Below are 215,247 nucleotides of genomic sequence, written 5' to 3' on the forward strand. Positions count from 1 at the left end.
GAGGGGGGGAGCACGGGGACGGGGGGGGACACGGGGACGGGGGAGGACGCATTTAATGCCTTTTTCAGACGTGTTACTATATAAGCCCCATTATCTTGCTGGCTGGCGCTGGCGGTTTTGGTTGGGTTTTTTTTTATTTTATTTTATTTTCAAAAGCTCATCGATCGGTGAAGTTGTGACATACGATGAATGTGTCGGTCCTAATAAAATCAAGCAAACGCGTACGGGCTTCGGCAAATGTCTTTCTCCTCCTCGAGGGGGGAATTTTAGGGGACGCGGAGGTCTTCTCCTGGGATATTTCCACCGGGGCTTCGTCCCAGGGGTCGTTATCGCGAGAGATGTTTAATTTATTTCTTTTATGGGGGGCGAGCGCCGCTGGAGCCGCTTTCCTTCCCTACGAAGATGCTCGGAATCTTTGAAAACGCCAGGACCGCTGCCGGGCTGGAGGTTGGCGTCGCCTTCGGATGCGGTTGAGCCCCGAGCTGGCGGAGAGAGGAAGAGGAGGAGGTCACCCCCCCTACACGCACACACTCCCAGCGCTCAAAATAGAGTGAATTGCCCCAAAATAGGGTGAGTTGCCCCAGAAAACCTCTGCCGGCAGCCGAGAGGGAAGCGGTGGATGGACCAGGAGGTGAGAGTGCAGGAGAGGTGAGATCCCGGTGGGATCTGGCCGGGTCGATCCCAAAAAAGCCTCCTTACTCCCCACGGCCGGATCCTGCAATCCCGGCGCCCGGGCTGGATTTACGGGGGGAGACGAGGGTGAGAAGGGATTAATTCCCCCTTCCTCCTCCTCCTCCTCATCCGCAGGCGTCTAATCTCGGCTCGTGCTTCGGTCTGACCCTGGTGGGATCGAGGACCGGGATAACCTCGGCTGAGCCGGGCGGGATTCAGCCCGGGGCTCCCTAAAATCAGGGAGCTTGAGCCGGAGGGTGGGGGGGAAAAAAAAAAAAAAAAAAAAAAAAGTCCTTTTTTGGGTGGTTTTTTTTTTTTTAATTTGTTTTGAAGGATTAAGGCGTTGATCCGAAGGCCCCCGGGGGACGTCGGCGGGAGGAGGGCGAGGGACGTGGCTGGGGAGGGTTTAGGGGGGGTCCCTGTGCCCCCCCACCCCGGGGGTGACATCGGGGTGCCGCATTGCGCCCCCCCTTATAACCCTAATATCATAATTAATGAATAATAACCCCGATAATTAATCAATCATCACAAATTCGGCTGCTATTTATGGTTGGGGGCCTGGTTTGGGGGGGACCGACACTGCCTGGGGCTGGGGACCCCCCCCCCCGGGGGGGGGGGTGGGAAGAGGCCCCGCCCCATCATCATGCCACGCCCCCTCGGAGGCCACGCCCCCACCTGCGGGGCGGGCCCCGCCCCAGGCGCGTCCCCGGCACCTGCTGCGGCGGCGGCTCCGGCCATGGGCGCGCTCCCGCGGGCCGCGCTGGCGCTGGCTGCGCTGCTGGGTGAGCCCCGGGGCACCGGGGTACGGGGGTACTGGGGTACCGGGGTGGGGGAGCGGGGGAGGCAGCGGGCGGGATGCAGGGGAACGGGGGGGGGCCGGAGCGTGCCGGGCAGGGCACGGGAGAGCTGGGGGGCAGCGGGCAGGGCACGGAGAAGCTTTTGGGGGGCACCGGGCAGGACCCGGGAGTACCGGGGGGGTCACCGGGCAGGGCACGGAGCAGCCAGGGAGAATCCAGCGAGGCGTACGGGAGCCGGGGACCATCGGGCAGGACCCTGGGGAGCTTTTGGGGGGCACCCGGCAGGACCCAGGGGTACCGGGGGGGGTCACAGCACCCACCGACCCCTCTCCGTGCCCCCAATCCCCCCAGCCCAGCAGGCAGGTGGGTGCTGGGGGGGGCCCAGCCCACCCGTGTCCCCTCTTTGGGGTGCCCTGAGAGGGGAAAATCTGGGTCCCCCGGGAAAAGCCGCTTTGCTCCTTGGAGCTGCCGGACGGCACCTTCCAGCACCCCCAAACCGAAAGCCACCCCGTGGGAGGGGACCTTGGGGACCCCGATGTGTCGGAGCCAATAATTCACCTCCCTGCGTGGCGTCGGGCGGAAAAAAAAAATCAATTTTATTTTCTTTTCCCCATGATAAAAACCTGCCGCTTCCCTTGTTTACCGGGGCTTTAAGGCCACCCCAGCTGGTTTTGGGGTGACGGGTCTCAACCCCTCTCTCTCCATGGGGTTTTCCCCCCCTTTCCCCCCTCCGAATTTCCAACCCTATTTGAGTTTTTTTTTTGGAAACGCCACAGTTGCTCCGAAGGGAAACGTCCCTTGGCGTTCCCAAAGGCGAAGGAGAGGCCTTTGGGGAAAGGAAACGGCCCCAAAAAAACAATGGCAGCGGCGTTTCCTCCCCGGCGGGATGCTGGGTGGGGGTCCCCGCTCCCAGAGCCGCTGGGTTTTGTTCCTTGGAGGTTGTTTTTCATGATAAAAATGAATTAAAGGGGTGTTGGGATGAAGCGCGGGGGTCGCTTCGTCCTTAAATCCCACCAGGATGCTCCTTCGCCGCATCCTGATGGCGTTATTTTGCACGGGGTCATGATGGATCCCCCCCAAAAAAAGTCACGCCCGAGTCCTGGGTTGCGATGCTGGAGGGACCAAGAGCACAAAAACGCAGCAAAAAGACGCTTTTGAGCCCAAAAATGGGTGTTTTTCCTTTTAAATTTGCTTCCAAACATCCCGTCCTCGCCCTATGGGGTCCATACGGGATCGTGATGGGGAAAAGCGAAACGAGGGGTGATGCTCAGCATCCCCAACCCCATCCCATCCCCGTCCCCATCCCATTCCCATCCCATCCCCACCCCATCGCCGCCTCCTTCTCCTACATCAAGGGTTAAAGCGCGTTTCTATCTATAGCGAAGTCACGCAGTATTATTCTTTTATTTAATTTTTTTTTCCCAAATTTGGCCTCTCCAGAGGATATGGTGCTTTCTGCTCCCCCCCGCACCCCCCCCCACCCCGGGGTCATGAGAAAAGCCACCGTGGATTTTCCCAACGGACGCCGCTCCGCAGCCCGGCATCTCCTATCTGCCCGTTTATAAATAGTTGGAGTTAAGGGAAGAAAAAAAAAAAAAAAAAAATTCCCCCAAAAATAATAATAATAAAAAAAAAGCTGGGTGGCTGCGTCGCATCGCCGAGATGCTCCTTGACCCTTTTCCGAGGTTTTTAGGGGTCGTTTTTTCCATCCGGATTCCCGCTGTGTAGTTTAAATCTCAAACTCGCTCTCTTGGGATTTAATTTGGGTCTGGGTTTCACATGACTCCAGCGCCTTAATCCTATCGAGCGGGGTCATCAAACCCCAGCCGCCTCCAGCCTTTAATTCCCCATACGGTTAATAGCTTATGGGGTCGGGGGCGAGGGGTTTGGGGGGGGGGGATACTGGTTTTGGGGGGGTTCAGGCTGAGCCTTGAGCCAGGAAGCAGCTTTTTGGGGTGAAACGATGCGATTTGAGATGAGGATGGGGTGTTTAATATAGGTGCAGGGTTTAATATTGAGGTTGCTGTAGGTGCGCGGGGATTTAAAGGTATTTTTTTCCACAGGGAAAAAATTCAAGGGTATTTTTAAAAGTAAACTTAAAGGTATTTTTTCCATGGGGAAAAAATTTCAGGGTGTTTTTAAAAGTAAATTTAAAGGTATTTTTTTTCCATGGGGAAAAAGTGAAAGGTATTTTTCAAGGTAAATTGAAAGGTGTTTTTTTCCGTAGGGAAAAAATCCCGGCAGATGGGCTGGAGCGGAGGGAAAGCACCCGGGCAGGTGCTTAGCTCGGGGCAGCTGGATAAAAATCAAGGTTTTTCAGCCCAAATAGCAGCCGGGAGGTCCCGAGGTTCCCGCCCGCCCCCGCCGATATGCGTATGAGCGCCGGGAGCGGCTTAATTTTTTCGATCTGGTTAAAGCATTAGAGGATTTGAAGCGGCGAGGTGGCTAAAGCTAGAGCTGATGCCAAAGGGTTCGGTCCCGTGCCCGCAGGTCAAGTACCAGCTCTCCCAGCCCTTTTTGGGGGCAAATTTGTCCGAGATGAGGAATTTGGGGTGAATTCTGCAAGAAAAAAGGGGATTTGGGGGAGCGAGCATCCTCCAGATCCGCACCCATCCACCTCTTCCCGACGTGCTGGGGGGCAGACGATGGAGCCGCGATCTCCCGTCGCCGCGGTTTAAGGATGACGGAGCAAAGCTGCGGCCGCAGAGCACTATTAACATCCTCATCATTAGGTTTCAGAGTTAACGCGCCCCGGTGAGAGCACCGGGAGCCCGGCCTGTGGCGGGCGCTGCTGGGTTTGCCGCAGTTGAGACACACGGGGCTGTTTTCATACCCAGGGGTGTGACGGGAAACCCTCGGCCGGTGCCGGAGCATCTTTTCCCCCTCCGGAGCCTGGATTTCCGAGTGCCCTTTGGCCCATCGCCCTTTTTTTTGCCCCAAAAAAGGTACCGATGGAGGAGCCAGGCTGAAAAAAAATGGATTTTCCCGGCTGTTGGGGATGCACGGAGGTTTAGGAGCTGTGGTGTCATTTAATGACGCCGTCTGCATCATTAATGAACTATATTATTATTATTATTAGCATTAGTATCATTATTATTATCATTATTATCACTATCATCACTGTTGTTATTATTATTACTATTATTATAATTATGGGGATCACTATTATCACTATCACATCCCCACTATTATCACTATTCTTCAAAAAATATATTTAGAATCATTATAGAAAGTATTCTTAATAGTAGATACATATTATATATATAATATATAATATTAATAGAAAGTATGATAAATATATTACCTGTGATCTATTTTATTCTAGAAATTACAATCGAATTAGTCGATATCATAGCTTTTCTTATATACTGTCTAAATTTAATACGATTATCTTTATACTGTCGTGGAATTACAATGTAATTACCATTATTTTTCCATACCATGTATTTTATTCTATACCATTTCTCAGTCTAATTAATAATAATGATGATGACGATGATAATAATAATAATATGGATTTTTTTGCCACGATCTGACCGCGGGCAGGCTCCCCGCTGCCGTCCCCGTCACCCGGCGGCGTTTTGTTCCCCCCTCGCCAGGACTTAAGGGTTTATGTTCTTAGCTCGGGCGAGCTATTTTTAAGCATCCTCACCAGACCGGGGCCGATTTCTCCCGGTTTTTCACCAGAGAAGGGAAATTTGATTTTGTTTTGTTTTGTTTTGTTTTGTTTTAATTCCTGCGAAGACTTATCGGCCGGAGCAGAGTTTCCTGCCCGGAGCTGGAAGGCTCCGTCCGGAAACCGTGCCGATGCCTTGCCGGGAGGGGGGATGAACGGATGCAGGGAGGAGGCTAAAAATACCCCCCAGTGCCTTGTTTTCCTCTTCCCACCCTGGAAAAATCCAATTAAAACCTCTGAGTTCATAGGGAAGAGGGTGAGGCCGTCGGAGGCTCCCTAAATCCTTCAAATCCAGGGGTTTTTTCCCCAAATCCCGAGCGACGGCGAGGGTAGCGTCAGCCTTTCCCCCCTGCATCCCAATCCAGAGCATCCCTGGGGCGCTGGCAGGACCAGGGCCAGCCGGGGACACGGATCGATGGGCGGGATGCAGGGATGGAGCCGCCGGGATGCGGGTCCTCGGTGGCTTTCCCTCGGGAAAAAACAAACAAAAAAAACCCCCAACGAAACAAACCCGACCTCGCCTGAGCTGATTAATTTTCTGGCTGAGCCTTACGGGCAAAGCTGGGGAATAATCTTCCCCCAGAGCCAAGCATCCTTCTCCGGTCCGTGGTACCCGCGCGTGTCCCGTTGCCTCCTCCCAGTGGGGTTTTGGGGGGATGCTGGGATGCAGGGGACACGGGGATGGGGTATTTGGGGTGGGGATGGGGTGGGACGGGACAGGACGGGATGGGGAGTCAGGGGAGGCCACCCACGAATAATCCCAGTTTAGCGCTGGCAGCAAAAAGGGGGGGATGCTGGGATGATGGGGAGGGCAGGTGGGGTTCGTACAGGTGCCCCCCAGCCCCAAAATAAATCCCGTGGGGTGGAGGATCTGCTGCAGCATCGTGGTGGGGGTCAGGGGTACCCCAGCACTGAGCTAAAGAGGGGGTCTGGCTGCTGGAGCCCCGTGGGGAGAGGCGGCGGTCCCCCGGGAGGGGGGGGATTTTCGGCCGGAGGTTGTCCCATCTCGGGGGGGGGAAATGGGAGTGGGAGGGAACGGCATTGTCCCGCATCCTCCGGAGCAGCCGGAAAGCCCTTCCCACGGCGGGGAAGGAGGAGAAATGTCCTCCCGGCGATAACCCGGGATTGTTAGGTTTTCCCTTGGGAACAGGGAGGTTTTCCAACAATCGGTGGGGTTTTATGGAAAAATGGCAGCTGGGGTTGAGTCACGTCCCGTTTTCTTCCCTCTCCGGCCGCGGGCAGGCATCTCCTCAGCCGTGCTGGAGGTGCACGTGGGGACGGGCTCGGTCTTCTCGGTGGAGGGGCAGCAAGCGGTGCTGCCGGCCTGGTACACCAGCCGCTCCCAGAAGAAGCCCTACGTCACCTGGCTGCTGGATAAGGAAGCTGCTGACCCCTTCCAGGTGGGGAGGGGATGTGGTGGGGGAGGGAGGGAGGCACGTGGGGAGGTGGCCATGGTGGGGGGTTGCTCATGGTGCCCACAATGGGGAGGTGCCCATCCTGGGGGTGAAGCTCATGGTGTCCGTGATGAGGTGGTGTCCACGATGGGGTGAAGCTCATGGTGTCCACCATGAGGAGGTGCCCATGATGGGGGGTGCTCATGGTGTCCACCATGGGGAGGTGCCCTCAGTGCCCATGATGGGGAGGTGCCCATCGTGGGGGTAAAGCTCATGGTGTCTGTGATGAGGTGGTGTCCATGATGGGGTGAAGCTCATGGTGTCCACCATGAGGAGGTGCCCATGATGGGGGGATGCTCATGGTGTCCACCATGAGGAGGTGCCCATGATGGGGGGTGCTCATGGTGTCCACCATGGGGAGGTGCCCATGATGGGGGGTGCTCATGGTGTCCACCATGGGGAGGTGCCCTCGGTGCCCATGATGGGGAGGTGCCCATCGTGGGGGTAAAGCTCATGGTGTCTGTGATGAGGTGGTGTCCACGATGGGGTGAAGCTCATGGTGTCCACCATGAGGAGGTGCCCATGATGGGGGGATGCTCATGGTGTCCACCATGGGGAGGTGCCCATGGTGCCCCTGATGGGGGGATGCTCATGGTGTCCACCATGGGGAGGTGCCCTTGGTGCCCGTGATGGAGAGATGCCCATCGTGGGGGTAAAGCTCATTGTGTCCATGATGAGGCGGTGTCCATGATGGGGTGAAGCTCATGGTGTCCGTGATGGGGAGGTGCCCGTCATGGGGAGGTGCCCGTCATGGGTAGGTGCCCATGATGGGGGGATGCTCATGGTGTCCACCATGGGGAGGTGCCCATGGTGCCCGTGATGGAGAGATGCCCATTGTGGGGGTAAAGCTCATTGTGTCCATGATGAGGCGGTGTCCATGATGGGGTGAAGCTCATGGTGTCCGTGATGGGGAGGTGCGCACCGTGGGGAGGTGCCCATTATGGGGGGATGCTCATGATGTCCACCATGGCGAGGTGCCCACCATGGGGAGGTGCCCTTGGTGCCCATGATGGGGAGGTGCCCACAATGGGGGGATGCTCACGGTGATGGTGATGTGGAGATGCCTACGATGAGGTCATGCCTGTGGTGCCTGCAATGGGGAGGTGCTTGTGGTGCCCATGATGGGGTGGTGCGCACGATGGGGTGGTGCCCACGATGGGAAGGTGCCCATGGTGCCTACAATGGGGACATGCCTACAATGGGGAGATGCTTATGAGGGGGAGGTACCCATGATGGGGGCACGCCCACGGTGCCTGCAATAGGGAGGTGCTCGTGGTGTCCACAATGGGGAGATGCCCGTGATAGGGAGGTGTTCATGGTGTCCACGACGGGGAGATGCCCACAGTTGGGGGATGATCGTGGTGCCCATGATAGGGAGATGCCCACAATGGGAAGGTGCCCATGGTGCCCACGATGAGGAGATGCCCACAATGGGGGCACGCCCACGGTGCCTGCAATAGGGAGGTGCTCGTGGTGCCCATGATGGGGAGATGCCCTTGGTAGGAGGATGCTCATGGTGCCCACGATGGGGAGATGTCCACAGTGGGGGAATGATTGTGGTGCCCATTATGCGGAGGTGCCCACAATGGGGAGAAGCTCATGTTGATGGTTAGATGTCCACAATGGGTCATGCCCATGGTGCCCTCAATGGGGAGACGCCCACGATGGGAAGGTGCCCATGGTGCCCATGATGGGGAGGTACCCACAATGGGGAGATGCCCGTGACAGGGGCGTGCTCATGGTGCCCACGACTGGGAGATGCCCACAGTGGGGAGATGACCATGATGCCCATCATGAGGAGGTGCTCGTGGTGCCAACGCTGGGAAGGTGCTCGTGGTACCCGTGAAGGGGAGATGTCCACGATGGGGGGATGCCCGTGGTGCCCATGATGGGGAGGTGCCCATGGTGCCCACGGTGGGGAGATGCCCATGATGGGGGGATGCTCATGGCACCCACGATGGAGAGATGCCCACGGTTTCCATGCTGTGGAAGCTCAGGGCAGGTGAGGGTGGAGAAGGGGGCTCATGCACCAACTGCTGCTCCCCAAAATTTGGAATCTGGGGGAGGTTTCCTCTCCTGCGACACCGTCTGGAGGCGACTGAGCGGGCGTTTTCCCCCGTGCAGATCCTGACCTACCTGGATGGGGTGGTGAAGGTGGAGGAGACGGAGCTGAAGCCCCGCGTGGGGTTCCTGTACCCCGTCCTCACCCACAACATCTCAGTGCTCATCAACGCCACGCGGGAGGGCGACTCGGGCCAGTACATGTGCACCGTCAACGTGGTGGACGACGTCACCAGCACGGGCAAGAACGTTGGCGTCATCAACCTCACCGTCCTGGGTAAGGCTCCGCCGGTCACTCTGGCTCCCTTTGACCCCCCCCCCCCCCATGATGTCCCCCGGGACTAACGTCGGCGCCCGCAGTGCCGCCGGCCACCCCCGCCTGCCAGCTGCACGGCAACCCCACCGTGGGAGCCAACGTGACGTTGAGCTGCGCCTCCAAGAAGGGGAAGCCCTCGCCCGCGTACCAGTGGCAGCGCACGGCCCCCACCCAGCAGGTCTTCTTCCCCCCCGCCCAGGGTAAGGTGGCACCGAGGGGGGGACACGACCGGGGGAAGGAGCGGGGGGGGCTGGAAAATCCCGGGAAGCTTCAGCTGGGGGATGCTTTCGGCTTCGTCCCCTTAACTCTGCCCGTTCCTGGCCTCCCCGCGCACGCAGGCGGGGGAATATCCCCTTAACTCTGCCCCCTCCCCGCACAAGGAGGTGGGGGGGTGGGGGGTGGCCACGGGGCAGCACCCGAATTTCTCGCCCGCAGACCGGAGCAGGGGCACCCTCAAGCTGACCAACCTCTCCCTGGACATGTCGGGTCGCTACGTCTGCGTGGCCGAAAACCGAGCGGGTTCGGCCGAGTGCAGCATCGCCCTGGAGGTGCACTCAAGTGAGTACGTGTCCGCAGGGCCAGGGAGGGGGGGGACACGGTCTCCGCGAGGTCCCCGTGGGGTCCCCGTGGGAATAAGGGGGGAGGCGAACTCCCCCCCGCCGCTTCTGTGTCTCTCTCCGGCAGCCAGCACCAAAGCCGTCATCGCCGGCGCCGTGCTGGGCTCCCTGGGCGCCCTCGCCACCATCGTCTTCTTCGCCCAGCGGGTCGTCGGCTACCGGAGGAAGAAACGTGAAGGCCAGGAGGAGGCAGCCAATGAGATCAAGTGAGGCCCCCCTCCCGTGGAGGAGGTTCAAATTGTCATTGCTAGGTTTCAGAGTTAACAGGAGGAGGGGGAAGGAGGTTTCCATCTCTGCCCACTCGTCACTAGGTTTCAGAGTTAACAGGGAGGAGGAGGTTTTCCTCTCTGGCCAGTCATCACTAGGTTTCAGAGTTAATGGGGAGGCGGAGGTTTCCATCTCTGACCAGTTATTACTAGTTTTCAGAGTTAACGGGGGGGGAGAAGTTTCCATCTCTGGCCAGTCACCATTAGGTTTCAGAGTTAACAGGAGGAGGGAGGAGGTTTCCATCTCTGGGCAGTCATCGCTAGGTTTCGGAGTTAACAGGGGCGAGAAGGTTTCCATCTCTGGCCAGCCATCATTAGGTTTCAGAGTTAACAAGGGCATTTTTCCACCTCTGTTTCCCCCCCTTTCCCTCTTGCCCCCCTCTTTTGGGGTCCATGAGCTCTTGCGCAACCTCTGGGCCCCGTTGCTTTTGGGGGGGGAGGACAGAGGGTGGGAATAGCGAGCTTTCCCGGTGCCGACCTCTCCGCCGCTGTCCCCTCCCGGCAGGGAAGACGCCGTGGCCCCCAAAACCCCCTCGTGGGCGAGGAACCCCGCTTCGGACACCATCTCCAAAACCAGCACCTTGTCCTCCATCGCCGGCGCCCGGGAGAAACCCTACGGGGCCAGACCCCCCTCCGACACCGCCTCCATCCTCACCGCCACCGGCAGCTATCGGGGACCCCCTCCCGGGGAGGGGGACGCCCCCAAAACCTCTCGCCCCCGCTGTTAACGGGGCCCCCGGCGCCCCAGGACCCAGCCACCTCCCCGGGCTCGTTGCCCCCCTCCAGCTTGGCACGGGCGGGCGCTGTCCCCGTCATGGTGCCAGCGCAGAGCCGGGCTGGCTCCTTGGTGTGAGCCCCCTCCCCCCCCAAAAAAAGGGGTGCCTGTATCCATCAACCCCCCCATTTTCTGGGGTGTTTTTTTTACCTTTTGGGGTTTTTTGTTTTCTTTTTAAAAGACGCCTCGAGCAGCTGGACTCGTCGTGGGGTTGTTTAATGGGGCGGGAGGCTCCCCGGGTTTGGGGGCTCCTTGGGGTTGGGGGTGGGGGCAGAGTCTCCCCATAAATATAACACCCCAAAATAGCCCCGGCCCCGCCTGGGGGGGGGTCCCTCTTTTTTTTTTTTAATATATCTCTCTCTCTCTCAGGTGAAATGGGGGATTTTTCATAAAAGAGCATTAAAAGCCGGGGGGAGCGACCGGGGGTCGGGGGGGGGAACGCACTTTTTTTAGGGGTTTTCTGATTAAAAGCTGGCCGCGCTGTCCGGCGCCGTGGTTTTGGGTGAGTTTGTGGCGATTTAGGGGCTCGGGGGTCCCGCGTCCCTCCGGGTGATGTCATAGTGGCTGTGTGATGTCACAGCGGCTGGAGGGATGTCACAGCGCGCCGGCCGGGGTCCTCGGGGTGGCGTCACGGCGTGCGCGTGTTGTCGCACTCCAAGACCCATCGCTTGGCCGTCGCCGTGATGTCACACCCTGCCACGGCCCGAGTCAGGCAGTATGATGTCACAATGAGTGTGTGGCGTCACAGCGTCCGGCTCCTGCCTGTGTGACGTCACGCTGGCTGTCACGTGTCCGTCAGTGATGTCGTGCGCGCCTGCGTGATGTCACACCCACCATCACGCAGCCAGCAGTGACGTGGCCCACGCCTGTGTGACGTCGCACCCGTGATCACGTCTAGCGGTGACGTCACATGCACCTGTACGATGTCACGCCAGCCGTCACACGTCCAGCGGTGACGTCACACCACCCAACTCACGGCTGCGGAGCATCGCACGAGCCGTCTCCCACCCGCGAGCGGCGCCACGCCACGCACGCTTGCGCGATGTCACGCCAGCCGTCGCGCGCCCGGCAGCGGTGTCACGCACGCCCGTACGATGTCACGGCGGCCGTTGCACGCCCGCCAAGTGGCATCCCACGCGCCCGCGTAACATCGCTGCCGGGCATCGCCCGGCCCGCCACCGGCCCGCTTCCGCGCCGCTGTGACCTCGCCGCTGTGACCTCACCGCTCCGCCGGGTGACATCGAAAGGCGCCAAGGACAGGCCGGGCCTCTGGCGGGGACGTTTATTGGGGCGGGGGGCCCGGGGCGGGGGCGGCCGGGGCGGGGCAGGGCCCGGCGGCGGGGGGAGCCCGGGGGGTGCATGCGGGGGGCGGCGGGGCGAAGCGGGGGCTCCGGGGCCTCGGCGGTCGGCGGGGGCTCGGCGGCGAGGGGGGTCCGGCGAGCGCCTGGCGGCCCCTGCAAGCAAGGAGAGAGCCGTCAGCCCTGGGCCTGCACCCTGCCTGCACCCTGCACCCTGCCTGCACCCTGCCTGCACCCTGCACCCTGCCTGCACCCTGCTCCTGCACCCTGCACCCTGCCTGCACCCTGCACCCTGCTCCTGCACCCTGCACCCTGCCTGCACCCTGCTCCTGCACCCTGCACCCTGCCTGCACCCTGCACCCTGCCTGCACCCTGCTCCTGCACCCTGCCTGCACCCTGCCTGCACCCTGCACCCTGCCTGCACCCTGCTCCTGCACCCTGCTGCTGAAACCTGCACCCTGCCTGCACCCTGCTCCTGCACCCTGCCTGCACCCTGCCTGCAGCCTGCACCCTGCTCCTGCAGCCTGCCTGCACCCTGCCTGCACCCTGCACCCTGCACCCTGCCTGCATCCTGCTCCTGCACCCTGCCTGCACCCTGCTGCTGAAACCTGCACCCTGCCTGCACCCTGCCTGCACCCTGCACCCTGCCTGCACCCTGCCTGCACTCTGCTCCTGCACCCTGCACCCTGCCTGCACCCTGCTCCTGCACCCTGCCTGCACCCTACTCCTGCACCGTGCTCCTGCACTCTGCCTGCACCCTGCCTGCACCCCGCTGCTGCAGCCTGCGCCCTGCCTGCACCCTGCTTCTGCATCCTGACTGCACTCTGCCTGCACCCTGCCTGCACCCTACTCTTGCACTCTGCCCACAGCCTGCCTGCACCCTGCCCACACGCCATCCATGCCCTGCTCCTGCACCCTGCTGCTGCATCCTGCACCCTCTCCGTGCCCTGTTCCCTCCCTGCCACCACTCCTGCCTGCACCCTGCCCACGCCCTTCTCCTGCAGCTTGCACCCTCGCCATGCCCTCCCCCACACCCTGCCCGCGTCCTGCCCGTGCCCTACTTGCAGCCCACCCACAACCTGCCTGCACCTTGCCCGTGCCCTGCTCCGGCACCCTCGGCCTGCCTGCCTCCCACTGCTGCCTGCCTCCCACTGCTGCCTGCAGCCTGCCCTCGCCCAGCCCCATCCCAGCGGCCGGGAGGGCCCGGGGGGGCCAGAGGGGCTCCCCGGGGCAGAGGACCCCGCTGGAGGGCACGGGGTGAACCCAGCTCACCTGGGGCTGCAGCCCATGCCCGGGGTGCGAGCCTGCTCAGCCCGCCCAAGGAGGCAGCAGGAACCAGCTTCACGGCCCCGGAACGGGCAGCTGCTTCCCCCCTGCGTCCCCCCAGAATCCCCCCGCGTCCCCCCTGAATCCCCACTGTGTCCCCCCTGCATCCCAGTTGCATCCCGGCTGAATCCCCACTGCTTCCCCACTGCATCCCCCCTGAACCCCCACTGCATCCCAGTTGCATCCCCACTGAATTCTCACTGCATCCCAGTTGTATCTCGGCTGAATCCCCACTGCTTCCCCACTGAACCCCCACTGCATCCCAGTTGCATCCCCACTGCATCCCAGTTGCATCCCCACTGCATCCCCACTGCATCCCAGTTGCATCCTCACTGAATCCCCACTGCATCCCAGTTGTACCTCGGCTGAATCCCCACTGCATCCCCACTGCATCCCAGTTGCATCCCCCCTGAACCCCCACTGCATCCCAGTTGCATCCCGGCTGAATCCCCCTGCATCCCCATCATATCCCCCCCGCATCCGCACCACATCTCCGCTGCATCCCAGTCGCATCCCAGTCGCATCCCCGCCACGCACACGTGGCCGAGCCGGCAGCAAGACCTCCCCGCCGCTAACCCCAAACCAACCTCCCCGTAGCCGGGGCCGTTCCCCGCTCGCCACGCCGGCACGGCACGGCACGGCACGGCCCGGCACGGGGCACGGCACAACCACCCCCCGGGCCCCGATACCACGCGGCCTCGGCACCGTGGGCGCTTTTTAAATTTACCTTTTCCTGCCAGGAGACTGTGACACAGGCTTTTAAAAATAGCATGTGCTGAGGCGAGGCGTTCGGGGTGGTGTTGCTAAGGGAGAAATTCGATTCAAATCTAGGGCTTCGCCTTCCCATGCTAACTACTACGGCGTGCTCCCAAAATTAGGGCAGGCAGGGGCTGCCTGCCTGCTGCCTGCCCGCGTGCTTTCACCTCTTGGGAAGAAAAACCCCTTCTCCATCCCGAATCGGCGCGGGGAAGGACGCTCGGAGCAGCGCCCTTGTAAAAACGACCCGATTTGGGGGAGATTTGGGCCGTACCTAGTCGCCGTTGCGGAGGTCACCGCCGCGGGTGCTGTTGGCGCACTCGGCGTCCTTGGTTTTCCGATCGATCTCACCCCCTTTGATCTTCTTGCGGGTCATATGGCCGCGGAAACTAGCCTGGATCTTGGCGGCCGCCGCGTTGGCGTCGGGATCGTCCAAGGGGATGTCCAGGATGTCCTCGTCCAGCTTCGTGCAGGCTCCCTCCTGCCGGCGGCAACGGGAGGGTTATGGCCGGTGGCACCCCAAAAAGGGCATCCCCCCTCCAATTTAATCCGTCCGATAAGGTCCCAAATTGGCCGCTGTGCTAAAAATGAGGGTCCTTTGCTAAAAGTTAGGGTTCTTTGCTAAAAATGAGGGTCCTTCAGCTAAAAATGAGGGTTCTTGGCTAAAATTGGGGGTCCTTCGCTAAAAATGGGGGTCCTTTGCTAAAAGTTAGGGTTCTTTGCTAAAAATGAGGGTCCTTGGCTAAAAATGAGGGTTCTTTGCTGAAAATTAGCGTCCTTCGCTAAAAATGGGGGGCCTTGGCTAAAAGTTAGGGTCCTTTGCTAAGAATGAGGGTCCTTTGCTAAAAATTAGGGTCCTTGGCCAAAAATGAGGGTTCTTTGCTAAAATTGGGTGTCCTTTGCTAAAAATCAGGGTCCTTTGCTAAAAATGAGGGTCCTTGGCTAAAAATTAGGATCTTTGGCTAAAAATGAGGGTCCTTTGCTAAAAATCAGGGTTCTTTGCTAAAAATGAGGGTCCTTTGCTAAAAGTGAGGGTCCTTGGCTAAAAATTAGGATCTTTGGCTAAAAATGAGGGTCCTTTGCTAAAAATGAGGGTTCTTCTCTAAAAATGAGGGTCCTTTGCTAAAACTTAGGGTCCTTAGCCAAAAATTAGGGTTCTTTGCTAAAATTGGGTGTCCGTTGCTAAAAATCAGGGTCCTTTGCTAAAAATGAGGGTCCTTGGCTAAAAATTAGGATCTTTGGCTAAAAATGAGGGTTCTCTGCTAAAAGTGAGGGTCCTTGGCTAAATATTAGGGTCCTTTGCTAAAAATGAGGGTTCTGGGCTAAAAATTAGGCTGTTTGGCTAAAAAATTGGTTCTTTGCTAAAAGTGAGGGTCCTTGGCTAAAAATCAGAGTCCTTGGCTAAAAATGAGGGTCCTGGGCTAAAAATTAGGATCTTTGGCTAAAAAATAGGGTTCTTTGCTAAAAGTGAGGGTCCTTGGCTAAAAATGAGGGTCCTTGGCTAAAAACGAGGGTCCTGGGCTAAAAACGAGGGTCCTTTGCAGGGGTCTCGGGGGGGTTGCAGCCGAAGGCGCGGCGGGGGCAGCTGCTTCCCCCCCTGCTCATCCCTCAGTCCCCCGCCCCGGAGCACCCGGCTGCAAGAAGCCGGCCCCAGCCAGCCCCATTGGGGCCGGATCCTGCTTCCCCGAGGGGTGTGATGGAGGGAGAGGAGCATCCATGGGAGCAGAGGGTGGGGTTTTTTTGGGGGGTGTTGTGGATTTTTGGCACAGAAGGGGGGTCACGCTGCGCAAGCTGAGCTGGCCGTGCCTCAGTTTCCCCTTTCCCTTGCATCCTCCTGCATCCCCGCTCAGGGCTTTGGCGGAAAACAGCAGGAAATTTGGGAAGGGGGTGATGTTGGAGCAGGGAGGGAAAAAGCCCCCCCCCAAGGATAAATCACTGCAGCCCCCTCCCCTCCTGCCGCATCCCACCGGAGCGGTTGGACCCGGCACCGAGCTCTAGGTGGGGGGGAAAAAAAAAACCATGGGAAAACCAAATGAGATGGGAGCGAGCCGGCGTCGGATGCTGCGGTGTCGGCAGGGGTGTGGGTGCATCCTTTGCATCGCCCCGGGAGCGCTTTAAAGGAGGGGGTTTTTTTTTGGGGGGGGGGTATTTGGAAGCTGTAGATTTGGGGGGGGGTTGATGCTCTTCCCCTCGGAGCGTGCCGTGGCTCCGCAAAGTTGCTCGGGTTGTTTTACTGTCGCGAAAGGTGAAGGGAGCAAAGAGACCGGCGGCGGCTCAAGTGACGGGTCCGAGGTGGAAATGATATGTCCAGGGTGGAAATGTTATAGCCAGGGCTGGAAATCCTATAGCCAGGGGAGAAATCCTATATCTGGGGGAGAGGAAATCCTATAGCCAGGAGAGAAATCCTATATTCCAGGGAGAAAACCTATATATGAGGGAGGAAACCTATATCCAAGGGAGAAATCCTATATGCAGGGGGAGGAAATCCTATATGCAGGAGAGAAATCCTATATGCAGGGGAGAAATCCTATGTTCAGGGGAGAAATCCTATATACAGGTGGGGAAAACCTATATATAGGGGAGAAATCCTATATTCATGGGAGAAAACCTATATACGGGGGGGGGCATATCCTATATCCAGGGGAGAAATCCTATATCCAACAGAGAAATCCTATATTTAGGGGAGAAATCCTACATCCAGGGGAGAAATCCTACATCCAGGGGGTGAAAACCTCTATCCAGAGAGAGAAAACCTATATCCAGAGGGAGAAATCCTATATGCAGGGGGTGAAAACCTGTATCCAGGGGAGAAATCCTATATCCAAGGGGGGAAACCTACATCTGGAGGGAGATAATCCTATATGCAGGGGAGAAATCCTATATGGGGGGTGGGAATCCTATGTTCAGGGGAGAAATCCTATATCCAGGGGGGAGAAATCCTATACCAGGGTGGGCTTTGCCTCTTTGGAGGTGCCCAGGAGGGGAGATGGGGGCTTCTCTCCGTGCTGCCAAGATGAGCAGGAGGGAAAAAGGGGGCGAAAAGGGAAAAAAAGGGGGAAAAAGGGAAAAGAATGGGGAAAAGGGGGGGGGGAAGTGGGGGAAAAAGGGGGGAAAGGGGGAAAGGATGTGGTTTTCCGCCGGATCAGCTCCCCAAGCCGGCTGGCGGCCGGGCAGCGAGGGTGCTCACCCTTGGGTGCGGACGCGGAGGTGCAGCCTCCTGCTCCCCCCAATTTATCCCTTTATCCATCAGCAACCCCCGATCCCGCCTGGAGAGTCATTCTGGGGGGAGAAAAGCAGAACCCCCCGTCTGGCCTCTGGATTTGGGGACAGGGGGGACTTTCCTGACCGGGGTACGGGGTGGCTGCCGGCCCCGGCGGGACGGATCCTGAACCGGTGCGAAATGGGAGGAGGGGGCTTGGGGGGGGGGCCCGGGGGTTTGCGGCAGCGGTGGGCGAGGACACGGAGTTGGCTGAGCTCTTGGGTGCAGCACCCATCGCAGCATCCCCCCTTGCAAATACCCCCCCCAAAACCTCCATCGCCACCCTAAATCCCCTCCGCCGCCCCCGTACCCCGCTTCAGGGCGGCGAGGCCAATAATAATAATAATACTACTACTAATAAATTAAATGCAGAAAAGCGAGATGCTGGGGGGGGGAAAAGGGGGACCTACGTTGCAGCAGTCCATGGCGGAGGACGGGTGGGTGGCCAGCGATGGGCGAGGGGCTCCGGCAGGGTCTCGCTTCCCCGGCAGCTCTCCCGGCGCGGGTGGCAAGTTGAGCGGAGCCGCTTGCCTACGTAATGCGCTTTCCTCCGGGTGAGCCTATCAGCCCTACACCCCTGCCAGGCTTTTGGAGAAAGGGAGGGGGGAGTGTGTGTTTCTTATTTTTTTTTTTTCTTTTTCTTTTTTTTTTAACCTCCTCCAATTTTATTTCGCAGCCTCCGACTCCCTCCTAACGCTTAAAGGAGCCGGGCGGCTCGCGTCGGGAGTTTCGCGGAATATGAAAATTACAGGCAGAGGAAGCGAGAAAATATTGAACGGCGCTTTCGGGTCTCGCCCTCGGCGTGGCGGGTTTCACAGGGCCGTGCCGAAATTTGCAGTGATTTTTTTTGGAGGGGGGCAAAGCCGCAGCAAAGAGGGGTGATGGGTTATTTTTTTTGGGGGGGGGATGCCCGCAGCGATGCTGGAGCGGGGCTTTGCCCCCCCAACTCCCCGGGTTTGTTCACACGGGGGGGACAAAACCTTCACGACCTGCTTAGGGCTTGGTCCTGAAGGAGGGTGAGGATGAGGATGGCGAGGATGAGGATGGCGAGGATGAGGATGGCGAGGATGAGGACAGGGAGGATGAGGATGGCGAGGATAAGGATGGTGAGGATGAGGATAGCGAGGATGAGGACGGCGAGGATGAGGATGGCGAGGATGAGGATGGCAAGGGAGGGCGGGTACGGAGGGACACTGTGTCCCACCGAGCACCCGCTGAAGGCCAGGGGTGATGCGCCCAAACGCGTGCTCCACGCAGAGGAGGGGGCTCCGCTTTTGGGGTTCCGGGGTCCCTTCCCTGCTCGCAGGAGCATCCCACCCCCCAAATTTGGGGTGTTTTCCAGCCAGACCTGCAAACCCAGCCATTTTTCCAGCCCTCGGTGCTACCTGCGGACCCCGCTTTCGCCCTCCGACCACGCCGAGGTGCCGGGGCCGGCGGGGCGAGACGGGGGGACCCCAGGAAAGAGGGGGGGCCCCCGGGGCGATGCGGGGGGCTGCAGCCCGCAGCCCTCCACATCGCCCGCCTCGCTCGCCTCTAATCCAGGTTTGGGAGTTGCTAAGCAACTGCATAAGTCGCCCGTGGGCTCCGTGTGCCGATGCCGGCTCTGGCTGGCCCCCGAAACACGGCGTGGCCCCCCCAGCCGGGCACCGGCACCCCCGGCCCGCCGGCACAGTCGGGCCTCACCGGCTCTCCCCGGCCGGGCTCGCTCACGGGGCTGCGTCCTGCTCGGGGGTCTGGTGGCACTGACCTTCCTCTTTGCCATCACTGGCATCATCATCATCACCGTCAGCGTTAGCATCCCGGTCCCGTTGACATCACCGTCCCCATTCCCGGCACTGTCACCGTCCCCGCTGCTGCCACCAGCCCTGTCACTATCCCCATCCCCATCACCTCCACCACCATCCCCGTCCCCATCTCCACCGTCGTCCCTGTCCCCATCCTCATCATCATCCCCTTCCCTGTCCCCATCATCATCCCCGTCATCATCCCCAGCCCCATCCCTGTCCCCATCCCCATCCCCAACTTCAACCCCACCGTCTCTGTCCCCATGCTCATCCCCATCCCCAACCCCATCATCATCTTTGTCCCCATCCCTGTCCCCGTTACCATCCCCATCATCACCTCCATCCCTGTCCCCGTCCTTGTCCCCAACCCCATCCCTGTCCCTGTCCCCATCCCCGTCATCACCTCCATCCCTGTCCCCCTCCTTGTCCCCGTCCCCATCCTTGTCCCCATCCCCATCCCTGTCCCTGTCCCCATCCCCGTCATCACCTCCATCCCTGTCCCCATCCCTGTCCCTATCATCAGCCTTGTCCCTGTCCCCATTCCCATCCCCATCCCTGTCCCCATCACCATCCCTGTCCCTGTCACCATCCCCATCATCGCCTCCATCCCTGTCCCCATCCCAATTGTCAGCCCTGTCCCTGTCCCCATCCTCATTCCCATCCCCATCCCTGTCCCCATCACCATCCCCATCATCACCTTCATCCCTGTCCCCGTTCACATCCCCATCCCTGTCCCCATCACCATCCCCATCATCGCCTCCATCCCTGTTCCCATCCCTATCGTCAGCCCTGTCCCTGTCCCATCCCTGTCCCCACCCCACCCCATCCCACCCCAGGGAGGGTGCAGCCCACCCCTCGACCGCTTCACCCCACTTCACTGCCTGACGGGGGTCACCCACTCCCCCTCCAGCAGCACCCAGGCACCCAAACCCCGCACCCGGGGACACGGGTGCTCCCCAAGCATCCCTCGATTCCCCCCCAGCTGTCGGCACCCGGCTCTCCCCACCGGAGCCGCTTTTCCACCGCCACCTCTTCCCACCGGCACAGCGCGGGGGGGCGAAAATAGCTCTGCTCCAGAAAACCCTGCTCCGGCTTCCAGGCGAAGCCTCGGCCGCTCCGCCGGGATCTTTAGACGGGAAAACAAACCCTCTCCCTTTTATTTGAGACCCTCCGGATCCATCGCTGCCTGCCGCGGCGAGGGAAGACGGGGTGTTTTTGGGGGAGCCAAGCGGGAAGGGTTTTCGGGGTGACTCGTGCATCAAGAATCTGGGAAAATTAGCCCCAAAACTGGGATGTAAAACGCTGGGAGGATCATCCCGGTACCATTAAACCCCCCCAAAATGCCCCAAAACGGAGGGTTTGGCAACAGTTTCGATGCAAGAGTGGATGGGACCCTCCTTGCTCCCCGAAACTTGCTCCGGCCACGGCCCCCCGGTCCTGGCAGAGCCACCGAGCGCCGGCGTCTCCCGCAGGCTGCGGCTGCGGAGGAGGGACGCGAAATGCCAGAACATTTCTAATCATTAACGGCGGGTTTTGAGCCCGTTCCAGCCTCTGCGTTTATTCCTCCCCGGGCCCCTTCATCCCAGAAAACAACCCAGGGAGCAACATGGGGGGGGGGTGAAGGAATATTGGGGTGATGCTTTTCATCTCCAACATCTGGGGTGCTCCAACATCTCCTAAATCTGAATCCCGATCAAATAACTCGCATTTTGGAAGCGTATTTTTGGGGGCAAATTTGGGCAAGACGCCGTTGGAAACATCCCGCCGTCGCGGTTTGAGATGGTAGCACCGAGGTGTTAAAAAATCCTTAAAAAATTTAAAAAAAAAAATTTAAAAAGGGGGGGATTTGACGCTGGAAAGGTGCCCTGGGCGGGCAGCTTTGCCGGCTGCCGAAGCGGGAGCCGGCAGCCGGCGAGGCGGTGCTGAGGGTGGGGGGGTCAAGGCGTAGCCGCTTGGCATCGGCCCCGGCGTGGGGTCCCCGCCAGCTTTTTTTTTTTCCCCAATTCCTCCTTCCTGTTTTTCCCAGGGGAGCCGCCACCGTGCCCCGTGCCACCGTGGGCGAGTGCCGCACGCCGCATATGGCCGGCTCCCCCCGGGGAAAAACACGAAGGGGAGGCGGGCGGGGGGGAGGCGAAATCAGGGTGAGCGTGGGTGGGGGGGTGCAGTCCCCCCCCCCTAAAAAAAAAGAGCAGCCGGTTTCGACGCAAACCCTATGGCCCCTTTAATTTTCGGCGCCGGTTGGGATTTTGAAACCACTTCGGATGGGAAAACCTGAATTTCGGCGATTGGAATGGGATGGGGGGGCCTCCCCCGTGCTCCCCAAAATGCCGGGGAGGCTGAAATGCTCTTGGCAGAAGAGGAGCAATGTCACACCCCTCCTTCACGCGGGGACGCTATTAAATTTTTGACAACCTCCAGGGATGCAGGGGCCTAAATATAGAGCCTTAAAATATCATCTCGAGCTCAGCCCAGCTCCTAAACCCGGGTTTTTTTTAGGGAAGAAATCTCAGGTGAGAGTCGCTAATAACGGCGGGGACCTCATTAATAAAAATTCTCATTAAAAAAGCGCCGCAGGGGTGGGACGGGAGATTATCGCTCGCCCCCAAGAGAAGGGCAGGAGCCTGGCGGGGGAAATGGAGGGGATTTTGAGTCGTGGCACCTTGTTTTGGGTTCGGATGCTGCCGAACGGGGGATTTGGGGCGAGCGCTCGGGTTGGGCGCCCAGGGAGGCGTCCCTTTTAAAGAGGGTTACGGGGGCTCGCTCCCCGTGGGCCGTGGGTTTGCTCCTCTCCGCTGCGTCACGGTGAGGATTTTGGGGAAGGAATCACGGCGTGTCGGTGCTGCTGGGTGCCGGCAGCTCCTCCTGATGCTGTTTTGGGCTGAAATAGCCTTGTTTTGGGTGCGGGCGCTGGGTGCCTTACCGTGTCTGTGGACGCGACGCTGCCTGCCTGCTCCCCTGCCTTGTCCTCCTCCTTCTCCTTGTCCGCTTTCTCCTCGTCCTTCTCCGGTTCCTGGAGGAAAAGCAGGAAAACCTAAAATTTAGCGGGGCCGGGGTGGGTGCGGGGTCCCAGCCCTTCGCCCTGGGCACCCCAAATTCTGCAGCGGGGGACGGAGGGGCGGGCAGGGAGGGCAGCCTACCTGGAAAAGGGGCTGGGCGAGAAGCTCGTCCTCCAGCCGGGCTCCCCACGCCGCTGGGTCAGCCGAGCCCGCTGGGGAAGGAGGAGGCTTGATGCCACGTGGGATGGGCACGCGGGGCAGGCCTGACACCCCAGGGATGGGCACGCGGGGCAGGGCTGGGGGCTCAAGGGTTGGGCAAGGTGCAAAGTCCCCTGGGATGGGCGCAAGGGGCAGGTTGCGGTGCCCTGAGCAATGGGCGCGTGGGGCAGGCACGAGGCCGTGGGCGATGGGCACGTGGGAGAGGTGCGACGGCCCGGGCAACAGGCACACAGGGCAGACGTGGCACCACACAGGATGGGCACACGGGGCAGGCCTGACACCCTGGGTGATGGGCACACGGGGCAGGCTTGACACTCTGGGCGATGGGCGCAAGTGCAGGCCTGACACCCTGGGTGATGGGCGCAAGGGGAAGGCCTGACACCATGGGCGATAGGCACACAGGGCAGGCACGACGCCATGGGCGATGGGCACACAGGCAGGCCTGACACCCTGGGTGATGGGCACACGCGGCAGGCGTGATGCCATGCAGGACGGGCGGGCAATGCAGCGTGGGACAGGGGATGGAGGTGCAGGGGTGGGTGCTGCTGGGCCGGGCCACTCACCCTCTCTCTGCTGCAGCAGCGTTTGGAAGTGCTGAGCAGCAAAGGCCACCACGTCCGTGGGCTGCGCCCGCAGCACCTCCAGTGCCAGCCCCTCCAGCAGGTTTCGGAAGCCGGCGGGCAGCCGCACGGTGGTTCTGGAGGAGGGGATGGACATGGCCGCCTCTCCCGGGCCCGCTGCAGCGGCACAACCGGGGTTAGCCGCGACCCGCACCCCCGCAGTCCCGACCGGGCAGAGCCGGGACTCGAACCCGCGGCCCAAAGGATGAGCGAGGGTGAGGGGGGCAGCGCTGCCGCTAGGGGGCGCTCCCCTTCCCGCCCGCAGCGCCTGCGCACGGCCGCCTCTAACTGCGCGTGCGCGGCGGCTGTCCGGGCAGGGAGGGGTGAGCGGTCGCAGAGGGCCCCGGACCCCCGGTTCGCCCGGGTTCCCCCCGGTTCCCCCCGGTTCCCCCCACCGCGGCCGCACCCCGTTTCCTCGGCCCCGCGCCCCTAGCCCCAACCCCGGCCCCTTCCCTCCGTCCCTCCCCTCCCACCCGGCCAGGCCGCGCCGGCGCCTTTGGCCGCGGTGAAGACGCTGTCGCTTGGCAACCGCCCCCCCCCCCGCCGGCGGCGCGTGCCCAGGCCACGCCCCCAGGTGCTTGTCACGCCCACAAGGGGCGGGGCCTGGCGGGGGGCGGGGCCTGGCGGGGCCTGGGGGCCCGGTGCCACCCCGCCCCGTTGTCGCCCCCCAGGATGGCGGCGTGGGCGCTGCTGGCGCTGGCTCCGGTGGCGGCAGGTAAAGGGCCGGGGGGGCTGGCGCCGCACCCACAGCCCCGCGGGCACCCTCCGCAGCCCGGGACCTCCCCGGGCGGGACCTCCCCGAGCCCTGCTTCGGGGCCCTTGGCACCCCCCGAGCCCCGCTTTGAAGCCTTTGGTAACCCCCGAGCCCCACCTGGATGCCCTTGGTAGCCCCCGAGCCCGGCTTCGGGGCCCTTTGCACACCCCGAGCCCCGCTTCGGGGTCCTTGGCACCCCCTAAACCCCGCTTTGATGCCTTTGGCACCCTCCCAGCCCCACTTCAAAGTCTTTAGCATCCCCCTGAGCCCAGCTTTGATGTCCTTGGCATCCCCCCAGCCCCGCTTTGGGGTCCTTGGCATCTCCCGAGCCCAGCTTTGATGCTCTTGCTATCCCTGGAGCCCCACGTCAGGGCCCTTTGCACCCCCTGAGCCCCTTTGATGCCCTTCTCACACCCCTAGAGCCCCACTTCGGGGTCCCTGGCATCCCCCGAGCCCCGCCTTGATGCCCTTGCTACCCCCAGAGCCCCACTTCAGGGCCCTTTGCACCCCCTAAGCCCAGCTTCGATGCCCTTCGCACCCCCGAGCCCCACTTTGATACTCTTGGCATCCCCCTGAGCCCCGCTTTGAAGCCCTTGGCACCCCCGAGCCTCGTTTCGATGCTCTTGGCACCCCCCCAGCCCCATTTTGATGCCCTTTGCACCCCCATAGCCCCACTTTGACAGCCTCGGCAGCCCCTGAGCCCCGCTTTGATGCCCTCGGCACCCCAGCCCCATTTTGATGCCCTATGTACCCACCTGAGCACCACTTTGACACCCTCGGCACCCCCAGCCCCACTTTGGGGCCCTTGGCATCCCCCCCAGCCCCTCTTCGACACCCTTTGCACCCCCCAGCCCCTCTTTGATGCCCTTGGCACATCGCTCCCACCGTGGGACGATGCTTTACGTAAGGCGGGAGTCGCATGCGGCTCCTCGGCGGCATCTCGTGGGCTCTCCTCCCTTCCCTCCTCCCAGACGCTTTTTATAGCCTCCAGTCTCTTCCCCGGCGTCTCGGTTTTTTATTTTTTTTAATTTTTTTTTCCTCCGACTCGTTTTTTTATGTAACTCGTCCTTCCTGGAGCCTCGTTGCATGAGACGGTGGGACCAGTGATGCGGCTGATTTCTGAGAGGCCGAGGACATTGTTTCTTTCCTTCATTAAACCCAGCCTGGGATGAGCTGCGGAGGAGATGGGGCTCTGTGAGCCCCAGTTTGATCGCTACAGTGGGGATCACTGCCCAGATCGCCTTTCCATGCCCTGCAAACATTGCCCCAGCCCCCTTTCAAGCCTGGTTTTATTTTCGCACCCCAAAAATGGGGCTTTTGGGGATGCCAGGGCTGAGACCTCTGCTTCCCCCCCTGCTGAAGGCACCTTTGCTGGTGCCACGTGCCTGGTGTTTCCCATCCCACCGCTCGCCAAGCTTTTCTTTGCAAGGGAAAAATATGTCAGAACATATTTATTTGCAAGGCTGGGCTGGTGGAAACGCTCCCATACTGTTATTAGAAGAATTTTTACCGAAATCTGTATCCAAACTTGGTGTAACACAAGCTCCCGTGGTTTGGGAGGTGACTTCCCTCGTAGGGCTGGGCTCTCTTGGGGACTCCAAATCCTTCTGCTTCCTCAGCTCCTTGCTTGATTTGGTTGATCAAGACTGAAGGAAGCGGTAAATTAAAGCGGCATTGCAGATAATCTGTATTTAAAAGGGAGTCGGAGGCCGCGCAGGGATTTTTTTCATTGGTTTTTGCCTCTTGGAGATGATGTTTGCGCCGTCTGTTGATCCTAGGGGCGATGCTTGGCTTCGCGTCCTACTACGGCGACCACATGGTGTTGCAGAAGGAGCCGGCGGGGGCCGTGGTGTGGGGCTACGGGGAGCCGGGGGCCACGGTGACTGTTGCTCTCTCCGGGGACGGTGGCGTCATCGTCATGAAGAAGACGGCACGAGTTAAAGGTCGGTCCTGAACCCTCGCCGGGCAACTGGGGCCGGTGGTTTTGGTGGCCGAGGAGCGCGTCCGAGCCCAAATCGGACCTGCTGGTGGGGTGGGGGCTGCTGTCCGCAGCCCCATCGCCCCTGGGTTTGTCCCACCACTGCTCTGGGGTTGTTGCAGAGGTGACGGTGACACCTCCAGCTCGTGCACCCCTGGGGCCGTGCTTTCCCCTTCTCTGGGAGATCTAGGGGGGGAGTTCAGCCATCCCCCTCCTCGCCACGCCGGCCTTTGCTCACTTCGGTTTCCCAACAGCGGGATCCCATGGGTGCCGAGCGGGAGCTGAGCTGCCGCTGGAGTGGGTGGCACCGCGTAGGCTTGAGCCGAAGGATGAGGCTGCGGAGGGGAGAGGAGGGGGACTTAGCTCCTCTCCCTGTCAAAACCATCTCCAGGGAAATCTCCAGAGCGCTCCTGGCTTCTTTTTTTTGGATGTATCCCCTCCTCGGAGGATCCTGCCGGGGATCTCTAAGCCCCGAAGGATGGCGCCTCTCCAGTCAGAGCCTTCCTCGAGGCTGGGAGGGCTTGGAGGCATCTCCAGTCTCACCCAGCGGCCTCATTCCCTGCCTAGTGAGTCGGGGGGCTGCTCGTCGCCTTCGGGAGGGTGAAACTGCTGCCTAAAGGGCTCCTCCACCAGCTGGAGAGCCCGGAGGCGTCTTGCGAGAAAGCAGCGATCCGCCGCTACCGGGAGATCTGCAGGATCCGGCCCCAGCCGGGCCAGAAAATCCACGCTAAGCTCCAGCAGAATATCTTTACGCCTCGATTCGGCGCCTCTAAAATTAGCTGGAGACATCTCGGTGTCACACACACCAAGCTGCTCCTGTAATCCCGGTTCCTCCCAGCAGCTTCTGCTCTGACACACATTTGTCTTCGAGATTTTCTTTTTAACCCCTAAGTTCCTGCAGGAGGAGAGACCCTCTGATGGCAGAGAGCTTCCAAAATTCATTTCCCCCAGCCCAGCTCTGCAGTGGGGAAGCTTTCCCTCGTTGCCTGTCCATCCCCACCAGTTGTTGGCCACTCATCCCGCCTCTTCACGAAGGACTTGAGGTCCTCGTAGGGGTCGTGAAAGACAAACACCATGCTCTTCTTCCAGGACCTTCTAGGACGTGGACAACTGTCCTGGACCCTATGGATCAAGGCGGTCCCTACGCGCTGACGGCCGGGCAGGGCTCGGAGAACGTGACGCTGCGGGACGTCTACTTTGGGGACGTGTGGCTTTGCAGCGGCCAGAGCAACATGGCAATGACGGTCTTGCAGGTAAGTCCCCACGGCACGGCCCGATCCTGCCAGCTCAGGCAGGGCTCAGGCAGGGAAGCGCCTCGCACGCTCCCGACCCTTCCCTAGATCGCCAACGCCAGCCAGGAGCTCGCCACCGCCGCTCGCTACCCCTACGTCCGCGTCTTCGCCGCAGCGCCCGCCCGCTCCGACGTGGAGCTGGAGGACCTGGGGCGAATTGACTTGCCATGGTCCATCCCGACGGCTGGTGAGTGCAACGTGCCACCAAAAAAAAGCCTGGAAATGGGCCTTCCCCCCCCCCCTTTTTCCTTTGCAGCCCACTGTTTCTTGAACAGAAAACCTGGGCCATGGGAATTTCACCTACTTCTCGGCCGTCTGCTGGTTGTTGGGGCGCTACCTCTACGAGGCTCTGCGGTACCCCATCGGGCTGGTGGAGGCGGCCTGGGGGGGCACCCCCATCGAGGCCTGGTCCTCCCGAAGGGCTCTGCGGGTGTGCGGGCTGCCGGAGGACGCAGGGAGGTGAGAGAAAACGCAGGAGAAACACCTCCTGCCCCGTGCCACACTGCTTTTGGGGGGGTATCCTCACCCCCGCCGCTCTCGGGGGGCATCCCCCAACCCTTCCCATCCCACCTCCTCTTCCGGAGCATCCCCGGAGCCCCGCTGTGCATCGTTTTGCCCCACTCTGGGTAAAATCCCCCCCGCTGCCGAGAGCGTAGGGCACATCTCGGTGGGTAAAGGGGGCGGCGGGGGGAAAAGGGGGACCCCAGGGCTCCCCTTTTGCACGGCCCTTGCTTTAACCGTGCAAGGCTGGGTCCTGAAGCCCCAGCTTCAGCACTGGCCTTGCATTTTGTACCCCCTTAAGCTCAGCTTTGTCTTCCAGCATCTCCCCGCACCCGCATCTCTCCGGCCCGCAAACGCCCTCCGTGCTCTGGAACGCCATGATCCACCCGCTGCTCAACATGACGCTGCGGGGTGTCGCTTGGTATCAGGGTAAGCCCCCCCCATTTTTTTTGCTTCCCTCCCCAACATGGAGCAGCCCCCCGCTATCTCCCCGGGCTCTCACTGACCCCTCGCTTTTGGGGACAGGTGAGGCCAACACCTTCCTGCACACGGACCGGTACAACTGCACCTTCCCCGCGCTCATCGCCGACTGGCGCTGGGCTTTCCACGCCGGATCGGCCGGGCAGACGGAGCCGCTCCTCCCGTTTGGCTTCGTGCAGGTGAGGGGGGAGGCGATGGGCAGGACCCCCACCCTCCCGTGGGGACGGCGTCGTGGTGCTCGGGGAGGTTTTACCCATCCTTTCGCACCCTGGAGGCCGCTTCCAAGCTGGCGGGAGGGAGAGGATGATGTAAACGTGCGGGTACATCCCGCCGGGGTGCCGAATGCCGGGCAGGGAGCACAGCAGCCGGTTTTGGGAGCGATGGCCAAGCCGCTTCCCCAGCTCCCCCGCCCCGACTCTGCCTTGCAGTTGTCCACCTATCGCCGGCAGAACCCGGACGACAGCTTCGCCCGTCTCCGCTGGCACCAAACGGCCGATATGGGGGTTGTCCCCAACGCCAGGATGCCCGGCACCTTCATGGCCGTGGCCATGGATCTGTGCGATGAGCACTCTCCCTACGGCAGGCGAGTCTCGGGCGGGGGCGAGGGTGTAGAGACGAAGCTTTCGGATACCAACCCCACCTCCCTCCTCTTCCTCGGCAGCATCCACCCCCGGGACAAGCAGAACGTGGCCCACCGGCTGCACCTGGGTGCCAGAGCTGTGGCGTACGGGGAGAAAGACCTGGTTTTCCAAGGGCCGTATCCCACCCGGGCCGTGCTGGAGGTGACCAGGGGTCTCCTGAACCTCACCTACAGCCAGGAGCTCGTCTGCCGTCAGAGGGACACGCGGGCGTTCGAGGTGAGGAGGGGGTGAAGCTTCCCCCGGGGCTGGAAGAGGGAAGCCCACCTTGACGGGAGGTTTCTCCCCCACCCAGGTCTGCTGCTCTAACCAGTCGTCCCCGTGCGGGTGGCTGCCGGCACCCGTGGTGGCGGCGGAGTCCCGCACGGTGACGCTGGCCCTGACCGGTTGCGGGACGCTGGTGCTGGGCTTGCGCTACGCCTGGGCCGAGTGGCCCTGCGAGTACGAGTCCTGCGCCCTCTACAACTCCCAGGGTCTGCCTGCACCCCCTTTCCTCGTGGACGCCCTGCCCGTAGGGGAAAGCCCGGGGCTCTCCGAAACAGCCGGAGGGAGGGAGCTGCTTCTCCTCCCCGGCTCCTGGAGCTCCCGGGGGATTTAGGTGAGGCGACAGCAGAGGGAGGTCAGACCTTTCGCGAAGCGGCTCAGGGCTGCTGGCACCATGGCTTTCGGGGAGGCGGCTGGCTTGATTACTGTCTTACTAATTAAATGCTTTCCAGCTCCTCTTTGGCCTGAAGTCAAGGCTGCAAGGGGAGGAAAAAAAAAAAAACCAACCAACCAAAAAAAAAAGCCCATTTAAAATGAAATTTCTGAAAAATGATGTTAAGACGAGCAGCAGCACACACTGAGGGGAGTGGAAGCCCTCACTGCTGCTCCTCCCTGCCTGCGGAGCTGGTCCTGGCCCCCCCGGGGACACCCCAGCCTCTTGGGGCACAGAGAGCTGACCCCATGGCAGGGTGCTCGCAGGATCCAGCGAGCAGCCTCCGCCTGCGGGGTGGAGAGGGGGGAGAGAGGAGCTCTGCCCCAAAAAATCCACAACCAAACGCTAAGACTGGGGCTGGGACACGGAGCTGCACAGGGCACGTTGCTTTGTAGCCGTAGTGAGTGCCCTCCACCTCCCGCTGTTAATAAAGTTAATAAAATGGCTCATTTTCTTCTCAGATCCTTTTTTTCCTTCAGAGGAGCATCCCTTAGTCCTCCATTCTCTCCCTCCTGCCCTAACAGCAGGGAAATTTGTGTGGAAGAGGCGCGACGTGGCAGCTGGCGCTCGGAATAAGACACCCGAGTCTCTGCACAAAAAAAATTGATTGTTTAACCCTTTTTTGCTGGAAAAAACAACCGTACCTAAGGAGGGAAACCCCTAATGCAGGTGAGCTCAGCCCGGCTGTCGCGTTACAGATGTCACCCCACCAGGCTGTATCAAAACCAGAGTTTAATGTGCTCGAGCAACGCTGGCGACGAGGAATTGGATCGAACTGGATCCCAGCAGACGAAGCAGGCGGGTGCCGGCAGCAGCCACCCTGCCCGCTGCCTGCTCTTGGGGTCAGGCAGAGCCCAGCGAATCCCGGGAGGCTTTTCCCATTGCTTCCACTCCAGGCTTCGTTTCTGGGCAAGGGAGTGGGAAGAGGAGGAAGTTAATTAACTGGGCGATCGCAAACTGGGATCTCGGGCTTTCTCTACCAGCGTGCGACTAGCCCGAGAGCCAGTTGTGCTAGCCCCGCGGTTGCCATGCCAACGAGGATGCTAAATACAGCTCGATCTGGGTGGTTTTTTTAAAACCACAGCCCTCGGATGGTGTATTCAGGGCCAGGGAAGGAGCCCAGGCGTCCTGGCTCCCGCCCTGTCAGGTCAGGGATCCCCGTGAGACCACAAAGGAGGCACCCCCGGCTCCCCAAAACCCCAAGGGCACGGGAGAGGGAGCAGCGGTGCCTGGGGAGGGTGCATGCAAGCCCGGGGGGATGCGGCTCTGCCTCAGAGACCCGTCTCCATCTCCCCACGCAGCCCCTCTGTGCCCACCAGCGCCGTGCTAACAGGAGAAGGGGGCAGGCACGGCATCCTTGGCATCAGCCCCCCCAGGATTTAAAGCTCCCAGCCCCACTCCCAGCAGGCTGGGCTGCTCTCTCTGCCGAAAATGGGGACCCCCCTCCCCGGCCCCCCACTTTGCCCAGAGCTTGGATTTAAGCGGCAAGTTCTCTGCTTTCTGTTCCTATAGCAACTCCTGCCCACGCATGGGCTTGCCGTAGCATCGCATCCCGGCTGCCAGAACCCATCCCCGGCTGTAAAGGGAGCCATCGGCCCTCCCGGAGACCCCCGGCAGCCCCCCAAAAACCTTAAGGTCTTGGCAAAGGGTTTAGGGCCACGGTGGACGGATCCAGCCTCACCCCCAGGGTGGGATCTGGCGGTGCGGGAGGCAAAAGGAGAGCGAAGAAGTCTTCTCTACCGAAAAAGCCTACCTAGAGCCCCGCCGTTGGAGAGGGGCACGCTGCCGTCGGCCTCGGGGGCGCAGGCGTGGTGGTGTTTGGGCTTGGTGGTCTCCAGCCCGGCCAGCAGCGTCATGAAGTCAACGACGGTATCGATGTCCTGCTTGTTGGCGGTGGCTTCCCTCAAGGCACTGACAGCGTTGAGGCGGCCAAAGGAGGTCAGCTCGGAGATGTTGGCCCGGAGGAAGAGGAGGATGACGTTGAGGTCGTTGACGGGGCAGGTGAGCATCTTGCGGCTGAGGAGATCGAAGGCGGGCAGCATCTCGTAGACGGAGAGCAGCCCCTTGTCCCACTGGCAGAGCTGCAGGGCGTTGTAGACGACGACGGGTATGAGGAGGACGTAGACGCCGCCGATCGAGAGGCTGATGAGCTGGAAGATGGAGAAGAAGACGAGCTTGCAGGGGATGAGGGGGGGAATATGGGGCTCCGCCTGGAGCAGCCCCGTTTTGATGGAGCAGCTGAACTCATCCTGGAAGAAGATGTTGAGGTGGAGGAAGACCAGGTAGAGGCAGGTGGCAGCCAAGAACAAGAGCAGCAGCAGGTTCCTCAGGACGTAGATGAACACCAGGGAGTGGGCGTGCTGCTTGCAGGTGAGGTAGCGCTCCAGCAACGGGAACTCGAAATACCTCTCCCGGCGGGCCCTGGGGACAGAAGGGACACACCAGGGACTTAGAGCCACCCCCCAACCTGAGTCGCTCCACTGAAGTCCGTCCTGAACGCGGCCGCAGCCACAACGCCACGTGGAGGGACTTCAGAGGGACACGGTGACCAGTCGAGGCTTGCCCAGCGACCTCACCTCTCGTATTCCTCCCAGAATCGCTCCGGCTCGGCGCTGGCCTGCTGGACCTTCCTCATGTGCTGCACCAGGCGCACGGAGCGGTTGTAGGATTTGTCCAGCTCGTCGATGATGAAGAGGAGGTCGGAATGGAGGGCGGGGGTGGCCGCGTAACGCCACAGCAGGTAAGGCATGTACATGAGCACCGCCACCACCAGCAGCGAGTAGGGGAAGACCTGGGCAAAGGAGACAAGCGGGCGTTGAGCGGTGCGGAGCTGCCTCACCTCCGCTGCGCACCCAGGTGGGACCTGAGGGCACCCAGACGTGAGCTTGACCCATACCTTGAGAGCCCAGAGGGACTTGGTGATGGCCTGTCCCTCGGCGTCGAAGCCGTGGTGGAGGAGGGAGTCCCAGCAAGCCGTGTCGACGTAGGCGGACTGCTTCCCCGTGAAGTTGGTGGGAGAGAAGCAGCTGATCTGCGAGCCTAGGGTGAGGAGAAGGGCTGAACCTCAGCCACGAGGTCCGGCGAGCCCGGGCGAGCGCTCCGCAGCCAGGTGCCGATGCGTTACAGGAGGGTGATTACATCTAAGGCATCGCTTTGAATTACAAAAGGCTTTTTCACAGTCATTTTGTAGCCGTCCTTCCCCACCGCTGTGTTTTCCAGCAAGGACTTTTCCAGCGCTTCCCGAACACAAACCCTTTGAGCACGGCCGTGGGCACGCGGTGGGAGGAATGAAGAGACCGCCCAGAAACCAACCGGAGTCAAACCAAATCCCCAGGGGCAGCAGCGGGACGTCGGCCGAGGCCAGATTTAGCCTGAGGTCGCGATGCACCATCAATGCAACCCTCTGTGCTGCCCTCGCAAACCCCGGCGAGACGTATCCCCTAAACCGCCCTGCCGGCACCCTCCTCCTCGGAAACGACCCTGCGGCACCCAAAGGTGCTGGGGGCAAGCAGCTGAGGCGGGGCATTGATTCACCACCGGTCCTGGGGTTTAGCACGGCTGTTCCCGGGCTTTCCCAGCAACCAATAATCCATTAAAACCAATCAATAAGTATCCCCGAGAAAGAACAGTTCCTAAAACAGGATTTCCAGGCTGCCCTACCTCGGACCACGACCACGCCGGTGTGAACACGAGGGTTTTGCAGCGACAGCCGAACCACCACCAGCGATTGCCCGTGACCCGAAGATCCCTGTGGCAAAAGCCGCGACTCACCGGCAGAGAACTCCCGGGCGAAAGCCAGCGAGACGAGGAAGAGGGGCAGCCCCACGGTGACGAACTTCAGCAGGCGATCGCTCGGCAGCTCCAGCCGCAGGCCCTTGGCTCGGGAACCGCCGGGATCCGGGAGGAGAGCGTCGGAGAGCATGTACTCAGCAGCCGTGTGCGAGAGGGACATTTTTCTATCGAGGAAGAGAAGACGACGGCGACCGCTGCTGCTGCTCGGGGGCTCTGGTGTCGTCTGAGGCGTGACCGGCTCAAGGAACGATTTTGTAGGGCTGAAGGTATCGCTTGCCAAACGCTCCGTACCCAACGGCTGTAAATGACAGCTTAGACGGTGCGTTAAATCGACGGGTAATTACAGGAGGAAGCCTTTTCGCAAATAGCACGCCCCGAAATAGAAAAAAAAAATAGCAGCCGCAGCACCGGGCTGGGAAGGCAGCGTTCCTCCCCAGCCGCAGCCGCTCCCCGGCTCCTCGTGGTTTTACATCCCTCTCTCATAAGCAGATGTATTTCTGGCGGCGCTTTCGAGGGGCGTGGGGCTCCCCCAGCTATTTTCGCCCCGTGTGAGGAGCGGGGAGGCAGGGGACAGGGCATTACCCTACCGAAAAGCCCCAGCCAGGGACACGGTGGCCCCATGGGGTACAAAGAGCCCTTTCCTGCACCCAAACCAGCCGGAGGGGCTGGAGAAAGTCCTGCTGCCCAGCCCCAAGCTTCTGGGGACAGGCCAAGAGACACCAAACACTGGTGGCTGCAATTTTGAGGCAGAAAGTCAGCTGCGGTTCCACAGCTTTTCAATCTCTCCACTCGCCTCCCTCCCGGGGCACGGGGGAAGGAAGCTGGCTCCAAGGCAAGCTCCCGAGGGAGAAGGATCCCGGTAACAGGGCCTAGAAATATAAGCGACAGGGAAATCAGAAGGGGCGGTGGGATAGAAAAGATTCTCCCGGCAGCGTAGTCGCTCCCCAAAAACCCGTGCCGACACCTCTGGCAGCGCAGAGCGGGAGTCCCGGAGCTGCTTGGCCAAGCCAAGCAGAGGAACTCCCCACGCAGTCTCTCGGCACAGCAAAAAAACTCCACAGCCGCTGCCAAATTGCACTTTCGATGGATTTTTCAAATGAAGGGAGTCTCCACATTTGAACGCGGAGCGCCAGGATACAAGGGAGAGACAGCTAAACAGCTCTGGAGGGACGAGCGATGGCCCTCAAACCGCGAGGGACTGCACCCAGGCGTGATTAAACCTGCCCAGGGACCAAGATCCGCCTGGCCCGAGCACAGAGATACACGCAACCCTTCACCTCTGTGGGAACTGCATCTTTTATTGCTCAGAGACGAGTTCAAAACACGGATGGGACAAAGCCCAGTTTCTACCCAGCCTCGTTTGTCTGAACAAGAGGCTCTTCAGCATGCCCAGCCGCTTTTCTGCACCAAATCAGGGCAAGAAGCACACGCAGGTACCTGGTTTGAAGCCAGCAACACTGGTACCAACACAGGAGGTCTCTGGCAAGTGGCAGAGACCGTAGACTTCGTCACACCGCTGGCTCCAAGGCGGACACCGCTGCAGAGCGGCCGGACCCAGCACTACCACGTGCTGGAGATGAGGAGTTAGACGGTACCGCTCCCGTCCTGCCTCGTTAGTCGTTAGTGATGTCCAGCTCCAGCTTCTTCAGAGTCTTTTGGAAGAAGAGGGGCGGCTTGCAGACGAGGTCTAGCCGCTCGCCCAGGGGCAGGGAGAGCCGGTGGGCGTGGAGGTGGAGGGGGAGGTGGCGAGCCTTGCTCTGCACCAGCTTCAGCTTCTTCAAGGTGATTTCAGGAAGCTTCTGCGGCGAGGACAGAAAACATCCCTTCCACAAACCCATCTCTTCAGGTGGGACTTGAAAACCCCGGCCCAGGGGGAGCTGGGGGCACAAAGGGGCTGCCCGGCCCTGGATCGGGCTCTGGTAGCCCCCCCCGTCACAGGACCTGCCTTACCTGGGGTGCCAGCTTGCTCCAGTGCGAGTATTTGTGATCCCCCAGGATGGGGCACCCCAACCCATAGGCCAGGTGAACCCGGATCTGGTGCTTCACCCCTGAGGAGGGAAGGGAAGGGGAAGAGGAGAAACGTGACAACCAGCCATGCCAGGCCTCGGCTCCCACCTGCCACCCTCAGTGCCAGATAATCCCATGCCAAAATCACCAGCAGCCGGAGAGCAGTCTGGCAGCAAACCATCACCACAGGGTGGCTTATTCCCAGAGCCTTGGCCCAAAAAGGATTTCAGTCATGTCTAAGAATGAGTTCCCACTTCCAGCGCTGCTCTTGGCTGCAGAGCCGCACAGGAAGCAGATCCAGCAGCTGACACAACCCCGGGGACACGCGGCCAGGCCTCACCCGTGATGGGCTGGAGCTCCAGCAGAGAGCAGGCGGAAGAACGAGCCAGAAGGCGGTACCGCGTCACGGCGCTTTCGGCGTTGCGGTTCTTGCGGATTTTCACCACCTTCCCGTCCTCCGGAGACAGGCGATAGTTGGGGGCCAGCGTCATCTGAACGGTGGCGAGAGGGTGAGGCCGCAGGAAGGGGGGTGCCGGGGAGGGGGAGCACGAGGCCAGAACGGCGGCCGAGAGGACGTGCGGCTCACCTTGTAGTGCGACTGGTGGCTCCGCACCTCCTTCTCCACGATGGGGATCTCTACGATGCCCTCGGTGGGGTCTGGGTCCCCCAGGCTAATTGCCCTGGGGAGGGAAACCAGAGATCTGCGGGGTGTCGCTCCAGCAGGAAGGAAACCCTCCCCTCATCTCCTCTCTCCATGACCCAGCCCCGTAAAAAGATGCTCGAAGGAAGATAAGCAAACATCCACCGCTTCCGCAAAGCACCACGTCCCCACGCCCTGGTGACTGTCCCTTCACCCCTTCTTCAAACCCTCAAAGCTGCTTCTCCACCCAAACCGTTCCTACCAGTAGATCTTCTCCACCTGACGAGTTTTGAAGAGAAGACGGATCCTCTCCGCCACCTCCTTGCTCCGCGCCAGCACCATCACGCCCGTGGTCTCCTTATCCAGCCGGTGGCAGAGGTGGAGGGGTTCGGCTTTCATGTTCTCCAACATCTTGGCCAAAATCGGCAGCACGTCAGCAATACAATTCTTGATCCCGGGGCCACCTGTGTAACCCACAAGGCAAGGCAATCAGGGGAGACGTTCTCCTCCCCGTGTACCTTAAATTACCCCAAAACACGCGGTGAAGGCTGTGATCTAAAGGTGACAAACTCCCTGCGCCCCACCCTGGGAAGGAAAAGCTCGGCGCGGGGAGGACAGAGACAGAGGATCCCCCGTCAGCGCCACGGAGCCGTTTCCATTTCCCCCTCTATGGTATCGGGGGGGCCAGCTTTTCCTCACCGTGCACGGGAAGGCCGTAGGGTTTGTTGATCACCACAATCTCCTCGTTCTGGTACACGGTTCCCTGCTTGAGCACTTTGGCCAGGACGTTGGGGTGAACCTGCTGCAGCTGCTTGCTCAGCATGGCAAGTTCCCGGACCCGTCGCCGCACGGGGTCTTTGGGGATCTGAGGGGAGAACAAAACGCCATCGGTGGAGGACGAGCGGCTCTTGGCTGTTGCACAAAGCTCCTGCGTGACCTTCAGCGACTCGCTCGCCTTCCATCCGCTCCTGGCTTCACAGCGGTGTTTCTGAGGACTGTAATGCGCGCAGTCACTACGGAGACGAAGGCCGGGCGCTGTCCCCGCAACCCCACCCCATCACCCAGCTCGGTGGGATCTCCCTTCGCCACAAATCCTGCTCCAGATCCTCCCCCGCTGCCCGGGCGAGGCGGGGAGGGAAAACCCGCGGGCACGACGGTAACGCCGGCCCATCGCACCCACAGCCGGGCCGGGGGAACGTCCCGACCGGGCAGGGCGAGGGACCGGTCGCCCGGTCCCGTTCCGCTGCGCTCCACGTGTGTGCGCCCCAGCGACGCGGCGCACGCCGGGAAGGGGGGGCGCGGTGCACGCCGGGAGTTGTAGTCCCGCCCCTCAGGGCCCGGCCGGGCCGCGGCATCGCTCATCGCTCACCTCCCGCTTCTCCTCCTCGCTCTTCCGCGCCCGCAGCCGCTCCGCCAGCTTCTCAGCCCGCCGAGCCTCCGCCGCCGCCCGCCCGCTGCCGCAGGCGGTGCGCACCGCCCGGCCCAGGCCCGCGGCGGGCCGCCACCACCGCCGCAGCCCGCCGCTCGCCGCCGCCATCTTCCTTCCTCCTTCCCCTCTTTCCCCTTCCAACCAATGGCGGCGGCACGGAGGCGGTGCTTCAACCCTCCCGCCCAATCGGAAGGGGGTGGCCAGCCGAGCGACACCCACGCCGCCCAATAGCGGCGGCACCAAGGGCGGGCCTCGGGGGAGGGCCCCGCCCCCACCCGGCTGTTTAAACGCCGGCGACGGTTGCGGCCGGTAACGGTCGCGGTGGGAGGACGGGAGCAGCCAGGCCCTGTCAGGTACCGGGGGGGAAAAACATGTCAGAACCTTGTCAGGTACCGGGGGGGTGTGGACCTTGTGGGGAGGCCGAGCAGGTGGGCCCTAGCTGCCTCAGCCCAGTACAGCCCAGTATAGCCCAGTACAGCCCAGTACAGCCTCAGCAGACCCCCGCCCCAAGCCCCAGGGCCACCCCACAGTGAAGTGAGCGGCTCTGAGGGGACTGAGGCACCCCCCCCATCCCCTTCCAAACCAGGACACAGCAGCACTCTGCAAGACTTCTCAAAGCTTATAAAAATAGTACTAGAAAACTGCATTTTTTTTTTTCAATTAAAAAAAAAAAGCCAAGCAGGAAGCTGCCCTTCTCCCGCTGAGGCGACCCATCACTGTCACTCGATGTCTATGCAGACCCGCTTGGGAGGCTGCTCCGAGGTGTTGCTGCTCCCCAGGGCATCGCCGCGGTGGCTCCTCTTGGTTTCGGGGGGCTGCTCGTCTCCGTCCTCCCCCACCTCCAGGCCCCGGGGGGTTTCGATGCGGCCCCTCCGCACAAAGTGGCGGATGCGGGCCTCCAGCCCCTCGCACTTGGGGCGGGCCAGTAAAGGCTTGTAGGTGCGGGCTTTGACGCCTTCCACAAAGCCGCTGACCTGGCTGCGGAGCGGAGGCTTCGTATCTCCCCAGAGGATGGTCGTGCTGTTCCCTGGGCCTGTGATATAATTAAAAAAAATACCAGTGGTTTGAACAATCTATTTAATTACCCCTTTCCTTCATTCTTTTGTTTGTGGGTTGTTGTTTTTTAAACCAGTTACCCCCATCCCAAGGTATTGCCGCAAAACCATCCCTTACTTTTTCCAGTAGCCACGGGAGCAGCATCTAACCCTTGCAACATGTTACGTAGCACTTGAGTTTTGACTGCGTGGTTGGCCCAGAGCTGCTGTAGGTGAGTAACGTTGAACTCCTGCACTTCTCGGTCGTAGAGCCACTGAAGGTTTTCGAACTCGCAGTCGTACAGGACGAGAGGAAATTCGACTGCCATGCTAGGGAAAAGGAGAGAAGGCGTTACCTGTCGCTGTCTGGAGGGACGCTGTGACAAAAAAGGCTCGTGTGACAGCGCGTCGGCCTGTCCTTTCTGCCAAAACCAGCCCTGTCTTTTACAGAACTCCTTTTTCTGATAAAAACTGAATTAGTTTTAACCAAATACCAAGGACTAAGCCATCAAAAGCTTGTCCGAGAGCAAGAAAAATGCGATCCTTACGAATACCTCTCAGAGAGGCTGCTGGCAGCTTGCTTCCATATTGTGAGAGACTGCTTCGCAGGCTGGCAGAGAAGTGGCTTGCCAGCGGCACTTCGCACGCAGCCGTCGCTTTGAGAAGCGGCCCAGGAGGTTTTCCCGAGCTCTCCGTACCTGTACTGCGGTTTTCGGGGGTTCTTCTCCACATCCAGCAGCTCGTCGATGATCTCGGGGCTCTCCATCCTCTGGCCGATGAGGAAGAGGATCGCCATCATGCAGCGGACTTGGTGATACAGGAACGCCTGTCCCGTCACTTCAAACTGGCACAGACGGAAGGGATCCCACGGCCTGGTTTCTCCTCCTCTCTCCACCCACGTCACTCCGGCGCTGAGGATCGTTCTCTGGAAGTTGACCACCCCGTTGGCGACGTCCATTTTACACAGGTTACGGAAATCGTGGGTGCCCACGTACCTCTGGGCTGCGGCGTGCATGAGGGCCACGTCCAGGTCGGCGCAGGGGAAGAAGTAGCGGTAGGTCCTCTTGAGGCAGCTGAACCGGGCGCTGAAATCGGGCTCCACGGGGGCCCAGGCCAGCACCCGGATGTCAGGTGGGAGCACCCTGTTCAGAATATGGGTGTAGCGGAGCTCCTCCTCGCTTCTGCCTTCCGAGTCACCCTCGTGGCCATTTAGCTTCTTCCCCTCTGACAGGTTTGAGCGGAGATCTAGGGAAATCACCTGCAAAATGAGGAAAGCCAGGATTAGATCACAGATGGGCGTATTCGGCGTGTCAAGCCAAGTCTTCCTACACCACTGTGAAATAAATTCAGGATCTCCTACAGATGAAGGTGCCTTAAATCAAGCGATCTCACCACTCCTTCCTGCGGGTAAAGCTGCAAGTGCCTCTGCTAAGGTTCCTAGCAGATGCTACGGATTCCTTTAATAAAACAGAGAAAGTTGCAGACTGCCTACAGAGCACGGTCTCAAAATGGCTTCAACTTTAGTCACTGTTTTTAGGATATAATGTGCTTTTTGGGTTGTTTTTTTTTTTTTTCTGGAGGTGGTGACTTGAACCCAGTAACAGCCTCGCTATCTGGGAAACCTGATGTGAGAACAAGTTAATGAACGCCACGGGTGCCTGCGCACTTTAAATGGCACAAGAAAAGGCAGCCTATGCCCTTATTTCGTGCGGCTCATCTTGTGAAGGAGAGCAGACCGCTCACCCGAGCCAAAACCACCCCGGCAAGGCAACAGCTAAGCCAGCTCCACTTCCAGAGCCGGGAGGGAAGGAGAGACTGGCCTGACAGCGAAGCCATCGCGGCACAGCAAGGGCTGTGCTTTCCCCGACGGCTCAGCCAGCCTGATGGCTCCGTGCCCACCGAGCGGGCCGGCTGGCTCACCTCCCTCCAGCTCCCACTCCCACGCTCCCTTCCGCTAGCTGCGGTTCCCCTCAGACCCTTCTGCGCAGGAATTCAGCTGCCTGACTGTGCAGGAAGCTATCCAATTCTTGGATTTACTTTTTTTTTGTAGTGTTAGCGAGTTAAATCAGCTGAGAGGGCTCTGCCAAGCGCTGCAGTCGATGCAGGAAAAGCAACAAGTGCGCCTGTGGAGGAAGGGGCATCTCCCTTTTTTTGGCAGCGCTGAGCTATTGGGAAAGCTGCAGCCTCAAACGCATTTCATCGCCTCAAAACAGGCCCCTGGAACGAAAACTAGCGCTAATATGGAAAAAAACCAGCACTAATAAACACTTTGAGGGTCTAAAATCATCATTCCGCATGCAGGAAGGCATCGCCAGGCTCACTTTCAGATTTAAAAGCTGATGGCTTTTGAAAAAACAAATCCACCCTGTGCCGTCTTGGCTCGTCACTGTGGGACAGTTAATCCCACCGGATCTCCGTCCCACACAGGAGCCCAGAAATCTGGGAAAGCCCAGGGGGGACCCTGACCTGTCCAAAGGCACTGACTCCTTTGTCCGTCCGTCCGCAGCGGTGGTAGTTGGAGGTCTGTCTGTCATCTACCAGCCGCGTCTTCTTCAAGGCTTCAAACAGTTTCTCTTCGATGGTGTTGCTGGTGTTCTCCTGGCTGGCAAAACCCTGGTAGCCCCAGCCCAGGTAGGCGATCTTCAGTGCCACGTGTCTGCGGCCGTAGGCGCCAAAATCGAACGGCCGTTGCTGGCGTTTCTTGCCTTTCCCGGGGGCTGAAGGAGCCTCTCTTCTCCCACCGCCCTCCTTGTCCTCTTGGAGCTTCTCCTGCAGCCGCTTCACCTCCTCTTCCAGCTCCTGCACCCTCCTCAGGAGTTGGTCTTGATCGATAACCGTGCTCTCCTCGGCCATAGCCGCCCTCTCGGAGCCTTAATTAGTTGCTGGTAGCTCCTTGGGGTCTGCAGAGAAAGAAGGAAAGCGAGGCGGTTGCATTTTTGTGGTTTTTATTACACCTAGACGCTTGCTCTGTAAAATAATTGTTACCCGTGGAATAATTCTTTATTTTTTAACCCCTCAGTGTTCCTAGCAGAGCATGGGAAGGGCCAAGGGGGCTTAGCTCAGACAGCTTCATCTTACTCAAGTCTTTTTTTTTTTTTTTTTGCACTTTTTAATCACTCCCTTTCCCCCAGCCACCGCCGCCGCACAGTCGGATCTGCTCCGTCAGCCCAGGCGCGGCGGCAGCCCGTTTCCAGCTAGCCTTTTGCTATCTGCGCAGAGCCGTCACGGAGCCCTTTCCATTTTCGCACCGCGCTCAGCCAGCATCAACGCTTCAGGCAGCCCACTAACGGCTGCCATTCATCTCGCCGCGCCATCTGCTCCAACGTTTCGTAACGGCACGGTTAAAACTTGCATTTTTCCCATCCCGCTTCGCGGCATAAAGAGATCCTAAACCCGTGTAGCAAGTGGAAACGGCATCCGCATCCCTTTTCGCTGCAGGTTTACTGTAACCGGACTCAAACAGCCTTTGGGCTACGATAGCCAACATCTAAACACACCGCGCTGAGCCTTGTCCTCCTCTGCGGAAGTCAAAGACCCTCTCGGATGTCCCTCGATTAAATCCCGACTAGACAACATGCTTTTAAAAGAACAAGTACAAGGGGAAAATCATTAACACCTCTGCCTGGCGCTTACAAAGCAAACTGAATCCGCCCCGGGTTTGTCCATCATCCCGTTAGCGCTTTATATAGAACGTGATTAACTTCCACCTAGTTTTCAAGCAGGAATTTAGGGGTTGCATCAGAGTGGGCTTCGGGGCTTTATAACTGTGCTACGTTTCCATTTGCTGTAGGGAAAGAGCCTTCTGCTGGCGGCAGGAGGTTTAGCAGCGCAGCCGGTGCTCTGAGACCTCCATCTGATTAACCGCGACCTAAATCAACACCCGTGAACCCGAGAAATTGAGAGTCAGAGCCCCCTTTATGTCTTTAGCCAGCTCGAATGCGCTGCAAGAAATTAACTGTGGATTATTTTGCAGGATCCACCTGGTTTGGCGGAAATCATGGAGGAGGTGACGGGACCGGACAGGTATAGATGGGCCACTCCGGACGATGAGGAGCTGGCCCTGAGCCGGCTGTACGCCCGGCAAGGAGGCAGCGAGGAGCGGGCACGTCCCCGTGACGATCCCTACGCCGAGGCCTCCCTCCTTTTGGGGGTGCAGCCAGCCCTTCCTACACTTTCCGAGGATCGGAGGGGAACCAGGAGGTTGGTAATGAAAAGGAAGGTGCTGAGGCGCAGACCCGACGGAGGAGTAGAGGTCTCCGACGAGTCGGTGACCAGCGAGCCGGAGAGCGATGCCGAGGTTTGGAGCCTGAGGCAGAAAATGCTTCAGCTAAGGACCGGTCCGGAAGACAGCATCTCCGAGGGGGAAATCGAGACGAGCAGCAGCTCTCTCGATGAATCCCCTTACCGGTGGCCCCGTGGGGACAGTCCCCCCTTTCTCCTCGGGGATTTTGGGAGCCGGAGCTCTCCCGCTTCTCACTACACCGCTGCAGCGGAACAACCCAAGTCCTTCATTCCTCCACGGTTTGAGCCGCTGGGACGTAACCGGGGAAAAACCGACCGAGTGGCCAAATATTTTGAATATAAACGAGAATGGGAAAAATTCCCGATCCCGGGGGAGGATCAGCGGCAAGAACTGCGCTGGGGCATCCGGGAGCAGATGCTCTGCAAGCCCGAGCTCCCCAGCAAGCCGCAGCACCTCTACGTCCCAAACACTTACGCCGTGCCGACCGAAAAAAAGAGAGCTGCCCTGCGCTGGGAGGTGCGCTGGGACCTGGCCAAGGGCCTCGTCCCCCGAAAAAACACCTCCTCCTAGTTTCCCAAAGCCCCGCTCCACACCGACAATCTTTTCACCGCGCGCACGCCACTCTCCCGAGTCCTCTTTTCCTCCTCCAAATCCTCAATAATTTGTGAAAATTCCCCCGTTTGTGGTTGGTTGTTTTTTTTTTTGTTTGTTTGTTTTTTTTTTTTTTTTTTTTTTGCAATTTCAAGCAGGTTAAATTCTGGTATGAAAACTGTACCCAGCGCCTCGCGTCATTAAATGGGCTGGGTAAAACATCCCTGCTTCCCGACGGCATCGTGCCAAGCTTCCTTCCGAGTTCCGATGGGAATGCGCGGGGAGCAGGCACCGAAAAACCACGCAGCCTGCGAGACCGTTCCCAATATCGGGAGAAATAAGAATGTAACGAGCCTGGCCATTTTAGGTTTTTTTTGGGGGGGGGGGGGAGGTTGGCACATAATTGCCCCCGGATTGTCATGCGAGCTGTTAAGATGGTTTTATTTACGGTGTCTCGGCAATATCTTTCTTTAATAAAGCGTGTGGAAAGATTTCAGTTCTGTGGGTTAATTAGAAATGACTCCTAAACCCCTCGGTCGACGTCCGTTATTCTAGATTTATCTTTACACCACCAAACCCTTGGTTCCCCTTGCCTTATTTTACCTCATTTTTTAAAAATAAATGAGCTTTAGGATGATGTGAAGGTTATATTGTTGTTGTTGTTATTAATTTTTTCCCAGGTGTCGGGATGCACTGACAATTTCACAGCCCTCGTGCCGGAAAATGCCTTGAAGCCGCGGCGGGGCGAGCGGCTGGGGAGGCTCCGAAGGAGGCTGAAAAGGTCCCCGAAACCAGGTGATGGTTTGGGCTCCCCCCAGATCCCCTCTGGAGGGGAGCGGAGGGGTGATGCGGGGTGGGGGACAAGGGGGCTGGGGACACACACACACACGCTTTCTGCCAGCTCGGGGACCCTGCAGTCACCCCACTTTGGGGGGGTTCTGACACCCCAGCATGGTGGGGGGCCCCTGACTCTCCAGCACCCATTGAACCCCCCCGATAAGGGTGTCTCCGCCCCCCAGGAACCCCCCAAAACCCCACGGGGGACAGTGCTACCACCCTAGGGCGTCCCTGCTCCTCCAGCCCGCCGGGACTCCCCCCCTCCCCCCGCAAAACCCTATGGGGACCAGTGCTGGCACCCTATAGCGTCCCTGTGCGCAGCAGGGGACCCTCCCCGCCCCACAGGGTCCCTGTCCCCAGCACCCCAGGGGCCCCACCACCCTATGGGGGGTCCAGCACCCCAGGGACCGCCCCCCACCCCATGGGGGGGGTGTCCAGCACCCCAGGGACCCCCCGAAACCCCCCGGGGGCCAGCGCCACCACCCGAGGGGGTCCCTGCTCCTCCAGCCCGCCGGGTCCCCCGCTGGCCCCGCAGCCCAGGGCTCGGGCAGCGGGCAGCGGGCCGGGCCGGCCCTACCTGCGGGTCGCTGCCGGGGCCGGAGCCGATGCGGTGCCGGTACCGGTGCCCCGGAAGCGCCCGCCCCGCCCGGTGCTCCCATATCCGGGAGCCGCGGTCCGCCCGCCCGCTGGGGGGCGCCACCCTCATGAATATTCATGAGCCAGGCGCCATGGCTGAGGCGGGGGACAGCGGCGGCTGGCCGGGGCGGGTGGGGACCGGGCCGGGCCTTCTCCTCCTTCCCCGGGGCTTCAGCCCCTTCCCCGCGCCCCCCACCCGTAACGGCCGCCTCTCCCCCCGCAGCTCCCCGGGCTGTGCCCCTCGCCGCGCCGCCGGGACCCCTCTGTGCGCCGCCGGGGTAAGGGGAGGCCTCGGCCCCCGCCTCAGGGAGGGCCCCCGGCCCGGGCCTCGGCCTCAGACACCCCCCCACACCCCCACCCTCCGTTTCTCCGCCCTCAGCAGGCCGCGGCGATGAGGAGGAGAAGGAGGAGGACGAAGACGACAGAGGTGGGTCCCTGCGCCTCGGTGCGCGGCCCCCGGGGCCTTCCCTTGAAGCAGGCGGGGGAAACTGAGGCAGGGAGCGGGGCAGTTGGGTGCTGAGGGGGTTCTGCGGCTTGCCACGCTCGTTACTGGCCAATTACGTACGGGTCTTAGCGGTGTCTGGGGTCCCCAAGGGTGGAGGTGGCTGGAGACCCCTGTATTTGGGGGAAGGGGGAGAGACTTCTGATAAAAAGTCATTTTTTTTTAACGAGTTTCTGCCTTTCCCAGTGGACTCGGCGGAAACCTCCCTGCTGAACAAGCTGATCCGCACGTCCCTCGTGGAGTCCAGCCACCACGTGGAGATCCTGCAGCAGGACCCCAGCTCCCCGCTCTTCTCCGTCAAAACCTTCGAAGAGCTGCCCCTGTGAGTCGCCAGCGGCCCCCGGCCCGGCAAAGCACGAGAGCCGCCGTCGTTCGTCAAACGGGCCCTTTTTAACGCTTTTTTTTTTTTTACAGGAAAAAGGAGCTCTTGCAGGCAATTTACATCACGGGCTTCAACAGACCGTCCAAAATCCAGGAGACGGCTCTGCCGATCATGCTGGCCTATCCGTGAGTAGTAACGCCACGCGGCTGAGCCCCGGCTCCCTCGAGGCATCCCCGGCGTGCCGCTAAGCAGCCTTTGCCTTGCAGGCCCCAAAATCTGATTGCCCAGAGCCAGTCAGGGACAGGGAAAACGGCAGCTTTTGTCTTGGCGATGTTGAGCAGAGTTAATGCCGCTGAGAAATACCCGCAGGTAACGTAGGAAAGGGAAAGCTGATGCAGGAGGGGTTCGCCCAAGCCCTCGAGACACGGCCTGGGGGCAGAGCTCTGGTTTTTGTCCCCGTCTCTGTACGATTTTATCTGCTGGAGGGGGGACGATAAACCCCCAGGTACCGTCGCGGCAGCAGGTAGGACAGAAAGCGTGATGCCTGCTAAAGGCAGGTACTTTTACTTGCTAGCAGCAGATTAAGCCAGGCTTTAGACATCCTGGAACTGAAATTTTGAAAAGCAACTGCAGAGACTGCTGGTTTTCTGCTGGCTTAAACGCCCCCGCCAGCCCCAGTCACCTCTCTGCACGCAGAGTCAGTTCTGCGAGCTGGTCGCTGCGATTTAAAGCCTCTCGTCTCAAGCGCACGGGGTGATTTAAGCAGTTGCTTTAAAGCTGGCTGCAAAAACAAAGTGCCCCGTGCTTCAGGAGACAAATTTCCCCCTCAAAAATAGCTACAGCGACTTCTTTCTGCCTACGTGCCTCGAGCTGTGCTGCGTTCCCCGCTCCCTAACCTCCCAGTGTGACCGACTACCCGATCCCCCTGTGCTTTTGAGGGACTTCAGCGGTGTGGGATTTTCCTGCGCTCTTCTTTCCGTCCCTTCGAAATACCTCGTCGTCTGCCCGGTGTATCCCATCCCGCGAGCGCCCTCGGCTTTTAAACGAGGCGTTTCTCACCTGACAGCTCTCTTCTCTCCCCCCAAGTGCCTCTGCTTGGCTCCCACCTACGAGCTGGCCCTGCAGATCGGGCGGGTGATCGAGACCATCGGGCGGTTTTGCGCTGACATCAAGGTGACGTACGCTGTCCGGGGAAACCGAGGTGAGTCTGGTCCTGCCGAGCAGAGCTACCGGCGCTGCGACGGGAGCGTTAAGTGAGTATAGGGATCCTCTCGTAAAGCCTTGAGCTACCGGGAGCCGCACAGATCTCCGGGAAGGTTCATAAAATAGCGTCTGTGTTCCCCTCTCCTGCTAAGGAGTCTTTTTCACGACCGCTGGCCGCTTCCAGACTCTCTCCTTCCCATGTGGGGCTGGTTTCCACCTCCCTGAGGCTGTAGGGAAGCGTCAGCCCTGCTTGCAGTTTTAGTCTCAAGCCTCACTTTGCGATGACCCCCTCAAAGAATCTGAGATAACCAAGGGAAAAAGGCACTCGAGCAGCAGAAACGCGTCGTGTTTGGACGCAGTCGGGTGCCATTTCCCTCCCTTGCAGTTCTGCAGGGCACCGCTGTGGAGGAGCAGATCGTCATCGGGACGCCGGGGACGATGCTGGACTGGTGTTTCAAGTGGAGAGTCATAGACGTGAAGAAGATCAACATGTTTGTGCTGGACGAAGCCGACATCATGATCGACACGCAGGGCCTCTCCTATCAAAGCATTCGCATTCAGAGGCGAGTATTCCCGACGGCTGGCGTCCCACTTCCCTGGTTTTTCCCCTCTTTGCTCGGCTTTGAGGGAATCGGTCGCCGAACGAGCTGAATCAGCAGCGAGAGAGCGTCCCTGTGATGTCGAGGGTGCTCGCCGCTGCGAGAATCGGCTTTCGCGCGTCAGCGGGCTCTGACCTGCTCAGTCCAGGGATCCGGCTTCCCGCAAAACCGCAGCCCTGAGACACACGGGGAGACTTGTCTCTCGCTCCCCTTTCCTTTGAGCCGTTACGGCCCTTGGGTTGGGTTCCCTTTCTGTTGAAGGCGACACAAAATCAGCTTAAATCAACTTCTTTTTTTTTTTCTTCTAATGAGTACATCTGGGCACCGGGCTGCTCTTCCTGGGCTGACGAGTCCTTTTTCTCCACTCCAGGGCTTTACCCAAGGGCTGCCAGATGCTGCTGTTCTCAGCCACCTTCAAGGAAACCGTGCGGGCGTTCGCCGTGCAAATAATCTCCAACCCCATCGTGATAAAGCTGCGCGAGGAAGAGCTCACCCTGAGCAACATCAGGCAGTACTTCTTTGTGTGCAGGAGCCGGGAGGAGAAGTACAGAGCCCTCTGCAACATCTACGGCAGCGTCACCATCGGCCAGGCGATGATCTTCTGCCAGGTAAAGCGGCTCAGCTTGCCCAGGGAGACGGACGCGTTTGCAGTCAGCGATAACCGGAATGGTTTGTTTTACAGTATGGATGGGGGGGGCGGGGCTCCTCCCAGCACCCTCAAAATCAGGGAGCGGACCCCCAGCAGGGGTGGGGAACGTTTGCCAGCACTTAAAGGCAGCTTTTAAAAGCGTTTTTTAACAAAAGTCTCTCCTACCATTTGGGACCGCCTTTGCCTGGCTTCCACAGCCACCAGCGGACGGAAAACACGCTCTGTTTCCTTCCCCTTTTGCGCTGCGTGTCCTGGCAGAGGCTTCTCGCTCGTCCGCATGGTTTTTGCCTTACTTTGAGGTGTTAAAAAGCGCCGGGAGCTCCCTCGAAAGGAGCAGGGGACTCGGGAGGGGAGAAAAAATAATCGGTGAAGAGTTGCCTGGGAGCGAGCGGAGCGATGGCAGAGCTGCGGCGAAACCTCAGCCCGCCTCTCCCCGCGCGTCCAGACTCGGAGGAGCGCGGACTGGCTGTCGGTGGAGATGAGCCAGGACGGGCACCAGGTGGCCATCCTGACGGCGGAGCTGACGGTAGCCCAGCGGGCCAACGTCATCCAGCGCTTTCGCGACGGCAAGGAGAAGGTCCTCATCGCCACCAACGTCTGCGCTAGAGGTACCTCCGGAAAACCCAGCGCCCCTTGCCTTTCCCATGGCGTGAAACGCGCTTCCCGGCCTCTGGTTCTGCTGGTGGCGGCGTGGGCTCGAGCAAGGGCTCCTGTGGGGCGAGGTGATCCCTTTCCATTTTTTTTTGTTTTTTTCAGGGATCGACGTGCAGCAGGTCACCATCGTGGTGAACTTCAGCCTCCCCACCGATCAGAACAACCAGCCGGATTTCGAGACCTACCTCCACCGCATCGGCCGAACGGGACGCTTTGGGAAGAAGGGCATCGCCTTCAGCATGGTGGAAAGCCAGAACCTGGGGCTCGTGCAGATGATAGAGGAGCATTTCCGTGAGTACCCGCACGTACCCGCCTCTCCGGCAGGCGGTTTTGGGACCGGTGATCCCCCTCCGCCTCGTTCCCACCTGCAAACGGACCTTGTTGGGCTGCTCTTCTCCCCGGGGCTCATCCCGCTCGGCACAGGCGACGGGTGCAGCTTGCCTTTCACCCCCTCACCCTCTTGGGGTTGGTTTTATTTTTCCTTAGCAGCCAAATTTTCAGAGACACAGCCTAGGAGGGTGCGCGTGACGTGCAAGGGACGTTCCAAGAACCCAGGATGCCTCAACACCTCTTTTTTTTTTTCCCCTCCTTCAGGCATTTTATCTGCCTTTACCCTGCAAATCCCTGTCCCGGGGGAGCTGGTGCCCCGGCTGGGCTCAGCCCTGGCTGTGGGAGAGGAGCCGGCAGCTGAAATCACGCAGGTCTTTCCTGACCGCAAATCGATTGGCAGTCGTAAACGTCCAAGAGGATTTTCACGGGATTTGCAAGATGCCGTGGCTGAACCGGTGGCTCTTCAAATCCCCGTGCCTGTTTTCCCTGTGATTTTTAGGGAAAAGAAGGTTATCGAAACGAAAAACCACATCCCTTCCTCAGCTTTGTCCTCAGAGCTGCTGAACTGTCTTGGCAGCTTGTCCTTTAAGTTTACAAACCAAACGAGCCCGCGGCAGACACTTGGCAGAGCAGACACGAGCCAGAGAGTCTGGCGAAGATTTATTTTTTTTTAATTTTTTTTCCGAGCAGCGGAAAAAGCGTCGGACAACTGCGATGAGCAGCTTTAATAACCACGAGGTGGATGAGTCCGACCGCAGCCACGGCCACAATCAGCCAAAGGAGCCCGGTGCGGGATTTCCACGGGATGAAAATCCGAGCGGAGGAACTCCCAGCCAACTCCTCTGGCTTTTTAATGCCGTGACGTTGCGATTCGAGTGCCGGGGTTGCTTGACGAGGATAACGAACCATCCCCGTCCCGCATCGCTTCGGAGGTGGGAGCAGAGAGCGGGCACGCATCTGGAAACCTAACCCGACTCACCGCTTCTCGCTTGGGCCGCCTCTTTGCTTTCTTAGCGGCCTCGTCTTGGCCGCTGCCCTTCGTCCAGTTCCCGCTGTGCTTTCTCCGAGTTTATTTGACTATCGCTCGAAGGCCGCAGAGCGGAAACACTACACCGAGCGCTTCGGGGAGCTTTCCAGCCCGCGCCTGTGCGTGCAGCGGCACAAACACCGGCTCGTGGCGGGGCTGGGTTCTGTTTTTTTTACCTGGTTGTGCCAAACACTGACAAATTTTTGTGGTGTTTTTTTTTTTTTCCCTTCCTACAGAGACCAAGATCAAGCAGCTGGACCCGGACGATATGGACGAGCTCGAGAAGCTTGAAAACTGAGCGAGGAGCGGGGATTTTGGTTCCGAATTCTGGTTCAAAAAGGGAGGAAAAGTTACAGGGAAAAATCTCCCAGTTCTCTCATAACTTCCTAAAGCTGTTCGGTTTTGTTGCGATGTTTTAGGAGAAGATGGGGCCGGGGGGAACCCTTAGACCCAGTGATTATTGTCCTTGGTTTTAGTCCTTGTTCTCTCTCTGAGGATTTCATAGCCGTGACGTTGCGCGGCTCGAGGAATCCCCTGAGGGGCTTAACCCGGGGTAGTGTTCCTCAAAAATGGCTCTAGGGGCGCTCGGAGTGGTCAGAAAACAGATAAATTTGGATAACTGGCCCCCAAAAAATCAGCTGCTCGTCTCTAGGCAGCAGCAGCAGCGGGCGGCGTTTCTGCTAGCAAAATCTGGGAGAAAACTTGAATAAGGGAAAAAAAAAAAAAAAATCAGGAGAAAGGAGCGAGTTATAAAAGAAAAAGAACCGGTCTCGCTAGATGGCAGCAGGAATCCGCCGCTGCCGTCCCAGCTCCCGTCGGGGACGCGAAGGGCGAGCGTTTGGGGTCACGCCAGTGGAGGGGACAGAGAGGTTGGACCTCGGGGGCGTGTTTGTGTCCCCAGAGGGTTTATCCCTCCGTTACCGCCAAGCTAATTCAATAAAAGGGCGTTACTGGTAGCATCGGGGCGGCGGCGCTCCTCCTTTGCCAGCCTCCCTTGAAATTTATCACTTCTTTTACCTGCAGCAGGATTTTTGTGAGGTCAGAGCGCTGGCCGTGGCGGCGGTTGCCGGCTCTGCTCCCCTCGCTTCGGCTTTTTGAATTCCTTTCCAAACCCGACCTGTGCGAGCAGGAAAACGCGACCGGAGACGGCTGGCAGCGGCTGGAAGTGGGGAGCGAAGCTTCACCCCGCCTCTGCAACCCCCCCCGCTGCCCGGCTTTAACCCATTTTGGGCTTTTCGAGCCCAAAAGCCTCTTTGCAGGTAGTCTCACGTTCAGCGTGAAGGCTGTCGGGTTTGTTAACGAGCAATTCGTTCTAATTAAAGAATCGCCGAGGCGGGGGAGGAGAGATGGCAGGTTTGCTGCGTGCTTTGGCCGTGTCGCCGGATCCCCCCGCCGCGCCGGCTGGCACCACGCAGGCTTTAAAGCTGGGCCGACGCCGGAAAATCGTTATATTTGGGAATCTTTATAATATTTTTATTATATTTTTTTTTAATCAGCGCCCCGAGCTGCTTCCCTGCCCTGCCAAAGCTCCCCCACAGTGGGACCCCCACCCCAGGGGCCGGGAAAGACGCTGGCCCGTGAAAAAAAAAACCAAACAAATTCGGGGAGAATTTTGGGCAAATGCCCTGTTTTGAGGGGAATTTCAGCTGCCGGGCTGCATCCTGCCACCTCCTGAGCTTGATTTGCTCCGGATGCTGCCCGGTCCGTTCCCCCCCATCACCCGCACCCCAAAATCCTCCCGCTGGGGTCCTCCAGCTCCCCCCCCCCCCCCGGCATTGCATTACAGCGTTGCCGCCCCCCATGAATGTTTGATGGGCCGGGGCGCGGCGGAGAGCGGGAGATGAAATATCAAACCCCGCTCGCCGCCGAGCGCCCGGCTTCCCCCGGCTCCCCAACCCCGTGTTTTCAGTCGGGGGGGGGGGTAGCCGGCAGGTTTATAAATAATTAAGGGTTAATCAGGGCCGGGCTTAATTCCCCAGGGGTAACCGGAGAGGAGGTTGGGGCGGAGAGCGCAGCCCTGCTTCTTCGGCGTCCCGCCGAGGGGCTCGGTGCCGGACATGGCGCCATGGAGCGCGGCCGGGCACCGCTGCCGCGTTGGAGGGGGCCCTGGATCCTCTGCCTGCTGCCGGCGCTGGCGGGGGGTGAGCACAGCTCTGACGTGCGTGTGTCCCCCCCGCAGACCCCCCAAATTTTCCCCAGGGAGGTGAGCGGGGGCGAGCAGAGGCCTGACCGACTCGCCGCACCTCTGGGCCAGGTCAGCCGCTGGCAGCCGGCGAGGCGGCCTACGAGGAGCGGACGGTGACGGGGGTACGGGGCCGGGCGGTGGAGCTGAGCTGCGGGCCGGCGGTATCGGCGCCGCCGGCGGTGGTTTTCTGGAGCTTTGCGGCACCGGCGGGGGGCTCGGGGCCACCGCGGGCCGTGGCGGTGGGCTCGGGCCCGGAGGTGGCGGTGGCCCCCGGCGCGGGGACGCTGGGCCGGGTGACCCTGCGCAACGGGACGCTGGAGCTGCGGGAGCTGCGGGCGGCCGCCCAGGGCCGCTTCCTCTGCCAGGGGCTCTTCCCCGAGCCCGGCCGGCTCCGCGTGGGCTACGCCGCCGTCCTCCTGCGCGTCCTGGGTGAGCCGCCGGCCCGCGTCCTCCCCGGGGGGGCAACTAGCCACGGACCGGCCCGCCTCGCATTCCCCTGGCTCGCGGGGAAGCGTCCCCTTCGCCCACGAGCCAGTAGAGTCTTTCACTGGCCAACGTAGCGTGCTAGTGGCCGATGAAGCAACCCACTAGCCAGGAAAGGGCCCCGCTAGTCAATGAAGCATGCTGCTAGCCAGTGCAGAGTCCCGCTAGCCAAGGTCGTGGCCCCTAGCCAGGGAAATGCCCCACTAGCCAACAGAGAGCCCCACTAGTCAGTGAAGCATGCCAGTAGCCAATGTAGTGCCCCACTAGCCAGTGTAGCACCTCACTAGCCAGCAAAGCACCCTGCTTGCCAACGTAGCACCCCACTAGTTAGCAAAGCACCCCACTAGCCAACATAGCATGCCACTAGCCAATGTAGTGCCGCGCTAGCCAACTTAGCACCCCCACTAGCCAAAATAACTCTCCATTAGCCAGCATGGCTGGTGAGCCAATGAAGTGCCCCATTAGCCAAAGTAGAGGCCCAGTAGCCAGCAAAGCACCCCACTGGCCAACACAGCAGCTCACTAGCCAAAGTAGCATACCACTAGCCAATTAACTCCCCTGCCTCCAGCCAATGTAGTGCCCCACTAGCCAATGTAGCACCCCACTGGCCAACATAGCGCCCTACTAGTCAACATAGCACCCCGCTAGCCAATATAGCAGCCCACTAGCCACCCTCACCTCCTCACCCTGGCCAACCCAGCATCCCATAACTGGTCTCATTAGCCCACGCACGGCTGGTCCAGCTAGTCCCTGGGCCCACAGCCAGGACACCCCCTCACTAGCCATCCCGCTAGCCCACTAGCCAATATATGGGCTGGGCTGGAGCGCTCACCCCCGGGTGGGACGGGAGGGGTTGGGGGGCCCCCAGCAAGGGGCCAGCAGCTTCGGGGGCCGCTGACGGCTCGGTGCCCCCAGTGCCCGTCTCCAAGCCCTTCGTGCGGCCGACGGCGGCGGCGGCGGCGGAGGGGGCGGCGGTGGCCCTGACGTGCGCCGTGCGGGAGGGGACGGAGCCGCTGAGCTTCTCCTGGCAGCACCGGCAGCCCCGGGGGGGTCCCTCAGCCGCCCCCGCGGGGCTGGGGGGCGCCGGGGCAGAGCTGCGCCTGACGCCCGCCAACCGCAGCCACGCCGGCTGGTACGCCTGCACCGTGCGCAACGAGGTCAACAACCGGACCAGCGAGCCCGTCTACCTGGACGTCGTCTGTGAGTGCCCGGGGCTCGGTCCCGCCGCCCGGGGGGGCTGCGCCAAGGTGGGGGCCTCGGGCATCCGCTGTGGGGCCACCCTCGGGGCTGAAGATGCCACCGTGGCACGCCCATGGCCACCAAGCGCCCTGCCACCGTGGTACGTCCATAGGTACCATGGTACATCCACGGGCACCGCGCACCCTGCCGCTGCGATGCCTCCGTGGCCACCGTGGCAGGTCCATAGCCACCGTGCACCCTGCCACTGTGATGCCTCCATGGCCACCGTGGTATGTCCATGGCCACCATGATGCCTCCATGGCCAACAAACATATTGCCACCATGATCCATCCATGGCCACCATGCACTATGCCACTGTGATGCCTCCATAGCCACCATGGCAGGTCCATGGCTACCATGCACCATGCCACTGTGATGCCTCCATAGCCACCATGGTATGTCCATGGCCACCAGGGTATGTCCATGGCCAACAAGCATTCTACCACCATGATGCATCCGTGGCCACCAGGGTATGTCCATGGCCACCAAGCATTCTACCACCACGATGCTTCCATGGCCACCAGGGTATGTCCATGGCCAACAAGCATGCTGCCACCATGATGCATCTGTGGCCCCCATAACATGTCCATGGCCACCATGCACCTTGCTACCACAGTACCTCCATGGCCACCGTGCACCGTGGCACATCCATGGCCACCAAGCACCATGCCACTATGGTGTGTCCGTGGCCACCATACACCGTGCCACCTCCACAGCCAGCACGGTGCGCCTATGCCCACCGTGCACCACGGCATACCCATGGCCACCAAGCACCATGCCACCACGGTGCCTCCGTGGCCATCATAGTGCCTCCGTGGCCACCACGCACCATGCTGCGTTCACAACCACCACGGTGCGCCCTTTCTAAGGAGGCTTCACAGCCTGGTTTCCCACCAGTGGGAGGATGCTCCAGAGAGAACCGCGTCCCCTCTGTGGGGACATCCCGGTGGCTAAGGGTCCCCATGTCACCACAGATGGCCCCGACGAGCCGGCCATCAGCGTGGAGCCCTTCTCCCCCGAACAGGGGGGCTTCTCGGCGGGCGAGCGGGAGGACGTGGTGCTGAGCTGCCTGGCTCCCTCCAACCCCCCCAGCCGCTACGTCTGGCTCCACAACGGTTCCCAGGTCCACACCGGCCAGACCTACGTCATCGCCGCCATCGCCCGCGCCCAGGCGGGCACCTACACCTGCCTGGCCGAGAACACCCACCTCCAAACCCGCACCCAGGCCACCATCGTCCTCACCGTCTACTGTAAGTAACCCCGGGGAGGGGGTGGCCCGGTGGGTCCCCCCCCGGGGCGAGATGGACCAACACGGCTCCCCGGTGAGAACGGCGTGGGTGCGAGGGGCAATTTGGGTGGGGGGTGAAAGCAGGGTGGGGACCACCCCACCCCACCCCAGCGCTGATGGTCTTCTGCAGATCCACCAGCCGGGAGCCCCAGCTGCTCTGCCCTGGCCACCGGTGACCGGCGGGACGTGGCCCTGCGGTGCCGCTGGCTGGGGGGCTTCCCCCCGGCACGGCTGCGCTGGGTGGGCCCTGGGCCCCCCCAGGAGGAGGAGGAGGAGAAGGAGGAAGAGGGGACGATGGGGTTGAGTTTTTCCATGGCCACCAGCATCCAGCCAGGGGCGGCCACCAGGAACGGCAGCTCCTTCTCCTGCCTGGCCTCCCACCCTGCGCTGCCGCAGGGGGCTGTGTGCGGGACCACCCTGTGTGAGTGCGGACGGGTCCCCCCCTAAAAAAAGAATCCCTTCCTGCCCCCCCCTTGGCACGGCAGCGCTGCGGTGACCCCGCGCCATGGCCACACCAAGGCGATGCTGCCTTTGCTCCAAAATGGGGGTCCCCACGGCCCAGCCGGGGTGCAAAGCCCCCCCACGCCCTGGGGGGGTGTCTCCTTTTTGGGGGGGGGGACACGCTTCGGCACAGCATCACGCTACGCCTCTCCGTCCCGCAGGGGTCCCGGCCGGCGGCCCCTCCTGCGCGGCAGCGGCCACCAAGGGCGACGAGTACGTGGTGCTGCGGTGCCGGTGGGAGGGGGGCACGCCGCCCGTCACCCTGCGCTGGCGCGACGGCGGGGGCCAGGCCTTGGGGGACCCCTCGCCCTCCGCCACCGTCCTGGTGCTGAGCGCCGACGGCAGCCTGGGGGGCCGGGATTTCGTCTGCGCGGCCGCCCACCCGCTACGGGCCACCAGCGCCGAGTGTCACCTCCGGCTGGGTAAGCCGGCTCGGTCCCCGGGTGCCCTCACCGTGCCACGGCGGGGTTGCACGTCCCTGCCGGCTGCGTCCCCCCCCCCGCTTCTCGCCGCGCAGAGGTGCCCGAGCTGGAGACGGAGAGGAGCGAGGTGGCGGTGCTGGAGGGCGGCGAGGCGCGGTTGGCGTGCCGGCGGGGCAGCGGCGGTGCCCATCTTGGTGCCGCCGTGGTTTGGTACGACCCTAAGGAGCGGGAGGTGACGCCGGGGTTGGCCAAGTACCGGTTGGAGCGGGGAGAAGCGTGGGTCAACCTCACCGTCCGGGATGCCGAGTGGCCGGGGGACGGCGGGATCTACCGCTGCACCGCAGCCAACGCCGCGGGCACCGCCAGCCTCCCCGTCCGCCTCCGCGTGGAGCGTGAGTCCTGGGAAGGGTGGGGGGGCCCCCAGGGTGGGCTTGGCGGGAGGAGCCCCCTCCTACCGGGGGCCATCTCGCCGCAGGGTACCCGGCCCCCCCCAACGTCACCATCAGCAAGCTGCGGTACACGCGGGCGCGCACCGAGGTGCGGCTGGAGTGGCGGACGCAGGGTGCCGGCAACCTCACCGGCTTCGTGGTACAGCGACGGCAAGCCAAGAAACCCCCCCCGCGGGCGGCCGGCCCCTGGGAAACGGCTGCCAGCGACATCGAGCCCCACTCCCGCGACCGGCGCCTGGGGGGGCTGGACCCGGCCGTGGTCTACGCTTTCCGCGTCCTGGCCGTCAACCACCGGACGGCCGGGCACCCCTCCGAGGTGCAGACGCCAGGTGAAGTGGGGGGGACGCTGCTCTGTGTGGGCAGAGCCGGGTTTGAGTGGAGAAGGGCGACGTTTGCACGCCCACGGAGCTGAGGAGCCGAGTGGGAGCAGCCGTCAGTAGGTTTCAGAGTGAACGGGCACAGGCTCCCACCTCCCTCCGCCTTTCTGGGCTCTGCCAGGCCTTGTGCTGGGGACGCCTGCTGCCTGCCACGCTCCCTCCTCTCCCTCTGCGTAGCTCACACATGGGTGCCTCGTTACCTTAATTACCCCGGGGGGGGGGACAGACAGGCTGACAAACCCCGCTCTCTTCCAGCCGAGCCTCCCTTCGAGGCCTACCCGGCGGTGACGGGGGCAGCGGTGGCAGGGATGCTGGTGGCCACCGCGGCATCGCTCCTGGCCGTGCGCTGCGTCGCCCGCCACAGGGACGCCCTCCCACGTGAGTGCCAGGGGCTCGGTGGGGCCGCAGCAGGACCCCAGGCGCCCATGCCTCACGTCCGTCTGTCTGTCCCCAGGGCTGCACGACCTGCTCTTCCGCACGTGAGTGCCCCACAGCCCCTCGCCCCAGCGCTCCAGCACCAGTGAGAGTCCCACAGTGTCCCCCCCCGCAGGGCTGGTCCCGGCGCCCAGGAGCCCATCGGCACGCCGGAGGATGCCGAAACAGCCGCAAGCAGGGAGGATGGAGCAGTACCGGCACCGGCACACCCCAGCACAGCAGCAGGTAACAGCACCCACGGGGCAAACCGAGGGCTGAGCCACCCACGCCGGTGACCCGGGACCTACCCGGTGTCACCAGGGGCTCTCCCACCCCTTGCAGAGCCGCTCTCGGCACCGCCGGATGCCACCGACGACCCACCGGTTAACGTCACCATCACCGTGACAGCAACGCCGTGACCCCTCCGGCTTTTCCTCTCGTATTTCCCTTTCTTCCCCTCGTATTTCCCTTTCTTCCCCTCGTATTTCCCTTTCTTCCCCTCGTATTTCCCTTTCTTCCCCTTGTTTCGCAGCACAGGACGGCAGCGCCCGCCTGTGCCGCAGCCCGCTCTTCCCTCCGCATTAATAAAGCCGGGAAGGGTGGACGCGTCTCCCTCGCCTCAGCTCCTGCGATGCTGCTGAAGTCAAAACTCCGCAGCTGGAAAAATATCGGTGATAACAGACCCATCACACAAATCTGGGGCTGGCGGCAAAGGGGTTTTGCTTCTTTACGATATTTAAAAAGGTGTTAGGGGAGATGTATGATTTTTCCTGGGGGGCAGCTGGCTTGGGGAAGGGAAGGGAAAGCTTTTCTAACCCCCAAAATTATGGAGGACCAGTGAAATCATGATATAGCCCAGGGAGTAAGAAAGGCGAGAGGCTTCGCCAAAAAGCTCGTGCCGGGTTTTACCCACGGCTATAAAAAGCAGCACAGCCCGAGCGCGGGGATGAGCTGGGCGACTCCCGGAGAAAACCCCTCCAGCTCAGCCTTGAGACTTCAGTGACTTCTGGAGCTAAAATAAATATTTAGGCTAAAATAAATATTTTCTCACCCATGGGAGAAAAAAAAAAACCCCTCCGCTCTCAGCCCAAGGGCTTGCGGTGGGTGCCGTCGTGGATGCTGGGTGGGGACCATGCCGAATTTTATGCGGTGCGAAGACAGCCGCAAAGCTTTGGGGGGGTGAGGAAGGGCTCCTCATCTTCACCCCAAACTCCCCCTTTTCAGGCCAAATGTTAAAAACAGCAATTATTGGTTTTTCCCCACGTTGGTCCAAGGAAAGGGTCGAGCGGTTCCCGGCTTTCCTCGGCCCTCGTCTTCTGGTGTGCGTGATAAACGAGAGCGTCTCTGGCCCTTTTCTCCTGTATTTAGTTAATAACCAGCCGGGAAGTATCGAGTGCTGAGAACCAACCTCACTTCAGTGCCCGTGGAGTTATCAATCCCCACTCCTGCCATAAAGCAGCACCATTCTCTTTACCAAACCACCCCAAAAAATAAAAACCCAACCCCTAAACCCTGCAAAACCTGCGTCGTTTCAAAATACGTATAATTTCCAAAGGAATATTCTAGCTTCTTAGGAAAATATAGCGTCTTTATACGACGCAACTGTGATAAAGGGGAGCACGTGCAGGGTCTGCTTTAAGGAAGGTCGTTTAAAAATGTGGTTAAATCTCAGCGTTTGGGACAAACAGAGCAGCCAGAGGTAAAACCCAACCACTCGCCTGCCAATCTCCGTCGGAAAAGCCTTGCAGCAGGTCTTGCAAAGGAAAAAGCCAGCGAGGGTAAAGCCACGCTGCGAGGAGCAGAGGGAGAAGGCCGGGTTTAGGAGAGCAGGAGATAAATGACGAGGGAGGAGCGGGACTTTGCAGCGGCTCCGGGGTAGGTGGCAGTCGAAGCCCACGGGTTGCGCGGTGCAAGGTCCAGGGTGCCACGGGGTTTGCAGGGAGCTTCAGAGTTAGGCAGCTCTGGCTGGGAGGAGGCACAACCCTAAAAACAAAGGCAAAAAAATTAATATATTTATAAATAATACAATAAAAGGGAAAAAAAAACCCCATCCCAACACTTAAAAACAGCACATAGAGGCTGCTACCAAAGCAGATCGCAAGCGCTTCCTCCTCCAACAGAAATCGCTCCCCAAAAACCCCGTCGCTCGCAAAGCGGCTCGCTGCACCTGTAGCGCCTTTGCTCCCGGAGGGGTTTGCAGCAGTTCCAGCCGGGCCGGCATCGCTTCCTCCCTTCCCAGCCCCGCGGCCGGCTTTGGCTAGAAAAATACTCGCTCCCTGGAAAGGCGGCTGCACACGTGTCGCCTCGGGGCGGCCGTAATTGTAATTTATGCGCCTCATTTCTGGGGTTATGCGCTCTTGATTTTTTTTTTTGGGGGGGGGGGGGGGGGGGGAGAGGGAGTGCTTTACAAGCACCGGTTTGTTTTATTTAGTCTGATTAAATTTGGAAGGGAAAAAAAAAAACCCCACAACACCCCAAACCCCGCAGTTAACGTTGCAACACCTACATCATGCTGTTTCCGAGGGGCAGGCAGGTTTCTTACAGCCGTGTGCAGGGCCGGTGGGAGCTGCTTCGACACGACTTGCTGCATTTCAGAGACTATTCAAGCCATTGCTATTCCCTCAAACCAAGGAGTTAAAAGTACAGTCGAACTGAATTTCGTCTTCCGCAAGCGTGAAGGGGAGACAGGCTGGATTTTTCATCTGCGCTTCTGCAAACGTAAGGGATATCAAACACCTGAAGACACAAACAGTCACCAAGCTGAGCTCTGCTTCTCAAGCCGCGCTGCACGGACTCAGCCGAGGTTCATTTTTCTTATTTATTTTCTTATTTACCCACTGGGTTCTTCCCAGAGAAACCGAAAGAGGACGGGAGGCGTTGACGGAAAGGAGGGCTCGAGTACCGCGACGCCGAGCTGCCAGGGAGGCAGCAGCGATCGGTCGTAAGCATCAGAGCCGCTTCGCTAAATCCCTGTATCGGGCTCCTCGGAAGCGCTCCTCGCGCTGGTAATACGCCACGGAAAACACACTCCGTATTTCCCATCGTTGTTCTTTATATTATTACAATTCTTTTTTATACACATAACCAGGCTAGTTTCGCGGTGCATGGGGTGGGTGGGGGGGGTGGGGGAAGGAATTTCAAGGCATAAATAATATAAAAAGGCAACCATTTTTAAAAACAAGATACATTCATATGACACTACTACAAAAAAATAAATAGTGACTCTCTCTGTTATAATTAACATCCCTCCATCACTCCCTTTCAGCGACTCTGCTGTGCAGTTACTGGCGTTAAGTGGGGACAACGGTCACTTCCTCAGGTTTCCTGCAGCTGGAGCTGCCGAAGATCCCCGGAACCGTTTAAGGTGACTCCGGATGAATTCCATCCTGGTTTTTCCTTACAGTCCTTCGAAACAGGCTGCAGAATAAGGGGACTCCAGCTCAGAACGTGGTTCGATGTTTCCGAGTGCATGCAGTTGTCACCTGCGAAGCAAGAGCAGGGTGGGTTGGTTGGTTGGTGTTGGGGTTTGGTTTTTTTTTAAGTAGATCATCTCTTCTTTCAGCTCAATGGACCCACAAGCCCCGAAAATTCAGATTAATAAAAGTGGGCGATGCTCTTTGAGCTCAGGCTCATTCCCACCGTACCAGGCACAAAACACCTCTATCCGAGCACGCTGATGGCACCGATATTGAATAGGTCACGCCGATTAGGTCAGCCCGCCTCCCACCGACATTTCTGTGCCTGCTCTTGCCTACGGGATGGCTCTAGGCCGTCACAGATGGCTGCTCGTTAGGGAAAACTCCGTTAGGAAGCATTTCAGCAGTTTCGGGAGACCACGGGTATGCTGTAGGTGCAGGCAACTGCGAGCCAGCATAAATCAGTCACAGCCTCGTTATCTGGAGCGTGCCTGCTCCATGACCTCCGCTTAGAGGCATCAATCACGCAGGGCACAACAGCCACAGGCACCTGAGCATCGCCGCTCCTATCTTCCACGATGGGGAAGGCGGAACGCTTCATCTTCCTCAAAAAGCCAGGTCTTTTGTGGACTTAATTACTAGCTTCTCCGCAATAAATTAAGCGCCCTACAGCTGTCCTACAGAATAGTCCCGGCTTTAAAGCTGGGTGCTATCCTCTCCGGAATGCCTTACCGTCCGTGTAATCCACGGAGAGCCGGTTCATGCCTTCTCGACAGCAGGGATGCTGGGCGGAGGGCTGCTCCGCTATCCCCTTGCCGTCCTCCTCCAGCCGGGCGCTACACTCCGGGACGGTGGAGGCCAAGCACATGGCCACCATGACGTGGTGATTCAGAGGTTTCATCTCCAAACCGTCCTGCTGATAAGGTGCTACGATGGGCACGACGGGTAGCGTGTTGCTGCTGAAAGTGCCATTGGTTTTGGTGAAACACCTGCAGACGGGACATAAGCCAAAAGCGGGGTTACTCAGAGCTTCTTCTCCACCACTTATCCTGAGAAATTGCAATTTTTAAGTACCTTACCACGTGTCATTCACTGTAGCAACAGTCAGCTTGCCAAATTAAGTTTTACATATATTTTTGGATCAATCCTGACATTAAGAAAAGGATCGAGCATTTTTTAATCCCAACAGACAGCTGAAAACATTCAAAACATGCACTCGGTTACTTCCCCCATCGATTGCGACCCGATGACCTGACTTGCGAGTCCATTTCTCCATCAAGGCAGCCCCATAAAACAGGTTTTCACTGCCAAGAAAAAGAGCTCGAGTTTGAAACCCAAACAGCAAACTTAAGTACCTTGGAAAAGAAACACCAAGCGTTATCGGAGTGAACGCAAATTAGAAAAATATACTCAATATTATCAATATAAACCTCCCCTCTGCTGTGTAACTCAGATTGTGGCCCTCTAATACAGGCGTAAGGCTGTGAAATTGAAGTTAAACTGCTAAACCAATTGTTACGGCCAAACTATTTAACCTTTAAACAAAAAGGAGCTGGACCTTAAGAGACACGCATACCGTTGCAGCAAGCAGGGAAAATGCCTACAGCGTTTGGAGCCCCATGAACAACGTGGCCTCAGCGAACATTTATATAAGCAATTCCTATGTAAGAAAGCACTCCCACCCCTCCCCCCCAAAAAATAATAATTAAAAAGAATCACACTTCAGTGTGGTTTTATACAAAACCATAATTACCGCAAAAGTAAAAGGTTCACTTGTACGGCTGCCATAAGCTTTGGGAAACTACCCCCCCAAACGCTCCGTGTTTTGCGGCGCAAAACAGAGATGGATCCGCAGATAAAAGCAAAGCATTGAAATCAGGATGGAGAGCGTTCAAACCCACCGCGAGCCAGCGATACTCCGAAACGCTCCCGCGAAGGCTAAACAGGCTTCAAGGTTTGTTCTATTCTGATATGGATACAACTCAGAGCATTAATTTTTTTTTTTTTTTTTTGCTGCCAAATTTAAATATATCCGTCGCCTGTTCTTCTCACGGTGACAAGCCTAATGCATCCTGCTATAGGTAGCTGGCTATTACTGGGATGCTACCTAAGCGCTGGCATTTTGAAATATAAAAATTGAGAGCTGGGATATGGCTGTTCAGGTCCTAGCTTATCCGATAGCACAGCATGTTTTTTTAGAGTGATTCTGTCCAAAACCAGAGCTGATCGTTAAATTGCTGAAAGAGAGGGGGGGGAAGATGGACTTTGACATCATCAGTGACAGGGTATCAGCCATCAGAGCCTGCTTTGACAGCAGCTGAGCCCTCAACACTCAGATGGATTGAAAACCGGGAGACGTGAAGCTTGGCAATCACAGTAAGGTCCTGCCCAAGTCCCAGAAACCACTTTTATTCCATTAAAAAGGTCACGGCGATGCATAAAACCATCACGCTCGAGGGACTTGTCCTACGAACTCACTCAGAGCCTCAGGTTATACTGTCACCTGAAAACCACAATCGGTATCGCCAGAATCGAGAGAGCAACAAAACATCCACAAATAACACAAATAAACTTTCCAGAGGAGGAACTGGAGCAAGTTTCCCCTCTGGCAGATGTTTCACTCGCAAAGCCAAAACACGGGACAAGGCGGGGATCCCTCCAGCGACTGCGGTATCGCCCCGGGAGCCCGCTTCCCTCCCGAACACGGCAGGGACGGAGCAGCACCAACCTTCACTCTCCTATTTTGTCCTTCCGCTCCCATAACTGCCTCCAAAATCATTATTCCAAGTACCAAAATACCACAGAAGCCACTGAAGAATCCACATGAAACACATCTGGTCTTCAAACAAATCCATTTATTAGTTTGCATTTCTTTCCGCAGAGGTTTTGACTGCACTCACTTATTATTTAAAAAAAAATATTCTTAGAGAAACCCATTTTAAATGTTTGGGTTTGCATGTTTATGGGGCTTTCTTTTTAAAGATACAGAGGTCGGTGTAGTTCTGTATGGGCTTGACTGATGTTTCAAGACAGCAGTTCAGCTTTTTAAGCTTAAATAACAACGTTTTGATGGAAACTAGCCATTGGTATATCCAGAGCAGAGTATGTGTGAATAGCGATGCAAAATCCCTGCTGCAGGAAACACATTTTTCTATCAATTCTCAGTGCTAAAATCCTACCAAACTATAATCTGACTTAAAAGCCCACACCAGCATAATTTAGATTTAAAGAGCTGGAAAAACAGACCGATACTGGTTTATTTGAAACACGTATTTCAGATTTCTGATTAGAATGAAGCAAATTTGCAAAGAAGAGAGGTCTGCAAAAATGTAAATTCCTCTGCAACCATCAGGTATCTAGAAAGTTTTAGTGCAAAAGCACCAGGGAAGAAAAAAAAAAAAAATCAGTTCTCAATCCTAATATAACAAGGTAAACCACACTCGTCTTACCGGCTTTGTCCACAATAGCAAAGCGGGTATCCACATTTCAGCAACTTCTACCTCTGGCAAGCCTCCACGAGCAGTTACAAGAGCATAAAGTGCTAATTTAAACAGAAGACCGAGGGATTTCAGCACCGTAATAATAAAACCTGCTCCGAGATGGCTATTGCTGAAAACAGCCTTGGCAGCCAGCTATTAAATATGCTAAACCTTTAGGATTCATTTGCACGTGGTCACAATTCAAACGACTGCTAAATTCAACCCAAATCAGAAACAACTCCCGGCATTCCGTGGAAACAGGCTCACGTGGGAATTAGCAGCGCCAAGGTGGAACATACGAGCAAGGCCATGTGCACCTGAAACGCTCACGAGTTAGAGACCATCACCCTGCTGGAGATGTTTCCGCTTCAACCTACCTTCCTCTGTTCTCACGCGGGTGTTTCGCAGAGGGAATTGCCTGATTTTAGTACACAAGGCGCAATAATTCCAGGGTGGGACGAGGCACGGGTCCTCTCTGCACAAACAGGAGGCCAGATGGAGGGGACAGTAGCTATGAGGTTGAACAAAGATGGGGGAAAAGACGCCAGCCCCAAATTCCCGCTTGCCAAAACCTACCAACTTGACCGGGCTAACCCACCAGGCCTTTCTCCTCCTCCTCCTCCTCGTCCCGGCCATACATCCAGCTCCCTGGCCCCTGGTGTAATACTCAGGCACGTTTCTGGTCCTTCCCGTTCCCCTCTCCCATGTCCTCCTTCCATTCCTGCAGCACCAGGAAGGGAACGGAGCGGTCCCGGCTGCGCAGCTCTCCTGCCAAATGGAGGTTAATGGTCCCCTCTGGGGTAGGCAGCTGTAAAGGACAACTTGTTTCTCTATCAAGCAGTCAAATATAGAAAAGGGATGTGAAAATTCAAAGTTCAGACCCTGCTGATGACCCATCTGGGAGGAACAGTACAGTTGCAGAGGATGGAACCCATTCTCCCTGCTTACTTAAGAAAAAAAGAGCAATTAAAAATTTAAATATGCTTAAAACTGGAAAGCAAGCTCTTAATTACGGCCTAACACATACAGCATGTTCCAAATTACGGCCAGTCGCACGCATCTTGACGACTGCTGTTACACAGCCTGCCTTGAAAACAGACAATTGGCTTGTAACAAAACGGTAGCTCGCTTTCCCGAGACCAGCCGTGACACTGGTCCGGACAAAGCGTGCCCAGCTCCACCTGGGAGCAGCAGCCAGTCTCCATCACACTGTCACGCATATATTTACAGAAGGAGGAAGAATTTAAAGCCTGTTATGAGTTATATTTTAAAAAGTAAAACCATGAAAATAAAGTGAACATGTTTTCTGCCTTCACCAACAGCTTAATTTCAACTCGACTTCTCCAGATGTACACCTAAAGGCAGCTGACAATTTTAATAAGACAGAAAATTCAAAGTATGATTGAAAAAATCCAGAATTTACCAGTCAGAGCAGTTCAGCATGTCTGACTTCTAGTTCTATTTTTAGTCATTAAAATAACCAGAGATTTAGTCAGAAGCCTGGAAGGATATTCTTTAAAACTTTCAAAAGTGAAAATCCTCATAAAAATCCAGACTCCCAGCTACAACGTAGAAGACAGATTTTCCCTTATTCTGTACAAGAATCCTTTTTCTCACGCAAAAAAAAAAAAAGTATCCCACACTGACAATGGCTGGCCAACCTGCTCCTGAAGGCCTGAGGAACCTCAAATCCCATGTTTTACAAAGAATAGCGTTGTGAAAGCAAAGCTGCGACTCTAGTTCGTTGGTGTTCTTCAGAGAATGGCAGGAAATGTAAAATACAGGAGACCAATTAAACCCTGCTTGACAAACTCCATATGGAATGATTTTGTTATCTCAAAACTGAAGAAAACACAGGAAATAAGGTTTAAAAAAACCCCCACATATCCAGTGCCCACCCTGCCTCCCTTACTAGAGAGCATCAGATGAATACGTTGAGTAAAATGAGCTCTAGGGGTTTAATGACTCGTTTTATTCCACCCCACAGATAATCACCAACTGCTCTCTGAGTCACACGCCGACATCGAGCTCCTCCGTACCCTCAGCCGGGACTCAAGCTCTCCGCTTCCGTTTGCCCCAGCTTTAACACAGGGCACAGAGCGAGGGCTTTTCTACGTGAAGGTCCTGCCTTCGTGCGAGTTTTACATCACCTGTTATTGTTCCGACAATTTCGGCAATTGATGCACTCGGAGGGGTCAGCCTGCGGCACTGCCGTGTACATCCCACCGCCCTGCAGCAGGAAGGATTAGAAAAAATAATAATCACTAAAAAAAGAAATAAAAATCAATCGCTATTCGAACACAGACGAGACAGTCGCCGAGGAGATAGTTCAGCTCCAGCTAGCGCCCCAAGCCCTTCCGCTTTCTTTTCGAACTCTGACCACCTTATCAATCTTCAGATCCGTGCCCCAGAACGTGGCACGGCAACACTGAGCCATTATACAAAGTCAAGTGGAGGGTTTTTGCCAGCATGTGTGTCAGAGAAAAGTAAATAACTGCAGCTTAGACAAGTATGCGGTAATTTCCCTGGTCTGTTTTCAGCTTAATACGCTCAGGTTTAACTTAATAAACACACTGTAAATATGTTTATTTTTAACACTGATGACAGACATGAAAGCAAATTGCTGTTCATTAGCAAACTGTGCCCATTTGGGGAGACAGAGCAGTAAATTTGCAGGGCTGATGTCACAACATAAACCCATCCCACTTTCCTGTAATTACTCCGATTAGATCAGTTTACTTCGCTACACTGATTTTTGAAACATTTAATATTTTTACAGATGGGGTAATTCCTTAGCCAGCAATGACTCTGGGTGAGAGGGATTTTGTGTTGTTAGTTTTGGCTGAAGGGGCCATTACAAGCAAGTAAAAATGCCCAGATTAACACATACCTCATTGTTAAAGACTAGGCGGACACTGATGCGGGAGCCGCTTGAAAACGGCGCTGCGGAGCCGGGCTACCGCGCCGCGTTTCAGGAGGGGAGCCAGTTTGGGAAAGCTCACGTGATTTTTGAGGTTTCAAGTCTTAGGTAACTTCTAACTATCCCTATTTCTGCAAAAACAGGGCTTCTCCTTAAGTTTTTGAGGCCGCTCGGTGCGATAGGGAGGCACGGAGGAAATGCCTAATTAGTCTTGATTGCCATCCTGGCCAGTTTCTCTCTTCCTCATTTAGCCCAATCAATGAAACAATAAAGAGAGTCCTAACGAGAATGAGAACATCCTGTTCCTCTGCCCTGCCTCACCCGCGTGCCAGTCCCGGACCTTCTACGTGGGAAGAGATTGCGTGACTCAAGCTTTCTACAACATGGAGGGGGGGAAAGAAAAACCCCAAGCCAGTCAACCATTCGCAACGAGACAGCGGCATTGCACGTCCCATCTCGCGGCACGGAGGAGCTCCGAGCACCGAGACCTGTGTTACCACACGCGTATTTCCTTCCTTCCAAAAAAAACCCCCAAAATAAAAAAAAAATAGGAGGGACAAAACATCAGTCCAAGCCCCCAAACTTTCTCACGGGGCAGCTTTTGAGCACTGCAAAAACCTTCCCGTCCTGAGGGCTGGTACCGTTGGAGACTTTTGGAGAGTTTCACTCACTGGGAGGTTGGACAGGTCCAAAAAACCATGGTTTGGGCCTCGGTTGCTCTTGAAAGCAACCAAAAAAAGGTACTTCTTGCTACACGAGCGGACCAAAAGACAGAATGAGGTGAAGAACCAACTGGTCTGGACTCAAAGCTGGAGTTAACTGAAGTGGCAACTACTGTGCAAGTGCTAATTTGTTGTTCAATAAAATGAAGTGCTTGTGTTCAATTACTAACACAAACAATAGCCCCATTTTTTTTTTTCTCTAGAAACAGCATGGGTTATTCAGACTTTTGAACTTTTTCTTTCAGTTTTCCTGGGCAATGTTCACAGTTTTGAGTAAGTTTAGTAAGTTTGAATGCAAGCCATCTGTTTCCATAGACAATAATGAAATCATTATTCTCTCTTGGAAACGGGACACATTTCAGCAAATGAAGTATTTTTCCACAGCATGCAAAGGCTGGATCACAGACTTAAATTAGTTTTTAATTTTATTTTAAATTTCAAAACAAAAAATGAGCCTGTCTCAACAGTCACAAACAAGGCACTGGGAAAAAAAATAAAAAAGACAGCGTTATTACGTTGCTGCATTTCGAGATGTATGGGGCATTTTATTTTATGGAACCTCCTGCTACATTCGTGCTTTGCCATAATTAATAGCATTGCTCAGAGTTACAGATCTGAAACAGGTGGGGGAAAAACGGGTGATCCATAAAGCTGCAGAATAAGCAGCTATAATTAAATCTATTTAACTTGAAGATTGAGAAATACCATATGTACAAGTAAAGTATCTCAGCCCAGTACTGAAGCATTCTCAGAGCTTACATGCTGTTAGGAGGAGGGTAGAGGCAGATTTCCCAGAGTAAGTGGAATTCTTGCTGTCATCTGATATTCTCAAATGAAAACCATGATGTTTGTATCAGAAATATCAGCCCAGTTGCTTCCTCTGGGATAAGTAATTTAGTGGAACTGGCTGTTATCAATGGATGAGTATTTCCCCCACCCAAATTAAGTCTGCTTCTACAACCTCTGAGTAAATCCTAAGGTCTAGGCTGAGCCTTCCACCCGGTGTAAGAGCTTACGTTCACAAGATGGTGGGGATGTTCATAGTCCATGTGTGTCCTGGGCAGGGAGTTGCTGTGCCCCGGGTACAGTCCAGCTCCTCCATTCATGATCCCATTAACTCCATTAGCAACTTTATGATGGGCGTGCGGACAGCCGTTGCCGAGGCCACCATTGCTTATGAAGTTTCCGTGGATGCTGCCGTTGACTCGGCTTGTGCCGGGTAAAGTCGTGTACTCAATCATTTGCCCGCTGATATCCGCCCCTTGATAGAGGTAGCCAGGAGGGTCATATTCTGCAAAAGACATTATTACCGAAAGCATATTTATTGCCAAATAAGAACTTAAAACAAGCATCTCTGAGAAACAAGAGAAACTTGTTTTCTCTTTCTACAGCTTGTGTAAATTAACTGTAATATCTAAGTGCTTAGTATACAAATCTAGAAATGGAAAACAGCCACATCCTGGAGAACAGATCAGGAACATTGGTCTGAAAGGACTCGGCTGACATCAGTGACTACGAAGAGCATCCTAAAAACGGGCCATTTGTATAATCAATAGGCCCTCTGCTACCTGCAACAAACTACTTCCAGAAAATACCTCTGGGCCGCAGTTGAAGACACTGTCTTATCTTGCAAGAAGTTTTGTTTCATTTCTCTTTGTCAGAGAATAAGGACATTTAAAAATAACCGCAGGCTGCGGAAAGAGCAAGGCTGATTGACGCATTAGGAACAGAAAAGACTACTGAAGAGATTCTGCTAGCACAGAATTGTTCAGTGGGTACAGAGCGCCTTGCAAAGCGTGCTTAAGCTCCAACGCGTCTGCTCAAGGCTCCTACTCGCAAACGGACAGCTTTTCCTTATCACCACCTCCCTAAAAGACTTGGGCATTGAACTCCATTTTACTGTGAAGGGACTGAGAGGTAACAAGGGACTCGTCCTCCAAGTGCTGCAAGTTCTTTTTCTTTCCAGATATACACAAGAGAGGGAGAGATCCGGGGTTTAAGTCTCCACATTTTAACAAGTACTTATGATTACACACGAGTTCTGCCACCACAATCAGCAGAAACCTATGCAAGCGCTTGAAGTTAAACATAAGCTGGAGAAACTTCGCCCAGGCATTTCACACACCATTCTTTGGGCGAAACTGCAGCACAACCGTACAGCAATGCAGCAGGGCAGCGAGCATCGACGCCAAGAAATAGAGACACTGCTGCTCTTAAAAAAACCCACATCTTCACCTAAGGCACACCTAGAAAGTACAAGTCTCTACATAAACGCCAGTTGGCTTATAACAGGAAACCGCTTCCCATTCATAAAATGTAATATGAACGTTACTAAGTTTACTCCGATAATATTTTCATCACGAAAGGAAACCAGAAATAACTCACTCTGCATGGCGTTTTGCTGACGGTTCTTCCACAGGCACATGGCAATGAACACGATGAGAATAAGGACCATCACCCCAAGGACGCAGCCCACGATCAAGTACAGCATGTCACTGCTCCGAACGGGGCCGTTTGAAGGCCCAGCTCCGCTTCCGCCAACCCGGTCGGGGGGATTCGGTGGCGTACTCAGGTCCTTCACTGGATATTCGGATGCTCCCGGCGTGCGTTTCACTGGATGAAATAAGAAACAAGTAGGGGTAGGTTCGCTAAATGCGTTTTCTAAATGTGTTTTTTTCATTATGAAATGAAAATAATGACTGCTGAGTTAGAATCCTAATGCCTCAAAAAGAAAGCTTCCAAGTCAATATTAAAACCTATAACGAGAAGGCCAACTACGATTGGGTAATAACTATTTGCCTTGGAAAATGGTTATTATCCAGCTTGCTAACCCTCTCATTGAGGTCACCCGAAACTTTAACGAGCAACTCGACATAGGCATGGCTAGAACTGCACTAACTCCCAACTTGAAAGAGCGCAAATCTTTCCACTTCTGAGGTCAGGAAAAACCACAACATGCATTTCTATCGCCTAACCGCTGCCAGATGACCTACTTTTATCTGACGTGAACCCTGCTAACCCTGGTTTCAAAACCATACTATCGAAGATACTAAGAGCTGCACAGAAAATCACTGAAAACGAGACAATAGTTTAACCCAGGAATTAAATTTACATTCGCTTTCAGCACACCACAGCTCAGATTCATTTCATTTGACGCTAAAAACCTAAAAGAAGTGCCTGGCTTAGGAGTGAAGGTGGTCAGAGACACAAGCAGCTCCACGCAGATACGTTAGATAAGCTGGATCACCCCCATAAGCCTGGAGGAGATGCATTTTAAGGAAGAGCCGGTATGAACGACAGATTATATCTTGCCAATTTTAAAATTAGGGAAGAAAGTTATATTCCTCACAGGAGGAAGACCAACCATGCGTGCAGCCTTGAAGCCCCGCAGCTCCTAGCCCTTCTTTCAAAGGCTTCGCTACTAACTTAGCTAAATTTTGATGCTTCCGCTCCTAGAGGGCTTTTTTTTTTTTTGCTTTTTTTTTAAAAAAAACCCACGTTTTTTCATAGCACTGCATTTGAAGTTTACTGTCTGCATTTTCCCTTTACAGCCTTACTTGGTTTTTGAGATTAAAGGAGACAGGAATTCTTTGCGAAATAAATGTGACTGCCATATCTGACACTTCCAGAGAACAGTACAAACTTTGTGCCAGAGGCATGCAGGATTAGTGATGGAGGCAGCCAACATAACCATCAATTGCTGTGGTCTGCACTTATACAACGTGTCACAGAGCCCCGAAGACATAAAACAGACGTACAAATCAATTCTGTCATCTTCAAGAGCACGGTTGTCTCCTAAGGAGAGGCTATCAGCACAGCAAAAAAAGAAAAAACCCAAACCAGGACAACAATACTATCTCTTAGGCCAGGCAAATCTGCAGAGCTTTGCTAAGAGCCTTTCTTGGGAGTGCAACGTATCAGTTTCCATATGTTCAAAACAATCCCAGCTTCGGAAGACAAAACAATCCTCCAAAACATTCCAGAAAATTACGGTCTTCATCGCAGCTGACTTTTGCACTGCAAAAAAAATTCCACACGGCGGATATTTCATGCCGCAAAACGCCACCTTCGCATGGTCCCGCAGGCGAGCAGACGCGCTATTTCGGCGCTCACCTTTGGTTTCGCAGATCATCACGTTGCTGTACTCGCTTTCACCACCTTCGTTATAGCACTGCATTTTAATGTCGTAAGATGTTTCTGGCTGCAGGTGATTTATCAAGTGCCACTGCTTTGTACCTATGTGGGGAGAAAAAAAAAAGAAAAAATATCAATCAACGGCATTTAATTTATTTGCATGAGCCAGAATTAGGTAAGAGTATGTCACAGCGTCTTTCTCTATAAAATGCAGCTTCTCCTGTTAGCGCAAAAGCCTATTAACCATTTCAGGACTCATCTGAAATGGTAAGACTCGCATTGTCTTGTGAAATAGATTCTTAGAAGAACCTTTTGATGAATAAAGGCAGGGTTTTTATTCAGTATTTCCAATTGATTTTTAAACAAGTATCTTTCTCTACCAAAAACAGAAGTCGCTAAACTCAAAAAACAGACATCCAAGCTTCCAGCATCTAAAATCAACAGCAGTTCTGTGCATCTGAAGTATGAAACTGCTGAAGGGATGGGTTTAGGATGGGTTATGCTAGCTATTTACAATATGCAGGGCAAATAACAAGGGAAAACTGGCACAGAAAAGAGATTAAACTTGGGACAGGGGAAAAACTTCACTGTGATAAGACCCTCTCCCAGTCTGCAATCCCGCAGGATCCCTAGAGATGCAAGGTACCAACCGAAGCTGCCCATTTTTCGCAGGAAGGATACATCTGTGTTGCTCAACTTAGCCTAAACCGCAAATAATTGAACGTGCATTTTATTAAACATACTAGGAAACAAAATTAGACAGCGAGGCTGTCTCTCGCGCTGCCTGCCCCTGCAGAGACGGATCCCGAGCCAAGCAATCTTCTCTAATAGGATGGTTTTGTCATCTCTGGCTCCCGGCCAGCATTTCATTTAGACACCCTCCTGAAGTACTGAGCACTTCAATATAAATCACTCTCGGTTTTTACTTTCACGGGCTTGTGACAAATTTTAATAAACAGCGACCCTTTTTTTTTTTTTCTCCTCTTTTTTTATCTTTTTTTTTTTTTTTAGGGAGTTTAATTAACTGTTTGAGTGCTCTTAATCCCTCTTGGAAAATACCACCTTGAACTGTTTCCACTGTTTCTAAGAAACTGTCATACCACCTACTGATTTAAGCATTAATAAAAAAAAAAAAAAAAAGCCTGCTCGGCTGGCAGGGGCTGTCACCATGACTCTGTTCGAACTTCTCCGGGACCCAAGCCCAGGTGCAGATACCCCTGCCCGGCCAAAAAAGGGCCTGGGGTACCCAGGAGGACCCCATCTTGGTTCAGGGGTTGCGGGAGGGGATGCACCGCACGGGTCCGAGCTCCATCCCTTGCATGCTGGGCGTCCCAAGTGAGGGCAGCCAAGCCCTGGCTGAAGCTGGAACCGACTTTCCCTAAATCGCACGTTTTCCCAAGATTCATACTCGGTTTTCCCGTCGCCCCCACCCCCAAGCATTCCTTTCGGTAATTACTACACCAGGTTTTAGGTTTCCGCTTCAAACCATTAGTGGAACTGGAATCAGTACAAGCACTTTAACTGTCCTCTTCGTGCACCATTAGCAAGGAAAAACATTTAAACAACTGACATCAGACTGCATTTACATTGAAAATTCAATCTCCAGGACCCTCGAAACAGATAAATTCAGACCATCGATGCAGGACAGGGCTGACTCTGCTTTGCTTGTGCTTAAAGCTGCTGAAAGATACCGAGGAGCCATCTGAGTCAAGGTTTTTGCTTGTTTTTTTTTTTTCTTTACATAAAATCTGATTTTGCCTGTAGCAGCATTTATAAGGAAGAAAAAAAAAAAGCTTTCTGCAGAGGTTTGAATGTCTCGAAAGACAAGACTTAACAGGAAACGCTAAGGAAAGCCTACGGCAAGTACTTAGCTAATACAGGCATCACAACACTTTTTCCACAACTCCTGCAGTCATTTCAAGATAAAATTCCCTGTCAAAAACCAGATTAATTCAAAGGTAAAAGAGGGAAAAAAGTGAAGAACAAGTGATTTATAGCAAAAATACCTTAAGTCACACGTTTCTCTACATATTTCACATCAAATGCTTCCAATCACACTTTAATTGAAAATAGCTCCCCCCCCCCCCCCAGCTAATTTGGGGGAGCACAGTAAAGAAAAGTTTCAGTTTAAATATTTCCACCAAATGAGTTTCTGTTCCAGGCTTTGGCAGAGCAGAGCAGCTGCTAATGGTTTCAGACTGCCACAAAGAGTTCAATACACACACTCTCAGGGAAAAAAAAAAAAAAATCAGAAACAAGCTAATTTCACAGCACAGTGGAGCCCACTTAAACAACTAACTGCTTAGTGTATAAGATTTATAAACACACGAGTTCTGTCTAGCAAAGGCTAAAATACATTTGCAGATGAAGGTGCAGACTGCATAAGCTTCTTTAAAGCAATCCTCTGAGCCGAAACTCTCGATCTTTAATAGCTTTATAGTGTGCAAAGGCTTATGTCATGCATCAAAGTACTATGTGGAGTATTGTCTAGCAGGGGAAAATTTTCAAAATAAAGGCCCATTCCTCTTGTAACTGAAATAAATGAGGGGAAAAAATAATTAACGTCATCGGGACAGAATGAGATCACTACGTTTACTCAGCCCAAGCAATAAGGACATTAAGTAAAATATTTTTAAAAGGGTTTTCCACTTCTGGACTAATATAGACATTATCTAATAACTTCTTCCAGGAAAATGATGATCTAATATGCACAGGGAAAAAAAATATAACCTGATTAAAAGGCAAAATGAAGCACAAACATACCTGCATTTGCAGCGTGCTACAGCACTTCAGGCTAAAAGTAACTTCCTTATAGCAGGATAAGCAATTAAGCAAGGTAAAAGGAGAGAAGGGCAATTACACACAAGGTACTACCTAGCTTAGAAAATCCGTGCTGGGGCAAATCATTTTAAAAGCTAGCGAGTTATTAGTACAGTCTGTAACACAGATGCGCTTACCCTGGGTTAGATCTCATTTACACTGCTTTCTCTGTACTCAACTACTTCAAGCTAAACCAGTTTAAACAGCCCTACATTAAAGATTTGCAGGAGTATAACAAGACAAACTTAAACCCAGTATTTAGTTCTCAAGTTTCCATGTAGAAGAGGCTTCAGAAGGAAGAAACAAGTTCATGTGTGGGCAGAACTTGACGTTACGGAGCTGAGATAGCTACTTCTGTGAAATATATTGTAAAGACTTAGTTTGGGAAAAGCAGTTTAGATTTCGTATAAACACAGCCAACATGGCTACATGATGTTCTTCCCCATTGAGTAGTGTTATTAAGCACGCGTATACTGCACCGTACCTTCCACGATATCCCTCTTGTAGTCACTATCATTGTCGCTGTCTGTAGGCCGATAATAGATATAAAATCCTTGGATGGGCGTGTTGTTGTTGCTTGCTGTAATATACTAAAAGAGAATTTTAAAAGACTGCGTTAGAGAAGGAAAATGTTAATTGAGTCCTGCTGAGTTGTCACCACTGAATATCTTATCACCTTGAAATAAGTAACTTCTTTAATAAGGTTGTGCAAGCAAGGTGTAGGGGGAGGTTTGCACAGAAGCTACAACAGAAAAGAGGATCCTCAGTTGCTGTGGATGTGCAGACGCAGCTTAGACGAGCACAACGCCAGGGGTTCTCACAGTGCTGCAGGAGAGCGCTCTGCCACTGCACTCCTCGGACCAGCCGAAAAAAGGAGGGTAGGCCAGGGACAAGAGACTGAGCTGGGGCCGACACTTTCCTCCCACATCACTTTCCAAACCGTCAGTTAGGGTTTGACCATGAACGGCCTGAAAATTTGTGTGATTAATGGAAATGGAAAAGTTAAGACCATTTTTCCTTCAAAAAGAGTTAAGGTCACTCTCAAATTCAGCTCGAGAATATTTTACTTTAAGTTATGCAGCCTCCTGAGGAACTAGAGGTTATTTTAAGTTTATTATCCTTAACATCTCTTAAGGCTGAGCTAGCAGAGCAAACTAACACTGGGAACTCTGCACGTTAAATCCTCCAAAGTATACCAGGGGGTTAGATTTCAAAACAAGAGCAAAGAATTTCTGTGGGTTTCAGTAAGGGCTTTAAAGTACTTGTTTACAAAAGACAAGGTAACAGGGGAAAGGAAAACGTTTCTCTAACATGAAACCTCTACTGGATGCGAGGGAAGACGGCAGGTTTTACACGCAGCGCCCGCTTTCAGCCATCACAGCCTGGATTGACAAAAGCAGCAGGAATTGCAGGAAACGAAGCCAACTCGCAACTCATGGCATGAAGAAGGGTTTGGACAGAGTTAAGCCCACTGGTGCCTCTTGATACGTCTGTGCCAAAGCAGGTGGACTAAGGCAGCTGCAGCCTTTCACTGGAGCTGCCAGTTGGGCTCACATCTGGCGTAACCCGAGGAGGTGGTGCGTGGCATCCCCAGGGAGCTGGAAGGGGAGAGCGAGGTGGAGGGAAGCTGGGAGACAGCGCAAAAGGCAGCAAACAACCAACAGGGCTGCCTCCGAGGGGGAAGAAGGGTTTGGAAACGGGGGGCAAAGGGCTCGAGGGGCATATGGCCCAACACGTTACCCAATTCTGCCATACAAGCGTGAAGCGTCCTAGTCCTCTTCTAGGAAAAAGATCACCTCTGAGTCTTAGGGGGGGAAACCACCACTCACTACTCCGCCATCAGCTCTTAATCCTTGACTTTTAAGAGCTAAAGCAGTAAAAATTGGCCTGCAACTGTGAGAAGAACAGGAGACAATGATACCTACCGTCCATTTTAACATGATCTGAGTGTCACTGATGGCTTCGGTATAAGCAATGTGAGGTCCTGTGATGGGGCGGTTGGAAAACCGGCTGGTAAATCCAGCCACTTGGTAAGGGCGAGATGCTGCACTGCGTGGGCTCTCCCCATAATTGTTCACGGCAATCACACGGAACCTATACATTTCTCCTTTTAAGGGAAAAAGTGAAAGAAAGACGACATTGTAGCAAAACAAGCACTAGAAACAGGATTCAAGGAGAGACTAAACAGATTAGGAGGCACTTTTTGCACAACATCCAATTAGAAAAAATGTAGGACTCATTGCCACAGACTAAAGTGGACATCAGAAATATAAACAGCTTCTAAAAGTGATTAGGGAAATTCACTCAAGAAAAATCCAAAGGCTATTACACACAGAGATGGAAATGCCTCCATCAGCTCGGGAATTCCCTAAACTGCAAACTGGTGGGCACCAAGAAGATGCTTCAAAGGATACCTATCATCACCCCTTCCCCCTGCTCCTGCACTCTTTCCCCAAGCTTTCAGGGCTGGACACTGGGAGAAAGCAGAAATCACGACAGACGTTTTTCCATTAATGCATTTTTCTCTTTTTGCATTCTGAGTGCTTAGAAGGACAATTAAGTTAAAAATAGCAATAATACACAACCGTCCTCTCCACATGAACAAGTATTAAATTATGGTGGTTGGTTTTTTTTTTTTTTTCCACTTGGAAAGCCAGAAATCAACTTGAATTCACGTAATGAGCTCCTGTTCCAAAAAAAAAAAAACCCCAACCCCAAAAACCCAAAACCAAACCAAAAAACCCCCAGAAACAGGATAACGCAAGCAGAAGTTAAAATGAAACAACCAAAGAGTTGCAGTATTTTTCTCAGCAGCAGCGCAGTCATCTAAGCAAAGACAACGGTAACAACAGCTGAGGTGAAGGAAAGATCCTTTTTAATACCTGGCTCCAAGTTACGAACTTCCACAGACAGCTTGGAAGGAGAAATGTTATCAGCTGCAATTAGCCAGTCACTGTTTCGACCCAAGCGTTTGTACTCCACTTTAAAGGCAGTAATGGGGGAGCCGCCATTTGCTCGCGGTATCCACGTGACGTAGACGGATGATTCTGATGCTGTGGAGATCGTGGGTCGGTCGGGAGCTTCTGGAACTGGAATGAGAAATTCAGTTACAAGAGGATTAGAGTCAGCGGAAACTTCATTTTCTGCAGCAACCGATTAAACTAGTTGCTGGTGATTAAATTCCACTTCATGAATTAGCAAGGAGAATCTTAAATCCTCCTGTAATAACTACTCCCCTTACTCTGCTGGAAAAGATGCTTGAAGAGCAGAAAACAGAGGAATCAATTACTTTATCAATATAATAATCAAAAAGGATATGGTGTGGCACTACCCCAACCCAACTCTACATGGAAACAGAGACGCATACTAAGTGAACAGGAAAAATTTGGTTATCATTTTCAAAACCCTGAAATTAAAAATCCAGACCCAATGAGACTTCAACCCATCCACACTAACGAGCGCTGTATTGCCAGAGAAGTGAGAACGAAGAGCAAACAAAGCATGCAACGAATTATATACTTACTGAGCTCACTTGAAGTTACAGACAGCAGTGGAACAGAGAGAACGGAAAGAAGTGGCGTTAGTAAATCTGGTGATAACCATTCTGATGGGCAACGAGAGCTGTAAGGCTTTACTAAACTAGCTTGTGTTCATTAACACGGAGCCGGTCACTGATGAGAGGAGGAACCGAGCAAGGAAAAGCAAGCTGGCAGCTTTGGGGGCATGAAGCAGGCGGAGCATTTGCAGCTGGGCACACGTAAGGTGTCCCCTCGCGTGGCTCCTCTGATCTTTAGCACTGTCACAAGCATGCAACGCTCCTCACCTGCATTATTAATAAACCTCTCCACTCCCCTTTGGTTTTACCCAAACTTTAGACACCAAATCACCTTTGAGGTCTCAGCCCCTGAGTAAATTTGCCTGAATCAGGTCAATAAGTTCAAAGGCTGGGGTGATGACAAAAAGGACTATAAACATGTTGTTTTCACTGGAAACCAGGCTAAAAATCACACCTACTGGGAAGTGGTTGCATCTTCTTGCCATCAGAAATAAGCTCAACCCTGGGAAGCCACAGGAAAACATTCAGAACAGATATAATCCACTTTGAGAACTCAGAACTCTGACACAGCCATTCCCCATTTCCCCTCTTCCTCTGGATCTTTCACAGAAACCCAGAGTATTTAGCAAAAAGTGACTACAGGCTTAAAAATGAGCAGCAAGAACCTGGGTTACACGTGAAAGACATCTCATTTTTTGAGCGCCACACATGCAGGTAACAGCATCCTTTGAAATATTGTATGTTCACTAGATTAGGGCACGCATTTGCTAAATTCATAGCTTCAAATACCGCACCACAGATGCCGAAGTCTGTAAGAAATGCACTACTACTTGGTGACTTAACGTTGCTGTGGAAACCTGAGGTATCAAGGCAGGTACTCAAAATGCTAACTCACTGACTGGAATAAGGTAACCTTTCAGTTAATCCCAAAAGCATGAACTACAATCTTTTACTCTGGAAACACACAGAAGACCAGAAAATCTGGCAGGTATCTGACCTCACTCACAGAAGTCCCGCAAGAGAGGAAAAATACATGTATCAAAGAGGCCTAAGGAATAAATTGGAAATAAAGGAGGTAGTACAAGCACCTAGAGCAGTAATGAACACAAGTTAACTTAGATGCATCTGTTTGCAACACAACTTTCAGCAGACGGATTACAAACAATCCATACACCTACCTCCGCTGTGTCGAGACAGGTCTGGAAGGACGACACCGAAATTATTTGTCCCTTCGTGAATGACGGGATGTTTAGGAACGCCTACCGGTGGAGACGGAGCCTGAGTGTTTTTCGAGGATGATGTTCTTTCTAAGAAGCATTCGATATACAGTACGTCAGCTCATTTTCTTATTTCTCAGATAAGAAAATGCTGTTCATTGCCTCTCACAATATGCTCACTCTGCAAGCTCACTCGCTGCGGCGCAAGGGACTAAAGCCCTGGCTCCAAATCACAAGCTAAAAACAGTCAGGATAGCAATTAGGGAGTTTCTTCAGGGGAGCAAGAGAGACTTCCCCCGTCAGGCCAGGGACTCTTGCGCTGCGATAAGCGACTGTTCACCTGCAGTACTGCACTTTGTGGCGCTGCCGCCGGCTCCTGCCTGGGTTTCAAAGCCCTCTCTCATCATGAAATTACAACAGGTGGTGTAAATTGCACACTGAAATCCATGTCTAGAGAAAGAGGGTCAATAAAAATGCTATGGAAGCTGGGTTTGGCCACAGCTGGATCCAGGACACTGGGCTGTGTGGACTTTTGGCCTGTGGCAGTACGTATGCATCGTGAACTCACAGACTTCACAAATACATTACATTCTGAATAAAATTTTAAGCTCTCTGGTTCCTGTACCTTAGTATGAACAATATCTGATTGTTTGTATGCTTAAGAGTACAGCCACCAGCGTCCAAGCTTGAAAGAAAAAAAAAATGCTTTGATTAAAAATGTTCTTTTGCTTGTCGCTGTCTGCATGCAACTACTTCTGGTCAGCTGAGAGATTTTCACTGAGGTGTCTGCAAAGCAAACCAGGAGGAGCTTTGTTGATATATGAAAACTTGATGGTGCAGAGAGTTTCTTTTGCGATACTCTGGAAAACCTGAACAAGGACAGGCTGCTCCCTGACTTCGCTCCTTTAAGCAAGAGGAACCTTATGGTGTAAGTCTTAATAATCATCCCAAAAATAATATTATCAAGCTTTTAATAGCTTTTACTTACCAACAGCCCTGGTAATGCTCAGGGAAGTTTGCCCCACAGCTATTTTAGTTATTAGAGGCTGTTCTTTAGCAATTAAATTGCAGGGCATTTCATACATGGCTTAGCAGACAACATACAGTTGATGTAATTTAAATAAATGTCCTCTCGACAGCCTGGGACACAGGGAACATTGTGCTGCACCTACCTTTGCTGGTGCGAAACGTCAGCATGGCAGGCTGGCCTTCGCCAGCAGCGCTCCTCGCCACCATTAAAACTTCATACAGGCTGGAAGGCTCCAGCTCGGTGAGCCGCAGCTCGTTCTCACTGCCAGGGACACGCACCGTGTGCCAGCTTCCCGCCGCACTGACACTGTCCTCCAGCTGCACAGGACGGAGAAAAAGCTCAGCATCAGCAGTGAATTGCATAGAACCCAACCCTTAAATGCCTCATCACTTTCACACACAAGCATCCAAAGGACCTCTGTCACTTGTCAAAACTCCTTATGTCTTCCTGTATCTACCTATGGTTTGTCTCCAAGTGCTTCTGCCACAAATCAGCACTTTCGCAACTAGCTTCATGGTGCTCCTTCGATAAACGTGACTTATTTTCCCTCTCCATACACATGTGCGCACTTGTTTTTGGAAAAAAATGGTCATTTTCACTTGTGGCCAAAACTAGCAAGAGACCAAATGATTCTGAAGACTTCAATCAGCCTGTAGCTGGCAGTGTGTGTGACATTAAAGGGTTGGACCCAGCACCCTAATGAGAAAGATATGTTCCCTGAACTATCCCAGCTTTTCCTGTACTTAAGCATTTAAAAATATTTATTGGCTAAAATGGGCAACAAAAAGTATGTCTTAGTTACTTCTTGAGGCTGGAAAAAAAAGTCAGCAGGGAGAGCAAAGCTTTGTTTTTTATTAATGTATGGTTCCTTTTTAAAAAAAAAAAAAAAAAACCACAACAAACCACTTTTTAATCTAACAGTGAAATCACCAGCTCCATTTAAGAAAGGAAAGAGATTCGGGGTAGTCTCTTAATGCTTGACCTTTGCAGGAAAACATTACCCCAAATCCCAAAGGAAAAGACAAAGATTCTACCAAAAATAAACTACTAAACAATATAAGACTTTAATAAAACATGGAAGGCAGATCTAAATGTTGTGGATTATCAAAGGTTATACCAGAGGTCTTTGTTCAAGTATTTTCTTCTGAAGCGACCACTCTAAGGCCTTTATTCCCCCAATGTTCCCCCCCACCTTAAAAGAGGGAAATCAATATAATAATTTAATGACACAAAGAGAACACCACCCTAAAAAACCATGGTAAACTGCCTACGAGAAGCGCATGAGTAAGCACATTTAATGTGGCAAGGATTGTTATGAGTGAGGGGTAAGCATCAAAAAGGTCAAAGACTTATTCAAAGCTTTCAGTGCTTATGTGAACCAACCACCTTTGGATGAGAAATTGTATCAACAGACTTTGGCACCAGGTTTTCAGGAACTAACAGGTCAAAAATCTAAGCATTCCCTCCAGGCTAAGACAAGATCAGGATGTAGAGGATTAAAAAGCTTATGACAAATAAACTAAACGGCTTTGCCATGCAGAAAAAACTGTTTGCTCGGAAAAACGGGCCCAGGCATTGCTTGGTTCTGATTTTAATCGGAAGAGCTCACTGTTGACACACCATTTTTAAGGACGTGACAGACATCTGCCTAGGAAATTGTAGTTCACCTTCGTATTCGATCACTTCAGTTTAACAGTGTCTCTTTGGGACGCAGAGTAGCAAACTCTTTGACGTATTAGGCTAATATTCAGCTTCCCTTCTGATCTCAAGCGTACCCACCAGATTCAAGCTTGCTCACACGAATGCAGTTTTAACATCACTGAAGTTGTGTACAATATGCCCTGGAGCCCCATTCCCCATAGACCATAATGATACCGTAAAGGAAATAAAAGCCCGGGCTCTACTGAATAAATCTCACTTAAAACTAGATAGAACAGCGTACTTGTGACCAACTTCAGTCATCCCTAAAATGAGCTGCCTGTGTGGCCACGGCAACGTTGTGGTTCAACTATATTCTATATTCTCTCTGGCCTGACACCACGTTCTTGTCAACGCCAGCACCGCAACAATTATTAGTTCTTTGAGAAACCTAAAACAACGCAATCCATCTGCTGCGGTGTGCTGCTTCAACACTACGGAGAAACGTTACCTTGCGGTATTTGACAAAATAGGCATTGATGGGTAAGCCCCCGTCCCTCCCCGAACGCCACACCAGGTTGTACGTGTCTGGCTTCAGCGTCTGCGGGGGGCTGAGGATGATGGGGGCTTCAGGGGGAGCGGCGGCATTCGAGGCTTTTTCCGTTGCAGCTGCATCCAAACGCGATTTTGTTGGAGGCGAGCTTGAAAACGCCGTTTCTGCACCAAAATCACCGTCACTGTCATCGCTCAGGGCAATCTCCATGGGAGCCATTTCTTCTGCTTTTGTGCCAGTTTCTAAAGGAACTGTAAAGGGAGGAGTCTGGTTACATCTTCAAGATGACGTACGTTTGTCCGGTGCAGAGGGGACACTAAATCATTTAAGAGTGTCATTTCCAAACAAGCCCTGCTGCAAAAAGCCAGTTCAAGAGATGCCCGCGCAGACCTGAGCCCGGTGCCAAGCTGCACCCTTGCGCGCCGGCTTTTTTTTTTCAGAGCAGAACAGTGGGGCAGGCGTTTTTTGGTTTGTTGTTTTGGAGGGGGTTGGAGTTTTTTGGTTTTTTTATGCAGCAGCAAAGAGAGAAAACCTGAAACAGGACATCCACAGGCACAGTTTGACTAGCATCTCCGATAAATTAAGTAGTGGCAATGCACGTTAATAGAAAAAAAAAAAAATACAGCTACACTTGTGACACAAATGGAGTAATTTAAATTAATTGCAGTTGTACAAGGAACTTTTCATGGCCTGAACTGGCATGCACACAAGAGGACATTCTCCTACCTCAGTTTCTGAGGTTTTAGCTGTAATTTTGATCAGCTTTGAAAGTTGCATGACTTGACTACTTCATCTGAAAATTTATGCTGAGAATAAACTCAGTTTACAGGCAGATCTAACGTGCAACTTAATACCAACACATTTCTAGAAATCCTGCTTTAGCCTCCTCCATCCTATTTACTTTGCCTGGTATGAAAAAAAATACATATATATAATATCAGTAGTTCGAAAGAGGCTGCGAGACAAAAAAAAAAGCCCTGTTCAGCCGATGCAGGGCTTGTCAGCATTCCAGGCGGGAAAGGGGTGGCAGGTTGGACATCTGAGATTATGCAGGACAAGTAAACGTCAGCGCTTAACACGAGAACGTTTGGGAACCAGCGCAGCTCCTCAAGGTTGCATGCTGCAGCGCCGGGACTGCCAGATGTTCTTAGCCCTGTCCGTCCTTTCAGATTTGTGTAGGTTTATGTTACATGCCGGGGTCTGGAAGGGGAAGGGAATGAAGGGAACTTGGTTTACAAAACAAACAAATTCCTTGGTAATGTAAAGCCTAGGCAGTGTTAGCCTGGCTGACTCAGATTCCTCCAAACCTCCATTAAAATACCAGCAGCAAGTGTGGCTGCTATTTTTGGCCGCTTTTTAAAAAGCTGGGAAGGAAAGTTCTCTTTTCAAATTGAAGACACGCTCTCAGCAAGCATTCCTTGTTTGTTTCTTCCTATTTATTTAGCAATGCCACAAAATTCGGAGACGGGAAGAAGGGAACGACGCGGGGAGGACGTCCCCAAAGCCAGATGGAGTTTGCTGAAAACGTCAGACGCCCCCAGAACAATCTCCAAGCGAAAGGGTATCTACGACTGTCAGCGAAGCAGTGGGAAGGGGATGCACCGCCGCGTGTTAATATTGGAAACAAATGCCATATCTGCTGGAGGAGGCAGAAGGCCCACTGCATTGTGGTGGACCCGGAGGATTTGTGGGTGGGCACAGCATGGTTTGATGCCTGCTGGCACGGGGGAAACGGACTCTTGCACGTGGAGAATGAGTTGTGGTTTAGGCTGGTGACAGGAGACCTGCAGTCATTGTTGTGTTTATTGCTGTGAGAGGGGAGTCGTCAACAACTGGCAAGTAGTTTGTATTTTTGCTTTGGAAAACAACCCCCGGCTAACAATTTCCATTAAGCAATTCGGATCTAAGCTCTTTTTGCTAAGTTGCTGGCATAATTGCTACCCATCCAAACCAGGACATCAGACCTCTCTTTGCTGCTGTGTCATTATGCAACTTTTTTTGGCTGTTGCTTTTAGTGCCATCCCTTTCCCCTTCGCCACTGAGACTTACTCTTCTTCCTTAGCTCCCCAGCCCCACTGGGAAACTCGAGCAGCACCGAGCTGGGTCAGACCAAAGGCTGTATGCACCCAAAATCCTGCCTCCAACAGCAACCAGAGAAGGACCGAATGTCCCACATTCGGGTGTTAAAAGAATGTGTCCATAGCTTTTGCTCACATTGCCCATAACACCCCGTATTTTACAGCTCGCCCCCTTTGTCTGCCTCATTTTGAAGGTAAAACATCCTCACCTTTTCAGCCTCTCCTCCTGCGGAAACTATTCCAACACCCCTATGAACCCACCTCCTGCTTTTCATAGCGCTTTTTCTAGTTCTTCTACACCCTTCTTGAAACAGGGGGACAGACACACAAGCAGATTTCAACCCGCCGGCGTGCCCTGGGTTTACACGGCAGCAGCGCAACCTTTGTATTTTGTCTCCGCTGTGCAAACAGATCGCATTCCCAGGCGTTGCTTCCCTGCTTCTTAAACAACCGGAGGATCCTCCCTCCTTACGAGCTCGCCAAACACCTTAGCACAGGCTGGGAAAGCACTCTGCAAATCTGAATGCAGCAGATCAGTGAAGTCACCTACGCCTGGCAAGTTTTTCAAATCACCCTAAGACTTCTCAGAGGTGCCTGGCTTCTATAAAAGACAGCTTCAGCCTGCTCTCCACTGTATCACCTACCTACCCACCATAAATGCTACTCTTTCTTGGGTTTTATACTAACCTGCCTGCTACTCAGACGCCCTGGAGGGTGTTTTTCTCCTTCATTTCCATTAGACAATGTTATTTTGGAGAATTAACCCTGTGTTTAGTAGCTCTGGGAAGCTACTGCCATGCACGCAAACACCACAACTGTCTAAAAAAGACTTAAAATAAGCGCCATGGGTATAGGAGCCTAAGGCTATCATTTTACATTTTGGTGGTTTCTCACTTTGATGGTGGCTTAAGTTGCCCTGCCCGCTTTTAAGACCATGCAATGAATCACATCGTGGAATTGCTCCAACAGAAAGAAAAAAAAGAAAAAAAAAAAATTCAGCCAAATAAGCTCTCTTACTGTGTGCTTGCACTAGGCAAATTACAGGAACAGGCTGCTGAGGCTGCGAGCTGCTTAAGTTGATCCTACTACCAAAGAAAAGCACTGGAATCACAGCTTAAGTCATTCAGGTGCTTCGGAAGTGTTACCTGGCACAAATTCTTCATTAAAACGTCTAAATGCTTGAGCATGTCTTTTGGCACCGTTGGGAACTGTTCTAAAACCCTAACAGCTCCCAGAAACGACTTAAGGACTTTTATATCAAAACCAAATGCCTTAACCACCCTCTGCACCATAATCAGCAGCTAGTACAACATACTAAGAACCGATAAAAGTTAATAAACAAAACATTAAAATTGAACTTACTGCCATAAAATTCTGAGGCAAAGCAGTGGGATTTTTCTACTTGACACAGACTGAATTCTGGGATGATATTTAGTTTTGTGTTTCCACTCAGCAAGGTCCAACAATAACTTATTTATAAAGCTACACGATGGGATCACTTTCTTGGGGTTTCTTCTTTCTTTCTTCCTCTAAGTGAACCTTTAAGCATCTTTTCAAATTATTTACATGAGTTTTAAACTCTAATCAGTGGTAACAAAGAACTTTAAATACAGGGCCACATATTAAATTCCACTGACCTTAAATCCCACTGACATTCAGCTAAATTTACCAAGGCAAGATGCTGAAAGAGCTGAGAAACTTACGTCACTTCGTGTAACTAAAAATCTGTATCTTAGTTCCTGTGAAGGGAACTTGGGGAAGCTTAAACCTGTTATTAATATCACATAATATTCCAATGTGAAGGAGGGAAATATCCCTTTCCCATCTGGCCTTTAGCATAAGAACTGTCTTTTCCTAGTAGCAATTTCAAGACATCAAAAACCCCACCCTTGGATAGTTTTTATCACATATGAGAATGCTAAGTCCGTGCAATACACACAGCCGCTTCTCCTTCGCCTAAGGTGGAAGGGAGGAACTGGTCCACGAAGACAGCTTAGACTCCTCTGCTTCGTTTCCCCAGGATACCCACACTACCTACCTGCCGTTAATTTCTTATTTTGAGGCATTTCTCACCTAAATCAGGGAGCTGACTGTGCAATTTTGTGCTTCGAGCTTACCAACTGTAAGGAAGGCTTTTGACACCACGGAGCCGTGCTCATTGATGGCTTCGCACGTGTACTCCCCGGCACGCTCAGGCGTCACGTTCCTAATGTGCAAGGAGCTCGAGCCCGCTTGAGACACGAAGAAGTAGGTGGGCTCCGCAACGGCGCTGCCCGGCATTGCTTGAGGAGGTTTCTGCGGTTTTGAATGAAGCACCTGGGAAGGGTGGCTGGTAATAAGTCCTCTGCTGTCGTACCAACGGATCACGGGACTGGGTAGGCCAGTGGCATTGCAAGACAGTGTAACGTCCCCACCATCTCTCACAGTGATGCTTGCTGGTGAAGAAACTATAACTGGGCTAGAGCCTTTGCCTAGGGGGAAAAAAAAACCCACAAAGAATGAATTTGGCTAAGGAATATGACGCTTAATGCCAAAATGCGTCAATACAATTAAAAAAGTCACGCGTGCTTCTTTTTACCCATTTTAACAGTTATTTCTTCTCTAGACAGCCTCTCCAGACTTCCTTTCCAGACTGAAGAGATCAGCTGAGACTTGTGCTTAGAGAAGGCCGACAGAAAACTACACTCAAACCGCACTTCAAATTTTCTAAATAACAAAGACTTGACTGTCAGTGAGGAACGCAGCGCAGGCAAGACTGGCTTAGTCCATTCCATAGGTAAGGTCACAACATATCTGCTCAAGCAGCCTCTGCACAGCTCACATCAATCTTAATAGGTACAGAGAAGGTCAAAAGCTTCAACTACACGTGACAGGGAGAGAACAGGAACTGCAATGGGCTCGCCAACATCCTTCTACAAGCAGAAATCAATTTCTCCAGCTATTAGAAAGTAACTTAGACTGAAAAGTGACCAAAAGGACTATTGGTACCTGCTAATCTGATACAGGAGAAGTGTGCATTAACCCCAAATCTGATGACTGTTTTGTAAACTTGAGGATATGAAATGGGCATAATTACTCGGTGGCCAACACTGCTGAGAATACCAGTTCATCCAGCACAACAGGACATTGATTCCATTTAAGAATAAACTGTGTCAAATTCAACCATAAGCCAATTTAATCGCAGCTGGTAATCTAGGTTTCAAGTATCAAGTAACCATGCTACGCCAGAAACACCTACATCTTTTAAAATTCAACTGAAAGCACCTTCTTTGTAAGACTTGCTACTAACCGTGGTCAGAAACAAATCAATACATAACCTAGGGGCAAAAAACAGGATAAAGCTTGAAGTACAAGCGCTTAATTTGAGTTCTTGAGGGCTGCAAGTGCTCCTACCTGGCTGGACACGAAGTCTCCCGGTGGACTGCACAAATCCAACCCCGTTGTTTGCTACACACTGGTACAAGCCAGAGTCGTCTCGCGTGACCCCACGGATCCGCAGACGGTTTCCCGTCAGCAGATGTCGTGGAGAGAGACAGAGGGGAGCCGCGTTGTGGAGCCAGGTGAGGGTCGGGGCAGGGCTTCCGTGGACGTCGCACCAGAAATGCACAGTCGCTCCAGCGGCCACGGTTTCATCTTGCAGTCCCTTGGAGATGGAGGCAGGTTCTACAAAGGGAAATAATTTTACATAAACCACCGTGTGTTGATCTCAGCCTCAACCCTGAAAAAGATACTGCGAAACGTTACACAAACTTATCGCGTACAAAGGCTAAGCAAGCACCGCATACTTCTAGTTCTACGCAGCCTAAAGCTGTTTTTTCCCCACACGCTTGCTTATTTTAATGGTCTCTCCCTGCTATTCCAAACAGTCACATGTTTTCGTTAATACTGTAAATAAAACACCTGTATTTTCAAAATAATTCTTTAGAGACATCCCCATAACAAAAGGTGTATTTTGTGTCAACAACCTGTTTTCTGAGGTACTCTAATGTATATACATTTCAAAAACCAAACAGAAACAGTCATGGAGGCAAAAACCTCAAACAACAGGAAAATCTGCTACAAAGGAAAGGGGAAATTAGGAACGACTTGCAGCCACACAAAAGAGGCCAAATATATTGCTTTTGCTTTTGTTTTTGTCCTCGTCCAAATATATCACCTCTCCTCGCCAGCTTTTTGCTTATATACAACCTCAAAAGAGAAACATCTGATCTCTGGCACATTATTGACACTGTATCCCATATACACTTGGCACTCCACAGAAAAATAAATAGATCAGTTCTTCCCTTGGAGTTTGTTACCCTTTACTGTTTAATTATTTCAGACTGTGAAGGACTTGAAGAGATAAATAGTTATGGATTTTAACTTGGGAGAGATGATGAGATATGGTCATTATGAACATATCTTTATTCTTTATTTTAACACGCTTAGGTTGAGAAGGAATGTTAGGCTATTTGTAATCAGATGCCAAAACCAGCAAGTATACAAAGAAAATGTTCACTGCCTGGATGTTAAAATCTCTTTATTTCTTACCAAGTATAGTAAGTGAATAGTTAACATATTTCACTACTCCAAGTTCATTTCCCACCACGCAGGAGTAATTTCCAGAGTCCGATGCCTCAAGCCTGTCCGTCACCAGATGGGAGTGCAGCAGTTTCCACCTGCCTTTTCTCAGCGCGTCCCGGCCATCTTTAACCCAGCGGACGGAGGCTGAAGGCAACCCACTGACAACACATTCTAGCGTCAGAGAGCTGTGCCGGGGCACCGCCAGGCTCTGGGGTGCCAGGGGGTGAAGTATGTGGAAGCCACCTGAGGAAGAGCCTGGAGGAAAGCAGACGAGGCTTATCACTAACCAGTCTTTTAAACCGCACTCTCCCATCCCGTCCTCCAGTCCTGAGGTTTGCCGTGTCTTTCAAACATGGCTACTTATACTTGTGACCATGCACGATGTTGTAATGCTCTCTTCCAGAAGTCTTGCTCTGAAATCGGTTTGGCGACTGGAGTATTAGCAGTTATCCCCTTTTCAAAGACTAAGTGCTCTGTCCTCTTGGGATTTGAGAAGCAGCCGCACTGCTCCTCCACAGTAAGGGGAAATAAGAATTGAATGTGCAAATAACGCAGGACGGATTTTACGTAACATGGTATTGGAGACCGGTGGATATTTAGGCTGATATGCCCATGCTAAAAATCTGAGGGATATTATTTATTCGGTTTGAGATGTATGAATTCTGGAGAGCAGAACTGAATACTCACGTGTGACTATGAGCTTACGTCCAGTGAGTTCTATTCTGAGATCGTCAGTAACTGGGTTGTACACTGCACATTTATAGGATCCTTTGTCTTCTAAAGATACATTCAAAATCTGCAGGTTTCCAGACGGAAGAATTAGGTAGTTATCTGAACGAGTGGGGAAGAAAAAAGAAGATTACATTTAACTTAGTTAAAACTAAAGGCTTCATTTTTTTTCTTTATTTTTTAAATAACTTGTCAGATGTATCAATCTATTCTAAACGTAGGATCACAAAGAAATCATGCTGCCATGTAGAGGATATTAATTTACAAAGGTAGGCTTAGATAAAGTGATTTGCACAGGAAGTTCTGCAAGTTTCTGGAGGGTTGTTTGTTTTTTTTTTTTCTTTAAGTTCTAAGAAAGAAAATCCAGGCAAGCTTTTGTTGGATATCTAGATTGCTGACCAGTAGCATAAAACATCTCACCTGTTGATTGTTCCAGCCATTTTCCCCGCACTTGAAAGCGAACCTGTGCTTTAGGGTTACTTTCTGGCACCTTGCATCCAATGAAAGCCGTACCTCCTTCCTCTGCTGCAACGGCCGGTTTCACTGACGTATCAAAATTAGCTAGATCTAGAAGAGAATTGGTAAAAGGTTAAGAGCAGCCAAGCCTTGGGAAAGGGGAAGGGCAGTAAGCTCAGTATTGGAGTTTAAAATATAGGTGGGTTCAAGCTGATTATCTTCTCTGGTGCAGCATTTGGACATTTGTATCAACAGGCATGGTCTCTTCTGTAGTCCGTAACAGCATAAACCCTCCTGTGTACAAACGCTTCCTTACTACAGAAAGGGCCAGCTTTTACATGGGAATAGCGAGGAAAGAAAAACCAGTTCCTATGTTCCCTCAGCTGCTCCAGGAAAAGCAAGCAGAGATGACATTGGTAAGAGAAGACTGCAGTGCTAATGATGGGCTCTGAAGGCGATACAGAAGACAATTTACACTAACAGCAGGAAGCCTGTCCATAAAAACATTAAATTGTCTTTCTGTGATTGTAATTAACATGACACCGAGTACAGCAGCGCCTCCCACTCATTGCCATGAGCAATGAGGCAAGCAGAAAGCCTCAACAGCTAACAGCACCTTCTAATTTGCTACTAAAAAATCTCAAAAGGAGGAGAAAAGTGTGAAGGCTGCTCTTCTACTCCTTTCACGTTCAAAGCATCTTCTAGGTTGTGAAGTTTTTCTATGTTAGCCACCCTTATAGCTCTCTCGAGAGGGTCTTGCTATGGGTCAGTACTTTACCAAAACACTTACTTCTCTCACTTATAAGAAATTTTCCTCCCAGGGGGATTTTGGACATGCTCCATAGATGAGGTACCCTTACAGAGAAATCACTCAAATCCTGCTTGACAAAGGCCTGATTCAGACAGCCCCGCGATCCCAAGCAGACAAATCATGCTCATGGTGGAATATTATATTCCCATTCTCAGCACCACATCGTCCTTTCCACATGGAAAACGTCGCCCTTCCTCTTCTAAAGTCCTTTAAGATCAAGTAATTTGCAGATCAAGCACCAAGGCAAAGACTGATTAGAAGAACCAGTGCAACTGAGAGAAGGGAAATCGTCCCTAAAAGGGCAGAAGACTGTCCCCACCTGAAGATCACCTAGAGAGTTTTGAGCAAATAAAATGCTACAAAAGGAAAATTCACAGCTCCCACTTATTTCCCAGGCAACAGTTCCCACTCATTTCTCCTCAACTCTCAAGCACGCTTCTGCAATGGCATGGCAGCTCAGTTGCTCTTTCGAGATCCTTTTTGAAGAGAAGCATTTGGGAACCTTGTACTTTCAGGTCAATCCATTGAAATGAATGTTATTTCATTGAATAATATTTATATTTGCTAGAAAGGACTCTTGAGGTCCTTCACCTCGATAAAGGCTATCACCAACACAAAATCGATCAGGTGTGGTTTTGTCTAGTTGAGTCTTTAAAAGCCTCCAAGGATGGGGATCCACAAGCTCTTTGCGGAATCTGTTCCAGGGCTGCATCACCTGACAGGTCTCATGACACAGGGAAAAAAAATTTGGTGAAAGGTGTATAATCAGCCAGTACTTAGGATATGATTGAGGGGGAAAAAAAAACCAACCGACCTTGAAACTAGGTGTTTTCTAAAAGTCAAAGAAAAACAAACCATACAAACCAGTTGAGGTCTATATAATTTGTGAGGAATATAAAGAAAAATTAACTTACTGCCCATCGATACCGTTGCAGGCCTGCTCACAACGGCGCCCACACTGCTGTTAGCAACACACTGATAGCGACCAGCCGTTGACAGGCTGAGGGAGACGATTGTCAAAGATCCTGACTGGATTTCCACTTCTCCCACCTTGCTGTCCAGAGGCTCTCCATTAAACAGCCAAGAAAGGCGAGCCGTGGAGGGCTCGGCAGAGCAGCGGAGTTGTACGGACCCACCAGACTTCTGGACAGCAGACAAGGGCTCAGAAACAAAATGGGGAATTAAATCTAAAAGGAAAAAAAAAAAATTATATGCAGTTAGTGAACAGCACTTTGCATGAACACAGGTCATAAGGGTTACGATGCACTGACTTGTACAAAAGACTGACCATAATCTGTTTTATAGCAACACTCTCTCCCAAGGCTCCTGCCACTAGTCACAGACCTGGCAAACTTCTTTAATCAGAAGGTTAAATATTGCTAAAAGACTATTCAGATCAAACACAGACAAATAAAGGGTCTCTGAACTCCAAGTTGCCAGCAATACTCAAGCAGGTGTCGTCTTTTCCTCCGCAAGAGGAACCTATGACAGATTCCCACGATCTCTAATGCCAGGGAAAACGTCAAGACAAGATGCAAACCCCATGAAGAGGGCAACAGCAATTAAACGAAGGTAGGTTCAGCGTACAGGAAGGGTGTGATACATCCCCAAGCGTGCACAAGGCAAAGGCATCACGCTTGCTAGGGCCAGCAAGAGGGGCGAGCAAAAACTGCAATCCCACTGGATTTATGCGGAGTGAAACAGCAGCCGTCACCTGAAGAGATGGAGTATGGGAACACGCAGCTGTAGCTGATCTGTCCCATATGAAGTGGGCCTGGATGTGACTTGTAAAATTTTAGAAATGGTAGCAGCCTGCCAGGTATTTATGCAGAACCGTCTCCGAGTCTGCAGGACTAATTAAAAATAGCAGGATAAAAAAAGCTGGATGAACAGCAAAGGCTCTTGTTAATTCCAAATACATGGACTTCATCAGGACGAGAATGATGAATTGGGCATCCATTATCTTTACTGAGTAAAGATGAACAGAGATGGGAAAAGCTGCTAATAAATAAAAGGTTCAGTTTCAGAAAACTTGGTTATGAGAATCGATTTATTTGCCAGAAGAAAATTCCTGCTTGTTGGAGGAAATTTTTTCCTATCCTGGCCAATGGAACACTGGGAATTATTTCCATTTGTTTTCTATGGAATTCTCCGCTAAAGATTTTGTACGAAGGGAGCAAGCAAAAGGCGATTAACATCGATAACTCCTATTTCGTTAGGAATACAGGAGAAAAAAAATAAAATTTAAAAACAGACACAGTGGCAGGGGAAAACAATTTCTAGTTTGTAAACAAGCTAAGGAATTCCCAATAGTACGGGTCAAGAAGATATTAAATGACATCCAAATAAGAGACAGTTTTCTTGTAGGTGGGGCCCTCAGCTCATGCTTTTCTTCTAAAGTCAGTCCATCCAAGCTCTGTTTATATAGATGAGTTTCAGATGAGAAACTGCACGTTTTTAACGGAACCATAAACTATCTGCATAAACATAAAATAAAACTGGAAATTAAAGTGTGGCTTCACTTAACCAAAAAAGATGAAATCCATAAAAATGGTATCCAAGCATTTCACAGGACTCCAGATGTCCATTTTTAGCTTTTAATTAGAAAACTGTTTTTCCTATTAGTTCAGTTTGAATTTCCAGGGATAAGAGAAAAGCAACGACCTTTTTCGTTTGCTAGCCACCAACAGCTACGAAATTGCACTGTTACTTTCATCTTCCTCCCTGCCCTTGCCTATGACACCAACACTTTGTGCTCGGTGTAAAAGTCAAAATTGGTAGCCGTGACCCTGCAGCTGGAATTTATCTCCTATGACTGCTTGAAAAATAAAATTTATCCCATTTGCTTATAACGATTGGCTATGAAGTGCTAAAAGTAGTAAAAGCTTCTTTTTTGTGTGGTTACGTTAAGACAAGCTGACTACACAGAGCAGATGTGTCAATTAAAACCATCCCTCTTCTTTTTTTAACGCAAGAGCCGTTCCAACTGCAGCCACGCATCAGCGTTCGCGTTTCAAAGATGTGATTTCCCTTTCCCCCTGCAAATTTCAAACCCCTCCCAACCCCATGGGAACACAAGATGCACTGCACGCAGCAAAATCGGCATCCAGCTAAGTCCACGGAGATCCCAAAGAACAAACCTACGTAACTGAGAGTCTTCCACAGTCTAGCACTTGGTTTGAGCCAAGTTTTCAAAAGCAAAGTCATATATTCAGCTGAAGACTGGGTTTAAGTGCTCCATGCTTCCTTAAAAGCAGATTTATCGATAATATGCATTAAAGTTGGCCGCTTCGAAACGCACTCCAAACTGTTGCTCGTTCAAAGGTATGGGTTCAACCTCCAAACCTCCGAGCAAGTCATCCCGGCTCGGGCGAGAAGGCCTTACCTGAACTCGTGGCAGAGACGAGACCCGCGGCAGCAACGAAGAGCAGTGCCTGTAAGCGTCCAGGATCTGGATGCATAGCGCCAGATTACGGAAGTTGAAAGCACGAAGCTCCAGACTAAGATGAGGCACCGAAACAGCTACAAAACAAACAAACAGATGTCTACTGTAAGTTTCAGGAGTTAGTCTTTTAACTCTCTCACAACAAAGTGTTTGGGGTTTTTTTTTTTTAAAAAAAAAAAAAGCGCAGCCAGGAAACAGCCAATATTCTTTGCAATATAGAAACCATCTGTAAAAATGAGTTAGAAGTTGAACTTAACTCTGTTTCCAAGTACTATTCTTAATATAAGATTTTTTCCACAGCTGGGGTATGAGGCATCCGCGACGAACCGTACCGCCTTGATAAATTATACTACTTTCCAACCAGAGGAATTGAAGTCCAAAGTAAACAGCTTATCTATTGGAGATAATATTGTTTGCAAACAATAATCGTCTGACCATCTATCACCAGGCTACACTTGTTTTACAAGTTTTTATGAATCTACACGCCGCGATACAGCTACCGCTCATAATTGCTCTAAACCTGCCCACCGAGACGTGTCACCTGCTTGCTTTCCAGTCAAAACGGTGGCAAATGTCTACCACAAAAAACCCCACCAATGTTAATCTCATTCTCATTTCTATTCCCAAACCAATCCTGCTTTCTCATATACACTTCTGGGGCATCTATTATGTCCATGCTTTTATCTACACGGCTGGTTCTGCAAGAGGACAGCCCTTTCTTCGGCCCTATCACACCTGACCATTCTGCTATAGAAGATCTCACTTCCAGCACCAAAAAATACAAACTAAATTATGAAACCAGCAAAATACCAACTAAATCATGAAACCAGCAAACTACAAACTAAATCACGAAACCTAACTTGCACAAGGTAAGGCTCAGAAACAGTTTCTGATGCTCGGTCTCCATCAAATGCTCTCTTCTCCAAGGGAAAAAAAAAGAAAATCCACAGCCGTCGTTCACTTAAATTTTCTATTTGCTTTGCGTAATATAATGATGAATAAGATTTGAGTTCATTTAGCACAGTTACTTCATTTATCAGCCCGGCAATACAATTTCGCTGCTGATAACACTCAACATATATTTTAAACATCTCATACATCAGACGCGTATATAAACACGTATCCAACACACATACAATAACTAGGAGTTTTACTGGCGGCACGCAGAAACAAGTGCAACAATACACACGCTTGATAGAAAAAAGTTGCAGTTTATTGAGCGCTCGCGGCACCATTTGCTTTCCAAGAAGCCGGATCCAGAAATCAACAGCAAAATTATTCCCATGGTTTATTTAATAACAACAGTATTTTATCATTGGAACATCACTGTAAAATACATGTGCAAAATAAGCATCAGGAAAGGACTCCAATAATAATAAAAGAATCACTCTAGATTTTATAGAGCTATTTGTTTACTGCTACTTCGCCCTGCAAATTGCACGCCAGGCTTATAATGACAGCTTGAGAAGGCTGAAAGAAATGCTGTCGAGTCCTGCTCCCATTTCTGGGCAGTTTTATCTGATCCGGCAAATTTATTTCAGCTGTTCGGAAGACCCGGTAATCCCGCAGCCCAGGCTGGTTCCCCAACGCGAGCCAGGGCTGTTTTGGTAGGAGGCAGATGGCAGAAGAGAGGGGCTGAGCAGAAAGCGGTTTGGTTTATTTGAATTCTCACTCGGTTCAAGGGCAGGAGAGCCGCTCCACCAGCGAGCGCAGAGGACAAAGTAAACACCCAGAGAACTTGTTAACATCAAACACTTTGCTGAAGAGGGGCGGGGGGCAATGTTGCTTTTTGCCAAATCTTCCCTCGACTATTTATTTATGAAAAGCAATGAAACGTATATTCTAGGTCAACTTTAACCCCAGCACATGGAGCTACTGGGTTATTTTGCAGCTGTCTTTTTAAACAAGGCCAGCTCATTATCTTTAACTGAACTTTATCTTTGGAGATCTACTTTATCCAGTCTCTGATTTCCCTCTGTTTATCTTTCTCTTTACATGTTCCTAGCTGCCAGTGTCAACAGCTACTCCTCTCTTGACCTACCAGTTTGGCTTTCGCAGGCCTGCGGAGTGGTAAGATCAACTGTAAAGCAGTGAGTACACAAAGCAAGCCACAAAGACCAAAGTTCTTTGACTTGGAGGGAAAAAAAAAAAAAGAAAAATATTCACTTTAATTGGAGTAGCATTGTGCAGCAACACCGCTCAGGCAGCCGAACAAAGTTCCTCTAACATCCACTTTTGAAGGGACCGCAGAAACCTTTTATTCACTGGTAGATATGGGAACATGGGGGGAAGAAGAGATCCAGCATGCAGTACACAACGCAAAAATATTTGCTTCTTTCTTTTTCTTCTGCAGATGGTGTCACTACAGAAGCCCCTTGCCAAGTACAGAGAAGAGGGTGAGACCACAGCTCATAGGTTCGGGGTCTTTAGAAACCCAGCGGAGAGACCTTGCCTCTTTAATAGTATATTAATACTATTAAAGTATTAAAATATCCGAGTGTAAAAAGCCCTTAAAAACAGGACTCTTCCCCTTTGCCATCATTTCAACAACCCTGAATTCCCATTTTGACAGCAAGTACCAGCCACTGGGGACCTACTGGGAACAGAAGGAGGAGCACTTCGGTTGGATGTGGCTCCATTTCAGCATCTCAAACTCCTCACTTGAGTGAATCTCCATCACTGGTGGATCAAATAGTCAAAGTTATATCGAAGTAAGAGGTTTCACTGAGAAAAGGGGCTGTTTCCGAGCCTTGTAAAATAAAACAGTAGTAACAGGACTTATTCATATAAATACGAATAATATTCAAGGTTGAATAGAGATGGACACTGTTTTCCTGGATCGAGTCCTTTCCAGTTTCACCAGCAATTTCTCCAGACCATCAGTGCCGCATACCAGAAAGCCACAGCCTGGCAAAGGCCCGTAGTTTTCTTCCACCAAGACATCTTCATCTGAAGTCATCTTCCAATTATTTTCATCCAGCACTTGACCTCCTTGTCAGCTCTAAAGTAATTTGTTGCTCATGGACCAAGGGAAACGAGGAAGATAACGGACCCGTGTCAGGAGGAGGAGTCGTCCTGACCATTCCAACAGACGCCCACCCCTCAGAAGCACACCGCACACGCAGGGGCCTCCAGAAAAGTGTACCTGGTTCTTTCGGAGATAATTAGTAAGATGGAGTACTTCTGAAGACGACATAATTCTGGTTGCACGTCTCATTTGTCGCAGACCCTTTTTAAAAGGAACCCCATGCCAAACAGCCGTGGGGACAGGCACGCGCCCATCCATCAGCCCCGCAACCTTTGGGATGCCTTCTACAGGCAATCAGAATAAATCATCAGAGCTAATTCCAAACAGAGGGGACGGGTACATCTTAATTAGTCCCTTTAGGAGCACCAGAGAGGTTTCCCAGTGCAGAAGCAAGGCTGTCCCCACTGCTAGGGTGTCACATCAGCCCTGGCACACGCCGGCTAGGTTCTGCAGGGTGGCTTGCACATCATCACCCGGTTGTCAAGGCCTGAAGACCTCACCAGGGTGGACACGGGCCATCCTGGGCTTACCATGGACTTACCAAAAGGCCACATGGGCCACAACTTACCACGGGCCACAAGGACTTACCAAAACGTCCTACTGGGCTGAGATGGGAAGACACAGGCACCAGACTGGCCAGGCAGGCTTCTCATCTCTGATCCAGACAGACTCAGCGCAGTGAGACAGCACAGCCCCGGCAGTGACCTCCTCCTTCTTCCCAAAGCTTCACACTTGTCACTGTTTCTCCAGAAACCAGCGGTCTTCAATGTAAGGCTCCGCACGTCTGGTGCGTTCAGTGTCACTAACTTAACCGATCACCTCCAAATTAACTCACTCCTACCCGTGCTTGCCCCCAGAAAAGGTTTTACGCTCTAGAAGATGACAAAATGCTGCTTGCCACGCGTTCATGTGGTGCCCAGCCCCAGAGGATGCCGTGTCCTTCAACACACAGCTGAGAACCTGCCCTGCTTATTTACCAGACCATGAACTTCTCATCTCCACCCTTGCAGCTGAGGGCAGAGTCACTACTAAAAAGAGCATTATCTCATACGCACTTTTTTCCCCTTTTCTGATAGTTTTCATTCCCTCTGGTTTAGCTCCATGAATCATCTTCCTGCCATCTCAGACCAGCTGGCAGGGCAACACCAGGACCTCCCTTCCCAACGGCGAGCAGCCACCAGAGTTATTTAGCCACCACCCTACCTCAATCCAAAACCCGCTCCATCACTCCCCTCCAAAACTCATCTGACCTTCAGCGAGCCGTTCCAGCATGCTGCAGCTAAAGGAGGAAAGGATTTCTTCGCTAGCCAAATGTACCAGGTCCTCTAAACAGCGGAGCAAAGCGGGAAAGGAGGAGGAGGAGGAGGAGGAGGAGGAGGAAGGAAACGGCACGCTCGGGAACAGAGGTAGCTATTCAGGTTGCCCACTCCACCTCCAGGAGCCGCCGGCCTTCTCCAAGAAGCCCTAGGAAAAAGTGACAGAGAGCTGCTGCTTCAGGGGCAGCACTGCCCACCAGCTGCAGACGTGACAACGCCTCTCACTTGCAGTAAAACAGCTTCGGATACTAAAGATCTCGGATTTTTCCTAAACTCTAGCAACTCAAAAATCAATTAATCCAACCACACTTTATAATACTATATGTGATTTAACACCTAAAGCATGGCAAGTTGGGTTTTTTTTCTCCCCTAGGTCATTTATTACAGAATTACCAAGAAAAATTTCATTTTAACTTGCTCCCTGAGATTGTTTCCGTCAGTACAACAAAAATTGCAGATTTTTCAAAGCGCCTAAATTTAGAGCAAACAAAACCCCCAGAATTAACTAAAACACTGTGCCTTTACCGCGAGCAAGCCGACTTAGATCATTAAATCTCACACCAAGACACCTTAAAAAAAAAAAAAAGGTATTGAAGCCTGTGGCATTCCAAGAGAAAGCAATCAGACATTCCTGCAGCTCGGCTCCTCAGTGATCTCCAAAGCCTTTGATCACTGACTGTCTTCATGCTGTCCTCCTGGGGTCTGGCAAAATGAGTGTAACAGCTGGCATATATACTTCATTAGCTTTTCGTGCCGGGGAGGAGCGGGTTAGCAGCCCGGTAGCAACTGACAAGTCTGCCCGTCGGCTTTACGGACTAACCTCCCAGGTTTATTCCTGGGTCTTTTGGTAGCCGGGAAAGCCTCGAAGAGGTCCCCAGCAATTGACACCGGCGCGTTGGCCCACATGCCGCATAACTCGGATGCGCCGCTCCTAAAGACACGGCCGCCGTACGTTAAGGATGCGACGGAGGGATTTTTAAACGCCAAGATTGCTAAAAGGCAACCGAGCCTGCGGAAGCCTCGTTTTTATGAATAATGCTTAATGACCACTCAATCATTAACATCAACCTTTAAAAAGCAAATGCAGCACCTACAGTGTTCATTACCCTCCCCCTCCCCCCTTTTCAGGGTCTCAATCGAGTCAGTCAAGCGTGCAAACCGATCCTGTCGCCAGCAAAAGCATTTCCTTTCACTGTGGTCAGCCAAAAGCAGGGGAAGAAAATGGAAGTGACTTGGAGTTATGGCACCAAAAAGGCCAGACAAGCAAGGAAATAATCAACTCCACATGAGCCACTTCTAGCCCATCACAATGAAAAGGGCCTACGACTAACCCCAGGAAAGGTCAGTGGGACTATGGGGGTCATAAGCTGAAAAAGGCAATAGCGAGCAGCTGCCAGCTGCAATAAGAATCAATGTGTTCCTAATTACGCTCAGAAGAGAGGGCTCGAGCACCGAAAAAAGTCCTGCTGTAGTCACAGCTTGTGTTAAAAAAAAAAAAAAAAAAAAATTTGAAGTGCTCCCGTTTTACTCTTCTCCTCCTCCAGCACTGGAACTGCAGTTTCTGTGTGACTAAATTACAGGAAGCCGAGCAACAGAGATAAGGAGCCAGGCATTTACATAAGTGGGTTTTTTAAAAAAAAAAAAACAAAAAACCAACAAAAAATACCCTAACTAGACATTTGTATTAGAATTATGGCATCACGAAAGACAGGGTTTCGTGAGTGTAAGTAATAAAATTACGTACTTCAAAGGGATTTTGTGGGTGCTTTCAGGAAACAAACTGAACTCTGCCTAGCAGTCCTGCAAGCCTGGTATTTTCACCATCCTAAAAAATCTGAAAGGGAAAAGCCCACAAAAAAACAGTTTGCTGACAGTGACCCTATAAACCAAGCGTGAAAGATATAAACAGGTCAGAGAATGCAATGAAACATACTCAAAGGCATCTACAGAAACAAACCAAACGGAAAGGCATTTAAAAATTACAAGAAAAAGCCTCCTTTGATGTTATGTTCATATTTATTTATTACATTTTAAACAAATGAATGTATACTTTCTAGATCCTTATCGTAACAACCTAAAGGAGAGACATTACAGTTGCGCGATCTTTTCAGTCCTCGCCTTGAATTTCATGAACGCCTCCAAATTTCTGCCCCTACCCATGCCGAGCATGCAAATCAATCAGTGCTTAGCCAGCATCCAAGTGTTTCCTATCCGTACTCCCGCTTAATGATTCAATTAGTATTTTTACTCTTTTTAGGTAACATGCACTTTTATAAGCAGCCTTGCAGGAGCGTGCATGAAGCTTCGTGCTTCCTCCACACAATTTAACCCTCCCCCACCCCCGCCCCCCCATGAATCAGTGATGAATATGAATCCCGAGAGCAATTTTGGGGGTTAAGAATATATTATTGATTCGCAACAGCACACTATTTTTGTCAAAATGAAGACTGGATGTTTGCTCAGGGCAGCAGATGGCAGGAAAAAAACAAACAGCACTGAACAAACGAGACAGTTACCGAGTTCCTACAAGGAGAGGGGACCTTAAGTCCTGATGGTCTTCCTTAATAAGGCAGATGTGTCTTTTTCCAGAGCTATAAAACACCCTCAATAACATCCGTCATTTACTCAAACTCCATTACAGGTAAGGTCCAGCGTCACAGGACAAAGGTGACAAGATGACATTAAGCAACTGAGGGGGAAAAAAAAAAAGTATTAGCCTAAAAACATGACCAAAAAGTTGGCCTGCCTCAAAGATGAAGCGGATCTTTTGCCGAGTTGTTCATTGGATTTTTCTATTTTGCTTTCAGGCCTGGAAAGTCTCATGGTTGGTATCAGCTGTTGGACTCTGATCAAAGTTTAGCTTTCCATTAATCCTTTGAGTTATATGTGAGGCTGATAGAGAATTTTTTTTTAGAAGACAGTTAAGGTTACTCAGATACTTAATTTGCACTCCAATATTTCAAAAACACCTTGACTTTAAAACCTCGGTCTTGGCGGACATATGGTCTTGATAGAAGAACGCATGCTTTGGCATTGACTGAAGAAATGGATTTGCGAGCCGAGGGAGGAAAATTTAACAGTTTGTGTACTGTGCCTCTGCAGCACGCAGCTGAAAACGCTCCCGAGTCACTAGTCTGCTATCGACACATGTATATGCTCTGATTAGGGAGACCTGGGATTTCCATCCTGCCGTGTCAGCGCCGGTCACAGCAAGACAGACATCAGGAAAAAAACCCAAAATAAATCATCACAGAAGCCACACTTTCTTACCCACAAACAGGCATAACAATTCGGTTAATTTTATTATTAAGTTCAGAAAAAAAAAGAGCTGAGACAGTCCCCCTGCTGCCACACTAATGAAGTGGGTATGGTTTCTGACTCTTCTAGCCTCAGGGGAAGAAAAAGAACAGAGCATTAGCTTAATATACAGTTCTGCTGGGCTGCAATTATGCTTAAATGCCTAAATAAGGGCTTTTAGACCCCAAGGGATCTGAAGGTATCATTAGTCTAACAGTTCCATCAGAGTAACTGTAGACCAAATACATACAAAATTCTCACCCTTTGCTCTTCAAGGGCCCCCCCCTCCGAGACCTCACCCCTCTCCTTCTCTCCTGGCTAAGCACTACTTTGCCTCGTATTCCCATTTTCTTCCCCGTATCTAGCTCAACACCTGCACCGATTCTGTCGCACCGCCTTACGATCGCTGACGACAGCTCTGCTCGCCTTCAACCACATCTCGAAGGGTCCTTGCGCAAACACTCCCCTCTCTGCTCCTTCCTGCAGGGCTGGCCTGATGCTCAGAGCGAGGGGTTTGTTTTACATTTTCAACCAAGTGATTTTTACCGAGATTGAGATTTCATAACCCGTCGAAGACAATTTAAAGACAGGCTGCTGCCGAGGAGGGCAGTAACACCTTCCTTCAGGACCTGGCTCGCATTCTCCTATCTGCACCAACGATCGTGCGGCCACCGAATGAGTCAGATCTGCTGGCAGATCCAGCTGAACACTCAGCCAAAGAAAAATGAGGTTTAGTTTTCACCTGGATGAGGGAGCAGTTTCAGCTCACCGTGAAGTCTTGGAGTGCTAGGCCAAGGAGGGACTAGGAACAGACGTCCACGAAAGGGAACTTTACACTCTAACAGCGTGAGGCCTCAGAGCAACTAATGAAGCACCACCCCAGTATCTTTAATAAACCCTGAACTGCAAGAATGTGGGCAAAAATGAAGAAAAAAAAATATACAAAACCCAACTCCAAGTGAGACATGCCCATTTTCTCAAGTGAGTTTGGGGACTCGCCGTCCTAATTATCCGTTCTACAGGTGCACGCGCCAGAGCAAGCTTCAGTACTGCCTCAGGCTGTGTCTTTTCCCCTCCAAAAAGTTTGCATTTTGCACGCCAAGGACGATCACCCGTGTTTATAATCTCTCTACGGTTCCTATAACCTGAATCAAGCACAATTAAAAAAAAGGACTAGAACCACAGGCTCACTCTGGGCATCAGAAAAACCTGTCAGACTCTCAAAGGAGCTCATGTCCACACACGCTGCCTAAAGGTCCGCTTCCAGCAGTGCTCTCACGCCTGGTAGGTTTTGACACGAGAGAAGGTTCATTAAAAGAAGAGCGACCATGGCCAAGCTCTGTTAGAGGACAGCAAGCTCATTTCTGAGGTGATTCCAAATTAACACCGACACCTCGTCCATCAGTAGCCTCCAGCAAGCAACAGCTCTAAAAAAAAAAACAAAAAACCGCAGGCAAATGGGTTTTTAGCTGCCTTACCCCGAGTCCAACTCGGTCTGTTGCAACTTGCAGGGATCCATGCTATCCGTGATCCCTTAAAGGGAAGCACAACTATTAAATCCACACCTGCAGCCAGAATTTATAGCAACCCCATCTACTGCTGTCTTACATCATAGGCAATTAGGAGCCTGTGAACTCATGGCTGCAGGATATGGGAGGCGCGCTGGAACCGGAGAGCAAAGCCTGTGTGTTACAGCACAGTTGTTAGTCACCCTTCAGAATTCACCGTGCCTGCGGACGGCTGAAATCACGCACAAAACAGAGCAACTGATCCATTTGGACTGGGTTTCCTAAACAAAAGTGCTGTCTCCACTTGAAATTACTGCTTCTCCTCCTTTTACAGCAGTCCGTACGCTGTCACATGCAATGCCAACACACGCTGCCGCTGAACCCAGTCTCCAGAGTAGATAGGCAGGAGAACAATGCTTATTAAAAAGCAAACTGGCTAACCAGTGACAGCTGAGGGAGAAAGCAGGAAAGAGTCCATCCTTTCTTCCCCTGATTAAAACAAGCCTTCGAACAATTCATCCTTCAGCGTTAACAGCAAGCTAACCGGGTAATTCTGTTTTACTGCTCTCCTCCCCTCCCTTCCCCCACGCTCAACAGATCAAACCTGGTTTCAAAATTGAAGTCCGAACTCTCCGGCAAAAACACGCTTCCGAGCTTCTTAACCTAGATGGAAGGAATCCTGACACAACTGACAATATTCCTCTAGCAAAACAATCCCATTAGCCTTGGGCCCAGATAAAAGCTGTCTCGATGCAACAGCTAGGCGTGGAGGAAAAAAAAAAAAAAAAAAAAAGATGAGAAAATCATGTTGGTCAGGCCAGGTTTGCTGCAACAAACTGACCTGGCTCCCACGCCAGGAGAGGGGTAGCAGAACACGGGGGAAGGAGAGGGGGGCCTTGAACTGGATTTGTTCAGCGGTGTTGCGCAACCGAGCACCGGCCATAGCTTCCCTCCTCCTTCCTCGTGCCAGCAGAGCCGAAGGAGAGCGTCGATCCAGGGGAAGGAAGCAGCAATGATCACAAAACCGTAGCCTGAGGGTTCGGCTTCTCCAGCTCTGCTGCTTTACCCGCTGCGGCCGAGCTCCGAGGCGACGCCGTGCCGTCGGCTCACCCCTGCTAGAGGCAGGGACCCCAACCCAGAGCAGATGGGCAGTCGGGGGCTGCAACGTCAAACAGCGGCCGTTCATGAGTCAGAGCCCTAAATCTCCTCCTGCGAATCAGGGTAACGGCAGCTAATACTGACAGAACCAGTTCAAACATGAGCAACTGATAGGAAAGTAGTTAAGTTTCATCACGGGTACCAGGGAGAATTTTCCACCAGGTTAATCTGACTGCGCCCTGTTTTCACTTGCACAGACATATCCTACTTTGCTGAACAGGACTGCTGTTCGGACATCCAACAGCAGACTGGAGATTCCAGGAGACACCCTCCCAAAGGAAGAAGGGACACCGCTGCTGGGGCTTCACAATGTGGGAAGAAGGTTCGAGACTCTTCGTAGCACGTCAGCTCCCCCGCCAGACTTTAATGCCGAGCTCAGCAACACACAGGGGCCCTGCAAAGATAACCGGCTGCCAGGATTGATTCCATCCCACGTTAGCATCCATCAGATAGCAAGAAAAACAAGATTAAGCAGCACCACGGCATTAGTCTTCATTTAAACTTGGCAAAGAAAGCGAATGTTTCTCTTTTTGTTGGCTTCTCTTTGTGTGTTTTTTAAAAAGCAACCTCAGACTTCGCCAGAGAAAGGTGCCTGGACTTTTTAATATTGGGGGATTAGAAGGGACAACACTTGTACACTTGCCAGACCCCAGATAAGTAGCGAATGCTTAGGTTAGGCAGGCTAGCATCTGCCTTCTGCAATATATACATTTCCAGAGTGAAAATAAACAGCTTCACACCTTTGGCTCAGAGAAGGACTTCAGCTTCTCTTACATCCTCAACCTGCAGCCTCTCCACTCGAGGAAGACGGGTCGGAAGGGCGAAGGTTACTTGCAGTTCCCTTATTCCAACCTACAAGAATAAGGCTGGAAACTTTCGGTCTCCGGTTGTACCAGGTAGGCGGATTAGGGTCTTTGCTACCGCACGTAGAACCTGGCGTTGCTTCATTGTGTTTTACTGTAACCAGTAAGAGTTGTTTCAGACAAACTTGGAATATACATGCTTTCCATGTGTGTCAGTTAGGTACGAGCGATGGCAAATGCACTAATTAGGAAAAACGCTAACTTGAGAAATAGATCATTGTTTAAGCGCTCAGCTCAAAAGCCCATAATCTAGAAAACTGCGTCTCCATTTAATGCTACCACGCAATGCAGTTGAGATCTGTTCCTACGACGATTCACGGAGCTGAAGAGACTCAAGCCACACAACAGCCTAACTGCAGTACCCACCCTCTGTTATCTGGTCCTAGACTCCTCTCCGGTTGATCCCGACTCGCACAGCAATGTGAAAGTGCAATCTGCACCCAAAAAATGCCTCAGTCTGAAGAGATGAATTTAAAATCATATCATTAAGCTTGAAATTTCAACATATTTAGAGAGTTTTGATAACAACATTTTTGATTACATCCGTTGCCAGCTTCCTTCTACACCCTGACAAAGATTTAAAGTATACATTCCGATTTCATTCTGCAACAAAGATTAGTGGCAGGAACAGAAAACATCTTCTGTTCCAAAAAACCCTCGGGGCTTTCCTCCTTCGCTTGCATTTTATTAAAGGAGACTCAAATCTCCATCAAGCTGTGAGACGCTGTCACTGCAAAGTATTTAGGCAACAAGTATCCAAGTGCTACACCAAAACACACCTATTTGAAAAGGCTCTTGAGAAGCTACAAGATTTCCTGAAGCTATTGCAAACGTGAAATAGTTCCTCAGAAGTAACAGCCCTCAGCAAGCTTGATGAAAATCTGAGCCTACGCTTGAGCATATGCACACACAGCCGTGACTCGGGGACTTTTTGTGAGCTCTTACCATGGGGAAGGGGGGGAAAACACAAAGGAAAACCACATGCTATTGTTTAGTTTGACTCTGCAATACATTTAATCTACATGGAGTTGGAACGTTACACAGCAAAACTCTTCAGCTACCAGAAATTACGTACAGCCAACACCAGGAAAACCCATTCTCCAAAGGGGGAAATGCCATTTTAAAGATCTTCTCTTTGCCCCACACAGCACAGAAATTCTCCAAAATACAGCTGAAAGCTGTCACTAGCGCTTCCAGTCCCACACGCCAAGTGGATCGGATCAGTGCAAGAATACCAGCTCTCATGAAACAAGGAAAGCCAAAGCTGCTCAGTTTCACCAACTTGACCTTGAGCTATCCGAGCTTTTGCCAGTAAGACTGCACCAGACTTGGGGGTCCTGAGCAGAGGGAAGACCCGCCCAGACATCTATAACCGTCACACCTCGCAGCCTCTTTGAGCCTGTCAACAGGACAACCCTTGATGCGTTCCAAGATGTTAAAGCGACAAGACACAGCTTACAAGCTGCCAAAGAGTTATTCCACTATATCCACAGGGATGATAACAGATTTAGCTACGTGAATTCCATTGCTAAAGTTGCGCAACTCCCTTCCCAGCCTCGTATCCGACTGTGCGTGCGGTAACGAGGACTACACACGTGTCACTGGGAGAAGATCTTCGGTGTGTGGCTCCAAGCAACGCCAACCAGCTCAAAAGGCCACAGAGCCAGCCTGGCACAACTGAAGAGCCATCTTCCTAAACACTGTATTTCTACTTCTAAGCCAGCCATCGCCATCCCCTTGTCCCCAAGAAGTTCATTCCCCCAACCCCAATTTTCAAGCCCCTATATACAACTTCCTGCCTGGACGCAGAGCACGCTGCCTTGTGTTGGGGCAGCGAGAGACCCAAGCGGTGCAAGCTCAACCCCCTGGCAAGTGCCAGCGCCAGCATCAACGCTTCTAACCAGGGTCTGGAGTACGTGCAGACGGGTGATGGCATGGCCAGAGCAGCCCGCAGGCACCCTCTCCAACCTGAGCCTCTCCCTGGCTTGGCAGACAGAGCTGCGGTTTATCTTCTCATCCACCTGAGACAAGACACCTTTGGTACAGCCCCGTCCTCGTCCCTCCTTCGGTATGGGGGGCTGGTGCATACGCAGGTTGTTGTAAGATTTCAGCAGGCAGGCTGAATGAAATGGTGAAGAAAGAAGCTTTTCAGAGGGGGAGGCGGGGAGGAAAGGCATACACGTATTAAACAAATCATCTGTTTGGAGCGCTGGCTCCTACTTGTTCTTGGTTATATTATTCACTCAAGAGTGGATTAATCCATCACTGCAAAGGAATCTCCTGATCTCAGAGATAAAGGCAACAAGTCATGCACTGACTGTGGATCCTCCTGAAAATCGCCAGCCTTTCTCCTACCCTTATTTGGGCTGATCTATCATCTCTTAACAAACAAGAAGATAAAAAAAAAGGAGATAAAAACTGAAAAAAAGTACCACCTGATTACAGTAGCTTTATTGGGGAAAACCTAGTTTGGATCAATCTGGAAGCAAGTAGGGGATTTCAACTCTGAAGAATCATCTTCAGTTTGTTTCACGTTAACTGTCCTCTTTCCTTGCTGCAGTTCCCCGGACAGGACTTGTCCTCACAAGAGGAATGGTCACCTGGGGGTTACCTCCTGAACTGGTATGTAAAAAAACAAACAAAAAAACCCCCATAATTTCTTTTAAGATTCTTTAGAGTGAGGCCTTTTAGCCAGATAAATGGTTTGTTTTACTCGGTGAGGACTGGGAAAGGAAAACCCCCAGTACCATCCCCTTGCAGGAACAAGCGCATCTCCAGCTAGAGCAAGGCTGCCACTGGGAGCCAAGGTGTCTACACGAAATACGACGACACTCTCCAGGAGGAAGGACATCTCCACCATCCGTTTGTCCCTCAGTGCTTCAGTAGATGAAGCAGAGCAATTAGAGAGGCATTCAGGAACCATCTTTTCATCACCTGAGATTAAGAGGGGCAGAGAAGATCCCCACAGCTCACCTCTGACCGGAGCTGGAGGCCCACAACGTAGAGGTCTCACCAGCACACGGAAGGTGAGGTAGGGCGAGCTGGCACGGCACACTTGGCAGGCAACACAACCCACAGCTACCTTTGCAAGGACAAAACACCTCAAAACACCCTAAAAGTGTAAATAAGTGGTGCCCAGCCCCTCTGCCTTTCTCCTTCGCAGAGCCCGTTTGTCAATGGGGGGCTGCTCACGGCACAGGCATTTTCTTCCCCGCCTTGTCTAGCGTCCTTTGGTGTTTTACAGGTTTGCTGCAAGAAAACCCAAGGTCTGCGAGGCAGGCAGACTTTGTACGACTGCGAGGTAGGAAATATTAAACTCGTCTTTGAATTAAACAAATAAGGCTCAATCGCTTGGTTCATTATCAGATACAATGGTTGAAATCTGCGGGGAAAACTAAACAGCAAAACCAAGGGTATAAATCAAAGGCATGATCAGACAGACAGGTGAGGCCGAGGGTGCGGTTTCACCTTACAGCTAAGCCGAACGAGAGCCAGCCACTGCCAAAAGGGATGGTCTCCTTCCCCAGCACGCTCGGCTCCCCCCGCCCCTGCTCCCTCCCTCACTCCCTCCTGCTGCTTTTGGCACTGCCCCCAGCTGCCAAGCTGGAAGAAAATATTCCAACCGAGCTGGCTTATCTTGCTCTGGGTTTGGGGGGATTATTATTCCCCCCCCCCGCCGTTTTAGTGAGCTGAACTGGTTTAATCGGGGGCAGGAGATGGAGGGGGGAATGGCAAGACCCCCCCCTCTTTGCAAGGCAACCAGCTCTTGGCTCAGCTGCAGCACCGAGAGCGCGGTTTTATGAGATGGCTAAGCCAATTTAAAAGCCGGCTGCTGCCAAAAAGGGGCCATTCCCCCCCACCCCTCCCCTCTGGCCCCCCGAGGCCTCCCCAGTCATCGGGGTGGAAGATTTAGCAACTCTGTAACTGCGGGGCAAGATCCAGCAGAAAGTTTGGGGCTTGATTTTTTTTTTTTTTTTTATGAAGGGTTAGTTGGAGTCACTCCCCGCAGCTGCTCCGCCGCCGGATTCCCACAGCGGGGAAGAGGCAGGAACGTACCTGCCACCTCCTGCAGCAGCGAGTCCTCCAACTGAGCTGTAATGTGAAACTGCGGCCAAGGAGCCAGGGAGGGGGGAGGAAAAAAAAGAAAAAAAACAGAGTCCCACCTGGCTAGAAGAGCTCTGAGACATCTCATAGGTACGGGAAATGGGAAAACAACCCACCTTGCATGATTATTTTCCCTCCTGTTGAAAGACAGAAGATATTTCTCGCATAGAAAGAGCAAGCAGGGGCTTAATGGAAAAGACAGGTGGTCTGGATGCACAAGTCTCAATCCCTAGTAGGGCTGAACAAGCAGTTTACCCTAAAGTGATAACTGTCACTGGAGAATCATCATCCGCACCGGAAAGGGAGAAGCGAGCTGGGGAAACTCAGTGGAAAACTATGACACGCTCAGCCTTGGAAGTTGTACTGAGCCATCTACCAAGGAAATTACTGGAAGAACACTCAACTGAAAGAAAGAAAAAAAGATATATATGTATACACACACATAGAGGAAACTATCTATTCTAACAATTCCTGGGTAGCTGGAGACCTCTCGTTAGCTAAAGTAATACAGCAAAGAGGTTTTTGCTGAGCTTGCCAAGGACAAACACTATCCCAGAGTGAACGATGCGGGACAAGGGGACACACAGCACCAGGGCTTGCTCAGGGAGGCCACCAGGAGAGCATTAAGCTAGCAGGAAAGGGAATATGCCTAGAGAGCAGACCTAGTACCAGCTCAGCTCTTAAACTAGACCAAAATAGCAAAAAAGCTTATGGAGAACAATGTTTGGGCCCCATGTACCAGCTTTAAGAGTCAGGATTGCAAGACAAGCTGGAAATTCCCTTTTAAAGAGGAAATGTGACCAATTCCACTTGATGCAAGATTCAAAGTCCTTAACAAGGTTTTAAGCTCCATAAGCCAGCATTTTTTATCAGTCTCACCCCAGTTGCAGACAGGAATCAGCTCAGAAGCTCCCCAGCCCACTGGAACACTGAGGAAAACCAGAAAACCCAATAGAAAAACACTGCAGCAAGTGGGAAAGCAGCGTGACTCAGCCGAAGGGAGCCACTCGCTAGTCAACAGATCGTAAGCAAAGCAGTAGACAAAAAACTGACTCTCCATATGAAGGTCAAGTTTACAGTATCAATTAATTAATACAAATTAGACCTTGCCTAACAAAAGATGTTAGGCAGGTTCCTGAGCTGCGTGCAGCACGCCGATTAAAGCGATTCCATATAAAACGTTATCTGAAATACCAGATCTCAACAGGTTTGTGGGTGAAGACTTGCTCAGTCTCAGGGTACTAAACCAAAGGTTTCAAAGCCTCGCCGGAACCAAGTTCACCAGCAACAAAATTTGCAGCTGTCACCCAGACGTAATGATTTAATCACCACAAGCTTCCCGGTTAGGTTTTTTTGGTGCCGCAGCTGAAGCTTTGCTAGTCTTACCCTTCACGGTAACATCTTATCTCAAGCAGCCACCAAATTAATTTCAGTGGTCTTGGTAGGACCAAGGACTTCGTTAGGCAAAGCAGGTCTGCTCGCGGATACGCAGAGGAGGGTTTATGAGATGACGAACACCTGTACGGCTGTGCGCTCACGCGAACCAAATCAATTGCTTTGCTTCACAATTTCCACATCTGCAGAAGCAGTCTTTAAACAAGTCAGTGTATTTTTAAGCTCTGACAGTTAAAATCCTCAAGTGACATCACCTGAAGTTGGAGCACAGCTGCCTTATTCCTCTGGCACACCAGTGAGCCAAAGTAAGCAGGAGCCTCAGTTTACAGGCTTACAGCACACCTTGAGATAATGAAAGGGCTGGTGGGATTTGCCCCAGAGCAGAGTCAGGCCTCTCCTTACGTATTTTCTCCTCGGTTTGGGGGTAAGAAACACAAAGTTTAGTACCAGTGCATCCCAGCTGGGCTGCCCAGCAAGCCAGGAGGGGGAGCACACAGGAGTCCCGGCCCAAACACCGCTCACCAGCACCCAGAAGGGCTGGTAGGCAGAGAACCAGGTAGAGCTGGTGTCCCACCAAACCCCAGTGCTTGCAAAAGGATGAAAAATAACCAAAATTGCACGAGGGATGGCAAAAAAACCCCAAAACAAAACCACGCCAAGCTGCTTTCCATGGTGTGTTAGAGTTCGCCAAAGTGGGAGCAGCCCACCGGCCCACCCGCACTTCACCTTGCACGCACGGGCACGGCTGTTTACAAGCACTCGGGGCAGCTTAAGGGTGTAAATCGCATTAATCCAAGCAACAAAGCTATCGCGCTCATCCTTGGGTGAATTACTAATCCCTCGCCACTAGAGCTGTTCCCATCTCACTTCCTATCCCTCAGAGAAGAAAAAAAAAAAAAAAGATACCTTTTAACGTGAAGCAGACAGGTAAAGCAGTGGATCCTGTCTCGGTATTTCTATCTGCGAGTCCGGCTTCAAATAACCAAATAGTTCTGAGCAACAGTCACGGGTTGAGCAACAGTCTAAGGCTGCGGATTCTTCTGGGATGTAGACCGAGCCAGTCAGAGGCTTCCCTCTTGTTTTGGAGAAGGGATTACAGGAAAAATGTTTATTTCTTTTTAATGGAGCAGCGCTCTGTTATCAAGCCCTCCCCACGAGACAGGCTCATAACTGCTTTAAAAAAGTAGGGGTTTGGTTTCGACGCATTTGACTCACACGAGCGGCGCTCGCCGCCTATTTTAGCTTGGTGGAACAAAAGCACGCTGGTTGTAATTAGGGCATATAATATCAAGCTTAACAGCAAAGCGTTAAGAAATCATGCCGTGAAACGTTCACCGAGCTGCGAATTTTTGGAATATAGCACCACGAAGGAGTGGGCCATTGCCCTCAGCAACCGCTATTACAAAAGCACTTTTTTCTCCTTAAAGAAGTTACGGGCGGGCAGTACATCACATAAATCGCAACTGTCAAAACACCAGAGTGGTGGGAGACGAGCAGAAAAGCAAACCGGCTCCACGCAGCTCGCCTTTAAGCACCAGCACGAGAGGATTACCTGCTTTGTTCAAAGAAAACACCGGGCCACGAACGACAAAACCCCAGAGAATAAAAGTTTACGCGCTCCCGGTCACCTCAGCGGCCAGCGGAGTGACAACCCTGGTGTTTGGGTTAGTAAATTGTATTTCTGGTGCATGTGTGAAAGATACAACTCACTGAGTAAACACCCCTTCAGAGCTGACAGTTTTACAGCTGCAGGCTCGGCGCGGCTACTCCTTCTCAGAAACCTCCCAGCACATCGAGGCAGCAAATCATTTGGGGAAAGCAGTAAAAAAAAAGCTACATAAAGCCATCATGTTTACCCATTCGCCAATCCTTTAAAAAAGTTACGAGGCAGGGGCAAAAGAAACATCGCCTGTTTTCTGCCTGAAAGTTGCGTGTCACGCTGAGAAACATTTCCCTTTTGGTTTAAAAACGTCAATATTCTGAAAAACCTTTTGATTTAAAAAACATCAATACTGAAAACAGGCAACAGTCGACTGGAAAGGTCTTTCATTAAAAGTCAGCAATTGTATTTTTTTTTTTTCCTGGCAAAGAGACAGACAAAGCAAGCAAAAGTAATTTCAAATTCAAGAACTGGATAGCTTGAAGGATGCAGGCACCTTAATGCTAAAAATAAATATATATATATATATATAATCAGACTTAAGATGTCACGATGCTTTACAGCCGGAGTCCTCAGGCATCACGCACCACCTCTCGCTTTAGGGGCTGACTTTCAACCGCTTGAATCGCAGAGAAAGTGACCTTACGGATTAAAAACCAAGCATGGAGATTATCAATTTTAAGGCGGTTAAGAGGCTAGACGCGACCCCAACTCCATCCCCTGCCACACCGCCGCAGCGACTTCAAACAGAACAGCACTTTAATGACAAATATAGCAGAGTCAGAGTAACCTTCCCTGGGAAATAAGACCGTAAATCAGTACCAGACTGGAGACAGAGCAGCAAAACTGCGCTCGGAAGATTTGTTTTTTCCCCTTTTTCTTTTTTTTTCAACTCACCAAAGCGCTCTCTACATCGGTCTGTTCTCCCGCTCAGTCTCACAGACCGAGGACGCGCACACACACACACACAAAAAATAAAGTCAGATGGTTTGAATAAACCCTGCCCCTGAGCCCCGGCTTCAAACACCGCTCTCCCCCCGCCAGATAAGCCCCTGCCTTGACTTCGCCTTCCCGGGGGAGGGGGGGGGGGGTCAGGCTCCCCGCCCACCCCGGGCACCGCAGGGCAGAGACCCCTCAGGTGCCGGCTCCGGGGCTCTGCCGGCGGGCATCGCCTCAGCGCCTCCGTCCCCCTCAGCCGCTGACAGGAGGCGCCGGGCGCCCGCCGAGCCGCCGCCACCTGCGGGGCGTCCCCGTCCTCCCCGCCCGCCCCTCAACGGCCGCCCGCGCGCCCCCTCACAAGGGCGGCGCGGCGGGAAGCGGGCGCGTTACCTCTCGGCGGCAGCCGCCGCGCCCCCTCCCTGGTCCCGCTCCCGCTCTCCCGCTCGGCGGCGGCTCCCCAGGACATTCCAGGCTGGGGCTGGCGACCCGCCGGACGGGAGCCTCCATCCACCGCCGCCCGGCCGCGCCGCGCCGCTCCCCCCGCCCTCCACCTCCCCGCCCCGCTCCCACCGGCGCCCCGTGTCGGAGGAGGAGACGGCGGCGGCAGCGGCGGCGGCGGCGGGGCCTCCTCCCCTCCCCTCGCCGCCCCGCCCCGCCCCGCGGAGCGTACCACCGGCCGGCGGAGGGGAGGCCGGGCCGCGGGGCGCCGCACCGGGGGGCTGCCCGCCTCGGGGCGGGGGGAACGGGGGACAACGGGGAGGGCGGCGCTGGCGCTGCGGGGCCTCGGAGGGAGACGGCGGGGGCTTGCACCCTGCACCCCTGCACCCCTGCGGCGCGGACGGGCTTGCAGCGGGGAGAGCGCGCTCCCGAGGGCCGCGCAAAGGTCGTTGCCGTGGCCGAGGCCGCCGGTTGGCACGGCGGAGGGCCTGCGGTGCCGGCTGTGCCTCCTCCGCCCTCGCACCGAGGGCTTCCCGCGTCTCTTACAACCCCCCTGCAAGCCGGCGGAGGGCTTGCGAGCCACGCTGCGGTTCTCTGGCAGCCGGTTGTCCGGTCGGAGCGTGGCGGGAACGAGGGAGCGGGAAAAACGGCTCCGGCTTTTTCCAGAAACGCTCCCGCACGCTCCGTGCATCATCTTCCACCGGGTCACGCCACCGAGAAACCCTCGCTCGGGCAAGACGGGGCTGAAAACCAGCAAAAAAAGTGGGTTTCTCGAGGCTTGGATGGCGTCCAGCTGCAAACCGCAGCGAGAGCACGTTAAGCGTCGGGGAAGCTCCCGTCATTTGCAGCGTAATTTAATATTAACAGCTTGCTAAATTACCCGGCATTAGACCTAATCTGCGGGATTAAAAACGTCGAACCGGAGCGTTACGGCCTCATCCCGCGCCGCTTTTCCCAGCCCTTTCCGAAAGGCCCCGAATCCCTCGTTTTTAGGGACTTTGCTAAATTGCGGACTAAATATTCTAAATCTTACTTGCTAAATAAAGGACTTCGCTGCGTCCTTGCATGGCAGAAAGGGATTTTTCCCCCAGAAGGGTTTCACGTGGAAAGGCTTCATCAGCACGTGGAGCGGGCCGGAGAGAAAGACAGCTCCTATGTTTAAAAATAAAAGAGAAATAGGCTTTTTTTTTAAAAAAAAACAAAAACACAAAACAAAACCAAAAACAAACCTCCCTTGGAACAAAGTTTCTTGGTTTTCGGGCAAACCTGCGAGACCAACGGGCTGCGCTACCCTGTGTTTACCAGCCCTAATTTTATCCCTCAGGAGGTTTCCTGTAGGACGTCATTATTTCCACAAGTGTAAAAGGCGAAAAAAATAAAGAAAACGAAGACGAGAAAAATCCTCGGGGGATTAAAAATCCCTTTTAATTCAAAGAAAATGCCCCCAAACCAAGCCGAAAGCGGGGTTGGCTCAGCCGGCGAGTTAAATCGCTTTGGTTTGCGGCGGCCACCAGAAAAGCCGAAGACTGGAGGGTCGCTCTCGGTGCAGAAGCAAGATGGCCAAGCCTGGTTTTTTGGGCTAAAAATAATCAAAATCAAGATTATAACGATGGTCCTTCGCAGAGTGGGGACGCTGCCAAATGGCGTTTCCTCCCCGTACAATTTTTGGGGCGTTTTTGGTTGGTTTTTTTCCCTTCCAAATCCCCTCCTCAGGCGCTATTTGCATGAGAAAACCCTCTTGGGGGGGGGTATTGCTGCTTAATTAGAGAACAGCAATCACTTTAATTAGCATGTCTCCATGCTCCCTGCTATTTTGCATGGATTCAAATGAGATGCTCATTAGGGAGCAGGCGCCCGGACAAGCTACGCCCTTTAGCCGCGCGCTAACCCAATTAACCTCGGCGAAGCAAAACCGCGCTGGGGTTTTGGCCAACGCCGGGCTTCGTGCCGGGAGGGATCTCGGCTGCTCCGGGCTGGAAGGTGCAGAACCGCTCGCTTCGGCCTGCTCGCTTCACCCTGCTCGCTTCGGCCTGCTCGCTTCGGCCTGCTCGCTTCGGCGCGCTTCGAGGCGCTGGCCGGCAGGCCTTGTCTTGCCGGGCTCGCGCCGAGCCGTCGCTTCTGCCGTCTCCTGGCTTTCGGCTTTGCGATGGTGGGTTTTCCTCCTTGCAAGGTCTCCTTCCTTGCAAGGTTTTTCCTCCTTGCAAGGTTTTTCCTCCTTGCAAGGTTTTTCCTCCTTGCAAGTTTTTCCTCCCTGCAAGTTTTTCCTCCTTGCAAGGTTTTGCTCTGTGCAAGGTTTTCCTCTTTGCAAGGTTTCCTTCCTTGCAAGGTTTTTCCTTCCTTGCAAGGTTTTTCCTCCTCACAACGTTTCCTTCCTTGCAAGGTTTTTCCTCCTTGCAAGGTTTTTCCTCCTTGCAAGGTTTTTCCTCCTTGCAAGTTTTTCCTCCTTGCAAGGTTTTGCTCTGTGCAAGGTTTTCCTCTTTGCAAGGTTTCCTTCCTTGCAAGGTTTTTCCTCCTTGCAAGTTTTCCTCCTCACAAGGTTTTTCCTCCTCACAACATCTCCTTCCTTGCAAGGTTTTTCCTTCCTTGAAAGGTTTTTCCTCCTTGCAAGGTTTCCTTCCTTGCAAGGTTTTTTCTTCCTTGCAAGGTTTTTCCTCCTCACAAGGTTTTTCCTTCCTCACAAGGTTTTTCCTCCTCACAAGGTTTTTCCTCCTCGCAAGGTTTTTCCTCCTTGCAAGGTTTTTCCTCCTCACAAGGTTTTCTTCCTTGCATGGTTTTCTTCCTTGCAAGGTTTTTCCCTCTTGAAGTTTTTTCCTCCTTGCAAGTTTTTTCCTCCTTGCAAGTTTTTTCCTCCTTGCAAGGTTTTTCCTCCTTGCAAGGTTTTTCTTCCTTGCAAGGTTTTTCCCTCTTGAAGGTTTTTCCCTCCCTGCAAGGCTTTCCTCCCTGCAAGGCTTTCCTCCTTGCAGGGTTTCCTTCCTTGCAGGGTTTTTCCTTCTCGCAAGGTTTTGCTCCGTGTGAGGTTTTCCTCCTCACAAGGTTTTTCCTCCTCACAAGGTTTTTCCTCCTCACAAGGTTTTTCCTCCTTGCAAGGTTTCCTTCTCGCAAGGTTTTCCTCCTTGCAAGGTCTTCCTCCTTCAAGGTTTTTCCTCCATGCAAGGTTTTCCTCCTTTTCCTTTCTCACTCACTGCTGGGATTTGGGAGCAGAAATGATGGGGGACACCCCCAAAAAGCCACCCTCCCTCCTTGGGCACCCACAAACCCTCCCCGTGGCCCTTCCCCAGAGGCCGCGGGGCCGGTGCATCCCCGGGGCCGGTCGAAGACGGACGTGCGGCAAACGAGGCCATCATTCACAGGGCCGGCGCACGGGGATTCGAGGGTCTCCTTTGTTTTTTCCGCCCAGGATTGATCTCCGTGCCGGCGTGGTCGCAGCGAGGGTGATTTTTATTTTTTTTATTTCTCCTGCCCCGTAATCCCATCGTCTTGTCACGGTTCCCCGGGAAGCCAGGCTGCCCCGAACAAAGCCCCCGGAGCATCCCGGGTTCCCGGAGGGGGTTTTGCAGCTGCGCCTCGGAGCGTGACCGATCGGGAATGAGCCTTCGCAGCGCGTCTAATGCCGTTTGGACAGGGAGCCTTTCATCCGCTCGTGGGAGCGAGGCCCCGGCATTGAGCCGGCAGCTCCCCGCGCTCCGGCCCTCGGCGCTCCCAACCCCGCGGGAGCCATCCGGCACCGCCGCGGCGTCTTTGGGGGTGAGCGAGGTGGGGACCCCGGTCTTCTCCTTCCCCCGCTGTGGGTTTGGGGAGGGGGAAGGCTGTGGGTGCATAGCTCGGGGTTGGTGTGCGGGGCTGAGGGTGGGAGATGCTCCCCATCGCCATGGACTGGTCGCCATCACCTCATGCCGGGCTCCAGCAGGTTCCTTGTCCTGGTCCCCATCGCCCACGTCCCCAGCAGGTACCTCGTCCTGGTCCCCATTGCTCTGTCCCCAGCAGGTTCCTCATCCTGGTCCCCATCATCCTGTCCCCAGCAGGTTCCTCATCCTGGTCCCCATCATCCTGTCCCCAGCAGGTACCTCTTCCCAGTTCCCATCTCCCCATCCCCAGCAGGTATTTTGTCCTGGTCCCCATCACCCCATCCCCAGAAGGATCCTCATCATGGTCCCCATCACCCCACCCCCAGCAGGTACCTTGTCCCAGTTACCATTGTCCTGTCCCCAGCAGGTAACTCGTCCAGGTCCCCATCATCCTGTCCCCAGCAGGTTCCTCATCCAGGTCCCATCACCCCATCCCCATCAGGTTCCTCGTCCCAGTCCCCATCACCTTGTCCTGGTCCCCACCACCCCATCCCAGTCCCCATCAGGTTCCTCATCCCAGTCCCCATCACCTTGTCCTGGTCCCCACCACCCCATCCCCATCAGATTCCTCATCCCAGTCCCCATCACCTTGTCCTGGTCCCCACCACCCCATCCCAGTCCCCATCAGATTCCTCATCCCAGTCCCCATCACCTTGTCCTGGTCCCCACCACCCCATCCCAGTCCCCATCAGGTTCCTCATCCCAGTCCCCATCACCTTGTCCTGGTCCCCACCACCCCATCCCAGTCCCCATCAGGTACCTCGTCCCAGTCCCCATCACCTTGTCCTGGTCCCCACCACCCCATCCCCATCAGGTACCTCATCCCAGTCCTCATCACCTTGTCCCCATCCCCAGAAGGTACCTTGTCCCAGTCCCCACTGGGTACCTCACCCTGGTCCCCATCGCCCCGTCCTGTCCCCCGCAGACACCTCATTTCCCCATCCCGCTCCCCCCACGGGGCCAGCCCAGCACCCCAGGCTGCCCCCATTGCCCATCGACGCCCGAGGATCCCCAGGGAGGCAAGGTTTGGGGGGACCCTGCTGTGACGGAGACAGCGGGTGCCAGCCGCCTGCCTGGTGCCCCCCTAGCCTTGACGGTGGAGGTGGCATTGGGTGGCATCAGCCACTGAACGTGCTCTGCAGTGCGGCGGGCGCTTGTGTGAGTGGGGAAACTGAGGCACGGAGCTGGAACAGGTGGGGAGCTCGTGGCAAGTCGTACAGGCGCAAAGGCTGAAGGGGTGTCAGGCTGGAGCACACGTGGACACACGCATCAGCTGGGAAGAGAAGGTGAAGGTGAAGAGAAGATGAAGAGATGAGAAGAGGCAAGATAAGAAGATGAAGATGAGGAGAAGAGCGAAGACAAAGAAGAGACAAGTCGAGACAACAGAAGGAGAGGGAAAGAGGAGGAGGACAAGGACAAGGAGAGGAAGAGGAGAAGAAGGAAGAGGAGGAGGAGGACAAGGACAAAGACGAGGAGAGGAGGAGGAGAGGAAGAGGAGAAGGAGGAGAAGAAGGAGGAGGAGAGGAGGAGGAGGAAAGGAGGAAGAGAAGAGAAGGAGGAGAAGGAGAAGAAGGAGGAGGAGAGGAGGAGGAGGAAAGGAGGAAGAGGAGAAGAGAGGAGAAGAGAGGAGAAGAGAAGAGAAGAGAGGAGAAGGAGGAGAAGGAGGAGAAAAGAAGAGGAGAGGAGAGAAGGAGGAGAAGGAGAGGGAAAGGAGGAAGAGAAGGAGGAGAAGGAGAGGGAAAGGAGGAAGAGAAGGAGGAGAAGGAGAAGGAAAGGAGGAGGAGAGGAGGAGGAGAAGGAAAGGAGGAGGAGAAGAGCTGTTGGCTCCAGAGAAGACAAATCTCCCCGTGAGCTTCGCCAACCCATCACTTCAGGGGTTGGACAGGTTTTTTTGTTGGTTTATTTTTCTCCCAGTGAAAAGTAGCTTTTTGACCCAAACACACATTTTCATAGAGAAGGCTTATTTTGGCTGAAAGCCTCTTTTTTTTTTTTTCTTATTAAAAAGAAAAATGGCAAGGCTGGTGGGAAGGGTCACTTCTGTAAAACTTTTTTTTTCTTAAAAAAAAAAATAAATTTGGCTTTTTTTAATCAGAAATACCTCTGCGGGAGGCTTTGGGAGTGAATCATTCCCAAAAATCCCCTGTCCTGCGCCGTGCCTGGTCTTGCCCGGCTTTATCATCTCTCCCTGCAGCAAACGCCCAGAGACAGCAAAAAAAAATTAGAATTATTGGAAAATGCTCTTTTTTTCTTTAATTTTTTTTTTTCAGTAGACTAGAGGACATTTTTGCCCCATTTTCACCCCATTTTCCTGTATTTTGGTCATTTAACCCCGTGGAGACACTCTGGTGCCGGGTTCAAAAATTGCCCCAACCTTTAGGAAGGAGCAAGGAACGGCCCCGTGCAGTATTTTTGGGGTTTCTCAGGGCTTTGGGGTTACCTCCAAGAGGAGCCTGGACCTGCTGGGTGTGGGACAGACCTCACTGCACCCCCTTGGTAGGTTCTGGGGGGTGATAAGAGGTCTTCAAGGTCCCTGGGACCTCCCCAGCACCCTTCCGCCCCAGGCTGGAGCGGGGCTGAGTCTCACTGTAGGTTGTCTCCAACCCTGTCTCCTGGATGGACCTCAGGATAACATTGCAGGTAGCTTGTCTCCAACTCTGTCTTCTGGATGGACCTTGGGCCCATGATGGAGGTAGCTTGTCCTCAACCTTGTCTCCTGGATGGAGCTCAGGCTGATGTTGCAGGTAGCTTGTCTCCAGCCATGTCTCCTGGATGGACCTTGGGCCTATGGTGCAGGTAGCTTGTCCCCAGCCTTGTCTCCTGGATGGACCTCAGGACGATGTTGTAGGTAGCTTCTCCCTGGTCATGTCTCCAGCCCCATAATCTGGATGAACCTCTGACTGGTGTTGCACATAGCTTGTCTCCAGTCCTATCCCAAGCCTTATCTCCTAGGTGGACCTCAGACCAGCACAGGTAGCTTCTCCCTGCTGTTTCCAGCCCCATCTCCTGTATGGACCTCAGATCAACATTACAGGTAGCTCATCTCCAGCCCTGTCTCTAGCCCCATCTCCTGGATGGACCTTGAACCTTCAGTGCAGGTAGTTTGTGTCCAGCCCTGCTTCCAGCCTCATCTCCTGGTTGGGCCTCAGACCTATGCTGTATTTAGCTTGTCCCCAACCCATCTCCAGCCCAGTGTCTTGGCTAGACCTCAAACCAATGCTGTAGGTTGCTTGTCTCCATCCCTATCTTCCTGATGGATCTCACATCAATGCTCCGGGTATCTTGCCTCCATCCCTATCTTCCTGATGGATCTCACATCAATGCTCCGGGTATCTTGCCTCCATCCCTATCTCCCCAATGGCCTTCAGACTGATGTTGTAGGTATCTTGTCTCCATCCCTATCCTCCTGAAGGACCTCAGACTGCTGCTGCAGGTACCTTCTCTCCATCCCTACCCTCCTGAAGGACCTCAGACTGCTGCTGTAGGTACCTTCTCTCCATCCCTACCCTCCTGAAGGACCTCAGACTGCTGCTGCAGGTACCTTCTCTCCATCCCTACCCTCCTGAAGAACCTCAGACCGCTGCTGCAGCCCACCTCCACCTTCTCTGAGCTCCCCAAACCCAACCCACCACCTTACCTTGCCGACAGCACCCATCCCTGACCCTAGCTGGACCTGGCTCGTGGTGGACACCCCTAGAGGGGCCAAGACCGTGGTGGAGAGAGAACTGGAGACAGGCGGAGGGGATGGAGCGCCTTCAAAATTGACACCATATGGCTGTTCCTTATCCCCAGGCCCAGTAAATAGGTCTTTCATGCTGGGCCGGTTGCCATAGGAGCAAACACGCAGGAAATATCCCAGATAACTCGAATAGTGGCGAAAACATATGTTTTGGATAAAACCCGGCAGAAAATCGCCCCATTTCACCCCTCCAAGGCGTTTTACCTGCACGGTTTTAATCCCTTTCCCCCTCCCTGTGCATGCACAGGGTGGAGAAACTGAGGCACGCCGGCTCCTCGCCCCCTTGTCACCCAGCAGTGGGAAATCTGATGGGTTCCTTGCAACGCAGCGCAATTGCCGGCGGGTCCCCGGCATCATCTCGCCGCCGCCGCCACCTCCTCCTCCTCCTCCTCCTCCTCGCCCCTTATCAAGACGGATGGCTGGATGCAAGGCCATGCGCTTGCTCTGCGAGCATTTCACTTTGATTTGCCAAGGAATTTGCTTTGCTTTTGCTTTTATTTTTTTTCTTGCCTTCCCCCCCCTCCCTTTTTCTTTCTTTTTCCAGCCTCGGCCGAACCTTTCCTTATCGCATCTGGCGAGCAGCAGGCCCCCAGTGCTCCCCTGGCCACTCTCCAAGCACCGAATGCAAAGCCGCCAGCCAAGCTGCTGCAGCGTGGCCAGGTTTCCCCGCACCGCAGCGTCCCGTGAGGCCGAGCCCCGAGCAAACCGACAGGCCCTCGTGCTGTGCTTGCTCTCAGGGAAGGGGAAACTGAGGCACGGAAAACCTGAAAAGCTGCTGCGGGTGTCTCCGGCTCCTGCAAAGTGGCTTCGTGCATCCCTGTGTGCTGCAAACACCCCTGCGCTCTGCGAACACCCCTGTGCTCTGCGAACACCCCTGTGCTCTGCAAACATCCTCATGTGCTGCAAGCATCCCTGTGTGCCACAAATACCCCCCAGCCACTGCAAATATTCCTGCGTGCTGCAAACATTCCCATGCTGCTGCAAACACCCTTGCATGTTGCAAGCATCCCTGCATGCTGCTGCAAACATCCCTGCATGCCGCAAACACCCTGCACATTGCGAACAGCCCCGTGTTGCGAGCATCCCTGCATGCTGCTGCAAACATCCCTGCATGCTGCAAACATCCCCGAGCACTGCAATCATCCCTGCATGCTGCTGCAAACACCCTTGCATGTTGCAAGCATCCCTGCATGCTGCTGCAAACACCCTTGCATGCCGCAAACACCCTGCACATTGCGAACAGCCCCGTGTTGCGAGCATCCCTGCATGCTGCTGCAAACATCCCTGCATGCTGCAAACATCCCCAAGCACTGCAATCATCCCTGCATGCTGCTGCAAACACCCTTGCATGCTGCAAACACCCTGCACATTGCGAACAGCCCCGTGCTGCGAGCATCCCTGCATGCTGCTGCAAACATCCCTGCATGCTGCAAACATCCCCGAGCACTGCAATCATCCCTGCATGCTGCTGCAAACACCCTTGCATGCTGCAAACATCCCTGCATGCTGCTGCAAACATCCCTGCATGCCGCAAACACCCTGCACATTGCGAACAGCCCCGTGTTGCGACCATCCCTGCATGCTGCTGCAAACATCCCTGCATGCTGCAAACATCCCCGAGCACTGCAATCATCCCTGCATGCTGCTGCAAACACCCTTGCATGCTGCAAACACCCTGCACATTGCGAACAGCCCCATGTTGCGAGCATCCCTGCATGCTGCTGCAAACATCCCTGCACATTGCGAACATCCCTGCATGCTGCTGCAAACATCCTTGCAAGCCGCAAACATCCCTGCACATTGCGAACAGCCCCGTGTTGCGAGCATCCCTGCATGCTGCTGCAAACATCCCTGCATGCTGCAAACATCCCCGAGCACTGCAATCATCCCTGCATGCTGCTGCAAACACCCTTGCATGCTGCAAACACCCTGCACATTGCGAACAGCCCCGTGTTGCGAGCATCCCTGCATGCTGCTGCAAACATCCCTGCACACTGCGAACAGCCCCGTGTTGCGAGCATCCCTGCATGCTGCTGCAAACATCCCTGCATGCTGCAAACACCCTCGCATGCCGCAAACATCCCCACACCTTGCAAACTTCCCTGTGTGTTGCGAGCAGCGCTGCATCCTGCAAGCATCCCGGCGTGCTGCAAACATCCTCCTGCACTGCAAACATCCTTGCGTGCTGCAAACGTCCCCGCGCTCCGCAACGCCTCCTCACGCCTGTTGCCAGGAGGAGACATGGTTGCTGCGTCTTTCCAGCGCTGTCCGGAGATGGAGCGACCCCGTGGCTCCGAGTCCACCCCGAAGTCCACCCCACTCGTCTATCAGGACGAGTCAGGGCACCTCTGGGTGCTGGGCTGGGGAAGATTTTGGGGAGCGCTCTGGAGGGTCACGAGCAGGACGTTCGCATAGGAAGGATGGCACTTGTAGGGTACAGAGAGGACCAAACCGAGGGGGTTAGGGAGAAAAAACTAGGATGAAGGAGCAAAGCGCTGCGGGCCGTGGCACCAGGGCGATAACCGGTGGGAGGTGGTCCGGCCGACCTGGGATTTCTCCCGGTGCCATCGTGTAAATACTGCTGACGGGAGGAATGTGCAAGTGCGGAGGAGAAATCCCCTTCCCCAGCCGGAGCATCGCCTCGCTCCTCCCTCGCAGCGGGTCTCAGAACCCCTCCAGACGCTTTTTTCCCTTCCAAGCCTCCTGTGCAATTTTTTCCCCCCCTTTATTTTGGTGGGGTGCACGTCCCTCGTGAGGTGCAGCGTCCCCGCCACTCGCTGCATCCCTGCGACTGCTGCATCCCTGCCACTGCTGCATCCCTGCCACTGCTGCATCCCTGCCACTGCTGCATCCCTGCCACTGCTGCATCTCTGCTGCATCCCTGCCACTGCTGCATCTCTGCTGCATCCCTGCCACTGCTGCATCTCTGCTGCATCCCTGCCACTGCTGCATCCCTGCCACTGCTGCATCTCTGCTGCATCCCTGCCACTGCTGCATCCCTGCCACTGCTGCATCTCTGCTACTGCTGCATCCCTGCCACCGCCGCATCCCTGCTGCATCCCTGCCCGCAGCTCCTCTGCAGATGCAGAGCCCCGCTGCAATCCCAAATGCATTTTCCCTCTTCAGCTGCTGGTTTTTTGTTTGTTTCCCCCCCCTTTTCTTTTTAATAACCTTTCGGTGCATCTCCCCAACCTCCTCCTTTCCCCCCCTAAGCTCTATTATGGCTTTGGGAGGTTTAGCAAAATAAACGCGGCCAAACCGTAACCCTCCTAGTGTGCTAAATTGCTGGAAAAGCCAGAACAGCTTCGCAGGGCGGCCGAGGGCTTGCGGCGAGGCACCGAAAGGCCCCTGAGCTGCTCAGCCCTCCAAGCAAAGCCCGGCAGATGCAATCAATTTAATTCCTCCCTTTCCCTCCGCTTTTTGACACGTTTTCTAGCAGGGCATGGTCCTCGCGCCCGAGTCCCTCTGCCCAAGGAGGGTCTTGGGTGCTGAGCCAGGCGAGACGATGCTAAAGCGAGGAGGGAATGAAGCAATGAGATAAAACCCTCCAGAACGAGGGGGAAAAATGCATTTTTCCTGCCAGACCCCCTCGCTTTCCTCCTCTCCCCATCCCCAAAAATCCTGGCAGGGGCCAAATGATGCTCGAAAGCCACTTAAAGGTTCAGTTCCCCACGCCCGGGGGGGTATTTTTTCCCCTTCATGGGCTGGTTTTGCTCTTTTCCCCCCGCCGACGCTCAGCTTGCTCCATGCCTGGGGGTTGCAAAGCAGCAGAGGAGGTTTTTTTTGGGGTGCTTGGGGTTTTTTTAGGGTGTTTTGGCTTTTGCAGGGTCCGCTCTCAACAGCGAGAGCAGCGCTTTCTCCCCACCCTGCCCAAGAATGTTTCTGCTGATATTAAACCCGACCCGGAGGCATTTCGAAGGAGCTGACTTCCTCACCAAAAAAATGACCTCAGCCTGCCTGGTTTGGAGCTTTTTTCAACCTTTGTAAAGCATTTTTTTCTCCTCCTCCTGCCTGCCGGGCGAGAGGCACCGCTGGGCTGCATCCACGGTGCCAATTCCCCAATTTTGAGGGATATTTGCAGGTTTTAACCTGCAAATTCCAGTTTTAACCTGCAAATTCCAGGTTTTCACCTGCAAAACCCCTCCCTGCCGCTGGCAGGAGGATCCAGCGGCCAAACCTGCTGCCAAAACTCACCTTGCACCATCCTCCAGGCACTCGATGACCTGAAAAACTCACGTCCCTGATGGAATAAGAAGGGAAAAAAAGCCCAAATAAAAAGCCGACGTTGCCCGCGATGTTTTATGGAAGGGGTTTTTGCAGGAGTTTCCTTAAGAGACTCCTCTGCATTTTTGCTTTTATTAATGTGGCGGCCTTCCCGAGGCTGCTGCGATGGTTTTGCAAGAGCTAAAACATCTCCTCAGTCAAAAATCCAGCCCCTCTGGCACCTCCACAGTGAGAAACGATGAGGAGAAAGGAGAGAGACGCTGATTTAGAAAAGGAAAGGCTGGATTTGGGTGTTTTCAGATGGAATTGCTCCAGCTTTAGGTTTTTTTCTTATATTAATATTTGCTGCACCAAAGACACTGAGCTGACGGAGGCAGCTCAGAAAATAGAAACGCTTCTGCAAGAAGCAAATCCGTCGGCTTGCCAGTCCCCAAAAGGCCGATATTAGCAGGAGAATTCCAAATCTGCCCCTAAAAACCAGATGGGGAAACGTTTCTGCCGTTCTTCCCTGCTCAAAGTGGTGCATCGCCATCCTGGAGCTGCATCTGCAACCTGCACCTGCACCCTGCACCCCACAGCCTGCACGTGCGCCATGCACCGTGCACCCCACTTCTCGCATCCCGGGTCTGCATCCTGCACCCGTATCCCGTGCCTGCACCCTGCAGCCCATCTCTGCAGCTTGCATCCTGCATCTGCAACCTGAGCCCTGCATCTGCACCCTGCATCCCTGCACCCCGTGTCCTGTATCTGCACCCTGCACCATGCACCGTGCACCCCACTTCTTGCATCCTGGAGCTGCACCCTGCTTTTCCATCCTGCACCCTGCATCCCAAGTCTTGCATCCCACGTCTGCATCCTGCACCCCAAGCTTGCACCCCGGATCTGCACCCCACGGCCCGCATCTGCAGTTTGCATCCTGCATCCCAAATCCTACATCTGCACCCCAAGCCCTGCATCTGCACCCGTCACCCCACATCCTGCACCACGCACCCCACTTCTTGCATCCCGCACCCTGCAGCTGCATCCCAATTCTTGCATCCCACATCCTGCAGCTGCACCCTGAGCCCTGCATCTGCATCCCGCATCCTGCACCCCGTGTCCTGCATCCGCACCCTTCATCCCACATCCTCCATCTGCACCCTGCCTCCCCATCCTGCACCCGCATCTTGCACCATCCCACGTCCTGCACCCCAAACCCTGCATCTGCATCCCGCATCCCCACCCTTGTCCCGCCGCCAGGACCCCGAGGGCACTCACAAACCCCGATGGTCCCACCAGCCCCACCGGGGACCCCCACCCCACCCCGGGGACCCTATATAAGCTCAGCCCAGGGTCCTTGCTGGGCCATACTGGGCTGTGAACCCTATAGATGCATCCTGGCTGCACCTCATCCCCATCACCCCCCCCAGCCACAGGCCAAAAGATTAATTGCAATTAAAATCATTTGCAAGGCCGGATTGTCCCCATCCAGTCCTTCCTTCCAGCTCCTTCCCGGCCCGAGCCGGGCGTTTCTCCGGAGCAGGTGTGATACGGGAGAGCGGCGTTCCCAAACTGGCCCGCGCAGGGATGAGGCTTCCCCATCCGCAGGAGCTCCGTTCCCCTCCCCGAATTGCCGCCCTGGCACATCTGGCGGGCAGATGTGGCCACACGGCTGGGCTCTGCCTCCCAGATGGGGGACAAGCGGCGAAATCCCTGTACGGGATTCAAAAGCCATAATTTTTCCTTGGAAATTTTGCATTTCCCAGCTCGTTGCACACGTTCCCCATGTCTGGGGGTGCCACAAGATCCCCGTGCAGGGCCGGGCCTGCGCCACGATGCTCTGGGGCTGAACCATCCCTTGTCCTGCACCTGCATCCCATATCTGCACCCTAAATCCTGCTTCTGCATCCCATGGCCTGCATTTCCCACCCCACATCCTATATCCCACATGAGGCTGTACCCTAGAGCCTTCTTCCGCACCCTCAATCCCGCTTCTGCATCCCATGTCCCGCATCTGCATCTCACCCCTGCATCCCAAATCCCGCTTCTGCATCCCGTGCCCTGTAGCTGGCATCCTTCATCTGCATCTTAAATCCCATTTCCCACGTCACCTGTCCTGTATCCCACCTCTGCATCCCAAATCCCGCATCTGCTTTTTCATCCCGTGTCCTGCACCCCACATCTGCATCCAAAATCCTGCTTCTGCAGCCCCTCTCCCGTGTCCTGCATCCGTGTCCTCTGTCTGGAAACCTGCATCTGCATCCTAAAGCCTCCATCCTGCATCTCCATCCTAAATCCTCCATCCCGCATCCTAAATCCTCCATCCTGCATCCCGCATCTCCATCCTAAATCCTCCATCCCGCATCCTGTACCTGCATCCTAAATCCTCCATCCTGCATCCCACATCTGCATCCTAAATTCTCCATCCCGCATCCTGCACCTGCATCCGAAATCCTCCATTCCCCATCTGAAATCCCAATCCTGTATCCTAAATCCTCCATCCCACATCCGCATCCTAAATCCTCCATCCCCCATCTGAAATCCCAGTCCCGTATCCTAAATCCTCCATCCCACTTCTGCATCCTAAATCCCACCTCTGCATTCCCCATCCTGTGTTCTGCGTCCATGTCCTGTATCCTCCAGCTAGGAACCTGTGTCTGCAGCCTAAATCTTCCATCCCACAGCCTGTGTCCTGTGTCTGCATCCTAAATCCTGTATCTGCTTCCTAAATCCTGTATTTTTTGTTTCCTAAATCCTATATCTCCATCCGAATCCTGCATCCCATATCCTAAATGCATCTGCAGCCTAAATCCTGCTTCTGCAGCCCCTCTCCTGTGCCCTGCATCTGGCACCCTGCATCCTGCATCTGCACCCTAAAATCCTCCATCCCGCACCCTGCATCTGCATCCTAAACCCCGTCCCGCATCCCGCATCTACGTCCTAAATCCATCCCACTTCTGCATCCTGGATCCCCCATCCCATCTCCTGCACCTACATCCTAAATCCTGTCCCCCCTCTGCATCCCGAATCCTCCATCCTGCATCTACATCCGAAATCCTGTTCCCCATCTGCATCCTGAATCCTCTATCCCGCATACATCCACGTCCTAAATCCTACATCCCACCTCTGCATCCTAAATCCTGCATCTGCGTCCTAAACCCTGTCCCACCTCTGCATCCTAAACCCTGCATCTGCATCCTAAACCCTGTCCCACCTCTGCATCCTAAATCCTGCATCTGCATCCTAAACCCTGTCCCACCTCTGCATCCTAAATCCTGCATCTGCATCCTAAACCCTGTCCCACCTCTGCATCCTAAATCCTGCATCTGCGTCCTAAACCCTGTCCCACCTCTGCATCCTAAATCCTGCATCTGCGTCCTAAACCCTGTCCCACCTCTGCATCCTAAATCCTGCATCTGCATCCTAAACCCTGTCCCACCTCTGCATCCGGTGTTCTCCATCCTGCGTCCCGCATCTACGTCCTAAATCCATCCCACCTCTGCATCCTGGATCCCCCATCCCGTCTCCTGCACCTACATCCTAAATCCTGTCCCCCCTCTGCATCCCGAATCCTCCATCCTGCATCTACATCCGAAATCCTGTTCCCCATCTGCATCCTGAATCCTCTATCCCGCATACATCCACGTCCTAAATCCTACATCCCACCTCTGCATCCTAAACCCTGCATCTGCGTCCTAAACCCTGTCCCACCTCTGCATCCTAAACCCTGCATCTGCGTCCTAAACCCTGTCCCACCTCTGCATCCTAAATCCTGCATCTGCGTCCTAAACCCTGTCCCCCCTCTGCATCCCGAATCCTCCAGCCCACATACATCTACGTCCCAAATCCTACGTCCCCCCTCTGCATCCTAAATCCTCCATCCTGCATCTACATCCTCAATCCTCCACCCGCATCCCGCATCCTCCATCCCGCATCCCGCATCCTCCATCCCGCATCCCCCCTCACCGCATCCCTAACTCGGCGTCCCAAATCCCGTCCCCAGGATGCCGCGAGGAGGCCGGGGGACGGCAAAATAACCCGCGCCCCTCGGAACACCATGAATTTGTGATGAGGGAGGGGGGAGAAGCCGCCCGCGTCGGCGATAATGTTGGTTTAAGGCATTTTGCACGCTCCGGTGCTTCTCTGAGAGCGCCTTGTCCCCAGCGGGGCCGCACAATGGGCGCTTTCAGGGACCCGACTCCGTGCAGCCCCCTTTTTACCCAGAGAGATTTATAAAATAAACCTTTATCCCCTTAGAATTTCTCCCTCAAACCCCCAAAGCAAAAAATAATCCTCCCTCCGGAGCAAAAAAACCCCAAACCAACAAACCCCCAAACCCCAAACCCTAAAAATTAGGGTTGAAAATCATTCCCGTGGGATAATTGAGCCTGGTTAACGCACGAGACCAAGGCGGAGCGCGAGCGGTGCGCGGCCTCTGCTAAAGCATCCCGGGGGGAAAACGTGCCCCGTGACCCCCCCAAAATAACCCATTTATGGCAGGTAATAGGTGAAAAAATTAATTTCTTGCTTTGTTCCCTCGCAGCCTGCAAAGGTGAGACCCACTCATGCAACGAATTGTGTCCAGCCTCACCCCCCCCACCAAACCTTAATTCCCAAGGCATTCCCAAAGCTTTTATGTTGTTTTTTTTTTCCTTAGAAATATAAATTCCTGGGGGGAGTGAACCAGAAACCCCTGTATTCAGCCTAATTATCCCCCCCGGCTGCAATCTGTGATCTCCGGGACAATTAAAAGTTCTTAATCCCAGCTGAAAAGCAAACAAGGTCGGAGGCGGCGTCTTCCTGCTTCCCCCTCGCCCGCTGCCGGGGTCTCGCTCCCTGGCTGCAATATAAATATGCAATTAAAAAATCGCCGCTAATTGCTTCACCAAAGGGGGGCTCCCACCGGGGTGGGGGTGGGGGGAAGAAAAAAAGGCGGGGAAAGGGATATTAAAAAAATTTAGCAAAAAAAGGGAAAAACAAGTAAAAAGAGCGTTTTCTACCCCGATAATTAAACGCTGATGCAGCTTTGGGGAGAAATTGCGGCGCTGTCTCAGCGTTTGCACCCTGGGGTGGGTTTTTGGGGGGGATGCTCTTTTTTTGGGGGGGGGAAGGGGTTAATCCCCGGCTCTTCTCTCTCGCTCCAGCGCTAACAGCCCCTGGCAGCTCGTTAGCCCTTCCGAAAAGCAATTAGAGAGGTTGGAAAATGAGGGCAGCCGCTGCCCTGAGAGAGGGCAGGAAGGGGGGGTGAGCCCCAAAACCTTGGGGGGGGGGGGTAACAGGCTGGTTTGGGGCTGCACGGCTCGGCAGAGAACCCAGAGTGGGATTTAGGCCGGCTCAGCAATGCTGCGCCATCAGTAGGTTTCAGAGTGAACGACATCAGTAGGTTTCGGCGCAAAGGAGCCCCGCGCTCGTTGCGATACCCCCAAATTAAAAATAAAATAAAATAAAAAAATAAAGCAGCTGTATCGCACCCAAAACACCCCCCCAAAATACGGAATAAACCGGGATATATCGCAGCGATGCAGAGCGGCCCCCCGCATCGCCGGGGAGGATTTTTGGCCGCAAATCTCAGGGTTTGGGGCAAAACGCTGCTGCGGGGTGGGGGCTGGGCTGGACCGAAGAGGATTAATTGGGGTAACGAGCCAAAATGCTGCCGGTGCCCCTTTTTGGGGTGAAAATTGGGGGGCGGGGGGAGGGAACAGACCCCTAATCGCTATTTTTTATGGAATGCCGGGTTGTGCCGGGTTGGGAAGCACCCCAGGGCTCCCCGTTGGCGTCGCCCCCCCCCAGCACCCCGGGTGCACCCATCAGGCCAGCCCGGCACCCGCCGTCGGCCGCGGCAGGACGGGACCCATGGCAACCTCCCCCTCGCAGCAAGCGGCATCGCTTTGTCCCCCCCCAGGGCTTTATTGAACCTTTAAAATCCGAAGCGCGCGGTCGGTCGCCGTCACGGCGGTCGGAGGAAGAGGAGGAAGAGGAGGAGGGGGAGGAGGCAGGTGGGGTGCAGGGGGCTCAGGTGGCGGGCAGCCAGACTTTCTGGGTGCTGACGACGTCGCTGAGCTTGCTCTTGATTTTCAGGAAATGCCTCTTGAACTCCAGGCCGTCGCCCTGTGCGGGGAGAAGCGGGGAGATTGCATCAACCTGCACCCAACTTTGCGCTGCTTCGCGTCACCTTGCGCTGCTTCGCGTCACCTTGCACCCGCCGGGAACCGCTTTGCACCCACCTTGCATTGCTTTGCGCCACCTTGCACCCACCTTGCACTCTTACACACGCTTTGCATTGCTCTGCATCACCTTGCACCCACCTTGCATTGCTTTGTGCCACCTTGCACCCACCTTGCGCTGCTTTGCACGCGCTGTGCATCACCTTGCACCCACCTTGCATTGCTTTGCGCCACCTTGCACCCACCTTGTGCAGCCTTGCAGCCACCTTGCATTGCTCTGCATCACCTTGCACCCACCTTGCGCTGCTTTGCACCCACTGTGCATCACCTTGTGCTGCCTTGCACCCACCTCGCGCTGCTTCGCGTCACCTTGCACCCACCTTGCACTCTTACACACGCTTTGCATTGCTCTGCATCACCTTGCACCCACCTTGCATTGCTTTGTGCCACCTTGCACCCACCATGCAGTGCTTTGCACCCGCTGTGCATCACCTTGCACCCGCCTTGCATTGATTTGCGCCACCTTGCACCCACCTTGTGCAGCCTTGCAGCTGCCTTGCATTGCTTTGCGCCACCTTGCACCCACCTTGCGCTGCTTTGCACCCGCTGTGCATCACCTTGCGCAGCCTTGCACCCACCTCGCGCTGTCTTGCACACGCTTTGCATTGCCCTGCATCGCCTTGCGCCCAGCTTGCACCGCCTTGCACCCGCTGTGCACTGCTCTGCACTCACTGGGCATTGCCTTGCACCCACCCTGCACCCTCCAGGCACTGCCCTGTGTTCCCTTGCACCCCCTTGCACCCATTTTGCATCTCCTTGCACCCATTGCCCACCCATCAGGTGCTGCCTCGCACCCACCCAGCACCACCTTGCACCTACCAGACGCTGCCTTGCATCGCCTTGCAGCCACCGTGCACCCAGTGGGTGCTGCCCTGCACCCATCTTGCATCACCTTGCACCTACCAATGCTGCCTTGCACCCAACCTTGCATGGTCTTGCATCACCTTGCATGGTCCTGCACCACCTTGCATGGTTTTGCATCAGCTTGCACCCACCTTGCATGGTCCTGCATCACCTGGCACCCACCTTGCATGGTCCTGCACCACCTTGCATGGTCCTGCACCACCTTGCACGGTCCTGCATCACCTTGCACCCACCTTGCACGCTCTTGCATCACCTTGCATGGTCTTGCACCACCTTGCATGGTCTTGCATCACTCTGCACCCACCTTGCATGGTCCTGCATCACCCTGCACGGTCCTGCATCGCCTTGCACGGTCTTGCATCACCTTGCACCCACCTTGCGTGGTCTTGCATCACCTTGCATGGTCTTGCACCCACCTTGCATGGTCCTGCATCACCTTGCACCCACCTTGCACGCTCTTGCATCACCTTGCACCCACCTTGCGTGGTCTTGCATCACCTTGCATAGTCTTGCACCCACCTTGCACGGTCCTGCATCACCTTGCACCCACCTTGCACGCTCTTGCATCAGCTTGCACCCACCTTGCATGGTCTTGCATCACCCTGCACGGTCCTGCATCGCCTTGCATGGTCTTGCATCACCTTGCACCCACCTTGCGTGGTCTTGCATCACCTTGCATGGTCTTGCACCCACCTTGCACGGTCCTGCATCACCTTGCACCCACCTTGCACGCTCTTGCATCAGCTTGCACCCACCTTGCATGGTCTTGCATCACTTTGCACCCACCTTGCACGGTCCTGCATCGCCTTGCACGGTTTTGCATCACCTTGCACCCACCTTGCACGGTCCTGCATCACCTTGCACCCACCTTGCGTGGTCTTGCTTCACCTTGCACGGTCCTGCACCCACCTTGCACGGTCCTGCATCGCCTTGCACGGTTTTGCATCACCTTGCATGGCCTTGCAAGACCCTGCATCGCCTTGCACCCATCGTGCACCCACCCTGTGCCCACCCTGCGCCCCGCTCACCTTGGAGAGGCGAAAATCCACCAAAATCTTGCTCTCCATCTCCACCAGGTTCACCTTGAAGATGAGTTTGTTGTTCCTCCTGTCCGTGGTCGAGATGGTGACCTGCAAAACGACACCAAAGGGGGAGTCCCCCAAAATTATTTGCAGATGCAACGGCATGGGGGAGGTCCCACCCCAGGATTTTGCAACCCCAACCCCTACCTGGTTGGTGCAGCTCTTCTTCCAGCCGTACCCCATCTTCTCACAGACCTCCTTCAGGGCGCGGTAAGAGCCGTCGGCGTCCAGTTTGGTGAAGAAGCGCGTCATCCGCTTCACCAGCCGCTGCCACGGGCTCTGCCGGCCCCAAAAACCGGTTGCAAAGGTTATAAATCCCGCAAAGTTGCAGCCCCAGCTCTGCAAAATCCCCGCCTTAAGAGGACAAATATTGCAAAGCTGCACCCCCTGATGGTAAACGCTGCGAGTTGCATCTCCCGGGCCGCGAAGCTGCATTAGAAACGTGGCAAAGTCGCACCCCAAATATTACAAATACTGCAAAGCAGCATCCCCGGTATTGCAAAGTTGCTCCCTGATATTAGAAATATTGCAAAGTTGCTTCCTAATCTATGTATGAAGCAAAGTTGCAGCCCAAATGTAATAAATAGTGCAAAGTTGGACCCCGATGTTATAAATCGGATGCAAAGCTGCATCCCAAACACTGCGGAGTTGCACCCCGGTATTGCAAATGCTGCAAAGCTGCACCCCGACCATTGCAAAGTTGCATCCTGATGCTATAAATGATGCAAAGTTGCACCCCAAATACTGCAAGGTTGCACCCTGAGATGATAAACCTTGCAGAGGCGCATCCCCCATATTGCAAAGTTGCTCCCTGAGATTATATATACCGCAAAGTTGCTCCTTAATGTCATATATATGATGCAAAGTTGCACCCCAAATGTAATAAATAGTGCAAAGTTGGACCCCGATGTTATAAATCGGATGCAAAGCTGCATCCCAAACACTGCGGAGTGGCACCGTCATATTGTAAACGCTGCAAAGCTGTACCCCGACCACTGCAAAGTTGCATCCCGATGCTATAAATGCTGCAAAGCTGCACCCCAAATACTGCAAGGTTGCATCCCGATGCTATAAATGCTGCAAAGCTGCACCCCAAATACTGCAAGGTCGCACCCCGAGATGATAAACCTTGCCAAGCTGCATCCCGAGACGAAAACCGTCGCAAAGCCGCATCCCCGATACCGCGAAGCTGCACCCCGGTATTACAAACGCCGCAGAGCTGCACCCCGATACAAGACGCCCCGCAGAGCTGCACCCCAAACAGCGCCAGGCGGCCGCCGCGGCCCCCCCCGCGCAGCACCTGGGAGGAGCCCGGGGTGCCGAGGAGCTGGCTGTTGACCAGCATGTGCTCGGGGCAGGCGGGCTGGGAGAAGCTGATGCCCTGCACGAGCTTGTCGATGCTGGCCGCCCCGCTCTCCCAGAGCGCCCCGCCGGTGCCGGGCTCCGGCTGCGACGTGGAGTAGCTCGCCTTCTCCTCGCTGCAACGCAAGGGGAGAGGGGACGTTAGGGCTGCTGGCGCCAAGGAGAGATTGCAAGGGTGGGGAACGTGGAGGTATTCGGCTCTTGGGATTTTGCGGGGTTTTGCGCGATTGCGCGTACGCAAGCAGGGTAAACGCGGGCTTGTGCGCGGTTTCCGCCAAACCACCTCCTGGTGAAAAGACAGGGAAAGCCCTGCAACGTGCAAAGAATTGCAAAGTGCAAAGCCCTGCAAGCGTGCAAAGCCCTGCAGCGTGCAAAGCCTTGCACTGCACAAAGCCCCGCGGCATGCAAAGCCCTGCAACGTGCAAAGCCCTGCAACGTGCAAAGCCCTGCGGCATGCAAAGTCCTGTAGCATGCAAAGCCCTGCAATGTGCAAAGCCCTGCAAGCGTGCAAAGCCCTGCAACGTGCAAAGCCTTGCACTGCACAAAGCCCCGCGGCATGCAAAGCCCTGCAACGTGCAAAGCCCTGCAACGTGCAAAGCCTTGCACTGCACAAAGCCCCACGGCATGCAAAGCCCTGCAATGTGCAAAGCCCTGAGGCATGCAAAGCCCTGCAAGCGTGCAAAGCCCTGCAACGTGCAAAGCCCTGCAACGCGCAAAGCCCTGCAACGCCCCACAGCGTACAAAGCCCTGCAACGAGCAAAGCCCCGCACCGTGCAAACACGCAGGAAAGGTCCTGCTTCCCCAGGACTTGCAGCACCCAAGCGCGCGTTTGCGAGCCGGAGCGCGCGGGGAGGGCTGCAGAAGGGACCGGGGGCTCACCCGAGCGCGCTCTTCACCGGTGAGAAGTCCATATCGGAGCGGACGTGCTTGGAGAAGCCGCCGGGGGAGTCGGTGACCCCCCCTGAGGACATGCGAGCCCGCTTGACGCCTGCAAAGGGAGAAGACACCCAATAACCCCCCCAGATCTGGAGGGACGAGCGCGTTCCTCGGCAGCCCCTTACCCTTTTTGAGGGGTTTGCTGTACCACCGGTCCTTCTTGATGTCGGGGATGGTGATCCTCGCCGTCGGGCTCTCCGTCAGGATCTTGTGCAGCAAAGCTGGGGGAGACGGGGGGGCGGAATGGCGATTGCCGGCGCGGCATCGAGCGCCGCCGGGGTGCCAGGTGCTTACCTAAGGGTGCCGAATCGATCTTCTTCCAAGGCGGGAGGTAGGTTTTCCTCTCCTTCCAGTCGCTGTATTCCTGGCAGCTATCGCTGGGCTGGTCCCAGGGCAGCTCTGCTGGCGGGGAAAACCCGCTGCGTTATTGCACGGGGGCCGAGGGAAAACGGAAAGGGGGAAAATGCAGCCAAGGAGGCGGCGCAGCGAGATTTGCACGGGGAGTTTTCGCAAGGGGGGGTAATAAAGACCGGTTCTGCGTGGTTTTAAAAAGGGGGCAACGTGCGAAGGCGCTGCAATGTGCAAAAGCCCCGTGGCGTGCAAAGCCCTGCAACGTGCAAACACCCCGCAGCGTGCAAAGCCGTGTGGCATGCAAACACTCTGCAACGGGCAAACACTCTGCAGTTTGCAAACGCCCCGCAGCATGCAAAAGCATTGCCATGTGCAAAAGCCCGGCGGCATGCAAAGCCCTGCAGCGTGCAAACGCCCAGCAGCGTGCAAACACCCAGCAGCGTGCAAACACCTTGCAATGTGCAAACGCCCTGCAGCGTCCAAACGCCCTGCAGCGTGCACATGCCCAGCGGCGTGTAAATGCCCAGCAGCGTGCAAACGCGCAGCGGCGTGCACAAGCCCACAGCAGCCCCAACGACGTCGCCGCGGCCATTTTCTGTGCCAGGCACCTCTGCTCTGAACCAGGCGCTGCGTCTCCTGTATTCCCCCCGTGCATTCCGTACCGTCCCCATGCATCTCGTGCCCCCCTTACACATCTCATACCTTCCCCTTCTGCATCGTACGACCCCATGCCTTCCATACACCCCCCTTATGTATTTCATACGCCCCTGCTATGCACGTCGTGTGTCCCTCTACGTCTCCCTTACGCATCTCATACCTCCCCCCTCGTTTCCTACATCCCTCCCTATGCATTCCATACATCCCCCTTCTGCATCTCATACACACGCACCCCATACCTCCCCCACGCACCTCATGTGGGCCCCCTCCCCATCTCATACACCCCTCCGTGCACTCCACGCGCCTCCCCTACGCATTCCATACGTACACCCCCTATGCATTTCATACTCCCCCCCCGCGTTTCAGATGCCCCTCTGCACCCCCTACGCGCCCAAACGCCCCTCGCACCCCCCCGCATTTCACCTATGTCCCTGGAGCATCTTATGCATCCCGCCACCTTACGCGTTCCGTAGGTCCCCTATACGTCGCAGGCGGCCCACCTCCGGCCAGCATGGCCGTCAGCACCACGCCGCAAGCCCAGACGTCGACGGGCTCGGCCCTGAACTCGGGGCGCCGCAGCAGCTCGGGGGCCACGTAGGGCAGGGTGCCGCACATCTTGTTGAGCAGCCGCTCCCGGCCGTTGTGCTTGAAGACGGTGGCCAAGCCGAAATCGGAGATTTTCAGGTTATCTGGGCCCCAATTCAAAAATTAAAAATTCAAATTAAAACTTCAACATTAAAATTAAACAGGGGACGGAGAGGGATGCGCTGCCCCCCCCCCACCTCCGCTCCACACCTCGCTCGTCCAGCAGCAGGTTCTCCGGCTTCAGGTCGCGGTGGGTGATGCCGATGCTGTGCAGATAGACCTGGGGACGGAGAGAAGGGTCAGCGCCGCGCGGGGACCACCGCCGGCATCACCGGCATCGCCGCCGCACTCACCACGCCGGCGATCAGCTGCTGGAAGAAACGTTGCGCCTCTGGCTCCGGCATCCCGATATCCGGCTCTGCGCGAGGGGAATAAGAAGGGGGAGAGCAATTCTCAACCGTTGAGGGATTAATTTTTTAAGGCATCATTTTATATAAAACAAAAAGCGTCTTTAAGCGGGCGTACCGATGCGGTCGAAGAGCTCGCCGCCGCTGCAGTACTCCAGGAAGAGGTATTGCGTGGCACCTTCCCGCCGGTGCCCGTAAAATTTGACGACGTTCTCGTGGTTGAGCATCTTGTTGATGCAAATTTCCTTCTTGATGTTCTCCGGGCAGTCGGCCGCTCGCTTCATGTCCACGATTTTCACGGCCACGGCTTCCTCGGTGCGGCGGTTGACGGCCAGCTGCACCCTGGGGCCGGCGGGGGGTCAGCGGGCACAAAAGGGGGATGAAACGCTTGCCACGGGAAACAGGCAGCGGGCAGGGAAGAGGCAGGCAACGCGGCGTGCGGTGGTTGTGCGATGGGCACGCAGTGGGCGTGCGAAGGGTGCACGTGGAGCGTGCGATGGGCTCGCAGCGGGCACACAAGGGGCAAGCAACAGCCAAGCAGCGGGCACACACAGGGCATGCAATGGCCATGCAGCGGGCATGCAGCAGGCGAGCAGTGGGCTTGTGGTGGCCAAGCAGTGGGCACACAAGGGGCATGCAACGGGCAAGCAGTGGGCAAGCAGCGGCAATGCACAGGAACATAAGGGGCATGTGATGGGCAAGCAGTGGGCATATAAGGGGCATGCAACTGCCAAGCAGCGGGCAAAGAGCGGGTCAGCAGTGGGCAAGCAGCAGCCATACAGCGGGCACGTAAGGGGCACGCAACAACCAAGCAGCGGGCAAGCAGCGGCCATGTAGTGGGCACATAAGGGGCATGCAATGGGCAAGGAGCAGGCAAGCAGTGGCCATGTAGCGGGCACACAAGGGGCATGTGATGGGCAAGCAGTGGGCACATAAGGGGCACGCAACAGCCAAGCAGCGGGCAAGCAGTGGCCATGTAGTGGGCACACAAGGGGCATGTGGTGGTCAACCAGTGGGCATATAAGGGGCATGCAACTGCCAAGCAGTGGGCAAGCAGTGGGCAAGCAGTGGGCAAACAGTGGGCAAACAGTGGCCAAGCAGCAGCCATACAGTGGGCACATAAGGGGCACGCAACGGCCAAGCAGTGGGCAAGCAGCAGCCATACAGTGGGCACATAAGGGGTACGTGATGGGCAAGCAGTGGGCATATAAGGGGCATGCAACTGCCAAGCAGCGGGCAAACCGGGCAAGCAGTGGGCAAGCAGCAGCCATACAGCGGGCACATAAGGGGCATGCAACAACCAAGCAGCAGGCAAGCAGTGGCCATGCAGTGGGCACATAAGAGGCATGCAATGGGCAAGGAGCAGGCAAGCAGTGGCCATGCAGTGGGCACATAAGGGGCATGTGATGGGCAAGCAGTGGGCACATAAGGGGCACGCAACAGCCAAGCAGCGGGCAAGCAGTGGCCATGTAGTGGGCACACTGGGGGCATGTGGTGGGCAACCTGTGGGCATATAAGGGGCATGCAACTGCCAAGCAGTGGGCAAACAGTGGGCAAACACTGGCCAAGCAGTGGCCAAGCAGCAGCCATACAGTGAGCACATAAGGGGCACGCAATGGCCAAGCAGTGGGCAAGCAGCAGCCATAGAGTGGGCACATAAGGGGTACGTGATGGGCAAGCAACTGCCAAGCAGTGGGCAAACTGGGCAAGCAGTGGGCAAGTAGCAGCCATACAGTGGGCACATAAGGGGCACGCAACAGCCAAGCAGCAGGCAAGCAGTGGCCATGTAGCAGGCACACAAGGGGCATGCAACTGCCAAGCAGTGGGCAAACAGTGGGCAAACACTGGCCAAGCAGTGGCCAAGCAGCAGCCATACAGTGGGCACATAAGGGGCACACAACAGCCAAGCAGCAGGCAAGCAGTGGCCATGTAGCGGGCACACAAGGGGCATGTGATGGGCAAGCAGTGGGCACATAAGGGGCACGCAACTGCCAAGCAGTAGGCAAACAGTGGGCAAGCAGCAGCCATAGAGCGGGCACATAAGGGGCATGCAACTGCCAAGCAGTGGGCAAGCAGTGGGCAAGCAGCAGCCATACAGCGGGCACATAAGGGGCATGCAACAACCAAGCAGCAGGCAAGCAGTGGCCATGTAGCGGGCACACAAGGGGCATGCAACTGCCAAGCAGTGGGCAAACACTGGCCAAGCAGTGGCCAAGCAGCAGCCATACAGTGGGCACATAAGGGGCACGCAACAACCAAGCAGCAGGCAAGCAGTGACCAAGCAGTGGGCACATAAGGGGCACACAACAGCCAAGCAGCAGGCAAGCAGTGGCCATGTAGCGGGCACACAAGGAGCATGTGATGGGCAAGCAGTGGGCACATAAGGGGCACGCAACTGCCAAGCAGTAGGCAAACAGTGGGCAAGCAGCAGCCATAGAGCGGGCACATAAGGGGCATGCAACTGCCAAGCAGTGGGCAAGCAGTGGCCAAGCAGCAGCCATACAGCGGGCACATAAGGGGCACGCAATGACCAAGCAGTGGGCAAGCAGTGGCCATGTAGTGGGCACACAAGGGGCACGCAATAGCCAAGCAGTGGGCAAGCAGCAGCCATACAGCGGGCACGTAAGGGGCGGGCGACGGCCAAGCAGTGGGCAAGCAGCGGGCTTCCAGAGGGTGCCCGGCGGGCGTGCAAGCGGCACAGCCCGGGGGTCCGGCTGGGCGGGCAGAGGGGGGGCAGTGGGCGTGCAAGGGCCGTGCCAGGGCCGTGCCAGGGCCGTGCCGCGCCCCCTCCCCGCTCCCTCCCCGGCCCCGCCGCACTCACTCCCCGTAGGCGCCTTCGCCCAGCGTCTGCACCAGGTCCCAGTCCTCCACGAACGGCACCGCCATCCCCGGCCCGGCCCCGGCCCCGCTCCCGGCCCCGGCCCCGCTCCCGCCACGCTGCCAGTTCCCGCCGGCGCCACCGCGCCACGCCCCGCCCTGCGCGCGCAGGACGCCTGGGCCCCGCCCCCCCCGTGATTTTCACTCAAATCGCTTAAAAAGCAGCCAAACGGCCTCAAAAATCCCTTCCCCGGGCTTCGGTGGGGAGAAAAAAAAGCAGAAAAAAAAGCAGAGGAAGTGGGGGAGGAAAAAAACCAAACCCAACATTAAAACAGCTTTTTGGTTTTTGTTTAATTATTATTATTTGTAATTCACCTTTAATCAACCCCCCTTTAAAGCCGTTATTTCTGATTTGGCGACTGTGTATATAAAAATCACTCCCCGGCAGGCAGGGACGGGCAGGGACAGGCAGGGACGGGCAGGGACACCCCACTGCTGCCGGCGCTTACAAATGGTACAAAACAAAAACAAAACACCCCCCCCCCCAAAAAAAAAAAAAAAAAAAACCAAAACCAACCCCAGACCCCCCCAAAATATTTCTGCTTCACAGGCAAAGGCTGGGTCAGTGCGGTGCGTGGCACGGCCGGCGGCGGCTCCTCTACGTTCTCGACAAGCCGCGGTTATCCAAATCTTTCACCTAAGGGGTAAAAAACAAACAAAAAAACCCAATAAAAAAGCTGGGTTAGGTGAAATTTCATGGTTTTTCCCAAATCTGGGGGGTTTGGGCTCGGTCTGGGGCCGTACCTTGTATATTCGGACCAGCCAGTGCTCTGTGGTGTACGCCTCCTCCAGCACGTCCAGCTCGAAGTCCTTGTTGCCGATTTCGGCGTTCCTCACGCGGTCGTAGCCCGGCGGTCGCTCTAGGAGAGGGCAAAGTACAGGCAGCGCTGCCACATCACGCCCCGAAGATGCTGGGGGCACGGTGGGGCGCCCCGAAAGCGGTGTCACCCCCTCACACCGGGCGGTTTCGGGGACTTACTGGCCTCGGTGTAGACTTGGCCGAAGCGGTAGTAGCACATCTTGTACATGAGGCAGTTGAGGAGCACCGGGGAGCCCTCGCGGTCCACCCGAAACTCCCCCGTGGGGGTGTAGTAGTCGTGCTCCTTGATGTGGCGCCCCGTGTCCGTGCTGCCTCCGATCCGCACCATCCACAGGAACTTGTTGATGTCTGAAAGGTGGAGAGAAAAGAGTTGGGGGAAAAGAGCAAGGAGTTGAGTTGGGGGCAAAGAGCGAGGAGCTGGGGGGCAAAGAGCGAGGAGCTGAGCTGAGTTGGGGGGCAAAGAGCAAGGAGCGGGGGGGCAAAGAGCGAGGAGTTGAGTTGGGGGAGAGCAAAAAAGGTACGTGCCGCTTTCAGAGAGGAGCATTTTGGTACCGTTTCCACTTTGCAGCCTCAGCTGAAGGCGGGACTTTGCTCCTCTGAGAGCTGTTTTGGAGAAGGCTGCACCACCAGCGCTCCGAGGATGGGTTTGACCCAGCTCAGAGCAAGATCTCACCGTCAGACGAGTAGCCGGTGAGGCCTCCGAAGATTACCAGCACGTAGCTGACGTCCAGCTCCCTCATGATCTCGTAGGCTTTCTCCTCCGTCGATGCCATCGCCTGGAGCGGACGCAGCGTCAGTCACGCCACGCGGTGCCCCCAGAAAGTCAGGGCAAGGCGGCGGGCGAGGGAAGGACCTACCTGACCGACGCGGGAGATGTGCGTGTTGTTCCAGGTGTTGTTGTCCACCAGGATGGTCCGGTTGGCCATGGCGGTTATCTGGTACCCGTAGTCCCACCAGGACATCACCTTTGCGTCCTGCACCCAAACACCAGACGTGCCGTCGGCACCTCGGCGGACAACGTTGGGTCCCCGCTGCCCAAATTACCCCCGTTTACCTCCGGCGTGTTGTGACGCAGCCAGTAATAAGCTTCTCTGAAGTCATCAAAGATGATCCTGCTGCCGTCCCCACCCCGGGCGGACAGCACGATGGAGGGGGAGGAGTACGCCTCGCTGGTCACCCAGGTGGAGTGGAAGGTGTAGGTGATCAGGAAGAAAGCCATGACCAGGATCATGCCACTGGCAACCTGGGGGAACACACGGGGGTCAACGCTGGAGGGAAGAGGCCACCAGCCTCCCGCGCTCGTCCCCACCAGGACTAGGTGTCTTCTCCCCCTTCCTGAGCCGGCCCAACACCCACTTCGTTTTTGATGGGGTAGGTGGAGTCTTGCTGCTTTTTGCTCTTCTTGTCCGGTCGGCTGATATCCAGGTTCTTCATGTAGGTGGACAACACCTGAGAAACCCCGATGCCGGACAGGATGCACATCACCGGGGCCAGCACCAGCATGAGACGCACCTACGGGCAACGGCAGAAGAGTCAGTGCCCGTTGGAGAAGAAATCGGGCAGAAATCCGAGAGAAGAGAGAAATTAAATGCCATCCCTAATTCAGCACCTCGAATTCAGCAGAAACATCGGCCTCCAGATAAACCCGTAGCCGATTTTTTTAGCGGGTGCAGATGGGAGCTGCCGCCATCTCAGACACCCCCGAGGGAAGTTCTCTGAAGACCTCAAAATTGGCCAAGGTGCAGAAGTGACCTCAACTGAACACCCTCGGGCAATCTTAGGTGGAGCCACGAATTAGTAGATGCCTCCACACAGAGAAATCAGCGGCGTTTAGGGCTCGGTGTGCTAGAGCAAGAGTGCAAGCGGGCTCGAGAGCAGCCGTTTGTTGTCAGTCCCTGCTCAGACACCTGGAGAAACTGTTTGGGTTTGCAACTCAGCTATGGGAGACCAGGAACAGCGGCGGACAGCGGTGGCCATATAGCAGCGAGTAACACCAAAACCAGTAAGTTTTGCAATGTCACGTTCCCTCGCTGCACAGAGGGGCGAATAAACCAGAAAACTGGTTTAGGAAGGGAGAAAAGCCTCGTGAACGTTTCAACCGGCTCAAGGTAGAAGAACCATCATCAACGAGTTCAGAAAAATAAATTAAATCAGCTTCATTAAGACCATTTCGTCATCCTGCTTGCGCCCAGCAGGCAGCAGCCCTCACCATCACAGCGGAGAAGTACATGCTGGTCACGCCGTACATGATGATAAAAATGCGGGCGTCCGAGAGGTTACTGAAGCAGTAATACAGACCGACTGCGAAGAGGAGAGAGGAACGCGTCAGGTTCACCTTAGCAATCTCTTGCCCGAAATAAAAAACAGCCGGCAGAGGCACGTAGCGCTCCACGGCAGACTCGGCACCGCGAGGAGAGGGGAGGCTGCAGTCCTGGCCGGCAGAATAAAACCCTTCCGGTGTCGTAGGGTGATCTAATAAATCGGGGTCTGACGACATCAGCGCTGGGCTCACCTGGGAACATGAAAACGAGAAGCTGCAGGTCAAAGTAATAGGAGGACCAAGTGGTGGGCTGGTGCTCGGAGACGGAGGCGATGATGGGGATGTTGTTCTTTGCATAGGAAGGATCCAGCAGGGAGTAGAAACGCCCCGTCCACGGGGAGATTTTCCCTAGGAAAGAGGAGAAAACAAAAGTCATACTCAGTTCCAGCAGAGAGCAACCAGCAATGCCGATACGTTCTCTCACACGGGAGGCATGTGCAAGGCTGAATGAGCAATCCTGGACCTCGTTTAAACATCTCTATTACTCAAACCTGCCATTTTAGAAAGGAAATAAAGCGCAATTTTACCCTAGAAAGACTTCTCCCCCGCCCAACCTACACGTTTAGCATCTCTTCGCTACTACAGATCGACATTCAGTTTCTGAAGCATCAGCTCAGCGTCCCCAGCGCACGCTGAGTCACGGCAGGTTTCTCTCTGCGCCTCGTATCACTCGGAGCCCAGATCTTACAGCTGCTTCTTAAATATTTCCCTGCTAACGCACAAATTAGGGCAGGTCCCAGCCTCCCCCTCAGAGAGGGGGGCTCGCAAGCACTGAAACCGCAGCGCGGGCAATAATGCAGAATTAGGGTCGACAAATTACGCGCTCTTCAAAGAAACGAAAGGAGGCAAAACTGGCGGTGAAATGCGCTCATCATCGCCGCCATCTCGGGCTACCTGTCAGCATCAGCACGGCCCCGATGGTGAGGAGGACGAAGCCAACCAGGGAAATGACGCTCCTGAAGAGGATTTCGAATTGCTGCGGGTTCAGCTTGCTCCGAAGGTAGTCTACGAAGGCGTGGATCTGACACAAGCCGAAGACTCCAAGGGCAGCCATGTGCTCCGAGGAGAGGACGGGCTGCAAGCAGGGGAGAGCGTGATAGGATACGGAGGAGAACAAGAGTCGCGTTGCACCCGGTATCGGCTTTTTTACAAATCTCTTCTCAGCAAAATCGCTGCCAAAGTTACGGGAAACCGTCCCCTCCCCGCGGACGGCACAGCTGGCATGAGTCACTGTCTTACATCAGCTTTGATTCCCAGATAGGAATCCACATGGAAAATTAAACCGATTCTCTCGAAAACGTGAGCTAAGCAGGCATTTTTCCTGCTATACCAGGATGCACGCTGGCGTGAGCGTTTCCTTTCAGAAATACTTTCATGAAAGGCAAGCGGTGCCGTGAAGGCTCTTAGCAGCTTTGAAAGTCATCCAGCACCTCCAAAAGCTGATCTTGCCAAAAGGTCGCAACGAATCAGCGGAACGGGAGCTAGAACTAGAAGCCAGCGCCCACTTATAATGTCAACGGGAAGGCAAGAAGAGAAACCAGGTGCCAGCTCGCTGTTGTTCTGCTACGACCCACGACATGACCATCCTTGAGTCTGCAAATCATTCTGGTCCCCACCTGGAAGCCAACAAAGGAGATCTGCATCGAGAGGATGGTTCCCAAGCAGTAGACCGTGCAATAGGCTACGTAGATCCTGTGGGAGAAGCGGCCGGTCAGCATCAGCACAAGAACATGCAAGGGGATGAGGTTAATCAGAAAGACGTAGCCACCCCAGGAGGAGACCTGCCAAGAGAGAAAAACAAACAAAAAAACCCCAAGTTCCAGGACTGAACAGGTTGCACAGCAGAGGTCAAAGGCGGCAGGTTTGATTTTCCTGGGATCACGCGCAGGATTTTCACCCAGCGGTAAGGCCAGCTGAGATCCGCTCTCTCCAAGGGCATCCTCAGCAGTCACAGCGGCCAGAAGCCCGGGTTTTTAAAAAAAAAATAAAACCTTCCACAGGTTCCAAAGGTTAATAAAACCTTCCACAAAACCCCGCTAGTTTTGGTTAAGCGGAAATGAATGAAGAAAGCATCCATTCCATTTTCCCGCCAAGCCCTTCACAGAGGTTCTAGCTCCCCGAATACAAGGACACAGGAACGGCACGCCACGTTATTTTCGGTCACCGTCTCCGGAGCGGTCCTTGGAGTCAGAAATACCTCAGTGCTGGGAGAAGGAACGCTTACCATGTAGAAATAGGCAAGAGCACACATTGCTGCCCAATAGATGGAGCCAGTTTTGACGGCTTTGATCCACATGTAGTAAGTTAACAGCATGCAGAATATGGCGATACCTGGGTGGAAGGACACAGAAAGGTGAAAGCAAGCTCACGTCAGCCCTGAAACATTAATATAAAATCTCTGGGGCACGCCAGAGCGCTCAATTGCATTAAAAATAGATATATAAATGCTTTTGCTGCTCCATCGGAAGATGGAACAGCACCTCATACAAAGAGCCAGGCCTGGGAAAAGGGTTTCGTATCTGATTTCTAGATTGAAACACTGTGATGTTTGTGTCTTACTGTAGATAACAGCTCACGTGGCTTCTTCTAGCCACACCAGCTAGCCTTTCTGGACACAGCGACTCCTTACATGGCCCCCAAAAGCCCAGCTACGGGAGAGGAACGTGGATCCTCTTCTGCCCTAGGCATCGACAACGAGATTGCTGCCTTTGCCAGCCCCAAAGTCAACGCGGGAACAGAGATAAAACCCCGGGAGAGCTGCGCAGCAGCTCTGATCCCAAGCAGAGTTTGTGGAGGTGGCAAAACCCTTTCTGACTTGCAAAGAAGGATACTCGGGGAACGGGGCGCGCTCGCTGCCAGAGGTGGGAAACGCTCCCTCTTCTCGAACGCGTAGGCGAGAACAACCGCCGATCTCTGAGCAGTTGGGTTAGGAACCTGCAGGGACCTGGCGGGGCTCGCTGGGAAAGGACGGTTCTTCTGTCGTGCCCTGCAGCAGCTTTACCATCATTTTTCAGCACCCAACGTTGTTAAAGGTTTCCCTGCTCCGAGCGTCGCTAACTCACCTTCGTTATCGTAGGAGCCGGCAACAGATCGAGAGATGTACCCGGGCACGACTGCAATCATGGCGGCAGCAAGGAGTCCTGCCCCTGCATCCTGGGGACAAAAAAAGATGCAGCCAGAGGGTAGAAAAAGCCATCAGTTTTTAGGACTTTCGTTATCATGCCATACTACGCACGGATATGCCTCAAAGGAATAAAAATTGAGCGTTGAAATGAAATTTTAAAACAGATCTTCCATTTCCCAGAAGTTCTGGGGTTTGACCAGCGTGGTGGTCACCTCCAAACCTCCGACACAGCCGTGAGCTGCCTTTCCAAAAGGCGCACAGCCCGCGCTCCTCCGCAAAGCAAAAGCCTCCAAGGTACGCCCCGATCTTCCCCTTACCTTGAGCTCTTTGGTGAGGTGGTAAGTCACGATGGTGGTGAAAGAGGAGAAGAGGGGAGCCAGGAACACACAGACATTTCGGATGTCGATGGTGACGTGGAAGAAGTGCAGCACGTGGTAAATTGCTGCCGATGTGATCATCAGACCTGCGGGACAGAAACGACACCGTTATCAGGGTGCTCTCGGTCTGCTCGCAGCACCGGGGGTTGTTAGCTTGTAATTAACAACAGGCCAGCCAAAAGTCTCGCCAGGAAGTAAATGCTGCCCAGGATGCCTCGATGAAGGGCGTCCCCCGAGCTCCCCTCCTCTCCCAGCTGGCACTCACGGCTCTGCTGCGTGTACGCTACCCGCCCCTCTCCCAAATCTGCCCCGCTCCCGATTTTCCCTTGCGTGAGGTGCGTTTCGGCTCAGCAAAAGCCTGACGGCTTACCTGGATAAATGGTCCCACCGATAATCCTGCCCAAGGGGTACCACGCTCGGTCGTCAAACCAGTTGTGGAATTTATAGAAGCCCTCCTCCGCCAGAAAGCGGGTTGTGCGGTAGTTAAAATACCTGGAACAGCAACAAGCACTAAGCATCTCCGCATCCGGATGTAGATAGATCGGCTGCTCACCGCTCCTCAGGGCACAACCGCAGCCCTTAACGAGCGTTCAGACGACGAGGCAACTTTTTAAGTACCAAACTGTGTGCCTGTTGGGATACCCTTCTCCGATGTCTAGGGGTAAGAGAGCGTTGTAAGGGCCGGCGGCGCGGTTTCCATGCAGAGGGAACCAGCCCATTTCCCCTAGACTACCGCAAACCGCAGCTGCAAAGGTTCATCCCTCCTCCTAGGGAGTTTAAAAGTGGGTTTGCAAAGGTAACATCCTCCCTTGCGCTCGATTCAACCAGCAACAACCCTGGGACGCGGACACAAGTGGTACTAGGAGCCCTCTCTCCTGTTGTGCCCGGCTCAGGCAGGGAATAACCACATCCCAGCATAAAAGCGGTGCTGGGCGATTACCCCGACTCAGATCCGGGCTGCAGGATGAGTCCTGGGAACAGAGAAGTGAATTTTGGGTCTAGAAGAAGAAAAACGAGCTGTACTGAAAACTGCCCTCCAAATCCCTCGTTCTCAACGGGGATTAACTCGAGCCCAGCAAACACCACCCAACTTCCACGTGCTCCAGAAGAGAAAAACCCAGCAGGCCCCCGCAAAACGGGCGGAAGACACTTACGGGTCAAATTCATGGATGACGCTTTCGAATCTTAAGACGGAAAAAAGCCTCGTGGAGAAAGCTGCAACCACAGAGAAAGGGCAGAGTGAATCTACAGCGCTCACTGAGCCAGAGTTTTATTAGGTTTATCATCTACTTTGATTAAAATTCTTTCTGTCTCAAACTGGTCGTTGGGAAGATAGAGAAAGATGTGTTTTTCAAAGGAATAGATACAGAAGGAATAAGAGCGTTCGCTTAAGAAAAATAAGAGCTTCACAATCTATGAAAGAAGAGAAGAAGGAGCAGAGGCGGCTCCACCCCGGGGTCCCCCTTTGAGGGCACCAGCAGCCATCCGCAAGGCCGGCGTGGCAGGACGCGGACTTACACAGCACAGCTGCCATCGACAAGATGAGGAGCTTGAGCAGAGTGTCTTGCTTCTCGTAGGACAGCCGGAGAAACCCTAACTTGGTCATTTTCACATCAAAGGCAGAGCTTGAGGACGCCTGAACACCTGAAAACAAAGAGGGAAGATGAGCAAAGAGCGAGCCAGCTCGCAGCCCCACAACGCCTCTAAACGCTGCACGAAACAGGACCTCAAACACCCCCCTCCTGCCCAAGGAGGCTGGCGTCCACCCTTCACCCCTGCCGGATGCTTTCGCTGATCCGTGCCTCCCTTCCCCAAATCCCCTTGCCTCCCTTCCTCACCTGAGCAGTTGCCCCAAGTCTCGGCGGAGGTTTTTCTTTCTTTTCACAGAGACCAGAGCTTCTTTGGGGCAGAGAACGCGTCTGTTTCTCTGCGTAGGAAACAAAACCCAAGCGTAAGCTTTTAGCAAAACCACTAAGTTTTCCCTGGCTGGTCTCTGGAGTTTAACCACCACCTGTAAACGACACACAAAAAAAGTAATCCATGGGGATGACAAGAAGTCGGCGCTGTTTTCTCGTATATAGGAGGTCTGAACGGCCCCTGGCCGCTCCCACTTTGAGTTAAATGTATACATCCCCGTGGTTTCCTAACATGGACCAGCAGCTTCGTTTCTATCGGACAACCTGACTGTTTAATTCAACCTCCCTGGGTGGAGGAAGAGCCAGCAAAATCCTACTATTAGACACCAAGGAAGTGAAACTGTGGCCAGAGAATAATGTCTTTCTACTCTTGAAAACACTCCGATTTCTTTAAAATACTTACCCGATCAATCTGAGGAAAAAAAACAACCCACCACTCCCTGCAAATTCAGTCCCAGAACTGGTGGATAAATCTCAGTTCACCTCCCTGAGCTACAAGGCTGGGGAGGGCAGATTTGGACAGGCTGGGATTTAAAAACACAATACAAACTGGGCCCGGGTCTTTCTGTGACCCAGAAGCGATTCTGACTGGCACGCATTTGTCGTTAATCGATACAGAAATAACCCCGTGTTGTAATTATTTCCTGGATCCCCTGGGGATAATAAGAAACAGCTAACGATGATATAACACAGATGCCCCCCCCAGGCACGAGTGGCTCTGCCACCGCGGTACCACCGGTACCCCGATCTCCACAGCTCTGCTAGACGACTCACAGGGCGTTGGGGGGACCCTTCGCCACCCAGTAACGCCACAGCCACTGGGGGAACCAGCAGCCCCGGCTGGTCCCCAGATACCGGGGTGGGAAGGAGGAAAAGCTGTCCCTGGGCTACAGGCTACGGCCCCGCTCTCGCCACCAGCCCCTCCGAGCTTGTCTGTGTCCCACGCGACACTGTGCCCCCCATGAGTCCCCCCTGTGCTGCACCCCACAGCCCTGTGCACCCCATCACCCCACGCCTCCAGGCACTCCACAAGCCCTTGCCCCCCAGCCCTGGGCACCCCACAGTCTCGAGCACCCCCAAGCCCTGGGCACCCCACAGGTCCACATCCTAAAGGCTCCAGCCCCTGACAGCCAGCAGCGCCTCACCCCACGTGCCTGGGCACCCCACAGCATCGCCCTCCCCAAAACCCATGATCCCACAGGCCTGGGCACCCCACAGCTCCCTCACCCCCCAGACCCTGAGCACCCCACAACCCCCCAGACCTGGGCACCCCACAGACCCTGAGCACCCCACAACCCCACAGCTCCCTCACCCCCCAGGCCTGGGCACCCCACAACCCCACAGCTCGCTCACCCCACAGACCCTGAGCACCCCACAACCCCACAGCTCGCTCACCCCACAGACCCTGAGCACCCCACAACCCCACAGCTCGCTCACCCCCAGGCCTGGGCACCCCACAGCCCCACAGCTCCCTCACCCCACAGGCCCTGAGCACCCCACAACCCCACAGCTCGCTCACCCCACAGACCTGGGCACCCCACAACCCCACAGCTCGCTCACCCCCAGGCCTGGGCACCCCACAACCCCACAGCTCGCTCACCCCACAGACCCTGAGCACCCCACAACCCCACAGCTCGCTCACCCCACAGACCCTGAGCACCCCACAACCCCACAGCTCGCTCACCCCCAGGCCTGGGCACCCCACAGCCCCACAGCTCCCTCACCCCACAGGCCCTGAGCACCCCACAACCCCACAGCTCGCTCACCCCACAGACCTGGGCACCCCACAACCCCACAGCTCGCTCACCCCCCAGGCCTGGGCACCCCACAACCCCACAGCTCGCTCACCCCACAGACCCTGAGCACCCCACAACCCCACAGCTCGCTCACCCCACAGACCCTGAGCACCCCACAACCCCACAGCTCGCTCACCCCCCAGGCCTGGGCACCCCACAGCCCCACAGCTCCCTCACCCCACAGGCCCTGAGCACCCCACAACCCCACAGCTCGCTCACCCCACAGACCTGGGCACCCCACAACCCCACAGCTCGCTCACCCCCAGGCCTGGGCACCCCACAACCCCACAGCTCGCTCACCCCACAGACCCTGAGCACCCCACAACCCCACAGCTCGCTCACCCCACAGACCCTGAGCACCCCACAACGCCACAGCTCGCTCACCCCCAGGCCTGGGCACCCCACAGCCCCACAGCTCCCTCACCCCACAGGCCCTGAGCACCCCACAACCCCACAGCTCGCTCACCCCCCAGGCCTGGGCACCCCACAGCCCCACAGCTCCCTCACCCCACAGGCCCTGAGCACCCCACAACCCCACAGCTCCCTCACCCCACAGACCCTGAGCACCCCACAACCCCACAGCTCCCTCACCCCACAGGCCCGGGCACCCGATAACCCCTCAGGCCCCCACCCCACAGGCCCGGGCCCCCACAGGCCTGAGGGCCGCCCCCCGCCCTCGCCCCACAGCCCAGGCCCCCCTCGGCACACGGCAGCCCTCCCCGCCCGGCACCAGGCCCCCCGGGGCCGCGGCCCTTACCCGGGCGCCGCGCTCGGCCCCGCCGCCCCGGCCATCCGCCCCGCGCAGCCGCCCTTGCCCTCCGCCGCGACCCGCCCCCGCCCCGCCCCGCCCACTGGCCATTGCTCCTCACCGACGCCACTCCCGCTGCGGCGCCGCTCATTGGCCGCTGCGCCGGCCACTCAGCCGAGGGCGGGACGGGGCGGGCTGCGTGCAGCGCCCTCCGATTGGCGGAGCGTTGGGCGAGCCGGGTTGGCGGAGAGCGAGCCGTGACGTGTCCGTCTTGGCTTGGGGCGCCCGGGAATGGGCGTGGCGAAGCGGGTCACGTGGGCGGATGCGGAAGCGGCCCGTGCCCGCCACGTGGGCGGCGCCACGTGGGCACCGCCCCGGGGAAGGCAGCGGCGGGGCCGGGCCGGGGCTCGGGGGGCACCGACCCGCCGCGGGGAGCCCCCTTCCCGCCCAGGTTAGAGAGAGGGGCAGGCGCAGGACGGCTGCGAATCGTGATGTCTCCATTTAATTGTTTCAGTGTGAAAAGACTTAGAGAAAAGTCGATAAACCGGCCCAAAAAAAAAACCCAAAGGGTTTGTGTGGTTTTTTTTTTTTTTTTTTTAAAGTTTTGAACGTCGCCGGTTTCCTTCCCCGACCCCACACAAACGGTGCATGCTCGCCCGCAGCGGGAACTCCCCCAAAATTACCCCCCCCCCCCCAGCCGTGACCTGAGTTAGGGTAGAGGAGGGGGACACAAAATGGCGGCGGGGGGTTACACCGGGGAGACGGCGCGGGACGAGGGTAGGAAAGAGCCCGCCGTAAAACAAAGCTCTTCAAAACTCACAAAGGTGTTAAAAATCCTGGTTTTCCCCTCAAAAAATTCCCACAGGGGAGACGTAGAACCAAGCTCGGGGCCTGGGGGCTGCCCGTCCCCGGGGAGCGAGGAGGGGCACGGGTGGGTGTCCATCCCCTCCGCGCGTCCCCCCACCGGGGTTTGGTCGCGGCTCAGTGTCCCGGAGCAGCCGTGTGTTTGATGGGAGAGGGCTGAGGGGAGAGGAGCCGGTCAGCAGTGGCGGAAGAGGAAGAGGAAGAGGAAGTACCGCTGAGGGCGGACTGAAGGTACACGGTCTTGTGAAAGAGTCTGTTGCTGAGGAAAACCACCAAGGAGAAGAGACGGAGCTGGAAGTGGCTGGAAGGGAAGAGAGCCTGTCAGCTCCCGACGCCGGAAAAACCAGCCCCCGCGGGGTTTTGGGGGGAGCGGTGGCCGAGGCTGGTGGCCACGGAGAGGATTTAACGGGCTGGGAAGGGCGGAGGTGGCTACTCACTAGGTTTTTCCGGGAGTCCTCGCTTCGTTGGCGCTGATGATGAAGAGAGGGAAAAGGATGGAAAAGAGGCAACCGCTGGAAGCGGAGGGGGGGGAAAAGTTAAAATAAATAAAAGGCACTGGGTTGGGTGAGGAGGCGGCGGGGGAAGCGGACGGGGTGCCGCCCGCCCTGCCGGCGACTCACCTGATGATGTAAGAGGATTGCATCGCCGTGAGAAAAGCCAGCGGTAAGCCAAAGCCGAAGTAATAGGGCCAGTTTCTCTCGATGTTGGATAACCGCTGGTGCATCTCGATTCCTGGCGAGAAGAAAATCCCGCAGAAACGAACCCACGGGGAGGAGAGACCTTCATTACACTTCGTTCCGTATAAAAACGGAAGGAAAAAAAAATCAGCCTCGGACGCCCCAACTGGATGTTCCTCGAGTAGAGAAACCCTCAATCCGGGAAAATTTCCGCCAGCGCGGAGGCAGCCCTCACCTTTGTTAAACCAGCGGTACTCGAAGCAGTAGAGCGAATAGAGCAGCGACATGTGGAGGAGGCTGATCAGCTGGCCGATGATATCGATGGGGAAGAGGCTCACTATCATCCCCTGGGGATAAAAAAAATAAAATGAGGCGGCGAGTGAGGGGTGCGTGGGATTTGCGGGAGAACGTCGCCCGAGAGCGAGACGCGGAGCGACTCGGGCCGGCGGACGATTATTTTTTGGGCTTGTGACTCCAATCTCACCTGGATGAGGAACAGCGCCTGCAACAAGAGGTTAAACAACATGTCGGCGATGATTTTACTGACGCTGGGAAAGGGATGAGGCTTTCTGCCAGAAACTTCGAACGCTAGATCCGCGATGTCCTGCAAAAAACGACAAAGGGGCTTGAGGGAAATAAAATTTGAAAGAGAAAAGGGGGCTTCAGGGAAATGAAATCCAAAAGCAGCTGGGATGATGTTACCGAGCTGCTTTCACCCGCCAGGAATACACCCAGAGCCCATTTTGGGGATGGGATTTCATCTCGCGCCGAAACGCCGCCCCCCACACCGCCGATGGAGCCTTGACGAGGAAATTCCCCCCCCACCACCTGCTTGATGCACAGTCCAGGTCCCCGTCACCTACCTGAAACCAGATGGCATTGACAACCTTACTGAGCACAAAGAGGGGAAGGACCCAGAGGGCGCTGAAAATGGAGGTGAGGATGAACTCCAGCCACGACCAGACGTCGCCGTGTAAGGAAGGGTCACCTTCGAAAGGTGGACGGGGAAAAACACGTGAGGAGCCGGTGTGGGAGCCTCCTCCTTTCACATCACAAACGTTTCCTGGTAGGGCCGGTCTCTGCGCCATGGGGAACTTCTCCTGACCATAGCGCTCGAGGACGGGAGAAATCTCCGACCCCAACCTTTGCTCTTTAAAAGAACGTTCCCACCCGCTTGCTTTTTATTTGCTTGCTAAAATATCCCGACGACTCTGTGCGTTCTAAGTGGTAAAACCCACGAGCTAGACGCCTGACCTGTCAGCGGGGTTATCCATCTCTCTGCTTTTCTACTAAACAATTAACGACGGCCTCGATTAGTACAGGGAGGAAGAGAAACACAAGGCGAGGAGACAGCGGTGCGAAGAACAGCTCAACGGGACAAAGCCTTGGCAGTTCGTGGCGGGCGTCGGGACCCCCCCCCACACCCCCGTCCCACGGATTGCTTAGCAGGGAGTAAAACACAGACAGGAAAGGGACTCACCGATGATCTGCGCCGTGACCGACTGAAGGACAGGTATAAATACGCGGTAAAACAAGAAGAGACTAAGCTACAGGGAAAAAGAAACAACAAGGGTTCTCGGTGAGGCGTTGCACGGTCATTGCTTGCGCTCCTGTAACTACCGATCTGAAGGCAGACCCTCTGCCTACGCCTCCACGCAGCGATCCGTAAATACAGGGAACCAAGGATCTCTTTAAACACCGCCAAAATCTATAATTGAGCGCTTTCCTTTTAACGTTTCCACGCCGATTCCTCGTACCCGGCCACAGTCTAATGGAAAAAATGAATGCCGGCAATTTATTAGGCTGTGAAGCGGCTGCTCCATTAAGGATTAACCTCAGGAAACAGCCGGGGTAAGGTCAGAACTGAGGAAATGTCGTTAAGATATCGATATTCAATTTGCTAAAGCAATGTTCCAGACTGCACCCGAGCAGGAGTTGCATATTTAAAGACAACATCGGGACCGGGAACTTCGTGGCTCCTCTCAACTCCTGCAGCCAAGCTGACGGCTCACCACCGACAGCGTACGAGGGCTGGAGCGAGACGCTGGCTTTCACGGAGTTTTTAAACATAAAAAAAAAAAACCCACAAAAATATCCGCTTACCCAGAATACACCTCCGTTCCAGGCACAACACTGAAATATCCGGCTCACTATCCGGGGTTCGCTGCAGAGCAATAGGAAAGAGATGGGCGAGACACGCGTTAAGGTCCCAGCGCCTGGATAAACGTCCCCTAACAAGTGACAACTGCTTCTGTCCCACATTTTGGACCCCTTAGAAATGTCGCGGATAACCAGCTCGACGCCGGTGATGCACCTGATTTTATCTGAAGACGGGAATCCCGGAAGAAATCCCTCCACAGACTCACGCCAGGTTTCAACCAGCGCACGGTCTGTGGAAGATTTACATCAGGGAGACTCTTTCAACCTTTATTAATTCCCCGTATCTGCGCTGGAACGGAAGAAAAGCAAAGCTTTCTTCCAGATTTTTAAGCATCGGGCTTTGTTCTCCTCAAACTCTCGCCACAATAAAACCAGGGCTTTGTGGGTGCTTTTTGTTCTTGGAAGAGGCTGTTTCAGCTCGGGGTGGTTTTGGCTTCACTCTCCTTGCGGCGTAGCTACGGACAGGCAAGAGAGCAGCTCTGTGGGACTCTGTAGCCCTTTCCCAGTCAGCTTTTGCTACCAAAGGGCTTTGTTACACAGAAAAACAGCAACATACGACTGTTTAGTCCCCCTCAAAATATATATAATTCCTCAAGGGCAGCCCGCGTGCAGGAATCTCTCTGGTCTGGGGAGGAGATAAAGTCAGACTACCAGCGAGCTCGTCGGAATAATTTGTAAACATGTCTTGAAAGGCGTAGCGCTGATCAAACATCACCGCAATAAGCGCCAGCCCGACTGTAATTAGGGCAGCGGAGAAACATCTCAGCGCAGTTTGGGAGTCAGACACAAGAACAGATGCTGTTTTGCTCCCACGTGGATATAATTCTGGCATTTCCAGCCTTAGTGGATGCTACCGCTATAGACGGCTGCAGAACATGGGAAGGCTGGGGAAAAAAAAAAAAGATACTCGATCTGCCCCAGATGTATAAATCGGACCTGAGCTGCCGTTTCTTCCCTGACCCTGTGACTACCACCACCACTGATGTGTCTTTGAGAGGCAGCACGAGCCTCTCAAGGAAGAAAAGAAATGCAGAAATCCACGTTCTTTCAGCTGGTATAGCTCCATACCTTCTATTATTATTTCAAACTAATTCATACTCATAATTGTCAAACAACATAAAAGGTCTGACTTCTTATTTTGTGGTACCAGTTCCAGGTTCATTACGCAGAGCGGCAAAAGGGCGTTTCACGTCACGTTTTTCATATTTATTGGCTCTGTGCTTCGCTGCAATTGGGTTTACGAACCATTTGCAAATGTACACCACACGTTCTGCTGTCGCTGAGACCCAGGTGGCAGGTCTCTGACGGTTCTGACAAGTATTTTTACAGAGATCTTCGCAAGTGTGGGCAACAATAATGGCTTTATTTCTTAATATTCTTCCCTCAACTTCCCTTTTAGCCAGACTACTGCGATACGATGGATATTTAGGAGGGGGGGAAAAAAAAAAAGGCACAAGCACTGTCAAATCACTATGACTTGCAGAGGTTTTGCAATTCGTCAGGCTCTTCAGAGCTCCGGGCAGAGTCGCTCGCTCCCTCCCTGCCCTCAATCGCTGGGAGACTGAAAGAAGAGAAGCAAATTACCCAATTTATGACTCATCAGGCCCCATACTCACTTCTCTTGCTTCTTCTCTTCCATGTGAAACCTCCGCTGGGCGAGCGCGCTGTTTGCTCTCCTTCGCCTCTGCTCTTCCCTTTTCTGCTGGATCCGGGCGTCCAGCTTAGAGATGGTGCAGATGCCCCAGATGGAGTCCTTAATTCCCTGCGGACACGAGGAGAGATGGGACATGCGAGTGAGAGAGAGGAGGGACGGGACGCGGCCGACCCAGGCCATCAAAAACCTCCCGGTTATGGAAAGGGACTTAAACGTGGCCAGCCTTGCTCCCCGGTTAGCAGGGGAAGCTGGCACCAGGCTCAGCCAGAGCCAAGGCGCAGAGCAGCAACCCTGACTATTTTCCACGGCCTGGTGACCTAAATCACCGCACGTTCCAGCATCTTTAGGAGCAGCGGTATTTGTTTTGTTTTGTTTTTTAAAAGGTGTGATTTCTTATCCAATCTCTGCTATTTATAACCCTGGCAAAAGCCAAAGAGTCAGATCTCTCCCAGCCCATTTCTTCTGTCTGGCAGAAAGCCCTTCATCCCCTGCCAGCATTTCTAAGGCCAATAAAAGAGAATTATACAAAATATTTAGGATGTGCAAAGTCCTTGTGGCCTGACTGTATGTATGAGCTCGACGCTTACTCCTTTACGAACAAAAGCATCTGTCCTTGTCCCAGAAGCATCCTCGCACCAGCTGCATCCGTGCAAACCTGGTTTCATTTAAAAGAGTCCTGATGCCACCTCCTAGTACTCCACGAGCAGCGCTTTCCAGCTCCAAAAATACATCATAGCCATCATTATCAAAATTTCCCTTTGAAATAAAGGCCGTAAGGACGCTAGTGTGAGCCAGGACAGTGCCACTGCCCAGGTGACCCACACACCAGTTTGGTATATGGAGTTTTTGACCAAAGAGGATAAATTTTGATGCCAAATGCATGTCTGGAACAGCAGAACACAATGCTGCTGGTACCTAACGAAGTGGAAATTAATTACACAGGCTTCTCTACTGATGGTGTGAGAGAATCATGAAACGACACAAGTTCTCCTGTGTTAGATTGTGGTCAGCATGCCACAGATCTTTAAGAACAAACCCAGCAAGTTTTTCAAAACAAATCATTTCTGAAAACAAGTTACTTCTTAGGATCACATCACAAATGTTTTTAAGCCTGTATTTACACCTGGACGATACAAGATGGCGTGGGAGCACTGAGTTCACATGCAGCCTTATCACCGTGACACAACTGGGATGTTCATACGAGCTATAAATTAACTCTTGCCCCAGGGAAATCCCTCACAGGTTCAGCAGTGCCCCGGACGAACGCCAAGCCCTTTGCAACAGACACACTGCACGACGGCCAGCTTGGGAGGAAATTATTCTGGAAAACACTTGGGGAGCAACGCATCCCACACAGCCACGTCAAATCTAACCATCATCAGTGAGCAGAGAGCTTGCCTACAGGTATCTCTGCTTTACAAAATTGATGTCTTTGATTAAAATACACCTGGAGCCCCTTTTCCTTCAAATTTGTTAATCCACCCTTGATGATGTAGGAAGGAGGGCGCTCCCCGGGGAAGAGCCACCGACACCAAAGCAAACGAGACCAGTCCCTATGACAGAGGACCTGAAACGCGGGCGACTTACCCTGACGAGGTCATGAAGGAAGGTTTTCACGCTGTCTGCCATCTCGACTCCAGCATCACCTCTGGTTCCGAAACTATCAACTACAGGGAGAGGGGAAAAGCCGAACCCAAACCTCTCTCATCCTGGAGAGATGGGAAACGGATGGAGCCTGCGGAGAGAGAAAACACAGGACCACGGTGGGCGTTAACAGCATCAGTCTGAGTGGGGTAATTACAAGCTAAATCACACCCTGGCGATTTTCAGCAGGCTTCCCTGCCCTCGCCGGCTTCCCATCGGGCAACCATCCTCGAACACAGGGCCAGAGAAAGGACCCGTCCTGTTAATTCCACGGTATCTGATATTAACAAACTCGGGGTTTCAGGAACAGCAGAGCCTGTATTTCTACACAGCACAACACTACGCAGCAAAACACCTCTCTGAACAACATGCTGTGCCGCTCATTTTCGGAAGAGAAAAGCTGGCAGAGCTGGCCCAGAGAGGTGTGAAAACATCTTTGCTGAATCCAACGTTAATTTAGCACTTTACAGCTCCATGCCTCCTCCTCCTCGTGCGCCAGGTAAGAAACTCGAGGTCTACAATTAGGAGCCTGACAAAACGAGGGCTGCTCTTGAGCTGTCCCATAAGCTTTTGCCCAAAGCAGTAATGACGCCAAACAGCCCTTTGCCAAAAACGTCGTGCTAAGTCTTCTGCTTCTTGTAAAGCGCCGCACAAATACAGACAGCGTCTGAATTAAGAAAAAGAGAAACAAAAAATCACCAGCTAATAAAACTTGCCCAGCTTTTCCACCAGGATTCAAACCGCTCTTTTTCTCCTAGGTGGGAACTATGGGCAGCTCTGGAGCAGGCTGGTGTCACAAGCCCCAACACGTCAGTGTTGCTGTTGCTCTGTAACATGCAGCGCAGGATGCAAACAATTAAAAATAATTAAAAAAAAAAAAGTTTTTATTTTGGTTATTCCGAGACAAAACCTGCCAGGGTTGGAACTGCGCTCCCGTGACGCAGCGAATGCCAGTTCGGATGAAACTGCGGAAGCAGAACCGGCCTCCAGCTTTATTGACGTCAAGTTAATCACAGGCACCTTCACCCTAAAATCAAGCCTTCGAAGCGGACACGCTCAGCCCCGTCACGCAGCATCCGGGTCTCTTCGCTTTAGCCAGGCGTCCGAGGTATCCAAGGTCCGGGTGGCACCACGGCAGAAACAAAAGGCAGAAACGAGCCTTTTCTTTGTTCCGGGCGGCCACGCCTCGCCACCCTTCGGGCTCGGAAACATATGCGTTCAACACGGCGAGACCCTACTGCCGTAGGGGCCTGGCTTCTGCAGAAAGCCCTGCCTGATTTATTTTTACGCAGGGGTATTCCCCAGCAACTGGGGGACACCCCAGGGTTGGGGGTCACTGTGCGGGGGGGGATCCTCATAGCACCCCAGAGGTGCCCGGGATGGGGCACCCAGGCCTGCCCCAGTTAGGCTGGGGGGCATCGTCTCCCCCCACTGTTAATGGGGGTGAGCCCCGTGGTTACCCCGGGGTGGGGCTCAAATTTACCTCAGGGTTGCCCCTGCAGTCCCCGCGGGCGGTGACCCCTACAGCTTCCCCGGGGCAGGGGCACAATTTTACCTCAGGGCTGGCCTCGCAGTCTCCCCGGGAAGTGTGTGTGTGTGTGTGGGGGGGTCACGGTTACCTCAGGGCTACCCCCACAGTCCGCCCCAGGCTCAGTTACCTCAGGGTTGCCCCACGGATCCCTCGGGACCCAAAATTACCTCAGGGTTGCCCCACGGATTCCCCGGGACCCAAAACTACCTCAGGGTTGCCCCACGGATCCCCCGGGACCCAAAATTACCTCAGGGTTACCTCACGGATCCCTTGAGGCCCACAGTTACCTCAGGACTGCCCCCACGGTTCCCGGGTGTGACCCCCGCGGTCTCCCCCGGGGGGCCCACAATAACCTCAAGGCTGCCCCCCTTCGGCCCCGTGGCCACCTCAGGGCTCTCCCCGTCCCCACGCTCACTCACCGGCGGCCGCGGGCTGCGGGCCGGGGGCACACGGCGCGGCAGGCGGCCCAGCTCCCGGCGGCCCGGCCGCCACGCACCGCGCATGCGCTACCCCCCCAGCCACTACGCAGGCGCGCCACCGCCCCCCTTCTGTCTGTGTGTGTGTGTCTCTCTCGCTCTGCGCAGGCGTACTGCCGCCGGCTCGCCCCCCGCCCCTCCCACCGCTGCGCATGCGCACTGCTGCCGCCCGCCTGCAAAGCGGCGCCGCTAGGGGGCGCCACATGTGCTGTGCGGGGTCACTGGGGACACTGGGGGTAACTGGGGACACTGGGGGATAATGGGGGTAATGGGGGATAATGGGGGATAATGGGGGTAATGGGGCTGGGGGCACTGGAGGGATAATGGGAGCACTGGGGGACGCTGGGAGTGGGGGTACTGGGGGGAATGGGAGGTAGTGGGGACACTGGGGGATACTGGGGATACTGGCATGGGGGACAGTGGGGCTGGGGGACACTGGGGGGCAATGAGGGAACGGGGGGATAACGGGGACAGTGGGACTGGGGGATGGGAATATAATGGGGACACTGGGGCTGGGGGATAATGGGGATACTGGGAGTGGGGGGGATATTGGGGGCACTGGGGCTACGGTGGGGGCGTAATGGGGACACTGGGACTGAGTGCAGTGGGGGCACTGGGAGGGGTCGCCTGGCAGCTGTGGACCAGGGTAGAGGTGGGGGTAATGGGTGGGGCGGCACAAGTTTTGGGGCAGCCCCGGGCGAGGGGTCAGGGGGCTCACCAGCCTCCCTCCCCCATTTAACCCCCAGCACACTCGTCATCCGTCCCTTTTATTTCGGCAGGGCACAACACCACTCCCTCTGCCCAACACCTTCCAGGCCGGGGAGGGGGTCCCCACAGTCCGTGCCTCAGTTCCCCCCGCCGTGCCTCAGTTTCCCCCCCGCCTCCATCAAACCACCCCGTCCTCCCCCAGCGGCTCCCCTCCACCAACCTCCTCCATCCCAACCGCCGCAGATCCAGACTCTCGTACCGTCCCTTCACCACCAGCTCGGCCACGGCTCTGCCGGCGGCGGGCGCGTGTTGTAACCCGTGGCCGCTAAAACCGGCGGCTAAAAAGAGATTTTCTAATTTGGGGTGAGGACCCAGCACCCCGTTACGATCGAAGGCGTTATGGTCGTAGTAACCCGCCCAAGCCCCCCGGGGACGGAGGGAAGCGAAGGCTGGTACCCGCCGAGCCAGCCGGGGCCAGACCCGCTCCTGGAAAAAATCGTGGTCCACCGAGAGATCGCCCGGATCCGGCTCTTCCTCCTGGACAAAAAATAAATCGGGGGGGGGGGTTTTAAAAAAAAACTGGGGGGGAATATAGGGGATCCCCCCTCCCAGGCTCACCTCGGGTGGGCTCATGCCGCCCAGGTAGTTGCCGGCGATGCCGTCGCGGCGAAAATAAGCCCCGGTGGTGTCGACGAGGAGGGGGCAGGAGAAGCCGGGGCCGTCGGGGCAGTGCCAGGAGTACACGTACCTATAGAGATGGGGTTCACCCCCCCCAAAAAAAAGGACCAAGGGGTTCACCACCCCCCCAAAATAAAAGGACCAAGGGGTTCACCCCCCCAAAAAAAGGACCAAGGGGTTCACCACTACCCCCAAAAAAAGGACCAAGGGGTTCACCCCCCAAAAAAAGGACCAAGGGGCTCACTACCCCAAAATAAAAGGACCAAGGGGTTCACCACCCCCCCAAAAAAAGGACCAAGGAGTTCACCCCCTGAAAAAAAAGGACCAAGGGGTTCACCCCCCCCAAAATAAAAAGACCAAGGGGTTCACCCCCCCAAAAAAAGGACCAAGGGGTTCACCACCCCCCAAAAATAAAAGGACCAAGGGGTTCACCCCCCAAAAAAAAGGACCAAGGGGTTCACCACCCCCCCAAAATAAAAGGACCAAGGGGTTCACCACTACCCCCAAAAAAAAGGACCAAGGGGTTCACCACCCCCCAAAATAAAAAGACCAGGGGGTTCACCCCCCCAAAAAAAGGACCAAGGGGTTCACCACCCCCCAAAATAAAAGGACCAAGGGGTTCACCACTACCCCCAAAATAAAAGGACCAAGGGGTTCACCCCCCCAAAAAAAGGACCAAGGGGTTCACCACCCCCAAAAAATAAAAGGACCAAGGGTTCACCACCCCCCCAAAAAAAGGACCAAGGGGTTCACCACCCCCCCAAAATAAAAGGACCAAGGGGTTCACCACTACCCCCAAAAGGACCAAGGGGTTCACCACCCCCAAAATAAAAGGACCAAGGGGTTCACCACTACCCCCAAAAAAGGACCAAGGGGTTCACCACCCCCCAAAATAAAAGGACCAAGGGGTTCACCACCCCCCAAAAAAAAAGGACCAAGGGGTTCACCGCCCCCCAAAAAAGGACCAAGGGGTTCACCACCCCCTTGAAGATGGAGGGTGCTGGGATGTATCCCCCCCATGACACCCCCGCAAAAAAGCACCCAGGGGTTCACCCACAGCAGAGGGGTGGGGGGTGCCAGGATGTGCCCCCCCCAGAAAAAACCACCGAGGGCTTCTCCCATGCCGGCGGGGTGGTGGGTGCTGGGATGCACCCCCCATCTATGCCCCCTCCCCAAAAGAATAGCACCAAGGGCTTCACCCACAACAGAGGTGATGCCAGGATGTGCCCCCCACACTGTGAACCCCCCAAAATCCCCCCCCCACACCTCTTCCTGGGCTGGATGGGGAGGGGGGGCTGGCACAGCCCCCCCGGCAGCCCGGCCGCCTCCAGCAGCTCCCCGGCCCAGGCACCGGCGGCGTTGACCACGATGGCACAGGCGACGGGCTGGTACTCCAGGCTGTCCGGCATGTGGACCTGGGGAGGGGGGAGAAGGTTGGGGGGGGTCACGGACACTCGTGGGGACCCCCCCCCGGCGTGGGGGACACCCCCACGCACTCACGTGGACGTATTTGATGCGTGCGGTCGCCGGCGCCGGTCCCTGCCGTGGCATCGCGTCCTCAGCCGAGGTGACGAAACCTGGGGGGTTTTTGGGGAGGGGGTGAGATGGGGGGTCACCGGGGGGTACCCCACTGTCGCGTGTGTGTCCCCCCCAGCCTCACCTCGCACGTCCCCGGCGCAGCTGTGGACCCCCAGGGACGCGGCTTTGCGTCGGAAAGCGTTGAGGAGGGTCCAGGGGTCGAACCAGCCTTCGTCCTCCAGACCTGGGTGGGGGGGAAAAACACGCGTGGGGGGGGGGGCACCCCTCAAACACCACCCCCCCCTTTCCAATTTTGGGGGGGGGCTGGATGCTCCCTTCCCCAAAGAAAGTGAGGATGAAGGATGCGCCCAGCGGGGATGGGGATGAGGATGGGGATGAGGATGGGGGTGGGTGTTGAGGGGGGGTCCCCACGTCTCCCCACGCCCCCCCCTCGTACCGTAGGACGCCACGGCCACGTCCTCCGTGTCCATCCAGGGGAATCTGGCCTTCAGCTGGGTGGGGGACAGCAGGGCCACCCGTGCCCCTTCCTCCCTGGGGACGGCCAGCATGGGGGGGGGGGGGGTCAGGATGAGACCCCCACCCCACTCCCCCCAAAAAAACAACCTCCACCCCACGGCGGGGGGAGGGGGGGGGGTTTGGGTGCGTGTCCCCCACCTCTGGACCCGGACGGTGGCCTCCAGCCCAGCAGCACCCTGCGGGGTGGCGAGGAAGAGGTACCCCGAGGGCTGGAACTGGATGTCGATGGGGGGCTCGTTCGGCACCCCAAGGTGCTCCTGTAAGGGGAAAAGGGGGGGGGGCACCTCAGTGGGTGGGGCTGGACACCTCCCCCCCCCCAAATTACCCCCTGCCCCCCAAAATAACCCCACATACATTGATGTCGCGGAGGAAGCTGGCGGAGAAGCGGGACATGCGGATATTTTCCGGCAGGGAAAACTGCTGCCGGATCCCCCCCACCGACAGCACCGTGGAGGCTCGGGAATACTGAAGGAGAAGACCCCCCCCCAAAAAAATAAAAAAAGGGGTTCAGGGCAGGCCCCCAAGGCCATACCCCACCCCGGGAGGGGGGTGTCTCACCGTGGGGTCCCGCTCCACCACCAGCACCTTCATGCCGTGCCGCCGGCCCTCCAGCACCTTCAGCCAGTACGCCACCGACCAGCCCACCACGCCGCCCCCCACCACCACCACGTCGGCTTCTTCGGGGGGTCGTGGGCCCGGAGGGATCCCCGGGGGGGTCCAGCCCCCCCAGCCGCCCCCCCAAGTCGGCAGCTGATCCTTCAGAACCTGACCCAGGCGGCCCAGACCCGACCCCAGCTCTGCCGGTATATTGGGGAGGGGGGGGGCTGCCAGGCTGGGAGGGGCACAGGTGGCAGCCCCCCGAGACCCCCCAGTTCCCCCTGGGACCCCTCAGTACCCCCTGCATCCCCTGGGACCCCCTAGGCCCCTCTGGGACCCTCCAGCCCCCACCCCCAGTTTGCTGGGTACCCCCCAGGCCCCTCTGAGACCCCCCAGGACCCCTGGAACCTCTCAGACTCTCTGGGACACCCCAGGAGCCCCCCAGTACCCTGGGGACGCCCCCAGTGCCTCCTGGGTCCTCCCCAGTGCCCTCTGGGACCCCCAGGACTTCCCCTAGTCCCCTGGGACACCCCCCGCCCCGGGACCCTCTAGTCCCCCTGGGACCCTCCCAGGACCTCCTCTCGTCCCCTGGGACCCTCTAGGCCCCCCTGGGAGCCCCCAGGCCCCTCTGGGACACCCCAGGACCCCCGCCAGTCCCCTCTGGGACCCCCAGGACCTCCCCTAGTCCCCTGGGACACCCTCCCTTCCTCTGGGACCCTCTGGTCCCCTGGGACCCTCTAGTCCCCCTGGGACCCCCAGGACCTCCTCTGGTCCCCTGGGACCCTCTAGTCCCCCCTGGGACCCCCAGTCCCCCTGGGACCCCCCCAGGCCCCTCTGGGTCACCCCAGGACCCCCGCCAGTTCCCTCTGGGACCCCCAGGACCTCCCCTAGTCCCCTGGGACACCCCTCCCCCTCCCCTGGGACCCTCTAGTCCTCCCTTGGACCCCCAGGCCCCTCTGGGATCCCCCATGACCCCCTCCCCTCCAGTCCTCTCTGGCACCTCCCACAGTCCCCTGGGACCCCCCAACCCCCCCCCAACCTCTCCCCAGTCCCCTCTAGCCCCCCCATTCCCTGGGACCCCCCCCCATCCCTTTGACACCCCCCATTCCCAGCTCTCCTTCCCACAGCCCCCCGCCCCTCCATTCCCCCCGGAAACCCCCAACGCCCCTCCCGCCCCCAGGGACCCCCCTTACTCCCCCAAATCCTGACAGACCACCCCCCGGTGCCCAGGAGCCCGCCCCGGCTCTCACCGCGGAAGATGTCGGAGCTGAGCGGGGCTGCGGTGCGCAGGGGGCGGCCCGGAGCCCCCGGTGCCGGGAACCCCCGGGCCCCCGGGTCCCCCTCCTCGGCGGGCGCAGAGCGCGCCCCCCGCGCAGCATGCCGCCTGGCCACGCCCCTCGCCACGCCCCTCCGCCTAACCACGCCCCTTCCACCACGCCCCCTCCCTCCCATTCGCCCCGTCGCCTCCCCGCCCCTTCCCGTCCCTTCCGCCAATGGGCGCGCAGGGGGGCGGCGGCTTCCGGCGGAAGCGCTAGGGGCAGTGCGACGTGTGCGCGGAGCCGGGCCCGGCGCCGCCGCCGCCGCCATGCTCGACTTCTTCACCATCTTCAGCAAGGGCGGCCTCGTCCTCTGGTGCTTCCAGGGCGTCCGCGGGCCCGCCGCCGCCGCCACCGCTCCCGTCAACGCCCTCATCCGCTCCGTCCTCCTGCAGGTCTGCGCGGGGCGGGCGGGCGACGGCGGTTGGGCGGGACCACCTGCTCGGGGCGGGGGGAGGATGGCTGTTGGGTAGGGACCATGTCCCTGGAGAGGGGGGCGGTTGGGACCATCTTCGTGGGAAAGAGGGGGAAGGACATGAGCGGGACCACCTCCTTGGAGGGGGGGGGACACGGGCACGACCACCTATCTGGGAGGGGGTGGGACCACCTCCTGGGGAGGGAGGAGACATGGGTGAGACCACCTGCCCAGGGGGGCGGGCTGGACCACTTTTTAGGGATGGGGGGGTGACAGGGATGATTGGGGGGGGGGGCCTCCTTGCTGCTGGCACCCCCCTTCCGACGGTTCCTCTCCCCTAGGAGCGAGGCGGCAACAACTCCTTCACCCATGAAGCCCTCACGCTTAAGTACAAACTGGACAACCAGTTCGAACTGGTGTTTGTGGTAAGCGGCCTCCCGCAGGCACCCCCGGGGCGGCGGGGCGGCCCTCCAGGGCGCCCCAAAACCCTGAGGGAGAGGGATTGCCCCAGAAAAGGGGTGTTCAGGTGTGGCTGGGTGGGGAAAAAAAAAGCTGTTTCGTACCTCCCTGAAGGGGCGAAGCTTTCCGCTGCCTTCCTCGAGGACCTCCGCGTCCAAACTTCCGTGAGGTTTTTACCTCACGGAGAGCAGCGGCTGACTCGGCGAGGAGGTTTCGTCGACGCCGGTTGAGAAAATAGGCAGCTTGTGCGTTGATAACGTGAAGGTTTTTCCTGGCGTGGTATTTTCTTCCTCCTCCCCGTGCCAGCAGCTGCCGGCATCGACGTGGGGAAACCGGGGCCCATCGGGAGCTGGTGCCGGTGGGGATTGCTGAGCCGGATGTTGGGGAAAAACCACCTGCGAGTTAGCGCTGATCCCGTCTGAAAACAGGGAGAACAATTACGGGCTTGTTGTGGCTTAAGCAAAGGGATGCTGGAACTGCCTACGGCCGTAGCCCGACTCCCAGAACGGGGTTAGCCCCTCTGGCTGGGGGATTTTTGGGGGGCGAGGAGGTGCGATTGGGTCTCGTCGTTCCTGGCTCTGGAAGGGGCTCGGGGAGTCGAGTGCCGATCCCGGCGTGGCCAGGCTGCCCGCTCCCGGGGGAGCTCAGTGGGTGACGTGGGGGTCTCTCATTTATTTTAATTATCTGTGATAGGATTAAAACTCAATAAACTGCAATAGAAGCTGTAAAGGTTGCTACGCCCTAATAAAACTTTTTACTTTGACTATGTTTGTTTACAAAAAGCCAGAAAACCCATCATCCCCTTTACTTTAGAAAATAGTTTAATGCTCTGCCTTTCAGTCTCCCCTTCTTTCTATAAATCCACACAAGTCCCGTCGCGCACCTTCAGATAAGCAAAAAGCTTTCCTGTCTTTTGCTATGTGTTTTTGTCGCCGTCAAACAGTCAACCCATTTTTATTGGCGTCGCCTTTTAAAGCGAAGCTCTGGGCTGTGCCATTTTTTTCCCCCCCTTTTTTCTTTTTTTGAGAGCATAAGAAAAGCTCGGGAGGTCAGATTAGAAAACGTAGCCCGAAGCCTGCTGAAATTAAAGAACTCCGTATCAAATGGAGAGGTTTTCAGTTTCTCCTGAGCTAGACGCTGTAATTAAATTAGCTGAAAGAGCAACATCTTTTCGCTGTGCTGCTTTGCAGGTGGGATTTCAGAAGATCCTGACTCTAACCTACGTCGACAAGTTGATAGACGACGTTCATAAGGAGTTCAGAGACAAGTATCGCAATGAGTTCCAACAGAAAGGCACCCTGGGCCTCCTAAACGGCACTTTTGATTTTAAAGATGACTTCATGCGCCTCCTCCGGTAGCAGAGCCTGCTTTTTTTCCTCTCGAGTTTCCATTTAGAGCAGAGATAGACGGGGAGGGTGTGGGGGGGCAGAGCTGAAATTCAGGCTAACGGGCCACCTCCCCGCAGGGATGCAGAGGAGAGCAGTAAGGTCCGAGCTCCCACGGTAATGAAGACGTTTGAGCAGTCTCTCAAGTCCCAGAAGACTGTCAAGTGTATGATAGAAACCCGAGGGGAGAAACCAAAGGAGAAAGTCAAGAACAAGAAGAATAAAGGTTCCAAAAAAGAGGGTGAGTTTATGGGAAGGATATATAGCGGGGGGAATAAATATTCCAGAGCTCTGTGTCCCAGCCTGCGTGGTCCCAGTCCTCTCGTAGCACCCAAATATGGGTCTGAGCTCATGTTGGGGCTCTTTCCGTCAGGAACGGAAGCTGTCGCAGCGCCCGGTAAAGCATCTGTGGGTGACAAGCAGCCCTCTGTAGCTGGTGACAGGGAGGAACTGACCAAGGATGAAATCCTGCAAAAGAACCGGGAGGAATTCTTCAAGAGACACATGAAAGCAGGGGAGAAGTCCAGGTGGGTGACAAGGACACGGGCAGTCGATTCGTGCTTCACACCAGCTCTTCCTGGTGTCCTCGGCCATGGCCGAGTCTCTCCTTCCTTCCGTGACCCCTGGAAGTCCGACTTTCCTTCCCTTTTTCCCCCCTCCAAAGACCGGGAAAGGGCATGCTGGGGGTCCTGGAGGGGTAGGAGGGCCTGATCCCTTCCCTGGGAGACCCAGAAACCCAGCGTGTGCCTGGGAGAGGTCCAAACCTCTTTTTAGCGAGGCTTTGAGCAAAGGGCAGCGGTGCATTGATGCCTGGCTGGAGGTAAAGCGGCCTGACACAGGGTTAAAGTTCAGATAAATAAACTCTGGAGACTGAATCAGCCAGGTTTAGCTTCAATTACCGCTGTTTTGGGTAATGCAGGCTTTGAATTTTTCACCCCTTCTAAGGAGGCGATTGCTGCGGCTTCGCTGCACTGAAGAAAATGTATTTCTGGTCTTTATTTCAGCAAATCTCCAAAGCCCGAGGCACAGAAGGAGAAGGGAAAGAAGCCCCGAGTGTGGGATCTGGGGAACTCTAATGCCAAAGTACTCGATTACAGTAACTCCGCTACCAACGGAAGCGCGGAGGCTTGTCCCATGGAGGAATTTGACCCTGATATAGTAAGAAAAACTCGGGTCGGTGCGCTGTAGTGCGTTGTTCTGGGATCAGCTGGGCGTTGCAAACCCAGCCTGGTCGCCGTGGCTGGCTGAGAAAGTACTAGAAACAGGGATTGCAGCGCCCAGCCCGTAAAGCTGCTGCCTAAAGAATATTTTTCTCTGGCCGTGGTAGATGGGGTCAACCCGCTGAGCCCTCGTGGCAAACATCTCCGCAGAGCTGCCTCTGCTGCCGACGATAACTTGTCGCTGCCTGTGACAGCGAAAGCGGGCAGGGGGAGATGACGGTAAGCCGTTGCCGATTTTCAGGGTGTGTCTTTTCCCCCCCTTGCAGGCCCTGGGAGATCGAAATCGGGAGCCCGGCCGCCTCTACGATCTTGAGTACGAGAGCAATGACGAAGCCGAAGAGGAGAAGGTTGTTCAGAACCCTTCGAAACCCAGGTAGAGGCTCCTGCAGCCCCTGCTTGTCACACACTTCTTGATTTCTCTCTTGTAACTCCTCTTCCAGTCTAACTGGTAACGCAGTGGGGACAAATTGGTGTGTTTGTCAGCCGCGTGATGGGTGGTTCTTGCATCTGGCCGTTGCGTGCCCTATGCGACTTGCTCCGTGAACCTAAAGGTAGCTCCTCCGCTTCTCCGCAGCGCGAAGAAGGGTGGCCTGGGGGGCATGTTTGGCATGCTGAAAGGCCTGGTGGGCTCCAAGAGCTTGACGAGAGAGGACATGGACCCCGTACTGGAGAAGATGAAGGATCACTTGATCGGTACGTCTCGATCCGCTGGGAGCGGGTTAGTTTGAGGTGCTTCCCTGCGCTCCATTGGGTGGAGCCCCAGTGTGGGGTAGCACCCCACGTGTTTGGGAGGTGAACGTTTGGGGACGTTCTTGCCCATGGGAACTGTGGTGGGTTCCTTTCTCCTCTGGAGAGCCCTCTACAGCGCATCAAAAGCGGGGCAATGGTCTAGTCTGGTGGGGATCCTGCACGCTGACTCCATCCTTCCCTTGACGCTGATGTCTGGCGTGCGTAACCTTCTCGGCAGCGCTAACTCCCCTCTCTCTGCCTCTTTTCTCGAAGCAAAAAACGTGGCAGCTGAGATCGCAGTGCAGCTCTGTGAATCGGTGGCTAAGAAACTGGAAGGGAAGGTGATGGGAACGTTCACCAGTAAGTGGCCGTGTGGCCTCCTGCTTGTGGATTGGGGCTCAGGAGCGTTCCTCAGGAGTGACAAGGTCTCTTTCCACCTCCTCCTTCCCAGCGGTGACCTCGACGGTGAAGCAGGCCCTGCAGGAGGCTCTCGTGCAGATCCTGCAGCCCCAGCGCCGCGTGGATGTCCTCCGCGATGTCATGGATGCCCAGCGCCATCGCCGACCCTACGTGGTCACTTTCTGTGGCGTCAACGGTGTTGGGAAGTCCACCAACCTGGCCAAGGTAGGACACGATCCTCCTGGCTCTCTGGGACCAGTGCTGAGGTCGGACTGTGGCTGCTAACGGGCTTTTTTTGATCTGTTGCCACCTACAGATCTCGTTCTGGCTCATTGAGAACGGTTTCAGCGTTCTCATCGCCGCCTGCGACACCTTCCGCGCAGGAGCGGTGGAGCAGCTCCGCACCCACACCCGTCGCCTCAACGCCCTGCACCCTCCGGAGAGCCACGGCGGGCGGACCATGGTGCAGCTCTACGAGAAGGGCTACGGCAAGGATGCTGCGGGGATTGCCATGGAGGCCATCTCTTACGGTAGGTGGAAAACCGGCGGCGGGAGACGCTGTTTCGGGCGAGCGTCCTGCTTAACGCTGCCTCCACGTCTCCCCAGCTCGGAACCAGGGCTTTGACGTGGTACTGGTGGACACGGCGGGCCGCATGCAGGACAACGCTCCCTTGATGACGGCGCTGGCCAAACTCATTGCTGTCAACGCTCCCGACCTGGTCCTGTTCGTTGGGGAAGCACTGGTGGGAAATGAGGCTGTGGATCAGCTGGTGAGTGTCGAGGCTTTGTTTCCTGAAAGATTAGGGGCGGGGGGAACCCCGCTTCCATAGGTTTTATTGGAGATTTGGATAGTGGCAGCACCACAGATGTATTCCTCTGCTCTATTCCCTTCCTCAGGTCAAGTTCAACAAGGCCCTGGCTGATCACTCCATGGCCCAGACACCGCGGCTCATCGACGGGATTGTCCTCACCAAGTTCGATACCATCGATGACAAGGTAAGGAGACGGCTCCACGCGGAGCTTCCTGCTGTGACCGGAGGGGGAGAGACGGGAATTGCCAAACACGGGGCACTTCCACGCCGTCCTGGACACCGTCCCCTGCCTTCCTCTTGCATTTAAGCCATTTAAACAAAATTTAGCGGTCTGATTTCCGCTCATGTGGAAAACGGGGCTGTGAGGTCTCTTGGTTTATACGCGTTACTGCAGTGGGGCCTATAGGGACCATACGGATCCGAGAAGTACGAGGCGGCTGAATATTTGACAAGCTCTTCGGCGTGTTCCCCCGAGGAAGTAGCGCTGGATTTGCAGGCTAAGGGTGCTTGTTGTCCTCGGCAGGTCGGCGCCGCCATCTCCATGACCTACATCACGAGCAAGCCCATCGTTTTCGTTGGTACCGGACAAACTTACTGTGATCTGCGAAGCCTTAACGCCAAGGCCGTGGTCGCAGCGCTCATGAAGGCCTAAAACCCACCAAATCGCTGTTTGCAGATGTCCGAGAAGAACATGCTTTACCCTGTTACCGACTAGTCTTTCCCGTGTAGTACAGAACAGAATGAAGGGATACCGGTGTGAGGAGTATTTTTTTTTTTTTTGGATAAAACCCCTTTTATCCAGCAAAAGTCCTTCCCCTGGATCCCTTCATTCTGTTTTAAGCAACGCAGGCTCCCTCGCGGGGAGGCTGAATCCAGAGCTTTGTATTGTTCGTGCTGCACGGGGGTGGGGGGCAGCGCAAGGACCTGCTGTGCTTTTTGGGGGGTTTGAAGGCGGTTTGTTTGTTTGTTGGTTTTGTTTTTTGTTGGTTTTTTTTTTTTTGAGCTGCTTTTGATTTTTAGACCAGCTTAGGGAGGACATAGGAGTGACTTCTGTCAGGGGCGAGCAGGAGAGCCGCTGCTTAGTGGCAGCATTAGAAGATGTGGCTGTTCAAGTTGCTGCTAGCGGCAGCTCCACCGAAGCTGATAAACCAAAAACGGCGGCAGCCTGCGCTGGGCTGGAGGGGAGATGTTAAATTGCCTTAAGGTCCCCGTTTCTGTCGTCACCGGGATTCCGGAGCAGGGTACCCGGACACTGCGTATTTTGGGCAGGAGCTGGAGAGCTGCAGCAGCTTGGTCCGATAGCACTAATCATGACCGGAGAAGGAAGGCAGCGTTATTTGCTAGTAAAAAAAAAAAAAAAAGAAAATTAATACTGGAAGATAATGGTGGCTGCTTGCTGCTTTCCTGCACCCTTTCTCCCCCTCCTTCGAGTGCCTCTTGATCCCGGTCTGAAGTGCTACACTGAATAATACAAAACTCTCTTATGATGTCTTGTAGCTCTGTATTGCAGATGTGCTATAGTGCAATAAATTGAATGCTGTCTGCTAAGAGACATAATTTATATAAAATAAACTTCATAATTTGTTCTCCGTGTATAAATAACTTGCCTCCAGCCAGGACCTGTTTCCTCCTCTGCGGGCCGGGGAGGCGGGGGACACGGGATGGGGACAAACTCCTGCCTGAGGTGTTTGAAAGGGCACGTAAAACACGCCAGCCAAAAGTGAAGTGAACAGGCCTTTAATACAAGCTTCAACATACAAAATACTGTACAGTATAAAGACAGGACTAGAAAACTAGAGCTTCAAGTAAAAAAAAAAAACTGCTCAAGTTTCTTTTTTTTTAATTGAAAGTACAGAATACAAAAGCACTAAGTATGAAATTAGAGGAGGCTGCAGCTCCCTCGGGGAGACCACGCTCCCCAGGCGCCCGCAACCTCCATAAAAAGACAATTACTACGTTAAACCAGGCGTCCGTCCGAGGAGGCTCTGCCCCGGCCTCTCCTTTGTGCCTGAAGTGTCCCGGCTCGGCTCGGCTCGGCTCAGTGCGTGCGGGCAGCAGCTCGACAGCAGCGGGGCTTCGCTCCTCCCCTAGACTGGCCTTAAACCGCGCAGGCCTGCCTGGGAGCTGCCAGCTCTGGCTTAGGCCCGTCCCAGGGAGTCCCCCGCTGCCGCACAGCTCCTGGGGCGAGGCTGATGCTCAAGTGCTGCATCCTGTGGGAAAGCAAAGGCTCTGCAAAACCTGCCCGAGAGGCCGCTGGACTCCCGGGGGAGTCGCAAAGGGCGAAGCCTCTCTCCGCTCGGGAGCGTCTTACCTTTTATCTCGGCGTGGGCAGCAGCAGAGCCGTTCAGCTGTTGTCCCTCCTTAGGCACACCTAGGAGAGAGCAGAGAGCAATGACCGGGCGGAAAGGCAAGCCCCCGGGGTGGAAAGGCAAGCCCCCGGGTGACTGCGTGGACATGGGGAGCCCCTGCGTGAACAGCAAACACTCGAAGCGATGCAGGCAGCGTGCTGCCTGCTGTGCACGTGCGGTGGTTCCATGTGACAGGCTTTTCCGGCTGGGTTGAACACGTGCCAGCAAGGCTCTGGCTAGCAAACTCAGTTCTCTGCCCTGTTTTTATGATTTATTAGCGAGATCTCTTGGATGTGAAAGCATTAGCTCAGTTTGAGTAGCAGGAAGGTCAGCGAGACCAAACAGCAAGACTGAAATGCCCCTTCCTTTCACTACAAAGGGAATAAACAACTGCAGCTGCGCGTGAAAAATAATGTTTGGATGTGTGGGAACCAGCAGAGCTGTTAAACTATAAGAACATACAGTGATTTCATAAAACTAAATCCCAAATCCAGCTATGCTTGCAGACAATTTTTTTGGGGAAAAAAAAGAAGGCTTAAGGAATAATATAGCATAGAGAAGAGGGGCTATTAACACTGCCTACACTCCAAAGTCCACGGGGACAGTCAAGAACTGCGTTGCATATGACAGGATCCCCGAGTGAAGTGCGGAGACAGTGGACGTACGCAGAGAGCCGTCCCGCACAGCCCGTAACCCCTGTACCTGTTCGACCCCGCATGGCGATCTCGCTCGTCAGCCTCTCAAAGTACTCAGGCAAGTCTGCGTATTCATCTCCGTAGGAAATCACTTTAATCCCTTTGTCCAGCATGTTCTCACGGAGCTTCTTGAACTCATCCACGTCTCCCCTCCGTACGAGCATGAAGTGCTCCAGGTCTGACTTGTGCTTCACAGCCTCTAAAAACAGGGCCTGAAACGTGGTGTCATCAACAGTCCAACCACAGCCCAAGAAGAGGAATGACTTATTTTCATACAGCTTCTGAATCTCTCGCTTTAAAAAGAGGGAAAGACGTTCTTAGTCAAGGCAAGTCTTATCTTCACAAGGCACAAGAGACAGCATCTGCCTCAGCATCTGCCTGAAGAGATGAGACTCTTCAGGAGCGTTATCATTCGATCATCCTCAACACAAACGTGGCGAGGTGTTTTTGCGGGTTAGGGGGCTAGAGAATCCATCCCTCTTCTATTTCACAAAACTAAGGACTCTCCCACCACCCCACGTGATGCCCAGTCTTTAAACTCAGCTAGGTCTATGCCTGCTTAACATAGGGGCCTGCCAGGAGCTCACGTGGGAAGCGGGATATGTATATAGACAACATACGGGACCCCGAAGTACGCCTCGCAGAGAGAAGGCAGGGCTGCCTCACCATGACCTCCGTGTTGCGCAGCACGTTCTGGTACCCGGCCGGGTGGAGCACTATGCCGCTGGGGTTGGTGTAAACGCCGTGGATATGCAGGACGCTAAGTTTCCTCTTCTCTTGCGCCCACTCCAGCACCTGCGCAAAACAAACCCCTCCAGAAACGTTAGCGGGTGCATCACATTAGCTTCCATGGCGCTGTTAAAAACACCGTGCTGGGGAAGCGTTTCAAAGAGGCAGCTTCTTCCTCATGTTCCGTCTTAATCTCCTCAAGAGGTCATGAGTCCATCAGCCTCTACATCATGGCCCACGGCTGCAGCCTACAGCACTTGTTTGGGTCAACACTTCAGCTGAACGGTGAATACAATGGGAAGAGACCGAATCGATACACCAGACTTGGCAGAAAAAGGGGGAAAACTCTATAAATATTATGTCAGCATGTTTCTCAAGCCTACAAAGTTTATTTCTTGGCCCCTCTAGGCTCTGAGAAGATCTGAGGAAGCTCAACAGCTGACCTTCATTTCAGAAAGCCACTTAGGAGGCGCTCAGTTTACTCCTGCAGACCTTAGCTCATTTAAGCTTGTAATAATTAGAATGCTTATTTGTAACACTCTAAGTACTTCCAGCCATGCAGACTAAGAGGTCACGCAGGAAAACTGAAGCACAGAAATGACTCAGAATGGAAAGGGACCAAGCATTGCACAGCGCTACACGCGTTTAACAAGCAAACAGAAGGACAAGATGCTCCCTAACCAGTAAAACCCACGGTGGAAAGATGAGGTGGGCAGGTGGCAAAAGAGCTCGGGGTTTGACAGTGTGATATTCTGCCTGACTGGGGCAGGAGGAGGGAAGCTTGCGTGAAGCTTGCAGCTACAAATCCGAGAGCACGGCAGAAGAAGCCGGAGCCCGCAGAGTGACCCAGCAGGAGCCATCCAGCCATTTCAGACAGAGGACATGCGGCAAGAGGGAAGCCTCGAAGGCTGCAGCCCCAAGAAGGCTCTGTCACAAAAAGCGCTCTGCAGCACGTTCTAAAAATAGAAAGGTCAGCTTTGTGTCTCGCACGGAGTTTCCCCGTGTCGGTTAGAAACGTCAACCCAAGCCTTATGTGGAAGTGAGACTTGCTGTACTTCAGCAAGGCCAAGCCAGAAGTTTCAAGGACAGAGATCAAAGAAATACCAGGCTTAAGGGCTCCTCCTGAGCAATGGATGTCAGCCAGCGAGCACAGCATTTCAGAAACTAGCATTCATCTTCATTCCTCTGCTCACTGCCCCAAAGGGTCAGAGCCTCTGCTTGGAGTTTGTCTAACATAACTTAAATTACTATGAACAGTATGATCCCCTTACGTGGGCGTGAGGGCACATCCCGCAGCCGCCACTGTCCTGTGCTGTCCCAGCTCAGCCCTGACAAAAAATAATCATCATCGTTTACCTTCTTTTCATCAGTCAGGTCAAGAGACTCCAGATGCTTCCCCTGGTGTGCTGCGTACAGTTCCAGCAGGTTATCAAAGTTTGTGGTTAACACAAGTGCTCCGTTTTCCATTAAGTGAAGCACGGACTGAAGCAGCTGCTTCCCAGAATCTTCCATTTTAGATTCCAGGTCATCAAACACCTCGTATAAACAGTCTTTGAAAAAGGTTGAGCGAACATTGCTTGTGCGCTGAGAAGGGGAGACAGATTAAGATCAGAGCCTGGCTTCTTTTAATGCTTCATGCCAAATGACTCGATGAAAAACCACCCGCATATTTCTCGAAGACCTCCGCAAAGCTATAGGTCCTTGCAAGGCAAACACAGAGCACTTACTGCATTGAGGTGGATACTCCCCCCCAGCATACTCCGAGTGAAATACCCAAAAGCTGGTGTCCACGGCAGAGTTACGTCTCAGAAACCCAGCACAGTAACTGCGCTCGCGGTTCCTTGTAGATGGAGGAATCGTTGGAGACGGGGGCATGCTGGAGAACCAAATTTGGCTATTTCCAAAAGCCAAATACTATGCCCAGGGTGGGGTACCGAATATTTACGTACAGCGCTACAAGCACACTCACCGGAGACAGCTTCTGGATAAGGTCGTGGGCAACATGAACCAAGTTCTTGTCTTCATGGAGACACTTTTGAAACCGTTTGCTCTCTTCATCTTCCAGGAGGTCAAAGTCAATAGCAGCATCCAGGAGGGCCTGGATTAACCCCTTCCAAGACTTCAGCGCTGGGACCTGGGGAGCAACTGCTGCACTAATTCCTGTCCCAATCACCAAAACAAGTTCCCGAGGCTTCTTGGTTTTGAGGCTTGGCAACAGCTTCCTGCAAGAGGAGAAAGTAGCACAGCTGGTACCGTCCTAGATGGAAGGATGTCTCGGGTCGTGGAACATGCAGACCGAGGACAAGGGAGGTACCCTCTGCCTACACTTTGAATCAACGTGTCCATTAGGGTCCTCTGATCAACAGAGGATGAGAGGAGCAGCTCAGTATCCCTTAAAGACAGCGCGCAGCCCCACGGATCAACATCACAAATGCCCACAATTACAAGGTACATAATTACCACGTATTTGGCAATCGAGTCCGTTACCAAGACGGTTACTGGGGAAGTCAATACCGCCCCGCAATACTTCTGAAGCAAAGCTAATCCCATTAAAATTTGGAATAAGGGAGGTCTTGTTAATAATAGTGACCTGGAAGCTAGCAGAAAGGCTGGAGACAGTGGAAAAGGTGTGGTGAGCAACACGGAATATGTTATCAATGGCTGTAGAGACACATACATACTCCTTATGTACCGAGACAAAGCACGCATCGGACCTCCGCGCGGGGAGTAAACACAACCGTGACCGCGCCTGCTATAAATAAGGTGCTAAACAGGGGCCTGAAGACAGCAGCCCCATTTATCCCAGCACAAAAGGAAGGAAGTGAAGGCTTCCTCCCAGCTCTGCCCTGGAGAGGACCTTGCCACCTCCCGGCCCCTCTTTGCTGAGAAGACCCCTCAGCGGGCCGTTGCTGTACCAGAAAGCCCTTCCCTGTTACGCTTGCAACGTAAGCGGGATGCTCAAGGCCAATCTTTTGGGAGCCCAGATGATAGGAAGAGTCTCATGAAAGAGCTGCGGGGCTATATTCTCCTTCCTCCTCCTCCCCTCTTCCTTATTTTCCTAGCTTTACACTTGCACAGTGCTTTTAAATTTGACATTTATTATTTATTAAGTAGATGTGCTTCTCCCCGTCATGCCTTGCCTGGTGTCAAGCTGCTCTTCTGAAGCAGGGGATCAGCTCCAGCTTCCCAGAGGATCAAAGCAGCGGCCCAGGGAGGCAGCTCATTTGGAAGGAATTTTTTTTTTATCTGCAAACATGTCATATTTAGGGAGAAGGGGAAAGGAAACCGACACCACACAGATGGAGCTTTGCCTTCCCTCCGCTACTGCCTATGAAAACAGACGAGTTAACCGTTTCCTTGAGGAGGTCTTCACTGTTAGTGGTGATAAATGGGTTTTAGTTTTGGGACTGCAAGCCTCACCTGCAAAGAATAAATCAGTATTCGTGCTAATGAGCTAGTATAAAAACACAGCTAGAAACCTAGGGACTGAAATCCGAACTAATAACAAACACACAAGCCTTAACGTCCTATGCGACAGCTCTGAAAGAGGCATTCTGTTCCCACACTGATAAATACGCTTGTTTCTATCCTGATATCCTGAGCGAGGGAAAAAGAATCTCCCAGCCTCTTTTCTGCTCATTCCACAGTCACTGGACCAACCCTGAGACCAGGGCTCCCTCACAGAAACTATTTTCCAGCCCTCTGTAACTCGTAAATAAATCAGATTAGTGGAAGACAACTCCCTAGAGGGATTAGCTGCTCGTTTGCAGATGGGATGCCTTAATTTCCGAGTCCGTGCTATTGCAGCAGCCACAGTACCAACCCTGGATGGAAAGAAGTGTGGGTATGCCCCAAGTTAGCATCATGCTTGGGTCCCCGCTTGGAGAAGTGTAAGACGACCTAATGATTAGTACAGGGAGCCTCCAGAGTGGAATTATTTAGCCTTTACATGCAGCAAAATCATACTAATTTGAGTAATCGCCCGTCTTCCCGGGAACCACCATCCAACTCAAGTGAAGAAGCACGACCACCGCACCTGACGTGACCCTACGTGCAGACAGGATCTGAGCTAGGGTTAACAGATCCGATCAAAACCACAGAGTACAGTAAAACAAGCTTTCTGTGCAACCATGCATCCTGGCTTAGGGGTTAAAGAAACCCCAGCAACGAAGTACGTTCTGGGTGTTAAGGCCTTTGTTCCACGCACCGCAGGAAAATACTAGTTACAGGGCACGGCTAGAGACAGCGCGCTTTTCTTGGATCAGCAACCGAGACGACTGCTGGGGCTTGGTGCCAAGTGTCATGCTCTTTAAAGAACAATGCAAGGTTACGGAAAAAGCTCTTATGAGAAGAAATTCACTGGAGTATAATTAAATTTACCTGGGCTTTTTTGCAGGTGGCATTCCATCTTCCAACAATGTTTCTTTACCCAGGCTCACCGTAGAAGCCATCCAGTTTCTATAGTAGACAAATCACCACAAGCAAAGTCACTACATATATGCAATATGACGTGGAACAGACCACAGGTTTTTGTCGAGCCAGCTTTTCACGGGCGGATAAATACCGGGTTTGTTATCTTTATGAGATCACCTTCGGGCCGAGAATTGCACTTTTTTTGTTTCTGAACTTTGCCCCGCGGCTCTCATCCACTTCCTTAACTTCCTCTACAACAAAGCTCGATAAAATCGTAGGGCTGTTTTGGACAAAACCAGGTTGCAACTGCCACTGGCAGACCACCGTTTGCCAGACCCTTCATTTCACCCTGGCCGTTCATCTCTGCCCGAGAGCCCATATCTCTGAGATGGCGCTCCCCCTTCCAAGGCGATGCCTGTTAGCGAACCCGCTGCTCTGGAAAACAGCGGGAGGGAAGAAAGACAAAAAGGTTTTTGTTGGCTACAAAAAGCCACCAAGAGCATTTCATTCTCCAGTGATGAGAGAAGGATTATCCAGCCCGCCATACGTCTACAGGCGGTGGGATATGACCTTAAAACCCGCGGAAAGGAAGTTATATGTCTGAGAACTCTTTCAACAGCCCATGACATAAAATACTGCCAGCACACGGTCCTCTCCCACTCTGCTTCTCCAAAATAAGACTATTAAAAGGGAAAGAAAGCAGACAGAACTGTTCACCCTTATCCGTTTTTTTTTTCTTGCCAATTGTAATGAAGAGTCCAGCAAAAATTCTGGTAGGCTTTTGCCAAAAGGAAACCGCTGCACAAGAGCCGCTGGCCCAAAATCACAGGTTTTTTTTACAGGTTTCGCAGCCTCGGTGACATCTCAGCATTTGTCCTACAAATGAGATGCCTGCGATTGCTTCGCCGCAGCAAAGCAGCAGCACTGACAGGTGAGACACTGGGCAACTCTTTGCAGGTGTGAAACCTCAGCTGTGCTGCAAACATTGGCAGGGATCACTTAAGAAATGGTCCCAATATTCTAGATAACCGTCATCTTTCCGTGCTGCAAGATGAAAACAGGGCACAGCGACTCTCACAGACGCTCAGATACAGGATGCTTGCCAGCCTTTCATTTCTGACCACTTCTGAAAACTTCATCATTATCATTACAACAATATATAATAATAATAACAATCATCATCATAATCTAACACCTCAGAGAGCTGGTCTTCACAACCTGCCTCCCGAAACACCACTTAGCATATGCTGCCCATCACCTCAAATAATCCGATTTTTATTTTACTGTAGAGCCCAAATTTTGGATAAAAAGTTTCAAACGCATTTAGCAAGTGAGGAACCAGGCTCCCGCTGACGGCTTGCACCTCCCGGTGTTACACGCTGTGCGCTTGCAGGACCCTGAGCCTCCTCCTCCTCCTCCCTGAGCCTCCTCACACCCTTTTGAATGTTGTACCCTGTGGTTTTTCCAACCCGCCGTCAAGCCTTGATAGCACTTCGACGCTGTTCTGACAATGCACCTCCGCAGACTCATGCCCCCCAATGCCTGCAAGCAGCAGGCCATGGGGTGAACCATTTTGGGGAGTTAAACCGCTGGAACGGTTTAAACTCCAAGGCAGTGACTCTCGGGGAGGCAGGAGGACCCACTGGACACATCATCAGTCAGGCGGTAACATCAAACTCGCCCTGAGTGAATACAGCCAAGCACAGTCAGGATGGAAAACATCAAGGGGGGGAAAACCTCTTTTTTTTTTTTCTTTCCAGTAGGGTAAGATCTCTCAGTTTGGATTAGCTGATTCTTCTGGAAGAATAGGTTGCTTCCAGAAAGCCAGCCAAATTTTAATTAATGGTGCAAAGACACTTTAGACAAGCTAGGGACTAAAGCACGTAACCTTGGTTAACAGGATTATTTAAGAAGGAAGTCTGTGAAAAGCAACACGCTGAACTCCCACTGCTGTCCAGGTCTGCCCTCAACCCCCTCCAAGGCAGCATACCTAACAGCTGAAGGTAAAACCTTCCCCAGTTTCTCCACCAGCTTAGTTTACAGATATAATTTAAGTTTATATTAGCTTTACCTTGCGAATTATCCGCTAAGTCTCAAATATGAAGCCTGTTTATAAACTCCTACCTAGGCCCTCCCCTGTTTGGCTTGTTCACCTGCCTGAGCACTGCTCCCATTTCGCTCCTCCTACACATTCATATTACTTGAAACAGCAGAAACGGAGTCATCCGTTCCATTTTTAAGTGCCTCTAAAGCATTAAGAACATTTCAAAAGTAATTTTGAACTGAGGAAAACCACCTTTTATAATTATAGTTACCAAGAAATGGTTGTCTAATATCATGAACTTCAATCTTCATTTCTATTTAATGCAGACAGAGAAAAAGGAAAAAAAAAAAAAAAAACAACCCATCAGAAATAATATCTAGTCTTCTCCTGTCTCCAAAAAAGTGCTTGTTTCTCTTAAGAACAAGTCGTGGAAATTCAGCCAAGAAATTTAAACCTCCCGGTTTTAGGCCTGGGGAGAAGGTCTGCTTTCCAGGGGGACCGATCACGCCAGCACGGTCGAGGTAACTGAAATTAAATAGCATTACCTCAGAGCGTGGCACCACTGCCGCAGGGAAAAAAGCACCAGGGCCATGCCGTGAACGCAGGTGCCATGAAGGAGAGGGAGCGACGGGCGCTTACAAGATAAGCGTCTCTCCAGTCTTCCTCCTCGAGACGTCGGGAACTTTCCAGCTATTTAGACTACAGGGAGCCGGAGAGAGTGTAAACATCAAACTCTGTGGGTTTTTGGCTCGGCTGCCCCGTTCTCCCGTCACAGCGTTGTCTCTCATCACCTTTATTAATGGCACTATGCTTATAGAGTCCCTGCCTAGGTTTGCGGCGTTCTCCTTCCCCCTCCGCAGCAAAGAAATCAGTTAATTTATCCCAAAGCCCTTGAGGTACAGCTTTCAGCAACGAACAATTATCTTTAAACGATGCCCTAGTCGCCAACACTGAATAAACCTAACCACAATTCCGCATGTAACATAAAGAAGACACATCCCGCTGCGAAAACACCTCAAATACAAAGATGTATCCCAGCTAAAACCAAACGCCTAAACAAAGCACACGCCAAACTAACGCTGACGCTCGCACTTCAGCGTCTATTGACAAAAACCTTGCCATAACTCCACAAAACATGACTACACCGCTCAGTCAACGTCAGACCCCAGCCTGCAGAACCACCCCGGGGAAATTAATGAGACATTTTCTCCACCGACTCGTCACCGAAGGAGACGGGGAAGTCACTGCGGATGCCCTTTGACCGTCTCCACACTCAGCGGCTAATACACCTGCACGCTAGACCTGAACGTTTAAAGTGTAAGGAAAGTAAAAATTGCATGCTTCCAGCCCAATGCTGGAAGAGGGGCTCCTCAGGAACAGCCCCCTCAAATTATATAAAGAAGCAAGTACCAACTCATTGCTCACCAATTATTTTTAGCTCCTCTGAGTGCTGAGAAGAACCACCACCAGCGCGGGCGTAATTCAGATCTCCTTTTTAAATTAAGTCGCTTTAAGATGTTGGGATAAGACAAACGTTACGTTACAGTTTAAAACCTGTTCTGTTTCAACTAAAAGAATCCGAAAAGATGTTAATGAGTCATGCCTGGCCAATTCCCAAGCTGTGTCCCTCCACGTGGGAGCTGCAATTGGAGCAGGCCCGCACGGTTCATCAAAACCGTCCCAGAAAGGGACAGGCTTCAGACATAACGGGGATGGGCGGCGCAAGGAAAACAAGCCCTGCTACTATCCATGCCGACGTCCCAAACACAAGATTCAGCCTCCTTGGGTGCGAGTTCAACTACATCAGAGGTTTTTATTTAACGCTGTGATTCTCCATGTGCTTCAGGCTCCCGCCGGCTTCATGAAAAATGAGAGGGAGTGACACAGCGAAGCCTGGAAGAGGTCTGTATCCCAACACACTCACACAGGAGCCCGCACTGTCTGACAGGCGCCAGGCCAACGCGTGCAGATGTAGGCTTGCTTCGGTCTGCCCTATTTAAGCCCCAGCAGACGAGGCTGCAGGACGGCCCTCAAGCAGGCGATTCTGCACTCAGGGCTGGCTTCCAAGAGTGTTTCTGGAAAGCCAACCGGGCCGGATATGCTGTCAGGGGTGGGGGTTTCACACCTTCAGGGATGCCCGGCGCCTCGAGGCCTTACCTTTCCTCTCCGCTGCGCCCCCTCCTCGCCCCCTCTCACACTAAACCTGAGGGAAAAGCAAGAACACGGTATTTCAGCAGGCAGGGAGGAGGCCGAAGCTCCTTCTCGGGGATGAAAACGTTCAAGAAAACATGTTTTCAAGAGGACGACGGCGCGGGGGGGGGGGACGACTCACAGAGCGGCACCGCTGAGGTGAGGCTGGGCCCCAGCGCTCCCCGCCGCTACGAGGCGGCCGCCCCCCGGCCCCCTCGCTCCCCGCCGGCCCCCTCGGGCTCAGCCCGGCCTCCCTCACTCCCCCGGGCACCCCACAGCCCCCTCCGGGGGACGGAGCGCCCGCCGTTCCCCGCCATCGCGGCGGCCCTCGGGGCTCCCCTCATGGCGGCGGCCGCTTCCCCGCAGCGCGCGCGGCCCCGCCGTCACCATGGCAACGGCGCCCCCCCGCCCCGCACGCACCTGGCGCCGCGCGCCCGGCCCCATGAGGAGACGCCCGGCCGCCGCGCCCCGCGCAGGCGCCTCGCGCCCCGCCCCGCCCCCGCGGCACCACGGGAAGTGATTGGCCCGCCCCCTTCCGCCCCGCCCTCTCATTGGCTCGTAGCGGAAGAGGCGGGACTATCGCCTTTCTGCCGGGGGAGAAGAGGCGCTTGCGCGAGAGTTCACCTGAGTTCTCGCGATTCTTCGCGGAGGTATAAAAGACGGCGGGCGCATGCGCCTGGTAGTCGCGGCTTGTGAGCGGCAGAGGACGTTTGTGCGGCTTCCTCTTAGGTCGCGGTGTGAGAGGCTGGGGGCTCGGCGCTCTCTGTTTGAAGGGGCTGTTGTAGGCTTGTGAGTGTGACTGTGCCCGTGCCCTCTTACCCCTCAGGGGCCTTCCTGCCTCGAGTTCTTTCCTCGAGCTGCCTCTCTGCTTGGGTTTGTGTCTGTGCAACGGTGTCTCCAGCCCTGTGAGGTAGCAAGAGCAGCGCTTGGCCTCTGCTGGCCGCTGTAATTCTGTGCAAAGGAGTTTGGGTGTCTTCAGAGCTTTTCACAAGAAGAGAGGCTGTTCTCTGCCTTTCAGGGTAGCTGTGCATCGCTTTGTCTTGGTGCCATAAATAAAGTGTGTTGATGGTGGGTGTATTTAGAGACACAAGTAACCTTATTTTATCACCTGAACGCCTTTCCGGGGGCTGACGTTGACCCTGCCTCGCGCTCGCCCTATCCTCAACCCATTTCCTAATACTTTCCGCAGGCAATCGAGTAAGCTGCAGGCTTCCCCGTGGTGACCGGCCTGGTGGCACCGTAGCCGAAACAAGCTCCTACCGCCGGCGGATTTCAACGTGGTGCTGCTGCTTGGTGGGTCAAGGCATGTTGTGAACCCAGCTGCGCTTGCTGAACGGCTCTGTTCCCTTTAATAGTGGTTATATTATAGCTAAGGCGGGGGCGGAGGTCAGTCCAGTGGGGTATTGCCCCTCGGGGACTCGGGTTTGCGGGGTACGGTCTGGCAGCTCGGGGGGTTGCTGGTGGGGCTGACTCACACAGGTGGGTGACTCACCCTCCTTTGGGGCATGTCCTGGGGTGGGGAGTTGATTTTTGGGGTGGTGGCAACAGCAAAGTCATCAGTCCCCGGGTTGGGAGAGGGGAACGGATTAATTAAGGGAGGCGGTTGAGCGAAATGGGTCAGAACGGGACGAGCGGTGCCTGACCCCGGCTGGCAGGTGCCGGGGGGTCCCCGTGGTGCTCAGCGCTGCTCAATCTTGGGCTTTTTCCTTGGTGATTCAGCCACGGAGGGGCCGGCCGGTGGCTCCTGCTTGGTCCCTGGAGGAGAGGAAGGCAGCCGGGGTGATGGTGGCAGGGCTGTGGGGGGAGCTCGGTGCCTCTTGGGGGATTCATTACCTTTCTGGGTGCGGGCCGCCTTCATGCGCCCCATGTTCCTCTTGCTCGCTGCCCCGTGCTCCACGATGGGCCGGGGGTAGTGGGTGCCCACCAGGCAGCCTGCCCGCTCCTGCACGGCCCGCGGAGCCTTCCAGGGCTCGTAGATGTACTCGGCGGGGAAATCCTTGAGGACGGGGAGGTATTTTCTACGGCGAGGGGTCAAAGCCACCAGGGAGGCCACACCCCCCCCCCCCAGTGGCTTTGGGTTTCACGCCTACCGAATGTACGCCCCGTCCCGGTCCGTCTTCTTGCCAAAGGCGATGGGTGAGTAGACGTGGAAATATCGGTGGAAGAAGGCGCTGCCCGACAGCCACAGCCAGTTGCCAGCGTTGAGGGACCAGTCGGCGTCCAGCAGGAGCTCCTCAAAGACCTGCGGGACACTGCGGTGGCATGGGGACAGGGTCCCCAAGAGCCTGGCAGGTGCCAGTGGGTGTTGGGGGAGATCTCCTGACCTTCAGCCCTTCTTCCCAGGAGACCCAGAGATCCCCGCGAGTGAGGAAGCAGGCAACGGCGTGCCGAGCAAGGTGGTGGATCCAGCCCTCGGTGCGCAGCTGGGTCATGATGGCATCGATGAAGGGGTAGCCTGTCCGGCCCTGGCATGGGACGTTGGGGTTAGACGGGGCAGGGAGACATTTTTGGGAGGGGTGGAGGACTCAGGGCTTATCCCTGAGGGAAATACCTCCCTCCAGGCGCAGAGGTGCTGGGGGTTGTTGTCCCAGTCGACCTGCAGGCAGACGGGGTTGCCGACCATCCGATCGAAATTGGGGATGCCGGCACCGGCGGTGTAGAAAAACTCCCTCCAGAGGAGCTGCCCGTGCAAGGAGACGGGGGGCCGGGAGTGCTCCCGCTGCCAGCGAAGGCAGGATCAGCCCCTCCGGCTGGGCTGGCCCCCATCTTCTCCAGCCCCCGCCCTTCTGCAGGGTTCCTCTAGCTCACCCTCTTCCCCCCACCCCAAAAATGTCACCTCACCCCCTGGTAGACCTCATCCAGCCGCCACCAGAAGGTGCGGACCGAGAGGCAGCCGAATTTGAGGTAGGGGCTGAGGACGGTGGTGCTGGGGCTCAGCGAGTTGGGCTCCGTCTCGGGCTTCTTGAAGCCGCACACCCAGGCCTGGATGGGGGAGACACGCCGAGGTCATGTTTTAGGATGGGTGGAGGCGAAGCAGCCCCAAGATCAGGGTGATGGGCGCCAAGCACTGACCGTCCTTTCCATGACCGCGTCGAGCCGGGCGAGCGCTGCTGTCTCCCCGCCGGGGTAGAGGTGAGGACCCACCTCGGTGGGATCCTGGCCCAGCTCCTCCAAGGTGGGGACCCCGTAGTTGGCGTCATGGCTGACCTGGCACGGGGTGCGGCAGCCTGGGGCGCCGTGTACGGTAGGGGTGTGACAGCCATCACTCCGCTCCAGGGTGAACAGTGAGGGAGATGCTGACTCAGCTTCGTGCTCTACCCCCCCAGGTCTACTCCATGCTCACCCCGGAGATGCTCTCGTGTGAGTGCCGGGGCCGGCTTCTCCGGTGGTCCGAGGGATGCCAGGAGGCTCTGCAGGCGCTTGTAGGTCAGGGGGGCTTTGCCGTCGTTCAAGGCGAGGACTCTGGGGTGGGAGAGGGAGGGACATGCACGGCACCGGGGCTGGATCCCCTGTACCCCGCGGGACGGCGCCAGGCACCCACCTCTCGGTGTCGTAGAGGGTGTGGGACACCTCCCGGATCACCTCCACGCCGTGTCGGGCTGCCAGCTCGGCCACAGCGGCATCGCGCCGTTGGGCGGGGGGTTCGGTGTCCACCTCGAATGTCAACCGCGTCGTCCCCCAGGCATGGAAGAGACGGGGGAACACCTCCTCCGGGCAGCCCCGCACCACAAACAGCCTGCCGGGGAGCCGGGTGGGCACGAAGCCCCTCAAGACCCGCCCCCCCCCCCCCCCCCAAATCCCCTCGGGACAGCACTGGGACTCACCTGGAGCCCATTTCCCGCAGGCTCCCATCCAAGTCCCGCAGGGCGTCGAGGAGGAACCGCTGGGCATTGGCACCTGCCTGGCTGCTGGAGGGGTCGAGGATGAAGAGGGGATGAAGTCGATGGCAATTGGTGGCCGCTGCCAGCAGCGCTGGGTTGTCGTGCAGCCGGAGACCTTTCCGAAACCAGTGGATAGAGCTGTGCTGCATGGTGGGGGGTTCTGGGGGGATGCGACCTGGGAAAGGAGAGATGGGGGTGGATTTTAGGGGGGAAAAAGCACCTCGTTTGGTAAATTTAACTCATAAAATAAGCGGGAGTGACAGAGATGGACCTATTTGTGTCTGGTTATAAAACCAGGGAGGGAAACGGGTCCGGGCTTGCTGACGAGGGCTGGGCGTGGTGACACCCGGCTGGCGACGGCATTTGGCCGGTGGCGGATGTGGGAGGGAGGCCCAGGGAGGGCTGGCTTCCAGGCCCCTGAGGGATCGCGGCCGACTTCCCCTGCCTGCGCTTCCGCATGCACAGGTGGAGCCCGGACCTGCCAGCAACCGGGGGGGGGGTCTTGAGGGACGGGGCAGCTCCTCCAGTCTGTCCCTGGGGAAGCTGGTGGGTGCCCCCCATTCTCCCCTCCACCCCAGGGCTGCTCTGTCAGGAACCGCTCCCGGATGGCGAAGCTGTAAGGATGAATCTGCCTCGCCATTCACTGTGGATCCCAGTAGGCTCCAGAGTGAACGTGCCGCATCCTACTTCTTTCCCAGCTAGGCGATGCCAGAAGATCTTCCTCCTCACTAAACCCAGGGACTGATGCATCCCCCTTCCCTGCTCTGGTGCCCGACTCCTGCATCCCGGGTAGGCATCCCCCAGATTTCCCCCTCGCCCTTTACCATCCATGCTTGTCGTTCAAGCCACGCTTGAGCTTTTATGCTATTACTAAGCGGTGGCTCGCTTGGGGAGTGTGGTTTCCGTGGGTGTGCCGGGGTCTTGCCGGCATTTGCTGCAGTCTTGTGCTGTTTTTGGGGTAGGGGAAAGGCTTCAGCGTGACTTGGGGTGTTTTATTTTGGAAGGGGTGATGCAAGTAGTGGAAAACAGCAGCCGTGTGTGCTCCTGGGGCTCGTTTCACCCGTTGCTGCTCCCGGGTACCCACAGGGAGGGTCTCGGCACCCCAAACCGTGCTGGAAGCGTGACGCCGAAGGCGTGGGCATGGCGTGAGCTGGCAAGGGATGGGGCAGGGATGTCGGGGCAGGCATCACCGAGAATGCACAGAGCTGGGCATCACCCAAGCCATCTTTGGTTTGTCAGCAGCCGGTCGATCCCCGGTGATCCCCGCTTCTCCCCTCCTCAGGATCCTTTCCCCGCCACCGGGAATGAGGGTGTCTCCTGCCTGCTGGCTCTCGGCCTCGCTCGCTGCAGGTGTGTATCTCTGGCAGAGAGAGCTGGTACCAGGCAGGGAAAGTGCAGGCAGGCAGGAGAGCTGCTCGAGCCGCAGCTTCCAGCCCTGCTTCAGGTCGAAACGCTCTTTCCCTGCAAATTTTGGGGAGGCGGATGCGGAAAACTCTGCCAGGGTGATTTTGGGGCTGTAGGCAAGCACCCCAGAGCTGCGTGTCCCTGGAGTAAACCCCACTGAGCTCCTGGGGCTGGGACCTGCCACAGGGTGGTTCCTGCTCTCCTAATTTCTTTTTTTTAATCCCTTTTTCCTGCTGGCAGGAGAGGTTTCATGCTGGCGATTGGCGGCTGAGCAACACGCTGCCCGCTATGGCCGGTGAGTCTGGGCTCGGTGCGGGGCAGGGGTGAACCCTCCGGCTCTGTCCCCTCCATCACCGGCGTCCCCTCCCCGCCAAAACACGAAGGGTGCCCACAGGCTGCTCGCTGTGATGTGATAGCATCCGGGTGTCGGTGATAGCTGAGGTTTTAGGGGCTGGGGTCGTTTTTTGGGGGTCAGGGTGAGATCCTACCTGGCGGTTTCCATCTGGAGGTGTCCTGCTGAGCTGGTGATGCCACACAAGCCCCTTGGGAAGCCCGGGGGGGTGCTGAGCCCCCCCCCAAGCCTCACCATGGTCCCTCCACTCCGCAGGCTGGTTTAGGCGGCTCCTGCACAAGCCGAAGCCTAGCTTGGTGGAGAGCAGCCTCAACACCGGCCACTCTGCTTCATCCTCACCTTCCTCATCCTCTGCCAAGAGCTCCGACTCCTCTCCTGGCATGACCCTGACCAGGTCCGTCCGCCCGTCACCCATCTCGATGTCGGACATCAACGCCTCGGGCAGTGCCCGGTGGGCCAAGAGCTACGACGTCTGCATCTGCCACAGCGAGGCGGACCTGGAGCTGGTGGAGGAGCTGGTGTCCTACCTGGAGGGTCAACCTGAAAGCTTCCGGTGCTTCCTCCAGCTGCGGGACGCAGCGCCGGGAAGCGCGGTGGTGACGGAACTGTGCGACGCCGTGCAGAACAGCCACTGCTGGGTCATGCTTATCACCCCCGGCTTCCTCCAGGACCCTTGGTGCAAGTACCAGATGCACCAGGCGTTGGCCGAAGCTCCGATGGCCAATGGGCGCACCATCCCGGTGTTGAAGGATGTGGATCGGAAGGATTATCCCAGGGAGCTGCGAAACCTCTACTACATCTACATGGCGCTGAAGGAGAACAGCTTCAAGCAGATCAGAGACACCATCATGCGCTGTGAGTACACCGTGGGATGCCGGCATGGGTTGACGCGGTGGGATGCTGGTGAAACGTCACTCCGGTGGGGTTGAGACCATGGGAAGGGACCGGATTCTGTAAATTTATTTAAATAGTTGATTTTCAGATGAATCGGTTGCTAATGGGGCTTCTCCGCAGACCTCCAGGAGCTGTGCCGGAGCTCCTCGAGCAGGATGGAATAGTGCCGAGAGCAGGCAGAGATGTCCCCGCGGGTGTTTTGGAGCTGCCACCGCCGGATCTGGATGCGGCCATGTCCCGACAGACCTCGGGGACGAAGCCCAGCGGCTCACACTGCACCTGGGAACCGAAGATGGGGAGGTCCCTGCACCCGTGGGGGGACAGCGGTGTGGAGCCGGTGATGCTACCACCATCCTGGTGGCCAAAACCCCCTCGGTGGGGACGGGGACGTCCTCCAGCAGGTCCCCGCTGCTCATGATGCAAACACTAAGCTCTGACGTCGGGTGGGTCCGCGGAGTCTTCAGAGCTTCTTATGGCGGCGTACAGGCCGGGTGAGGACCAGTCCTGGGGGGCTCGGACCCCCAGTAAGCTTACATGGTGCCTGCCCCGCTGGGCTGCGGGCAGGAAAAGGAGAGGCACTCTTGGGACTATGAAAATACAAAAGTTTTAAAATTTTTTTTTTAAAAAAAATCCCCTGGCTTGTGGGTTTCTGTGGTCTGAGTGGGTCTGGAAGGAGCCCTGGGGGTAAGTGACCCCAAATGGCGGGGGGGGTTGATCCCTCACCCCTGTGTGGGCTCCGCTGGGGGGAGGCAGGTTTGGGGCGGGCACCCCAAGGGGGTCCGGGGGGGGGGCGGGGGCCATGGAGCCCGCGGCACCGCCGAGCCGCCAGGGGGCGCGCCCGGCGCCGCACCTCGCTTCCTCTCTTGGCGGCGCCGCGCAGGCGCAGTGCGGGGAGGGGGCGCGATGGCGGAGGGCCCGAGGCCGAAGAGGAAGCGGGAGGAGGAGGAGGAGGCCGGGGCCGCGCCCCACGACGGGGCCGCCGCCGCCGTTCCCCCTTTCCCGTTGGCGGAGCTGCGCCTGCGGCGTGTACTGCGGGAGTCGGCGCGGGACAAGGCCGTGTTCCTGCACGGAGAGGTACCGTGGGGGTGTGTGGGGGGGTGGCCCGCTCAGGCCCGCCGCCATTTTCCCCGCTGAGGGCTGGCCCCGCCCCGCGGCGGCAAGCTCCAGGCAGGCCACGCCCCCTGTCCGCAAGGCCACGCCCCCCGGCGCCACATGGCGAGGCCGGGTTCAGCGTGGTCGGGGGCTCCCCGGTCACCCCCCCGGTCCCCTCCCCTCGGCAGGGCTGCGGCCCGGCCCAGCCCTTCTTTACTCAACAAAGCGAGGCCCCAGGCTCGCTTTTCCAGCCCGGTGCTGCCCAAATCCGGCCAAGGGAGGGGGCAAGAGGTGGCTGCTGTCAGCAGCAGCGCACTGGACACCTTATTTCAAGCCTCAGGTTATTTTTTCTTATTAGTATAGCTGTTGCTTTTGGCCCTGAGAGCTGGTTTTTCGTGTTTGGTGGGTAAAATGGCATTGAAGTGCAAGGAAGATGCTAACTCTGGGGCTGTCGATAGGATAGGCATGTCAATCAGGCGCTGTAAAGAGGAAACTTGCAACAACTCTTTAAGTTTTGCAGCCAGAGAGCCTGACCGTGGTGCAGGAACCATGCAGCCGCCTCAGCGCCTGTCTCCTGGAGACGTGCGTCCGAGCAGGCGATGAGGATGAGGAAGTTTCAGTCTGCTTCAGTCTCAGGGCAATGGGTTGATGGTCAGTGGGTAACCGAACTGGGAACAGACCTGCCTGCTCTACCCTGTGAGCGTGGCTGGGTTGGGAGCCCCAGGTGAACCCCTCTGCTCTCCCCAAGTGGTGTTCATTGAGGCCTCACCTGGGTCCTGTACGAAGGGGAGCGACTCAGGGGTGTGCTCTGCACCCCGTGCTTCCCCAAACCAGCATGTCAGGCCACGTCTGGATCTGGGTTGTGGTTCCTCAGAGCAGGGAGGAACCTAGGTTCAGCCTAGGTTTGCTTCCTGACTATGATGCAAACTCCTATGCCTGCCTCTGCCCTCTTCCTGACCCTCTGACTGCCCGGTCAGCAGCCCCGTGTTGACTTGCGAGTATCTGAGATGAAATCAGTGATGCGGGTCAGCGGGAATGCAGCTGTGGGTGCTGGGAGCATCCGGGGAGGTGTAGATGGGCTGAGATGTTGTCCACATCCCATGCTCCCTCAGAAAACTGCCTGTGTTCCCTGATGGGGAGCAGATTCCTGGCATGCTTTAGGACAAACGTGCCTTTTATTTTTGGACAGGTGCTGCCCAGTGGTGGGCTGGACTAGGAGGGGGTTTGTGCATGAGAATTGAGGGGCTGCAAGGTGTCTGCTGTGGTCCCTGGGTGGAGACGTTCAGGTCCTGGTCTCAAACTGTCCACCCAGCGCTGGATCCGTGTTTGCCATGGCTTTTATCCGTACTTATTCCAGGTGACCAGCCCCTCCGGAGAGGGGACAGATGCCGTAGTCATCCTGGAAAAGACTCCTTTCCAGGAGGAGAAGGTATTGGACCTGCTGAAGAAGCACACGAAGCTGGAGCTGCAGATGCGCAATGACATTTACAGCACGTACCACCTCTATCCTCCACTGGAGCTGAGCGGTGAGCGCTCTCGGCCTCGCACGGGGGGTCCCGGGAGGGTGGCTTGCTCCGTAGCTTGGCTGCGGACCAGCGGTCGTGGCTGGGATGCCGGTCGGCGTGCTCCTGCTGGCTCCAGAGGGGAGGATGCAGCGAGCCAGGCAAGTGCTGCTGCCATACCCGACCACGTCACCCCAGTTGTGGTTTGGCCGCCAGCAGCAGACCTGGCCGAGGTCTGGAGATCAGTGGATCGTTGCCGCTCTGAAGGCGACATCTTACTCCCAAGGCTTTGGATGCTGCCTTGTTTCACCCCCTTTTCACTGCACTGTCAGACACCTGGCTCAGCTGATGAGTAGCTGGCTGTTAACTGGCTCTTGCTTGATTACTTGCCATCATCTGCCTGTACCTTGATTTAAAGGTGAAGAAGGGCTTGTAGGTCTGAAAGCTTTCCTTGTGGTTGTTTTCAGTGATGTCAGTTAATCTGGTAAGATATTGTCTCTCCCCATAAGGTTTACCTTGAAAACAATCTCTGCAGAGCACATCTCAGCTTCTCATTCCAGGGTATCGTCTCATGTGCTTTATTTTTGTTGCGGGATGTCGCCTGGTAAGGACAGACAGCTAGTGTGTTTGCAGGGGCGATTTAAATGCTGGTAACCTCAAGTGCCTGGGGCAGATGGGCACCCGGCCTCTGCCTTTCAAGCCTCTCCCCTCTGATTTCACACATCCATATGTTACGAAACCAAATTAATAACCGAATATGACAAGGTCAGATGAGCGGGTGGGAGAGCATCAGTGGAAGGCTGTCATCCTGCGAGACGGATTCCTATTACGGTGGAAAGGCACCCTGCGATTGCGGCGCTCTGCAGCCGCCGTCGGAAAGCGGCGCTGCTCTTTTGGCAGGCCGGGCATGTCAGTTTAACGGTGGTATGTGTTTAAATTCTGGAAGTGCAGTGACTAATTATGTGTCGACGCTTCCGTAAACACGACGATAGCCAAATGGGTTTAACAGAGTCACAATTAGTCAGAGTGATAGCCTTAGGTAAGAAGTTGTGGTCCTGAATTAAATTTTCGGGATGTTTCATGTGCCTTCCTGAAAATGCTCCTGTTTTAGCGCTGTGTCCATGGTGTAGGAGGGAGCACTGCCTGGCTTTGGGACCTTGAGTTGTGCAAAACTCCTCTTGTCCTGGTCAGGACTCTAAATCAGAGGTTTCGGTGTTACAACACCACGTTTCAACAGCAGGAAAACACCGCGACACCACACTTTTCGTGGATGCCGTGTGTGGGAAGATGTTAAAGCCATGCTTAACTCTTGCTTGGGCACCTGCTGCGTTTGAGGCTGGCAGTGACTTGCAGCGATTCCCACGAGGTGGCATTGCGAGACTAAAATCCTCTGGGCCTCTCTCCAGCTGCAGCCCTGCCAGTCGTGCTGGCGTCTGACTTCCTTGTAGCGCTTTGCTTCAGCGCTGTGTAGTTCCAGCGTTACTCCGATAGCAAAATTTTTTAATTTAATTTAAGATTTATGCCAGGTGTGAAACACCTCGCTGGGGTGAAAAGGCTGTTAAAGGGTTGCCGGTCTCTGTCAGCACCGTGCCAGGTCCTGCTCTTTTGGAGAGGCTGGAGCAAAACCAGGTGAATCTGGGTCTTCTCACATCCTGTTTCTGGGCCTTCGTTAAACTAAATCCTCGCTGGGGTTGTTTCTCTTCGGCCTGTCCTCTGTGCCGTGACTCTGCCCTGCGTAGCCACGCTGTTTGTTTCGCGTATGGCTGGACCAAACCTGCTGCGCTCTCAGATGAGTGTTCGTGCCATTCCTCTTGCGGGTTTGAACAGGGGAAAAAAGCCTCTGGCTTCCTTCTGCTGAAGTTCGTCTTTTTAATTACTTTAAAAATTGCCTTTAAAAGGCAGGTTTTGCAGAAACATTACACAGTGGTGCATCTTTGCTTCCCAGCCCTCTCCTTGGCATCGCTGTGCCTGCTCTGGATGTTGGGCAGCAGACCTGGGAGGGACTGTGGACCCCGGTGCTGCCCTCCAGGCTCCCCAGCTCTGAGCGGTGAGCGAGGAGGCTTCTTCCTTCAAAGCAATTCAGAGCCAAATAGCTGTTTTGTGGGCACGTTGCATGAGACGCTGGCGAACAGTTGGGCTGGCACCAGCGGAAACGGTCGGGAGGGGAAGGAAATTGCCCTTTTGAGCTGAGTCATGGCCCGAGGAGGGAGTCAACGTGAGGACTGCAGCTCATAAACCTAAAATAAAGGATAAATTTCCTGTAAGGCTGTAGACAATGTCAGGGCTTGTGAGAAATCCCTGGACGTCGAATGATTGTGTGGAGACACAGCGAGCACTCGCACGGAGTCTATCTCAGTCTCTTGGTTGCGGGGTTAGAGAGATACAGGGTTTTATCTCCTGGCGCTTGCAGGTTTACACCTGGTTAATGTGATGCAGTAAAAGTATTTTGCAGAAAAGGTCAAACTTTGGCATTAAGCAGTTCCTTCGAAAAGTTGCGGTGTCCCACAGAAGAGGATTTCACCCCGGAGATTTCACAAATTTCACACACCCCAGGTGGCCAAGCTCTCCAAGCTTTCTCAAGGTAAGGTAAACCTCCGGACTGAGGCAATTGTGACCGCAGGTGACTCATGATGTTGGGTGCATTGACGGCGTGAGGAGCTGGCTCTGGGTCCCTCTGCTTTTTTTGAAATGCATTTCTCAATGCTGCCTTTGTGGTCCGAAGTCCCCAGGGGGGCTTTTCATTCAGCTGGAGTTCCTTGGTAGCTGAAAGTGGATATTTTCTTCACCCTCTCCCCGCCTCCTTGTTTAACTGAGTCAGATGCTGTTCCCTCCCTGGCGTCAAGCTAACACAGGCCCCGTACGATGAAAGCTTGTTTTGTCTTGGTGGTAAAAGAGGCTGCGAGGCTGGACCAGTTGCTTTGTTTGCGTGGTGAAAGCAGAGAATGGGAGGCCAAAAGAAGCACATTACCTGAGCAAATGGCTCCCTTCTGCCCTGGGAGGAGGAATTTCACTCTGCCGGTGCTTAAAGATGAGATTTTTAGGGCTGGGAGCACACCGGGGCGTGGGGATGTGTGAAGACCACGCCGGTCAGAAAGAGGACCTCATCCATGTCTTGCTTGGCTCGTTGGTTTTAGTGGCCACTAGGAGAGACGTGTCAAGGCTAAAATGCAAAATAACATTTGCAAATCAGCTTAGTAATGGTCATAATTCGTCTGAAGGGCAGCCCAAAACCACCCGACTAAGGAGAAGGAAATTTGTGAGCGAGTTTTTGAGGAGGGGTGGTGTCAGAGAGCGTGCCCTCTGACCGTAACTGCCCTGCTAACAGCAAAGGCAGGCGCGCGTAACTTATTTTAAGGCCAGCTGCTGGATGTTCCCTAGATTTAAGAGGCAGCTTATGCCTAGAGGTGTGAGATGCTGGTGGAGTAAATCCCAGCTCTGGGACTCTCCCTTGCAGGGAGAGCAAGGGCCGCTTTCATAGCAGAGGAAAAATTTTCCTGCTGCCAAAGGCTCGATTGCAAAAGCCAGATGGTTCAAGCAACATGTTCCCTGATAACATCCAGCTCCTGGTGGTGCTCACACCCGTTTAGCAAGGAGAACTTGCTGTTTCCAGCAAAAAGCAGCCTCCTCTTGCCTGGCTGCTGAGGGATGTTATTTCACAGCACCAAAGCTGCACCGGCTAATTCGGGGGCTCTTATCGGTCCTTTAAGGAGTCTTTACTCACTGGGCACGGCTCATCCCTGTGCTGCGGGCTGAAGCTTATTAAAAACATCTAAAAACAAGCACATCGGGAGATGCTCCAGCTCCATCTCTCCAACACGGGGTAGAGAAATTGTGGGAGAAATGGGAGAGCGTGGAAGGAAAGTATTGAGTCATTCAGGAAGTGATACATATCCCTGCCGTCCCGAGCCCAAAAAGCGTCTGGTTTCAGGCAGCGAGGAGCTGGAGAAACTTGCACGAGCTGCACGGGGAAGGTTGGTTCGTCTCCCGGCGTTTCCACGCTTGCCTGCCTGTGGGGCTTGCCCAGCGAAGAAAACTCTTCGCATTTACACTTAAATAAAAAGCTGGCTCCTGAAGCAGTGGGAGCATGTGGGGTGGTTTGGGGGATGGGAGGAGGTATCACCGTGCTTTGCTCTGTTTTTTGGAGGTTGGTAACATGCAGATTTCCTCTTCACTGTGGCTGTTGCAGCTAGAGCCCACAGAGTCCTCCTTGGATGAGAACCAGGGGCCAGACAGCCTTGGCAGAAGTCTCCAGCAGCACGCTTGGCTTGCCCTGGCATGTGCTGGCCTCGGAGACTGTGAGCTCTTGCAAGTTTTATCCTTTTCTTTTGTGCTTTTATTTCATTCAGTAACGAGAGCCCCAGATGTCCGAGGCAAAGCCGTGGTCGTTCCTGGTTGGGGGTGGGTTAGAATTAGGTGTTCCCCTGTGACTGCTGCGCAGTTGTGATCGTAAAACTAAATAATGTTAATACAGCAGGGGAAGGAGGAGGAGGTTGTGCATCATTATATTTAGTTAGGGCTGCATCAAAGGAGATACCTGACGATGGGAAGACAGCGCAGAGCTGTATGCAGCAGGAAATAGTCTTGCAGAGGAAAAGAAAACTTGCAAGAATGCAAGTGTGACTTTCTCTGTTGTTTCCTGGGCTTGGCACCTTCCTGTGCCTGACGGTTGAGTTGATTAGGCAGATTACAAGCCAAAGCTCAGCTTCCTACTAGCGAAGGGAGGATAAAGCACCCCTGCCCAAAAGTACGAACAGGTTGTTCCTGCCCTGTGTGCTTCTCTTGGCTCCCTGGCATGTTTAAATCTATTTAGAACAAAATTACAGTGGTCAATTTTAATGTCACTGAGTGGGATGGGAGAAGCGAGCGCAAGGCGTCTCAGCGGGTCACCCTGGCCTCTCTTTGCCATTTGCATCGGTTTGAAGTTTGACGTGCCGAGCTGGAGGGGGATTTTGGCAGAGCCTGGGGACAGCGTGGTGTGAAAGGGGACGAGGCATCGCTCGTGAGCCTGGAGTGCACTTTCCTGCGTGCACGAGCTCTCTCTACCTCCTTCCCATCTGCGACATGTAGCTGTCCTGCGCCGTAGGGAGCATGGGGTAGCGCGTTTCGTCCTTTCCTCTTGGTGACAGCTGCCTTCAGCCCTTTTTTCCATAAGTGCCCCAAATTGAGCTGGTGTTTTGGTTTTGTTTCTTGTGTCTTGGGTTGTTTTTTTCACTTTTGTTTTTAGCAGGAGAGGGGAGAAGTCATTTTGTTTCCGGTCATCCGAGCTTCCTTTTCTCGTGGGCAGGGATACAACGGTGCAGTGTATCCCCTCAAGCACCCTTCGTAGCGTGAACTGCCCGATCGGTTGTTCTCTACCACTGCAGTAGTTTTGCCTCCTGCTCATCCAGGTTCCTTCAATTAAACCTCCTTTCTTATAACCTGCAGTTAATTGATGGTCAGTCCTGACTTCCAGAATAAACCACAGGCATTTTGTGGTGTCCCTGGGCTGGTATTCAGGAACACGCCAGCTGATGTGACTCAGATGCGAGTGGAGACAATCCCTGACCCTTCAGCGACTTAAAAACCCACATCATATGTCCAGCGGTTCTTTACCCCTATTTCCAGGCCAGGGTAGGTTTCGGCTGCCCCACGGCGTACGTGATGCATCAGTGCACGTGGAGTCTGCCAGGAGCAGGGCGGCTTTTAAAATGGAGCATAAACGCGGCTGGTTGCCAGCAATGGAAAGATTTCGTGGCGAGCCCGGTCTCGCCGTGGATGTTTCCTGTGGCTGAGCCCAGGCTTAGCTGGGACTTTGCATCCTGTGTGCGGGCTCCTAATGGTAGTCAGGCTCTGAGCATTTATCAGACAGCTTCTCTGGCTGTAGTGCTTTATGCTAATTAGCATTGCTGGGGTGTTTCAGGGTTGATGAGACCTCTAGAAGGGAAATAATCATTAGCGAACCACAGCCTCTCCCCCTTCTCCTTTTCCAAGCATCTGCTGCTCAACTGCAGCTGCACATTAAGGGTTTCTCTGATCTCATGTTAGGTTTTAAAGTATCCTAAGTGGCTCTCCCCACCAAGAGCAGCCACCCCCCAAATTGGGGAGGTGCCGGAGAAGCTGGGGAAGGGTCTTCCGCAACCCCATATCATCCCAGTTGGTGCACGCGATGCAGTTATCACCACCCTCAGCATGGAGGGGTTTCTGCTGCAGTCCGTGCTCTTATTTTGGGGTAGAAAATTAAAATTATGGAAGTTTCAGCCTGAGGCTGGATGTGGTATTTTCTTATCTTTTGCCTTTTTGGTTTCTCCCAAGTGCTTTGCTGGTCTTTTTAAGTGAGGAGCGGAGGAGCTACAGCCTTGTCTTTTTTTTTTTTTTTTGCTATTACATCATCCCGCTAGAAGTGCTAATTGAGTCCTGGAAAACAACCTTGTTTGAACATGTGTATGGTGGGAATCAGACCAGACTGCCCTTGTGGTTTGCATTTTCATATTTCATGTTACCAGCATTTTCCTGTGGATTTCAATAAGCTGGGTTTGGCATGAAATGAAAAGGCAGAGTCTCCCAGCTTGTGCAGTGCCGACCTTAAAAAAAAAACAACAACCAGAAACTAGAAAACTAAAAAGAACCACCCTAAATCCTGGCTTTAAGAACAAATAGATATTTATATTCAGTGTCTGGCTAGCATATATACGTATATAAAGCGTGAAGCACGACTGTTTGGTACCCTGGTGAGTGTGCAGCCCGTGGTTTTCGTGACCGTGGGAGACCTTGGCCACAAGCTGCAGTGTTTGCAGCACCCCAGCCACTTGCTTCCATCCAGCCTGCTCGGGGTTTGTCCAGGCTCGCGGGGTTTTTCTCCTTCCTGCATTAAGTTTTATAGCAGTTCTCTATTAGCTGGGAAGGTGGAGGCACTGCTGGTGCCCTTGGAGTTGTGGCAGGCTCCGTATCACACAGCTAATCTCCGCCAAAGAGGGATATTTTTCAAGCGTTTTACCACTGTGGGTAAGATTTACTGCTGCTGAGGTCAAAGCTGCCAGGTTGACGAGGTACGCGCTTGCATCCTTTTTAATGCCACAGAAATTATGCTGCAAAGTTTTAATCTTGAGGTAAACAGAAATTGTTTTCCTTTTGCTAGAATCAGCAGCTAAATGCTCTTTGTTTGTCAGCTGGTGCAGGAGAACCACCCAGTCCTCTTCCCTCAGCTCGTCCCGCACCGTGCTGACCCATCAGCCTGCGTTGTTTGCTGTGGATCTGTCCCTGTGCCCTTGACCTCTTTGCTTCCTGTGTTCGGGGCTCGAGGCCGAGCATCCTGATGGCTGAGAGCTCTGGGAAGGAGCTGCTCCTCAGGCCAGCCCCAGCACAGCCCCGCTGCTCGCAGCTCACGCGACGTCTGGTTTCGTGGCTGGAGAAAGTTGCTAGGTGCTCGCTCAATAACATCCCATGAGCTTTGGATTTAAGTATGAGGAAGATGCGTCTCTGCCCCTGGGGTCACGTTTCTATCCTGGTTGTTGACACACATAAGCTCTTCCCTCGGAGCCCCAGCTCTGCCCCGATGTTGCTGATATGCCTGAAAGAGCGAGTGTGGGAAAAAAAACCCCTTTCAGACAGCAAACTCCTCTACCTGAACTGGAAAGACAGGCTCTGGCTGCGTTGTTGGCTTATCCTTCCTCGAGAAAAGCAGCAGCAGCCTGGGACTCCTTTGCTTTCCATGTCTGTTCTCCCCACTCCACTATTTTAGTGGTATCTTTTAAAAATGCGTTAGTGTGGCATTTATTGGAAGGGAAAACAGATTTATCATGAAGAAAGTAATGTGGATTTCATCTGTGATGGTAACTCAGTAAACATGTTTGTTTCTAGAGATAAAAACCACAGTGGTGTACCCCGCCACAGAGAAACACCTTCAGAAATATCTCCGTCAAGAAGTGCACCTCATCCGTGAAACCTGGGAGGATTACCAGAACATAACGCTGCCCTTCATCCAGTCCCAGAGCTTCAGCATCCAGGTATGGGTACCACTGCTTCCCCTCTGCAGAGATGGATGTCTTTGGTTTCCTTCTTCAACACGCTGGGCTGTCAGATGTCTCCTCCGAAGCCCAAGTTGGAGGCAGAAGAGTCGGGAGTGCTCTGCCCCCATCTCCACGTTGGTTGCTCCATCAGCGGGTTGTCAGCTCCGTGGTACCGCACCCTCTCGCCTGGCTGGGCAGCCTGCTTCTCGAACGCGACTGGCTGCAGATTATTTCTGCTGGTCCTGAGTTGTGATGCTGCCTGAATGCATCCCCTCATCTATTGCACTTCCTTGAGGCTGTCTGACCTTTGGGGTAAGCTCAGCGATGCTCAACAGGCCTCTCTTTCCCTTAAACTCCCCCAGTGTCCCCATCCTTCTGTCCTCTGGGGCATCCTTCTCCAGCTTTGCAGAAAGACATTTGCCTTGGGGATGTACCTGAAGTCGCCTTTTGCGAGGTTTCTGGAGAATTCCTGTGCTGGGGTGTTCCTCATCCTTTCCGAGGGTGACTCCCTGGGCGTTGGTGCAGTTTGCTGGGCTTTTTAGGAGTCTCTTGGGTGTTGTGGAAATGGAAAGGCACAGATTGCTCTTGGATTCCTGCATCACAGCTCACTCCTCAGGCTTTGCCTACAGCTACTCTGCCTTTCAGCCCTTCGGTCCATATTCCACATGGCAAAGCTGTACTTTTAGTGTTGTTCTTGCCCCAGGCAGCAGCAATGGACTTTTTTTCCTGTTTTGCATCCTTTTTGACCATTCCTCTCCCTATCTTTCTTCTTTAGAGACCAAAGGAACACAAGTCTGTAGGGACCAATTCATGCCGGCCTATGTAGAAGGGGGAATAAACCAAATCCTGGGTCTGCTGAGGCTATCCATTAAAAATAAACCCCAAGAAACAACCAGCCACAGGCCTTGGGTATCCCCTACACCTCTGACTGCTGCCTTAAACAGCAGCAGAACGGTTAACAGGGTTCACTGTTGCGGTGCCTGTTTTCTAATTGCTTGCAGATGAACGTGAATCGTGCTTTCTGCGACTCGTACCAGAAGGCACCTTGCAAGCTGCAGTGTGCGCTCAATTACTCCTCACCCGCCTGCTTTTCTTTGCTCCGTCATTCAGCTTTGTCGCCGGCAGGCAGGCTGCAACACCAATAACATACAGGTGGCATTTATTAGCTGGAGAAAGACAAGAGCGTGTTTCTACCAGACAGCAACCTGCGCAAATGTTTTCTCCGTGCCTTTGCTCTGAAGGCTGTTAAGTTTCCTGGTGTAGCAGCTGCCTTCAGAAGTTGCTTGAGCGTTCTCTCTTTCTGCCTCTTCTACCAAATGCTTGTGAGCTGATTCCTGTACATGGAAACATATTCCTGGTGACCATCGGGAGCATCTGCCAAGAGATCTTGGTCAGCACAGTCAGCCCTTGACCTCTGTGATTTGATAATGCAGTTTCTTGTCTTTAACTGGGTTTGGTGAGCGGAAGGGGAAATGCGAAGGGTAACAGAAATAGCAGCAGACTACAGAAGTGGCTCTGTTTTCTGCTAGAGGATGCAAAGCGTGGATGCTTTTAGTATAATAGTTTTATTGTGGTGCCAGTCTCTGGACATGTGTTGTCCTCGCTGGGCTTGTGCTGGAAACGGCAAGAGCAGTCAGCTGATGACCTGCCCATCACATGAGGCAGTGCTGGGTTTAAAATTCAGCTCATCTGATCGGTGAACTTATTTAGGGTACTGATAGCTTGGCACTTGTGAAAAGAGCAGGCATTAAAAAAAAGCCAAAACCCAAAGGGCAAACTTTCATTTCCTGCTGAGCTTCCTGCCCTGCTTTTCTTCCGGGGTTGCAGAGCACAGCGATCTCATGCCATGCTTTCCAAAATCGCTTTGAGAATCTAATCTTCTCTAAGATGTTGCCAGGAAGAAAAGACCAGAAATTTAAGAAAAAAAAAAACCCAACAAAAACCAAACCAACAGATCAAGGGAGGAGAGGTTTGTTTGTCTCCAAGGTTACATTCAGGTCAGTTCACAATGATCCTAAGTTTTGATTGGATTAATTAAACTCTTGACAGAGTTCCCCCAAAGGGCTGTCTTTTTATCTTGAGTGTCTGGTGTGACCAAGCTCGCTCAGTGTGTCTGTGAGACTGGCTGCATCTTCCCTACCCACCTGGAGCAATGGCGTGGTTTAATTCCAGTCGGCAGCTAAGCCCCACCGAGCCGCTCGCTCACTCCCCCCACAAGGGGATGGGGGAGAGAATCGGAAAAGTAAAAATGAGAAAACTCGTGGGTTGAGATAAAGGCAGTTTAATAGGTAAAGCAAAAGCCACGCACCCAAGCAAAGCAAAACAAGGAATTCCTTCACTCCTTCCCATGGGCAGGCGGGTGTTCAGCCATCTCCAGGACAGCAGGGCTGCATCTCGCGTAACGGTGACTTGGGAAGACAAACGCCATCACTCCCAACGTGTCCCCCCCTTCTTTCTTCTTCCCCCACCTTTACATGCTGAGCATGACGCCATGTGGTGTGGAATAGCCCTTTGGTGAGTTGGGGTCAGCTGTCCCAGCCGTGTCCCCTCCCAGCTTCTTGTGCCCCCCCAGCCCACTCGCTGGTGGGGGGGGGTGAGGAGCAGAAAAGGCCTCGGCTCTGCATAAGCACTGCTCAGCAGTAACGAAACATCCCTGCATTATCAACACTGTTTTCAGCACAAATCCAAAACACAGCCCCAAACTAGCGACTGTGAAGAAAATGAACTTTATCCCAGCAAAAACCACCACATTCTCCACTCCTTATTCCATACCATTTACGTCATGCTCAGGTCCCACACTATCCTCATTAACCTCCTAACCAACCATCCTCATTAACCAACACCACCCTTCCCATCCTTCGATACAATACACAGATATCATTCCCCTAGTCTATGGACCACCCCTGTGAAATGCCTGTAAAATGTCCACAAAATGCCCACTGAGTTCATTTAGTCCATGACTGTGGGCTCCATCTGTATGGTGGTCACTCAGGACAGGAGAGGTGGTGTGCTGCGTGGAGTTACCGGGCACCAAAGCCAGCTCAGGTCGGGTCACTGCTGCACTTGCACTGCTTCTTGTAAGGCTTGTTCTCCACTGGTTCAGGTGGTTCCTGCTATAGTAATTCCTATAACACGCAGCTCAAATCCTGGGTTACAACAATTTAAAGGTATTTCCATTACAATCTCCACCCCTGGTCCCTTTGGGCCAGACCATTGGGTTTAACATTGAAATGAACTGCTCCCCTTGCCCCTGCTCCGGCTTGGACTTATCCACAGACTGCAGTCCCTTAAGGGTGTACCTGCTCCAAGTGGAGCCTTATCTATGCGCCACGGTCTCTCCAGGGGTATACCCGCTGCGGCATGGACTTAGCCACAGCCACAGTCGCTTTGAGGTGCCCCTGTTCCAGCGTGGCCTTCTCCAGGGGCCACAGTGCCTTCAGAGATAGACCTGCTCCAGCGTGGCCTTACCCACAGCCACAGTCCCTTCAGAAATAAACCTGTTCCACCATGGCCTTACCCATGGCTGCAGTCCCTCCGGGGGTGTACCTGCTCTGTCGTGGATTTAGCCACAGCCACAGATGCTTTGAGGTGCATCTTCTCCAGTGTGGACTTATTCCTTGGGCCCAAATCCCTTCAGAGGTATACCTGCTGCGGCACAGACATAACCACGGCCACAGACACTTCGAGATATACCTGCTCTGGTATATCTTATGCATGGCCACAGACGCTTTGGGGTGTCCTGCTCCCACGTGGATTCATCCACAGGTCACAGTCCCTTCGACTCAAGTTCACACTGGAGTTCCAGCCTGTCCAGTGCAGCAGCGCAGAAACAGCAGCGATGCCCTGGCCGTCTGCCAGCCAAAATGTTTCATACCTAAACTTGTTGGGGAAAATGATGTTTCAAAATGGTTTCAGCGTTCGAGCCCTGGCCGTTCTCTGCTTGCCTTGTCTTATCTTCTAGGGACCTGGCTGGGGACTCCCTGGGCAGTCCAACACTTAAGACAGACTTAAGTTAGAGCACAAAGTGCGTTTTGGAGGTGTAAGGAAGGATGCTCAAGCTCAGGTTGGTAGCCAGGAAAAGCAAAGATGCTTTCCGCTCATCTTACTCTGTCACTTATCCCTGGTTTCTTCATTTTCATAGCTGAAATTTGCCTCTGGATGGTGCTTTGCTTTGAAGGAGGAGCACAGGAGGATAACCAGAGCAGGGATTACAGGCAGTCTGGAGGCTGAAGCTTTAAATACAGAGGAAGAAGAGCAGCAAGCTGTTTTCTAATCAGCCAAGAAACCAAGAGACGTGCATTGCCCAAGAAAACACAGGCCTTCCGTATTCGCCCAGCGAGTGCTGGCTGCCAGCAGCTGGAGCTGCATCCAACCTCAGGCTCGCAAGCAATCTGCTCCTTCCTTTCTAAATAGGAAAAATCAGCTGAGTTCCCGTCCCGGACTTAGTTGTAAAGGTTTCAGTGCAGCCTGGGAGGTAAAAAGGTGCAAACAGCCCCGTGGTGCTGCAAGAGGCATCTGCTGAGCCCCACACGAGCTGGCTTCCACCGCTGCCGGGGTCTGGCGTGCTCCGAGTTGCTTGTGTTGGTGGCTGATCTGTCTGAATGCCTGTACCTGTCCATTGCCAGCTGGTGGGAGCACGGAGGAGGGATGCTGCTGCCCCTCGGGGGTTTTAGTGCTTGCAGCAGCTCCGTCTCCGGCCACATAAAGCAGCCAGGTCTAGTTTATTGCTAGACCCCATCGGGGAGAGCGATCTCCAAATCCTCCTAGGGGTAAATGCAACTATTTCTACGCTGGGCTAAACCATCTCTGTTCCATGCCTCGTCTCCAGCTGTGGCCAGTTCTTAATGCTTGAGAGGAAAACAAAAATCCCTGAATAATTTAGCTCGCCGGCGGTGCAGTGCCATGCAGTGGGATGGGGGGGGGTATCTTTTCACTGAAGTGCTCATAAAAGCCTGGAGTTTGTTGTTGGAGCGTTTTATGGATAATTAACTACAAATGTTATCAGACATGACATTCTTTGGTTGTCTTAAAATCAAGTTGTTGCTTTTTTTTTTGTTGTTTTATATTCTACTTGCAGTGAACATGCACTAGTCCATGAGCTTGGGCTAAATATGCCTGAGGTGTTGGGTTTTTTTCTCTGCTGGTTTATAAATCGCATATTTCTCTTTCAGTGGGTGTATAATATCCTGGAGAAGAAAGCTGAGGCCGATCGAATCATCCATGAAAACCCAGATCCTTGCAATGGCTTTGTTCTAGTTCCAGATTTTAAGTGGAATCAAAACCAGGTTCGTTTGCTCCTCTTATCTTTGAAGGGATGCTGCTTGTCTGAAGGTAATCCAGAGGAAACGTCCACTTTCATGCTACTAATAGCACGCTAATGAAAGTTTTAGTAGGGGAATGTGTCCTTCCTTTTCACACTGTCATTAAGTGATGATATTGCCGGGGCCTTTTATCACGTGCTGATTGTGGACGCTGCAAAACACAGGCTGTTCTCGCTGCTGCTGGGTGATTTATTTATTAGCTTGGCTTTCTCTTTCCTGTATTAGCCCAAATGTTGTCGTGATGTGTTTGAACCTAAATCCAGCTGCATATTTGTTCCTGCTGAACTTGTTTGGGTTTTTTTTTTTTTTGCAAGCCTCAACTTTAGGTGCAAACTGGGCAGATGTGTTGTCCTTCCGTTGCTGCAATTAACTCTCCTCCGCACAATATTAAACAGATGGTCGTTAGCTTATGAGCAGCTGCTTAACCCCTCGTGGGAGTGGCCACTCGTTGAAACGCAGAGGTTTTTAAGCCCAGGCTGTAATCCTAAGTCGAGTGGCTCATTATTTCTTTGGGCTCCAGCTCCCTTTTGTGCTCTGCGCCTGGGGAGGTGAAACTCCACACGTGCACCCCTTGAAGTCCAAAGAAGTCCCCTTCGTGTTTCTGATCCTCAAAATGCTTCTGTGGGTGGCAGTGGGGAGAAGTTGCCGTATGATTAAAACGGGAACTAAAAACTAAAAAAAAGGGAACAAGCCTGCTTGTGGGCAACAGGATTCTGTATTTCCATGCTGGCAGCACCTATTTCTGGTCTGGTGCTGGGTCACCTGGGGGAATGGCTTGGGGCGGACAGGTGAGTAAGGCACTGCAGGGTAGTCTCCGGTCACCACAAATTCCTTGCACAACAGCTACTCCAAAAATTCCTTGTCAAGCTGTGATGGGGTAACCAAGCTCCAATTTCTGCTTGTTCACCGGGAGGCATGACCTTCTTCCTGGAGAGACTTTGCAAAGCAGGTGATACACAGCAAGCTTGCAGTCCTGCTTACGCCACCGTGCCTTGTTCAGTGCCCTTTACTTTCAGGGTGGCAATATTTAGGGATCCTAAAAAGTGCAGCACTCTGCCCCTTTCCTTTCTTCGAGCCAAGCCTTGGTGTAAATCCTCATTTGCCGCAACCAAGCTTCGCAATGCACATCAGGATTGGAGGTGGATGGGCTTAAAATTGTGCTTTAGCTTTCTCTAGAGACCTGTTGTACCCACGTCTTGCAGCTAGCATGGTCAGGGAGCACTTAAATGGTAGGATTTGTCTTTAGGGGAGGTTTCCCTATGCTGCTGTCGCCTCTTGGTACGCTGAACAGGATCTTCTTGATTTCTTCCCAATGCCTGGGCTGCTGTCTGCAACAAGAGAGCCGTCATCCCTGGGGCTATCTCGGAGCTTTGCTTTGCCTGTCTCTTTCCCAGGCAGCCGAGCCAGCATCCCAACGAGGGCTGTCGACTTCTGCCTTCGAGCCAAGGAATTTCTTCTTGGCTGTGGGTGACGGCGAGCCAGAGCTGATCCCGGCAGCCCCGGGGCTGCCCGTGAGCACCAGTTCCTTCTGCCGCGTCCCACCAAACAGGCGAGGCTACTAAATTAAATTAGGGAGGCGAGACAGAGCTCCCAGCAGGACTCTCCGAGCCTGCCCTTAGAAGTCCCTTCAACAGCATCGCCTTGCACTAGCTTAGCACCTTGTCTGCAAATGCTACGAATTCACCTGTAATTATTTCAGGTTGATTGACGAGAGGGAGATTTCTCGTTTGCATCGTGAAGTCTGCACCCCGGCTGCCAGCCTCGACCTTCTGGGCGCTGCATCAGCTCCTGCTGCCCAACCTTGATAGTAGTTTGAGTTGGTTTCTTGGGGTTTTTTTTATTATTATTTTTTTTTAATATGGTTTTTTTTTTCCACTTCTATTGAGTTGATTTCAAACCCGCAGGAGCCCCAAGGCGTTGCCTGAAACGGTGCCCGGCATGACATCATCCAGGGCCTTTTTAGCAACAGGCTTATTTGTTTCAAACAGCAACATGCAGATGTTGTTCTAAGGAGAAGAGATGTTTGCTTTTCCTCCTGCCAGCCAGCCCTGATCCGAAGAGGACAAGCTGATACGCCATCTTTTTCCAGAGCTGTGCACAGGCTGCTTTGGGAATCAAACCGAACCACGAGCATCTCTGTGCTGGCTGGGTGCAAATAGCAGCTTCGTGTTTTGAGAGCCCCGAGACAGGGTCCTGAGAGCATCTTTTGGCACAAGCATCTGTTTCCAAATAGCCAGATGGGTTTCTCGCAGCCCTGAAAAGATCTGCTGGGCCTCAAGTATCTAAACCCTTTGCTTTGCAGTGTTTATATTAGAAAGCCACTAACTGAGCTGAAGGAGACAGGGATTTTTTTTTTTTTTTTTTTTTTTAAGTGTAATGATCCGCAACCATACGTCTTGTTAAACATTGAATTCGGTAAGTGCTTCAGGAGGTGCCAAAGGTCTGGCTGAGAGCTGTTGAACGGACGTATTTTACTGCACTGGGGTTGTCCAGTGACTGATTAGGTCTTGAAAATAGTTATTTATAGAACTGGTGCAACTGGAAAGTGGCCGGCTATTTGCACAGTGGAAATATAGGAAGCTTTTCACTCGGAAAAATCTACAGTTGCAGTTTTGGCCACTGCGATCCACTGTAAATCCTCGTCTGAGCGTGGAGATAAACCATCCGCTTGCTCTGCAGAAAAGGCCGTGCTCGGTGCGGCGTCTGTGCATGGGGGATGCTGGCAGACCCCACAGCCTCCTGGGCTCAGGCTGGTGGGTGCCTCAGTTTCCCCCCTGGAGCACAGTGGGTGCCAGCACCTTTTCTGCCAGCCTCGATCTGCACTGGGACAGCGTTTTTGAGCTGCTCAGGGAGATGTGAACGTGCAAGGGCAACAGCAAGTGCTGTGTTTACGCTAGAAAAGGGCTGATCCGTCGATCTGCCTTTAAAGCTGAGAAGATATTTGTGAACCTGCTGTTTATCGATTGGGGTGAAGCTCTCCTCTTTTGGTTTTTCCTGGGCAAACCGCAACGTGTCCAAAAATGATGCTGCTTTGAGGTGCAGTGGGTTTGTGAGCGCATCTCGTACTGGGAGATTCGTACTGGATTCAACCCGGCTTGGCTGTGGGTTAAACACGACGGCCGGTAGCCCCGTATAACACAGCCTGGAAAGCTGCGGTTGCTGTGTCAGGTCCAAAGTCCTCGTGCCTCTGTCTGCTCTTTCTGCGGTTACCTTCGTCACCCTCCTCCATCTCTCTCTCTGCAGCTGGATGACCTCTACCTGATAGCCCTCGTTCAGCGCCGGGAGATCAAGTCGCTTCGGGACCTCACCTCTGAGCACCTCCCGCTGCTGAGGAACATCTTGCAAGAAGGCAAGGTAAGCGCGAGGCCAGTCTGACGCTGCTGTCCTGGCCAGGGAGAGCACGGCCTGCCTGCCGCAAGGTCGCTGCCTGCATTCTCCGGCAGCTGCCTGACTGACCCACGCACAGCATCTGTGTGGGGACCAACAACCAAGAGATGATGGTACGTCGCGAACCAGGGCTGCGCTGCCCTCTCTAGCATCTCTGCCCGGAGATCCCTGTCCTTGCTGCTCCTTCAGCACCTTCCCCCGGGGCATCAGAAAGCCGTGCTTCATTCGAGGTGTTTCAGGGATGCTTGATATTTCTCAGTTGGCAGTGAGCTGCAGGAGTTGAGCCCTGTCCTCCTCATGTTGATAACTTCCTTCCCAACCCCTTGACGGTTTTCACCAGCCGACGAGTTTTTTCCAGCCCCGTGACGGGGCGTGCTTGGTAGATGAATGCGTGATAGCTTCTCTTTCCTTCACTACATTCAAAATTTGGAAAGTAATTGCGGTGGGGAAAGCAGAGATTAATTAAGAGATTAGTCAGGGGATTGCAGCGCGCTGAGCAGCGAACCAAGCCAGCGTGCCAGAGTTCGCCGTTGCTGTTTATAGCTTTAATTACACCGGCTGGTAACAGGATCCCCATAACTTGCCGAGCGAGCCGAAGCGATAAGGGTGGAAGGGAAAACGATACGAGCAGAGAGCACGGCCCGTCATGGAGGGAGAAAAGTGGGGCAGCCGGAGGCATCGCTCCATCCCTGCGGAGACTGAAACAGGATGGGGAAGAGCTCTGTCCTTCCCAACTTCTCCCTCTCCCTTGCTGTGAGGATGGAGGAAGCAGAAATCACTTCTGCCTTTCTCTCCGCCTTTTGTGCCATCCGGGGATGCTCCCTTCCGTCCGTTGCAAGGTCTGTCTGTCCATGCGCTGCCTGCCCCCAGCTGCCCCGTGCCCTTGCTGCGCGTTGCTAGTCCTGACCTGTGGGGTTTTTTTCTCCTTAGGAGGCCATAGCGAAGCGCTTCAGTGTGCCCGGATCCCAGCTGCGAATCTATCTGCATTACCAACCCTCCTACTACCACCTGCACGTGCATTTCACCGCCCTGGGCTACGACGCCCCGGGCAGCTCTGTTGAGAGAGCCCATCTCCTGGCAGACGTGATTGACAACCTGGCAATGGACTCCATGTACTACCAGAAACGGGCTTTGACCTTCGCCCTTCGGGCTGACGAACTTCTGTTTAAGAAATTCCAGGAGGCAGGAAGAGTGTGAGCTGGCAGAGGCGCTTTTGTATCTTTTTATTTTTAATAAATGCCCGTTTTCAGGGTTTGGGTTTTTTTTTAAAGGTTTTGGTGCTTTTATTTTTTTAAACTCTGGTTTTGTACAAATTGGGGCTGACGGCCCATTGCTATGGAAACCGTTCCTTCTGCTCAAGTCAATTAAAACATTGATTGAGTAACCCCTTTTAGCGTACTGGTTTTTACCGGGGTCGTAGCACCAGACTGGGCGCCTCTGGGATGCAGCGAGCAGAGGATTTGGGCAGGAGGGTCTGTGTGCATCCATCTTCTCCACCCAAAAGACAGCCCCAGCCACCAAACGTCAGCCCAAACGGGAGAGTAGGCAGCCGGAGGGATCCAAGAAAACCCACCGTCCTCAGAAAGCTTCACTTATTTCCTATGTCTTTACCCCTGGGAGCGGGATTGCAGCTTTCCTGAGGCAGGGAGTGGTTTCTTGTTCCAAATAAATCAAATGACTAACCCGAGCCTTTGACCCTCCCGGCCGGCTGGCTGCCGTGGGCTCCGTGAAGGCAAACGTGACTGCGGATGCTGCCTGATCCCGGGCCTCAGAGCCATCATCTCTACCCTGCTAATTAGTCATACATCTGGCTTAAAGGAGTCATTTAAAAGGGCAGCCCCTCCCTGACACAGGCTTCTCAAGGTTTTGCAAGGATTCCTCAGTGCGCTCGTTAAAAAAAAACATAAAATAAATAAGATTGCTCTTCCTTCTGCCAAGGTGGTGGCACAGCAGGACAGTAAATGCCTTCCTGCTGCTGGAGGGTCCTGGCACAGGGGCCTCCCGAGGCTTTGCTGCCGCTTTCCAGCTCCAGTGAGGTTTTTCGTGCTCCTTCAGTGAGCTACCAACTTCTTCCTCGCTGCCTGACTCTGTTTAAACACTCCTCACGCCGTGACCTGGCGAGAGCTGCCCGTTGTGGTGGGAAAAACCGATTTCTAGGTACAGAGAGAGGCTTGGTCTGCCAACCCAGCCATCATTTCCCCTGCATCTTCTCCGCCCGACACCAACCTCTGAAAACTTCATGAGTTCTTGCTGCCAAAAAGGGCTCTGGTTTCTGGTCAGCCGGTAACCAGGGATGTAATTGCAGGAATCATCTTGCCGGCTACCCCAGTTATTTACTCCTTTCAACACACTGGGCTCTAAGGGTTGGGGTTTTTTTTGCTGATGGAGGTGTGGGAAAGAGATGGGATTTGTTTCCAGGGCTGCTCAGTGTGCCACAGTGCTGCCCTGTGACAGAGGGGTCCAGAGCCGGCTGGATCGCAGGTAGCATCATGAGAGATGCCCGGAGCTTTGTTCGGCTCATCCGATTAATAAATATTCAGGTCAGGCAGTTCCCTGGTACCTTTTAGCAGCAGGGAGAGGCAGAGTATCTGGATGCAGCCACCTTTTCTTATTTCTCTGCAAAAATGCGATACGTGGTAAGAAAGCCAGGGTAATCTGTTAGGGGAGTCTTCCCCTCTTGTTGCAGATCTACCCATCTCCTGAGCAGAGCACATCTGGGGCCAGAGTTGATTTAGGAGCTGGGGAGCGGTGGATCTGGAGATGATCGGTGTGGTTGGCTGTCCCCTGGCTCTTCGCATCCCTCGGTTTTAAGTTGCTAAGGGAAAGGGATGAGGTTTTTTTGATACCAGAGCATTTTCTGTGCCAGGAGGGAGCTTGGTCTCCCTGGGTGAGGGAACATCACAGTTTTACGTACCCACCTAGGTCAGCCCAGGAATGGAGATGGTTAAACAACAGATGGGGCCATCCTGTCACCCAGGAAGCTTCCCTGTTCTTCAGGTATTAAAAAAAAAAAAAAGCTGTCTTGAAAATAGACTTTCCGAGGGCTGCGACAGACGACCGAGCAGCACATCTTCCGCAGACCATCTGTCTGCTCCCGCTGGAGGAACCATTTCTCCTGGGAGACTAGAGAGCGTGCTGCCTGGCCGTCACCCATCTCCGCTGGGAGCAGCGGGGGGATACGTGGAGCCCGGGACGGGGGCTGTCCCTGCCTGCCCCAAGAGAAGAAGGCAGAGGGATGCATTTTGATGGAGCCTCAAAGGATTTATTGAGGTCCTGGGGCTGGGTTTGCAAAGCCAGACAGCGTTTCTAGGCTATGGGTTGAGGAAGGGTGAGCCCGAGGTGGTCGGCAGGACAAAGCCGGCTTGTGCCGGGCATGAATCGCCCCATTCTCATCCCTCTCGAGCAGATGCTGCCAGCCTGGCCGAGAGGGCATCCCCCTCCTCCTTTATTAATAGATGGTGCTCGCCTGGCTCCTGCTTTGTCCTCGTCACCCTTTCGGGAGCGTTTCGGCTGGGGCGTGATGGCACGAGGCCATCCTGGGATGGCCAAACCTCTGCCCGCGCACTCGTGGGGCGAGAAAGCGGTCCTGTTCCTCACTGCTGCAGCCGGGGCATTTCCTAAACCGTTTATTGATATGATTTCCGAATAGCTTTGGACCAGGTGATGGCAGAGCTCGTTACAAATTCACTTCTCAAACAGCCAGGATTTTTTTTCCCCCCCTTTTCTTCTCCACATTACTCGGTGCTCATCATGCTGAATTAATCTAACTGGCGATTTATCCTTTGTAAATTAAATATTAGGGCAGGGTGTAGTCATTAGCAATGACTAACTACCCAGCAAACGCTCGTGGCATTCTGCTAAGGCAGCAAATATGTTTCCAAGGCGCGGTATTTTCTGGTGGGTTTTAAAAACGCGTCGTCTGCTGGAGCTGCGGTGGCCACTGGAAGCTCTTTGCCGGTCTTCGGGTCCACCCAAGGGGTCCCCTGGGAGATGGGTTACCCAAGGAGATGCGAGTAGGCGAGGCAGGCACCCCGTACCTGCCCCGTGGATGCTGAGATGTCCTGAGGTTCCTACGGGGTGGACACAGCTGGTGTTCACCGCTTGGCCTGGGATCTCCGTCGTTTCCCCAGACCTCGGTGAAGCTCAAGCCACAGCACTGAGACCTCTCGGCGTGGAGGTCCGGGCAAGGCAGCTCGTGTGGGAGACGTGGAGCTGGAGCAGCTCCCCGATGCTGGGTTGGCATCTCCGCAAGGGCTTTTATTCCGCTCTCGGTCCTGTTGATGCTGCCCCAGGCCGCAGCCACGGAGGATGCTCCGGGATGGAGTCCATCACCCCAAAACGAGCCCATCCCACCATCATCAGCGGGAGAGAGCTGGGGACCAAGAAGATCCTGGGAAGCGAAGCTTTGCGGCCTCTTTTAATATTCTGTCCTGGGGGCACGGTAAAAATAGACATTTGGGATGCATTATTATTGCTGGAGTTTTATTGAACTCCGTTTATTGTTTTCAGATGCAATAAACCTAGCGGGGGAACCCAAGAGACCGAAGGGTCTAAATATTTGTCAAGCAAATCCCAGCTCCCCGCGCTGAGCTGCGGCCCCAGTAATTACCCCAGGATCGTCTACGAGCCGGTGGCAATTAAAG

The 215,247-nt window shown here is 54.4% G+C and overlaps 19 protein-coding genes across 53 annotated transcripts; 8 read left to right on the forward strand and 11 right to left on the reverse strand.

Annotated features, from left to right (window-relative positions):
* Positions 1 to 1,355: 1,355 nt before the first annotated feature.
* On the forward strand, positions 1,356 to 10,728 carry ESAM (endothelial cell adhesion molecule). Its single transcript, XM_072884669.1, is given in 8 exon segments — positions 1,356 to 1,454; positions 6,388 to 6,545; positions 8,724 to 8,937; positions 9,021 to 9,176; positions 9,412 to 9,534; positions 9,661 to 9,799; positions 10,365 to 10,572; positions 10,575 to 10,728. Coding segments are annotated over 8 exon segments (1,182 nt in total). The 5' UTR covers positions 1,356 to 1,408; the 3' UTR covers positions 10,713 to 10,728.
* A 1,273-nt stretch (positions 10,729 to 12,001) lies between these two features.
* Positions 12,002 to 23,403, reverse strand: LOC140661914 (neurogranin). 3 transcript variants are annotated; one of them, XM_072884768.1, is made up of 6 exons: positions 23,366 to 23,403; positions 22,836 to 23,009; positions 22,195 to 22,265; positions 21,978 to 22,067; positions 14,289 to 14,495; positions 12,002 to 12,088 (listed from the first exon to the last, which is right to left on the reverse strand). In XM_072884768.1, exons 2-5 carry the CDS (start codon positions 22,987 to 22,989, stop codon positions 14,289 to 14,291), a joined length of 522 nt encoding a protein of 173 aa, XP_072740869.1. In that variant the 5' UTR covers positions 22,990 to 23,009; positions 23,366 to 23,403; the 3' UTR covers positions 12,002 to 12,088. The 3 variants fall into 3 exon arrangements, 2 of the variants coding, with proteins under 2 accessions (XP_072740869.1, XP_072740870.1); XR_012045933.1 differs by lacking the exons at positions 12,002 to 12,088; positions 22,195 to 22,265 and adding an exon at positions 14,049 to 14,061; XM_072884769.1 differs by lacking the exons at positions 21,978 to 22,067; positions 22,195 to 22,265; positions 22,836 to 23,009; positions 23,366 to 23,403 and adding an exon at positions 17,684 to 17,786.
* SIAE (sialic acid acetylesterase) lies at positions 23,234 to 29,678 on the forward strand. Its single transcript, XM_072884770.1, has 10 exons — positions 23,234 to 23,607; positions 25,425 to 25,589; positions 26,714 to 26,877; positions 26,965 to 27,103; positions 27,192 to 27,375; positions 27,737 to 27,846; positions 27,943 to 28,076; positions 28,326 to 28,480; positions 28,559 to 28,754; positions 28,831 to 29,678. The coding sequence occupies exons 1-10, from the start codon at positions 23,565 to 23,567 to the stop codon at positions 29,131 to 29,133; spliced, it is 1,593 nt and encodes a 530-aa protein (XP_072740871.1). The 5' UTR covers positions 23,234 to 23,564; the 3' UTR covers positions 29,134 to 29,678.
* Positions 29,679 to 29,947: 269 nt separating this feature from the next.
* On the reverse strand, positions 29,948 to 34,165 carry PANX3 (pannexin 3). The gene is made up of 5 exons (XM_072884521.1): positions 33,004 to 34,165; positions 32,129 to 32,271; positions 31,809 to 32,023; positions 30,986 to 31,653; positions 29,948 to 30,137 (listed from the first exon to the last, which is right to left on the reverse strand). The coding sequence occupies exons 1-5, from the start codon at positions 33,182 to 33,184 to the stop codon at positions 30,076 to 30,078; spliced, it is 1,269 nt and encodes a 422-aa protein (XP_072740622.1). The 5' UTR covers positions 33,185 to 34,165; the 3' UTR covers positions 29,948 to 30,075.
* Positions 34,166 to 34,302: 137 nt separating this feature from the next.
* On the reverse strand, positions 34,303 to 37,245 carry RPUSD4 (RNA pseudouridine synthase D4). 3 transcript variants are annotated; one of them, XM_072884523.1, is made up of 7 exons: positions 37,041 to 37,245; positions 36,371 to 36,536; positions 35,934 to 36,135; positions 35,618 to 35,711; positions 35,372 to 35,522; positions 34,975 to 35,072; positions 34,303 to 34,847 (listed from the first exon to the last, which is right to left on the reverse strand). In XM_072884523.1, exons 1-7 carry the CDS (start codon positions 37,206 to 37,208, stop codon positions 34,638 to 34,640), a joined length of 1,089 nt encoding a protein of 362 aa, XP_072740624.1. In that variant the 5' UTR covers positions 37,209 to 37,245; the 3' UTR covers positions 34,303 to 34,637. The 3 variants fall into 3 exon arrangements, with proteins under 3 accessions (XP_072740624.1, XP_072740625.1, XP_072740626.1); XM_072884524.1 differs by having other exon boundaries at positions 34,303 to 34,823; positions 37,041 to 37,239; XM_072884525.1 differs by lacking the exon at positions 37,041 to 37,245 and adding an exon at positions 36,627 to 36,944.
* An 84-nt stretch (positions 37,246 to 37,329) lies between these two features.
* On the forward strand, positions 37,330 to 43,345 carry HYLS1 (HYLS1 centriolar and ciliogenesis associated). 3 transcript variants are annotated; one of them, XM_072884526.1, is made up of 3 exons: positions 37,382 to 37,453; positions 38,283 to 38,367; positions 42,108 to 43,345. In XM_072884526.1, the coding sequence occupies exon 3, from the start codon at positions 42,132 to 42,134 to the stop codon at positions 42,945 to 42,947; it is 816 nt and encodes a 271-aa protein (XP_072740627.1). In that variant the 5' UTR covers positions 37,382 to 37,453; positions 38,283 to 38,367; positions 42,108 to 42,131; the 3' UTR covers positions 42,948 to 43,345. The 3 variants fall into 3 exon arrangements, with proteins under 3 accessions (XP_072740629.1, XP_072740627.1, XP_072740628.1); XM_072884527.1 differs by having other exon boundaries at positions 37,419 to 37,453; positions 38,233 to 38,367; XM_072884528.1 differs by lacking the exon at positions 38,283 to 38,367 and having other exon boundaries at positions 37,330 to 37,453.
* Positions 37,719 to 44,462, reverse strand: PUS3 (pseudouridine synthase 3). The gene is made up of 5 exons (XM_072884520.1): positions 44,383 to 44,462; positions 40,601 to 41,034; positions 38,833 to 39,392; positions 38,274 to 38,464; positions 37,719 to 38,133 (listed from the first exon to the last, which is right to left on the reverse strand). The coding sequence occupies exons 2-5, from the start codon at positions 40,985 to 40,987 to the stop codon at positions 37,820 to 37,822; spliced, it is 1,452 nt and encodes a 483-aa protein (XP_072740621.1). The 5' UTR covers positions 40,988 to 41,034; positions 44,383 to 44,462; the 3' UTR covers positions 37,719 to 37,819.
* Positions 44,463 to 45,137: 675 nt separating this feature from the next.
* On the forward strand, positions 45,138 to 51,072 carry DDX25 (DEAD-box helicase 25). 2 transcript variants are annotated; one of them, XM_072884698.1, is made up of 9 exons: positions 45,138 to 45,265; positions 45,358 to 45,450; positions 45,532 to 45,634; positions 46,352 to 46,466; positions 46,854 to 47,031; positions 47,438 to 47,675; positions 48,162 to 48,324; positions 48,473 to 48,661; positions 49,964 to 51,072. In XM_072884698.1, the coding sequence occupies exons 2-9, from the start codon at positions 45,437 to 45,439 to the stop codon at positions 50,023 to 50,025; spliced, it is 1,062 nt and encodes a 353-aa protein (XP_072740799.1). In that variant the 5' UTR covers positions 45,138 to 45,265; positions 45,358 to 45,436; the 3' UTR covers positions 50,026 to 51,072. The 2 variants fall into 2 exon arrangements, with proteins under 2 accessions (XP_072740799.1, XP_072740798.1); XM_072884697.1 differs by lacking the exons at positions 45,138 to 45,265; positions 45,358 to 45,450; positions 45,532 to 45,634; positions 46,352 to 46,466; positions 49,964 to 51,072 and adding an exon at positions 48,965 to 49,956 and having other exon boundaries at positions 46,522 to 47,031.
* Positions 51,073 to 51,725: 653 nt separating this feature from the next.
* Positions 51,726 to 57,519, forward strand: VSIG10L2 (V-set and immunoglobulin domain containing 10 like 2). The gene is given in 13 exon segments (XM_072884611.1): positions 51,726 to 51,868; positions 51,982 to 52,341; positions 53,311 to 53,595; positions 54,609 to 54,884; positions 55,053 to 55,343; positions 55,585 to 55,859; positions 55,861 to 55,889; positions 55,891 to 56,237; positions 56,321 to 56,623; positions 56,927 to 57,049; positions 57,126 to 57,150; positions 57,207 to 57,331; positions 57,407 to 57,519. Coding segments are annotated over 13 exon segments (2,613 nt in total). The 5' UTR covers positions 51,726 to 51,792; the 3' UTR covers positions 57,505 to 57,519.
* A 1,215-nt stretch (positions 57,520 to 58,734) lies between these two features.
* Positions 58,735 to 114,470, reverse strand: CDON (cell adhesion associated, oncogene regulated). 7 transcript variants are annotated; one of them, XM_072884574.1, is made up of 22 exons: positions 114,311 to 114,464; positions 101,513 to 101,685; positions 94,593 to 94,729; positions 92,122 to 92,394; positions 90,361 to 90,507; positions 89,899 to 90,042; positions 89,179 to 89,466; positions 88,042 to 88,311; positions 86,766 to 87,119; positions 82,529 to 82,821; positions 80,522 to 80,696; positions 79,311 to 79,439; positions 77,459 to 77,665; positions 76,502 to 76,683; positions 75,061 to 75,166; positions 71,736 to 71,858; positions 70,008 to 70,235; positions 68,639 to 68,913; positions 66,131 to 66,210; positions 61,234 to 61,490; positions 59,592 to 60,567; positions 58,735 to 59,068 (listed from the first exon to the last, which is right to left on the reverse strand). In XM_072884574.1, the coding sequence occupies exons 3-21, from the start codon at positions 94,666 to 94,668 to the stop codon at positions 60,401 to 60,403; spliced, it is 3,774 nt and encodes a 1,257-aa protein (XP_072740675.1). In that variant the 5' UTR covers positions 94,669 to 94,729; positions 101,513 to 101,685; positions 114,311 to 114,464; the 3' UTR covers positions 58,735 to 59,068; positions 59,592 to 60,400. The 7 variants fall into 7 exon arrangements, with proteins under 7 accessions (XP_072740675.1, XP_072740670.1, XP_072740674.1 ...); XM_072884569.1 differs by lacking the exon at positions 101,513 to 101,685 and having other exon boundaries at positions 114,311 to 114,470; XM_072884573.1 differs by lacking the exons at positions 101,513 to 101,685; positions 114,311 to 114,464 and adding an exon at positions 113,879 to 114,006.
* A 17,555-nt stretch (positions 114,471 to 132,025) lies between these two features.
* On the reverse strand, positions 132,026 to 141,558 carry CHEK1 (checkpoint kinase 1). Its single transcript, XM_072884518.1, has 12 exons — positions 141,432 to 141,558; positions 138,729 to 138,952; positions 138,557 to 138,621; positions 138,414 to 138,483; positions 138,119 to 138,307; positions 136,905 to 137,009; positions 136,736 to 136,831; positions 136,554 to 136,662; positions 135,613 to 135,790; positions 134,460 to 134,591; positions 134,259 to 134,360; positions 132,026 to 132,250 (listed from the first exon to the last, which is right to left on the reverse strand). Exons 1-12 carry the CDS (start codon positions 141,494 to 141,496, stop codon positions 132,155 to 132,157), a joined length of 1,431 nt encoding a protein of 476 aa, XP_072740619.1. The 5' UTR covers positions 141,497 to 141,558; the 3' UTR covers positions 132,026 to 132,154.
* A 203-nt stretch (positions 141,559 to 141,761) lies between these two features.
* Positions 141,762 to 152,674, reverse strand: STT3A (STT3 oligosaccharyltransferase complex catalytic subunit A). Of its 2 annotated transcripts, none has more exons than XM_072884678.1 (19): positions 152,598 to 152,674; positions 149,967 to 150,055; positions 149,647 to 149,772; positions 149,283 to 149,343; positions 148,499 to 148,620; positions 148,069 to 148,214; positions 147,690 to 147,780; positions 146,852 to 146,958; positions 146,244 to 146,408; positions 145,522 to 145,702; positions 144,820 to 144,975; positions 144,517 to 144,608; positions 143,664 to 143,819; positions 143,362 to 143,550; positions 143,165 to 143,281; positions 142,981 to 143,083; positions 142,467 to 142,655; positions 142,232 to 142,347; positions 141,762 to 142,124 (listed from the first exon to the last, which is right to left on the reverse strand). In XM_072884678.1, exons 3-19 carry the CDS (start codon positions 149,732 to 149,734, stop codon positions 142,086 to 142,088), a joined length of 2,118 nt encoding a protein of 705 aa, XP_072740779.1. In that variant the 5' UTR covers positions 149,735 to 149,772; positions 149,967 to 150,055; positions 152,598 to 152,674; the 3' UTR covers positions 141,762 to 142,085. The 2 variants fall into 2 exon arrangements, with proteins under 2 accessions (XP_072740779.1, XP_072740780.1); XM_072884679.1 differs by having other exon boundaries at positions 149,967 to 150,139; positions 152,598 to 152,637.
* Positions 152,675 to 153,068: 394 nt separating this feature from the next.
* On the reverse strand, positions 153,069 to 161,673 carry EI24 (EI24 autophagy associated transmembrane protein). 2 transcript variants are annotated; one of them, XM_072884663.1, is made up of 11 exons: positions 161,538 to 161,673; positions 159,531 to 159,678; positions 157,906 to 158,051; positions 156,233 to 156,293; positions 155,610 to 155,676; positions 154,993 to 155,117; positions 154,614 to 154,733; positions 154,365 to 154,476; positions 154,073 to 154,184; positions 153,890 to 153,922; positions 153,069 to 153,753 (listed from the first exon to the last, which is right to left on the reverse strand). In XM_072884663.1, the coding sequence occupies exons 2-11, from the start codon at positions 159,570 to 159,572 to the stop codon at positions 153,570 to 153,572; spliced, it is 1,002 nt and encodes a 333-aa protein (XP_072740764.1). In that variant the 5' UTR covers positions 159,573 to 159,678; positions 161,538 to 161,673; the 3' UTR covers positions 153,069 to 153,569. The 2 variants fall into 2 exon arrangements, with proteins under 2 accessions (XP_072740764.1, XP_072740763.1); XM_072884662.1 differs by having other exon boundaries at positions 153,890 to 153,964.
* Positions 161,674 to 162,480: 807 nt separating this feature from the next.
* On the reverse strand, positions 162,481 to 167,219 carry FOXRED1 (FAD dependent oxidoreductase domain containing 1). The gene is given in 11 exon segments (XM_072884843.1): positions 162,481 to 162,515; positions 162,518 to 162,839; positions 162,921 to 163,050; positions 164,247 to 164,395; positions 164,481 to 164,557; positions 164,641 to 164,742; positions 164,956 to 165,050; positions 165,174 to 165,292; positions 165,390 to 165,500; positions 165,594 to 165,832; positions 166,883 to 167,219. Coding segments are annotated over 11 exon segments (1,716 nt in total).
* SRPRA (SRP receptor subunit alpha) lies at positions 167,147 to 173,969 on the forward strand. Its single transcript, XM_072884778.1, has 14 exons — positions 167,147 to 167,343; positions 167,705 to 167,788; positions 169,013 to 169,176; positions 169,288 to 169,448; positions 169,581 to 169,734; positions 170,212 to 170,365; positions 170,694 to 170,800; positions 171,002 to 171,120; positions 171,430 to 171,516; positions 171,608 to 171,780; positions 171,872 to 172,085; positions 172,162 to 172,325; positions 172,453 to 172,551; positions 172,891 to 173,969. Exons 1-14 carry the CDS (start codon positions 167,218 to 167,220, stop codon positions 173,017 to 173,019), a joined length of 1,935 nt encoding a protein of 644 aa, XP_072740879.1. The 5' UTR covers positions 167,147 to 167,217; the 3' UTR covers positions 173,020 to 173,969.
* A 221-nt stretch (positions 173,970 to 174,190) lies between these two features.
* FAM118B (family with sequence similarity 118 member B) lies at positions 174,191 to 185,282 on the reverse strand. Of its 4 annotated transcripts, none has more exons than XM_072884781.1 (9): positions 185,207 to 185,282; positions 184,754 to 184,799; positions 180,520 to 180,597; positions 178,109 to 178,361; positions 177,496 to 177,723; positions 176,077 to 176,205; positions 175,418 to 175,703; positions 174,679 to 174,738; positions 174,191 to 174,577 (listed from the first exon to the last, which is right to left on the reverse strand). In XM_072884781.1, exons 3-9 carry the CDS (start codon positions 180,588 to 180,590, stop codon positions 174,564 to 174,566), a joined length of 1,041 nt encoding a protein of 346 aa, XP_072740882.1. In that variant the 5' UTR covers positions 180,591 to 180,597; positions 184,754 to 184,799; positions 185,207 to 185,282; the 3' UTR covers positions 174,191 to 174,563. The 4 variants fall into 4 exon arrangements, with proteins under 4 accessions (XP_072740882.1, XP_072740884.1, XP_072740881.1 ...); XM_072884783.1 differs by lacking the exon at positions 185,207 to 185,282 and adding an exon at positions 184,022 to 184,104 and having other exon boundaries at positions 184,754 to 184,802; XM_072884780.1 differs by lacking the exons at positions 184,754 to 184,799; positions 185,207 to 185,282 and adding an exon at positions 183,142 to 183,953.
* On the forward strand, positions 184,401 to 191,909 carry TIRAP (TIR domain containing adaptor protein). 17 transcript variants are annotated; one of them, XM_072884786.1, is made up of 6 exons: positions 184,401 to 184,498; positions 185,976 to 186,079; positions 189,366 to 189,456; positions 189,910 to 190,017; positions 190,679 to 191,278; positions 191,438 to 191,909. In XM_072884786.1, the coding sequence occupies exons 1-6, from the start codon at positions 184,465 to 184,467 to the stop codon at positions 191,479 to 191,481; spliced, it is 981 nt and encodes a 326-aa protein (XP_072740887.1). In that variant the 5' UTR covers positions 184,401 to 184,464; the 3' UTR covers positions 191,482 to 191,909. The 17 variants fall into 17 exon arrangements, with proteins under 17 accessions (XP_072740887.1, XP_072740888.1, XP_072740899.1 ...); XM_072884798.1 differs by lacking the exon at positions 184,401 to 184,498 and adding an exon at positions 185,476 to 185,575 and having other exon boundaries at positions 189,950 to 190,017; XM_072884791.1 differs by lacking the exons at positions 184,401 to 184,498; positions 189,910 to 190,017 and adding exons at positions 185,476 to 185,575; positions 190,312 to 190,366.
* LOC140661925 (cryptochrome-2-like) lies at positions 185,849 to 188,851 on the reverse strand. Its single transcript, XM_072884802.1, has 10 exons — positions 188,611 to 188,851; positions 188,328 to 188,522; positions 188,130 to 188,248; positions 187,859 to 188,013; positions 187,628 to 187,768; positions 187,338 to 187,505; positions 187,111 to 187,251; positions 186,877 to 187,028; positions 186,620 to 186,804; positions 185,849 to 186,541 (listed from the first exon to the last, which is right to left on the reverse strand). Exons 1-10 carry the CDS (start codon positions 188,814 to 188,816, stop codon positions 186,465 to 186,467), a joined length of 1,539 nt encoding a protein of 512 aa, XP_072740903.1. The 5' UTR covers positions 188,817 to 188,851; the 3' UTR covers positions 185,849 to 186,464.
* A 304-nt stretch (positions 191,910 to 192,213) lies between the features above and the next one.
* DCPS (decapping enzyme, scavenger) lies at positions 192,214 to 211,954 on the forward strand. Its single transcript, XM_072884629.1, has 6 exons — positions 192,214 to 192,391; positions 193,767 to 193,935; positions 201,748 to 201,893; positions 207,068 to 207,181; positions 210,461 to 210,571; positions 211,535 to 211,954. The coding sequence occupies exons 1-6, from the start codon at positions 192,221 to 192,223 to the stop codon at positions 211,799 to 211,801; spliced, it is 978 nt and encodes a 325-aa protein (XP_072740730.1). The 5' UTR covers positions 192,214 to 192,220; the 3' UTR covers positions 211,802 to 211,954.
* Positions 211,955 to 215,247: the final 3,293 nt, after the last annotated feature.

Source organism: Ciconia boyciana, chromosome 20 (assembly GCF_034638445.1).
Source record: "Ciconia boyciana chromosome 20, ASM3463844v1, whole genome shotgun sequence".
In the NCBI taxonomy this organism is placed as follows: domain Eukaryota; kingdom Metazoa; phylum Chordata; class Aves; order Ciconiiformes; family Ciconiidae; genus Ciconia; species Ciconia boyciana.

Bases quoted from the DNA above. Each gene is read 5' to 3' on its own strand.
- CHEK1 (XM_072884518.1), bottom strand. From the start codon at position 141,496: ATGGCGGTGCCGTTCGTGGAGGACTGGGACCTGGTGCAGACGCTGGGC. The intron at 138,953-141,431 runs GTGAGTGCGGCG...CGCCGGCCCCAG, and splicing joins GGCGAAGGCGCCTACGGGGA to GGTGCAGCTGGCCGTCAACC. The intron at 135,791-136,553 runs GTGAGCCCCCGG...CTTGCGTTGCAG, and splicing joins CCGGTGAAGAGCGCGCTCGG to CGAGGAGAAGGCGAGCTACT.
- DCPS (XM_072884629.1), top strand. From the start codon at position 192,221: ATGGCGGAGGGCCCGAGGCCGAAGAGGAAGCGGGAGGAGGAGGAGGAG. The intron at 193,936-201,747 runs GTGAGCGCTCTC...GTTTGTTTCTAG, and splicing joins TCCTCCACTGGAGCTGAGCG to AGATAAAAACCACAGTGGTG. The intron at 207,182-210,460 runs GTTCGTTTGCTC...CTCTCTCTGCAG, and splicing joins TTAAGTGGAATCAAAACCAG to CTGGATGACCTCTACCTGAT.
- DDX25 (XM_072884697.1), top strand. From the start codon at position 46,907: ATGCTGGACTGGTGTTTCAAGTGGAGAGTCATAGACGTGAAGAAGATC. The intron at 47,032-47,437 runs GCGAGTATTCCC...TCTCCACTCCAG, and splicing joins CAAAGCATTCGCATTCAGAG to GGCTTTACCCAAGGGCTGCC. The intron at 48,662-48,964 runs GTGAGTACCCGC...CCCCTCCTTCAG, and splicing joins GATGATAGAGGAGCATTTCC to GCATTTTATCTGCCTTTACC.
- PANX3 (XM_072884521.1), bottom strand. From the start codon at position 33,184: ATGTCCCTCTCGCACACGGCTGCTGAGTACATGCTCTCCGACGCTCTC. The intron at 32,272-33,003 runs GTGAGTCGCGGC...TCCTCACCCTAG, and splicing joins CGCCCGGGAGTTCTCTGCCG to GCTCGCAGATCAGCTGCTTC. The intron at 31,654-31,808 runs GTGAGGTCGCTG...TTCTGTCCCCAG, and splicing joins TTCTGGGAGGAATACGAGAG to GGCCCGCCGGGAGAGGTATT.
- STT3A (XM_072884678.1), bottom strand. From the start codon at position 149,734: ATGACCAAGTTAGGGTTTCTCCGGCTGTCCTACGAGAAGCAAGACACT. The intron at 143,551-143,663 runs GTGGGTGTTGGG...GTGTTCCCCCAG, and splicing joins CCTACCCCATCAAAAACGAA to GTTGCCAGTGGCATGATCCT. The intron at 143,282-143,361 runs GTAAACGGGGGT...GTTTGGGTGCAG, and splicing joins TGCGTCACAACACGCCGGAG to GACGCAAAGGTGATGTCCTG.
- LOC140661914 (XM_072884768.1), bottom strand. From the start codon at position 22,989: ATGTCCATCCCCTCCTCCAGAACCACCGTGCGGCTGCCCGCCGGCTTC. The intron at 22,068-22,194 runs GTAGGCTGCCCT...CTTTTCCTCCAG, and splicing joins TCGCCCAGCCCCTTTTCCAG to GAACCGGAGAAGGACGAGGA. The intron at 14,496-21,977 runs GTAAGGCACCCA...TGCCGCCGGCAG, and splicing joins GCGTCGCGTCCACAGACACG to GAGGGAGCCTGCACGAAGCT.
- CDON (XM_072884569.1), bottom strand. From the start codon at position 94,668: ATGCATCCAGATCCTGGACGCTTACAGGCACTGCTCTTCGTTGCTGCC. The intron at 80,697-82,528 runs GTAACGTTTCTC...CGTCCTGTGCAG, and splicing joins ATTTTGTCAAATACCGCAAG to CTGGAGGACAGTGTCAGTGC. The intron at 61,491-66,130 runs GTGATGTAAAAC...TCCCGTCTGCAG, and splicing joins AATTGTCGGAACAATAACAG to GTGTTTCACCAAAACCAATG.
- PUS3 (XM_072884520.1), bottom strand. From the start codon at position 40,987: ATGGCCGAGGAGAGCACGGTTATCGATCAAGACCAACTCCTGAGGAGG. The intron at 39,393-40,600 runs GTCAGGGTCCCC...CTCATTTTGCAG, and splicing joins GAGTCAGTGCCTTTGGACAG to GTGATTTCCCTAGATCTCCG. The intron at 38,465-38,832 runs GTACGGAGAGCT...CCTTTTCCCTAG, and splicing joins CCCCGAAAACCGCAGTACAG to CATGGCAGTCGAATTTCCTC.
- TIRAP (XM_072884784.1), top strand. From the start codon at position 189,125: ATGCACAGGTGGAGCCCGGACCTGCCAGCAACCGGGGGGGGGGTCTTG. The intron at 190,018-190,678 runs GTGTGTATCTCT...TCCACTCCGCAG, and splicing joins CTCGGCCTCGCTCGCTGCAG to GCTGGTTTAGGCGGCTCCTG. The intron at 191,279-191,437 runs GTGAGTACACCG...GCTTCTCCGCAG, and splicing joins CAGAGACACCATCATGCGCT to ACCTCCAGGAGCTGTGCCGG.
- FAM118B (XM_072884780.1), bottom strand. From the start codon at position 183,188: ATGGCCCTGGTGCTTTTTTCCCTGCGGCAGTGGTGCCACGCTCTGAG. The intron at 175,704-176,076 runs GTGAGGCAGCCC...CTCTTTTTAAAG, and splicing joins TGCGCAACACGGAGGTCATG to CGAGAGATTCAGAAGCTGTA. The intron at 174,739-175,417 runs GTACAGGGGTTA...GCTCTCTCCTAG, and splicing joins CGCCATGCGGGGTCGAACAG to GTGTGCCTAAGGAGGGACAA.
- EI24 (XM_072884662.1), bottom strand. From the start codon at position 159,572: ATGGCAGACAGCGTGAAAACCTTCCTTCATGACCTCGTCAGG. The intron at 156,294-157,905 runs GTGAGTATGGGG...ATTGCTCTGCAG, and splicing joins GAAGAGAAGAAGCAAGAGAA to CGAACCCCGGATAGTGAGCC. The intron at 155,118-155,609 runs GTGAGTCCCTTT...CACCTTTCGAAG, and splicing joins GGTCACGGCGCAGATCATCG to GTGACCCTTCCTTACACGGC.
- RPUSD4 (XM_072884523.1), bottom strand. From the start codon at position 37,208: ATGGCGGCGGCGAGCGGCGGGCTGCGGCGGTGGTGGCGGCCCGCCGCG. The intron at 36,537-37,040 runs GTGAGCGATGAG...TTCTCCCCTCAG, and splicing joins GCGAGGAGGAGAAGCGGGAG to ATCCCCAAAGACCCCGTGCG. The intron at 35,712-35,933 runs GTAGGAACGGTT...TTCCCTCCCCAG, and splicing joins CAGGTGGAGAAGATCTACTG to GGCAATTAGCCTGGGGGACC.
- LOC140661925 (XM_072884802.1), bottom strand. From the start codon at position 188,816: ATGCAGCACAGCTCTATCCACTGGTTTCGGAAAGGTCTCCGGCTGCAC. The intron at 187,769-187,858 runs GTCAGTGCTTGG...TCCCCCATCCAG, and splicing joins ACGCGGTCATGGAAAGGACG to GCCTGGGTGTGCGGCTTCAA. The intron at 186,805-186,876 runs GTAGGCGTGAAA...CCCTCGCCGTAG, and splicing joins CGGGACGGGGCGTACATTCG to AAAATACCTCCCCGTCCTCA.
- HYLS1 (XM_072884528.1), top strand. From the start codon at position 42,132: ATGGAGGAGGTGACGGGACCGGACAGGTATAGATGGGCCACTCCGGAC.
- SRPRA (XM_072884778.1), top strand. From the start codon at position 167,218: ATGCTCGACTTCTTCACCATCTTCAGCAAGGGCGGCCTCGTCCTCTGG. The intron at 167,344-167,704 runs GTCTGCGCGGGG...CCTCTCCCCTAG, and splicing joins TCCGCTCCGTCCTCCTGCAG to GAGCGAGGCGGCAACAACTC. The intron at 170,801-171,001 runs GTAGAGGCTCCT...GCTTCTCCGCAG, and splicing joins CAGAACCCTTCGAAACCCAG to CGCGAAGAAGGGTGGCCTGG.
- SIAE (XM_072884770.1), top strand. From the start codon at position 23,565: ATGGCGGCGTGGGCGCTGCTGGCGCTGGCTCCGGTGGCGGCAG. The intron at 23,608-25,424 runs GTAAAGGGCCGG...TGTTGATCCTAG, and splicing joins GCTGGCTCCGGTGGCGGCAG to GGGCGATGCTTGGCTTCGCG. The intron at 28,481-28,558 runs GCGAGTCTCGGG...CTTCCTCGGCAG, and splicing joins GAGCACTCTCCCTACGGCAG to CATCCACCCCCGGGACAAGC.